The 288,358-nt window shown below is 42.4% G+C and overlaps 15 protein-coding genes across 23 annotated transcripts in view; 7 read left to right on the forward strand and 8 right to left on the reverse strand.

Annotated features, from left to right (window-relative positions):
- The first annotated feature begins 29,710 nt into the window (after positions 1 to 29,710).
- On the forward strand, positions 29,711 to 47,941 carry slc45a2 (solute carrier family 45 member 2). The gene is made up of 7 exons (XM_083793172.1): positions 29,711 to 30,331; positions 33,403 to 33,579; positions 41,790 to 42,154; positions 43,415 to 43,558; positions 44,640 to 44,763; positions 46,571 to 46,776; positions 47,721 to 47,941. Exons 1-7 carry the CDS (start codon positions 29,857 to 29,859, stop codon positions 47,931 to 47,933), a joined length of 1,704 nt encoding a protein of 567 aa, XP_083649298.1. The 5' UTR covers positions 29,711 to 29,856; the 3' UTR covers positions 47,934 to 47,941.
- Positions 47,942 to 57,382: 9,441 nt separating this feature from the next.
- On the reverse strand, positions 57,383 to 71,143 carry btc (betacellulin, epidermal growth factor family member). 4 transcript variants are annotated; one of them, XM_083794234.1, is made up of 8 exons: positions 71,082 to 71,143; positions 68,737 to 68,809; positions 67,973 to 68,267; positions 67,088 to 67,195; positions 63,635 to 63,755; positions 61,972 to 62,118; positions 59,566 to 59,711; positions 57,383 to 58,286 (listed from the first exon to the last, which is right to left on the reverse strand). In XM_083794234.1, the coding sequence occupies exons 3-7, from the start codon at positions 68,010 to 68,012 to the stop codon at positions 59,567 to 59,569; spliced, it is 561 nt and encodes a 186-aa protein (XP_083650360.1). In that variant the 5' UTR covers positions 68,013 to 68,267; positions 68,737 to 68,809; positions 71,082 to 71,143; the 3' UTR covers positions 57,383 to 58,286; position 59,566. The 4 variants fall into 4 exon arrangements, with proteins under 4 accessions (XP_083650360.1, XP_083650359.1, XP_083650362.1 ...); XM_083794233.1 differs by having other exon boundaries at positions 63,635 to 63,758; XM_083794236.1 differs by lacking the exons at positions 67,973 to 68,267; positions 68,737 to 68,809; positions 71,082 to 71,143 and adding an exon at positions 64,288 to 64,419 and having other exon boundaries at positions 67,088 to 67,190.
- A 1,455-nt stretch (positions 71,144 to 72,598) lies between these two features.
- gng10 (guanine nucleotide binding protein (G protein), gamma 10) lies at positions 72,599 to 74,650 on the reverse strand. The gene is made up of 3 exons (XM_083793599.1): positions 74,453 to 74,650; positions 73,276 to 73,424; positions 72,599 to 73,164 (listed from the first exon to the last, which is right to left on the reverse strand). Exons 1-2 carry the CDS (start codon positions 74,531 to 74,533, stop codon positions 73,293 to 73,295), a joined length of 213 nt encoding a protein of 70 aa, XP_083649725.1. The 5' UTR covers positions 74,534 to 74,650; the 3' UTR covers positions 72,599 to 73,164; positions 73,276 to 73,292.
- Positions 74,651 to 75,258: 608 nt separating this feature from the next.
- Positions 75,259 to 76,023, reverse strand: LOC310878911 (mannose-P-dolichol utilization defect 1 protein-like; the record flags this gene model as incomplete). Its single annotated transcript, XM_083793328.1, has 1 exon — positions 75,259 to 76,023. One exon carries the CDS (start codon positions 76,021 to 76,023, stop codon positions 75,259 to 75,261), a length of 765 nt encoding a protein of 254 aa, XP_083649454.1.
- A 1,059-nt stretch (positions 76,024 to 77,082) lies between these two features.
- LOC310878912 (armadillo repeat-containing protein 1-like) lies at positions 77,083 to 78,449 on the forward strand (the record flags this gene model as incomplete). Its single annotated transcript, XM_083793329.1, has 2 exons — positions 77,083 to 77,827; positions 78,427 to 78,449. 2 exons carry the CDS (start codon positions 77,083 to 77,085, stop codon positions 78,447 to 78,449), a joined length of 768 nt encoding a protein of 255 aa, XP_083649455.1.
- Positions 78,450 to 81,195: 2,746 nt separating this feature from the next.
- nxnl2 (nucleoredoxin like 2) lies at positions 81,196 to 83,704 on the forward strand. 2 transcript variants are annotated; one of them, XR_014570929.1, is made up of 3 exons: positions 81,196 to 81,599; positions 82,624 to 83,194; positions 83,242 to 83,704. XR_014570929.1 is itself a non-coding variant. In XM_083793501.1 (2 exons), exons 1-2 carry the CDS (start codon positions 81,298 to 81,300, stop codon positions 82,790 to 82,792), a joined length of 471 nt encoding a protein of 156 aa, XP_083649627.1. In that variant the 5' UTR covers positions 81,196 to 81,297; the 3' UTR covers positions 82,793 to 83,704. The 2 variants fall into 2 exon arrangements, 1 of the variants encoding a protein (XP_083649627.1); XM_083793501.1 differs by having other exon boundaries at positions 82,624 to 83,704.
- Positions 83,705 to 85,240: 1,536 nt separating this feature from the next.
- csgalnact1a (chondroitin sulfate N-acetylgalactosaminyltransferase 1a) lies at positions 85,241 to 127,167 on the forward strand. Its single transcript, XM_083794232.1, has 8 exons — positions 85,241 to 85,398; positions 98,816 to 100,347; positions 105,467 to 105,683; positions 107,672 to 107,773; positions 120,673 to 120,851; positions 121,738 to 121,832; positions 121,927 to 122,008; positions 124,402 to 127,167. Exons 2-8 carry the CDS (start codon positions 99,522 to 99,524, stop codon positions 124,692 to 124,694), a joined length of 1,794 nt encoding a protein of 597 aa, XP_083650358.1. The 5' UTR covers positions 85,241 to 85,398; positions 98,816 to 99,521; the 3' UTR covers positions 124,695 to 127,167.
- A 1,444-nt stretch (positions 127,168 to 128,611) lies between these two features.
- plpp1a (phospholipid phosphatase 1a) lies at positions 128,612 to 148,035 on the forward strand. Of its 3 annotated transcripts, XR_014570997.1 has the most exons (7): positions 128,614 to 129,172; positions 131,866 to 132,020; positions 139,429 to 139,709; positions 144,710 to 144,767; positions 146,752 to 146,928; positions 147,040 to 147,229; positions 147,308 to 148,035. XR_014570997.1 is itself a non-coding variant. In XM_083793927.1 (6 exons), the coding sequence occupies exons 1-6, from the start codon at positions 129,115 to 129,117 to the stop codon at positions 147,154 to 147,156; spliced, it is 843 nt and encodes a 280-aa protein (XP_083650053.1). In that variant the 5' UTR covers positions 128,612 to 129,114; the 3' UTR covers positions 147,157 to 148,035. The 3 variants fall into 3 exon arrangements, 2 of the variants coding, with proteins under 2 accessions (XP_083650053.1, XP_083650052.1); XM_083793927.1 differs by lacking the exon at positions 131,866 to 132,020 and adding an exon at positions 136,503 to 136,654 and having other exon boundaries at positions 128,612 to 129,172; positions 147,040 to 148,035; XM_083793926.1 differs by having other exon boundaries at positions 147,040 to 148,035.
- Positions 148,036 to 149,380: 1,345 nt separating this feature from the next.
- Positions 149,381 to 180,259, reverse strand: mtrex (Mtr4 exosome RNA helicase). The gene is made up of 27 exons (XM_083793923.1): positions 180,157 to 180,259; positions 178,986 to 179,135; positions 178,192 to 178,261; positions 178,044 to 178,106; positions 177,442 to 177,554; positions 175,505 to 175,679; positions 173,522 to 173,612; positions 173,083 to 173,207; positions 172,837 to 172,935; positions 172,344 to 172,458; positions 171,067 to 171,198; positions 168,415 to 168,494; positions 168,034 to 168,144; positions 167,172 to 167,273; positions 165,893 to 166,018; positions 162,502 to 162,652; positions 161,747 to 161,919; positions 161,590 to 161,658; positions 160,850 to 160,975; positions 159,926 to 160,036; positions 159,432 to 159,620; positions 154,700 to 154,863; positions 154,500 to 154,605; positions 153,172 to 153,228; positions 152,467 to 152,629; positions 151,403 to 151,507; positions 149,381 to 149,877 (listed from the first exon to the last, which is right to left on the reverse strand). The coding sequence occupies exons 1-27, from the start codon at positions 180,255 to 180,257 to the stop codon at positions 149,825 to 149,827; spliced, it is 3,120 nt and encodes a 1,039-aa protein (XP_083650049.1). The 5' UTR covers positions 180,258 to 180,259; the 3' UTR covers positions 149,381 to 149,824.
- On the reverse strand, positions 175,876 to 176,514 carry LOC310879610 (CDK-activating kinase assembly factor MAT1-like; the record flags this gene model as incomplete). The annotated part of the gene is made up of 1 exon (XM_083794381.1): positions 175,876 to 176,514. The coding sequence occupies one exon, from the start codon at positions 176,512 to 176,514 to the stop codon at positions 175,876 to 175,878; it is 639 nt and encodes a 212-aa protein (XP_083650507.1).
- A 711-nt stretch (positions 180,260 to 180,970) lies between the features above and the next one.
- dhx29 (DEAH (Asp-Glu-Ala-His) box polypeptide 29) lies at positions 180,971 to 198,185 on the forward strand. Its single transcript, XM_083793537.1, has 28 exons — positions 180,971 to 181,280; positions 181,729 to 181,802; positions 182,294 to 182,407; positions 182,510 to 182,639; positions 182,973 to 183,115; positions 183,219 to 183,365; positions 183,541 to 183,667; positions 183,764 to 183,922; positions 184,129 to 184,297; positions 185,107 to 185,227; positions 185,351 to 185,767; positions 186,125 to 186,391; positions 187,099 to 187,242; positions 187,618 to 187,794; positions 188,406 to 188,546; positions 189,173 to 189,317; positions 189,822 to 189,942; positions 190,447 to 190,531; positions 191,328 to 191,416; positions 191,569 to 191,697; positions 192,092 to 192,167; positions 192,786 to 193,010; positions 193,411 to 193,547; positions 194,174 to 194,264; positions 194,366 to 194,650; positions 195,415 to 195,546; positions 195,826 to 195,922; positions 196,766 to 198,185. Exons 1-28 carry the CDS (start codon positions 181,142 to 181,144, stop codon positions 196,819 to 196,821), a joined length of 4,137 nt encoding a protein of 1,378 aa, XP_083649663.1. The 5' UTR covers positions 180,971 to 181,141; the 3' UTR covers positions 196,822 to 198,185.
- Positions 198,186 to 199,136: 951 nt separating this feature from the next.
- Positions 199,137 to 216,041, reverse strand: pstpip2 (proline-serine-threonine phosphatase interacting protein 2). Of its 3 annotated transcripts, XM_083793131.1 has the most exons (14): positions 215,934 to 216,041; positions 215,047 to 215,147; positions 211,366 to 211,440; positions 210,948 to 210,982; positions 210,740 to 210,846; positions 210,573 to 210,635; positions 203,909 to 204,007; positions 203,548 to 203,593; positions 202,714 to 202,793; positions 202,081 to 202,179; positions 201,508 to 201,604; positions 201,327 to 201,411; positions 200,717 to 200,757; positions 199,137 to 200,492 (listed from the first exon to the last, which is right to left on the reverse strand). In XM_083793131.1, the coding sequence occupies exons 1-14, from the start codon at positions 215,964 to 215,966 to the stop codon at positions 200,437 to 200,439; spliced, it is 1,017 nt and encodes a 338-aa protein (XP_083649257.1). In that variant the 5' UTR covers positions 215,967 to 216,041; the 3' UTR covers positions 199,137 to 200,436. The 3 variants fall into 3 exon arrangements, with proteins under 3 accessions (XP_083649257.1, XP_083649256.1, XP_083649258.1); XM_083793130.1 differs by lacking the exon at positions 199,137 to 200,492 and having other exon boundaries at positions 200,629 to 200,757; XM_083793132.1 differs by lacking the exons at positions 199,137 to 200,492; positions 202,081 to 202,179 and having other exon boundaries at positions 200,629 to 200,757.
- Positions 216,042 to 252,361: 36,320 nt separating this feature from the next.
- LOC310878913 (uncharacterized protein) lies at positions 252,362 to 257,331 on the reverse strand (the record flags this gene model as incomplete). The annotated part of the gene is made up of 6 exons (XM_083793330.1): positions 252,362 to 252,484; positions 254,562 to 254,691; positions 255,239 to 255,256; positions 255,882 to 256,427; positions 256,848 to 256,959; positions 257,193 to 257,331. The coding sequence occupies 6 exons, from the start codon at positions 257,329 to 257,331 to the stop codon at positions 252,362 to 252,364; spliced, it is 1,068 nt and encodes a 355-aa protein (XP_083649456.1).
- A 4,833-nt stretch (positions 257,332 to 262,164) lies between these two features.
- On the reverse strand, positions 262,165 to 267,646 carry LOC310879440 (Golgi phosphoprotein 3-like). The gene is made up of 5 exons (XM_083794131.1): positions 267,196 to 267,646; positions 266,429 to 266,560; positions 265,294 to 265,408; positions 264,375 to 264,535; positions 262,165 to 264,275 (listed from the first exon to the last, which is right to left on the reverse strand). Exons 1-5 carry the CDS (start codon positions 267,400 to 267,402, stop codon positions 264,012 to 264,014), a joined length of 879 nt encoding a protein of 292 aa, XP_083650257.1. The 5' UTR covers positions 267,403 to 267,646; the 3' UTR covers positions 262,165 to 264,011.
- A 16,473-nt stretch (positions 267,647 to 284,119) lies between these two features.
- Positions 284,120 to 288,358, forward strand: part of itga1 (integrin, alpha 1) — a 73,147-nt gene continuing 68,908 nt past the window's right edge. The window contains exon 1 of the mRNA XM_083793073.1: positions 284,120 to 284,491. Coding sequence (XP_083649199.1) covers positions 284,428 to 284,491 — 64 coding nt within the window. The 5' untranslated portion in view covers positions 284,120 to 284,427. The remainder of the gene's footprint in view (positions 284,492 to 288,358) is intronic.

The following is a 288,358-nucleotide window of genomic DNA, read 5'->3' on the forward strand; positions in this document are numbered from 1 at the left end:
GCACGCCGTTTTTCATCATTTTTGAGGATTCGAAAAAAATGAAAAAATGAAAAAAAACGATGGGTTATAGCCCATCATTTTTTGTATTTTTGTATTTTTTTTTTATCCTCGTTTATCATCATTTTTGAACATGGGCTATAGCCCATACCGTACGGCATACTATAGCACGCCGTTTTTCATCATTTTTGAGGATTTGATTTTTTTTTTTAAACAAAAAACATGGGTTATAGCCCATCGTTTTTTGAAATTTTGAAAAAAAAAGATGAACCTCGTTTTTCATCATTTTTGAACATGGGCTATAGCCCATACCGTACGGCATACTATAGCACGCCGTTTTTCATCATTTTTGAGGATTTGAAAAAAAAAAAAAAAAAAAAAAACATGGGTTATAGCCCATCGTTTTTTGAAATTTTGGGGAAAAAAATTACCTCGTTTTTCATCATTTTTGAACATGGGCTATAGCCCATACCGTACGGCATACTATAGCACGCCGTTTTTCATCCTTTTTGAGGATTAAAAAAAAATGAAAAAAAAAAAACATGGGTTATAGCCCATCGTTTTTTGAAAAAAAAAAAAACCTCGTTTTTCATCATTTTTGAAGCCTGATGACCTCAAAAGTCTCATATCTCCCCTGAGCCATAGGCATAGGCATTGTGCTATACATAGGAGCAATGGGACTTGAACATAGAATGTCCGTACAGAGAGACTGATCATTAGACCATTGCACCATCAGTCAGACACACAGTGAACATCTCCTGGTAATTGTGTGTGTTAGCCCTCAGTTGGTAAAGTTGAAACACTCCAGCATTAAGCTATAGGAGAACAGGGATTTGAACATTTAGAGGTGTATTAACTGAAGGCTCACAGCCTCAGCCTGATAACCTCAAAAGTCTCATATCTCCCCTGAGCCATAGGCAGTTGCTTTGGCTTAGTGGTTAAGATGTTGGCCTTCAGTGCAGGGGACCTGTGTTCGATTCCTGGGTGTTACACTCTGATGAACGTGAGTCTATGTTCAACTCTTGATTCTTTCAACTTTACTATCTGAAGGCTAACATACAAATGATCGCTTCAACAGTACAAAGAGGCAGATGTTACTGAGTGATGGTGTAGTAGGGGCTATTCAGCACAGAGAGTTCATATTCAAATCCCACTCTTCCTAAAGTTTAATGCTAGTTATTGAGCTTCATTTACTGCTATTCTAGCAGTGGCTCACAGCCTCAGCCTGACTACCTCAAAACTCTAATTGTCGTAGTGGTTAAGATGTTGGCTTTCCACGTGGGAGACCAGGGTTCGATTCCCGGCTGTTACACTATCATACAAAAGAAGACCTCAACAACAGCGCTAAGAAACACCTGATTAATATGAGTCTGTGTTATTTAAACTTTACTGAAGGCTAACGCACAAAAGATCACTTCAAAATTACCAGGAGACTTTGCCTGAGTGTCTGACTGATGGTGCAGTGGTCTAATCATCAGGCTTTCAGTACAGACATTCCATGTTCAAGTCCTGTTCCTCCTACAGCTCAATGCTGCAGTAATTTGAACTTTTCAAGGCTTGAATAAAAAATAAAAACTCAAAAGCACCAGGAGACATATACTGATTGCCCAAAGGTGCCTTGGCTCAATGGTGTGGAGCGCTTGGCCCGTTGCCTCTGCTACAGACAGTTGGCAGGTTCAAATCCCATGTCATGACATCAAGGTGCTGGAGGACCATCGGGAGACGGTGCTCTCTCCCCCTGTTTCCTGAGATGTAACGGTTGGGGCTTATGTCTGAAAGAACCCTGTCCAGCTAACCTTTTACCATGACAATGTCCAATTTAACATAAATGGTGAATGGTGCATGCACAATCTCTGTAAAGCACCTTGGATAAAGGCGCTACGCGCCTTTATCCAAGGTGCTTTACAGAGATTGTGCATTACATTCACCCATTCATACACCGATAGCAGCGGAAACCATGCAAGGCACCAACTAGCACATCGGGAGCAATTAGGGGTTCAGTGTCTTGCTCAAGGACACTTCGACAGTAACTCTGGGGGAGCCCGGGTTTGAACTGGCAACCTTACGGTTACCATCCAGGCACTCTACCCCTGAGCCACTGCCGCCCCACAAGGCACCTTGGGGCATTCAGCAGATGTACCCTGGTGCTTTTGAGTTTTTATTTTCTATTCTAGCCTTGAAAAATTCAAATTACTGCAGCTTTGGTTGAGTATTAGTTTTGTTTGAGTTTTGAACCAGTAACCTTTGGATTATGAACCTCAGATTTATCTTTTGAGCCACATCGGCATGTAAGGTACAATCGGGAACTTATATTTAACCAGCCGTTTAGAATTTAGATGGACAGTGAAAATGTTCTTCAGGAGAATTGAACCCGGAATGTTCTGCTTATAAACCCCAGGTTTATCTACGGTGCCACAGTGGCATGTGAGGTACAATCGGGAACTTATATTTAACCATCCGTTTAGAATTTAGATGGACAGTGAAAATGTTCTAGAACCCTGAATGTTCTGTTTATAAACGTCTAAAACAAGTCTAAAAATAGACGTGTTTTAGACGTCTATTTTTTGACGTTTTTTATCCCATTTTTAGACGCACGTCTAATAGCCGGCTATTGCTCAGTGGGATGGTAAAAAAAATGATGAAAAACGAGGATTAAAAAAAAAATCTAAAAATCAAAAAAACGATGGGTTAGCTCATCGTTTTTTGAATTTTTGAATTTTTTTTTATCCTCGTTTTTCATCATTTTGGATCATGGGCTATAGCCCATATCATACGGCATACTATAGCACGCCGTTTTTCATCATTTTTGAGGATTCGAAAAAAATGAAAAAATGAAAAAAAAACGATGGGTTATAGCCCATAATTTTTTGTATTTTTGTATTTTTTTTTTATCCTCGTTTATCATCATTTTTGAACATGGGCTATAGCCCATACCGTACGGCATACTATAGCACGCCGTTTTTCATCATTTTTGAGGATTTGATTTTTTTTTTTTAAACAAAAAACATGGGTTATAGCCCATCGTTTTTTGAAATTTTGAAAAAAAAAGATGAACCTCGTTTTTCATCATTTTTGAACATGGGCTATAGCCCATACCGTACGGCATACTATAGCACGCCGTTTTTCATCATTTTTGAGGATTAAAAAAAAAAAAAAAAAAAAAAAACATGGGTTATAGCCCATCGTTTTTTGAAATTTTGGGGAAAAAAATTACCTCGTTTTTCATCATTTTTGAACATGGGCTATAGCCCATACCGTACGGCATACTATAGCACGCCGTTTTTCATCCTTTTTGAGGATTAAAAAAAAATGAAAAAAAAAAAACATGGGTTATAGCCCATCGTTTTTTGAAAAAAAATAAAACCTCGTTTTTCATCATTTTTGAAGCCTGATGACCTCAAAAGTCTCATATCTCCCCTGAGCCATAGGCATAGGCATTGTGCTATACATAGGAGCAATGGGACTTGAACATAGAATGTCCGTACAGAGAGACTGATCATTAGACCATTGCACCATCAGTCAGACACACAGTGAACATCTCCTGGTAATTGTGTGTGTTAGCCCTCAGTTGGTAAAGTTGAAACACTCCAGCATTAAGCTATAGGAGAACAGGGATTTGAACATTTAGAGGTGTATTAACTGAAGGCTCACAGCCTCAGCCTGATAACCTCAAAAGTCTCATATCTCCCCTGAGCCATAGGCAGTTGCTTTGGCTTAGTGGTTAAGATGTTGGCCTTCAGTGCAGGGGACCTGTGTTCGATTCCTGGGTGTTACACTCTGATGAACGTGAGTCTATGTTCAACTCTTGATTCTTTCAACTTTACTATCTGAAGGCTAACATACAAATGATCGCTTCAACAGTACAAAGAGGCAGATGTTACTGAGTGATGGTGTAGTAGGGGCTATTCAGCACAGAGAGTTCATATTCAAATCCCACTCTTCCTAAAGTTTAATGCTAGTTATTGAGCTTCATTTACTGCTATTCTAGCAGTGGCTCACAGCCTCAGCCTGACTACCTCAAAACTCTAATTGTCGTAGTGGTTAAGATGTTGGCTTTCCACGTGGGAGACCAGGGTTCGATTCCCGGCTGTTACACTATCATACAAAAGAAGACCTCAACAACAGCGCTAAGAAACACCTGATTAATATGAGTCTGTGTTATTTAAACTTTACTGAAGGCTAACGCACAAAAGATCACTTCAAAATTACCAGGAGACTTTGCCTGAGTGTCTGACTGATGGTGCAGTGGTCTAATCATCAGGCTTTCAGTACAGACATTCCATGTTCAAGTCCTGTTCCTCCTACAGCTCAATGCTGCAGTAATTTGAACTTTTCAAGGCTTGAATAAAAAATAAAAACTCAAAAGCACCAGGAGACATATACTGATTGCCCAAAGGTGCCTTGGCTCAATGGTGTGGAGCGCTTGGCCCGTTGCCTCTGCTACAGACAGTTGGCAGGTTCAAATCCCATGTCATGACATCAAGGTGCTGGAGGACCATCGGGAGACGGTGCTCTCTCCCCCTGTTTCCTGAGATGTAACGGTTGGGGCTTATGTCTGAAAGAACCCTGTCCAGCTAACCTTTTACCATGAAAATGTCCAATTTAACATAAATGGTGAATGGTGCATGCACAATCTCTGTAAAGCACCTTGGATAAAGGCGCTACGCGCCTTTATCCAAGGTGCTTTACAGAGATTGTGCATTACATTCACCCATTCATACACCGATAGCAGCGGAAACCATGCAAGGCACCAACTAGCACATCGGGAGCAATTAGGGGTTCAGTGTCTTGCTCAAGGACACTTCGACAGTAACTCTGGGGGAGCCCGGGTTTGAACTGGCAACCTTACGGTTACCATCCAGGCACTCTACCCCTGAGCCACTGCCGCCCCACAAGGCACCTTGGGGCATTCAGCAGATGTACCCTGGTGCTTTTGAGTTTTTATTTTCTATTCTAGCCTTGAAAAATTCAAATTACTGCAGCTTTGGTTGAGTATTAGTTTTGTTTGAGTTTTGAACCAGTAACCTTTGGATTATGAACCTCAGATTTATCTTTTGAGCCACATCGGCATGTAAGGTACAATCGGGAACTTATATTTAACCAGCCGTTTAGAATTTAGATGGACAGTGAAAATGTTCTTCAGGAGAATTGAACCCGGAATGTTCTGCTTATAAACCCCAGGTTTATCTACGGTGCCACAGTGGCATGTGAGGTACAATCGGGAACTTATATTTAACCATCCGTTTAGAATTTAGATGGACAGTGAAAATGTTCTAGAACCCTGAATGTTCTGTTTATAAACGTCTAAAACAAGTCTAAAAATAGACGTGTTTTAGACGTCTATTTTTTGACGTTTTTTATCCCATTTTTAGACGCACGTCTAATAGCCGGCTATTGCTCAGTGGGATGGTAAAAAAAATGATGAAAAACGAGGATTAAAAAAAAAATCTAAAAATCAAAAAAACGATGGGTTATAGCTCATCGTTTTTTGAATTTTTGAAAAAAAAATTATCCTCGTTTTTCATCATTTTGGATCATGGGCTATAGCCCATATCGTACGGCATACTATAGCACGCCGTTTTTCATCATTTTTGAGGATTCGAAAAAAATGAAAAAATGAAAAAAAACGATGGGTTATAGCCCATCATTTTTTGTATTTTTGTATTTTTTTTTTATCCTCGTTTATCATCATTTTTGAACATGGGCTATAGCCCATACCGTACGGCATACTATAGCACGCCGTTTTTCATCATTTTTGAGGATTTGATTTTTTTTTTTAAACAAAAAACATGGGTTATAGCCCATCGTTTTTTGAAATTTTGAAAAAAAAAGATGAACCTCGTTTTTCATCATTTTTGAACATGGGCTATAGCCCATACCGTACGGCATACTATAGCACGCCGTTTTTCATCATTTTTGAGGATTTGAAAAAAAAAAAAAAAAAAAAAAACATGGGTTATAGCCCATCGTTTTTTGAAATTTTGGGGAAAAAAATTACCTCGTTTTTCATCATTTTTGAACATGGGCTATAGCCCATACCGTACGGCATACTATAGCACGCCGTTTTTCATCCTTTTTGAGGATTAAAAAAAAATGAAAAAAAAAAAACATGGGTTATAGCCCATCGTTTTTTGAAAAAAAAAAAAACCTCGTTTTTCATCATTTTTGAAGCCTGATGACCTCAAAAGTCTCATATCTCCCCTGAGCCATAGGCATAGGCATTGTGCTATACATAGGAGCAATGGGACTTGAACATAGAATGTCCGTACAGAGAGACTGATCATTAGACCATTGCACCATCAGTCAGACACACAGTGAACATCTCCTGGTAATTGTGTGTGTTAGCCCTCAGTTGGTAAAGTTGAAACACTCCAGCATTAAGCTATAGGAGAACAGGGATTTGAACATTTAGAGGTGTATTAACTGAAGGCTCACAGCCTCAGCCTGATAACCTCAAAAGTCTCATATCTCCCCTGAGCCATAGGCAGTTGCTTTGGCTTAGTGGTTAAGATGTTGGCCTTCAGTGCAGGGGACCTGTGTTCGATTCCTGGGTGTTACACTCTGATGAACGTGAGTCTATGTTCAACTCTTGATTCTTTCAACTTTACTATCTGAAGGCTAACATACAAATGATCGCTTCAACAGTACAAAGAGGCAGATGTTACTGAGTGATGGTGTAGTAGGGGCTATTCAGCACAGAGAGTTCATATTCAAATCCCACTCTTCCTAAAGTTTAATGCTAGTTATTGAGCTTCATTTACTGCTATTCTAGCAGTGGCTCACAGCCTCAGCCTGACTACCTCAAAACTCTAATTGTCGTAGTGGTTAAGATGTTGGCTTTCCACGTGGGAGACCAGGGTTCGATTCCCGGCTGTTACACTATCATACAAAAGAAGACCTCAACAACAGCGCTAAGAAACACCTGATTAATATGAGTCTGTGTTATTTAAACTTTACTGAAGGCTAACGCACAAAAGATCACTTCAAAATTACCAGGAGACTTTGCCTGAGTGTCTGACTGATGGTGCAGTGGTCTAATCATCAGGCTTTCAGTACAGACATTCCATGTTCAAGTCCTGTTCCTCCTACAGCTCAATGCTGCAGTAATTTGAACTTTTCAAGGCTTGAATAAAAAATAAAAACTCAAAAGCACCAGGAGACATATACTGATTGCCCAAAGGTGCCTTGGCTCAATGGTGTGGAGCGCTTGGCCCGTTGCCTCTGCTACAGACAGTTGGCAGGTTCAAATCCCATGTCATGACATCAAGGTGCTGGAGGACCATCGGGAGACGGTGCTCTCTCCCCCTGTTTCCTGAGATGTAACGGTTGGGGCTTATGTCTGAAAGAACCCTGTCCAGCTAACCTTTTACCATGACAATGTCCAATTTAACATAAATGGTGAATGGTGCATGCACAATCTCTGTAAAGCACCTTGGATAAAGGCGCTACGCGCCTTTATCCAAGGTGCTTTACAGAGATTGTGCATTACATTCACCCATTCATACACCGATAGCAGCGGAAACCATGCAAGGCACCAACTAGCACATCGGGAGCAATTAGGGGTTCAGTGTCTTGCTCAAGGACACTTCGACAGTAACTCTGGGGGAGCCCGGGTTTGAACTGGCAACCTTACGGTTACCATCCAGGCACTCTACCCCTGAGCCACTGCCGCCCCACAAGGCACCTTGGGGCATTCAGCAGATGTACCCTGGTGCTTTTGAGTTTTTATTTTCTATTCTAGCCTTGAAAAATTCAAATTACTGCAGCTTTGGTTGAGTATTAGTTTTGTTTGAGTTTTGAACCAGTAACCTTTGGATTATGAACCTCAGATTTATCTTTTGAGCCACATCGGCATGTAAGGTACAATCGGGAACTTATATTTAACCAGCCGTTTAGAATTTAGATGGACAGTGAAAATGTTCTTCAGGAGAATTGAACCCGGAATGTTCTGCTTATAAACCCCAGGTTTATCTACGGTGCCACAGTGGCATGTGAGGTACAATCGGGAACTTATATTTAACCATCCGTTTAGAATTTAGATGGACAGTGAAAATGTTCTAGAACCCTGAATGTTCTGTTTATAAACGTCTAAAACAAGTCTAAAAATAGACGTGTTTTAGACGTCTATTTTTTGACGTTTTTTATCCCATTTTTAGACGCACGTCTAATAGCCGGCTATTGCTCAGTGGGATGGTAAAAAAAATGATGAAAAACGAGGATTAAAAAAAAAATCTAAAAATCAAAAAAACGATGGGTTAGCTCATCGTTTTTTGAATTTTTGAATTTTTTTTTATCCTCGTTTTTCATCATTTTGGATCATGGGCTATAGCCCATATCATACGGCATACTATAGCACGCCGTTTTTCATCATTTTTGAGGATTCGAAAAAAATGAAAAAATGAAAAAAAAACGATGGGTTATAGCCCATAATTTTTTGTATTTTTGTATTTTTTTTTTATCCTCGTTTATCATCATTTTTGAACATGGGCTATAGCCCATACCGTACGGCATACTATAGCACGCCGTTTTTCATCATTTTTGAGGATTTGATTTTTTTTTTTTAAACAAAAAACATGGGTTATAGCCCATCGTTTTTTGAAATTTTGAAAAAAAAAGATGAACCTCGTTTTTCATCATTTTTGAACATGGGCTATAGCCCATACCGTACGGCATACTATAGCACGCCGTTTTTCATCATTTTTGAGGATTAAAAAAAAAAAAAAAAAAAAAAAACATGGGTTATAGCCCATCGTTTTTTGAAATTTTGGGGAAAAAAATTACCTCGTTTTTCATCATTTTTGAACATGGGCTATAGCCCATACCGTACGGCATACTATAGCACGCCGTTTTTCATCCTTTTTGAGGATTAAAAAAAAATGAAAAAAAAAAAACATGGGTTATAGCCCATCGTTTTTTGAAAAAAAATAAAACCTCGTTTTTCATCATTTTTGAAGCCTGATGACCTCAAAAGTCTCATATCTCCCCTGAGCCATAGGCATAGGCATTGTGCTATACATAGGAGCAATGGGACTTGAACATAGAATGTCCGTACAGAGAGACTGATCATTAGACCATTGCACCATCAGTCAGACACACAGTGAACATCTCCTGGTAATTGTGTGTGTTAGCCCTCAGTTGGTAAAGTTGAAACACTCCAGCATTAAGCTATAGGAGAACAGGGATTTGAACATTTAGAGGTGTATTAACTGAAGGCTCACAGCCTCAGCCTGATAACCTCAAAAGTCTCATATCTCCCCTGAGCCATAGGCAGTTGCTTTGGCTTAGTGGTTAAGATGTTGGCCTTCAGTGCAGGGGACCTGTGTTCGATTCCTGGGTGTTACACTCTGATGAACGTGAGTCTATGTTCAACTCTTGATTCTTTCAACTTTACTATCTGAAGGCTAACATACAAATGATCGCTTCAACAGTACAAAGAGGCAGATGTTACTGAGTGATGGTGTAGTAGGGGCTATTCAGCACAGAGAGTTCATATTCAAATCCCACTCTTCCTAAAGTTTAATGCTAGTTATTGAGCTTCATTTACTGCTATTCTAGCAGTGGCTCACAGCCTCAGCCTGACTACCTCAAAACTCTAATTGTCGTAGTGGTTAAGATGTTGGCTTTCCACGTGGGAGACCAGGGTTCGATTCCCGGCTGTTACACTATCATACAAAAGAAGACCTCAACAACAGCGCTAAGAAACACCTGATTAATATGAGTCTGTGTTATTTAAACTTTACTGAAGGCTAACGCACAAAAGATCACTTCAAAATTACCAGGAGACTTTGCCTGAGTGTCTGACTGATGGTGCAGTGGTCTAATCATCAGGCTTTCAGTACAGACATTCCATGTTCAAGTCCTGTTCCTCCTACAGCTCAATGCTGCAGTAATTTGAACTTTTCAAGGCTTGAATAAAAAATAAAAACTCAAAAGCACCAGGAGACATATACTGATTGCCCAAAGGTGCCTTGGCTCAATGGTGTGGAGCGCTTGGCCCGTTGCCTCTGCTACAGACAGTTGGCAGGTTCAAATCCCATGTCATGACATCAAGGTGCTGGAGGACCATCGGGAGACGGTGCTCTCTCCCCCTGTTTCCTGAGATGTAACGGTTGGGGCTTATGTCTGAAAGAACCCTGTCCAGCTAACCTTTTACCATGAAAATGTCCAATTTAACATAAATGGTGAATGGTGCATGCACAATCTCTGTAAAGCACCTTGGATAAAGGCGCTACGCGCCTTTATCCAAGGTGCTTTACAGAGATTGTGCATTACATTCACCCATTCATACACCGATAGCAGCGGAAACCATGCAAGGCACCAACTAGCACATCGGGAGCAATTAGGGGTTCAGTGTCTTGCTCAAGGACACTTCGACAGTAACTCTGGGGGAGCCCGGGTTTGAACTGGCAACCTTACGGTTACCATCCAGGCACTCTACCCCTGAGCCACTGCCGCCCCACAAGGCACCTTGGGGCATTCAGCAGATGTACCCTGGTGCTTTTGAGTTTTTATTTTCTATTCTAGCCTTGAAAAATTCAAATTACTGCAGCTTTGGTTGAGTATTAGTTTTGTTTGAGTTTTGAACCAGTAACCTTTGGATTATGAACCTCAGATTTATCTTTTGAGCCACATCGGCATGTAAGGTACAATCGGGAACTTATATTTAACCAGCCGTTTAGAATTTAGATGGACAGTGAAAATGTTCTTCAGGAGAATTGAACCCGGAATGTTCTGCTTATAAACCCCAGGTTTATCTACGGTGCCACAGTGGCATGTGAGGTACAATCGGGAACTTATATTTAACCATCCGTTTAGAATTTAGATGGACAGTGAAAATGTTCTAGAACCCTGAATGTTCTGTTTATAAACGTCTAAAACAAGTCTAAAAATAGACGTGTTTTAGACGTCTATTTTTTGACGTTTTTTATCCCATTTTTAGACGCACGTCTAATAGCCGGCTATTGCTCAGTGGGATGGTAAAAAAAATGATGAAAAACGAGGATTAAAAAAAAAATCTAAAAATCAAAAAAACGATGGGTTAGCTCATCGTTTTTTGAATTTTTGAATTTTTTTTTATCCTCGTTTTTCATCATTTTGGATCATGGGCTATAGCCCATATCATACGGCATACTATAGCACGCCGTTTTTCATCATTTTTGAGGATTCGAAAAAAATGAAAAAATGAAAAAAAAACGATGGGTTATAGCCCATAATTTTTTGTATTTTTGTATTTTTTTTTTATCCTCGTTTATCATCATTTTTGAACATGGGCTATAGCCCATACCGTACGGCATACTATAGCACGCCGTTTTTCATCATTTTTGAGGATTTGATTTTTTTTTTTTAAACAAAAAACATGGGTTATAGCCCATCGTTTTTTGAAATTTTGAAAAAAAAAGATGAACCTCGTTTTTCATCATTTTTGAACATGGGCTATAGCCCATACCGTACGGCATACTATAGCACGCCGTTTTTCATCATTTTTGAGGATTAAAAAAAAAAAAAAAAAAAAAAAACATGGGTTATAGCCCATCGTTTTTTGAAATTTTGGGGAAAAAAATTACCTCGTTTTTCATCATTTTTGAACATGGGCTATAGCCCATACCGTACGGCATACTATAGCACGCCGTTTTTCATCCTTTTTGAGGATTAAAAAAAAATGAAAAAAAAAAAACATGGGTTATAGCCCATCGTTTTTTGAAAAAAAATAAAACCTCGTTTTTCATCATTTTTGAAGCCTGATGACCTCAAAAGTCTCATATCTCCCCTGAGCCATAGGCATAGGCATTGTGCTATACATAGGAGCAATGGGACTTGAACATAGAATGTCCGTACAGAGAGACTGATCATTAGACCATTGCACCATCAGTCAGACACACAGTGAACATCTCCTGGTAATTGTGTGTGTTAGCCCTCAGTTGGTAAAGTTGAAACACTCCAGCATTAAGCTATAGGAGAACAGGGATTTGAACATTTAGAGGTGTATTAACTGAAGGCTCACAGCCTCAGCCTGATAACCTCAAAAGTCTCATATCTCCCCTGAGCCATAGGCAGTTGCTTTGGCTTAGTGGTTAAGATGTTGGCCTTCAGTGCAGGGGACCTGTGTTCGATTCCTGGGTGTTACACTCTGATGAACGTGAGTCTATGTTCAACTCTTGATTCTTTCAACTTTACTATCTGAAGGCTAACATACAAATGATCGCTTCAACAGTACAAAGAGGCAGATGTTACTGAGTGATGGTGTAGTAGGGGCTATTCAGCACAGAGAGTTCATATTCAAATCCCACTCTTCCTAAAGTTTAATGCTAGTTATTGAGCTTCATTTACTGCTATTCTAGCAGTGGCTCACAGCCTCAGCCTGACTACCTCAAAACTCTAATTGTCGTAGTGGTTAAGATGTTGGCTTTCCACGTGGGAGACCAGGGTTCGATTCCCGGCTGTTACACTATCATACAAAAGAAGACCTCAACAACAGCGCTAAGAAACACCTGATTAATATGAGTCTGTGTTATTTAAACTTTACTGAAGGCTAACGCACAAAAGATCACTTCAAAATTACCAGGAGACTTTGCCTGAGTGTCTGACTGATGGTGCAGTGGTCTAATCATCAGGCTTTCAGTACAGACATTCCATGTTCAAGTCCTGTTCCTCCTACAGCTCAATGCTGCAGTAATTTGAACTTTTCAAGGCTTGAATAAAAAATAAAAACTCAAAAGCACCAGGAGACATATACTGATTGCCCAAAGGTGCCTTGGCTCAATGGTGTGGAGCGCTTGGCCCGTTGCCTCTGCTACAGACAGTTGGCAGGTTCAAATCCCATGTCATGACATCAAGGTGCTGGAGGACCATCGGGAGACGGTGCTCTCTCCCCCTGTTTCCTGAGATGTAACGGTTGGGGCTTATGTCTGAAAGAACCCTGTCCAGCTAACCTTTTACCATGAAAATGTCCAATTTAACATAAATGGTGAATGGTGCATGCACAATCTCTGTAAAGCACCTTGGATAAAGGCGCTACGCGCCTTTATCCAAGGTGCTTTACAGAGATTGTGCATTACATTCACCCATTCATACACCGATAGCAGCGGAAACCATGCAAGGCACCAACTAGCACATCGGGAGCAATTAGGGGTTCAGTGTCTTGCTCAAGGACACTTCGACAGTAACTCTGGGGGAGCCCGGGTTTGAACTGGCAACCTTACGGTTACCATCCAGGCACTCTACCCCTGAGCCACTGCCGCCCCACAAGGCACCTTGGGGCATTCAGCAGATGTACCCTGGTGCTTTTGAGTTTTTATTTTCTATTCTAGCCTTGAAAAATTCAAATTACTGCAGCTTTGGTTGAGTATTAGTTTTGTTTGAGTTTTGAACCAGTAACCTTTGGATTATGAACCTCAGATTTATCTTTTGAGCCACATCGGCATGTAAGGTACAATCGGGAACTTATATTTAACCAGCCGTTTAGAATTTAGATGGACAGTGAAAATGTTCTTCAGGAGAATTGAACCCGGAATGTTCTGCTTATAAACCCCAGGTTTATCTACGGTGCCACAGTGGCATGTGAGGTACAATCGGGAACTTATATTTAACCATCCGTTTAGAATTTAGATGGACAGTGAAAATGTTCTAGAACCCTGAATGTTCTGTTTATAAACGTCTAAAACAAGTCTAAAAATAGACGTGTTTTAGACGTCTATTTTTTGACGTTTTTTATCCCATTTTTAGACGCACGTCTAATAGCCGGCTATTGCTCAGTGGGATGGTAAAAAAAATGATGAAAAACGAGGATTAAAAAAAAAATCTAAAAATCAAAAAAACGATGGGTTAGCTCATCGTTTTTTGAATTTTTGAATTTTTTTTTATCCTCGTTTTTCATCATTTTGGATCATGGGCTATAGCCCATATCATACGGCATACTATAGCACGCCGTTTTTCATCATTTTTGAGGATTCGAAAAAAATGAAAAAATGAAAAAAAAACGATGGGTTATAGCCCATAATTTTTTGTATTTTTGTATTTTTTTTTTATCCTCGTTTATCATCATTTTTGAACATGGGCTATAGCCCATACCGTACGGCATACTATAGCACGCCGTTTTTCATCATTTTTGAGGATTTGATTTTTTTTTTTTAAACAAAAAACATGGGTTATAGCCCATCGTTTTTTGAAATTTTGAAAAAAAAAGATGAACCTCGTTTTTCATCATTTTTGAACATGGGCTATAGCCCATACCGTACGGCATACTATAGCACGCCGTTTTTCATCATTTTTGAGGATTAAAAAAAAAAAAAAACAAAAAAAACATGGGTTATAGCCCATCGTTTTTTGAAATTTTGGGGAAAAAAATTACCTCGTTTTTCATCATTTTTGAACATGGGCTATAGCCCATACCGTACGGCATACTATAGCACGCCGTTTTTCATCCTTTTTGAGGATTAAAAAAAAATGAAAAAAAAAAAACATGGGTTATAGCCCATCGTTTTTTGAAAAAAAATAAAACCTCGTTTTTCATCATTTTTGAAGCCTGATGACCTCAAAAGTCTCATATCTCCCCTGAGCCATAGGCATAGGCATTGTGCTATACATAGGAGCAATGGGACTTGAACATAGAATGTCCGTACAGAGAGACTGATCATTAGACCATTGCACCATCAGTCAGACACACAGTGAACATCTCCTGGTAATTGTGTGTGTTAGCCCTCAGTTGGTAAAGTTGAAACACTCCAGCATTAAGCTATAGGAGAACAGGGATTTGAACATTTAGAGGTGTATTAACTGAAGGCTCACAGCCTCAGCCTGATAACCTCAAAAGTCTCATATCTCCCCTGAGCCATAGGCAGTTGCTTTGGCTTAGTGGTTAAGATGTTGGCCTTCAGTGCAGGGGACCTGTGTTCGATTCCTGGGTGTTACACTCTGATGAACGTGAGTCTATGTTCAACTCTTGATTCTTTCAACTTTACTATCTGAAGGCTAACATACAAATGATCGCTTCAACAGTACAAAGAGGCAGATGTTACTGAGTGATGGTGTAGTAGGGGCTATTCAGCACAGAGAGTTCATATTCAAATCCCACTCTTCCTAAAGTTTAATGCTAGTTATTGAGCTTCATTTACTGCTATTCTAGCAGTGGCTCACAGCCTCAGCCTGACTACCTCAAAACTCTAATTGTCGTAGTGGTTAAGATGTTGGCTTTCCACGTGGGAGACCAGGGTTCGATTCCCGGCTGTTACACTATCATACAAAAGAAGACCTCAACAACAGCGCTAAGAAACACCTGATTAATATGAGTCTGTGTTATTTAAACTTTACTGAAGGCTAACGCACAAAAGATCACTTCAAAATTACCAGGAGACTTTGCCTGAGTGTCTGACTGATGGTGCAGTGGTCTAATCATCAGGCTTTCAGTACAGACATTCCATGTTCAAGTCCTGTTCCTCCTACAGCTCAATGCTGCAGTAATTTGAACTTTTCAAGGCTTGAATAAAAAATAAAAACTCAAAAGCACCAGGAGACATATACTGATTGCCCAAAGGTGCCTTGGCTCAATGGTGTGGAGCGCTTGGCCCGTTGCCTCTGCTACAGACAGTTGGCAGGTTCAAATCCCATGTCATGACATCAAGGTGCTGGAGGACCATCGGGAGACGGTGCTCTCTCCCCCTGTTTCCTGAGATGTAACGGTTGGGGCTTATGTCTGAAAGAACCCTGTCCAGCTAACCTTTTACCATGAAAATGTCCAATTTAACATAAATGGTGAATGGTGCATGCACAATCTCTGTAAAGCACCTTGGATAAAGGCGCTACGCGCCTTTATCCAAGGTGCTTTACAGAGATTGTGCATTACATTCACCCATTCATACACCGATAGCAGCGGAAACCATGCAAGGCACCAACTAGCACATCGGGAGCAATTAGGGGTTCAGTGTCTTGCTCAAGGACACTTCGACAGTAACTCTGGGGGAGCCCGGGTTTGAACTGGCAACCTTACGGTTACCATCCAGGCACTCTACCCCTGAGCCACTGCCGCCCCACAAGGCACCTTGGGGCATTCAGCAGATGTACCCTGGTGCTTTTGAGTTTTTATTTTCTATTCTAGCCTTGAAAAATTCAAATTACTGCAGCTTTGGTTGAGTATTAGTTTTGTTTGAGTTTTGAACCAGTAACCTTTGGATTATGAACCTCAGATTTATCTTTTGAGCCACATCGGCATGTAAGGTACAATCGGGAACTTATATTTAACCAGCCGTTTAGAATTTAGATGGACAGTGAAAATGTTCTTCAGGAGAATTGAACCCGGAATGTTCTGCTTATAAACCCCAGGTTTATCTACGGTGCCACAGTGGCATGTGAGGTACAATCGGGAACTTATATTTAACCATCCGTTTAGAATTTAGATGGACAGTGAAAATGTTCTAGAACCCTGAATGTTCTGTTTATAAACGTCTAAAACAAGTCTAAAAATAGACGTGTTTTAGACGTCTATTTTTTGACGTTTTTTATCCCATTTTTAGACGCACGTCTAATAGCCGGCTATTGCTCAGTGGGATGGTAAAAAAAATGATGAAAAACGAGGATTAAAAAAAAAATCTAAAAATCAAAAAAACGATGGGTTATAGCTCATCGTTTTTTGAATTTTTGAAAAAAAAATTATCCTCGTTTTTCATCATTTTGGATCATGGGCTATAGCCCATATCGTACGGCATACTATAGCACGCCGTTTTTCATCATTTTTGAGGATTCGAAAAAAATGAAAAAATGAAAAAAAACGATGGGTTATAGCCCATCATTTTTTGTATTTTTGTATTTTTTTTTTATCCTCGTTTATCATCATTTTTGAACATGGGCTATAGCCCATACCGTACGGCATACTATAGCACGCCGTTTTTCATCATTTTTGAGGATTTGATTTTTTTTTTTAAACAAAAAACATGGGTTATAGCCCATCGTTTTTTGAAATTTTGAAAAAAAAAGATGAACCTCGTTTTTCATCATTTTTGAACATGGGCTATAGCCCATACCGTACGGCATACTATAGCACGCCGTTTTTCATCATTTTTGAGGATTTAAAAAAAAAAAAAAAAAAAAAAACATGGGTTATAGCCCATCGTTTTTTGAAATTTTGGGGAAAAAAATTACCTCGTTTTTCATCATTTTTGAACATGGGCTATAGCCCATACCGTACGGCATACTATAGCACGCCGTTTTTCATCCTTTTTGAGGATTAAAAAAAAATGAAAAAAAAAAAACATGGGTTATAGCCCATCGTTTTTTGAAAAAAAATAAAACCTCGTTTTTCATCATTTTTGAAGCCTGATGACCTCAAAAGTCTCATATCTCCCCTGAGCCATAGGCATAGGCATTGTGCTATACATAGGAGCAATGGGACTTGAACATAGAATGTCCGTACAGAGAGACTGATCATTAGACCATTGCACCATCAGTCAGACACACAGTGAACATCTCCTGGTAATTGTGTGTGTTAGCCCTCAGTTGGTAAAGTTGAAACACTCCAGCATTAAGCTATAGGAGAACAGGGATTTGAACATTTAGAGGTGTATTAACTGAAGGCTCACAGCCTCAGCCTGATAACCTCAAAAGTCTCATATCTCCCCTGAGCCATAGGCAGTTGCTTTGGCTTAGTGGTTAAGATGTTGGCCTTCAGTGCAGGGGACCTGTGTTCGATTCCTGGGTGTTACACTCTGATGAACGTGAGTCTATGTTCAACTCTTGATTCTTTCAACTTTACTATCTGAAGGCTAACATACAAATGATCGCTTCAACAGTACAAAGAGGCAGATGTTACTGAGTGATGGTGTAGTAGGGGCTATTCAGCACAGAGAGTTCATATTCAAATCCCACTCTTCCTAAAGTTTAATGCTAGTTATTGAGCTTCATTTACTGCTATTCTAGCAGTGGCTCACAGCCTCAGCCTGACTACCTCAAAACTCTAATTGTCGTAGTGGTTAAGATGTTGGCTTTCCACGTGGGAGACCAGGGTTCGATTCCCGGCTGTTACACTATCATACAAAAGAAGACCTCAACAACAGCGCTAAGAAACACCTGATTAATATGAGTCTGTGTTATTTAAACTTTACTGAAGGCTAACGCACAAAAGATCACTTCAAAATTACCAGGAGACTTTGCCTGAGTGTCTGACTGATGGTGCAGTGGTCTAATCATCAGGCTTTCAGTACAGACATTCCATGTTCAAGTCCTGTTCCTCCTACAGCTCAATGCTGCAGTAATTTGAACTTTTCAAGGCTTGAATAAAAAATAAAAACTCAAAAGCACCAGGAGACATATACTGATTGCCCAAAGGTGCCTTGGCTCAATGGTGTGGAGCGCTTGGCCCGTTGCCTCTGCTACAGACAGTTGGCAGGTTCAAATCCCATGTCATGACATCAAGGTGCTGGAGGACCATCGGGAGACGGTGCTCTCTCCCCCTGTTTCCTGAGATGTAACGGTTGGGGCTTATGTCTGAAAGAACCCTGTCCAGCTAACGTTTTACCATGAAAATGTCCAATTTAACATAAATGGTGAATGGTGCATGCACAATCTCTGTAAAGCACCTTGGATAAAGGCGCTACGCGCCTTTATCCAAGGTGCTTTACAGAGATTGTGCATTACATTCACCCATTCATACACCGATAGCAGCGGAAACCATGCAAGGCACCAACTAGCACATCGGGAGCAATTAGGGGTTCAGTGTCTTGCTCAAGGACACTTCGACAGTAACTCTGGGGGAGCCCGGGTTTGAACTGGCAACCTTACGGTTACCATCCAGGCACTCTACCCCTGAGCCACTGCCGCCCCACAAGGCACCTTGGGGCATTCAGCAGATGTACCCTGGTGCTTTTGAGTTTTTATTTTCTATTCTAGCCTTGAAAAATTCAAATTACTGCAGCTTTGGTTGAGTATTAGTTTTGTTTGAGTTTTGAACCAGTAACCTTTGGATTATGAACCTCAGATTTATCTTTTGAGCCACATCGGCATGTAAGGTACAATCGGGAACTTATATTTAACCAGCCGTTTAGAATTTAGATGGACAGTGAAAATGTTCTTCAGGAGAATTGAACCCGGAATGTTCTGCTTATAAACCCCAGGTTTATCTACGGTGCCACACTGGCATGTGAGGTACAATCGGGAACTTATATTTAACCATCCGTTTAGAATTTAGATGGACAGTGAAAATGTTCTAGAACCCTGAATGTTCTGTTTATAAACGTCTAAAACAAGTCTAAAAATAGACGTGTTTTAGACGTCTATTTTTAGACGTTTTTTATCCCATTTTTAGACGCACGTCTAATAGCCGGCTATTGCTCAGTGGGATGGTAAAAAAAATGATGAAAAACGAGGATTAAAAAAAAAATCTAAAAATCTAAAAAACGATGGGTTATAGCTCATCGTTTTTTGAATTTTTGAATTTTTTTTTATCCTCGTTTTTCATCATTTTGGATCATGGGCTATAGCCCATATCGTACGGCATACTATAGCACGCCATTTTTCATCATTTTTGAGGATTCGAAAAAAATGAAAAAATGAAAAAAACGATGGGTTATAGCCCATCATTTTTTGTATTTTTGTATTTTTTTTTTATCCTCGTTTATCATCATTTTGGACCATGGGCTATAGCCCATATCGTACGGCATACTATAGCACGCCGTTTTTCATCATTTTTGAGGATTTAAATAAAATAAAAAAATAAAAAAAACGATGGGTTATAGCCCATCGTTTTTTGAATTTTTGAATTAATTTTTTTATCCTCGTTTTTCATCATTTTGGACCATGGGCTATAGCCCATATCGTACGGCATACTATAGCACGTTGTTTTTCATCATTTTTGAGGATTTGAAAAAAATGAAAAAATGAAAAAAAAAAAACGATAGGTTATAGCCCATCGTTTTTTGAATTTTTGATTTTTTTTTTTATCCTCGTTTTTCATCATTTTGGACCAAGGGCTATAGTCCATATCGTACGGCATACTATAGCACGCCGTTTTTCATCATTTTTGAGGATTTGATTTTTTTTTTTAAACAAAAAACATGGGTTATAGCCCATCGTTTTTTGAAATTTTGAAAAAAAAAGATGAACCTCGTTTTTCATCATTTTTGAACATGGGCTATAGCCCATACCGTACGGCATACTATAGCACGCCGTTTTTCATCATTTTTGAGGATTTGAAAAAAAAAAAAAAAAAAAAAAACATGGGTTATAGCCCATCGTTTTTTGAAAATTTGGGGAAAGAAATTACCTCGTTTTTCATCATTTTTGAACATGGGCTATAGCCCATACCGTACGGCATACTATAGCACGCCGTTTTTCATCCTTTTTGAGTATTAAAAAAAAATGAAAAAAAAAAAACATGGGTTATAGCCCATCGTTTTTTGAAAAAAAAAAAAAACTCGTTTTTCATCATTTTTGAAGCCTGATGACCTCAAAAGTCTCATATCTCCCCTGAGCCATAGGCATAGGCATTGTGCTATACATAGGAGCAATGGGACTTGAACATAGAATGTCCGTACAGAGAGACTGATCATTAGACCATTGCACCATCAGTCAGACACACAGTGAACATCTCCTGGTAATTGTGTGTGTTAGCCCTCAGTTGGTAAAGTTGAAACACTCCAGCATTAAGCTATAGGAGAACAGGGATTTGAACATTTAGAGGTGTATTAACTGAAGGCTCACAGCCTCAGCCTGATAACCTCAAAAGTCTCATATCTCCCCTGAGCCATAGGCAGTTGCTTTGGCTTAGTGGTTAAGATGTTGGCCTTCAGTGCAGGGGACCTGTGTTCGATTCCTGGGTGTTACACTCTGATGAACGTGAGTCTATGTTCAACTCTTGATTCTTTCAACTTTACTATCTGAAGGCTAACATACAAATGATCGCTTCAACAGTACAAAGAGGCAGATGTTACTGAGTGATGGTGTAGTAGGGGCTATTCAGCACAGAGAGTTCATATTCAAATCCCACTCTTCCTAAAGTTTAATGCTAGTTATTGAGCTTCATTTACTGCTATTCTAGCAGTGGCTCACAGCCTCAGCCTGACTACCTCAAAACTCTAATTGTCGTAGTGGTTAAGATGTTGGCTTTCCACGTGGGAGACCAGGGTTCGATTCCCGGCTGTTACACTATCATACAAAAGAAGACCTCAACAACAGCGCTAAGAAACATCTGATTAATATGAGTCTGTGTTATTTAAACTTTACTGAAGGCTAACGCACAAAAGATCACTTCAAAATTACCAGGAGACTTTGCCTGAGTGTCTGACTGATGGTGCAGTGGTCTAATCATCAGGCTTTCAGTACAGACATTCCATGTTCAAGTCCTGTTCCTCCTACAGCTCAATGCTGCAGTAATTTGAACTTTTCAAGGCTTGAATAAAAAATAAAAACTCAAAAGCACCAGGAGACATATACTGATTGCCCAAAGGTGCCTTGGCTCAATGGTGTGGAGCGCTTGGCCCGTTGCCTCTGCTACAGACAGTTGGCAGGTTCAAATCCCATGTCATGACATCAAGGTGCTGGAGGACCATCGGGAGACGGTGCTCTCTCCCCCTGTTTCCTGAGATGTAACGGTTGGGGCTTATGTCTGAAAGAACCCTGTCCAGCTAACCTTTTACCATGAAAATGTCCAATTTAACATAAATGGTGAATGGTGCATGCACAATCTCTGTAAAGCACCTTGGATAAAGGCGCTACGCGCCTTTATCCAAGGTGCTTTACAGAGATTGTGCATTACATTCACCCATTCATACACCGATAGCAGCGGAAACCATGCAAGGCACCAACTAGCACATCGGGAGCAATTAGGGGTTCAGTGTCTTGCTCAAGGACACTTCGACAGTAACTCTGGGGGAGCCCGGGTTTGAACTGGCAACCTTACGGTTACCATCCAGGCACTCTACCCCTGAGCCACTGCCGCCCCACAAGGCACCTTGGGGCATTCAGCAGATGTACCCTGGTGCTTTTGAGTTTTTATTTTCTATTCTAGCCTTGAAAAATTCAAATTACTGCAGCTTTGGTTGAGTATTAGTTTTGTTTGAGTTTTGAACCAGTAACCTTTGGATTATGAACCTCAGATTTATCTTTTGAGCCACATCGGCATGTAAGGTACAATCGGGAACTTATATTTAACCAGCCGTTTAGAATTTAGATGGACAGTGAAAATGTTCTTCAGGAGAATTGAACCCGGAATGTTCTGCTTATAAACCCCAGGTTTATCTACGGTGCCACACTGGCATGTGAGGTACAATCGGGAACTTATATTTAACCATCCGTTTAGAATTTAGATGGACAGTGAAAATGTTCTAGAACCCTGAATGTTCTGTTTATAAACGTCTAAAACAAGTCTAAAAATAGACGTGTTTTAGACGTCTATTTTTAGACGTTTTTTATCCCATTTTTAGACGCACGTCTAATAGCCGGCTATTGCTCAGTGGGATGGTAAAAAAAATGATGAAAAACGAGGATTAAAAAAAAAATCTAAAAATCAAAAAAACGATGGGTTATAGCTCATCGTTTTTTGAATTTTTGAATTTTTTTTTATCCTCGTTTTTCATCATTTTGGATCATGGGCTATAGCCCATATCGTACGGCATACTATAGCACGCCGTTTTTCATCATTTTTGAGGATTCGAAAAAAATGAAAAAATGAAAAAAACGATGGGTTATAGCCCATCATTTTTTGTATTTTTGTATTTTTTTTTTATCCTCGTTTATCATCATTTTGGACCATGGGCTATAGCCCATATCGTACGGCATACTATAGCACGCCGTTTTTCATCATTTTTGAGGATTTAAATAAAATAAAAAAATAAAAAAAACGATGGGTTATAGCCCATCGTTTTTTGAATTTTTGAATTAATTTTTTTATCCTCGTTTTTCATCATTTTGGACCATGGGCTATAGCCCATATCGTACGGCATACTATAGCACGTTGTTTTTCATCATTTTTGAGGATTTGAAAAAAATGAAAAAATGAAAAAAAAAAACGATAGGTTATAGCCCATCGTTTTTTGAATTTTTGATTTTTTTTTTTATCCTCGTTTTTCATCATTTTGGACCAAGGGCTATAGTCCATATCGTACGGCATACTATAGCACGTAGTTTTTCATCATTTTTGAGGATTTGAAAAAAAAATTAAAATTAAAAAAACGATGGGTTATAGCCCATCGTTTTTTGAATTTTTGAATTAATTTTTGTATCCTCGTTTTTCATCATTTTGGACCATGGGCTATAGTCCATATCGTACGGCATACTATAGCACGTAGTTTTTCATCATTTTTGAGGATTTGAAAAAAAATAAAAAAAATAAAAAAAACGATAGGTTATAGCCCATCGTTTTTTGAAATTAAAAAAAAAAAAAAAATCCACGTTTTTCATAATTTTGGACCATGGGCTATAGCCCATATCGTACGGCATACTATAGCACTTTTTCATCATTTTTGAAAAAAAAGAAAAATAGAAAAAAAACGATACGGCATGGGTTATAGCCCATCATTTTTTGAATTTTTGAAAAAACATTATCCTCGTTTTTCATCATTTTGGACCATGGGCTATAGCCCATATCGTACGGCATACTATAGCACGCCGTTTTTCATCATTTTTGAGGATTTAAATAAAATAAAAAAATAAAAAAAACGATGGGTTATAGCCCATCGTTTTTTGAATTTTTGAATTAATTTTTTTATCCTCGTTTTTCATCATTTTGGACCATGGGCTATAGCCCATATCGTACGGCATACTATAGCACGTTGTTTTTCATCATTTTTGAGGATTTGAAAAAAATGAAAAAATGAAAAAAAAAAACGATAGGTTATAGCCCATCGTTTTTTGAATTTTTGATTTTTTTTTTTATCCTCGTTTTTCATCATTTTGGACCAAGGGCTATAGTCCATATCGTACGGCATACTATAGCACGTAGTTTTTCATCATTTTTGAGGATTTGAAAAAAAAATTAAAATTAAAAAAACGATGGGTTATAGCCCATCGTTTTTTGAATTTTTGAATTAATTTTTGTATCCTCGTTTTTCATCATTTTGGACCATGGGCTATAGTCCATATCGTACGGCATACTATAGCACGTAGTTTTTCATCATTTTTGAGGATTTGAAAAATAAAAAAATAAATAAAAAAAACGATAGGTTATAGCCCATCGTTTTTTGAAATTAAAAAAAAAAAAAAATCCACGTTTTTCATAATTTTGGACCATGGGCTATAGCCCATATCGTACGGCATACTATAGCACTTTTTCATCATTTTTGAAAAAAAAGAAAAATAGAAAAAAAACGATACGGCATGGGTTATAGCCCATCATTTTTTGAATTTTTGAAAAAACATTATCCTCGTTTTTCATCATTTTGGACCATGGGCTATAGCCCATATCGTACGGCATACTATAGCATACTATTTTTCTAATGAAAAAATGAAAAAGCTGATGGGTTATAGCCCATCGTTTTTTGAATTAAAAAAAAAAATATCCTCGTTTTTCATCATTTTGGACCGGCATACTATAGCATGCCGTTTTTCATCATTTTTGAGGATTTGAAAAAAATGAACAAATGAAAAAAACGATGGGTTATAGCACATCGTTTTTTGAATTTTTGATTTTTTTTTTATCCTCGTTTTTCATCATTTTGGATCGTACGGCATACTATAGCACGCCGTTTTTTCATCATTTTTGAGGATTTTAATTTTTTCTTTTTTAATTAAAAAACGATGGGTTATAGCCCATCGTTTTTTGAATTTTTGAAAAAATAATTATCCTCGTTTTTCATCATTTTTGACCATGGGCTATAGCCCATATCGTACGGCATACTGTAGCACGCCGTTTTTCATCATTTTTGAGGATTTGGAAAAAATGGAAAAATGAAAAAAATGATGGGTTATAGCCTATCGTTTTATCCTCGTTTTTCATCATTTTGTATGTAGGACTAGTAGCATGCCAAAGTTTGTGCTATTGCCATAGAGAATGCATTGGGCGTTTAAGTTAAATAACTCAGAAACTATAAAACATTTCAAAGTAAAAAGTTCTAGCATGTGTCTCCACAGTAAGCTGAATAATAAAAAGTGGGAATGGAGTTTCTAGGTGAAAGTAATTTTTGACGTGCCAATGTCTGCCATTGAGCCCCATTGTAAATTTGAAAGCACTATATTTCTAAAACTATGAAACATCTCAAATGTTCCTTTGCAGGCAAACATGTCCACCGTGAGATGAACCTAAGTACAGTAGGCTAGAATGGGGTTGCTAGGTGTAAGTATGTAGGACTAGTAGCATGCCAAAGTTTGTGCTATTGCCATAGAGAATGCATTGGTCGTTTAAGTTAAATAACTCAGAAACTATAAAACATTTCAAAGTAAAAAGTTCCAGCATGTGTCTCCACAGTAAGCTGAATAATAAACAGTGTGAATGGAGTTTCTAGGTGAAAGTAATTTTTTGACGTGCCAAAATCTGCCATTGAGCCCCATGTTAATTTGAAAGCACTATATTTCTAAAACTATGACACTTTTCAAAGATTCCTTTTCAGGCAAACATGTCCACCATAAGATGAACCTAAGTAGGCTATAATGGGGTTGGTAGGTTTAAGTATGTAGGACTAGCAGCATGCCAAAGTTTGTGCTATTGCCATAGAGAATGCATTGGGCGTTTAAGTTATATAACTCAGAAACTACAAAACATTTCAAAGTAAAACGTTCCAGCATGTGTCTCCACAGTAAGCTGAATAATAAACAGTGTGAATGGAGTTTCTAGGTGAAAGTGATTTTTTGACGTGCCAAAATCTGCCATTGAGCCCCATGTTAAAAGTCTCAAATTTGAAAGCACTATATTTCTAAAACTATGACACCTTTCAAAGATTCCTTTTCAGGCAAACATGTCCACCGTAAGATGAACCTAAGTAGGCTAGAATGGGGTTGGTAGGTTTAAGTATGTAGGACTAGTAGCATGCCAAAGTTTGTGCTATTGCCATAGAGAATGCATTGGGCGTTTAAGTTAAATAACTCAGAAACTACAAAACATTTCAAAGTAAAACGTTCCAGCATTTGTCTCCACAGTAAGCTGAATAATAAACAGTGTGAATGGACTTTCTAGGTGAAAGTGATTTTTTGACGTGCCAAAATCTGCCATTGAGCCCCATGTTAATTTGAAAGCACTATATTTCTAAAACTATGACACTTTTCAAAGATTCCTTTTCAGGCAAACATGTCCACCGTAAGATGAACCTAAGTAGGCTAGAATGGGGTTGGTAGATTTAAGTATGTAGGACTAGTAGCATGCCAAAGTTTGTGCTATTGCCATAGAGAATGCATTGGGCGTTTAAGTTAAATAACTCAGAAACTACAAAACATTTCAAAGTAAAATGTTCCAGCATGTGTCTCCACAGTAAGCTGAATAATAAAAAAGTGTGAATGGAGTTTCTAGGTGAAAGTGATTTTTTGACGTGCCAAAATCTGCCATTATAAAAGTCTGGGGGGGTCAGGCAGAAGGAGAGTAGGTGAGGGGGGGGTCAGGCAGGAGGAGAGTAGGTGAGGGGGGGTCAGGCAGGAGGAGAGTATAGGCGAGGGGGCCCCAGACAGGAGGAGAGTAGGCGAGGGGGCCCCAGGCAGGAGGAGAGTAGGCGAGGGGGCCCCAGGCAGGAGGAGAGTAGGCGAGGGGGCCTCAGGCAGGAAGAGAGTATAGGTGAGGGGGCCCCCGGCAGGAGGAGAGTAGGCGTGAGGGCCCCAGGCAGGAGGAGAGTAGGCAAGGGGGGTGTCAGGCAGGAGGAGAGTAGGCGTGAGGGCCCCAGGCAGGAGGAGAGTAGGCAAGGGGGGTGTCAGGCAGGAGGAGAGTAGGCGAGGGGGGGTCAGGCAGGAGGAGAGTAGGCGAGGGGGGGTCAGGCAGGAGGAGAGTAGGCGAGGGGGGTGTCAGGCAGGAGGAGAGTAGGCGAGGGGGGGTCAGGCAGGAGGAGAGTAGGCGAGGGGGGGTCAGGCAGGAGGAGAGTAGGCGAGGGGGGGTCAGGCAGGAGGAGAGTAGGCGAGGGGGGGTCAGGCAGGAGGAGAGTAGGCGAGGGGGGGTCAGGCAGGAGGAGAGTAGGCGAGGGGGGTGTCAGGTAGGAGGAGAGTATAGGCGAGGGGGGGGTCAGGCAGGAGGAGAGTAGGTGAGGGGGGCGTCAGGCAGGAGGAGAGTAGGCGAGGGGGGGGGGGGGTCATTTGAACCCTGGACCTGTGGATCACAAGCACAGCCACTCCTCACACTGAGCTAACTGATCAATCAGGGATTTGTAAATACTGTACTGGGCTGACTGTTTTTTATGATTTTCTGTAGGCCTACCCGCAAAAACCAAAACCAAAGTCAGGCTGTCTCAAAACAGTCATGTCTAGGGACCTCAAAACCTACTCTAGCGAGGCCTTTAACATTGAACTGGAGAGTCTGGATTGGTCCGACGAGCTCAGGAGCACACTAATCAAAAAGCATGGCTTGGCTTCAAAACCAAATTTTCAACGGTACTTAACACCATGGCTCCTCTGAGAACCATCAGGGTCAAAACCCGCTCGGAGCCATGGATGAATTCGGACATAGCCTACTGAATGAAAAAAATGCTCTGAACTTCCAAATGCAAGTCCAAGCAAGCCAAGCGCTTCGACAGTGATCTCCAAACCCAACTGGGCATCCTTAAAACCCAACGAAACAAGCTAAGAAACATTGTAACTACCATGACTAAATCAGCTAAAAGTAACTTTATCAATGATAAAGCAGAGGAAAACAAAAACAATCCTCGTGAGCTCTGGAAGCTACTAAACAACAACTGGCTGCGGTCAGAAACTAAAAACCATAAACATAAACATCAAATCGAATGACACTCTCATCACTGACAAGCTTGATGTGGCCAACTACTTGAACATCTTCTTTACAAACACAGCAACAACTCTGGTTAACAAACTGCCCTCCCACTCTGGGCTCTGGTGTAGAGCACATTAAAACCTTCTACAGAAACCTAGGTGTTTGTAAAGACGATTTTAAACTAGTTATGGTGACAACTGATGAGGTACTTGAGAACTTGAGTGCCCTCCAACCCCACAAGGCCACTGGCCATGACAATATTCCCTCCAAATTTCTCAGAGACTAAGCCATCTTTATAGCTCCAATCATCACGCACATAGTAAACCTCTCCATCAAACAGGGACAGGTCCCCCAAGATTTCAAACTGGCCAAAGCAACCCCCTTGCACAAGAAAGGGAGTAAATTAGACCCCGGCAACTACCGCCCTATTTCTATTCTAAGCTCCTGCATCTCGAAAGTGATGGAAAAAATAGTCTATGAACAGGTTGAAAAGTATCTTGCCACAAAAAAAGTTCCAATCTGGCTTCAGAACATCCCACTCCACTGACACATGCCTTCTCTAGAGTTTAGAAGCAGTGCCTAAAGTGACAATGTCAGTCTCAAGAGCAAATAATCAAATATACTGCACTTTCATCTATATACAATATTCACCTACCAAGGGCATTGCACAGCCAGCAACCTGTGACATTGTCAACCAGGACCGAAGGAGTCCTAAAAACCCATGCTAATGGGCTTTTATAGTGGGCCAGGAAGTGGGAAGAGCTAAGGCCTGTATCTCAACAGTAGCGCAGGAGGGACAATTCCGACTGGCTACACATGCATCCGTCCTTGTCCACAATTGGCCTTACTCGAGTCTGGTGTTATATCCATTTGTCCATATTTGGGCTGATAATGAGGTGTGAATGCCTGGAAGGCAACAATTGTAACTGACTGTACAACTGTGCACTCTTCCAATCTAATGGCTTGCTCTCCTCCTCACAGACAGACCCAGACCCAGAGGCAGAAACATGCAAGCTGTTTTAACTACCACATGATGGTCTGCTGATTTGTGCCCTTCATTAAGGAAAGTATGAAAACATTCACGTTGTACATGGTATCTTCGTCCGTAGTTTGGGCAGTGGTTTCCAAACGGTTTGCCATGTCATATCTGTACCGTGGGATTTTGTAACAACCACACAGTCCAACTATACGGACAGTTATGAATTATCTTTTAATTTACTGTATTTGTGTGTACTCGTACATGATCATAACCTGTGCATCCATGTGTTTGGCATGTCATTATAGGCAAAATATTTTATAATCTTGCTTCAATGGGGGAAAGCACAAGCTCACAACATGTTGCATCACGAAGTATGAAATAAGTGTTCTTATTACATTTTATTGCATTAGTAAATAAAAAGAAACACAGACTGATACGAGTGATATATTATAGAGGCTGTTTTTCACAGAAATTATAGAGCTGTGCCTTGGTGAGATGTTGACCTATGATGACCGTGGGCACAAAGAGTTTGTTGTGACATTTCATGCTGCACCAGTTAGGTGTACAGCATGAAAATGGTGTGCGTTTCATTTGAAGAAGCACACGAGAAAAGGAAAACATACATGCAGACACACACACACACATATAGGCTACCTACTCATGTGTCACTTCCACTGTGCGGTACTTCCAGGAACCACTGCAGGGCCATTTCTTTGGACCTCACAGACTGGAGGAGGAGCGAAAAACACAAGGAATGTTCATTCATGTCTCGGTCACACACACCCCCTTCTCTCTTATCCTCCCCTCAGACTCTTTTCTTCATCTTGCCCTTCTCTGCCGTGGTCAGACGGCGAGGTAGACCCATGGATGTGTGATTGTGTGTGTCAGTGTGTTCTGGTCTCATTGCTCAGCTATGCAGTAGAACAGAGGATTATCCCAAGCTGAGCATGAGTGGACTTACTTGGCATTGAGCCTACGATCCGGCCCCAGGTCAACTGAGAGAGACACTACTACCACTCAATTCTCTCTCTCTTTCTCCCTCTAACCCTCTCTCTGTCATTCTGCCATGACTGTTTTATCAGAGGACCAGTCTTCGAGGCCCCAACCCTGCCGGCTCCCGGAGCCCGCCGGGACACGCGTCGCCGGTTCCACGGGCCACCGCTCTAGTGACTACGGGGGATCCAAGGAGGGCTACCTGGACAGCGGCGAGAACCTCGTGTTCGGGGAGGTGGAGCCCCCCAGGCGCTCGCGGGGACGCCTCATCCTACACGGCCTGGTCATGTTCGGAAGGGAGTTCTGCTACGCCGTGGAGGCGGCGTTCGTCACGCCGGTGCTGCTGAGCGTGGGCCTGCCTCGCAGCCTCTACAGCCTGGTGTGGCTCATCAGCCCCATCCTGGGCTTCCTGCTGCAGCCCATCATCGGTTCGGCCAGCGACTACTGCCGCTCGCCGTGGGGAAGACGGAGGCCCTACATCCTGGCGCTGGGTATCCTCATGCTGATTGGAATTACTCTGTTCCTCAACGGAGACGCAGTTATCTCAGGTGAGACTTGTCACTTGACTACTGGGACTAGTTGTGGAAAGCAATTAACAAAGTAGGCTACATTTACTCAAGTACTGAGAGCTGATGGTAGGTGACAGTGTTGTGCTCCACCTCAGCATTCCATCGCCCAGAGCTCTATAGCGCATTGAAACAGGGATAGACTCCCACACCCTGGCTGATACCGACAATACGCCTCTCAAATTACTTACTTATTATTTACTTCAAGTTCTGATCTTCAAGTTCACAACGTGACACTTGAATGTAGATCTGCCATAAAAGGAATTATGTTTTGAAAAGGTTGGAGTACTTTGATACTTTTGGGAAGATGAACAGAAGAGAGGGAGCTGGTAGGCTACTATTATGTCATGGAGCGAGGTGGTTATTGTTTTGAAGACCTATATTATCAACTAGCCTAATGAAAGCGTATTAACCACTTAAGTCCCTATTTACTTTGTTGTACAACGAATAGAGAAAATAGCTATAGTTCAATAGTTCATACAAGCTCACAATGTTGTGAGCTTGTAACTGTGTGTGAATTGTTTTCAAAATATAAAGGGATGCGAAAGTGGCTAAATAACACCAATATTTATTTTAATAGTTGTATCTATTTTTTTATTTTTTGAGAATGCAAGTAAACTACTACTACTTTGACTACTACTATGAATAACCATTAGAACTGTTTTGGCCATGCTCAAGCAAGGTTTTAACATTGAAGAGCTTTTTTGTCAACAGAAGCAGACAGAGAGCATATCTGCACTTAATTTTAAATGGGCAAATTACATATTTACACTTACAGCAACAATGTTGAGGCGTAGTTGCAGTGGAAATTATTTGTTTTTGTTGGTATTGAGTAATAATAATAGTAATAATCAATGAATACATCACCCCTATTGCCATTGATTTATTTAAATGCTATACAGACAGCTTGTTATACTCCATATACGAGTCATTCTCAAGTTGACCCCCAGTTTGATACGCATTAGATAACGGACCCTCATTTGATATGATTCTTTGAGTGGTGCAACCACTCCCTTACGGAGCTATGTGTGTGGCTGGCTGGCTGGCTGGCTGGGTCTGAGGCTGAGCACGAAAACAGCATGACTGTTTTTCACCACCTGTGTGCAACTATAACACACACACACACACACACAGTATATATATGACGATGTTCCGGGGATGGAGTTGCACCACTCACTTCATTATTTTATGTCTGGGACTTGGACTGGGACTATCTATCATTGAACTGGGAAACCCCTGTCCCTGGAACCCCCTCAAGGACCCCGTGGAATGCCTGGACCATCACGTTGAGAAAGAATGCCATGATGCAGAATACTGCTTCCCTGCACACTAGTAGTAATGACCCTTTATACTAGTCTCTATAGTATCTCTAAGCATGACCATGTAATGGTTGTTTGTTGAAATAAAATGTTGAGAGATACAGTATGCTGTGATGAAATGCATGATGGTTATTGATACCAACTGAAACCTTTAAGGTCTTTACACACCAGGGGTGAATACATTTCCCAAAATGAGTTAGAAAATATTGTGCGTGTTATAAGCACCTTAAGGCTTCTGTAAAGCTGAAAATACAATGTTCTGCTGTGAGAACTTTCAAATCTCATACTTAAGCCAGAAGATATTCAGAAAAAAATGCTGACCACTGGATAATTGGATATGTACGTAACTGTCACGGTGCGACTCAGGATATGTAGAACCCAATTGCAGAAACAGAGCAGGAGCAGAGCAGGTCAAATGTAGGTGATTTATTCTCCAAAACACAGGAACACAAGAGAACGCAGGAGAATACAAAGAACACTACAAGAACATAACTAGGACTGAACACTGTAACAACATCTATAATCAAGCAGGGAACATAAGGGACTGAGGGTATAAGTAGACACAGGGATCACAAAACACAGGTGAACAGAACAAACAATAAACACTGGGATTGGCTGGGAGACTAACAGGACACAGGTGGAGAAAACTAGTAATCACAGGGAGGTGAGACAATACAGGCAAACACAACTAGGCAGAACAGGAAACACTAGGGCAACACTGCATAATAAAAGTGTACAACAGACTGATATCGTGACAGTAACGTTTTCTGAGATGAATGTTGCTCACCGTTTTAGCAGGACTCTGGAATTTACTATAATACTCATGTAGTACTATAATACTGTACATGCACTAATCCCGCCTTCTTAGAGTAGGCTACTATGGATAAGCTGATCCTCCTTTATTATAATTGTGCCACTGGAAACCGCACCCAAACTGATGAGGGGGAAATAATCATTTTTAAAATATAAAAAATCCAGAAGCTATGCTATTTAATCTAAAAAACACTTGTTATCTTGTTTATGTTAAATATTATTTCTCAGTATTTCCTTTTAGTAATACTTCCATCTTCATGTCGTAACAATGTTGTGAAAGACAATTCCATTTCATGCTGTTCTGATCACCGCACGATTCTGTGGACATTATTTGTTTAGTATACAAGTGTACCAAAGAGCACAGAGTGTGGTCTTACACTGGTTTCATTTCCATGGGAACAAAATCATATCAGAATATTTCTTTACCTATTGAACTATTGCCATGAAATTCAACCAGCTTGCTCACAGTCATATTTGGGGAAGACCTTTGCATAACACTGGATCTTAACAAAGGGGGGTGTTTTACTCATTTTGGTGTCATTCGAACATCTGGGCTACTCAGGCACTTGTGTGTGCATCACAGACAGTTTTTGAGTTGCTTGATTCAATATTTATATATTTGATATTAATGTGATCAGACAGTGGTTAATAATTATATTAAATAATGGTGGATTGTGATTTTCAAAGAAATACACAATATTGTGTATTAACTCTTGTTCTCTTCCTGAATGACAAACTGAACAGGTCTTCAAGGCGAATTATGACCTTGTAGTCACAAGTTATTGAATCAAAAGCCATTGTATAACAACGTTATCATGAAATGTTCATGTCAATGTGTTATGTCAAACAGGTGACATCTGCAAACAGTGTTTAAGTAGCTTTTTGTCAGGACAAACCTTGTGTATCTATGTTGTCTTACAGCAATAGTCAGCGACAAGGCATTGAAGAGTGTCTGGGCCATCGTGGTGGTGATGCTTGGAGTCGTGCTGTTTGACTTTGCAGCAGATTTCATTGATGGGCCCGTCAAAGCCTACCTGTTTGATGTGTGTTCACATAACGACAAGGAGAGAGGCTTGCACTACCATGCTCTACTCACAGGTATAGCACACACACCCACACCCACACCCACACCCACACACACACACACACACACACACACACACACACACACACACACACACACACCTTTTCTTAGCCATAATAAACCATCATTATTCAACTTCTGCTGGGGCTTCACTTGCTCTCTCATTTTATAAATGGTGTCAAAAACTGCACAAACAGTCTGGCAAGTCCTCTGTCTGTTCATAGTTTGCATTGGTAAAGGGTAAACACAGGTGAAATGTGGTTCAATTTGTGGAAAAATGACTCAAATTCCAGTTTACGAATCATACCAGATTAACCACTTAAATCTGAATTATACTGTACTTGATTATAATTATAATTATGCAGGCAGAAAATAGCCGATCAGCTATTTTTGCTGCATGACACGATGACTGTACAATAACCAACTATAGGCCTAGGTTATATTTGAGAATTCTTGCATAACAAAATTCCCATACTCAGATTTGAAGATCACTTGAACAAGCGGTGTGTTGTGAGGCCATACATGAGATGATCGATCACAGGTCTGCAGGTGCCTATGGTCTTTTAATGGCTTATTAAATAAGCCAACTCCTTCTTAAGAGGAGGATAGCTATGTTTGTATCATAGTATTGTGGATAATCTGAAAGAAAAAAATGGCACGTTCAGGAACACTTAGCCTCATTCACACGTATCAAACACCAATCAAGCAAAATGTTTGGTGACTGTTTGTGACTCGCATTGGAAAAGCATTGTGGTGGCCCAAAAAACAAAACAAATCGACCAAACATTTGCTTGATTGGTGTTTGATACGTGTGAATGAGGCCTTAAAGGGACACTTTCATAGCACAATTAGCCCAGAGACCACTAATTAGACATGTCAATGTCATGCATATTTAGGTGAGAAACAAGAGCCCATTGGAACACTAATGCATTGTTTGCTAATTTCATCATTAAATATGAAACCATTATTATGAATAATCCAATCTGTAAATTATACAATAAAATCAATAGGAGGGAACGCGTCTACTGTATATCAGACAGGAAATATTTCAATATTAGTTTCTAACTAAATTCTGCCTCAGACTACAGTCCTAAACCCAATTTGACTAATAAAAGGCGTAACGCTCTCTATGAACTTTCCAAAACTGATTATGTTATTATTCGACCTGCTGACAAGACAGTGATTTTCTCCAATGACCGATATATTTTATACTGTAGGTAGACGACAATTTTTAATGTAATACACTTCCAAACAAGCCACTATATCTGATAATAAAACAGTGACCTTTTAAATAAGACTAAGGAAGATCAGTGAATTTGAAATACACAAAGAACCTTTTGATAAGCCTTCTGCTGGTTTTACTTATTTAGAATATCAATATTTGCTCACCATAACGTTTTTTTGTTAAAAGGTTAAAGCTATATTACAATATATTCCGCTAAAGTGTTTGTTCAGTAATAGTGGTCTTTCCAGCTATTTAACACTTAGATTAACAAAATAACACCACCTTACACAACCTTTAGGTTACAACATGAATGGACAAAGAGTCGCTAATTGAGTCGTTGAAGCTCTGTACATCTATTGTATGACAAAGTATAAAATAGGACTTGCTTAAGCGGTTAATCATACAGTACTAAGTCTAAACTCAGTACTAAGTCTAAAAAATTAAATAAATAAAGTGCTTCTCAATTATTTGATTAATCAAAAAAGTATTTGATAGAATAATCGATTAATCGAAAGAGTATTAGATAGAATAATCTCTAAGAAAATAATTGATAGTTGCAGCCATACTCTACTCTCTACAAGAGGTGAAGAAACGAGTGCAAGCAGGTTGGAATGGGTGGAGAAAAGTGTGAGGTGTGAATGTGTGATAGGAAAGTATATCAGCACGAATGAAAGAGAAGGTGTACAAGACGGTGGTGAGACCAGCTATGTTGTATGGTTTAGAGACACTAAACTGAGGAAAAGACAGGAAGCAGAGCTGGAGGTAGCAGAGAGAGTAAGAAGGATGGATAGGATCAGGAACGAGTACATCAGAGGGACAGCTCATGTCAGATGTTTTGGAGATAGAGCCAGAGAGGCCATACTGAGATGGTTTGGGCACGTACAGAGGAGGGATAGTGAGTACAGTATATCGGTAGAAGGTTAGAAGGTTAATCATACAGTACTAAGTCTAAACTCTGTTAAACTTTTTTGGTGTCGTTTCATTGATATATCAAAAAATTTAAATAAATAAAGTGCTTCTCAATTATTTGATTAATCAAAAAAGTATTTGATAGAATAATCGATTAATCGAAAGAGTATTAGATAGAATAATCTTTAAGAACATAATTGATAGTTGCAGCCATACTCTACTCTCCTATAATATCGGACAAAATGTCCACAACATTTTATAATATATATATATATATATACATACATGCTTCAAATTATATACATATATATATATAATTTGAAGCACTGCGAGTCAAGTTCTGTGTGTGTGTGTGTGTGTGTGTGTGTGTGTGTGTGTGTGTGTGTGTGTGTGTGTGTGTGTGTGTGTGTGTGTGTGTGTGTGTGTGTGTGTGTGTGTGGCATTATGTGAAAGCAGCTGTATGCTCAGCTGACTGCAGGCCCAGGGTGTGGTGAACGTGTTACCCAGCCAGGCAGGCAGTAATCCAGCCCAGAGCAAATCATGTGCTGCAGTCATGGGTCTGGGCTGAGAGTAGAGAGGCCATTCACATGATGCCAGTGCGTACCGTTGGTATGTGAGGCCTGTGAGTGGAGAGAGAGAGAGATCCAGCCTGATTTACAGTATGCTTTGTTGCACGCTGCTGATCCAAAAGGTCAGACTGTCTGTTTTCTTACGCACGTATAACCGCGGCATCCCTATTTTTGGCGTGCCATTATTATGCAAACATTTTCAAAACATGAAAATGTTTTGGTAAGCTTAAGAAATGGCAGAACTACCAGCTCACAGAGCTGATGCCGCATTGTGAGCTTGAAATTCAACTATTCTGGGTGGGGGGGGGGGTCAGGGTGTCATGATTTAGGTCTTTATACACACCAGAGTGGTTGTGGTGGGGGGGGGGGGGTGAATAAACGATACAAACTATTTACCGCATATAGTTGATGCCTCCTTATTCATACAGATATGTTGTCATTATTCGTGGTGACATTTTTTTATCTTGTTCTGAAATAAAATGATGTTGGTTTATGGCTGCATGGTGGTTTCATTCTGTGTGGATATACTCATGAGTATACTCACGGAAAAAATGAGGTGAGGTGATGAGGTTAGACAGGAATCCCCATGGACCATGATGTTTGCAGATCCGTAATGAGAGCAGTGAGCAGGTAGAGGAAAATCTAGAGAGGTGGAGATATGCCCTGGAAAGGAGAGGAATGAAGGTTAGCCGCAGCAAGACACACAGAATGTGTGTGAATGAGAGGAACCCAAGTGGAACAGTATGAGGTTACAGCCAGGGAGTAGACGTGAAGAAGATGGAGGACTTTAAGTACTTAGGGTCAACGTTTCAGAAAAATGGAGAGTGTGGACAAGAGGTGAAGAAACGAGTGCAAGCAGGTTGGAATGGGTGGAGAAAAGTGTGAGGTGTGAATGTGTGATAGGAAAGTATATCAGCACGAATGAAAGAGAAGGTGTACAAGACGGTGGTGAGACCAGCTATGTTGTATGGTTTAGAGACACTAAACTGAGGAAAAGACAGGAAGCAGAGCTGGAGGTAGCAGAGAGAGTAAGAAGGATGGATATGATCAGGAACGAGTACATCAGAGGGACAGCTCATGTCAGATGTTTTGGAGAGGCCATACTGAGATGGTTTGGGCACGTACAGAGGAGGGATAGTGAGTACAGTATATCGGTAGAAGGATGTTGAGGTTGGAACTGCCAGGCAGGAGGCCTAGAGGAAGACCAAAGAGAAGATGTATAGTGAAAGAGGACATGAAGTTAGTTGGTGTGAGAGAAGAGGAGGCAGAGGACAGGGTAAGATGGAGGCAGAAGATTCACTACACGGCTCTCACATCTAGCTTTCATGGACTTTGGCTTTTGGACTCACACATCCGTTGCCAATCGGACTGATATGCCCATATATGGAGATCTCTTGTCCCATGGCATGCCCCTTTGTGCCCATACATGGAGCTGATTTGTTTGTGCCCGATGCCATGATGATACATTGAGGTTAGACAACACACTCCATAGCTGGGTGTAGCTCCAATTTGAATAGGCTAATGTGGATCTTGGGATCAACATGGAGATGACGAAGCAAGCTCCGCAATGTGGTTCTTGAACGGCATGTGTGACTTCAGCCGTCTGTGACTGTGTGACATATACAGTATGACATGAATCCAAATTTGCAAAGGTAATAGAGCATGCACATCCACTCTAGCTCAGGTGCTGGACAAATGGCAGTACAAGATAAAGAAATAGTCTGCAACAAATTTGGCCACTGTTACATTAATTAAAGTTACACATATTTAAAGTATGTATGTGTGGGGATTCTGGGGACATAAATGGAGGTCCTGTGACCTACTGGCAGTGTGTGCATACAAAGTTAGCGTTTTGCAAGATTAGACAGATCAGACACAGACCCTGTTATAGACAACCATTTAAGACAACTTAAATGGTGTAAAAATGGCCCCAGGGTGTAAGACCTTAAGAGTGGAGTGGAACTATAGTGTAGGTTTCACAATGATGGCAAGAGGGGGGATTTGACTCGGCAGTCGGTACCATGTGACACGTGCTGGATAAAGGACATTACATTTACGTTTCAGTCTTTGCTGTGAGAGAGTGCCATATTTTGACTTTGAAACGTGAGACCCTCTTACCCCCCATTGAAGTTGTTATTAACCATAACCATGTGATCCCTTTCTTTGTCTCTTAGTATCTTATCTATTACCCATTGGTTTTATACCTGTATATACTGTATGTTGTGTGTATTGCTTTGTACTCAAATTTTTTATTTTATTTTTTTATACCTGTGTTTGTATGTTGTTTGTATGTCTGGCCTCGTGGGGAAAGATGGTGGGTGGGGAGGACTGGGAAGGGAGTTGTGGGAGAAAATGTAAAAAAAAACGAAGAGTCGTATTCTCTTTCTGTGAAAACTGTGAAAACTGATCCAACTCTTTGAATAAAATTTACTTAAAAAAAAAAAAAAAAAAAAGTGAGACCCATGCTGCTGGTGCTCTACCAAACATCGGGCTAAAACAACTTATTGTAGCTTGACTGAACCGTTTCCTGCTTCAGAAGAGAGAAACGTACTCTAATCAGAGAAGTGTGCACTCAGAGTCTATGGTCTGGACCCAGGCAAACGTATACTGTAGGCTATTATAAACAAATTCTTATTATAAACAAATTATAAACAAATGATTTGGTTGAACAAAATGTGGGAAATGGAATTGAACTTATTTTTTTACTTTTATTCATAAAGTACATAAAAAGGCCCAGGCGGCTGGCATAGCGGTCCGGGCACCTAGGCTTCAGCCTGACAGCGTGTCGTGGGTTCGAATCCCTCTCCATTTCTCTCTCCCCATTCCCCTCAGTCTACTGTATACTATCAATCAAGGCAGAAAAGGCAGCAATTGAGCAAAGTCTGTTACAAAATAACAGAAATAAACATGGCATATGGTTTGATACACAGGACAGGACAAAACAGCACATCAAGACATATTATGCAGCCAGCACTCATTGTTTCAAATGGTGCATACAGTTTTCATCTTGATTTACAGTAGAAACAAAGATAGACAGTGGCAGGTGAGTCAGTCACAAACACAGAAATGTGTGGGGAGAAATCAATTGGCCTAACGACTAAATTGGGTAAAAAGAAAGAAATAATTGGCCACGTACGTTAAAAGTTTGGTTGAAGATTGTCTGCTGCTCTGAGCAGTGGCTGCAAATATTAATCAAGAACATGACAACTGCATATCATTCATAACACAAAAACAATAATATTCATTGTTTGCTAATGAAACCATGTCTTGTGTGTACTGTAGCTTGATTTTACCCACTTTCAACTTGGTGTACCTATTTTGGGTCATTATAGGCGAATATTTAAAACAAAACAACAGCAATAATTGCAGATTTACAAGCTATTTTTAAAAAGGGGCTTAACGGTTAAGTCAAGAATGTGTAAGCACATCAAATCCATTGGCACAAATAGATAAGCACTGTAAGTAAATCCATTTCCCTCAGCTACTCTGATTTCAAATGTACAGGTTTTTTATGCACATCAATTGACATGTCTGTGGCAATGAAACAGCTCATATCTACATACAAAAGAGTGTGTTTATTCTTCATTTATAGCCAATTAATTCACCTGTGTCACACAAATACAGTAAAAGGTGAGGACAGCAGCGTATAGCTGGCAAAACAAATAGTTTATTTCACAGAATATATTTAAAGCAAAGTTATAGTTTTTAAAATTATTTCTACATTTAAATACGGAGAATATAACTTAAGAGTAGTGATGAATTATTTCTGTCACATGGCACTGGCCTCAGCTTAGTGTAAGCTGTCTCAGAAGTCACCGCTCAACGTCACCGTACTTTAGCACATGATTAGGAAAACCTACAAAAACACATTTCTATCCAATATTATTTAGAGGTTATTTCCTTAAGCAATGCATTATTTCCCCATACAATTGTCATATTGTTAACCTTTTAAAAGCCAATGGTAAAATCCAAACTGGTGAATCAAAAGCAAAACATTTTAAACTAGAAAAAGTGCCCCTCGGGGCACAGGTCCCCACCAGGCCAGGTCAGGTTGTGGCCTCCTGGTGGTGCTATAATAGGCCAATGTGAAAAGGGTGCCATTTGTTCTTACACCATTGATGGCAATTGGATGATTTGAGGCATTTTGTTCCAAAAATGTGTTTTGCAAAAATCCACCTGTTGGTGGCGCTATAACAGGCCAATGTGAAAAGGGTGGGATATATTCCTCAGCCTAGTAAGAAAGTCTGTGAAAGATTTCACGTAAATTGCACGCTGCATTCACGATTTGAGGCTTTTTGTTTCAAAAAGGCCAATCCTGCAAACTTTGAAAGTCAATGTTAGCCAATTAGGATGGAATATGAAATATCGGATATCCATCTTGAACACATGACTATAGAGATAGTATATAACTTTTTTTGCGGGATTTTTGGACAGAATCTGGAGTAGTAAAATCCAAAGATGTGTTTTTCAAAAGTCGGTCTCCTGGTGGTGCCGTTCTGGAAATTGTAGGGCAGCGGTTCATCGTTATATGGCATCCAGGGAGCGTGTGTGCAAAATTAGCTGTTCACAGACGGACGGACGGACACACGGACGGAGTGCAAAACATACTCTATCCCCATGCCTTCGGCCTGGTGGAGGCAATGAAGAGACAGCCTATTAAGAGTATGTTCATGTTGTTTAGACAGATATTAGGGTTGATTTTTATCTGGAGCATTAATTTCTTTGAAGCACTAAATATTTCTCTTTAGACTCTGTTTACCCTATCATATTATTTGTTGACTATAGGGTTTGTGAAGTTGCCCGAGGGCTCGGATCTTACGCTTGTAAGGCTGCTAAATGCCCAAATTGAAATTGATAAAACACAGGGTGGCAATTACCTTCAGAGATTAAATCTTTAATGCAGTGGCTCTCAACATTTGGACCTTGAGGGGGTTCCAGGGGGAGTAGCTTAGTAGTGCCCATACCCGAGGTGGGGTTGGCATGGCGAAAGGGCCTTTCTGTGTGGAGTTTATGTTCTCCCCGTGTCCCCTAGGGTAGGTAGCTAGGTACCCTCACAAAGAAACATGCAGTAATCCTGGTCTCTAAACTACCTCCTCCTGGCCAGCGCCTGATGGAGGGGAAAGGAACTGGTTGGAATAACATGTTCCTTCCACAGGCTACGTCCAGCCGGGGAAACTCTCCCATATCAGGTGAAAAGAAGCAGCTTGGACCTTAAGGCTTGGACTCCTCATGCATAGGAGGAAGCATGAGGTCAGTCCGCTCTGCCAACCCCCCAGGTTGGCAGAGGAAGTGTAGCTCCCAGGATTACATTCGATAATTGACACTCAGTGAAAAATGGGTTGGAAAATCGTGGGATAAAAAATAAATAAATAAAAAAGTAGCTTAGTATCAAAATCAGTTTAACCACTTCAACCGTAGATGCATTCACTATTTGAAAATAGCTGTATATATGTAGGCCTATATGTATTTTCAGTAAAATTTGACTACTGGAATAATGCCTCGATCTGTAAACTTGTTTCAGGTCTGGGTGGAGCATGTGGTTATCTAGTAGGAGCCATGGACTGGGGCCATTCATCGCTTGGCCAGTTGCTGGGCTCAGAGTACCAGGTCATCTACTTCTTCTCAGCCTTGACCTGGGGCATCTTCCTCACAGTACATCTCATCAGCATCCCAGAGGTACCTCTTGGCAAGATCACAGAGCACTCAGAACTCTCAGCCCCGCTGCGCTTACTGGGGTCTCATAGCAATGGCTATGGGTCACTGACTAAAGAACCCATCCCTCCAGCAGTTCCAGCGTTAGTGGCAGACCTGAGGCCCAGGTCCTTCTCAGCCCTGGGTGAAGCCAACGCTGTGACTTCCAGCAAAACAAAGCAGCCGGTCAATGAGGTATGGGATTCTCACGATGCTCACATGCATGTCTAGTCTGATGAACAATGTGAAGTAACATTGTGTTGAAGTAACAACATATAATTAAATTGACCAGGGTTCATTTACAGTAACTGAGAGAACTTATTTTATTATTAGGTCTAGACTAAAAAGAAGAAAAAAAACAGTTTGTTTATAGTCCCTAAAATATATAGAGGAAATCCCTGTCACGCCATCCAAATAATAATATAATCATTTTTTGGGGAAAGTTTATTGAGAGCAATACGCTCCTTATAAAGCAAATTAGGTTTAGGCCTATATAGCCTGAGACAGAATAGCTCTGAAACTGTTTTTTCAATCTCAGAATGAATTAAAAGTAGGAAACATTCAGGAGGTGATTCAGAGTCTCAGGATCAACAGATTGCAGGATCAGAGTTCATTAGCCGTGGAACAGGGCCGGATGCCAAGTTAGGATAATTGTGTCCCATCCCAATTGATGCTACTGCATCAATCCCAGATTGATGCAGTAGCCTAGCATGTTTTTTTGTTTTTTTTACAATAACAGAATAAATCAACTCTGGTGTTCAATAGACTGGTATTGTGCGTGGGGGCTAAGGACATTGGACAAAACATTCATCCGTCACCAATTGATGGGGCCTCAATGATGAAGCCTCAATTATACTTTGTGGTATGCTAGTGTTGCGTAAAATACATGTACAATGTACAAGCTCACACAGATCTGCAATTTTAGGCATCTGACACCGTCTCGTACCACAGCATATAAATGAAACAAAACATGTCAAATAGAGGTAGCATTCAGAGCTTGTGGACATATTGGGTAAAGGGAACAGTTCAGGAGCCTAAACCTAAAATAATATGTTCCATATCTGTGGCTCGGTGGAACACATTTATGTGGCATATATTGAGTTTTAATGCTAGGAATAATTGAGCACATTAGGCAAAATTGGCAGAAAACACACTTTCATCAGATTCATCATATGGATACATTTAGTTATAAAGACAATTGGCACCACACCTTATCCCTAAACTTATTTGCCATTTTTTACTATTTAAAAAAACCTTTTAAAATTGTTCAAATAGCTGATCTACTACAAGCTCACACCGTGTTGATGTAGATCGGCTAGTTGAATTATTTTAAAACGTTTTTCAAAAAAAAAAAAAAAAAAGGCAAATAAGTTTAGGGATAAGGGCTAAGGTAAGGTGTGACGCAAGATGGGGCCCTAAGTGTGTGTTCATTCATGTCCGTGTGTATGTGTACAGGTTCAGAAGAGAATGACGTTGAGATCACTGCTGAGAGCTATGATGAACATGCCAGGTCATTACCGCTGCCTGTGTATCAGCCACCTACTGGGGTGGACGGCTTTCCTCTGCAACATGCTCTTCTTCACCGATTTCATGGGCCAGGTATGTATGTGTAGGCTGTCCACAGGTGTGCGTGTGTGTGTGTGTGTGTGTTAGACAGAGAGAGAGACAGCGTATAGCGTGTGCCGTGTGTGTTTAGAGTAGCTGAATGACCCCCACCTTTATCTCCAATTGTTTTGTTTTGCCAATTTCCAAATTTGTGTTGTGTGTATATACTGTCATCACCGCCATGCGCTGACCTTTTCGGCTACAGTTTCACCTGTCTGCAATCCTTCTTCTAGGCAATGACAATTTGCTAACTAATGTACTGTACTAATGTACTGTACCATTTATGTTCTTAACTCCTGATATACATTCTTCTTTTTGATTTTCACTACCTCTTCTCACAATTGCAACAAGTGACACGTCTGTGATGTCAGGTGCTGTGTGTGTGTGTGTGTGTGTGTGTGTGTGTGTGTGTGTGTGTGTGTGTGTGTGTGTGTGTGTGTGTGTGTGAGAGAGAGAGAGATAGTGCACATGAGTACTACTGTAAACCGTAAAGCCTGATATAGTTATGGAGTTAATAAATGCTGATCAAAGGACATACTTTATGCTTGCTGCTATACCGTATACAATAAAATGGTTTATTATTATTATAGACAGCACCTGTCTGTACCTGTCCTCCTGTAGCAGAATAGGCACCAGTATACAAATTGATGGTGGATGACATGACAACACTTATTTAGTTGAAATATCTAGAATATTTAGAGATTTCTTTAATGGAAATAAGATCACATTAAATCAAACAATGTTACATTGGTAGTTACCGGTATATCATTTTGATGCAGTAGCCTACTTATTAATTCAATGTTTATAATTTTCCACCAACAACTTGGCTATTTAACATAGAAATCCAAAGCACACTCTTTTAAAGACTAAAATTAAAGACTAAAGTATTTCAGCATGACTTGGCAAAGTAAATAAAAACACATGGTGACCAATGCATTTCAGCTCAATGAAGCACACGGGATCCGTCTTGAAGTAGGTTTTCGACATCGGAAAAACTTGCTCTCTTCTTTTGAGCACTTATTGACAATTTTATATTTCCCAATTGCATCTCATCTCCTGTCCTCTTTTTCTGCAGATTGTATACAAGGGGAACCCATATGCAGATCATAACTCCACTGCCTACGTCACCTACGAGCGGGGTGTGGAGGTGGGGTGCTGGGGCCTGTGTATTAATGCCGTGTCTTCAGCCCTCTTCTCCTGTAAGTCTGCTTGTCTGTGTTTCCCTTCTCTCATGTGCTATGGTTGTGTATGGGGGGGGGGGGGGGTCATGTGGATCTCGGGATTCACAGACAGAACGGTGTGGAACGGTGTGGCTCCCATGTGGATCTCTGACCTCACGTGGCCAGACTGTCATTTCAGTCATCTATGACAGTCAGGGACGTGCACACAGAGACATCAAAGGGCCCCTGCCCTTTTACCCGTCTGTAAAACAACTGACTCCAGACCACGAATGCAGCATTTACTATGGTGAAAGAAATGCAAATGCCACTCCTTTCCATGCCATGCCTGAAGCAGCATTCATGAGAATTCTCCTGAATTTGAACGCAGCATTTTGCGTTGAACAAATTTGTTTAGACATCCAGGTCGTACACCGCATCTCCACTAGCTAAAAAGTGCTGAGTTGCGCCCCGAAAATAGCTGATCTACAAGCTCTCAACTCATCGCAGTGCGACGCGTTGTGAGCTTGTAGATCTGCCATTTTTGCCTAAAAGTGACCTCTTACATGTCAGCCCCTGCCTCTAACACTCTGCACGTCCCTGATGACAGTGGTATCAGAGCTCTATTCTGCCCTACAAAGCCAGAGTGCAAAAACGTAGTTAGTTACACACTTAGGCTTTGTACGGCAGTATTGTCTTCCATCATAACGTTTTAAAATATTAAAAAAATAGATAAGATATTGGCGCTGATCAGCAGACCCTGTTCTAGATGGCTCTGCATCCCATAGAGCCGCTTTTGGGACCCTTATGGGTCCATTAGGTTTTCATTTTATGCTCTCAAGAGTTACCGGTACATTACTGTTAAACATCTGCAATACTTCATTTACGAGAAGTCTACACAATTCGTTTGCCTGTTCTCTCCTATGGTACCACATCAATATAGCACATCTTTTTTTTTTTTTAAGATATTTTTTTTGCGGCTTACGCCTTTTATTGATTTTTGAAGGGATAGATAGTAGGCTGACAGGAAACGGGAGAGAGATGGGGGGATGACATGCGGTAAAGGCCGTGTCGGGTCCGGGAGTCGAACCCGCGGCACACCGCGACTGGATCACCAGTCCGGTGCCCAGACCGTTACGCCACGGCCTGGGCCAATATAGCACATCTTATCCAACAATAACAAAATAGTCTTTAGTTTTGCTGAGACGCTAAATCTCATCAAATTGTGGTCCATGGCTCAAATGCTGAATACATAATGGCCCTTGATATGAAAAGGGTTGAAAACCACTGAATTACAGGGACACTCAAAGTACCAACAAAGTCTATATTCGGTGCAGTAAAACTGACAGCGTACAAGTAACAGATGATCCGACAAACTATACACAGGTGAAACTCACAGACAATTAACATAGGGATTGGCTGGGGAAAACAGGACACAAGTGATTCAAATGAACAAAGAATCACTGGGTAGGTGAGACAGGAAAGACAACAGCTACAAGGACAACAGGAAACACTATAGGACTTTTACTTCAAAATAAGAGGTAGATAGCAGTAAATTAAAACCCAAGTACACCACAGAAAACAGGAAACAATCAAATATCACATCAGTACGAGACAGATGGTGACAGTACAATACAAGAGCTATTTCTGTTCTCTCTCTGTCGTCCATGTATGAGTGTTCACTGGTCATGTACTGTACTTCATACACTGACTGAGCACTACGAACTATACAAAGTGGATGGCAGAGTTCACACCAACACCTTATAAAATAAATACAATGGTGAGCGATATCGATATAGTGTAGTTATAAGTGTGTTGATTATTATGATTATTATCTGTGTCTCTCCAGATGTACAGCGCCTGCTGTTGCCCTACATCGGCCTGAAGGGGCTTTACTTCGTGGGCTACTTTGTGTTTGGGATGGGTACCAGTCTCATTGGTCTGTTCCCAAACGTCATCGCCGTGCTCAGCCTCTGCACTGTGTTTGGAGTCATGTCCAGCACCCTCTACACCATCCCATTCAACCTTATAGCAGAGTACCAGCTAGAGGAAGAGGTGTGTGAACGCACGCACGCACACGTGTCTTTCATCTATTTTAGACAGACTAATAGAGCATTTATTTAACCAATTTAACCACATAAGCCCTATTATAATCCTTGTTCATAAAATGAGAATAGCCAGTCAACAAGCTCAAAACATGTCACATATTGATGTGTTTTTAGCTTGTAGATCTGCTATTTTTATTCTTTAAATGATTAAACATTTATGAAAAACAATGTTTTCCATTTTGAAAAATGGGGGTCAACCTCACACTATGTTTTACTTAAAAGTAAAAGTCAAAAGTCAATATTACAATGTAGAAATACCTTGTTACAAGTAAAAGTCCGGAATTCAAAATGAGTAAAAGTAAAAAAGTATTGGTATTAAAATATACCAATAGTAGAAAGTAGTCATTATGCAGAATGTCCTATTTCACAAGTTTCCAAATGGATACCGCACATACCTCAGATCAGCAGACAAAGTTTTACTCAACCCCCTACCCCCCCCCCCCCCCCCCCCCCCCCCCCAACACAAAGCTGGTGACGCAAGGTGGCAGAGCCTTTGCTGCTAGGGCTCCACTGCTGTGGAACCAACTACCTCTGGAACTCACTTGTCCACTTTTAAAAAACTCTTAAAAATAATGGGTGCTGTGGGTGCTCTATTTTTAGGTAATATATAGTAGGCCTACATACTGTAGTTTTCAAATAATTGTAGTGGAGTATAATATTTGTCTCTGAGTTGTAGTGGAGTAGAAGGAAAAGTACTGGAAATTGGAAATACTCCAGTGAAGTAAAATAAAAATACCTCAAAATTGTACTTAAGTACAGTAAGAGTAAATGTACTTCAATATCACTTTGTTTACACCACTGCTATTTGATCCTCTCTATTTTCTTTCTATTCTCCCACCCCACCTCTGCACCTGCATGTTCCTTCCTTCCCCCATCCGACCACAACTTCAGGAGCAGATCAAGTTAAACGGAAGCACTGGCAGGCGCCGCGGCACCGGGGTGGACTGCGCTGCTCTCACCTGCATGGTCCAGCTGGCCCAGATCATCGTAGGAGCAGGACTTGGCGCTCTGGTCAACATCGCAGGAAGTGTCATCGTCATTGTCCTTTCAGCTTCGGCCACATCCTTGGTCGGCTGTCTCTTCATTGCACTCTTCATCAGATAGGCCTATGTGGAATGATTATGCCTTTGAGATTGTTATTATTATTATTGAAGAATGATGTTTTAAATAAATATTGTATATAACTTTTCATTGTTTGTTTCTCATGCTTATTTCATTAGCCTACAGCTTTTATGAATACTGGACTTACAGGAGGAATAATGTGTGAGTCTTTATTGTTGTGGAATATGGTTGAGTTTTAAGGATTCTCCTGAAGATTTCATTGAGCGGTGCACATCGCTCCAATAACTGGCTGCGTGTGACATATGTCTCCATGTATGTCTGTTTGTGGTACGAAGAGCTGCAATACCGCTCAGTGACCTAAACTGGCACTGTTGAGCAGGCTAAAGGGCCTTTCAAACTGAGCACTATAACAATAAAACTGTACCGTACAGTGAGTACAGAGTACAGTATAACTATCACAATACAAGTGTATTTGCACTGCTCAGTTTGCACAGGTGTGATAATTTTTTCCTGTTTCAAATAATATGTAGAATTGTAAAACGCGGCTGTTTGACTGATAGAATTGTAAAACTAGCTAGCTACTGAGCTAGAGCTATCCGGACACAATCAGTTGTATTGTTAACAGCAAAATCATTCAAGAAGGTAATAAGCAAATATACTTTGAGTACCAACGCATAAGTACTCAAACAGATCTACTACTGTACATGTGTAACACCCGGGATTTTAACTCAGGCCGAGATCCCTCTGGACTGAGGGGAGATATTAGACTTTTGAGGCCATCAGGCAGAGGCTCTGAGCCACTCTGCTATACTCACCTCCCTTTTGACCTCGTATGTCCCACGGGGAAACCAACTCCGGTCTCCCGCGTGAAAGTCCAACATCTTAATCACTAATCCAAAGGGATATCCCTCTGGACCTGGGGAGATATTAGACTTTTGAGGCCATCAGGCAGAGGCTCTGAGCCACTGCTACACATGCTCATCATAATCACGTCGAACTTTTCGTGCATTTTGATCAAAGATACTGGGAGGAGATGCATTTTAATTGATTTTCATATAATTCAAAATGGTGGGTGATCTAGAGGTCAGAGGTCAAAAGTAAGAGCATGTTACTTGTTCGGCATGAGGAGACGCATGTGTGTATCGAAGATTCATTGCCGACGGTCAAACGGTTCATGAGCTATGCGTGGTCAAAGTTAGCATTTTCAATTGAGTGCTATAGCACCACCTACATGTATAGCACCACCATTTGACCAATGGTCCTCACCATTTGGCATGGCCAATCTCCAACTTTCGCGAAAACCGACTGCACGGTTCAGCCAGAACTGCTATTTTTGGCGGAAGGAGAAGAAAAAAAAGAGACAAAAACAATAAAGGATCTTTCAGGACTGATTGGTCCTTTAATAAGAATAGCTCAAATGTAACGCTTTTCTAAGTATCCAAAGTATCCAAAGGGAAAGGAAGGAACCAGCTTTAGAAAACTAACATAATTGAATAATCGTAATAAAAGCACAATGGCCCAACTGTTATTAAAATGTACTAATCATAAATACACACAACGGCCTGAGTTTTCAGTGTTGAAAACGAAAAGTGCGCTACAGTAATAGCAATATGCTTTTTTATTGTTATCACAGACCAATACGCTATTATGCACGATTGTACGGACACATGCTCCGTATCGTCCAGCTGCACCGTGTTGAAGTTAATATTTCAGTGTAATATGGATTTTGTGGTTTTCCAGTAGTGTATGTACGTCGCAGTTTGACAATCTGTGTTACAACTACAACACAGGTGGCTACACACAACTCAAAATGGTTCACACAGTCACACTTTGTTTTAACCCATTCTGACCTGAGATCAGATTCATACGAGGTTTCCGCCGGACACAGACTGGTCTGATTAACCCATTCTGACCTGAGATCAGATTCTAAAAATGTCAGTCGCTCTTCGATTTCTTTCAAAAATAGCAGACCTACAAGCTCGTATCGCGCCACTCGGTGGCGCGATATGAGCTTGTAGATCTGCTATTTTTCAATAGATAAAGCATAACATGATGCCAACACCAAAATGGGTGCCCGGTCAGAATGGGTTGATGTGATCAAGCGGAAGCCAATAGGACAGATAACGGTTTCCGAGGCTAAGGTGGTGGAGACAGAGCTTCCTTTTGATTTGGAGCAGCTATTACCACATGATGTCAGCATTGAGCACTGTGACCATTAAAGAGTAACATTTTAACTGGAGGACATCAAACTTGTATTGTCAGAATGCCAGCCATCAGTGTTGGAGGGATTCACACTTTTACCGACATGTTTGAAAGATTTTTTTAATTATCCCTCCTGATGTTAATTCTCAAAATACACATGAGATTGAACCTATACCTACGACATCAATATTTTTACATTAACCTTAACCATCAAGCCACCGTATTCCTGCATGCAGTCCTGACTCCCAAGCACTTGTGCTCAATCTTAACTTTCAAAACATTCATGTAGTAGATATATTTAAAAAAACACACACACCTACAACTGTGTTGTTTTCATACTTGTACATGCTTTGACCACCAAGCCAGCATATTTCATAATACTCCCGAATACCAGCACGTCACGTTTTGAATCTTTGAATCAAGCTGAAGTTACAAGCAGAGACTAGATTTGATTTCACATCCACATTATCTTCAAGCATGGACTTTAATGGTTTTCTGGATGTTGACTTTCAAACAAACACTGATAAACCGAAATACAACCTCTTTGCCTACAACTCTTGAGATTTTAACTTAGCCTACATACTCAATTACAGTAGGCTATACCACATTGTATTTAAGACCAAACATTTGGCTGTGTGGTTTTCAGCATGGGTATGAACACAGGATCCTTCACACCACACAGCTTCACTGTGTGAGTTATCCCAGTCCAGCTTTCAAAGCACTCTCACAGAGAAGATTGTGTGCACAAGGCGAGAATCAAAACATCTGCACTGTTTTATAGCTCCAAGGAACTTTGAAAACACTGCCATGCACAGCCTGTTAACATTGTGTTCCCTTTGATATTTTGGCAAACTTCATGCAGTTGAAAACTGAAAGTGGAACTTAATTGAAACAGGTATAGGGGCCAGTAAGTAAGGTAGCCTTGCAGAGCAATGAGGCCCATAGGGACTCAGGAGCCTATATCTCCCGTTTCTATAGCGTGACTCTCGTGAGGCAGCTTGTACAGCATAACACAGCATATGGAATTCATGGGAATCAAACACAGAACCTCTTTATTCAGGGGCAGAGCACTACAACACAACAGTTTATATTAGTAGCCTATGCTACATTGTGTTCTTCTGTGATGCCAGCTTTTAAATCATGCTTGCGAGAAAACTCAGCAAAGGCTACAACTTTGTACACTTACCGCTACACACACCTGCGGTTGGTCAACAAGAGCTTACTGGAATTTGAAATCACAAACAAACTATTGTTTCTGTAGGAATCAAAGGAAGAAAAACTCAACTTTCCATTCCATGGGGTCTGCTTCGTAGATGGGGGAAGTATGCAACATGAACATCACACGTCTCTGTTGAGAGATGGAGGATGTAAGGGTGGTTACAGACAGTATTAGAAAGGATCATACATAGGCCTACTAACAATTGTTTTTCCAAGGAACAGCAATGTCCGTGTTCACCTATGTGACGTTAACCTATCTATGTGACTATGAGTACCAGTAGGGGAGCTGTTGTGCCAGAAACAGAGAGAGATAGTGCTGCACTGTTGCCTGCTAATGAGAGAGAGAGAGAGAGAGAGAGGAGGGGGGAGAGAGAGAGGAGAGTTGCACCACTCAGTTCACACGGTTGTGATTTTTTAGTAGCACTGGATTTTGAAGCACTGAAATTAGCACTGAAAGTTCTCACTTCGTGCCGCACTGCAAGCTTATACATCTGTTACTTTTGAATAGCCAACGCATGAGTGGATGAAGTGGTTTAAACGATTGTGATGCTCCATTAACACATTTCGCTGGGGACCCCCTGGCACCCCCTCAAGGACCCCTGGGGGTCCCCAGGCCCCACTTGGTATAGTGCCAGTATTTATGCACTTTGCAGTTACAATATGAGTCTTTGACAACTAAATTTCCCCCACTGCGTAAAGAAAGGTCTATCTATCAATCTAATAATACTCAAATACATTCCTGAGCTCATTTTAGATAAACAGATTTTGTTTGACTTTGAGTACAAGATACTGTATACACCAAGCAGTGCCGCATCTTTACGTACATCCTCATCAACCAAGCCAATACTTATACTCTGCGGTAAGAAGTAGTTCTGGAACTATCCTTAACTCACAGCATCATATGTGAGAACAGCTAGGGATTTAGGCCTTTGTCTCACACTTGAACTCAACCAAGTGTAACAGTTATGCTGGTATCTGTCCTTATCTGTTCCATTTCTAGCTCCAGACACGCCCCTCATATAGAAACTGCATTCCACAGAGTGATGTCACACACGGTGGCTCTTTTGAAGACCGCTGGACACACAGGCCACCTGGAATGAGGTCAAAGATCACACGATATTCATAAAAATAAAAAAACGATACCTGACTTGATCCCATTGGTATGTGTTGTGAGCTTGTAGATCTGCTACCTGACTTGATCCCATTGGTATGTGTTGTGAGGTTGTAGATCTGCTATTTTCACCACACAAACACCAATCAAATGCAATTTTCTGTGTGCTATTAGTTAAAGACAGAATATTGATGTTAGCAGTATCCACTGGATAGTTATGACACAAATGTAGATTTATATACATTTTGACTATTCTTTTATGATGGAATATAATATTTTAGATGATCAATCAACTATCATATAGGACATAGTTTGTAATATATGTGGGGTGCCAGGTTGGCATGTACCTACCAGAGAGGAACTTAGCCTCTCCTTTTTTTGTGTAGCCAGGTGGTGTCAAGGAAAACAATAAAAGATAAAGAACCCTTAAATGTGTTGGAACGCGTATATCTATTCTACGTCCGAGCATAGACATGGTAACGCCCCGCCTGCCTCTGATTGGCCTACCGACACTGCCCGCTGTCCTCCGTGACACAAGGTTACTCCATGGTGGGAAATAATACAAGTACAAGAGAATGACAGCTTGGCACGACAGTAACTTGTAACTTAAATCTTTGTAGAAGAGGCAAACTATCGTTTGTGCCGTTTGCTTTGATCGAATAATTGATTGAACACGTACGTATGTACTATGATTTGATTTGGCTGTGTTCTAAAGTGTTAAGTGTTGATTATCGTGTATTAATCTAATTAAAATAATACTATTATACAAAAAAAAGATAAAGATCAAGGGAAAAGAGACCTTTTTACAGTAGGCCTACAATAATGTTTCAAGTTTACACATGTATACCAATAAACAGGCCAACGGTATAAACAGTATTAGTTTGCCTCTTCTACAAAAATAAAATGTACTGCCGCGTGTGCCAATTGCTGTCATTCTCTTATATTATATCGTACTTGTATTATTTATTTATTTCCCACCACAGAGTAACCTCGCGGCAGACCATCCAGCATGTACTGTATCTTCCACCTCGGAGGAAACTCTGGTAAGCCCCCCCCCCCCTCCTTCATTATACTCTATGGGAAAGGCCGGCAGTGTCGGTAGGCCAATCAGAGGCAGGTAGGGCGTTGCCATGGCCCATGTCTATGCTCAGACGTAGAAAAGATATAGACCGATTCACAGAGGGTTTCCTGGGTGCGGCCATTACTGAGGGTGTACCATTGAGTACTGCAGCACTGATTAGCTACACCTGGCCTACAGAGCACCTGCTCCATGGATTACCCCTCAGTAATGGCCGCGCCCAGGGCACCCCTCTGTGAATCGGTCTATACTTGGAACAGTCTTTGTATTGATTGAAACCAGGGGTGGGTTAGGTTACAACAAAAGCATCAAATGGCATTCAATATTCCAAACGAAAATCAACCAATAACGAAACCCCAACTAAATATATTCAATAAATGTTCAACTCAAAACCTTGGGCACAAATGGGGTTATTAATTAAATTCACCACTCCTTTTGAAATAAAGCTAAATTGGTCTTTCAGAATTCAGTTCAAACAAAACAAAGGTACACAGATCCTCCTGCAGTCCTGCTGTAGAGAGTGGTTAAGAAAGATCCTCTTGCTGTTAATTAAGTGGTTGAAATCCAAATGTAAAGTGTTTGTATTTCTCCTGTTGTCAGTGACAGTGTCTGGATTACCTGTGAGTCGTTTAGGGTCCCACTAGGTCAACTCCAAAATAGGGAAACAATCCTCCTGCAAACAAATCACCTCCTCAGTTTACTTCTCCCCTGGATTTCAGCACAGTGGAGTTGGAAGAATCTCGGCAGGCCTACTTATGCAGTGAGTGAATTTGTTTTTAAAACATGCTCCAACTCGAGCCACTTAAATGATCAAAACAAAAAAACAGGTAGAGAAGAAATGCTGAGAGAGTGCTGGACACTGTCTTTGAGAGCTGCTTCCAGCATGCAAACTGTTTCTCCCACACCGAGTGACACACCTGTGGCAACTTTAGTCCTGAGCAGGGAGATTGCCAGGTATCAAGCAACACAGGAATATGCAACGAGCGCAACACAATCAAACAGCTGTCAGTGAGACATAACAGCTACATGTAAAAATCTCTCTCTCTCTGTTTAAAAGCACAGGTAAAAATCTCTCTCTCTCTGCTGTTACCTCGAAAATACAACGGTTTTACGGGGCGACTTGTCCAGACTTTTGGGGGCGACTTCGCCGGGCTTTGGGGCGACCGATCTTCCCGTTGGGGCGACCGATCTTCGCCGCTTGGGGCGAGTTGGAAAAGGGGCGAGCGGTCTCGTATTCTCGTTAAGTGGTGAATTGTGACTCTGGCCGTCACAAGTTTGACAAGTAATATACTGCCTGAAACTCATAAGCACATTATGCTCCCACTCAGTGGTGTAAAGTAACCAAGTACTTTACTGAAGTATTTTTATTTTCAATACTTTTACTTCTACTCCACTACACCTCCACTACAACAATTATTTGAAACCCTTAGTTGCTTGAACAGTATATGGTAGAATTTGATTAATATTACAAAAGATACTTCAGCTCTGGCTATTTGAAAATATCCTAGATCTACAAGCTCAAAATGCGTCACGATGCAACGCATTGTGAGCTTGCAGATCTGGAATTTTAAAATGATTTCTATACATTTCAAAACTTGTGACATGGGACATTCTGCATAATGAGTATTTTTACTTACTTTATTTTTTAAGATTTGTTTTTGGCTTTTCTGCCTTTATTGATAGTTTCAAGTGGAGATTGAGTGGAGACATTCAGCAAAGCAAAGGTCGTCATGAACGGGAGGGACTCAAACACGCGACACGCTGTCAGGACAGAGCCTATATGTGGCATGGGCCTGGACCACGAGGCCAGCGGGCACCCCATAAGTATATTTTTATGCCAATACTTTTATACTTTACTCAAATTTTTTATTTTTAATAGGAGAATTTTACTTGTAACATAATATCTCTACATTGCAGAATTGATATACTTTTACTTAACAAATCTATCTCTTTCACCACTGAATCTCATCATGCAACCTGGGTTCCAATCGTGGGTAAAATACTGATTGCATCTTTAACAGAGAAACATATTTAAGCAACCACAACAACCGATCTTCTAAGGGACAATCTGGACATTTCCGATGAATTAAAGCTGCAATCTGTAAGTGTCATGTCCTACCTGGGATGTGAAGCTGGGTCCCGCACCCAAGCACCAACATTTTTACTAGAGAGCATGTTTTGGAAGGAGTTATTTCCATCTTTTCAAACAGTATATACTGTAATAGAAGATAGGGCCTCCTCCAAAAACTGCAGTTGTGTGGATTATATTAGGTCAAAAATAATGTTTTATTCACTGAAATATGTAACGTTTGCAGCTTTATCAATGGTAACCTTGTGGACTTGACAATAAAATGAGCATTTCAGTTAACATTTCAATAGGTTTCATTACGCAATTTCAGGATTGCAGACAGAATACACAGAATCTTTTATTGAAAAAAATTGGTGACATTTAAAATAGCTCAAACTGAAAAACCACCGACTTTACAGACTTTTTTTCCCCCCCTCGTGCTACTCACTCTCCCCATTTAGAGTGGAGAGTTAATATATAGATACACATTACACCTTGTAAAAGGCTGGTAGTCTGGAGAGTGTCTGGGACAGTGGAGCACTTTCACCTCAGTTCTGCCCTGCACACACAGGCAGGGCTGTTCGGCCCTCCGGAGCCCAGAGTCAGCGTGGCTCCAAATATACAGATCAAAAAGTCTCTTTTAGTATAAAGTTCACCTTGTGCCTCTTCCAGCCGCCGTCGTCCTGCAGAGCAGCAGCAGCAGCAGCACACAGTAGTGGAAAGGTTTGCTTGCATTGCTGACATTGATGAGTAACAATATTCTATTAAGGCAGTGGTTCTCAAACCTGCTTTTACTTCAAGGACTCCCCTTAACTCTGACAGAATACAGTTACAGACTTGTATGGGTCAATTTAGGCCCCCCTAAATGATCTCAACAACAGACAGACTCCCTGAAATTCACTTTAAGAACCACTGCATTCGTTCACAAACCGTTAAAGGACCACTTCACCACTTTTCAACCTATCTTCATATAATAGGTCCTCACTAATCATGATAAAATGGCATGATTTTTTTCTACACAGTCTGTGTCTCATAGGAGGGCTGTGGGCAGTTTAAAAACCGTCTTCCAGTGACATCATCATTAGGCAGATTATTTTTTAAACAAGATTTTTTTACACAAATGTTTAGATTTTCATTATTGTGAGAACGATGGCTTCCATTTTCTCATTGCAACTTCTCAGGAATAGAAAGCCTGCAGTTTTTATTAGCTTGTATTCCCCATCGATGATGTCACTGGAAGACGGTTTCTGAACTGCCCACAGCCCTCCTATGAGACACAGACTGAATAGAAAAAAATTGCGCCGTTTTTTCATGATTATTAGTGAGGACCTATTATATGAAGATAGGTTGAAAAGTGGTGAAGTGGTCCTTTAAGTCCTGATTATTGTCAATTAGAAATGTTTCGCGTTGATTAATTGATTTTTCTAAAATGTTCAAAATAACAGATGTACAAGCTCACAGCGCGGCACGAAGTGATGCACTGTGAGCTTGTACATCTGCAATTTTTAAAATCTAAAATGGCACGGATGCAGGGTTAATGCAGTGTTACCTCTCAGAGTTACAGTCCATTTGGTTCTACCAAAACTATACCAATAATTTCCAGGGATCCCCTGGAACTCCGTAAAGGACCCCTGGGGGGCTGGGAGTCGCCCCTGGACCCCACTTTGAGAACCACTGCTTGTATAAGGATCAAAACAAATGTGAGGAATGGGAAACTTCTTGCAAACTGTGGCATATATTAGTTATAACAACAGAACACAAGTATAAATAGGAAGGATATATTGAAATATCATAAGCTTCTATTTTTTTTTACATGTATGTTTAGCAGGACGTTCAATACATATGAAATGTGATTATGTGAATCATAAAACCAGCATATAACTGAATCTCTTCTCTCCTCTCATCATTGAGGATGTTGAGATTCAAACCTACACGGTATTTAACCACTGTAAAGGGATATTACATAAAAATGTAAATAAATTGGTCATTCCATCGTCTACTCAGGCTGATGTGAACACCCCAGACAGTTTTTAATTTGCTTGATTCAGTATTTAGATATTGTTTTTAAAGTGAAATATCCCTAACTCTGGGCTCCCTATTTTGTTCATGTCAAAAGTATTACTAAAACAGACGCTCTACAGGCTCACAATGTGCCACAATGCGACGCATTGGGAGCTTGTACAACGTATATTGTTTTCTGAAATAATTTGAGCTTGGTAGACTGGTTATTTTCCAAATAATATAATAATAATAATAAATAAATAAAGCTTAAGTGGTTAACCTAGTAATTGAATGGGGAGATTGATAATCAGCCATGACAGTGGGCTATCTGGTTGTATTGGGAATCAGTCCACTGGTAGTACGAAATTACTTTTTTCCCCACCATCATTATTTGGTTCTGAGCAGTCACTCTTTGGGTGAGTGAATGAAGGGTATGTTATTCCTCTATTAGTGAAGATAATGCTCTTTCTCCAGCAAGTAACGAGGTGGAAGATTAAACTCCCACTCATCACATTAGTAGTTGTTATTTTTTCATTCAATACACCTAAAAGAACTGCTTTCATTTTGGTTTCAAACCACTTTGGATACATCATACATCCAACCAGAGTCCAATACCGATGTCCTTCCCAGAGAGGCTTTAATTGCTCTCTGCTGCAGCAGGCCTCGGTTCTGTCCAGCAGAACGCTGCCCTGTGTTCTGTATCACATCTCAGCATCGCTGTAAGACAAAGAGCAACAGCTGCCATGAAGAAGAATAGTTATCTCTCATACCCAAACAATTCCCGTCAGCGAGAGATCTCACACACACACACACACACACACGCCCAAAGAACTCTATATAGGGTGTGGAAACGGTTTGGAATGTCTCCGTCTGATCTGGATTCATGTGAGTTGAGTTATGAGACAATCTCAGAGCTTTACCCAACTCTTACATTGGATGCCACCCAATGTTTGTGAACAGAACTTAATATTAAACACACACACACACACGTTTATATTACTATACTTGTAAGGGCATCAACACTTTACTGCCAATGTGGCACTGAAAATAGCCTATCAACTAGGTATAAATGAGACTATCAAGCAATGCCTAATCCTAACAACTACCCAAATCTTTTCCTTATTGCAAGCCTAAAGAGCCGTCCACAGCAAGTACTATAACTAAGTATAATAGTTTTTAGTTATAGTTACAGTGCTTACCATGAACGGCCCTCAACTCAAAAAGCTTTTGTAACTAAAGAAACTTGGACATTTGTCCTCACAAAGTCCATTTCTTAAATTCCACTATACTTGTGCACAAGGTGGATACAGAACGTTTATAATGACTCGGCCCGGAAGAATCTGGGTGGTCCTGAGTTTGTAAGCTTCAATATTATATAATGAATAGCGGATGATGTCAATATGGCAATTTTTCTCACTGTCTATTTGGCTGCATTCTGCGAGCGACACACTCACACAAAAAAGTGACCAGGCACATACAGTATGTTTTGCACGCTTGCCACTTACAAGACGTAATTTGTGATTACTGTTGCTTTTGGTGACTGCAAGGTGCTTCCACATTTCAGTCTACTTTTACATTTTCCATTCCTGACTCTATGCCCATAGGTCACTGTAATTAACTGCTTATTTTCAGATCATCAGTCAAAATATTTAACATTCCAGAATGGACAGCATGTGTTCATCGCTGTACAAGGATAATGTGCTTCTGATGTTAGAAGTTTCCTTCTTTCTTTCACGTCTGAAACGTATCTGATGCATTGAAACATTGTGACCGTGACCGTGCCCAGTGGAATCTGTCGTTTTTCATGGATCTTCCACGGTGGGGAAAGCTGGTCATTCTGGGCGGGCCCGGCTATTCAATCCGGCTGAGCAGCCGCCCTGGGCTCACCCAGGCCACCCGTAGATTCGCCCCTGTTTGTGGGGAGACTTGGCCCTCACAAGTATTAGTGATACATGTACACACCCACACAGTCACCCACACCCAAACATGCGGTCACCTCATAAATCATTGGTGTGTTCTGTTGAATCTGGCATCAGTGTTCCGTGTGCTCCACCAGTGTCTATCATGTTCAACTTTTCTGTTCCGTTCCGGGGTTCTTCCTCTGTGCTCCTCCGTCTCCGCTTACACAGTGTGTACCTTCGACTGGAATACATTTAGACAGTTATATGTCAATCAATACATCAGTCAGACATGATCACATGCATTCAGATCTGTAGAAGTCGAGAAAAAGTTCAGAACTTATTAGAGTAGAATAAATAAAATATATACTTGACAATTTTCAGCAAAGTTTAGAGAAGTTTTGTTCGGGACACATTTTGGAGCAATCCAAAAATTGGTCCATATGTGTAGTTACAAAAGTGAATCATATATTATAAATATGACTATCCATGCCTGGCTTCTTCTTACTTCACTTTTGGCTGATTCCTGAGCCAAATATACAGCATTCAAAACATTAGAAATGACAAATAGGCTATCTAAAACTTCCAAACATCTTTGAAAACTTCCAGAACATTTTCTATATAATCTGCATTTTTGTAGGTTTTTTGTGGTCTCTCACTATGTGCTAGAGATGCTGTGTGGATTGCATTAATCTGCAAATCACTTTTGCTCCACAGTATCCAAGTGCAAAGTTTGCACCAACGTTGTACTAGTAACAATCAGGGCCAAGGGACAGTCACATGATTGACACCATATGGAAACTGAGCAGCTAGCCCAGTCATGAAACTGCACTGCACTAAAATAAACGTGCTAATATGAGATAATATCTTGTTATCTTGTTACAACAGAACATTCTTTGTATTTGTCCACTGTGGCATTAATGTGTCGTGCTATGCCATAAGGAAACAGTAGTATCTTCTCAATAAACCTTCAACAATTCAAGTCCACAAAACCTGAATAGACTGTAGACTCTACAGTACAGTAGTAGAGCAGTGGGTTCCCAAACGTTTTAGTTGGAGACCCAATATAGGAATTTGATGTCTCCCCAAACTAGTGAAAAACTAGTGAAAATAGATTGGTTATTTTCACAGCTTAAAAGTTACATTTGTGGAATTTATTTTAATCAGTTTTGTTTTATTTCATGAAATTCTTTTGAAAAATGTTAGCATTTTTTTATGTATGAAAAACGGATTCTTCTTGAGCTAACCGCCCGGACGGTTAGCTCAACCGTCTGGGCACCTAGGCTGCTGAGCCAGCCTGACGGTTAGCTCAACCATCTGGGCACCTAGGCTGCTGAGCCAGCCTGACGGTTAGCTCAACCATCTGGGCACCTAGGCTGCTGAGCCAGCCTGACGGTTAGCTCAACCGTCTGGGCACCTAGGCTGCTGAGCCAGCCTGGCGGTTAGCTCAACCATCTGGGCACCTAGGCTGCTGAGCCAGCCTGACGGTTAGCTCAACCATCTGGGCACCTAGGCTGCTGAGCCAGCCTGGCGGCGTGCCTCGGGTTCAACTCCCGATCCCGACGGCCTTTGCCGCGTGTCTTCCCCATCTCTCTCCCCATTTCATGTCAGACTACTTTCATCCTATCAATAAAGGTAGAAAAAGCCCCCCAAAAAATAACAATGATTGATGATGATAACGAGATTCGTGACCCACAAAAATTGGTCTGCAATCCACAAATGGGTCCAGAGTCCCGACACTGTATAACAGTGCTGTAGAAACAGGAATTTGTGTGAAGTGTGTTATAAGCCTTTACAGTCTCACAAGACATTCAATAAAATGCAGATACATTCTATCCATGTCCCTGAGTACAGACCACAGGAAACCATGCTGCATTCGTTAAACCTGTACTCCATTCATTGCACAACATTGTGCAAGCAACATCATTGTACAAATAAATTCGGGTTCACAGTCTACACAGCATGTTTTGATTACGATTGTTTTTCTTTGGGATACAGTATATATGTATATGGAAGGACAATATCAGTCACCAGAAGCAGGGATGCTGAATTCACACATGTGGAGTTTGAAGTCCAGTGGGTTTATATAGGAAGGGCGTATCTGATAAAAATGAATATTAAATATCTAAATGTTTAATCAAGCAACTTGGGGTGCACACAAAAGACAGATATATGTGATGTGACCCCCTGAAGGTGAAATACCACATTAATCCCTATACTTCTTTGTGTGACAAATAGCAAAGGTAGCTGATCTACAAGCTCACAACACGTCATGTTGTGATGACGTGTTGTGATCTCGTAGAGCTGCAATTTTTACTCTTTGGGGAAAACAAGACAAAATATGCCCAAAATATGGACACAGGGTTAATGTAATTTTATTTGTTGTGATTGTGATAATTGTGATAGTATCAAACATAATAGACCGAGCTACTCAATATGGGGAGTCGGCGACAGTCATGCAATAAAACAAGGCATTGATTGTATGATGGTTTCTTTCCACTCACTGTGAACACATGCAGATGAAAACGATGAGGAGAATGAGGAAGACGAGTCCTGTGATGACGCAAGCAATGATGATCTGACGCTGTTCTCCAATCTGCAATTCCAGGTCATAATACTCACACCTGGAACCTATGAAACCATGTTCACACCTAGGACGAAGAATCACAAACAAAAAGACTCACTCCAGAAAACATCACTTCCACAATGGACCACTATGACTATCAGTAGAGTACACTAATGAAGAATGGTGGATCCCAGACGGTCGGATCCCAGACGGTCTACAGCAGTGGTTCCCAAACTTTTCAGGTCCCAAAAGAGAGATTAGTTTGCCCGCGACCCAAGGTTTGTTTGTTTTGTTAAATAAAAATGTATACAATTATTTTTCTTTTTTTTTACTTTTATTTTTGTAGTTTCCACAGAATGAGGCCCCAAACATTTTTTGTTTGAGACGCAAAAGATAAATTTGGTGTCTTCCTGGGACCCAAACGTACAAGAATACATCATGAATTAACTAACCACTTACATGATGATGCCAGATTTAAAACATAGTGAAAATAGCTAATGTATGCTTGCTCACAACACATCGCACGTGTTTTGTTGCTGCACAGACTTGATAAAAACCAATCTGATTCCAAACTAGAAACACCAAAAATCTGCAAAGCAGTGGATAGATTAGTTCTTCAGTCAGTCAGTCAGTCAGTCAGTCAGTCTGCTTGTGTGCCGACAGGCAAAGATGGCCATATACAGTATCAGAGGAGATTGTGTGCACCGGTCCGAAATTTGCCTCGCATATCATCCTCAGCACCACATGCAACACCAAATACAAGAAACAGATTTACACACTTTTGAACATACTGTAACATTACAATATATTTAGAATATAATAATAATAATAATAATAATAATAATAATAATAGACAAAGAAATGCTTCAGTTCAGCGAATCATCATGGAGCTTTGTAGTATCTCCTGTACTGAACATGATTACAGTGAGAGACAATATTTTGTTGGAAAACAGACAGTATGTTGTAATGGTATGCTGATACATAGTACAAAGTAAAGATGATTCCAGAGAAAATTCTACCACTCCTTCCTTCTTGACTGTCATTCCATGATTCAACTCTTACTCATTTTTAAAGTTAGGCCTTTATTTGTCTTGTGTGGGAAATTAAGTTTCAGTTCCACGCAGCTGCACCGATAGTCATGATCTGCAATTTCCATTGGGGGGGGGGGGGGGGGGAGAGCAGTTGAGTGTCTTGCTCAGCAATACAACTTTAACAACTTAAGCACTATTTAAAAATACTGTAGCGATAATCAACAGCTCTAAGTCAGTCATATAGATAGAGCTATGTAGAATGATTGTTTTATTTTTAAATATTATTTAGCACATCGCATTGGTTAGATCCTGGATTTGGTCTGATTGGTTTGAAAGGCGCCGAGGACGAAATACCAGCCTTTTCACATTGGCCTAATATAGTGCCACCAGGAGGCCGAACATTGCTGGCCTACCTGACCTGACGGAGACTTGTGCTCCAAGGAGCACTTTTTCTAGTTTGTAAAAACATCAGTGGTTGTCATACATTAATTTGGGTGTCCGACTCCTTGACATGAAGTGTTTTGAGAACCATTGTCCTACTACAACATGGCAGTACGTAGTGAGTGGTACCTGCATGAGGGAACCTTCTGTTCTTCAATGTAACGACAGTCCCCGTTGATGCAGTAGTGCTTCAGTGCTTTGGGACACTTGGTGAAATGGCCACTCCACTGGCCTGAATCTTTATTAGAGTCTGCTGTGGAAACAAAACTGCATTTAATTTATTTCAGGAGTATAGTAACACTCAAGGCAAATATTCTATAACAGCAATTCATAGGCATTTTTTTAACCACATGAACCTCAGGGTCCCTATTCTGGGGGCGAACATTCAGTGAAAATAGCAGATCTACAATCTCAAAACGAATATAACATGGCACCACTTCTCCATTGAAATCAATGGATGCAGCTGCCCTGTTCTAATCTGTTACTATTTTGAATGGTGTCTTTAAGAGGGAAGACAGGAGGGGGCCAAGTATTGACCTCTAGGGTCAATAACATATACCATATAGGGGTTATAAGTGGTTAAAGTCCATTGAAAATCTATGGATAAAGGTGTTTTAGTAAGAGAAAAAGTGAGAGCTTTCTTTTTCATAAGATGTAGCCTATTCACTGTCATATTCTACTCATACTTACTAATTATTCTGTTTTTATTGATCTTTTTGCCTTTTCACCCAATTTAGTTGTTATGCCAAAATATCAATTTATATAACATTGACACGTCTTACATTTGAGAAACTTGAGCCATGCCAGACCCATCTTTCAGGGGAGCAGAGCAGCCAGACTCTCGCGCTCCCTCTGTGCGTCAGCCAACCACTGCGACTGGGCCCATTGGGGGGGTGGTGGGGGTTTGAGAACAACTGGTTTTGGAATCGCTTACACACAAAAGAAAGCAAGGAGTATGAAGAAGGATTCACACAGTAAGCCTTCTAATCGGCAGCAAACTGCTGCCAATGGTTTGATGGAAACCATGGAATGCATTTTTGCATTCTTCTTTTCCATTGCGTCTTATGAGTGTTTGGGTTCTTTTGCAACCTGGCTGCATGGGCTGTCAGTGTGACATGGTCTGATAAGGGGTCTCTATTCCCCATGTCGTCCCCCTGTGTAGTCTGTCACTGCTGGTTGGTCTTGGGGACGGGTACAGTAGACAGCCTGGGGTCCCAGACCACAGGTTGAGAAGAGAACCACTGGTGTAGAGACAACGTGTCTCCTCCAATACACGCAACGCCACCAGTGGCTTCTTTTCACTTGACAGTGTAGAGTTTCACCTGGAGGGAGTTACACATCCGGAGGAACTCACACTGTCTCTCTCATGATTTATGGGGGTATCCGAGTGACAGTGAAGTGACAATTTAATGACCTTTAAGACCTTTTTAATACCTCAAAAACAAGAAAAAGAGGAAGGAAGGAAGGGTAATCATCAAACTCAAAACTGATCCAACATTGGCCAAATTGTTAATAATATAAGGAGGCAAACATTGTGAAAATAGCCGATCTACAAGCTCACAACTATTTTCAGTTTTCACAATATTTACGTACCGTGGAACCGAGTTTAACTAAATGTTATGCATCACCTCCTATAATTCCAAGTGCTTATTGGGTGAGATTCAACGTGATTATTTTGGCGGGTCATGGCCTGAAAAGGTTGAGAGAAGCACTGCTGTAGGAGACAATGCAGTGACAGACATCGCCCTCCCTGCCCGGTTCTCCAACCCCTGATGCACCGTGAAGGATTTTGAATCCATGGTCTCCATGCCCAGTGGTCGGCAGGAACTTTACCCCCGTGCCCCCCGGACGCCCCGATACTTCTCATGCTTCTCTCTCTGTTGCCCTGACCTCATACACTGGAATAGCCCGATATATAAATAGATCTGGAGGAATTACACAGCGCCTGGAAAAGGCCTGGTGGCATCATCATGCTGCGAGGGTGTAAAACATGTGTATCAATTAACGCAGCATACTTCTCTAGAAACACACGCATTTGTAATGTATTACAGTGATTGTAAGGACATAAAACTTTTTATAAATAACACGTTTACTATTTATTTTGCCATTTTTTACTTAGTAGTTATACTTAGTTGTGTCACATAGACAAAATACAAGCTCACACCGCGTCGCAGCTACTGTCAGCATCAGTGATGCACAGATATGGACATTCTTAGCCGATACTGATATCGATATTTAGTTTGTGTTGTTTTTATTTCCCCCTTTTGTGCCAGGGAAACAAATACATCTTCAATACAAGAAGTCTTCAGGAATCTACAGCTTGGTATGGCTGCAGATAACCAACACACCAACATAGCAAATGCAAAATGTCTGCTTATCAACAACTGCCATCGGTTTATGTCAGTTTTATTTGCCGATAACGATAATAAGTAGTAAATTAGGCCTAACTCTAAGCTTAACCCACACACACACACGCACACGTTATATATTACAGTTTCAGATGTGATTTTTTTCCCTCCTCTGGCTTCTGTCAGGCACTTTTGTTGTCTCCCTGGAAATAAAAATGTCTGGGTTTCCGAGGCTACTTTTGTTCTCTTTCACACAAAAAGAGAATGAACCATATCTCCATCCCACTGGATTACAGACACATCCAGGGGCCTTACGTTTATCCCTACCATTTCCCCTCCCTGTTTCACTCAAGGCTACCGCGATGCTTTACTACCTTTTCCCAGGAGTTTTATATTTGTATATGAGCCTGTAAAAGAATGTGCTCTTTAACTCGCATCAAAGCGACGGACTCTATTGTACGCTGAAACATGAGCACAATGAGAACAGGGCCTTTATAATGACCTTTGGTCCTGAAAAGAAAGTATCTCATTACAAAAAGAATGTCCGTGGAATGGCAGTCGACAGAATCATTGGCGCATGTGTTAAACAGTTAAAAGACAAAGTAACAACCCGGCCTTTCTCGTCCACTGCAGCAGATCAGTAAAGAAAGAACAAACAACAAAAGGGAATTAAAATGCCGAGCCAATGATGGAAACAGCCCTCGGTATGAAACAACAAAGTAATTTGTCCCAGGCTGTCTTCATAAAGAGTCGGTGTTGTATTTCTCCATTGCACACACAGAGCAGGGGTGACCAGCTAGGCCAGGCCCCTCGTTGGCAAGGCCACTTTAATTAGCACTGGGCTCTCTGAACGTAGTGGAATACGACACCTATGCAACTTCATTAACCACTTTTCTATTATTCGCTTTTTTCCTGTCTGTGTGTGTGTGTGTGTATTATCACTCTTTCATTAGCCACTTAAAACCCTCTATACTTAGCAAACGACTACTTAGTTGACTGAGGTCAGCTCTATACTTTTCACTCTACACCAAAATCTCTTTGCCTAAAATAGCCGATCTACAAGCGCACAGTGCGCCGCGTTGCAACACGTTGTGAGCTTGCATATCGGCTATATTTTCACTGAATGTTTGCCCCAGACACTGGCGTTCAAGTGGTATTCTAGATTCCAACTTTAAAGCAAACTTTTATGACGCGGCAAAAGTTAACTCGCCCCTCCTCCGGCACACATATCTACCTGTGCAATTGTTTCTGTTGCTATGGTGATGACAGGGAGACACAGTTCGATTGGCAGGCTCCTCAGTGGCATTCCATTCTTCCAGAGAGTATTTGCATAGGGCCAAAGCTGTAGCCAGAAACAACACACAAAGCTCTGGTCACACACACACACAATAAACAAACACACACACAAACGGAAAATACCTGTGCAAGACACGATAACCTATATGCTCTCTTGCACAAAAATAATACATCCCATTCTGTCTTGCTCGGGCGGGCACACACACACACACACACACACACACACACACACAGAGAGAGAGAGAGAGTACCCACCACGCCCATCAATTGCTGTGGTCACTCATAGGTTTGATTGGGCAGGAGTGGGTTGCAGTGTGTGTACGCTTAAGCTAGTTAGTAGATAGAACTTTCACAACTAAACGCTACAGATTCTGCCATTATTTATTACCAATTCCAGGCTACAGTATTCCTGTCATGCTGCAGTATTTAGTCAATTGTTAACTATAGCATTTTAGTCCAGAAATCTATCAACATCACGCTAGATATAGCATTACATCAAAATGGTTAAGCCCACTATCATCTTTGAAAGCATTTATTTAGTAGAAAGTAGGTCAAGACTCAAACTAAACAATGTTAAACTTAATGGATAGAGTGACATTGTTACATGAAACTTGTAACTTTTGTAAGTGATCTCTGCTGAAGAGAATGTACTTCATCACTTAATAGAACAGCATTCCTCCTGTAAACCTGATGTAAAGAATATGTGTTGGACATTAAAGCTTCTATAATCGTTACAAACAGGTATTCTGTTAACACTCAATGGGATAGACAAGATGAACTTGGAATACATTTCCCAAACGCTAGGTAGAACCGTTTAGCTTACCTGATAGTATGCCCAAATACAGCCTGGATGCCTTTGCCATCTCCACACTAAATACAACCACTTGTCCAAGACATACAAGATAGAGTCTGAAACTAATATAGGTCAACCTGATCCGGACCTTATTTTCTCAAATGTCAAGATCCAAATCCATGTGTCTGTGTTGTAGGAGTTGTCCAATGATAGGCTGTGTTCTGTCATGGACAGCATTTGAGCTCATAGTCAGCCGGCCAAGTTTGATGTCCTCCAAAGCAGACATGAAGCCCAAGGTGCCTGCCTGCCCTGCCTGGACTGTGCACTGCAGTGGAGAGAGTGAAAAATAAAAGGGGTGGGACTGAAACCTAAAGCTGATCACCCATAAACCCTGCTACCACTTCCCCGCCCACAAGTTTAAAGGAGAATACCACTTAATTTAAGCATGTTATAAGCCGGTGGCATAGATACGTTATTATCGTAATTGTTAGATGAACACAGTGCAAACACAAAAGACTAAAGGCCAGATGCCGTATTGATAATGTCAGCCTCTGTCAAAAAAATAGAATGTGTTGGTTAGAGAAGTGGTTTAAAATATTCAATTTCATCCCTACACTGAGTAAACATACTGAAATGCACCATAAACTGCAGCTGCATCATGAGAAAGTGAGACTCACAAAACCGTCTGATGTATGAAATCATGACCAGACACGTTTCGTTGCTTGTGAAGAGATTGTGCGTGTGAAGGATGTTCACACGCCATATACAATTTAGACATAACCTGTGTGTCTTACCTTGTGATCAGGTCTTTTGAGTCTCTGAAATGACTGAAAGACTGGGGCCAAGATGTTCATGAGAGAGATGAGCCTGCAGTGTAGGTAGAATAAGGGCAGACATAAGGATAAAGGTGAAAGAGACAATGGCATTGACATGAGGTGAGAGACAGCCAGACAGGGGCGGGGAATGATACTATCAATGAAGGAAAATAGAGTATCAGGGGAGCGGCACAGCGCTAATTAACACAGGAATGACCCAGACAGCATATGAATGGTCCAGGTGTGTGACATTTTAGCACAGGTCTCCATCAGGGCAGGTCAGGTTGTGGCATCCAGGTGGCGCTATAATAAATCCACCTGTCGGTGGCACTATAACAGGCCAATGTGAAAAGGGTGGGATATATTCCTCAGCCTAGTAGGAACGTCTGTGAAAGATTCCACATAAATTGCACGGCACGCTGCGTTCATGATTCGAGGCTTTTTGTTCAAAACGGGCCAATCCTGTAAACTTTGAAAGTAAAGCCAATGTTAACCAATCAGGATGGAATATGAAATATCTGACAGATCTGTGTTGAGCACATGACTAGAGATAATGTGTAACGATTTGCAGGATTCTTGGACAACATATGGAGGAGTAATGTGTTTTTACAAGTCAGCCTCCTGGTGGTGCTATAACAGGCCATTATGGAAGATTTGGGGCAGAGGTTTATCGTTGGCATCTAGGGAGTGTGTGTGCAAAGTTTGGCATCGACCGGGTTACGGTGCTGGAGATTAGCTGTACACAGACGGACGAACGGACACACACACAGTCACACGGACGGACGGAGTGCAAAACATACTCTATCACAATTAATGATTAATTAGACCAGTGTTTCACAACCTTTTTCATTTCAAGGACCCCCCAGTTTGATATGCATTAGGCAGGCCCCATTTGATGTATAATCTCTGGGGCCTCAATCTACACTGTATAATCTAGTTAAGGGTCCGTTTGGTGCCTTTGTTACAGACCTGTAACAATACATTTGGTTCCTAATCCTAACTATCAATTAGCTGGGGACCCCTTAGAACTCCCCCAAGGACCCCTGGGGGAACCCCAGACACCACTCTGCGAATCAGTGATTTAGACTGCATGCCGGCTTGTAATACACTTGGTTCTCTTGGGCCTTTGGAACTTCTTGAAACATAATGTAAGTCAGATGAATAATGCCCTGGGCTCACTGTGTCCCCACACAGCACTGAAAAGCACCAGCCATTCTCTAGTCTAGAGGACAAAAGGTTCAGACAGAGACAGTCAATGAAAAGCTCAGCATTTCTAGGAAGTGCTGACAAATTGACACTGAAATGGACCAGGATATTAAAAGAAAATGTTAAAGGGCTTGTATTACCAAAGATTTGGATTCATTGTTAGAAAAGGATATGCTTAAAGTAAACTAGATGTAATGGAGGAAAATGTACTTTCTTCGAAAATAGCTGATCTACAAACTCAGAGAATATCTGCAGAGTTTTTGGAAAATTTAAATTGAATAATCACATGCCCAATAGAGTTAAAGTGGTAAAAAAAATAATCCATAGCAGTTAGCTGTTTAGAAGTTACCTGCAGAAACTTCAAGTTCAACTGAGGCTTACCTGCAGAAACTTCAAGTTCAACTGAGGCGCTTAAAAATGTACTTCGATCCGTCTGTGCGGATTTTATCATTTTCTCACATTAAAATGTACTTCTCTCACATCTGATCCATGCATCAAAACAAAACAAAACAACAATACCAGACATGTGTGTTAATTGTTGACTACATAGCCTATTTAGCAGCACCTAGGAAATATCCATGTAGGCTATGTATTCCAATATTATAAAATACTTTTTGTGGTGCTACACCGCCACAGAATGCTACTATCACCTAAACTGGTGTGGGCCTAAGTGTTCCAAATTGAATCAAAAGCCTTGTTTCAAGACACAACACCATCTTTAACCTCCCCAAATTCTTCCATGTTGCTACATCCTCCTCCTACTCTCCAAACATTTGCTATCCAGCAGTCCCACTGATACACAAGCTGCTTACAGGTGCAGATAATGCTTGAGGTCATTTAGTTCATTAAAGTGGAAAATTATGTTTTATCTGGACACAGGCAGTCACACTCCGTCGAACAGAGATTGAGATAAACGAGCTCAACTCAGAACAACAACTTTCATTGTTCAAGGCAAGCCAAGGTCTTCGTGTTAAGCCACATTTTAAGGCATAGCCTAATAGATTAGTTTGTTTGTTTTCAAGGTTTGTAGGCTATCCACAAGTCTAAATAGGAAACTTGACAGCGAAAACAGAACATCCAAATAAGAAGAATGGGAAAAGCTAGAAGAACTGTCCTACCTGGTAGCCTGGGTTCCCTATGGTTTCATCAATAGAAATCCACAATCCACATCCTATCGATTGCACTAAGCCGTACTGTGCGACACTGCCCCCTGCTGCCTGATTCACTGTCATTCACTCTGAGCATGGACAAAAGCATAATTCTTTAGGTCAGTCAATTTGGTTACATCATCATGTGTACACTCCGAGTTACAGACATTGAGGGGCGGGCATGTGTTGTTGCTAATGCTAACTAACTAGTAACTACCGTATCAATAATTTAGCTGGGGACCCCCCACTGCTTTAAGTGGGGGCACTGGGGGAGCATTATCCATTTGACATTGACAGTCCCATACAATTGGATAAGGCTGTAGTCAGGCTACAGTCTACACCTTCTCTGAAGGCCCTGCAGCTTTCATCCCTGGCTGTTAGCCCTGCCAATACAAACTAAACCACAGCTCATTCAACCTCCCATTCATACAAGATGCAGTCAAGACATAACGAGTAATTAGGAATCAATTAACTCACCTGCAGCTATCCATGGCCATGGGTCATCTACCAGATTACATTATGTTTTACACAACCAGACAGTTCAAATACATTTTAAATTAAAGATGGTTATACATTTGAAAAGTTGTCAAATGGGACATTTGGCATGAGTAGGCTATATTCTACTTTTGGTACTTTGAGTACATTTTGATACCAATACTTTGGTACTTTTACATTTTGAATACGCCTATGCAATGTATTTCTACATTGCAGTATTGATAAAATACTAAGTAAAACATGCAAGTACTTTATCCACCACTGGGAACAGCTGACATACATTAGACAGTAGAATGTTGTAATAAATCTAATCTAACAACTTTTTTTGTGCCATAATGGTTGCAAGTAGTTGCATGTTGCAAGGAGTTGCATTGGTGTGGTGTGGACTGGCCTTAGAATAAGTACTAGATTTGTTTTAGTATTAAGTAAAAGGGTATTGGAAGTAAAAATATTAATACCTTATTGTAGAAATAGGGTCCCATACTCCCATTTCACAAGTTTTCAAATGTATAAAATATATAAATCCTTTGAAAATATTAATAACAGGAGGTTTGGAAAGGATGTGACCAGCTGGATTGAGACGCAGCCCACAGCCACAGTGGCCAGAGGAAAGGGAAGTGACCACACATAGACAACCATCTCATGACCAGAGGGGACTGGGGGCTTAACAACTCAAACCCAGTTTGGGCTTATTTGTTTCTGTTGAAGTTCTTTAATCTTAACCACATTCAACACGGCATCCATATTTTTGGCAATGTTCAAACTTTCAAATGTTCAAACAGATCTGCTATTTTGGCCCAATGTTCTTCCCAAAATAGGGATGCTATAGGTTCATGTGTTAATTCATAAACTTTCTAAAACGACAATGTCAATGCAGAGATAAAGAAATAAAAAGCAAACAGACACTATACTATAGTCATTGTTAATATAGGCTAGCTGTCAGTAATTTGTACTTATTCCTTTCTCTGTTTTTTTTACATTGTGAACTAACTGTTCCTTGTGAATAAATGAACATGGCTTGAGTGTAATTTCAACATGTGAGTTTGTGCTGCAGTTTCCAACAGGAAGACGCAGCTTCCTCTTGTTGGCTGTGCTCCTAACTTTAGTCTCAACATCAGGAAACTCAAATGTGGCAATTTAGAGCAGTGCTAGCCTATAAACATCCTCTGTCTGATCCATAGATATCCACTCTATGAAATTGTGTCATCAAAGTGATATATGAATAATGATAATATATGCATTTTTGATCAAGTGAAGAGGTTACAAGATATTTATTGTGGATTATAAAAAGCTGAAATAGAAATCACAAGTCCACTTATTGTAGTGATAAAGTGTAAAAATAAAAGTTAAGTTGGAAACAAATACTTGGCACCAGTTAACCATACAATATATTAATATTATTATCATCAACATCATCATCAATAACACATTTTTAGTACAAAATTAGTCATGTTATTAAAAAAAATCCATCCAGTCCACAAAAATGAAAATCCCTTGACATGGGCGAAAAACTCTTCATCTTCAGTAAGTTGCTTCTGCTGATCAAACTCAAATTCTCCTGCAAACAAATGCATTATTTTGTCATTTCAGTATTCAAGGCTTAAAGAAAAGCTAAACAACAGGTTCTATTCATTATGCATAAAGGTCGTTATTAAGCCTTGTTGTGAACCTTGGCTGACGTGAGCTCTACAGAACATGGCAGGATCGAGGTTCTCTGAAAGGGTTGCTGCCCAGCCCTGTGGGCATGCCAACCAGCAGCGCATCCTTGCCTGCATTCTGCAGACAGTACTGTTGCAGCTCTGCAGCAGCCTGGGATACCTGGTGGGGAGGGGAGGGAGAGACACTGGAAAAGCTACTAACCACTTAAATGGGTAACTAGAGTCCCTCAGGGCTCAATACTAATGTATTTTCAGTTTTCTATGTTATTGTGGGGAAAGCTTTCGCTGAAAATAGCAGAATGACAAGCTCACAACGCAACGCAACAAGTCGTGTCACGTTATGAGCTTGACAATCTGGTATTTTCCTCAGGAAAATGCTGGGGTTTAAGTGGCTAATACTACATACAGTATTGCAGTGGTTGTTAAATTCGGATTCATGGGACTCCCAGGGGACCTTGATGGGTTCCAGGGGGTCCCAGTTTTAACCACTTTAATCCTAAATATGAATACAGAACATCGGCTTTTAGAAAATGGAACTGATTATAACAACTTCTCCAAATTGTTGTATAGGAGTCCCTGGTAAATTATTTTCATATGGGTGTCTGCGGCCAAAATTCATATTAATTTGGGGGGCCACTAACAAATTAGATACACACTGTATCAGTTGCAGCATAATGTAACCAATTAACCACTTTCAACATGGCATTTCTATTTTGGGCATGTCATTATAGGTGACAATGTGAGATTTATTTTAAATAGGCTATACTGTACCTCACAAAGATCGTCTATTTTCACAATGCGACATATGGGGCTTAAGTTGTAACTGAAACGCCCCATTATTGTCTTTGCAGGGATATGCTATAAAAAGGTTTTGGATCTGAAACAAATCATATTTTGCTGTGTATTTTGCTGTGTCACAAATCCACCTGTATATAGCTGAACAATATATTTATTTCCAGAATATCATGAATGTAGGTATACAGTATCACTTAATTGTCATTATTACTGTGCAGTAGAGCCTAACCAATATACAGTACATTAGACAATACTGTATATACTGCAAACATTCAGCACAGCTATAATATTAAAGATAAAATATAGCATACCCTCACACAAGTAAACGCTATAAGAACATCAAGCCTTTCAGTAAAGATAAGTAGATAACGTTTTCAGTTTGGTTTCTTTTACCTTGATTCTGTCCACACTGGCCTCAAGCTTCAGTTGTTCTACAAGTCTCCGCATGTTGGACAGATTGGAATTAGAGGTCATGGTAGTAGTAATTTGTTTTATTTGAAGGAGAAATGGAGGAAACACGCGGTGATGCTGTGGCGTTGCTCTGCTAGAACACTGGCTGACTTCACAAATAAAGTCAGCCCAGGCTGGCTGTGTTTCTTTCCAAATGACCCCTGCTTTGGTCCACTTCCCTTTAGCACAGTTGTGTACAATGACAGAGGCAATGGTGGAAATGAAACACGACCCAACAGTATTGACACAGCAACATTCTTACAGTATTATACTTTAATGTTCTAGTTCCATCTTAAAGGGATAGTTCACCCAAAAAAGTTACTCATCCCACGGACACTTGCATTTCTTTACTTAGATTTTTAGTCTTGAGCACGAATGCAGTATGAATTAAGCCCTATTTAAAAATTTAAATAGCAGATCTACAAGATTGTGAATCTGCTATTTTCAAGTATTATGTTATTTTATGGATTTCGTTTTTAATTTATGAAATTCTTTTGAAGAATGTTTAATGAAAAATGTCTTTATAATCTGATGTCACCCTCTAGTCTAAGACAAGAAATCTCTTGTGAATTCAAAATGTGAAAGGCCTCGGTCCTCCTAATCACATTTGACCCAGCTGGAGGGTAGGATGATGGATTAACAGTTGAAACCAACTGTGACTGCCAATCACTGATGCTTTGTTACTAGCATTAGACTGGAATGTAAGATGTGCCTGACAGTATCTTCATTATCATCCTGTCTGTATCCATCTACCTGTTCTTCTTCTGTTCTGGAATGCTGTTCGAGTAGTAGAGTACTTGGAGGGCGATGATGCCGTTACAGGCAGAGGATATGACGTAGGAAAGGGCCATCAACAAGTCTCCCGTTTCCTGCACTGAGGTGAAGATGCGAGCGAGGGATCCTGCAAAAAGCAGGAACACGGAAATGGCCGACAGCTGGCCTGTGTGGCAATTTCGGAAATTAGCGGCTACCTGGATCAGCCTGCCGATGATTATTGCTGGCATGTTAGAGGCCTGCATGCTGGTGATCACTGACACGGGCGTGACGGGGGACAAGAGCATGACAAGCAGCCCAAAATACACAACCAGGAACAGAAGACCCCGGGCGGATTTCCCTGCATAGTGCTGGATGAGGAACCCAATGGTCGCTGTCTGCAGCATGAGGAAGAGCGCCTCGCCCCATGCACTGAAAGGGAAGTTGTTAGCCATGCTGTAGGCCATGGTCCCTGTGGTCGCATACAGCTCCAGAAGCACAGAGTTAAAGCTCAGTCCCTCGGCACTCTTAGCCCTTATCAGTTTCAAGATCTGAGGTAGTTTCACGAGCACAGAGCCTAGGATGATGCCAATCCCCAGGCCTTTGCTTAACACAATCTTCAAGCATGGTATGTTGAGAAAGTTGAAGTCGAGGAAGAACTTGCTGTAGCACGACTTCGGCATGAAATAAGGCACCAAGAAATCCTTCAACGGCTTCAGGAAAGAGGAGCTCCATTTCACCTGGAGCATTTCTGCTACCATTGTGCAGAAAATCAGTGATCAGGAAGGAGTGGACATTATATACAGTATATGGTTATGGTGGAGTGGTTGACCCTATATGGATGTTATTGATGATGTCCACAATGACATCACAACATCTAACATTAACTTTTAACTACCAGGTCTGGTAACTGGCTGATATAGTATAGTATAGGTCGGTTAGGTGGGTGAGCTGAGTTTGGTTCAGTATGCTGCAGAAGGGTTTCTGTATTTTATGAGGAAACAGGGTTATATTTGGGTCAGTAGGCTGGGGAGGAGTTGCTGTATTTTATGAGATGATCCCCATAATAGTGTCTGGTATTCGAGGGGTGATTGTTCAGCTGTTTTACATAACCTGACCCAGCAGTGCGTCTTCCACCAAGGAGAGTGAGCACATTCTGAAGAGAGACTTTCAGCTTTTATAGCCTAAGGCAGCACTTCCCTAATCAGACCATAGACGTCATCACTTGATGAATGAGAATGTGAACAGGCAGTGTGCCTGACAGGCAGCTGACAGGGCTTGTCCATGGTGATGCAATTCTTCCCTCAGACCCAATGGCTCTGCACAGACCTATGCTCCCCTCCTGGCTGTGTGTGTCAGACCCAGAGGCCATGTCTGACACTATGGAACTACATATATCGCCAAGACTGAGCCAAAATGCTATATTTGGGATTAATTGTGTCCTCATCATGTTGAGAGCATCATAACCGGCTTATAACCGACTGCAGTCTACACTTTGCATGAGTTGCTGACCTTTGAGAATCACATTTTACATTCCTCCAACATCTTACAGAACATCTAACCCCAACCAAGTATTTCCAACGTCCACAGGTCTTCAAGAAATAACTTTTCGACACGATTACGTCAGGCCCATAAACAATATTCTTCAGGTAAGCGAGACCGCAGAAATAAACACCTCTGCTGCAGGCCAGTTCCTGTAAACCCTTTGTTTTTACATTAATCATTTCATCCATGGTAGCCTACTTTGTCTCTTGACTTATAATGAGAAGTGATTAGCACAAAGGCATGTGTTTCAGAATTGGTTCCAATGTGAGTTAAAGATGGTGAATACTACTCTGAATGTGATCTCTCGAGTGCGGGACCTGGTTTCTGACCCACGAAACAGACAGGTGATAGTCCAGGAAGAGGGCTGTCTGCCCGGTCTGGTTTTGTTCTTGGACAAGAAGGACCCCGAAGTATTGTTTGCCACCCTGCAGACCCTACGATACTTGGCCGAATGGACCCATAACATTGCCAACATGAAGAATGAGTTGGGTATGATGGTGAGCCTGGAGAACTTGATGGAGAGCACTAGTATGTCTGTTGGCATTGTGACCCTGGCCAAAGAGGTGTACAGTATCCTGAATGCACCTGACAACCCTGTAGCGCACACACCAGATATGCAGAGGAGGAAGAAGCCACAGTACTTCAACTCCACCAACGAGAATGCCAAGTCTGTCACTTTACACATCCAGGGGCTGGATAGCACTGACCAGCGAGCCTTATGTGAGCAAGCTCTTCTGAGAGTCAAAGGAGTGATCAGCCTCACGTTCCAGATGGCCTCTAAGAGATGCACGGTCTGCATTCGCCCAGACCTACCCACTGAGAGCCTGGCATCAGTCATTGCTGCCACCAAGGTGATGTCAGCACAGCAGGTGGTAGAGAATGAGGCAGGAGAAGATGTTCTTGTCCCCCTGAACTCCACTGGAGTGGAGGTTCAGAACACCACAGATCTACCAGACTACCTCCCAGAGCTTCCGCTTCGGACACGACCTCCGCTTTGGACGTGGTCTCTGCTACCAAGTGGTAATCCAAAAAACTGTGTTCCTCTTTTATTTAAGTGTTTTTTGGGTTTGTGTTTAAGCCTTGAAATTATTACACATGTCCGTGGTACACTCTGGATGTAAACACAGGCTTCTGATCTCATATTAATTTTGTTTTCAGTGGGGTAACTCTGCAGTCCATATGAGAAATAGCTTCTCTGTTCATAAAGAAAGTCGAGGAGAAACATGCCTAAAATGTTTAAGCCAAGCCAGGTAGGTTATCGTGAGCTCCTGGTGGCGCTATAATAGGCCAATGTGAAAAGGGTGCCATTTCTTCATACACTTTTGATGGCAATTCAACATTAAGTCATGTTTTGAGACATTTTGTTCTGCAAAGGTTTTGCAAAAGTCCACCTGCTGGTGGTGCTATAACAGGCCAATGTGAAAAGGGAGGGATTTATTCCTCTGCCTAGTAGGAATGTGCATGCCAAATTTCCTGTTCCCATTTTGTTCAAAATGGGCCAACCCTGCAAACCTTGTAAGCCAATGTTAGCCTAGGATGGAATATGAAATACCAGACAGATCCATCTAGGGAAATTTAGCTTTCTCTGTTGTGTTCTGTGGGTTTTCTTTTCTGTTCAGTGGCTTTACAGCAAATGGGATAAAGAACATTTCCGCAAGCAAGGGTCACTGTCCAGCTCTAACCTGCAATGCACTCTCAGATTACACTTTGATTCTTTAGCCTTGAACTGACATTTATGGTGACTGTTATAGGGGAGACTCCCCCCTAATGAGACCCAGAAAATACAGCTTCTTGGAATAGGGATGATTCTCCCACCGTTCCAGACCGGCGCTATTATGAAATGTAAAAGAAGAGACTCCTTCTCACCCGCTTCGATTGTTATCAACCCATAATCTCTAGGTTATTTATCAAGACTTGACTCCCACTTACTTCTTGTAACTGCACTTTACAACATTTTATATTTATTACGTGGCCGATTCAGGATGGGAACCACTGTTGGGGGTTTTACCCTTTGCTATGTACAGTATATAGCATAACATTTTTGTAATTTTTGAATAAATACTTAGTTTTTTTCAGAAAACAGGTCAGTATTTATAAGGCGTTTTTAGAATTGGCCTCAGTCCTAAGGGTTAAGACTGAGGTTAGGGTTAGAGTTGGATTTAGGGTTAGTAGTCGGTCAACACGCCAAACATCGTCCGACAATGGACGATCAGTAGTGATTGGATTATTATTCTTTTACATTTTTTCATGTCATAATGAAAGCAATTTACATATTGTTTGTTCAGTTTGACCCACCAGTTGTAGAGATGGCTTATGTCTTGCAGAAAACAGCGAGTTGAGAAAACAGGCTTGAAAGGTTCACTTCTTACACCTACATGTTTAAGCATTTATTTCATATTTACATTTATTTCAGAAATGCTCTAGTATGTGCTATTAACTCATTTTGGATAAAATTAGTGGTGAAAAGCTGGAGGTTGCACGATGACAGGCTCTCAGTCAATTCTGGTCACACTGGTAGAAAATGTCCAGTAGGCTCCATTGCATGCATCTCTTGAGACTCTTGATACAAGTAGGCTAACCTACAGGTCTTTATGGGTTGATAACACCGAATCCGCTACCTTTCCAAAATCCAAATGGCTGTGAACAATGGATTTTCCTCCTTTCAGCTTTCCAAACGTATTACGGAACACAGGTGACTCCACTTGTGTTATTCTGAACGACACTGGAAAGAGGCCTTCTCTTTGTTTCCGGAAAGAGAGTATCCGGATCACTATCATGATATTCTCTAGCAGGGACGAATAGTTTTCATAATCCTCATGGGGGATGTTTTTAGGCGACCTCTTTCTCACAGTGAGGGGGTTCCCAGACCACTCTGTGATTTAGCAATGATAGCCATAGCCTAGTTTTCCTGCACTGTGCCAACTTTCTTCATTTGGCTTCTCACACATGCTAACATGGGCTAAATTAATCACCATTGTCTCCACCAGCCCAAGGCATGGCATTGGGGAGAGTATGTTTTGCACTCTGTCCGTGTGTCTGTCCGTCCGTCGGTTACCAGCTAATCCCCGGTACCGTTAACCCGGTCGATCCCAAACTTTACACATACTGGATGCCAACGATGAACCTCTGCCCCAAATTTTCCAGAACGGCCTGTTATAGCGCCACCATGAGGCACCTTTTTTACCTATAACTGCACCGATCTGAAAAGTTGCATGAACACTCCCTAAAGGCCAAGGGCAAGGCCAAGGCCTTTGACCTGCATTTTTCACATCTGCCTTTTATATTCAAAGATTTGCGCCACATTTTCACGTTTTTCAAAAACAGCAGATCTACAAACTTGTAGCGCCGCAGTCTGCCGCACTATGAGCTTGTAGATCTGCTATTGTTCAATAGCTAAAGTATAATATAATGTAATGCTTAAAATACCAAAAGGGGTTCCCGTCCTGGATGGGTTAATACATTATTTTATATTCTCCACTCTTCCTCCTTATCTACACACAGGACAGGTGCTTGCCTCTCCTCTGTAATAATTACAAATGTTTATAAACTAGTAAGAAGCCCTGAGGGCGAGAAGCCTGCATGCATCCACCTGGGTGACGGCAGAGTGGGCAGACGGAAGACTGCTGGGCGAGCGCTGGCGCTTTGGCATCAACATATGGAATGAATTCTGTACTGGACATATATTGAGCGTGTCTTGAGTGTACAGGGTTTAATGAGGTCAGATCAACATATGGAATGTCAGAACAGGAAGGTCGGGTGGGGAGGATCAACATATGGAATGTCAGAACAGGTCAGGGTCTGAGGTCAGTTGCTGGCCGGCTCCATATATGCAGATCTAGGTGATGATCCAGTCTTCTCATGTATGGTTATCCAGGTTAGATGAGGTCAGTGTCGTGATCTTCATATATGGCCATATATGGCGTGCCGCGCGACGTGTCACGAGGTGTGATGTCACAAGGCGTGACCAAATATTGTAGTGTGATGTCACAAGGCGTGACCATATATGGAGGTGTGATGTCACTAGGCGTGACCATATATGGAGATGTGATGTCATGAGGCGTGGGGCGACTAACGGATGGACGGAAGATGTCCCGACTCCCCATAGATATGTCTATGCTTGTCCCAGCCAGAGCCATCTACTTACTCTATGGCTCTGGTCCCATGGCTGCTTTCCCAGGAGGGAGGGCTAGAGGCCGCCATGATTAGACCGGCCCCATGAAGTGAACGGAGTTTGCGCAACTCTGCTCTGGGCTAGGGGAGGGCGAACCAACCCACGTGGCTAATGAATTACGACAACAATCCTGTATGCTTATTGGTCGATTGGTGGTGATGATGACGCAGCTTTAGCAAACGTAAACAAAACGACAGTGACTTCCTGAAGAGAATTCAAGAGATCCAGCTGCTGAAATGTGAACTTCAACTGAATCACAACACAGGCAGACAAACGTACAGGATTTGTCATCTTCTGGCGTGCGTGTTTTTCTGGAGCCATGGTCGAAGTATTTTCTGGGAGAACTCTTCTGAATAAAGACGGTGATCTTGTCGATCCCGAAGAGGCTTTGAGGAATAAAGTGGTTGGGATCTATTTTTCTGCCGGTTGGTGCCCACCTTGTCGAGACTTCACGCCAATCCTGTGTGATTTCTACACGGAACTCGTGGATGAGAGCGACCCTCCCGCACAATTTGAAATTGTGTTTGTATCCTCTGATAAGTCGGCCGATGATATGGTTGAATATTATCATGATATGCATGGAGACTGGTTAGCTCTGCCCTGGACAGATGATTATAAATTGTGAGTGAACGAAGATACTGTACATTACTATTGAGATATTATGATTTGATGCCATACATAGGCTGCAGGCTGCTGTATGTATTGTAAGTGAGTAGTTATACTCTTAGGCTATACAATATATTCATCTGCACTGTTGTTGGTAGTCTACATCAACAGCTTATTACGCTCCATGTTAGGCCTATAAGATGCTTAGGAGCGTCGATCTGCTCATACGGATTATGTCCAGTAGGCTACAGGCCAAAGTGTCCTCCCCACTTTCTAAGTTTGACAGTTGACACAGCTAGAGTACGGATGGCAGGGGGAAAATACATCAAAATGTTAAATGTATGTTATTACTAAGTAACAAATACCCCCAAAAACAAGTGAATATACCAGTGTCAAATATTGTATAAAATAGCCTACTTTATAGGCGGCGGCGGTGATTCAGGGCCGCCATGTGCCTGGATGGTAACCGTAAGGTTGCCAGTTCGAACCCGGGCTCCCCCAGAGTTACTGTCGAAGTGTCCTTGAGCAAGACACTGAACCCCTAATTGCTCCCGATGTGCTAGTTAGTGCCTTGCATGGTTTCCGCTGCCATCGGTGTATGAATGTGTGTGTGAATGGGTGAATGTAATGCACAATCTCTGTAAAGCGCCTTGGATAAAGGCGCTATATAAATGCACCATTTATTTTGTATTTTCAAATATAGCCACACTGCCACAGAGATGACCTAGCACAAACGTCTGTAATACACAAGCAAGCAATGGAAATATATATTTCAAATACACGTACCCTACTGTTCTCTGTTTGGTATGAATGTCACATGACATGATACATATCTTATGTGGTTATAGTAAATATTCCAGTCTCAAGATATGAGAGATATGAACTATGAACTCTAGTTTAACTGTGGCTCCGTTTTAAATTGTGTGTGTGTGTGTGTGTGTGTGTGTGTGTGTGTGTGTGTGTGTGTGTGTGTGTGTGTGTGTGTGTGTGTGTGTGTGTGTGTGTGTGTGTGTGTTCTATTTGTCTTTCCACCTGACAGCGAGTTGAAGCAGCGTTATAAGATCACGGCAGTGCCCAGGCTGGTAATAGTGAAGGAGAACGGTGAGGTGATTACAGACAAGGGCAGGAAACAGATCCGAGACAAGGGTCTGTCCTGCTTCAGGACCTGGCTGGAGGCTGCGGAGGTCTTTCAGAATTTCAAGGGCTAGTAAACTACATAGGCTAGATGTCAAGTCAAGCATCTCTGCCTGGGTCATAAGACTATTACAACAAAATGTGCGGAGTTGCGTGAAACATTTTCACATTACAGAACAAAAAACAAACAAAAATGGATGAAGGAATACTACATGTTTTTATAACAATTATTCTAACATGCATGCATAATAGACAGGACTGTAGGCCTATACTGTTATGTGTGAATCTGCTTCATGGTAACTTTAGAGTATGCTCAACTCTGCAACATCGTGTTATAATGGCAAGATTCAAGATTTGACCCTCACTCATACAAGCAGCTAAATGTTGGTGTAGTGTTACGAAAGACTGCAAACATTGCAATATAACAACAAGATAATGCTGATAATACTGGATGTAATAAAAGACACTAAAATTAGGTTTAGCAGCAAAGGATATTTTCCTTAGCTGCTAAACGTTATTTTAGTTTATTATGTTATTTATTAATAATTTTGTATCTGCATGTATAGAATATGCATGCAGTAGGTATATGCAGGTATACACAAATAAACTCATATATACAGAATAGTGCAACAGTGTGAGCAAACCTGCAAAGGGGGGTAGAAATTGAATGCCGTTTTGTTTTTCTTGTCCTTTTTCTTTTTCAGGGCTCTGATAGACTCGGGAACGTTCTGAGCCTTGAGCCCAGGGCTTTGAGAGCTCAAGTACAGTACCGTTTTTATTTGAATACTTCATTTAAAAGGACAGTTTGGGCAATACTTTGTATGCATTACTAAATAAAAAGCAAACTTCAGTCTTCCAATGTATATCTAGCTACCATATCTCTACTTTAAAAAGGGCTAAAACGTTTAAGCATTTAAATATTTTTTTAACTTCTTGTATATTTTTAATATTTTTTTACAATTGATTATTAAAAGACGATGCTCACATTTTGGACATTGATTGTTGTCAGTGATTGTGTGTGTTTATGAGGTGAAATGAACCGGGTATTCTTGTGTATCCTAGTCTCCCATTATTGTCTGGTTCATGGAGTGGAGCCTCTGTACTTAAGCAGGGGTCTATTCTCCTGTGGTGTCATTAACGCACCCAACAGTCTGTCTCGAGAGACTAGTGGGGAGATAACAGTGGAGAGAGTGAAATCATGTGATCTCATTTGCCTGGTGAAATAATAGTGAAATAAAACTTTCTCATTTGGCTGGAGACCCTCCCCCCCCCTTTTTGTGTGGAGTTATGCATTAATATTAGGTAACCACTTTTCAACCTGGTCACTGGGTTAGGGTCTTTGTAGTATGGGCAGAATCTGTATCCTTCCAAAAAGGCGAATGTTGAATGTATGTCTTTCTCACCATTGCGATTAGCCCTTCACTAAGTCCATCCCCAACCCATCCTTGTCCAATAGGCACGTTAGCAGCGAAGAAAGCTTGACCTGCATAGCAACCGTTGCTAAACTATTTGGATTGGCATTGGACAATCACTTTTTGGGGTGGGATTTAGTGAAGGGCTAATTTGCATCTCTGTACAGTAAAATCCTGAGTTTTAATTTACATTATTGTCTTGTGTTTCTTTTTTCTACCACATCATACCAGTAGAGGTCACTATTCACCTTGTAACGGATGGACTAGCTATATAGCCACTGCGAGTGTAGTAGAGCAATATGAGGAGAATATGTTGCCTTCTCACTATCTAGCTCACACACACAACACATGACACACGTATTGAGTTTGTGCTTGAAATGTACTGTAATTCTGCAAACTGTTAATACATATTTCAATCAATCAACTAATTAGTTAGGGTCATATATTCAACTAAAACATTATGAGTCTACAGTACATCTGTCCTCTATCTGGTCCACTAACAACAAAAAGTACCCGTGTGTTATGATCATGATGGCATTTATTTTTTGCTATGGTGCATGCCTTCTGGCTTGTTGAACAGCTGTTCTGAAGGTGTCAACCACAACAGGACCCAGACCAGATCCTCTTTTTACAGTGCAAAGAAATGGTGGTGTTTGAGAATTAGTCTGACAAAAAAACTTGTTTCAGGGTTTTGGCAGGTCTGTGTGTCAAATCAAATGAAATAAAAATAACTAGTGACCCCTCCCGTTTGGGGAGAGCTCAGCTGGCGAGAATTTCTGGGAACTCACATTAGTATAACTGACATGAAAATAAGTGCAATAGGCCTATAGTCTATTGTTGAGCAACAAAAACAATCTCGTTTCACAGGCAGATTTTCTGTCAACCATCCATGAGCTCAGTTCGAAAGAAAGACGGGTCAGCATGTCGATGTCGAATTTAAATTTGGAGTCAGTGGGATTTTGTAGAATGAAAGGCAGTAGTGTTGGTGGGTGCTATAACGGCGTGCTGAATCAGGTAACAAACGCTGCCTTTATGCGCGTGGAGCTGAGTGAGAACTAGGCGGGGGCACATGGGGTGGGGTGGACCAGAGAGAAGCAGAGAGAGTGCAGACTCAGAGCAGACCTAATAACGCTCTCCTGTTCACCGCAAGTTGCGCTCAGTGAGTGAATCCCGGACCGGTCCGGACAGCTCCATCCTCCAGGACCGCACGCTAGTCAGTCGAGAGACCAGACCATCCTGAATGAACAGCCGAATAGCAACGGGATTTGGTAAGTAGCCTATTCTAAAAGTAAGGAGATAAATAGCTGCAGGAAACAGCTTCTAAAATCAGCAATAAATCGCATGGCTGCATGGTGTTCTACAAGTTGCAATACGTAAATATCTATATCTTATAGCCTAAGTTAACATTAACAAGACAAAACGCACGTGTGTGCGCGCATGCTTTCACTGGACATTTTAATAGGGCAATGGGCGGATGCTTATAAAGACAAATCTGTTCTGACCCAGAATGACACTTAATGAATGCAGTATGGACGTGTATAGGCTACCGCTACTGTTCTCTTTAACAAACTCCTGAACCTTACCGCGCGCGCGCGCACGCACATATACACACACACACACACACACACACACACACACACACACACACACACACACACACACACGCTTACTGAAATAGCTGGGGTTTTATCAGGGAAATAGTTCTAATCCATCTTAGCAGACATTAACAACTAAAGTGCCTCATTCCCTGAAATATTTGGTTATAAACGTTCCAGTTGGTTTTCTCATATTGGATCAATGGGACCAGATCAGGCCTATGTGGGATTCCATTGTAGTATGATTTTTATTTTATTTTATGTTTATTATGAGCTCTTAGTGGAGATTGATTGATTTATTCATTAATTAACAGATTGGAGAATTACAGTACATTTCAAGCACAACTCAATACAAAACTGTTAACTGTGGACGACACCATAAAGTATTATGCACTTGTTTACAATAGGGCCCACCATGTTCAATTCATCATAACAAAACAAGAGATGTACAAATATACTCTTCTATATAGCCAAAAACAGGAAATCATCATAGGAGGTAAAAAGGGGAAAAAACAAACAATACAGTGAGGGGGGAAAAGGGGTGGGTGGGGGATTCAGGTTTTACGGGGGCCAATTTCGAATTGCAGTATAGGTGCCCTTTGAGAGCGGGTTTGAAGGAGTCAAGGGATTCACATGTCTTAATGACTGTTGGTAGGGCGTTCCACATTTTGGTGGCATAGGAGCGAAAATAATTTAGTGCCTTGTTTGTGCCGAATCTGGGTTGCACATGGTTTGTTGAACTCCCTCTGGTGTTGTGGGTGTGGACTTCGTTGACATTTTGACAGGTACATGGGTATCTTGGTGCTGTGTCGAATCTTGTGGACCAGACCCATTGCAAGATGCTGTACTCTGTCGTCGACCCTAAGCCATTCCAGTCTGTCAAAATGGGCAGCAGTAGGCCTATGCTTTTTTGTTATAATCATTATCAGCCTAGTGCCTACAGTATGGTATCAACATGATTAATGGGACACTGTAATGCGATATGATATGTCATGACGTATTATTGTGCCTTCTCTGCCCCAAAGATAAGGTTTCCTCCTCTGAGATGCTCAGTACAGCAGCCGCTTTGTGCTTTTGTGCTGTGTGTGCGTGGGCGTGTGGGAGTGCATGCGCCAGTGTGTGAGTGTGTGCGTGTGAGTGTGTGTGTGCGTGTGTGGGCTAGTGGGCATGTGTGCGTGTGTGCGTGTATATGTCCGTGTGTATGCTGCGGGCTGGTGTGAAACTATGATGTAACATCCCTCTTTCATTAATACTTCATCTCAGAAATATTATACGGAGGCTTTAATAACCACATTAACCATCCTTGTTGCCCCTATATTGGTCATGGCATTATATGCTAAATCAAATAAATCGAAATAATAGCAAATCTATAGCAAATCTACAAGCTCACAGTGTGTCTAAAACGTGTGTAAGTGGTTAATGCCACTGAAGGATGATGGCCCCATGCAGAGCCACCTGTCTTTCACCTGTACATAAAGTTAACCAATAGAAATTGCCCACATAAATTATCCAGTGTAGCAGAGAGGGTTCAGTTGCCGGAGACAATCCAAGGAGTTGTATTGACTCTACAAAACGAATCCTCTGGCTTTAATAGTCACTGCTATCCATCCACGTTAGGGACAGCGGTTGGCTCTGCCTTCCCTGGTAAAGTTGTCGCTATAGCTGGATGTCCAGGAGGCAGAGGCAGAGGGATGTAATGAACTAAGTCTGGATCTGTCATCACGGTCTGTACTAATCATTAGTATCTGGGGATTCACCTTGTGTTTTGCCAGGATAAAATGTGTGCACAAATATATCTGTGTTTCTGTTTTGTTGTCCGTGAGTGCGTGCGTGCGTGCGTGCGTGCGTGTGTGCGTGCGCTAGCTTTGACTTGAGGACCCATGAGACCAGCTCATGTTGTCTGCACATTCTGAAGAGCTCACTCTCTTGGCTTGGGTTACACAGTGACATTAACAAGCACTCTTGTCTATTATTGGCTTCGCTTTTACCCGTCGATTATTTCTATTGTCTCATTCTTACATTATATCTTTGATTCAAAGTTTTGAAGATTGTTATAATTAGATTTGATGTAAGAGTCCACAAGAGTAAAATTCCTCAACATTGTAGCAGCAATGATAAACAATAATACACTTTAATAGCACACTTTGAAGTGCTTGAATGTGCTGTGTTCAGGGTTCCTTCCTATTAACTATGTTATCCATCTGTGTACTGTATGTCCACACTATATGTCCACACTGTATGTTACACACATGTCCACTATGTGTGTAATAGTTCCATTTCTATTTTTATCTTTATGAGGAACTAAACCTTAAGGTTTATTCTTGTCTGTTATATATGACCCTTTTCACCATCGTTTCTATCATCTAATTCTAACATAATCTCCCCCCCATGTAAAGACATTCAATTGTTCTGAAACCGCTGAGAAAATGAGTAACACAACTGTACACTACGTATCTCATCCATTATACACAAACTAAGTTATTTGACCAATAATTACATATAGATGCTCTATGCTTAGCATTCTGCTTTGCCTTTTCGTGGTTCACTGAATAAGAGAGAGCACTATGGGAATAAATCACTGACAAAATGAGTAGTACTTAGCAGTCGTTAATTTTCCTTCACTGCACAATGTGAATGAGGACATTGTGGAATTGGGTGGTGACTGCATTGATGGTTTATATATTTTATGGAGGAGATCAATCTGTTTTCTTGTTCCATTTGGATCACTTATCGGATTCATTGCATGTCACAGATAAATCATGAATGAATTAGTACCGCAGGCAGTAACCCTAAACGTTTGTGTCCCCTGCTGGCTGCTGCCCATTTTAAATTAATTTAGTGTGACCCACTCATGTTCACTGTTCAAAAGTCAAGCGAGCTAAGCTCCTTTATACTTACAGCAAAAATTGCAGATCTACAAGCTCACATGACTGTAAGCTTGTATACTGTCTATTGTTTTGCACTACTAGGCATAGAGAGGAAGAGAGGAAAAGGGGGCAAATGTGATGTTAATATGAGGTGCGTGCCTTGAAGTAGAACTAAGTGAAACAGAAGAGAGAGAAACATGTAGTGTGTGTTTAAGGGTCTTCCAGATGGCAGGTCTGGCAGGGGAAACCAGTCTCTAATGAATGGTAAAGGAAATCACCTGAGGGAACTAGAGACATCAAAGGACCCTTTCTCTACTTATTTTTCTCCTACCCCCCCCCCCCTTTCTGTCAGTATTTAGAGTCAAATGCAACTCTTATTACTGTCTCTCCTTAATTCTCTTTCTAGCTTTGCTTTTCTTCATTTACAACTCTCATACTAGGTGTTTTCTTTCATACAGCAGCAGTGACTCACTCACTGTAAGTAATAGCTGAGGTTAGCTTTTGTGCTGGTCTCTTTGCCACCTTCTCTTCTCCATTGAATCCAGTCAAGTTCATTCTGCCTTCAGGACATTCTTCTTGTTAAAGTGAGGTGTCCAAGGGTCAAGTTCAGACAAAACAAAACAAAAACAACAGACCTGTCACCTGACATTCCTCCAGTCCAGGCCAACACGTGCCCATACTGTATACGTACATCACACACACAGCACTGACTCATACCAAATAATGAAGGGTGGGTCCTTAATCAGTATTTCTCAATATTGACACATTTATGTCTAAACTCCCTTGATCACATTATTCAACAATGTACCTCCATATTTATTACTGAAATCAGACTTGTCAACACTGATGAAAGCAGAGGCAACAGAGATAGACGGGTTATGGTTTAGTTTAATTGTTTTCTCCTTTCTCCACAATGGAGGATATTTGCAATATCTCATTATTTAATCTGTTATGTGGCCCATTAAAATGTACCTGTCACAATGTAAAATTCAACATATTAGACAACTAGTAAGCACATGCACACACACAATGTGTGTGCATGCAAGTATGTATGTGCGTGCACTTGGAGCAACCATCATTTTTTGTATTGTACCAACACTTCAGACTACGTCTACTGTACAGCATATATTTGTTTATTATGAATTCCAGCAGGCTGCTACTTGGAAGGGCATCAGACCACGAAATACCAAAGACGACAAACCATATCAGATACCACCAGGTCTAAAACACCTCACCTCTCAGACAAAAGAAAACATGCAGGGATTTACCTGGGATTAAACCTTTTCACAGCAGCCACTGCAATGACAATTTAGACAACTAAATGACAATTTAGTCACTCTTCTCCAGTGCTTACAATAAGCATTGCATATTACTTGCATAATAGAATACAAAGAGACAGAGTGTAGTGCCTCAGGAAAACCAAGAACCTAGCATCAGTCGAAACAATACTATCAGTATCAAAAATAATTATATGTACTGTACGCTGAAACTATAGGACAATGAATGAAACAAAACTAATCTAAATTACATTCTTAACATTGTGGTAAGAAAACGCATGCCTGAAGTAATTAACCATATGAACCCTAGCATCCCATTCCTATTCTGGGCATAATACTGAACATTTAGTGAAAATAATTTCACATATAGTGCCATCACAATGTGAGCAAGTAGGTTTAAGTGGTTAATGGCTCGATTCCATTTAGTGCAGCACTATAGCAGTCAGAGTCTTTCCAGTGAGCCAAGTTGCCAACATATACAATAGCAGCACCTGTCTCTGTTTGACCTGAATGGAGCACAAACTTAATGATTTAAAATACTGTAATGCAATATAATATAATATGCCACGCACATTGACACATGACCCTTTGAACCTATATATCTTTAAATCCGGGACAGCATCTGTGTCATTGCTATACATTATTATTATTATTACGCACATTCATAATAGTTGCACATTGCACCTTTTTCTTTATTATTGGTTTGTTATTGCTTATGGGCAGCCATATACTGTAGCTTAGTAGTGGGTAGAGAGGCGGTCTGGTAATCAGAAGGTCACTGACTCACTGCTTCATCGTCAGCCCAGACTGCCGGTAATACGTGTAGAAGTGTCCCTGAGCACACTTAAACTTTAGCTGCTCATAGTTCTCGAACGAAATCTGAAATGATTGTCTGAAACTTAAATTCTCCTGCGGGATTAATTAGGGTCCACAAAAAAAAGAAAAACTTGTTTTTGACAGCTCGAAATGTCTAGAATAATTCCAGGTCAATTCATAAGTGGATCCATGTCTAAAAAAAACATGGTAGGCTAGAAACTAGAACGTTTCATTCTTTAGTCATAAAACGCACAATACCTTCCTTAAAGGGACACTTCACCCTTTTTGCAAAAGAATATATGTTAATGACTTTTAGAAGCTTTAGAACACTTTCCTGGAGATCTTTATGTGTGTAATATGTGGTTTTAGATATTTTAGATTATAGCAGTGAGCCTGTTGTCTCTGATGTCATGGACACTGGGCTCACTTCCTTCCTGGACTACATGTTGTCTCAGTAAGACAGCTCTCCCCCTATCCACAAGGAGGAGCAGTGCACCAAATAATTATGGGAATTGTAGTCCAGGAAGGTAGTGAGACCAGTGTCCATGACATCAGAGACAACAGGCTCACTGCTACAATCTAAAATAACTAAAACCACATATTACACACATAAATACCCCCAGGAAAGTGATCTAAAGCTTCTAAACGTCATTAACATATATTCTTTTGCAAAAAGGGTGAAGTGTCCCTTTAATATGAGCGGCGGCGGTGGTGGCTCAGGGGTAGAGTGGCCGGATGGCAACAAGGTTGCCGGGCTCCCCCAGAGTTAGTGTCAAAGTGTCCTTGAGCAAGACTCTGAACCCCTAAATGCTCCCGTTGTGCTGCATGGTTGGTGCCTTGCATGGTTTCTTCCGCCATCGGTGTATACTATGTGTCGTCTACCCAACTATAAGTTGTGACAATATATTACAAATCTGGAATGTTGAATCTAGTATCATTAGACCCGCGAGTTATCCTACCAGTCTATTTCATGTCCAAAGTGCTGCTGCGGTGTATGTAAAAGGTCTATACCTCAGGCTATGGTCTGCACACTGCAACACAGACAAACGCATGCAAACACAATATGCCATCGGTGTGTGACTTCTGCTGCAGTGGTGTGACGCTTGTCTATGAATGGAACAGGGGAATGAAGAATTAGAACTATGCTTCTGTCCTTTCATTCTTTCTGTCTGTCTTTCTCTTGCACCCACAGTGAAATCATCTGTCAATTTTGTCTGTACCTCCTTCTCCTCATCTCTTCACCTATAATATGTAGGCACAGGCACAGGCACAGACACAGGCACAGGCACAGGCACAGGCACAGGCACAGGCACAGGCACAGGCACAGGCACAGGCACAGGCACAGACACAGACACAGACACAGACACACACACCCCTCTAGGCAGGAAGCTGCAGGAGGGACAGGAAGTGCATTTTGTGTGAACCAGATGCCCCAGAGATCAACACAGGAGGTGCCTCTGATCTCTAGACCCATCTCTCTCTCTCTCTCTCTCTCTCTCTCTCTCTCTCTCTGTGGCTCTTTGGCCGAAGGCATGGGGAGAGACAGAGTATGTTTTGCACTCCGTCCGTCCGTCCGTCTGTGAACAGCTAATCTCTGGCACCGTTGGCTTGATCGCAGCCATAGTCTGCACACACACTCCCTGAGTGCTGAACCTCTGCCCCAAAGTTTTCACATTGGCCTGCTATAGCACCACCAGGAAGCCACTTTGTGCAAAACAAATGTTTTGACAGTACACCTACAGATTTTGTCCAAACATCACGCAAATTGGTACACATTCTCTCTAGAGCCATTCAACGAAACATGTCTTTCAGATTTTTCAGACTCCATCCTGATTAGCTAAAATTGGCTTCCAAAGTGCTCCGTTTCAAACAAAATGCTGCAAATCATGAACACATCGCTTGATTTCCGTGAAATCTTGCACGCACATTCCCACTAGGCCGAGGAAGAAATGCCACTTGAATATTTTCAACTCAGCCTCATGGTGGTGCTATAACTGGCCGATTTGTGTTTTTACCTATAACTGCACCGATCTGTGTAAAACCTTGTATGCACACTCCCTAGAGGCCAAGGAAAAACCTTTGCCTGGAATTTTTCACATCTGCTCTTTATAGCGCCACCAGGAGGCCGACATATGTAAAACACATTTTCTAATATTACTCCTTCAGATTTTATCCAAATTTCACGCAAATCGGTACACATGCTCTTCATAGTCATGTGATCATGTGATTTGTTTGATTTCTCATAATTATCCATCCTGATTCGCTACGATTGGCTTCTAAAGTTTTCAGGAGTAGCCCGTTTTGTACCCGTTTTGTACAAATCGCCACAACTCCTGTCCGATTGCGGTGAAACTGTGTATGCCTATTCCCACTAGGCTGAGGAAGATATGCCACTTAACAGTTTTCAAATCAGCCTCATGGTGGCGCTACAACAGGCCAAGTCACGTCACACACACACACACAAACAAATGTTTATATTACTCCTAAACATTTTGCGAAACATCACGCATCACACACTCTCCTATCCTCCTGGTGGAGACCTGTGCCCAGAAGGTTCTGTTCTGTAAAGCATTTTGTAACCTTGTTTGGAAAAGAGCCATGCAAATTCATTAGCATTCTCCCTCTCTTTCCTCTCTGATAGTTAATTTGGTATTCATTTCATATCTTCAACTGCCCCACTTACTTCCTCCTCACTCTCCCTTTCTCATCCCTGCAACTATTATTTCTATTTCTATTTCGGGCAAAATGGGAATTCAATGTGTCAGAAATGGGAAAAACACCATTTATCAGCTCTGTCATTTCAGGAAGCAAGGGAAATGCATCCCCAGCCTGGCCGTGGGCACTGAAGCTCGTTTCTCTGTTTGTGTATGAGCTTGAAACTGTTTACACTGCTCTAAAATAACGCTCTGTAGATTCTCGGCCCTCAATCCAAACAACATTATGCAAACACAGATGTGGGAGATTTGTGATGGAATCTGTGACTGAGTCTAATCAATAAGACCAGAGTGTGTAAACCAATAGAAACAGAAATGGGGAAGTTATAACTGTGCCACAAAACCACACAGAAACAGGAACTCTTGCAATATCATAATACATGTTGCAGTAATGTTTGTTTCAGTTTGTTTATGTAGTTTTTCTGGTGTAGTAATGTACTCTTATCGCATTGATGTGGACATGGTGTGATACACGTCATTCCCTGTGTACCACATGTACTCTAATGTCTGACAGCAAGTCCCTGGTTTGATTCCCGGCCGCCCAGACCGTTTGCTGCAAGTGACTCCCAATGCACCTTTTCAGAGTTTCTTGTCTTTCTACTATACCAGGCTGTACCAAGCTAAAAGAAAATCCCCGAAGTTAATGCGATATAACGCAACTAATGCACTATTCTATACTTCTAGTACACTTAAGCCCCATTTCATATTTCGGCTCACAATGTGTCGCATCGCGATGCCTTGTGTGAGCTTGTAAATTGTCTATTTTCAAAAGATTGTAAAACATTTGTTAAAATCTGTTCTTCATCCTGCTATATTTTAGTGAATGGCCCACCAGCAGAGAAACAGTGAAATAGAAGATACATTAAAATGCTAAGACAGTGTTATTTCACTAGGCTAATTTGGAATTGTGTATATTCTTTTGACTTGTGGGTGAATTAAGGACACAGTCAGGGACTACTTCTGAGACAAGAGTTGCCAAGACAACGTACCCCAATTACATCATTTCCTGTGTGAAACTCAATGCCAGTTTGATTCACTGGAAGTGATGGTCCTCTGGGTTTATGGGCAAGAGGACATTCGTTTTCATAAAAAGTTGACAGCTATGCAGCAATATTTTCTTCATTAGATAGGAGTTGTGCTTTAAGTTGAAAGTTGTGCCTTAATTTGGTGTTCGTATATGTGAATCAACTTATTCAAAGGTACTGGCTTAGCAGTTTGATGGAGTCACCATTCATGAATCATACTTCAATATGCCTCCATAATTCTGTTTGTAACAAGGCAACCTAGAGGTGCACTTAGTTGAGCCATGTGGCTCTCGATCCAGACCTGTCATTATTATAATCAGCTAATATATTTGAGATAATCGTAATAATGTTTTGCATAATCGTCATGATCATTACCATGTTAAAAGGTTTAATATATTCAAACATTTTCAAAAATAGTGGAAATGGCAGATCTAAAAACATGTCGCGATGCGACACGTTTTGAGCTTGTATATAGTCTATTTCCACTCGGTTAATTCCTATATCTGCCTTGTGTAACTTTTGTTTATGAAGCCTAAAATGTTCCAATGTTCAACTTCAAACACAATGAAATCGTTAATCGCAATTATTTGTATGACAATTCATCATCATCTTAAATGTTTTAATTGTGACAGCCCTGTTAAACTGTCAGCTGGTCAGCTCAACCTTATTTTAGGACCCACAGTTTGAGGCCACGGACGCCAAAATTATAATATGTTTTATCTCTGGGACCTCAATCTACACTGTAAAGTGTCATTTTACTCTGAGAGTTACGTCAAGGGTCCAGGGCGACTCCTGGTTGTTCCTCGGACATGACGTTAAGACACAGTGGGCTAGTGTGTTTCAGGGCTAAAGTTTGTTTAGGTATTTGCAGTACCAAATGGTGGACAAAGTTGCGGACTGGGGGACACACATCAATTATATACACAGAGACAGACTGTGTCATTAATAACTACAGTTTCACACTTGATTCATGCCGCTTAACGAATTAACCCAGGCTCTGAAAATCAGAAACGGTTCAGAAACTAAATGGGACGTTTCATACGCATGGCTAACAATGTATTGCCGGCCCAGGCCGTAGCGTAACGGTCTGGGCACCGGACTGGTGATCCAGTCGCGGTGTGCCGCGGGTTCGACTCCCGGACCCGACACGGCCTTTACCGCATGTCATCCCCCATCTCTCTCCCGTTTCCTGTCAGCCTACTTTCTATCCCTTAAAAAATCAATAAAGGCGTAAGCCGCAAAAAAATATCTGAAAAAAAAAAAAAAAAAAAACAATGTATTGCCACATAAAACATATTTTCAGGCCCGGACGGTTAGCTCAACCGTCTGAGCACCAGCTAGGCTGCTAAGCCAGCCTGACGGCGTGCCGCGGGCTCGACTCCCAATCATCACCCCATCTCTCTCCCCATTTCCTGTCAGTCTACTTTCAACATATCAATAAAGGCAGAAAAAGCCCCAAAAATATCTTCATATTTTCAACATATTTTCAATATCAACCAATGTTCTATTATTGAAACTCAAGGTGGAATGAACACACTGGAGTCTTATGCTGCCCCATGATGGAGGGGAAAGTAACTGGTTGGAATAACATGTTCCTTCCACATGGTACGTCCTACCAGGGAAACTCCCCCCTGTCAGGTGATAAGAAGCGACCTGCTCACTCCTCATACATTGAAGGAAGCATGCTCAACAGGCTCAGTTCAGGGCTCTCCCCAGGTTGGCAGAGGGAGAGTAGCGTCCAGGATTACAGTTTAGGCAATTGGCAGTGGGGCCGGGTGAAAAATGGGTTTCAAACATTGTGAGATAAAAAAATATATATAATGAAGTGGTTAAACCGGGAAAGTCAGAGTCACTATCTGCAAGATGATAATAATTTGAAAGAAGACGGTTATTTTCCAGAACACTCCATAGCTCTAGCAATATGAAATAAATGGAAACCAGTGGTGAATAAACAAGAACGATGTTACATTTCCACCACAATGTGTTTAAGCCCTGAGGTTTAGCCTAGAAGCATAATTACAATGACGATAATGGTTGCTAAGTCTAGGTGCAGGGGACCATAATTGCATACCACCATAATGAGTCGATGAGTCTGACATCAGAATGTAAAATCTCATCATCACAATCATCATAATGGATAGCAGCTTTTAGACATACAAAACTAGTTTGGTGCAATTCATTATCATAGAAGCTTTCGATTGCAGTGATTATGAATACATCTAGACTAGAGGCATTAGATGTGATTTGTGTCCTGTAATGTACACTGTACAGTACCTTGTGTAATGTATTGTGTATGTCCTGTCTGTATCTTGAACGGTGACGTCATGGACGCAAAGCTAATTTCGGTGAAAGCTGACAATAAAGTTGTATCGTATCGTATTATTACCATGGCATAGATATCATATTATTTGGCTATATCTAATTGATAAGCTTTATCCATCCATGGTTTGTATGGGCTGTGCATAACGACCTGGGGAAATACACATTTCCTGTTCCTGTTTGTTCATTCACTTCATTGTTCCATTGCTTTGTTTGATTGGCTCTGCACCAGATTTGAACACGAAACACAAATTACATTTCATATATGTTTCAAATATGCTGCCGAGCCAATCAAATGTATGGGAAAATAAATGAATAAATTATTCCCACTTCCATTGGGACTTACAGCGTGAAGTGAACAAGTGTGGCAACTGGCAACAGAGTATTTGGTTTGGAGCAGACCCATCTTATCTCTTAGTGATATTTTCCTGCATCAGTTCATGTGTCACTAACCAAATCAGGTTCTCCAAAGTGCAGCAACTGTGATTGTCTCCACCAGGCCGAAGGCATGGGGAGAGAGTATGTTTTGCACTCCGTCCGTCCGTCCGTCCGTCCGTCCGTCCGTCCGTCCGTCCGTGTGTGTGTGTGTGTGTGTGTGTGTGTGTGTGTGTGTGTGTGTGTGTGTGTGTCCATCCGTGAGCAGCTAATCTCGGCCACCGTTAACACGGTCGATGCCAAATTTTGCACACACACTCCCTGGATGCCAACGATGAACCTCTGCCCCAAACTTTCCACAACGGCCTGTTATAGCGCCACCAGGAGGCCACTTTGTGCAAAACAGGTTTTTGCACAGCACACCTACAGATTTTGTCCAAACATCACGCAAATTGGTACACAGTCTCTCTAGAGCCATTCAACCAAACTGGTCTTTCAGATTTCTCACACTCCATCCTGATTGGTTAAGATTGGCTTCCAAAGTTCACAGGAGTGCTCAGTTTCAAACAAAATGCTGCAAATCATGAACACATCGCGTGATTTCCGTGAAATTGTGCACCCACATTCCCACTAGGCCGAGGACAAAATGCCACATGAACAATTTCAACTCAGCCTCAAGGTGGCGCTATAACTGGCCGAAAAGTGTTTTTACCTCTAACTGCACGGATCTGTGGATAACCTGGTGGAGACCTGTGCCCAGAAGGGCACTTTCTCTAGTTTATTCTATTATGCAAGTTAACCTGATGTTAATGTCCCATAGTAACTGATCACAATCATCACATTATTTTGTTTAGATTCTGTGTTATGCCAACTTGACATCTTCTAATTAAAGGACAAACTAGGGTTAAGTGGTTAATTCGAAGGTTTAGTCACCCTTATGTTATGACCTCATGAAGATATTGACTAAGAGACTGACTGTTACATGAGAGTGACACTACATCAAATCATTTAAACTTTTTACCATAACTGCATAAGATCTCATTTAGCCCAATCGTCCTTGCTTCAAACATTTTCAGCAGTGGAGGTCTGGCAGAACAGATGTCCTGTCTTCCCTCATTCAGCTGTTAGTTAGAGCACAGTCCAGTATTCACTACTGCCATAAACTAATCCTTTCATTAGGATCGGCTTCAGTTAGCCCTGCCAAAGAGCTAACTGTGCGCTAAGTCAATAGACTCTCCCACACACGCGCGCGCACGCACGCTGTGTACATGTGTGTATGTGTGTATGTGTGTAGTGTGTAGTGTGTAGTGTGTAGTGTGTAGTGTGTGTGTGTGTGTGTAGTGTGCGTGTGTGCGTGTGTGCGTGCGTGCGTGCGTGCGTGCGTGCGTGCGTGCCCGTATAGCATATAGACTTCACGGCCACAAACACATGCCCTTGCACATTGCTTCATTCTTTCACACTTCGGTGACACTTCAGTGTTTTGTCAGGAGCTGTAGTCTTGGAGGAATGCTTAGTTTGGCTTTGGCTCGGCACGCAGTTCTAAACTAGCATGTCAGAGTGCACTGGCATGTTTTCCTCCTCTCTTAGACTTAATTTAAACAATACAACATAAGTATGTGATGATGGTGCAAGATGTTAAGAATCATCAAGTTATAAAAATGTCCCTCCCTCTCTGTCTGTCTGTCTGTCTGTCTCAGCCCTCAGAGCTCTCAGGGGGATTGTGCAGCCCATGACGAAACCGCCAGTGACCACAGAGGATCCGTTTCCTCATGCCCTGCACATCCAGCCTGCTGGATGTGACATCAAGCCTTCACACAAGACCAGCGGAGCATTCTGCATTCCATGAGACAGGGGGACAACACACCATTCAATATCCTGGCCACATTCTTAGACAGTATCTCAGAGCTGTTGACTGTTACGCAGACAGGAAAAGGATATTATTCTGGACCAACTGAGAGACTATGACATCATTTGTACATATGAGTCGCAGATGACTGATAGATCCACGGTCTGGCCTGTGGAGCTGAATGGAACGGGAGGGAACGCAAAGTGTTTTACACTTTTTGCCGTTCGACGTGGATAAATATATTATAGCAGTGATACAACGAAATGTCTAGCTGTCAATGTCAATGGAAAAGCAATGACCTAATTCTGATACAATGACCGAACACTGATATCTTAACTACTCTGCCCACCCTCGGTGCCTCGCTGGCAGCTTAAAGATAATAAGTGACACATGCAAGTGTTATCGTAGTGTGTAAGGTTATAATATACTCTATACCATTTCTGCATGCGTGCGTACCCGCGCACGTAGGCTCATGTGTTTGTGTGTGCGTCGTCGTGTCCTGTTCCATCTGGGTGCATGGCTGTTTAAATCGGAAGGGTTGCATTAAGTGCGTTGTGATGTTGCGCCGTGGGCTCCTCTCCTGGGCGTCCCGTGTGGGAGGGGTACTCGTCCTGGTCTGCTGCTCGCTGTCTCTCCTCTACGTGATGACCTGCAGTCCCCCACACTCTGACCAGCCGCCACTGAGCCATGCTCTGCCCCACGCCGGACCCAACCATCTCACTCTGGGGGGTACAGGGCCCGGGGCTGGGGTGGGGCCCGCGGCAGGAGGAGGAGGAGCAGGAGGAACCGGAGCAGTCCAGAGTGGAGGCCCCCCAGGAGGAGCCCAGTCCTACCAAGCCCTTCTCCAGGAGCGCGAGGAGCAGCACCGCCTCCACATCGCCTCCTTGAAGAAACAGATTGCGCAGCTGAAGGAGGCTCTGCAGGAGAGGAGCCAGCAACTCAAAGGAGTACAGGAGACCCTGGAGAGGGCGGCAGTCGGACCTGGGGGTCCCGTGGAGGGACAAGGAGGGGTGCTGGCCGTGGCTCGGGGTGGTGGGGGGGGTTTGGGGGAGGCACAAGGGGCCAAGAGCCAGCAGGCCGACCTCCAGGAGTTCTTGAGGAGCCAGCTGTTGAAGGCCGAGGTGAACGCTGGCACCCGCCTTCCCAGTGAGTATGCAGTGGTCCCCTTCGAGAGCTTCACGCTGCAGAGGGTGTACCAGCTGGAAATGGGGCTAACCCGTCACCCGGAGGAGAAGCCCGTCAGGAAGGACAGAAGAGACGAGCTGGGGGATGTCCTGGAGACAGCCCTCCATAGCCTCAATATACTACCGCCGGCTCAGGTGGAGAGTCTGGGGAAAGAGGGCAAGACGGGCAAGGTCTACACCCCATCTGACTTCATAGAAGGTGAGGATACGTCAACACACAGTAACCACATGTTTAAACCACTGGTTGTCAACGTGGGGTATGGGGACCTCCAGGGGTGGGGGTTCCCCAGCTTAATGTTTGATAAGTAAGGGTTTACAAGGCTGAATCTCTTGAGTGTACAAATGGAAACCAAATATTAGTGTCCATGTATACTCTCTCAGATAGATACACACAAGAAACCAAGAATTTCAGTTGAACCAACCAAACCTACAGAGGTGCACCTCACAGGGCAATTAATCAGCAACTAAGGTTCTCACTGAAACTAAGGAACAAACTCTCAGGAACATAGACCAACAAAAAGGCAACTAGAACATACAGTACCCAAAGTCACTGCTGGGAACCCCAGTTGGAACCAGTCTCTCAATCATAACAGAGGAGAGAGTGAAGAGCTCAAGGGACAGAATGGGCAAGGTCAGTCAAAACAGGAATGGGCATAAATGACAGGGAAGGTGGACACACAGGGTAGGGGCAGAGACCACGAATCATGACAGATTGGGGGTCCTGGAGACTCAAGAGTGAAATGAACACTGAGGGTTTTAGTGTGTAAATGTTTTATGAGAGTGAGAGAGACTCCTGAAGTCAGGATATCCTGCAGACAGTAATGTACTCACATGATCACAGCCGTAGGACATGAACACAGCTGCTCCTTGTTTACAGGAGAAGTAACTAAGTGTGTGTGTGTGAGAGAGAGAGAGAGAGAGAGAGAGAGAGAGAGAGAGAGAGAGAGAGAGAGAGAGAGAGAGAGAGAGAGACTCTTTCCATAATAGTATATTCTGCTTAAAAGGAAATGGCATCTCCCATCATCAGCTTGTATTTTTACATTACTTAAAAGGTATATTTCACTTTCAAACTAACTTTTGGTCATTTTATCATCTACTCAGGCTTATGTGAACACCACAGACAGTTTTCAAGTTGCTTGATTCAGTATTTACATATTTGATATTAATTCTAGCTGCCCTAGCTGCCCCCTCCCTAGAGAGACTATACAAACCCATTGTAGCTTCAAACTCATTTTAATGTTATAATGGAGTTTGAAGTTACAATGGGTTTGTATAGGAAGGGGGCGGGGCAGTTAAAATGAATATCAAATATCTAAATACTGAATCAACTGAAGCAACTTAAACTCTGCCTGTGGTGTTCACATATAAGCCTGAGTAGATGATAAAATGGCCAAAAGTTGTTTTGAAAGTGAAACAAAGGATTGAGGTTTAAGTGACATTTCTTTCAACCTTCTACCTAAACTATTATAGCACAATGTAGAGGTTTATAATGTATAGCCTTGCTACTTTCTGTATACTTATAGGGCTCCATGTTCGTTCGATCTTTCTAAATACACTGTTTGGGGATTTAGCAGTGGGGAAGGGGTGTTCCCCCTCTAAAGTTGGTATTTTGGTTACCTGTCTAAATCCCTAAAATACCTCCGTTACCCGTTATATTATGCATAGGTGTGGTTTGGGCGTTCAATCACCGGTCCACGTGCCATTGCCTTTAAGAGATCACATATCCGTTGCCCGTTATGCCCAGTTCTATATTGCTTCATAGCCTGAAGGCTCATTCATAGTCTGGTGGCGGCTCGTGACGTCATGTTGTAGTTCGGTGGTCACCTCACCACCGAAAATCCAGACTATGAATGAGCCTTTACGGTCTATAGTCCATGGAAGAGTGATGTTGCTGCCTTGAAGACTCAATTGTGCTGCAAGTGAGTCTCGGAGTGAGTGAGTCTCCCGCACAGAGCCAAGAACACTCTTTTCATTGCTCATTTAAAAAATGTCAAAGTTCTATGTAAACTACGAAATTGGGGCTTTCAATTGGTATATAGAACGTGCGTGTAGGCCGTCTCTACGGAACTGTATGAAGCGAAAAGGAAAGTTCTGTAAATCGGATTAAAACCCATTTGCTGCGCTGGTGATGAACTGAACGAGCAAATGGAATCGCGCAAGCCGCACAATGCCTGGCACAAATAACTTCTTTGACTATACAATTATATAAACACAATGGACACAAGGAAGTGGCGGGCACTCACTTATGCTGATTATAGGAAAATTACAAAGAGATGCAATAGGAGAATAAGGAGAGATGAGGCAGCCTGACTCCGTGCCTGGACATCTCCATTGAGGCGCGCCGCGCGCCCTACCAAACTCATTTGGCATGGATTACTGGTGCTTTTAAACTCCACAATCGCCAGCCCATAGTCTTCTACAGTACAAAATAGCATTGCAAGATGAGACTAGAACAATGGAAGCACACAAAGTAGCCTAGCTAGTAGCCTACCACCAGCTACACAAAAGGTTAAGCCTATAATCTGTTGCGTCTCAGTGTCGCGTGCCGAATATAGCAGATCTACAAGCACTTGATTCTTGATGCTCACAATGGGTTTCGGCTCTGCACGCGACACTGACACATACCAGATAGGCTAGGAGCAAACACTCAAAATTGGGCTGAATGCAATGCACCAGTAAAACAAAGTGATGATGTTTAGCCTAGTCTGATCAAATATACAGTATATTACTACATGTAAGCCAAGCCCCGCCCCTCTCAATGATGAAGCATAACAACACAGGAAGCTAATCTTCTGACCAAAATTATTTTAATTTCTCTCTTCCTGTCCCCGATCCTGCACTGTCTTCTTTGTTATTCTGTTTGCTCCATCTATCCTATTCCTCTTTCTTTCCGTCTTGCTCCTTATCGCATTCTTCCTTTTCATGCTAGTCCCGTCGAGGTCCCAAGATCTTGAACTCTGACAAAATGTATAATTGCATTTCTTTATAGTCTCTTTCATTCTCTCTCTCTCCCTCCCTGTGATCTTTTGTGTCTTTCTGACATGTGCATGTGCATGTGCATACACGTATGTATGTACAATACACACACACACACACACACGCACACGCACACGCACACGCACACGCACACGCACACGCACACGCACACGCACACACACACACACACACACACACACACACACACACACACACACACACACAGTGTGTGTTAGAGTTAGAGATAGGGCTTAAGGGCTTATATTTGTAAAACTAAAAGCGATACATAAGTGTAACTGGAACATTGAGCTATACAAAAAAATAATAAAGAGATACAAGGTTTCCACCTGAAAGTGTCGATACATCGACACACCATTTCTCTCATGTCACACCTGTCTCTGAGAACAGCATGGTTATGGTTGCAGTGCTAGTAGGTGGGGGTGGGGTGATATAGATTTTAAATAGTGCTTAAGTGGTTAAACTGTTCCTCATTTTGCTGGGGCCCCCCTGGAACCCCCTCAAGGGCCCCTGTGCGTCCCCGCACCCCACTTTGAGAACCAGTGTCATAAGGAATTCATTACGCAGGGAGGGAACTGAACACAACCATGAATGGCACGAATCTGTTCAGAATTACGTGCAGGACCTTACTGACATTGGAGCTGGGAGGGTCGCGCACACTTGCGATATATTCGGCTACAATATTGTAACTTCATATTTGTCCTTATGATGACAATACATCACCTATTATTTTCAATGACTTCAGTTCAGTGTCCAAAATATTTGTTTTTATTTTACCTACTCTGGTTGCACTGTGATGTTGCAACCCCCCCCCCCCCCCCCATCGGCCTGTACCATTTCATAATTGCGCCCAACCCCAAAACATTGTTATCACATGCCATCAGAGAGAGACGAAGGAGACGAAGGAAGACAGTAGAGATGGTGTACACCTGGTAATCACATGCTGCTCTTACTCTGTCATGACTGTAGGTAGACATTTCACTGCATACATCACTGTTATTAGGGTATGTCTCCTGGTGGAGATTTGTGCTCTACTGAATGCATCTTTCTAAATGTGCCTTGTAACAAAGGACAATGTAGGTTACGTTGGCGTTAATACATTATCCGGTGCATCCATCTATCTATCTATATATTGTATACCTAATACATTTAAAGTGTTCTGGTCCACTTGTTTAAAACTGTTCCTGTACTGACTAGAAAGAAAGAGCTTTGAATTAATTTGCACTTGTTGCATTGATAATGCAACAAATTAATTCAAGGTTCAGTTTTTTTTTTCTTTTTTCTGTTGGTTGTTTATTCTCACTGAATTCCTTTATTGTCTGATTCTGTGTATATTGTGTGGGTGTCAAGCCTTCTATAGTGTGTACAGTGCATATACCTTTCTCAGGAGACCTACATACACTGACCTAGCACCCTTCCATAAAACAGCTGCCACGTGGTTGTAAAGCTGTACCTCTAACCACTGTTGTTAACTAGAGCATAATACACGAAAGCCATTCATAATGACGTCCCAGCCTAGACTACACACATTTTTTGTTTTAGGTATACAGAAAAAATGGCCGTTAGAGAAATTGAATTAAAATGATCAGAAATGCACACCGTTTGAAGCACACTTCTGTCAATATAATGAATCTCGTTTAAATCAGTGCTTAAAGTTAACTTCCCTGTTTTAACTTCACTAATATTGTGTTATGAATAGTCTACAACTTGGTCATCCTCGCTCCTTCATCTGTCAGGCTGGTCATCTTTTCCTCTTGAAACAATCAGAGGATGTCAACAATGAATGTCCCCTGGCAGGCTAGTAAGACAGCCAGTAACAGGTGCAAGCTTAGCTGCACATAGAAACAGGATGCATCGAACAGACTGTTTATTTAATGGTACAAGCGGCCTAACATGCAGTATATTCAGATCTATGTTCTGTGTTGTCAGGCACAGATTTGTTCAGGGATGTAATTATTCTTCACCGTCACTTTGATTACGAGTCAATCGTTTCATCATGGGGGAGCAATTAGCCCTTCACTAAGTCCCTCCCCATCCCATCCTTGTCCAATAGGCACGTTAGCAGCAAAGAAAGCTTCACCTGCATAGCAACCGTTGCTAAACTATTTGGATTGGCATTGGACAATCGCTTTTTGGGGTGGGATTTAGTGAAGGGCTAATTGTCCATGTCCGTTTTTCATGGTGGAGCAGTTACTTTCAGTAATCCTATGTTCAGGCACCAGAGGTGTTTACAGTATACAGAATGTACAAGACACTACATATGGTATCCACTGTCGAAACTGTTCCAACCGCTGGATTTAACATCTGTCTGTCTTATTGGACAGGAATTGCCCGTACGGAGAAGGACAAAGGGACACTGTATGAGCTAACCTTCAAAGGAGAGTCCAGCAGAGAGTTCCGTCACCTAGTCTATTTCCGTCCCTTTGGTCCACTGATGAAGGTGAAGAATGAGAGAGTGGACACATCCAATGTCCTCATCAATATCATCGTCCCGCTGTCCAAGCGCACAGAAAAGTTCAAGCAGTTCATGCACAACTTCAGGTCAGTCTCAACTAGTTACAGTTTTTACTTAAATATCTAGTTCATAAACGGCTTTAATTTGCTATAAAGCCATCTAATAATCAGAAAGGTCCAGTCTATGTGTCAAAGGGGTCCTGAGCAAGCAAGCCATATTGACCGGGGCAACTTACCATAACTCTCTTGGTTGGTTGAATAAAATAATGAATTCCGCACAACAGCTGCGGCTCCGAATACGTTTAATGACCAACAAGTGGTCTTCTGAGGTCACTGGCAACACCACATGTAGATTTTCTGTCCTGCACCAGCAGCTATATGGATGTGCATAATCTTTAATCCTTTTTGGAAACAGTAGGATGGTTTGGGGAGATGTCTGAAGCCAGAGGCACGGACAGGAAGGCAGACATTTACACTAAGAGAAGGAATTGGGTAAACAAGGGAAAGGACAGAATAAACATCATAGATGCTTTTGGGGGGAAAGTAATCATGTTTAATCAGTGTCCTTTCTTGGATGAGCTGGACAGTGGTTAGCTTGTATCCCTAATATTACAATCACACAAACTGACAGCACGCATGCGTGCATGCACATACTGTATCCTATATAGACAGAGAGAAGGGAGAGGGAGAGAGAGAGAGGGAGAATTAGAGCAAGGGAGAGAGTGAGAGATGGGTGGGCGGGGAGAGAGACAAATGAGAGAGTCAAACTAATCAGCTAATACCACTATTTCCTCATTGCTCAGCAGTCTGTCACCATCAGTAGAGAAACATCCTCCTTGAAGTCTGATTTGTTATATGCCTGCTGCACATTAAAATGCCCCCTGGGAAGAACAGCAGTGTGTGATATACTGTACGGTACAGCATAGCTAGCATTCCCACTTCATAAGGATAAGTCGCTGAGCTAACACATTACCCTCATTCATAGTTAACCACTTTTCACCTTGTGTCCCTATTTTGGGCATGTTTCCTCATACTGTAGTTGAAGATTTTCTATAGTTGTGAAAATAGCAGGCCACAACGTGTCATATCGTGACACGTTGTGAGATTGCTAGATCTGCTATTTTTGCCATTCGTCATAGTACTACAAAGTAGGCCTACATAGGGCTTAAAGAAGCACCCATTTCTACTAATAGTCTACGTCAGATGAATATCACATTAATATTCCTGCTCTGTAGACTGAAAAGATGAAAGATGATATAATGTCACACCCTAGTGAAAAGCAATTTACTTCTAATAATGCAGACTCTTTTCCTTTCAAAGTGATATCTAACCTTTCAAAGCAGAAACCAAAATGAACTGGCGAGTCTTTTAGCTGTTATTAGCCATGCTATGCTGCACAATCATTTAAATGTGTTTTTCCACATTTGTATTCATTACAAAATCAACCCACTTGCACACAGAACCGCCATGAGTTTGGCTGTATATTTCTGTCACCCACGCACATGTTTGAACATACAATAGTGGGCCCACACAAGTCCTTGTGTGATGCAACAGGACAATGTACACATGTACATTGCGCATACTGTACGACGTGCATGCATGTGTGCATGCGCATGTGTGCGTTGTGTTTGTGTGTGCGTGCATGTTGTGTTTGTGTGTTGTGCATGCATAGGGAGGGCAGATGTAGCATGATCAGCATGTGTGTGGTGTATTTGACATGTCTCCATTAAAATGCACGTAGGAATGTCCCACTAGGTCTTACTTGTCTCTTTGTCTGGATGTGTCCTTTGAGGGCATTTTCTATTTGAGTCCAACCGATATGTCGGTCTGGCCAATATCGGCAACTTCATGTTCTCTCCCCTTGCCCCCACACATGTAAAGCGTCTTTGAGTTATTTGAGAAAAGCGCTATATAAATCTCAGATATTATTATTATTATTTGATGACATTGGGATTCGGTATCGACAATTATACAACCAAATGTCCCGATTTTCAAACCACTTCCAACCTGGTGTTCCTATTGTGGGCAAAAACATTTAAAAAGCTATTCTCAAAGCAATTTTGCTGTGTTTCCAGGGAAGTGTGTGTACGTCAGGACGGACGTGTTCATCTGACAGTGGTGTATTTTGGAAAGGAGCAGATGAGTGAAGTCCGCAGCACCCTTGAGAACACCTCCAGGTTGGTGCACACCCGCCCCCCCTCACACACACACACACACACACACACACACACACACACACACACACACAGGTTAACACGGACATTGCTGTTCCTTGGAGTGGTTGCACCACTCAAAAAGAAATGTGAGTATCGTTTCCACCACTGTAGTGCACATAGGCAAGCATTATGTGCCCATGCATGACTTATGAAATCGGGAGATTAACAGGATGTATAAATTATAAATCGAGAGCACAGCTTGAGATAGGGTTAGAACTTAGAAGTATGCAGAGTGCATTGCAGACTCCTGCTAGAATCCTTGGAGTGTTGGCAGGTGTGAGCGCACACAAACACACACACAAACACACACACGCTCCTACCTCATTGAGGTGCCCTAGGTGTGATGAATAATAGAAAGGTGTATTCTGTGCTACCTATGCAGAGACCTCAGCGCAGCAGTACAGTAAGTACAGTAGGTTGCCTTGGTAACCAACGCTTCCAGAGCTAGCGAGGCACCTTGAAGTACAAGTACACTTCCAGGACACTAGACCGAGCGCTTCTTCACAAATTACTACAAATTGACGGCATATAAATTTAAATGTGAATGCAGGACAGAATATTTTGTATTGCTAATTTTACTTTAGAGGTCAGCCCCGATGCAGCTTACGTTCACAATCATTGACCTATAGTGCAGTGGTTCCCAAAGTGGGGTCCAGGGACCCCCAGGGGTCCTTGAGGGAGTTGCAGGGGGTCCCCAGCTAAATGATAATTAGGAACCAAATGGACCCTTATGGGTCTGTAACTCTGAGAGTGTACAAATTTGTACACTTTTACAATATAAATTGGGGGTCCCGGATATAGAAATGCCATTAAACAGGGGACCGTAGCATAATTCAGGTCAAACTGGGGGGCCCTTGAAATAGAAAATGGTTGAAAATCACTGCTAGAGCCGCAAAAATCTTCTCTTATGGGGCGCTTGGGATATATTTTCAAATAGGGGGTCCGCAGGCTGATGAGTATCATTTTGGGGGTCCTTGACATGAAAATGTTTGGGAACCACTGCTATATTGTCTGTGCATGCATGCTGATCACACGTCAGCCTTGACACAGGCCGCGTTCACATTGATCCCTAGTATCTGTGCATGCATGCTGATCACAGGTCAGCCTTGACACAGGCCGCGTTCACATTGACCCCTAGTGTCTGTGCATGCATGCATGCTGATCAGTGATCACAGGTCAGCCTTGACACAGACTGTGTTCACATTGACCCCTGGCTTATATGCAGCAGCATGCTGATCAGGTCAGCTGTTTATTGAGCTACAGACCCAGCAAGAGGGTTTGCCATGACGATGTTGGTCTGTTCTGTTCCACATGTCTCCAAGCTTCCAATGGCCTTGAAACACACTCTCTATCCACACTCTATAATCCTGAGCGCTGACAGGGGAGCACGTGGAAGGAACACGTAATTCCGACCAGTTCCTTTCCCCTCCATTAGGTGCCCCGTCTGGCCAGCCCAGGGGGAGGTAGTTTAGAGACCAGGATTACTGCATTTCTTTGTGAAGGTATACCTACCCTAGGGGACACGGGGAGAACATGCAAACTCCACACAGAAAGGCCCTTTTGCCAAACCTGCCTCAGGTATGGGCACTGATGACGCGGAGGATAGAACACGCCCCCCAGCGTTGAACTACTTAAAGCTTTTAAAGTTTCTGCTCAAAGCCAATAACTGTAGCTGCAGCTGCACTAGACACTTATATAACTGTTTATGTTAGTGTGAATTGGCCACTGTCAACAAGCTCTGATTGCCTGGAGAGACATCGCCTGTTCCCTAGCCTCTCGTTCTCCCTTCATCTGAGCATCTTTCTCTGGCTTGAGTGAATGCTGTCATTATGTGTTTGTTTAGTTGTGGACGATTGCTATCTTTAGGTGATTACATAGGAATGCTGGTACACGTAAAGGGATGCGTGCATGATCCATAAATACACACACACACACACACACACACACACACACACACACAGATACACGTGATGTACCCCGACACACGAGCGTGCGCGTGCATAGCCAATTACCCATACAAATGTCAGTAGAGGTACATTATGTAACATGCATACACAATATGCATACGCTTGTTTACAAATTGGCCTACATGTATGCGCACGCACTCACATACACACTTCAGTATATATTTGTGTGTGTGTGTGTGTGTGTGTGTGTGTGTGTGTCTGTGTGTCTGTGTGCGCACATGCGTGCATGCTGGTATGATTGAGAGAGTACAGTGCATGGTAAGGTCTAGTTATTCAGTCTTAAGCCATAACCACACCAAAGGGTCAAGACGGTTTTAGCGTTACAATTTACAATTTAGGCATTTAGCAGACGCTCTTAATCCTGTGGTATGTCTTGTTGCATGTTGACCCATGTTGACCCTAGTGATTCAACACATGGAATTCAATGGCCCAATTAAACCACACCAAAGGGTCGAGATGGTTTTAACTCCTTGCAACCGTTTGGTGTAGTTTAGGCATTTGAAGACGGATATAAATCAATACACATGAATGATTACTGTATTTCAGAGAGGGCAGAGCAGGTTGCTGAGGAGTGGAAGTGAACTAGGAAGGAATCCATCAAAGCTGAAGCAGATTGTCAAGCAGGATACAGACAACAATCTTAAAAGAGAGAGAGTGAGAAGAGAGGACTGTCAAGCTGTTTATCAAATGACATGCAGTGGCTCGGGAGGTAGAGCGGCACTCTAGGAATCAGAAAGTGTTGAAGACTCTTTTCTCTCCTAATCACGTACAGAATATAGGCATGGTGCTGTGAAATGTTTGACGTCACATTTCGCTGAGAAATACACAGAAGACAGAAAACATATTCTTGCCACACTATTATTGATCTTTTCACACCAGAATAATCAGATTTGGGTTTGACAACTGGGCTGCAAATGTCTTGCGTCGGAGCGGCATAAAAAGTCTAAATGTTTAATGCTTTAGTGCCTGTCTCTCTCTGTATTGTACACACAACTGAATCCCCTTGGAACCATCACAGTACATATAGTTGGCTCTATATATACGATGGAGGCAGAGCGGTCTGTTGGTCTTGTAACGGTTTCCACTGAATCAGGTACAATCAACAGGGCATTTAAAGACAGACGTGTATAACAGATGGCGAGTATATAGAAAAGACATATACAGCACCTCTGTGTTTTACTGTATACGGTTTGGTATAGCTTAAAACTCCATTGAGAAATTTAGAACCCATTGTCAGGTAGGTCGGACACCCACTGGTAGAGAAGTAGTATTGCCTGAAGGTCAAAAGTGCCAAGCAGGGATTTCCTCTTAGCCTGGTTAACCACTCCCCCTTGAAAAGGTGGTTAGATGTTTGGCCTCCCGGGTTCGGATCCCGGGTAATGGTATGATGACATAAACGTTATGGATTGCAGTTGGAATGGCAGCTGGTTGATTTAATGGCAGCTCAGAACAGGAAATGAAGCAACCAGACGATTTAGGATAGATTCATTGTTGTTCCAGACTTTGGTCAAGGAACAAACCGTGTCTCGTACAGACCTTAAAAAAAAAAGATTCGATACAGTACGTCTCTGGAGACCAGCTGGATGCAGCCGTATAATCCATGTTGTATGTAATTATATAATAACATTGTACTTTTTCTAACTACAATGCCTGTCAAATTGTTGTTGTTGTCATATTGTATACCTACCTATAAATACAAACACTATAAAAACTCATTCAGAGAGAGAGAGAGAGAGAGAGATGATTCATTTGTACACTCTGGTTACGACCAGTATGTTGCTTGCTGAAATTAGCGGATCTACAAGCTCAAGAATCGTGAACCGTGATATGTTTTCAGCTTGTAGATTTTCAGTGAGCGACACAGCTGTACGACGGTGTAAAACTTAAGCTGTTATAGAGATAAAATGGCAGAACTAACAGGATCTGGTCTGCTGCTCTGTGGGAACATGACACTTCTTTAGTACGCTTGTTGTTTTGACACTTTTTCAAAATGTGAGCCTCTGCAGCGCTTTAGCTCCTACTCATATTTAATAAGTATGTGATATTGCACCAGCTGGAAGAGAGGCAGATTATGTTTGTGTATTCTAGACATGGAAAGCAATAAAGATACTAAGGACACTGCAGGGTGGAGAATTAAGTTCTTAGCCTGATACGCTGTACAGCGCCACACACTCACACACGCACGTCGCACGCGCACGCACACATACATACATACACGCCCGCGCACGCACACACGGGATGAATGCTTTAAATAGATAATGTTCTTAGACTAGAATAAGGCTCACATGGTGTAGCTATTAGGATGAATAATACTCATCACCAGTTTTGCCTCGTCTCTGGAGTCACAATTAAACATTTTGACACCTTGAATACAAACGTTTTATTTTTTGGTGACCAAATGTAATTAAATACATCAAGAGCAACCCATTTTGCTCAACAATTTGATTTACTCTACAAGGACAATATAGGACATATTACTGTACTTTATTGCCTGCATGTGTGCACTGCTGTGCAGAATACATCCACAATCACCCACCAACGCAACCCTGAATACAAAAGTGAATCATTAAAATACGGACACCATAACATTTACCCTGAATAATTCATACCCGAGCTGAGCTTCATTAATCCATGAAATATTTTTCGTTTATATTGTTCGTTTTGTGATACATAGCATCATTAATAATGTGGTACAGTACTTTATCTAGGATAACCCCAATTGTTGATTGAATATGAAGCGTGGAATATGTCAGTAGGCTACTATTTTTCATCACAGATGATGTCACCGGAAAATACGATGCTGAGCGGCCTAGCATTTTGAAAGATTACACACAGATGTGAATGCATCTCCTGTTGTTGATTTTTTTTAAAGCATTTCAATCAGATAACTCACAAATCCAATAAACCAATATTTTATTATAGAATGTGAATACGTGAGTGTGGATATATTTTTCTCCCTGCTCAGCACAATTATATAGCCATCATTAACCATTAAGAGCAGGGACATAGATATACAATAAGAACTAAGCAGAGCCCACTGGTGATGCTGGGGTGGCGGTGGGAGCAAACAGCGCATAACAACAACCAGGAACCAGGAATGCAGAAGGAACGCAGAAAGAACACAGACTTAGGTGAGCTTAAATACCCCGCCCAATTGGTCAGCTGATTGCCACATCAGCGTATGACGTATGGGATTTGCAGAACACTGTATACACTCACATACTGTAGTAATGCACACGCGTGTTAACGTCTCGAGTGTATGCTGACTGAACTAACTTGCAGGCTCCGTATCATTTGAAAGAAAAGCATATCTTATACAGAACATCATCATGTTCATGTACTACTAATTTATGCGTTTCTTCAACGATGAAGACACCCGTCTGAACTTTCCAACAGTTCCTAACTCCCCCTGACAACTTAAGAGACATTTATTTTGGTTGCATTCCAATTTAGAGTAACCTTTCAGCCTTTGAATGAAGCGTTTAGGTCACACCCTTTATGATGTGCATTGTAAATCAAATCACGTCTCCGTAATTACATACCCAGACCATGCAACTTATTCATCAAGTATTGTTTGACAAAAGTAGTCTATGTTCCCACTTCAATGTCTATCCATTCCTCATTGGGACCTTTTCCCCTTTGACTGTGTGAGCGCGTTCGTGCGTGCATGCGCTGTATTTATATTCAGCTGGTATATTCAGGGAGCGTTCTTTCAGGCTAGTAAATGCACCATAAATGCTAAATGGTGTATTTATGGTGCAACTTGCTTTTACTGGACATATCTTGTAGATTTTACTGGACATATTTTGTAGATTTTACTGGACATATCTTGTAGATCCAGTAAACTTTACTGGACATATCTTGTAGATTTTACTGGACATATCTTGTAGATCCAGTAAACTTTACTGGACATATCTTGTAGATTTTACTGGACATATCTTGTAGATCCAGTAAACTTTACTGGACATATCTTGTAGATTTTACTGGATATATCTTGTAGATTTTACTGGAAAAATGTATGTACTATTGAATTGAATGGATTACGTATTTTATACAAGAACTAGTCTTGTTTAATAAAAGTACCTTTTTGACTCAATTCAATTCATTGATTTTTTTTAAATAAACTGAGGTGGAATCTCTGTGTAGAAGAAATGCCACCCCATTTATTAAAAAAAGATCAATGCGTATTTTCAGTTTGTAATCAGAAGTTATACAACTTCTGATTACAAACTGAAAATACTCAAACAAATGTTTATGTCCTATGACCATGTTATTTTCTATACAACTTCTGCTGAAAATACTCAACATAAATGTTTGTCTTGTCCTATGAACACCACTCTATAGAAGAAATACACAGATATAAAAATTGTGTATTTCTTGCATGCGACAGCTAATGGGGATCCGTATAATAAACAATCAGACATAGTAGCAGTAACAGTAGCCTGTAAACGAAAATGAATGAACCACTGAAAAAACGAATATTGATATTTCTTTTAAAGTAAACGTATTCATTTAATGGCGTCTTGCGATTTAAGTTAACAAACGTTCCTGAGGTTTTACGCCCCGTCAATTACATCTTTGATTGTGATATCCTAATGTGAGAATGTTATTCATAGATTTTGATTGAAATCTTTAGGTAATAATAATGATTTTGGGTTTAAAATAATAGAAGCAAGTTTCTCTCCCAGTGTGGTGGACCTCCCCCCTCAGGACAGTTATCATGACTTAATAAGTGAACCAGCGATCTTGCCAATGTTGACGTAGGTTAAATTCAGTTGTCAGTTTCAGTTTATTTTCGGCTAGGTTGTGTGACAAAGAGTGCTGTTGTTAAAGGAGTGCTTCCTACTAGCTCTTCAAGATGTAATAAACAAGCTCTATTTTGTCGACAAATCCCCTGTCCGAGACACTTTTAACCACATAAACAACTTTATTGTTCTTTATTTTCTGTGCTATAGCGTGTTTTAGTCTCTAATATAGAAGCAGCCACTCTGTGTGTGTGTGTGTGTGTGTGTGTGTGTGTGTGTGTGTGTGTGTGTGTGTGTTATTAATCATAGTACCTTAATAAGAGCTAGTCATAGAATTATAATTAAGGATACTTACATTAAATCATTTAAAACAAGTTCTATTACATTCCTGTTAGTGTCCCTCCACCTCCTGGTCCAATGTGTTGCATATCGTTGCTGTTTTCTCTCTCTCTCTCTCTCTCTCTCTCTCTCTCTCTCTCTCTCTCTCTCTCTCTCTCTCTCTCTCTCTCTCTCTCTCTCTCTCTCTCTCTCTCTCTCTCTCTCTCTCTCTCTCTCTCTCTCTCTCTCTCTCTCTCTCTCTCTCTCTCTCTCTCTCTCTCTCTCTCTCTCTCTCTCTCTCTCTCTCTCTCTCTCTCTCTCTCTCTCTCTCTCTCTCTCTCTCTCTCTCTCTCTCTCTTCTCCTCTCTCTCATCTCTCTCTCTCTCTCTCTCTCTCTCTCTCTCTCTCTCTCTCTGGCAAACAGTGCCCCTACTGGAACTAATAGTCATATACTCGTGCTCATGGCCACACAGACATTGCTGGTTGTAGGAGTGTTGCACACTCAAAAAAAAATCACACCTGTCTGATGCTCTTAACATCATATATAAATATCATCATACATCATCTCATTCCGGCCAATCACAATTGGCGTACTCACGCGCACACTGTTTTGATTGTTTGCGTTTACACAAACACTCTAAACTGGCCATTCATTGTCAATGGCATTTAACGTTAATTTTGGACAGCAGAGATGAAACAAAATGAATCAAATGGGGGGGTCTGTGGCCTTGCGCATATAAATGTGAGGGTCCTTGAAATAAAAAAATCACACCCGTGTGAACTGAGTGGTGCAACTCCCTCTCTCTCCCCCCTCCTCTCTCTCTCTCATTAGCAGGCAACAGTACAGCACTATCTCTCTCTCTGGCACAACAGCGCCCCTACTGGTACTAATAGTCATACTCTTGCTCATTAACACATACATAGGCGGACACATAGGTGAACACATAGGCGGACACTGACATTGCTGTTCCTTGGAGTGGTTGCACCACTCAAAAATAATTAAGTGGCTCAGGGGGTATAGTGACCGGATGGGAGCCGCAAGGTTCCCAGTTCGATCCCGGGCTCCCCAGAGTTGGTGTCGAAGTGTCCTTGAGCAAGACCCCTAATTGCGTGTGTGAATGGGTGAATGTATAATGCACAATCTCTATAAAGCGCCTTGGATAAAGGCGCTATATAAATGCACCATTTACCAATTAAAAAAAATATTTTTGAGGGGCGCTATAGCTACGCTAGATGTGTAAACACAAACATTGAAGACAAAAGTGAGGACACAAATTGTGATTGACCAGAATGAGATGATGTATGATGATGTATGATGACTGTGCCCTCACTTCACACATGCAAGTGTGATTTTTAAGGAAGCTGATGGGGTCTGTGGGCTGTGGCTATGCATATCAAAATGGGGGTCCTTGAAATTAAAAATCACACCCGTGTGAAGTGAGGGGCGCTCTCATCATCATGCATCATCTCATACTGGCCAATCAGAATGCCTGTTGCCTGTGACCTAATTTCTCCATTCATTGTCAAATCTTGAGACGTGTGGGACAAGATTTAGTGGACATTTGACCTGATTTCTCCTTTCATTGTCAATGGCATTTAATGTTTTGAATTGATGTTTAATTTACGACATATTTAGTAGAATTATCATCTCTTATCATCAGAAATGAATCATCTCATACTGGCCAATCAGAATGCCTGTTGCCTGTGATTGGCTAGCTGATTTACATATGACGTAAATTTTCCCTTCAATGTCAATGGCGTTTAATGTTTTGATGTTTAATTTATTTGTCAAATTTTGCAGAATTTTGACCTGAATTCCCATTTCATTGTCAACATTACACATTAAATCTTGATACGTGTGGGGACAAGATTAGCGGACATTTGACCTGAATTCCCCTTTCATTGTCAATGGCAAATCTTAAGATGTGTGGGGACAAAAGCTGTTTATGGAAGGAGCTGGTGCCCCTTAAAAATTGAAAAAGAGAAGAGAATCACTGCCAGAGAATAACAATAATGTGGGTTAATTGGCACTGGAAACCGTAGTCTTCTTACAATTTAGGCAGATTAGCAGACGCTCTTAATCTAGAGCGATTTACAGAAGGCACAAACAAACAAAACATGGTAATACATCAAATACATAAAGAAATTGTCATCATGATTTTGGACTGTCGCATAGTATACCCTTTCTGGTGTAGGGTAATGGAATTCCTTGAGAAATGGGTGGGATGACGTTGCCCAGGGATCCGCGGCTCTGTCTATCAGGGACAGAACTGCTGTCCCTGGCATATCTAAAAATGATTTCACTATTATAAAGGTTGGACTTGTTACTGCTGTCAGAATACTGTTGCGTCTTTGGAAAGTCCCCAGAACACATGGGCCTTAAAGAATGGAATGAAGAAATGATCAAAATAACATCATATGAATATATGTTGGGCAGGGTAGATGCAGAAAGCAAAATGAAAGAGACATGGGATGAATTCTGGATGTATATGAACCTTAAATGAACATTAATTTCCTTGCTGTTATATTTTTTTAAATTATTATTTAAAAAAAAAATCATTTTAACTCTTGTTATGTTTCTTGGTCTGTAAGGTTGTAATGTTGATGCTGCTTTGTACTGAACCTAGATTGATTTTGAAAACAAATACAATTTTGAAAAAAATGTCATCAAGAATCATGCGTACGCTAAGAACCAAAGAGTGGGATATCTATATATAATGAACCTATGTCTATACACTATAGAGTGCTATGTCTACATAAGTTGAGCCTTTGCATACTGTACGCCTGTAAGGTCATCAAGGCTAGGGCAAGTGCTACGGGCATAAGATGACTCAAGAGGTGGGTGTTCAGACTACAGTGAGTCCTGATTGCAATGGGAAGTCCATTCCATAGTTTTAGAGCCAGAAGGGAGAAGAGTTTGGGACATGTGGAGTGTTGTCCAGGTGTTTTTTAGCAACGCATTATTTTATTTTTTTAATATATATATATTTTATCCCACGATTTTGTAACCCATTTTTCACCCCTGTGTCAATAATCTAATGTGATCCTGGGCTACACACCCTCCACCAACCTAGTCCCCATATATGGGGGACAAGGGGAGAGCAACGGACTTGAACTCATGCTTCCTTCATGCCTGAGTGTCCAAGTTGCTCCTTTACACCTGACAAGGGGGAGTTTCCCTGGTTGGACGTAGTGCGTGGAAGGAACACGTTATTCCAACCAGTTCCTTTCCCCTCCATCAGCAACGCAACGCAACATTAAACAATGTACATGTTGAATGTTATCAGCACTATAGTATGAAAATACAGGGAAATGGATACGGTATCTTGCACATTTGTCACTACTATTTGTGCTTACTAGCTGTTTTAGTATAAATGCTGCTATAGTACGTGTCTCTGCTAAAGCATGCAAGTATTTTTCTACAGCTACATGGCACACACACACACACACACACACACACACACACACACACACACACACACACACACACACACACACACACACAGTTATAAGTGCTTCAACTGTTCCCATTTAGTCTCCAAAATCACCAGCGTCACCAGCTATTCTTGGAAGCTGAAAAACTGTATTTTGCCAGGCTGGCCCATGGGGGTCGTTATACAGAAGGATAAATACTTTTCAGCCCACTAATTCTTGGGGAACAAGCACACAGATGCCTGTGTCTATTGTCCTGTGGCTATTTAAGGTGGTTAAGAGTAGAAAAACAAGGCTTTATATCATTCTCATCTACAGATGTTTTAGACTAGAGGATGGCAGTCTTGGCAGACAATGAGACATGGCAATACAAACATTCTACTCATGTCTTTGTCATAAGTGACAAACACTCTCAATAATCAGAACCATAAAATTGTACATCTGAGTTTATATTAAAGTAAAATAAATAAAGGTCCTGCACCTGCATCAATAATTCTTGCAGACCCAAAGGAAAACACAAAACTGTTGCTTTTGAAGTTAAATTGCCATATTTTTTTTATCCGATTTAAACTTGATCAACCAAAAATAATAATTCAATTCAATTGAACAACAAGATTTAAAAGTACAAGTGAAAATGTTCAATCTCCGCAACGTAAAGTTCCTTTCGATGTCTCCAATGAGGCAACTATCAAAAAGGTAATCCCAAAAGTAACATTGTAGATCCTTTATTTTCCTAAAATCAAGTAATCCATAAAATCATCGAATAAAAAGGCTATGCATTGCTCTAAAAGGGAAAAAAGTATATTCCTCACCCAACCTTCAAGTCACGAGGCCACAGCAGGTTCTCCTTTGTCCAAAAGCTCTGAAGGGATTCAGAGTTAAACCCTCAGAAAGCCCCACTACTCTATGGTTTATCCATTTTTAATTTTGGTTTAGTATTGGCCTCAAAACTTAAAAGATTCTATTTGACTAACCAGCCCCAAACACGCTTTCTGATACCTGATACCTGATATCTGATACCTCTTCTGGTACCTAGATGTTCCTGGTACCTCACTTCCTGTAACTATTTCCAACATGCTTTCCCCCACAGCTCCCCCTATAATCAAATCTTGTCAACAGATGAATGACCATGGTTTAACTACACAAAACAAGACATATTTTCTGCACACGCACGCACGCACCACATGCACCACACACACACACACACACACACACACACACACACACACACACACACACACACACACACACACACACACACACACACACACACACACACACACACATCCTGAAATGTGTCACGATTATCTGTAGTCTGGTATAGTCTGGTCTACACACCAGTCTGATATAGTGTAATTGCGAACGCAGTGAGCCACTTACTATGACAGCAAGGGCTGAATGTCTGTGTGTGTGTGTGTGTGTGTCTGTGTGTCTGTCTGTCCCGCTGTTACACCACCCGCCCGCCACCAGAGGGCGCAGCTGTAGCACACACACACACACACAGGGCGCAGCTGTAGCACACACACACACACACACACACACACACACACGAGCTGCGTTCGCTTCCCGCGTTTGCGCGTCTTACTTGTATAAATTACAAATTATAAACATGTCTTTACTCTTTTTGTTATCTGTTAATATCCACCCCACCCCACCCCACCCCACCTCTCTCTCTCTCTCTCTCTCTCTCTCTCTCTCTCTCTCTCTCTCTCTCTCTCTCTCTCTTCATCCCAGAAGACTTACTGTAGAGTGTCATGCTGTAATGTACCGGATCCTTACTGTAGAGTGTCTTGCTGTAATGTACCTGATCCTTAGTTCAGGGTCAGTGAGGGGAAACCAGTAGTTCTACCTCTGTGTGAATGTGTAACTGCTGTGTGATGTAACTGCTGGCTTTGATGCAAGTGGGAGCGTCTCTCTTTCTGTGTGTGTGTGTGCGTGCGTGAGGTTTCCACCCAACAGGCTATAAATGATTGCAGCAGGAAGTTCTTGATTGTGAATCAAGATTAAGTTAGAGTGAAGAATGTGGAGCTTCTGCTTTTATGTAACGTCAGTGCCAAATTGGGTAGATGTTGACATACTCTAATATGGGTCATGTTTGGAGAGTTGAAAAAGACTAGGATGAAATATGAGGAATATATCATACAAACACAATTAGCCGTATTTGTGGGAGGGAAGCCAGGTTGGGAGGGAGATCTTTGTAACTGAACTAGCAACTCCTGACACATGCGCTATGCGCTCAGCCAATTACAGCGCAGAATGATGGCAGATCTTACAGCCAATCACATAGCCAATTTCCGTCCTCAATTTTGGCACCCTATGGTCATTTTGCGTTCACTACTAAAATGATTAGTTAGATATGCTTAAAAATAATAATAATTCTTTCCATCTGTCTCTTCAGGGAGGTGAACTTTAAGAACTACACTTTACTTCAGTTGGACGAAGAGTTCTCCCGCGGACGTGGTCTCGATTTGGGAGCCAGAGCATGGAAGGGAGGCAACGTGCTGCTGTTCTTCTGTGATGTGGACATCTACTTCACTGCAGACTTCCTCAACACGTGTCGCCTCAACGCACAACCTGGTGTGCACGCACGCACGCACGCCACGCACACACACACACACACACACACACACACACACACACACACACACACACACACACACACACACAAATTACAATTAATTTTACAAGGAAACTAATATAACAGGGTTGACAGTTCATGTTCACTTAAGGATACACATGGCACCTCCTTCTCCACACAGACAAACTGCCTATAACAGCCGAAACAGAACAGTATTTGGCAAGTTGTTTGGCTTTGCTTTTTGTTATGCCAGCTATTCTTAGACCACTCATGGTCAGTTTATGCACATGACCCAGGCTTCCAAATATCAGTATGGCAAATCTACAGCGATACCCGAAGTTTGTTATACTTCCACGTAATGGTTGATGCTTAGAATATTTATCTTGGAATGCCTGGTCCATGTACAAATCAAAGACACAGCCCACCTCCAGAATCAGGACCCCTTGTGACTGGTGTCAACAAAGACAACATCAGGTGTATTGGGAATGTTAGTTAAGACATCGCATGCACAGCTAAACCAATCTGGCAACACTCTTGAATGTTTATACATTGCTGCACTAGATGGCACATGCTTTCGAACTGCATCAGACACTAGGTCAACAATCCAGTCGTGGCGAGCAATATACAAGTTTTTGTATGCACTACATCCACACACACACACACACACACACACACACACACACACACACACACACACACACACACACACACACACAGTCAGTCAGTCACACACACACACACACACACACACACACACACACACACACACACACACACACACACACACACACACACACACACACACACACACACACACACACACACACACACACACACACACACACACACACAGTGGTCTGACCGCCATGTCTCTCTGTCTCTCAGGTAAAAAGGTTTTCTACCCGGTGTTGTTCAGCCAGTACAACCCATCACTAATCTACGGAAACCACGACCGCATCCCACCTGTGGAACAGCAACTGGTGAGATTTCATGCAGCTTTTCTTTTTTACATTTTACTGTAAGGAGAGAAGTCCAGTATTTGTTAATACATTCACATGTTTCTTTTTGCCTCAGGTGATTAAGAAAGACACAGGGTTCTGGAGGGACTTTGGTTTTGGCATGACCTGCCAATACAAAACGGACTTCATCAACATAGGTGAACTATAACTATACTAGTCCTATGCTTCTCAACCCTTTTCATTTAAGTTTTAGAACACTTTTATCTCTGGCAAGTTGGCAACCCCAATCCTCAGAGCTAATTTAACTCTGAGAGTGTACACTTTTTTCAACATTATGTGCAGACTTGAGACTTGGGACCACAACTGCCACTACAGATCTCCCCATAGCCTGTGTTGAAAATGCTAATATACAGCTTACATAACACCCACGTAACTGTATAAAAGTCCCCGTCAGCCCATTGGTCGTTATGTCACTATAGCATGCCGAGTGTTATATTGCTGGTGGCACAATTGATGAAACTGTTTTGTAATGAAAGCTGCTGTGCTTTATTGATCACACACAAGCACACGTTGGTGCATCAAGTATATTTAACTATAAGCTATGTGTAGCCCAGCCTTGCTGGCTGGGTCTGCTGCATTTTAATCCAAATCCTTTAGTTTATACTGTAACTTTGTGCCATGAAGCCAGCGAGGGCGTTCTCCGCTGCCACTTGTGAATAATTATATGGCCTGACTGACAATGCAATCTGCTTCTACAGTACTTCCACTCTCAGATAGCAAATACTGTAAGAGGAAATATAGAGATGGAAACAGGGCTGAAAAATAGCAGCAGTGGTGGTGAGTGAGTGTTTGTGTGTGTGTGTGTGTGTGTGTGTGTGTGTGTGTGTGTGTGTGTGTGTGTGTGTGTGTGTGTGTGTGTGTGTGTGTGTGTGTGTGTGTGTGTGTGTGTGTGTGTGTGTGTGTGTGTGTGTGTGTGTGTGCGTGCGTGCGTGCGTGCGTGCGTGCGTGCGTGCGTGCGTGCGTGCGTGCGTGCGTGCGTGCGTGCGTGCGTGCGTGCGTGCGTGCGACCGTGCGTGCGTGCGTGCGTGCGTGCGTGTGTGTGTCTCCCATAAGTCACTCCCCTATCTCCACCCACTGCAGTCTTAATCGAGTGAGAGTTCACAGAAATGCTAATAAACAGCATAAACTTGGGAAAAGTTCCCTACATAATGCAAATGGACAATGTTGCCTGTGTCAAATTTGATTTTTCTTGGTCAAAAAGAAGAAAAGAAAAATGGATGAGGGCATTTCCACCCACAGTTAGAGTTCTCAAAAATGCACCCACTGAGGAGAAAATGGATGAAGGACAGGGTTAGTCATTTTATAGTCAGATATACTTGGAGAGTAGGATAGGGATAGTAGGATAGCACAACAACAAATGATGCTATACTGTATGTATAGAAAACCCCAACATGTTCTCAGTCTGTGCTTGCCCTGTCCTGTGGGTTTAGGAGCACCAAGTTCACCAACTGTAGATAAAGCATGAAATAGAAACGAAGTAAAGCATGACTTCCAGGCTAAAGGGGTAAATACACTAACTAGATGGAGTGGAACTGATATGTGATGTTGACTGCTCTAAGAATGCAGGTTAAAACATGTCTATAGCTACACCATGTTTCTCTTATCATTCCTGTTTTCTGACATAGCCAAGCAAGCTGTGCAGTTAGAAAACATGTTGTGATTGGACAGCAGAATGTTATAGAAGTAGCTGACAGTAAATTAAATTATATGATTTAAATCATTATAAAGAAATGTGTTGAGAGCTTGTAGATTATGTATTTTTGCTGTTTGCGTGACACAACGATGTGTAAGTCATTATGTCCACACCCACAACACCAGAGGGAGTTCAACAAACCATGTGCAACCCAGATTCGGCACAAACAAGGGACTAAATTAATTTTGCTCCTATGCCACCACAGTCATTAAGACATGCGAATCCCTTGACTCCTTCAAAACTGCTCTCAAAGGCCACCTACAGACGGCTGCAATTCGAAACTGGCCCCTGTAAAATCTGAATCGCCCACCCACCCCTTTCCCCCTCACTGTATATGTTTTTTTTACCTTTTTACCTTCTCTATGATGATTTCCTACACTTCTATAGTGTATATTCGTACGTCTCTAAATGTAAATGTTTGATGAATTGAAAATGGTGGGCCCTATTGTAAACAAGTGTAATGCTTTTGTGAGTGTCGTCCACTCACAGTTAACAGTTTTTGTATTGAGTTGTACTTGAAATGTACTGTAATTCTGCAAACTGTTAATAAATCAATCAATCAATCAATCAATCAATCAATCAATCAATCAATGTCATTAGTCTAAGCCTAAGCGCTCATTCAATGAATCGAATAGCCTAAGTAATCAATAGAATAATCAAAAGCAAAATTATTGATAGTTGCAGCCCTAGAAGTGAAGCGCAAACAAACATCATATGGTTTTGTATATTCTTGCAGTATGTTATTCACCTTTTTCTTTCACCAGGATTTAACCTGTTATACTGACTGTGTAATTCTAATTTCACCATTCCAACTTAAATGTGCCCCACTGTCTGCAGGAGGATTTGACGTGGACATTAAAGGCTGGGGTGGTGAAGACGTCCATCTTTACAGAAAGTATCTCCATAGCAACCTGCTGGTAGTCCGCGCGCCGTCGAGGGGCCTGTTCCACCTGTGGCACGAGAAGCGCTGTGCCGACGAGCTCCCTCCAGAGCAGTATCGCATGTGCATGCAGTCCAAAGCCATGAACGAGGCCTCCCACGGCCAGCTGGGAATGCTCTTCTTTAGACATGAGATTGAGGCTCACCTTCATAAACAAAAACAACAAAACCCAAGCCCCAAGAAGACATGATGCATAGTGAAACCATTAGCATCATGATGGCCGATGATTAAGCATTGATAATCAAATGATGCTGAGGACTTTTCATGATGTCAATTAAGAGCTCACGATACCTAATTGATTTGGCATTACTCTTGAGGAGACAGATATGGTTCTGTTCACGTTGAGAGTGCCTGGATCAGCACAGTGCTTTATTGGAACACTGAACTAAACATATCCAGCCACCATGATATCTCTACTGCCATCTCTACTGTGCTTTTACTGTCTGTACCTGCTCACAGCAGAACCAGAGTAGGCTACAGTCATACTCAAACAAAACAATCAGAAAAGAGAGAATTTCTTCTTGGTACCTACAGTATGCAGAGTAAATTGTCATAAGAAAGACTCAGTGTTCCTCACATTTTATTTTCTTAAATGATGTGCCTTGTGTGTCTTGACAAACTTTGGGCTGGCCTACAGTACATTTATATTCTCAGAATGTCAGCTCCACCTAGTGGACTGAAAAAGTACAGGCTGGTGATTAAAATGAAGGACTTCCATACAAGCCTGTAATGGATCTGTTAAATGTTTGCTTGTGAATGGGTTATATGCTTAGAGTATAAGATTCATATATACTCTAAGGTTATATGCACACAACCTACTTCCGGGCCACTTCCCTACTTCCTTCACAGGTGTTACAGATGTTACTAATTAAGGCTCTGTTCCATTTAGTGTGCAGTGGTTCTCAAACATTTTAATTTCAAGGACCCCCATAACTCTGGGACTGTACAAATGGAACCAAATGGACCCTTATGGGTCCAACCAGGATGGAACAGAGCCTTCATTAGTAGCAGCGGTAACACCTGTGAAGGAAGTAGGGAAGGGGCCCAAGTTCTTTCCAAAATGGTGTGTGCATAGATAGAGCCCATTAATGTATAGATTTTGTATTCATTGCTTTCATGTTGTTTTCAGAGATCATATGCAATATTATGATTATAAAGAACATAAAGCTACGGTATGTGATACTTCACCTGTGCAGTATTATATGTGCTCCCTATTCTATTCAACTAGATTTTTATTTAGACGTCTCTCCACACAATCTGGCTACAAATAATTAAGAGGAAAGTTATGAGCTTATTATGATTAGTTGAATTATATATTATTTTACTTATTACTTATTACTTATTAAACTAAGTTATTGACACGTGAATGAATCCTTAGAAGATTTGATATTTATATGATAAGACTGCAGGAAGATAATTATTTTACTGAGGTTATATTGACGATGACTGAGTTAACAAGTCAGAATGAGCCATATTAAGTCTAACATTTATTATTATTTTTCAATATCTCATGTTTCCTCTGCATAGCGTGTGCATGTACGCACGCACGTCGCACGCACACAACACACACACACACACACACACACACACACACACACACACACACTACAGAGACAAAGTACGGTAAATGTGATATAAAGGGTATTTAACCCTAGAACACTAAACCCAACTTTTGTCAAACCATCACTAAACCCGGGTATATTTTACCTGATGCAATATATTCCATAAAAAACATACAAAAGTACAGCAATACATGGCAATTTCAGGTACTCAAACTACTTTAATATTTCTACATGAAATTTCACAAAGAAAATTAAAAATAGATCATGGGGACATGAGAATGGTCCAGTTGGGGGTAAAAAAGAAAAAGAAAAACAGGCATGTATACCTTCTATATGTCACTGAGCATCATGAAGCTACCCACACCCACTGCAGACATCAGCAACAATTATGAAAATCACATGAACAGAATTGCCCGGGTGAAAATCACCTGGGTTTAGTATTCTAGAATATTCCCCTTGTTGTTAAGAATAAATGCCTATAAATATAACCTTCCTTTTCACCTTCTAACAAAGATTAGTATGTTATAATATTGTCACTGTCGGCGGTGGAAACCTTGTATGTCCAAAACCTTTAGTTTTCAGGAAATGGAGAACAAAAATATCCTTTGTATCAATAGATCCAATGTAGTTATTTAGTCACAAGCTCTTGTTAATACTTTTCATTGGTTTATTAAAACCCACAGACAGACGTTGTGAGCTTGCCAATTGGCTATTTCCGCAACTGTTGCACAACACTGTCACAGGACAAACTATAAAATAGGGCATTCATTTACTTATTTTTAAAACAAAAAGATGAAATATGGAGATAGAAGGTTTTTGCCTGACAGCAAAGATATATTTCATATAATCTTCTATAGACAAACATCTTGGACTGACTTGATGTCTCATTCCAGCACTTCATTCATTCCATTAGAAGCAAATAAACTGAACAGTACATTTGTTTGATGACCAAAGCTATGAAAAAAGGAGGCACTTTTAAATAATATTTGTTATTGTTAGCCATTGACATTTTTTTATTTTCTTTGAAAAGTATTTTTGTGTTTGATGTCTCTGGATTTATTCTTCACTTGAATAAATTGAATAAAAGTTATTTTTAGCACATTGTTTACATTATTACATATTATATCTTCATTTTGGGGTTTGTGGGGTCTTCATTTAACATGTGGCATGGACATGAGTAATTATGACTTTTTTACTGGGGACAGTTCTAGTTTTGAAAGATGGTAGGGATTCACACTTTGTGTGCGTGTGTGCGTGCGTGCGTTACCTACAGGTGGCAGCATACAGTAAGTAACATTTTGATATTCTCATGTGTTGAATATTAACCATCACCATTTGGCCAAATATAATGAATAGAGTGGGGGAAAGGCCGCCTTATGGATAAAGTCAATTTTATGGCCAATTAAAATACATTTTAATATTAATTCTTCTAGCAATGCTTTACCCAATACATATGGGCACCATGTTGAAACATCAGATACATTTGATGTTATAGTACAGAAAGAAACAAATGTAAAAGTGGAAAAATGGAAATTGGGGAATATGTTGTGAAATAAAAAGTCAGAAAACTGGAATGTGGGAAAATGCCTTATTTTTACATTTACAAGGGTTGTGACTGTCACACTCAAAGGGTGAGACATGGCAGCCCTCAGTTACATTTAATTATTTCCCTTGACTGATGATTAATTTTGCACTTGTTTTGTCCATGTGATATGAACTGGACAACAAAAACAATGTTGAAGTTGATAATAATTTAATAACATATATTTTATTATCAACGTCAACATTATTATTATAAGAGAAAACTAAGTATTCAGTTACAGAAGTTGACTACCGGTATACATCATTTCCTTCTTTAGTTTTGTGTAGATCATGAAGTGAAAGTAGAGTAGTAGGCCTAGACACTATGACCGCTATGATCATCATAGGACACTGCTTCACTTCACTTGAGTGTGCAGCAGACAGCTGTCACCTGTCATATTAATTCCTGTGAGAAATTTCTTTTTTTCTTATAACGCAATTTGATATGAAAATTATGAATGTTATTTGAATTAGTCAACAGACAACTGTAAGCTAGTAATGTAAGCTGTATCGACCTCCACCATGAAATGCGTCCTTTTTGCCCGTTCCGAGCACATGGTAGCTTGACCAGGGTTTGACCTACTAAACTGGTAAACTCTGCACATTACTGATCCAGTCTGGGTCAGACCCAGACTCGACCGGATACGGAAACGGACTGTGCATATAGTGTAGTGCAGAGCCAATAAGCCATAGGGGCCATATTAGATGGCTCTTGTGTAGTGTATTGTGGTTGAACAAGACCGGATCTGAGTAGGTATACTGAACAGAAGGGGAGTTAGCCATAGGAGTTTGCTCACGGTTACGCGGCGCCGGCAAAAAAAAAAGAACCGATCTACAACAAGCTCACAAAGCGTCAAGCGATGGGGCGTGAGCTTGTAGATCGTCTATCTTTGCGGTGCGCGGCGCTGGACGCGCAACCAACCAATCACCCTTTTATCTCGTCATCGTCGGTGAAAGTAAAGTAGGCTACTTGGGAGGAGCTAAATAAGGGCATGATCGACCATGAAAGCTGGTGGTCGAAGCCTGGAGAGGGACACTTCTTCTTGTTCTGCTGAGACCACCAGACCAGCAGCACTCCGGGGGTCCGCGGATCCCAAATGCTCGGTCCTCCTCCTCCGCCAGAAGGGGCCTGTTTTTCTGCGGCGATCATGATTAGATCTCCGGTCGAGTCATCATCGCCCTCCGCTCCGTGTTTTCAGCGTGTCATTGTTGTCAATAAGGTGTTTTATTCTATACGCGCTTAACCGTTAGTGTTTAAGGATAGACCTCCTCTTTATGAAGAGGACAACGCTGTTGTCTTTTTCAAACAATAGCCTGTTATTCTGTATTTTTCGGTCTTTGGCGCATGCGACGTCGTAAAAGGAGGAGCACCTTATTATTGGATTATTATTATTATTTATTATTATTATAGAGGGGAGCGGAATCGAATATATAGAGAGGACAAGAGACTGAGGAAACACAGCAAACATGTTCGATGCGAAAGGGATCCCGTTTATTCTTCTGGACCTGGCATGTCTAATTCTAGGTATGTATATTGAAATGCTTCTTGAGAGAGCCTTCTCCAGCCAGCTGTCATTGCATTGACATTATTATGTGCGGTCACGTGAAGGGAGTGGTGGACTCTACAGCCAGGCCATGGATTATCAATATGTAAATATTGAATGCAAAACGTTCTGGGCTGCTTTGTGTACGCTTTGCACATATTTGTATTTGTGACTGATGATGTTATGTCATAAAAAAACAGCCCATGATGATGTATGCCTTATTTATAATTGGTTTCTATTGACATAGAGTCTAATAGAAACCAATAGTCCAAGTCTGACTGTCCTGTGCATATCTAATTTGAGGCGTGCTGCTGCTGCTTTGGTCCTAATTGACCTGATGTTTTACATGAAATACAATTTGTTCAAAATGTCCCCTTTTTTACATACAAAAGAAATAAATAGCTTTTCACCCCCTCTTTTTCCTTTAGCCCTAGATAATATAATAGCCTAGAGATAAGTAGTCTAAATGTAACTTGTGTTAAAGTAAATAAATATGAAATATAGCCTACATTAATGATAAATGGTATGCTATATAAATACTGGGATAAAATAGTAGTAAGTAAACAACAACTCAAATAAAGTATTGTGTTACAACACTATTGTGTTGGGATACTAAATTAGTATAACTGCTGGCAGTAGTCTATAACTAGTTATACTAGTTATACTGCTAGGATACTAAAACACTGATATCATAGCTGATATAAACCAGAAGACTGCCTTCTGATATTCATATCACAGTAATTGTTTAGCTATAAAATAATTATTTTGTCTACTATAAGCTACATCACATTGGACATAGTAACGGAAGTAACTAGAACCTCTAGAAACAACTATATTTACAATGTTTTAATTGTTTTGTAGTGTTTATTTTGAGCACTGCAATGATAAACGATAAATGATCAATAGTGATGTATTTCAAGGAGCGATCCTAAATTAGTTTCTTATGTCATCTGAAAATTGTTGTGCATTTTCTCATGTTCATTTTGGGCTAAATGTGACAAATATTAGGCAAGCTCAGAGCACACTAGTGGGCCTGAACTGTTACCAACTGTCACCATATATTCACAGAACTGTAGGCAATGTTTTGAAAACCATAAACCTGCACTGTCACTCAACCCAGCCCACATGACTCATGTAACTACGATTCATGTAACTACATGCCTATTAATTAGTCTGAAAACATCTCTGTTTGGCGTCAGCAGTCATAAACACTTATCGTTAAGTTATTATCAAGATATGTACTTTATGTATAGCTAAGGTTAGGTACAAAATAAATACTTAACCATAAAGCAAGAAGTTCAGTGTAATTACACAGCTGGTAGGTCTACATGTCATAGCTTTGACAGCTCGAGACCGTTTCAGACGCTTTGCATATATGATTTCAACATATGAATTATTGTATTTTAAATGCATCCCTTGCTTTTATAATCATCCCGTCTATTTCCAGTTGTATTCGACACACAGGCATTCATTGTCTCCAGGGTTTTAGTCTGATATTTTAATCGTATTATGTATGATGGAGACTATGACTCATGAAGCTACAGCTGTCTTCACCACACTAGACTACTATACTCTTACAATCCAGAGGGTTAATTTAACTCTGAGACTGTACAAATGGAACCAAATGGACATGTAAGGGTCCATGTGGTTCCATTTGTACAGCCTGTTAATAATAATAAGTTAATAATAACTATTGGCCATCTCACAATGCAGCTGTTCAGATGACTGATGATGAAGTAGACCTACGTTCAGAACACCATTCATTATAGTCAGTTTCCTCTCAAGAGCCATGCTTCTGTTCTGCCAACCTTAGCTATACTGTACCCCATATTGATGCTGTATGGTGCGTGTACTGTGTGCACATGTGCATGCGTGTGTTCAGTCATGCTTTTATTTGATGTCTTTCATTGTCTTTGGTTTTGTTCCTATTTTCTATGAACATGCACTGTTTCCTGATGGAAGTGCATGTCTTCATGTTCATTGTTGATGTCCTGCTAGGAGCTTCACACCATCACATGAACGAACTGCTGCGATCCTTTCCCGTCATGCTTTGCATGTAGTGATAACAAAGGGGTAAATGAGGCAAGCCAACCAGGCATAAGACAGAAGCATTACGCTCAGACTTTGGACTGTCAAAACCACTTAGCGTGATTTGCTATCTTTATGATGTTTTTCTATAGGCGGTACCTAAAGACCACAGCACTCTGCACCCTTCCACCCATGCAGTGAAGGACCTTTCAATGTATATTCTCTCAGGACCCGACACAGGACCTTTGCACACTCTCTGGATTAAATGAACAGAACACTAAGGATTTCACCGTGTGAAATCCCTTACTCTGATGTTACTGTGTCACAAATAGATAATGATGTCACACATAGATGATAGTGCAAAGCAACAACAGCTTCCCTCAGCGATGTTCTGCGTTAAGGCTCACCATTGACCTGGCTGCATGGGGGGAAAGCATTGATGTTTCTCTCATTTTGGTCTACTGTAGTATTTACATTTGTTTGTTACTTGAAATATTCTACAACATGAGACAGAACTGAAGCATGTTACTCCAGTCCTTTGGGAAGCTGTTTATTCTGTGCTTTGTTGTTCTGACCTGTAACCCCTCCGCCTCCCCCCCACCTATTGACTCCCGCCTTTAACCCGTCGTGACCTCTCCCTCCACAGGGGGTCTGCCTCTGGCGGCGTTTAACCTGGGTAAGATCCGCCCCTTCCAGAGCGGGTTTTACTGTAACGATGACAGCATCAAGTACCCTTTCCACCACAGCACAGTCACCTCCACAGTGCTTTACACTGTGGGCTTCACCCTGCCCATTAGCTGCGTAAGTAGACAAGAGTGTAGGAGTTCGACGACAGTTCACATTTGTTTGCCGCACACAGAGCTCACAGAGCTGGCAGAAACGGCAACATTCCTCAAATCATGTTCTGACCAGAAAGGAGACAGCTGGCTGCTATCTTCACCAACCAACAGCTGCATAATGGTCGTTACAACGGGTCAGCTGTCCCCGTTCTAGCCAGAGATGTCTAATAATGTCCTGCTCTGTCATGGTGTGATAAATGACACAGTCTACAGATGACATGATTGCTGAGGAGTTCCACCAAGATGTTTTTTGGGTTATGTACAAAAATGCATAGATGTGCAAAGGAAGATGTCCACTTAAAAACAAATAATGCATCCATCTGTCCATTTTCTTTTTTGCCAATACTCGTCGTCATCCAATTTAGCTGGCTCCACAAACGTTGGATCATAGCCATAGATCAATAACAGAGAGTGAGACCACTCTCTGGTTTAACTCCATTTCGCCCAGTTAATGGGGCCTTGCAGGGACGAACAGTACAGCGATGTTCTGCATTTTGGATTGGATGGAATGAATGATAAATAGCAGTAATTGTACCCTCTTTAGTTGTTGTTGCGGTATTGGCTGCAGTGGATTTGCACATTCACTTGTAGATTAGAATTTGTCCTTTTTTTTTTTTTTTACAAATCCCGTTCAGTCCAGGAAGCAGTTAGTGGTTAACCCATGGGAAAGCATCTGTGTTACTTTAGAACCACCTTAAGCATTATTTTATTCTTTGGCTATTCGAAAATACCAGATATACAAGCTCACAGTGTGGCAGGAAAGTCACGAGATGTGAGCTTTTCTTTTTTAAACGTGACATCCTGTGCAAATCTTTGAATATAATATATTCTTAAAGCTATTTTTCTTACTCAAATCTTTTCTTCTAGGGGTCCCTGGAACAAAATATGTTGAGATGGGGCCCGCGGCCAGTTAAATATAATTTTGGGGGTCCTTCTTGAGCATATATATATATAGATATAGCACCATGTTTTTCAGAAAATTGTTAGGATTTGTTGTGATTTTAAAATTGGGGTGGTGGGTGAGGATCCGTCAAGTTGCAGGTGCAGAGAACATATGCCAACACAGCAAGTATTACACATATCGTCTAAAGTTTATTACACACACAGAGAAATATCCTACTATAAATGCGCCACGTCTCTGTCTGTCTGCGTGCGTGTGTGTGTGTGTGTACGGTTGTAATGCATGTAACTCGAGAACCGTTTGACCCACCGACTTCACATTCGACACACGCGTTCCACACCCCCGCAGGGAGTGCAGTGCCAGGTATCAAGTTGGTCGGACCCACAGTTATGGTTTTGTAGAATGGCCATGGGTCTTTACGGGTTAAATGCCTAGCTCAGGGACACTTGGGAGTCTTGGACACATGCTGGGAGGACTTGGGGAGACCAACCGATGACCTTCCAATCCTATTCTCTAACCACTGGTTGATTTATTCATGAAGACCAACCAAATGAGGAAGTACCAAAGTTTACTGGCCATAATCCTAACTCTATGGCCATAATAAATGGGTGTAATATCACAAATACTTCAAAGGCTATGGCGCGCTAAGAGATTGTTATGAACATTAAAGGAACATCCGCACACAAAAAAATAATAATAATAAACCTTTTCGAGAGTGTGGATGTTTTTCTCATTATATCAGCCACTGTGGTCAAGTAGCTTGATTGGCGCATTGATCTCTTATACAGACTCAAAGCAAATATTGCCTTATTAGTGGATATAAAGGTGATATGATCATTATTTAAAAAAATATATATATATATATCGTTCCACTGATTGAAAATACATTGGGAATGAAATTAACAAAATGTTAATTTGTCAATTACTTGCTGAACTGATCTGAATTGAGCAGCAAGTTCTACCGCCTCCATCCTGCTTTGTGCAAAAACAGCTGGAATTCAGGATCTGTTTGGTTAATAACTGGGACAGAAAGTGCTGCTGGCACTCATCGTATTATCGTGTGTGCGTGCGTGCGTGTCTGTTTCTGGCTATTGTCTACTGCCTAATAAGTATACAAGAGTTCAGCCAGTGTGTGTGCGGTTTAATCCCTTGTGTCAGGGTTGCTGTGCGGGGTTAAAGCTCTATCCAGGTTATCCACAGACCCTAGTATAGGATATCTTTGGCAAATAATGTGCATTTTGGGGCTCCTATTTGACTAAAAGTTAGATATGATTCTCACATCATCTGGTAGCTCCACTGTTATGGATTTGAGAGTATAAAGTTAAGAGGGAGGACGTCACTTTGCATCACTTGCTAGAGAATTGCCCTAGCCTGCCTGCCTGCCTGGTTGCCATAGTTACACAATGTATGATAGCAAACCACAGCTGTAGATACATGGTTTGATGAGAAAACAGGAAGTGCAATTGTTTGTATTTATGTGTTACATTGGTTCAAACATACACAAAACATAAATATTTTGAATATTTAAAGTTACTTTAACCACTCTTACGTTGCGGCCTATAACATTTATAAAGACATGCTCAAAATAGGGATGCCAGGGTGAAAGTGTTTTAATCGATTAAAACCGGAAAAGCAGCTGTTTCTTTTTTGATTTTTTGCGTGGGATATTCAAAAATAGCAGACGTACAAGCTCACACCGCATCACTTCATGTTGCGCTGCGAGCTTGTACATTCATTGGAAAAGAATCTTGAAAGAATGATTACTACTGATTTTTAGAAGGCATTTTGTAGAATCGTCCCTCGGGGCTCAATGAGTTAAAGATTAAAGTCTGTCAGTTTGCCAAAGGGAAGAGCAATGGTCACACACAGTAAACTCCGTGGGAGAGAGATGAAGATAGAGAAAGTAGTGGTCAGTCTGTTAAAGAGCAGATAAAGTGAGTGTGTAACACGAGAGCGTATCAGACACACAAGTACAGGTAAAGCCCCCTGAGCAGCTGAAACACAGCCTGGGTCTGTTAGTGAAACACCACCTAGAACCACACTGTCCTCCATAAACTCCTCCATACAGGACAACATGCTGGAACACAGCCCTGGGTCTGTTAGTGAAACATCACCTAGAACCACACCGTCCTCCATAAACTCCTCCATACAGGACAACATGCTGGAACACAGCCCTGGGTCTGTTAGTGAAACATCACCTAGAACCACACCGTCCTCCATAAACTCCTCCATACAGGACAACATGCTGGAACACAGCCCTGGGTCTGTTAGTGAAACATCACCTAGAACCACACCGTCCTCCATAAACTCCTCCATACAGGACAACATGCTGGAACACAGCCCTGGGTCTGTTAGTGAAACATCACCTAGAACCACACCGTCCTCCATAAACTCCTCCATACAGGACAACATGCTGTATGTATGTGCTTTTCAACCCTTTTCATATCATGGCCCATTCCTTTTTCGGCATTTGAGCCACCTACAACCATTTATAAGATTTAGCCACAATTCCATGCTGAATTGATGTGGTACGATAGGAGAGATAACAGACGTTGATCAAAATAACTACATTAAATCACTTTAACATTATCTAATTGTGCAGACTTCTTGTCAATTAAGTAATGCAGATGTTTAACAATGATTTCACCTCACCAGCGAAAATCCAGACTATGTATGTACTGTGCACAAGTGTGTACCGGTATACTAGTGTTTGAGCTAGTTATATTCCCTTTATTTGGTTGTTGTTCACCACGCTACTGTACAACCTCATCCAAGTGGAAACTCTGAAGAGCCCAAAGGTGTATTTTGGGATATGTATAAAACACTATATATTTTGTGTCTGCCTGTATGTGAGTTTGGGATTTTGGGCTTTCTATAAGCTATAACACCCACTTCTGGCCAATGTCTAAATGTGTGTTGTCCTGCTATCACTAACCATACTGATATTAACCTCTCATTCCTCCTGTTCCTGGAAGTCAGGAAGGACCCGCCTGCCTGCAACCTTCCTGTTTCCTGGGTATTTCTCTAAGTCTAGCTGACCCATGCATGTTTTAAAGCTGCAATCCGCAACTTTCATGTCCAATCCAGGATCTGAACCTGGATCCCTCGAACGAGCGGCAACTTGCCCCGTTTGGGCAGAGGATGAATTAAATTGTGAGCTTCACACAATACCACTTGTCAACCAGTAGTGGTCCTATCCAACACTATACATTTCTCAATAGAAGAGCAGGTAGACCTACAACCACTGTATTGTCTTAATTACATTGTATTGGAAGAAAAAGCTCCAGCACACTAATTATTCCTTGATGGAAACATTGTATTAACACACTCTACCATAAAGTACACATTGGTCAAAATAAAAACGTGGACAATGAAAAAAGTGGTTGGATGGCAGCTTTACTAAATCTCTGACGTTGGTCTTTGTCTTTTTGCGTCTCAGGTTCTTCCTCCATCATGTCTTCACAAACAGCGGTGTTGCGTCATGTTCGTGATCTTATCATAACCTGTATTTTCTTTGTGTTTCTCTCGTTGCTTCCCTGCTAGCCGGACTCCCGTTTGCAATACTCACAGTGCGACACAAACCTTTCGTCCGGGGCTTTTTCTGTAGCGATGATTCGATCAAGTACCCCCTTAAAGATGACACCATTTCCTATCAGTTGTTAGGGGGCATTATGATTCCAGTCACAGTGCTCACTGTAAGTGCATCTGTTTTGTTTTGTGATAATATAATAATAACACCTCTGTCCTCCCCCCCCCCTTTTATTGGCTCCTATTTCATTTATCTTTGGCTTTCATTCCAGTGACCCTCAACCTTTATAATCAGAAGGACCACCAGTTTGATATCCATTTAGGACACGGATCCCCATTTCATAGTTTCTTATCTCTGGGACCCCAATCCTCCTTATTTTGACTCAGGGGCTGTACAAATTGAACCAAATGGACCCCATTTGTTCAGTATCGGGGTTACAGACCCCTAACTCGCCAAGGACCCCACGTTGAGAACCACTGTTCTCCATTTATGTCATTCCCTTCCTTTATCAATCTGTTGACCTGGTGACAATCTGTGTTGCTAAGAAGCCATTTGTGGATTTCGTTTGCAAAAACGAAAGTAAATAACCTCTTGCTTAGAAAGTGGTCAGAGTCCTCTGGGTCTGAACCAACATTTGTGTCTAAGCAAACACAGTAGTACACAATAGAACTTCCCTATGTCTGTACTTATTCAGAAAGAGTTCTCTTGATGTTAATCCTGGATTCCAAATGATGTCTAGTACCATAGGCCTAGATAATAACCAAAGAGAAGAATGAACACAAAAGACTGTCCGTCTGAACATGCACGTAGACACTCAAGCCACACGTTACTCATAAAATTACAGGATGACGTGCCAAAGCACAGTGTTCATTATCAACAATCCAAGCGGCTTCTTTAATGTCACGTTTTAACTTTATGAATAGAAAACAGAGCATGTGTAATTATTATAATTATAATAATTTAGTCCCCTTTTGATGTCGGGGTTAGTAGTCATCCTAACTATTAGGAGCAATGTAGTCTCAAGACTAAAGACTGTTGGAGACAAATGCTTCTGTAACACCTACATCATGCAGTCTGTTACAATACATTGGAAGTGCTGAAACAGTTAGATGTCCGCCTCACCCCCCACTTCCATTTAGTCGCATAAACTTGTACTATGGTTAATCAAAAGTAGTCGAAGCATAATGACCTAGGTTGCTGCTTATCTATTTTAAAATATATCTTCGTGAATGGAATCGACAAACGATGACAACTTCCTTTGTACGGCATTCAGGGGGCGTAATTATAAAGCATTCGACAGTTGTGGAATAGTTTTCTGGCTTGTGAGACTAGGAAGTGGCAGGGAAGTGCCATTAATAAAATGATAACCGGAAAAGCATCTGTGTCATTTTAGATTTTAGCAATATATATTGGATATTAAAAATAGCATTTCGTGCTACGCTATGAGCTTGTAGATTTTCTATTTTTGAAAAATCGTAAACATTTGTGATAGGGGTCCGCGACCAAATACATATCACTTTGGGCACCACTGATATAGCAACATGTTTTTCAGAGAACTGTTAGGATTTAGAAGCCTTTTAAAAAATCTGCCCCAGGTCCTAATGGGTAAATACAGCGCCAGAGGAGCAATTATGGATTATGTCTCTTGCTCAGGTACACTTGGACACATAGACTGGACGTACAGGGGTTGACGAACTGGTGACCTTCTGATTACCAGACGGCCTTGGCTTCCACTCACCTACAGCCATCGATAATTAATGTATAATTCATCTCCTTCAACAACTTCTCTGTTGCAAATTGTATGACGCAAATGTACCTCTGACGGAAACTTCTGAATACATTAATTGTGTCATACAACTATCAATTATCCACCCTGTGGTTGATGCCAGGAGTGTGTCATCAACTCCTAGTGGATAGAGTGAGCCCTTCAGACTGATTGCATTAGAAATGTTGCAAAACAAACTTTTAGTAATCAATGTCCTCAAGGACTTGGAAACAGTAACGTTTTCTAATGAGTTTCATATACATGCGCGTGCATGAGCGCACACACAAATACTGTATGTAAAGTAGGTAATGTTTCAGCTTGAACTGGATCTGCTTTGAAAAATACCTATTCTTTCCCCCTTTCCGTTTTGTTTTTAATTTTGTAATTTAAGTGGACATCATCCTATGACCATCTATTCATGTTTTCAGTTCAGGAGTATTTACACTAGCAGGGTAATAAAAGTGTAATAAAAGTTTACAGGTGAAGATTAATATTCAGGTGGGCACTCCTCTAAAATGTAATATGTCACATAGTTTGTTCCTTCTAGTTGTTCCTTTTCCACATAAGTTAATTCATAGTCATACCCCATTACCCATTGACAATAATTACCATTATCAGTTACAGTATATGATTTCAGAAACAATGTAAGAAAGTACCAACTTTGTGGATATTTAGAACATAAAACAAGAACACAAAATATATATATATGTATTTGCAGAGACTATGTTGTCAGAGACTGTCATCAATTATGTTTAATTTCTATTAGATTTATATTTTGATATTTCATACTTTTCTTTGTTGTACTGAGAGCAATCAAAAAGTTAAACTGTGGTTGCAAGCCGTCGCTGTTGGCCAGGAACCCTTGTATCTACATAGTTCATTATGTTTTTTACATAAATGAACACAAACATAGCGGATATACAAGCTCACAAGCTTGTAAGAAAGTGGTTAAGACTGTCTTTAAGAGATTGATTTGTGACTAAATAATAACTACATTGGAACTCAGGTTCTTTTTTCCATTCCTGAAAAGATCTTTTGTTAATTATTTTACATACAAGGTTTCCCCACACAGCAACGAAGAGTACTTGCCCAATAATTTGATTCTTTGCTCTTCATACTGTCCAATATTTGTTAACTAACCTATACCTCTGTATCCGTATCTCCCTTACCTACAGATGATCTTTGGGGAGTGTCTTTCAGTTTACCTAAAGCGCATCAAATCCAAGTCGTCTATCACCAACAGCTATGTGGCATGTGTTTACAAAGCTGTTGGTACTTTCCTGTTTGGCGCTGCAATGAGCCAGTCGCTCACTGACATAGCCAAGTATTCTATTGGGCGGCTCAGGCCGCATTTCCTGGATGTTTGCAAACCGGACTGGAGCCTAATCAACTGTACGGCAGGGTACATCGAAAACTTTACTTGCACCGGAAACACCAGGATGGTCAATGAGGGCAGGTATGTTTCTGGTTCTCTGTGATGTACATTTGTATGCAGGTAGCCTATGCACTTTCTTTAGAGTAGAGTTATAGAGTTATAACCACATGAACCCTCCCCTATTCTGGAGGGCGAACATTCGGCAAATAGACAATCTACAAGGTTTGGAAAACCTACACATACAGTAGTTGGGGCTAGAATGTACTGTATATAGACTGTTGTTCCAGTGTGATCTGGTGCAGATGTACTTCTACACCCTGGCCTGCATGGACACATCACTGATCAGACCAACCTGTTTATGTTTGAGCTGTTGCACAGTCCACAACCAAGCTTGTGAGACTGGCACCCAAACACCTTCTGGTGGAACCGGGATACCTCATCAAAGTATACTATTACTAACATACTGAGAAGAAAATCTAGGGGTCTAATACTAATTCATTTTATATTCGGTGAGGACTCTTGGTTCATGTTATGTTGAAGTATGGCTACCGTATAGTATAGTACTATATACTCTGGTCTAACCGTGTCTGCTAATCATAAAATAAATAAAGGCTGCGAGAGAGTGTAAGGTAACATGCTCCAGTCTGGATCGTCTGACTGTAATGTGAGCTCTTCATGGAAGAAAAGGTACAGAGGTCAGAAGAGAATGTTATGCACATCAGTGGTTCTCAACATGCGGCTCGGGCCCCCCAGGGGGGTTCCCAGATGAGATGACAGTGAAGTGACAGTTTAAGGACTTTTAAGATCGCTTTAATACCTAAAACGAAAGAAAGCAAGAAAGAAAGTAAGAAAAGGGGGGTTCTCAGTTCAGATTATCTTGGGGGTTCACGGCCTGAAAAAGTTTAGCATTACATCAAACCTTGTCTCTTTCGACCTAAGTAAAGTATGCGTGTAGTGTGTGTGGGGATGACTAATTTATCGGTCACACCCAGCTCCGAGTCTTAATTAGACCATCACCCACCCTACTCCATAAAACAATACAAGAAAGAGAATGTGACGTCAAAGTTGAAAGTAATAATGGGCGAACCTCACAAGATGGTGCTTCCTGTCCTAACAAGTATTGGAATTGTAGGAGATGAGTTGGCTCGGTAAATAGTTGATCAGCTACTTATACATTTTTCACCTACCAGTATTTCTTATATTATTATTATTATTATGTAATTGAATCTCTTTATCTTTTCATTTTTTAGGTAGTATTAAAAGTCCTTAAATTGTCACTTTACTGTCATCTGGGGAGCACCAAACATCATGCGGGGAGCCGGGGACGGCGATATGTTGAGATCAACTGTGGTAGAACACTGAGTGCTAATGTGGTTTCACTTGCTGATACAACCTGAGACAGTTTAATTGACCACACACACGCACATATTGGTGCACCAAGTCTGTAGGGTGCCATGTCATAGCCCAGACTTATTGGGTCTGCTGCTTATGTGTAGCCCAGACTTATTGGGTCTGCTGCTTACGTGTAGCCGAGACTTACTGGATCTGCTGCTTGTATGTACCTACTACCTACATACTTTTGTATACTTTGTTAGGCCTGCAGATCAAATCCGCTACCACAGAGATGGTTTAGAGGTCTGGCTGGTGTTGTGTCATTGTGTTGTGTCATCATTGGGTTGTGCTACTGTGGTCTCTTGGGTCTGACTGGTGTCTCTCCACCAACACTAAACATGAATATTGCATCTACTGTATACCCAGTGCATTGTCTTTAACAGTGTTGGAAAAGTTGCTAAAAAACTGTAAAATATTAAAGGTATATTCAGTGATTTCACTTAATTCAAATATCACTTATTTTTTTGTTTTGTTGTGATAATCCTCCCTACTATAGAGTGTGCTGGCCATATAAGGAGTTCCTCCCTGTCCCCAGTTAACCCCTGGGGGTCAAAAAACCTTAGGTTTCGTTTTTGACTCTCTATCCTGATTGGACGAAAGGCTGGGTCCCACAGCCAAAAACGAAACCTAAGGTTTTTTGAGTGAAATCACTGAATATACCTTTAATTATTGTTAAAGTAATATTATTACTTTACATATTACTCCCTGACAAAAGTAACTACCGGTAGTTACGTTTTGTCTCTCGCCCCCAGTAATTGCATCTTTTGTCCCCAAAAGTCTCACACTACGCAGTTTGTTCCGGACTGCATTGGTGCAGTTTTGTCATGACATAATCACAAAAAAGGAAAGGAAGAGGAAAGTCTAAAGCACAAGTTGTCAAGTCCAGTTGACATGATAGGGTCCAGGATGCTGGAAGAGGGGACAGGGAGAAGCATGATGATTATAGAGCCTATTTCACTGGCTCATTTCACAAAAAATAAACGAATAAAGATTACACTAATTTGACAGTGATTACATCACACTTCAAAATGTAATATACATAATGAATATGGTATATTATTATTTACACACATTCAAACGGCATACCCTCCCACACATGTGACCCTCGCTCTCACACACACTCGCAACTCTCTCTCATGTGAGAGTCAAGACAGCAAAGAGCAGATGATCTATTCTGTTTTGTCTATATAATCTATTATACATTACAGTGTGTACTGTAACTTTTAGCATGAAGCTAGGCAGTAATGGAAAGATGACTTAGTTTGGCCCTAAAGCCCTAGAGGCTATATTGTATCTGTCTGACACAAATACTTTTGTTACCACTGCAGTATTTGTATAGAGCAGTGTTTCTCAACCTGGGCCTAGGCTTCTCTTGCCAACAACTAATGGCCAAGAAGGTAGAAGTGAGTATTTAGTCACAACTTGTTGATAGCTGTACTAACGATACAAGAGAAACAAGACCAGCGGAAGCAGCTTGTGTCGCAGATCTCGAGGGTACTCGAATGACCCTCGCTCTCACGCACACTCGCAACTCTCTCTCATGTGAGAGTCAAGACAGCAAAGAGCAGATGATCTATTCTGTTTTGTCTATATAATCTATCTATTATACATTACAGTGTGTACTGTAACTTTTAGCATAAAGCTAGGCAGTAATGGAAAGATGACTTAGTTTGGCCCTAAAGCCCTAGAGGCTATATTGTATCTGTCTGACACAAATACTTTTGTTACCACTGCAGTATTTGTATAGAGCAGTGTTTCTCAACCTGGGCCTAGGCTTCTCTTGCCAACAACTAATGGCCAAGAAGGTAGAAGTGAGTATTTAGTCACAACTTGTTGATAGCTGTACTAACGATACAAGAGGAACAAGACCAGCGGAAGCAGCTTGTGTCGCAGATATCGAGGGTACTCGAATGATGACGACGACTAACGATATGAGGTTATGGTGGTGCAGGTTCCTAGCCCATAGTGCTGTCCGGATTCTGTACATCTCTTGATGAATGAAGAAGATAGCAATGTGAAACCCAAACCCAACATGAATGCCTAACCAATCTGTGCCAGGCAGTGGCACCCCCCACAGTGGAATGGTGCCTTACTAGTTACTGCATCAATGTGTACTGTAATATTATACCCCAACGGCCCAACCCCTGTGTGTGTGTGCACTTGCGTGTGTGTGTGCACGCGTGCGTGTTTATGGGAGTAACCAGTCTGGTCCTGTCACTAGTCTATACATAGACAGCGCTGCACACTGCTTCTTAAATAAACAGGAAGTAACTACAGTCTACACCCCACTGCATTATTCAGAGACATAAACACACTAACTCTTCCATGGACCCCATAGCCTGGATATGGGTGTGTCAGAGTGCATAAGGTGTCAGGGTGCATAAGGGTGTGTCAGAGTGCATAAGGGTGTGTGTGTGTGTGTTTGTGGGGGGTGCGTGAGTGTTCATGAATAGGTTATGGTCCTTTCACACAGTACACACATCTTCATTGGCACTTGCCATTGCCTGTATATTTTTTATCCCACGATTTTGTAACCCATTTTTCACCCCTGTGTCAATCATCTAATGTGATCCTGGGCTCTACACACCCTCCGCCAACCTGGGGAGAGCAACGGACTTAACTCATGCTTCCTTCATGCTTGAGTGTCCAAGTTGCCCCATTTACACCTGACAGGGGGGAGTTTCCCTGGTTGGACGTAGCGCGTGGAAGGAACACGTTATTCCAACCAGTTCCTTTCCCCTCCATCAGGCGCCCCGGCTGGCCAGGGGGAGGCAGTTTAGAGACCAGGATTACTGCATGTTTTTGTGAGGGTACCTACCCTAGGGGACACGGGGAGAACATGCAAACTCCACACAGAAAGGCCCTTTCGCCAACCCCGCCTTCGGGTATGGGCACTGATGACGCGGAGGAGGAAACACGCCACCAGCACCCACAGCGCCCCGAGTACTGCCATTGCAGTCTATGCGTTTCCTTTTTTAAAGGCCTGTCAGGAAGTCTTTGTGGTGTTTTTGTAGAACAATGGAACAATAGCTGTAATGAATTATTATCTTTCAGTTCCATTAATTGGTCTAGGCTCCTGATGGATTAGATTTTTCTTCAAGATAAGACCCAAAGTCCAAAAAGATGTCCTCCTTTCTAACATATCAGGAAATTGCAATGTTTTTTATAATGATTGACAGATGCAATTATGACAGGTAAATCGTGGAGCAAATCCATAGGTTAACAGAGGGCGAGTGTGACACGCATTGGCGTCCATTCGTTCAGTTGTCAAAGATGGTCAAGTTGTCACCCTTGACTTCTGGGTGAAAGGCGACAGCTTGACACAAGACTTTAGTTACACAATACCTCATAGTAAGAATTATATGACAGGACATGATTCAAAATGTTACACAATAAGCTGTTACACGATAATTGATAAAGCAGGCCTATAAGCTCCCTTTACTGCATGTGTTGTAATTGATTTTATATATATATATATATACACATACATATGATCAGCTAAGATGGGTCTGTAATATCATCTCTGCCGGGTGGAAACCTCCAAAACTGTTACTTTTCAGGATTCAAATTCAAAACTAGCAGATCTACAAACTCAAATTGTGAGCTTGTGGATCTGCTACTCAACAATGGGTTTAAGTGGTTATGTCACTACAGAGCCTTAAAACATATACCTTTTGATCTTGTTCTAGGCTATCCTTCTACTCTGGACACTCCTCGTTCTCCATGTACTGCATGCTGTTCTTGGCTGTAAGTATAAGAAACCTATGATTCATAGTTAGTGTGGTTGCCCTAACAGGGCCAGACTATTGTTATTGTAAATGAGCGATACTTTGCCGCACTACTCCTCCCACAGCCGCACACACTCGAGCCATATGTAAAATTGACCGGCTTCATCGGGAATCGTGTGCTTGTGTTTTGCTAAGAGATCCGTTGTATAGTTTAATTGATATTAATTAATTAGTCCTCCATAGACTTATAATGGGGAAATCGAAGACTAAATGTAAGTATTTTTTTTCCATTGGAGACCGTAAGCGGCATATTTACAAGACTTGGGAGGGAGGTTCATAATAATTATGAAAATTAATTGAAAAGGAATTACATCAGTCGGCCTCATGGTGGCGCTATAACAGCCCACTTATGTTTTTCCCTATAACTCTTGAACCGTAAGTCGTAAAATCTTGTTCCATGGATTCCTTGGGTCATGATGCATTTCCACAGGCCACGCCCATTCGTCAGGAAAGAAATTCCTGCTAATTTGAATTTTCTCCAAAACACACTTTTGGCTCCTCCTCCTACAGATTTTGTCCAAATCTCACAAAATCGGCACACATGATCTCCGGACCTATCCGATTAAAACACCAACTGCGGGAGGGGCCTATTGACTACTAGTTTATATTCATATTTGAATAGAAAAGAGAGGTCGCACACAATGCATCGCGACGCATCGTGAGCTTGTAGATCAGCTATTTTCAAATGGTCGAAATGTATATAGGGTTGAAGTGGTTACAGTAATGTATGTTTTTCTAATCAAAATGTAAATCTCCAAAGTAACTAGTAACTAAAGTTTTCAAATAATTGTAGTGGAGTAAAAGTACAAATGTTGGCTCTGAGATGTAGTGGAGTAGATGTAAATGTATTGGAAATTGGAATACAGTCAAGTAAAGTACAAATAACTCTAATTTTTTTTACTTAAGTACAGTATTTGAGTAAATGTACTTTCCACCACTGGGCTAACGGCAGGAGGATGAGTTAACAAAACGTCAACAAAGAGAGAAGTATATGACCAAGCTGTCCGTCTGATGACAAAAAAGATTACAGAAGAAAGGAGAGAGAAGTATGACTAAGACACAGAAGTGGTCAATGAATGTTATCCTCAACTTCATATTGACATCTGTTGTCTAGATCATATCTCACAGCAGGGCTGAATCATTCAGGCCGCGGTAGTCAAGTCATACACCCAGCCAGGCCACCCTATACCCACACATGTGTACGTTTGGATTACAAGCCATAGAGTATAGACAGAGTTGCGACATTGAGGGGGCAGAAAACAGCCTGGTCACGTGGTTATGTACTCACGCGAGCCCTATCGACTACAATACATTCCGTAAACTTCTGTATTTCATATCTCTGTATTTATGCCAAATATTGCGATATCGATACGTTATACGATATTACCGTTAAAATTTCATATTCTACATTTTAGTAGTAGTGTCAAAATCTCTTTTGTATTAGGTTTCAAAACAGGCCGTTTTCGGCCGTTTTTGTGCTGGGCCCTTACAATATTACTAGTTATTAAATCAATTTGTATTTTCTGGCAGATACGGTTTAAAGCCAAGAGGTAAAAAGACAAATGACTACTATCCAGCTCATAGATTAATAACTGCTAGGTGAGGTCAAATGTAAAATATATGAGAGCTATTGTATGCCAGTGCTCACCCCAGTTTGATGTCCCCATATATGGGGACTAAGTTGGCGGAGGGTGTGTAGAGCCCAGGATCACATTAGATAATTGACACAGGGGTGAAAATGGGTTACAAAATCGTGGGATAAAAAAAATTATATTAAAAAAAAAGTTTGAGCATGCAGGCCTTCCTCAGCTTTTCAAACACGTTTGTTTGAAACGTTGAGGAAGGCGTTTCAAACAAACTATATTAGGACATGGCATCTCTGTGCTGGGAGTCTTGTCAGACCAATTTTTTTTATTTATTAACCGTTACCATGTTTCTCTCAGCTGTACCTTCAGGCCAGACTCCAGGTTGAATGGGCCAGGCTCTTGCGACCTACTCTTCAGTTTTTCCTGATCGCTGCGTCGGTGTACACAGGACTGTCCAGGGTGTCCGATTATAAGCACCACTGGAGCGATGTGCTGACCGGACTGCTACAGGGCGCTCTTATGGCCATTCTGGTGGTAAGTAGGCCTGCTGAACTACTAACCAATTGAACCCTTGCATCCCTATTCTGAGGGTGAACATTCAGAGAAAAATCATTAACAATGACACACTATTCTGTCTCTCTACAGGTGTTTTGCGTATCCGACTTCTTCAAAACCAGAGTGGAGCCACAGAAGGAATCTGACATCCCCCATACAACCCTTCAGGAGTCCGCTACAAACGCAAACTTTGACAGCCCCAACTAAAAAGCCACACGGAAACAGAGATCAAACACTCTCTAGCCCTCATTTATTCTCATGTACTCTGCATGGACATACAGTATAGAGCATTGCTGATGGAGTATGTGTGTTGTAGTGCTTCATTGTCCTTGCTTTAAATCCACATACGGTGAGCTAGAGTATGAATGTGCATCTTTATTTACAAAAAACTAAACAAAAGGGGGAGGGAGGAGCCAGATTGCATTAACATTCTGGCTGCTGCTCACCAGATTCAATTAGATTTAAGTGGCTGCAAAGGAACAGACAAGACAACATCTTACCAGGAGTAAAGTGACGATGACATAAGCGCCTAAATGCCTAATTTATGCTCCGTCACACAATAGAATCATATTCCGGAAATAGCAGAGCTACAAGCTCACAACATGTCACATCCGCAACGAGATGTGTGCTTGTAGGTTGGCTATTTGCGCGTGCGACACAGTCATGTGATAAGTATGAATGGGGCTTAATCAAGCCTTCAAGCTCAACAGAAGTGGCTGACAGTTATATCGGGGATGAAGGTTTTGGACGGACAGGAACCATATTAGCATGTACCTGCTGAGCCAGTGGGAAGACTTTAATGCATGCACACACTAAAGGTTTAAACCACTGCTGGCGAGGGAAACCTGTGAATGTAACCCTGCTTTGTGCTTTTCTTTTATTGGAGTCAGCAACTCCACATCAATTGCTGATCTAGACTCAATCTTAATTGCACCACTATGATTTTAATGTATTTGAGTTTTTTATTTTGTCTGACTGCAAATAATGTCCGTTGGTTGGGTCCAGTGTTAAAGCTGCATTGTGCAACATTTTTCATCACAGGGTATGAAAATAATCTGCACAGTATGAAGATTTCATAACACAACAGATCTGTGTGTGTGTGTTTCTCCTCTTTTCTGAAGAGTGTTGTCAGCATCTGACTGAACTCTAAACTCTGCCTAAGACTTGGGTCTCTGCCCCTTAAAAGCTCCTGCCAGACCTGTTGAAACGACTGGTGCCTCGTCGTCAGTCATCTGCTCACCCCCTCCGACACCCATGTTTCCCACTACTGCATTATGGGGGAAATTCTAGCACAAGATGCACTTCGGTTAAATCATAAATGTAAGCCGTTTCAATTAGCCGTATCCATGCAATAAGTGATAACCCATTGAATTGATACATTTATTTACACCAAATACCTCTTCATAAAACCAAAATGAAACAGCTTTCCAGACAGTAGTAGCAAAGATGGTCTCGCTTCAGCTGCCATAGGCAAGGTATGGAGTCAACTTGTTTTCAAACAATGGCAAATCATATGAATAATTCCCCCTTCCCCCTTCATGAGTAGGGAAGCATATTAAACAATAAGGAAATCATTCATATGGCTAGACAAACACTAGAGAGGGCAGTCTTACTAGTGTCCATCAGGAGATGCTGACCTTGAAATAAAACGTCACTGCAATCAGAATCCAACCTTGTACACAAATCAATGTGACTTGCCTCGTGTTTTGGTCAAATCTGGAAACTAGATCGACAGTTTTGAGTCCCATGTTGCCTTCGCTGTACTGCTAACTGCTGCTAGCACAGCTACCCGTGTGTCTCAGAATTAATATAAATATAAATGTAAGATAAGCAAACTGATAAAATACCATACTTTTGTATAATCTGTAAGTAAAAAGAAATTATACTTTCTTTTTTTTATTGAAAGCGTGTTACAGATATGTACATATGTCTTGTTGATTGATGTCCAGGTTTTTGAATAAAACCAAAAATAAAAAAAATAAAGCCATGAGTACAAAGTCTTAAATTGTATTTGTTTGCAAAGTCAAAATAAAATCACAATGAACCACTTTACTTATTACAATGGAAATAAACAAAACAAGTAAACAGAAATATTCACTAATTATAATGAAGTCTTCTACTGTAGGGATTTGTGAGCTCTGGCCCAGAAATCCAAGCTAACATGAAACATGCATTTAATGCATAAATGCATCAACAGCTTAGCATTCAGTACAAAGGAATTCTTCTGAATAGAAGTATTCGTTATCCTTGATAAGACCATACCTTAAAATAACACCAACTTAAACCACTTTCTGCGTAGCGTACCTGCGGAAAAAGCAGATCTACAAGCTCAAATCATTGCACGCACTGTGACGAGTTGTGAGCTTGTAGATCATCTATTTCCGGTGCCGTAACACTATAATTATAAAATAGGGTGGTGGTTATCCTCCAATAGATTAGCTTGCACAATACATGCACTTCAATTGAATTAAATGCTAATCCTCTCCAAAATAATTTTAGAAATGTAAAACAAATACAGTCAACAGGAGCAGAATGAACAGGACAACTGGTGGACAGATGGTTAAGGATTATTGTAACATGGCCAGAGAACATTATCGTTGTCGTTAAGTAGTGCCTCCAACTTAACTTACTAGAATTACATTAATATTTATTCCAAGGCTGATGAAGATTGTGCCACATATATTTAAAGGTCATATTGCTCTGACGTATTGTGTGGGAAGTGGCCATGTAGGTGGAATAATCAACTGCCCATGTACCGGTAGGTGGAATAATCAACAAAAGTTGATTACACTGTACATTTTCTCCATTAACAGTTTATTACACGAGTAAAAAAAGAGAAAGGTCACAGGTGAGCTGTGGTGCATGAGGAAGGTGTCTATAGGTAGAGACTGGCAGCAAACACAATATCTCTCTTGATCTTTGTTATTCCTGCAGAGAGAAAGAAATAAATGAATTATAGGCTCAATATTGAAAAGTGCAATGAATCTCACCTTACAATAAATTAAATACTGGACAACTCACCCCGGTTTTTCCTCCCGGAATTTTCCCAAGTGAGGGGGACAACTTGTAATATGCTTTTGGCTGTTTGTATTCTTTTTGGAAAAATATAAAAAGATACTTCTATGGAAAGGCTATATTATTTAACTTATATTTACCCTATAAACAATTTAGTATATGAGCTCAAACTACAACAACTTTGATGAACCGACTTCACTGTAGTAGCCTTTTCATAAATTATGTTTGTACTGCTGTCGTGACATTTTATAGTTGGAGAAATATCAACAGCAAAGTAGCCTAGTAGTAGTTGTTGTGAATTAGTGGACATTTTGGACCGAATGTTTCCTTTATTCTCGTGTTGGCTTCTGTTTTTGCCATTTTTTTTATTTTTGTTGTTTCTCATAAGCACACATCCTTCAAGTTCCACAGCCATCTGCCATCCAGCCTCTCCCACCCCTTACTGGGGAAATTCCGGGAGGAAAACGGAAAAACGAGTTGTCCCGTTACCCAATAAATGCAACGAATCGCTGTACGGACATCTGTGTATATGTCTGTAATCCATGTTCCTCTAGAACTGTTCGCCCCACCGCCTTGAAATTCGACACACGTGTTCCACAGGGAGTGCAGTGGCCGACCTTGATTCGGTCGGATACATGGTTTCCCGGAACCGCCAGAAAAGGCTATGGTCAGGCTCTGCCAGTGAACTTAATAAGCCTAAGGTCACATTCATACCAGAGAGCTTTGCTGCGATTAAAACGAATCCTGCTGCGCATTTTCAGAAAGTGCACTTCGTTTGGCAGGTGTGAAGGCTCATTCGAATCGTAATGCGTATCAAAGAACCGCATTATACTCAGAGCAAAAACGGGGGCTTCGCTTCGCTTCCAATCGCACTTGATTACGATTCGGTGCAGGTGTGAATGCAATCCGCAGTAAATAAAGGAAAGGAAGCAAACAATGTGGCGGGTGAGGAGCTGAACACAGTTGGAGAAGGCATATTTTACGCAGCGCAAAGATGTCCCGTTACCGTGGATAGACGTGGTTGAATGAGGAGACTGAAGCCCTGATCGAAATGAGGACGAGTACATTAATCAATTGCTTAAGAAAACACATTAACAGTGCAGTGTAATAGTATTATAGCCTACAGAATATTCTGTCTGTCTGTGCGTGCCGTAAACATGGAGTGCTGTCACTGTGTGGGGACTAGTGGGGAGTAGGAACTTTCATCTCAATAAACGTGTAAACATTTTGCGCTGCTGTCTGTTATATCAGTGCGCTCAGCGCTGTGCCTCCATGCCCAAAAGAACAGTGTGTGGCTGCGTGCGTATAGTGAGAGAGCGAGAGAGAGGGGGGGGGGTGGCACGGACCAATGGCTGACCACTGGGTTTAAGTATTAACTTAATTTATAGTATGAAGGTGTCGTATAATGGGAGTGTGAATCATGCTCAAGGCGTCTTACCCTCAGCAAACTTCTTCTCCAGTTCAGTGTTGCCGATGGCCTTGGCAGCTGAACACATCTGTCTCAGAACCTCTTCCAGACGTCGCATGCAGCGGATGATGCTACCTACAGACAGACACACACACACATTATAATACATGTATAGAAACACAGTAGCATAGGAATCGGTCTTCCGTAGTGGACCTTATTTACTGTATGTTGGACTTTGTATATTTGATTTGCCTTTCTGACTGTTACTGGACCTGTTCTGTTTCTTTCCTCTCGATTCTCTTTTCCATATTCTAACTCTGCACTGTTGAGAACGTCCACAGAAAATAATATCACCCACTCTTATACACCTGTAATCACGTGATCCGAGTTGATTCTGCCTCGGACTAAAAATACAATTGTCGTAGATTTGCAGAGATACTAACAAGTAACAATGTTACAAAAATGCTATTAACATTAACCAAACTCCAATTATTTCATTCATATTATTGGGCTGACTAAAAAGATATTGCTTAACTGATACATTGACAGAAATTGCGTTTGTATTCTGGTTTCATAGAAATACACAACATTTTACAATGTAACAAAATCTCTACTAAAATAATGTGGCAATCATTAGGCTGACAAAAGCAGTGTTGCTTAACTAATACATTGGCAGAAATTGTGTTTCATAGAATGTGTTATTAATTAGTTGCTTACTTGTGGGTTACTAACGTCTCCCTTTGCTTACTTTAGGTCTAAAACTGACTAACTATTATCAGATTATGCCAGATCAGTGATTTTCCTATTTCTAACTTATGTATGTATGTTTAAAAAAAATAAGTCTGAAAGCTTTCAACATGTGAGCTTGTAGAGCTGCTATTTGGACAGCACACCTGTTGCGCATCGACAGAATTAGTTTGGATTCAGTCCAGGTGTGACCGCTCAAATCAACCTTCACCCACACACCACAAGCATATGGAATAGTATACATACTGTACTACATACAATTTCATATTCTGTACATGGTCACAACAGAGCAATTGAAACAGGGTGGAAAAAGCATGGAAGTGATGCTGCAGAAGTCTATATCTGACCTTCAAAGACATCGGTCATCTTGCAGATCTGAGCAAAGGATGCTCCGTTGGCCCAGGTGTAAACCACATCCATGAGGTGCGGTTTGAACTGGTTCAGATAGGACTCCTCGTCCACCTCCAGCTTGGCATCTGCTGACACCTTGGCTATGCGCTTTGCACACTCCTGAGGGTCAGAAAAGTAGCACAAAATAATGTCTAATAATGGATTGCATTACATGCCTACTCAAAGCGCTTACAATGGTCCATTAATTCATACATCCATTTATATTTAATACTACTACTATTAGAATATACTATCTTCTGAAAGTAAAAAAGATAAAGAAAAGGACATTAAATAAAATGTCGAAGAGATTTCGTGTGGAGGAAAATAATAGAAGACTAGAGCACTGGGGGACCCCAGTCAACAAAGTATATTGGGTTTTTAAAACCTGCATGGCGAATGGCAGAAATTAAATTATTTGCAACAGGGGTAAATGTGGTGTTTTCCTGTGAAATGGCAAAGTGGCACGGTTGTACAACAAATCATACATTAAGCACAAGTAAGACGCGCAAACACGGGAAGCGAACGCAGCTCGTAAATTGCAATAACAATTAGAATAAATTACATTGACAGACAGACAGACATGATCTGCAGGGTCTCATAGTTAGTGCTCACTGCGCACTCACTGCGTTCGCAATAAATGCTTTGTATTTCGTCTGTGTTACCTGCATCTGTCTCAGTGGCCCAGCAAGCTGTTCAGTCAGTTTTGGCATCTCGCTGGCCTGATTTAGAGAATAAAACACAGCATTAATTTCACCTGAGAAGGTGTTGCAAAGCGGCGCATTGTGAACTTGTGGATCGGCTATCTTTACCTAATGTTTGCCCCAAAGTAGGTACACTAGGGTTTATGTGGTTAACCAAACTGATTTAAATCAGTATAGGCAAACATTTACAAAGATGTTTTTGAAGTAGCATAATTAGCTGATCTAAAAGCACACAAGGCATCGAAACAACACCCTCACACGATGAAGTGTTTGTAAAAAAGGACATAAGTGGTGAAACTAATGACTAAATGAGCTCAGCTGTGTATATAATATACAGAAAAGCCTTTGTGTGGAACTAGATAGTGGAACAGCTGCACGTCTGCCGAGTAAGTCAGTGACAAAGATGAGAAACGAAGAGGAGAACTATAAGCACAACAGCAAGGAGCCAAAGCGCCCCTATGAGACAAAAGCCACAGTTTCACATCGACACGCACAATTAATGTCTCATTTGTTGTGTGAAGAGGACGTTCCGATATGGAGACTGATCAAAGGTTTTATGAAGACATCTGTTGCTAGGGTTGCCTCATGGACAAAACATGCACTATTACATCACTAGTTTGTACAGTGCTTTAGTTTCAGTGGTTGAGAGCTAGCCAAGAAGGCATTGTTCACCTGCGAATTTGGAAAACAGGTCAGGTTAGTATAGACAGGTAGTTTTGTTCTTTTCAGCTGTTTTGTTGGTGTAGTGAGTTATTGTGGATGTGCCGGGTCAGGAAGAAACTTGTGTGATTGTTTTTAGTTTTGGGGCCACCCTGCAGCGTTTCATCCCTTCTCTATTCATCCCAGTTTTTATTCACGCTTCACTTACGGTTTGTGTCTAGTTTTTTTTTGTTGGTATTCAGTTGTTTAAAACCCATTTTGGGCGGGAACCCCTTTTGGTAGCATTATGCTATGGTTTAGCTATTGAAAAATAGCAGATCTACAAGCTCATAGCATGAGCTTGTAGGTCTGCTATTTTTGAAAAATCAAAGAACCACTGACATAGAAACATAGCTTTTTCAGAAAACTGTCAGGATGTAGAAGACATTTTTAGAATCTGATCTCAGGTCAGAATGGGTTAACAGAATGCTTTAGAGTTGCGTTTAGTCGTTGTGCTGACTGTTAACTCATATCCAAACACACTGTACACTCTGAATGTATGGTGTGTGTGTGTGTGTGTGTGTGTGTGTGTGTCTGTGCATGCATGCATGCATGTATAGTATGTGTATACGTTCTGTATGTGTTCTTACATTCTCCTGAAAGACAAAGCAGGACAGTAAAGAAGTGGCCTGTTCAGCCGTCAGATCGTTGAAGAGACCATTGAATATCATCTCGGTCAGGAGCAATTCATCAGCACTGCACAAATACGACAAGACAACCGTTAGTCCTGAAAATGCAATCAACATGTGCACAAGTATTTGTCGTGTGTGTGTTAGAGGTGTGCGTCTACCTGCTGATCTCACAGGCAACGCGTCCCTTCATCTCGATGACGTCGGAGGGAGACGCGAAGCCAAGGCGTCGCAGGACTCTCTTCCTGCACTTGAGTTTGTCCATCTGCAGAACCGTCCTCGCCTTCTTCAGCTCCCGCTTGGCTGTTCTGACATCTGCTGCGATCTAACACACACACACACACACACACACACAAAGTTTTGTCTCCAACAGTTCTGCTGCATCCAACAGTTACATTCAAGTGATCAAGTGAAGTTAGCAGTAATAATGTAGTCGAGTCCAATTAGCCCAGACCTTGAGCACACGATAATATATATATGTACTGTATATATTAAGAGCACAACTTTGAGTGCTGTTCGGGTGGCCAAGTCATAGACCAGGACGTATGCGCAGTAGACGCCTGTGCTTTGACTTTACCTCTGCGTTTTCGACCCATAAAGTGGCAAGTAACAAACAATAAATACACATGGACAACAGACACACAATATTCACAGAGAAACGACAACACGCAACAACCTGCCCAGCATGGAAAAAAACATGGTCAATGCTGGCCAAAGATAAATCACTGTCTGCCTTCGTTCAAAATGTACGGTTTGTGTGTGTGTCTCACTCAGATCGCACTGGCACATAGTGGTGTTAGACGTGAGCACGCCGTAGGCGAGCGAGCATCTAGTTGTTTTTTGTGTACAACTGTAACCAATTGAACCAAATGGAACCATAAGGGTCCATTTGGTTACATTTGTTGTAGACTCTCAAGAGTGTGGTAACACGCATCCATCCACCCACCTATTTATCTGTGCCCTGGCTGAGTCCATTATCCAATTTAACCATTACCTCTAATCAACACAACATGCTGGGGTACCAAAGAACGAACAAACACACACACACACACACACACACGCACTTCATACACACAAGCAGTATCTATTATTAGAGAGCAAATAACAACGAAGGCTCTGCATTGGAATAGAACACTTTGTTGTTGAAAACACATTTTAAGTGGACACGGATGTGTCTGGTCAAAATGGTATGAAAACTCAAAAGTAGAAAACAGCGCAATTTGACTGTCCCTTAAAAAGGTAGGGTAACAGATAAGAGACAAGTTACAACAACTTCTGATATTTACAGTCCAGGGCCAATTAACTGTCGGCCTGCATATGGGGTGGGAAGAATTTAGCTGTTCAAAGAGTGAATCAATGTACAAATGTGTTTATGATTATATCCAAATACAACATAGACACTGTTTTTGAGCGGTGCCTAACCACTTCAATGACTGGCCGCGTGTGTGTGTATGTCTGTCTGTCTAGAGTACGGCCTCAACAACTGCAATACCGACCGAGTGTGGATGTCGGTTTGTAGTATACGACCCATTGACTGATTGGGGTCACATTCGGGCCACACTGTTGAGCAGCCTAAAGGGCCATTCACACTGAGAATTATAACTATAACTGCAGCCAGCCAGTGGTGTTATTGGCGGCAGCGGTGGCTCAGGGGGAGTGGCCGGATGGTAACCGCAAGGTTGCTAGTTCGAACCCGGGCTCCCCCAGAGTTAGTGTCGAAGTGTCCTTGAGCAAGACACTGAACCCCAAATTGCTCCTGATGTGCTGGTTGGTGCCTTGCATGGGTTTCCGCCGCCATCGGTGTATGAATGTGTGCGTGAATGGGTGAATATGCACAATCTATGTAAAGCGCCTTGGATAAAAGGTGCTACATAAATGCACTGTGTTGCCTTTAAGGCAAATGTTCTATTTTTCTGTATATTAATTAATGGTACGTGGTTGAATTTCTGTTTACCTTAGAAGGGCTTTGAGTACTTTATTATGAAGGCGGTTACCAGTGATTTTATTTAGAAAACTCTTTGTATTTAATGAGTCACTTCCTGTCAGCACCATTTTCATGCAGCAGTGCACAGAAATCACAGGTTGTTCAGAGCTGTGAGCCTAGAATCCCATCTAACCCACTTGGAAGCATTTTAGAGGCAATGCCGTAAGTTGTTGCGTTGATTTCAGTTAACTTTCTGTACAACTTTGTGAATTTGTGTACATATTTGTAAGAGGAAAGTTATTTACTTAACAATGTTTGCTGCTGTTTGCAGAGCATAGTAGCCTAGAGTGCACAGGTGTAGGGCATCCTGCTAATTGCCTTGGTGTGTGTAGGTCATTTAGCTACTCACCTGCTTTCTTTTTACTGTGAAATGATGTCAATTAAGAACAAAATGTTTGTATTGTTATGTTTGCAGTTTTCACCGTCATGTCATGAGGAAGAGCAACAGTAAATGGTCAAATCTTACTTCGTCTCTGTCTTCATTGGCTGCGGTTTAACTCAGTGTTTAGTGACAGTTCTCTACACTGCATGAGAACACTACATGCACCATTTACCATTTTATTGGGCAGCCTGCACCGCTCAGTTCACATGGTTGTGATTTTTCCAGACCATTTGAATTTCCGGCATTATTTCCACAATTAAGCCTGAGGAAGGTCGCAAGACCGAAACGTTGCTCAATTAATAAAATTGCTCTTAACTAGCAAGTGGCAGTGTGCGGATGTCCCTTCTTCCACAATTTCCGGCATTTAAAATTATATGTTGCCCTGTCTTTAATTGTTAAACAAGACATAAGTGGCTAGGTGAGAATGCAAACTGGATAGGGTGAAAAAGGTGAGAAGGATGCGAGAACAGGGGAAAGACAGGATAGAAAGTGTATGGTGTGTATTGTGTCATAAATGGCAGTGTAGCCAACACTGCAGCCTTCAATCCAAATATGACATACTTCAGGCCCCTCAAGGCATGCATCACACTCATTCAATTTCATCAGATCTGCACAAATCAAGTGGATCCATTTCAGATTAAAAAAAAACAAGAGGAATTTACAGAAAGGCGACAGGTTTGTATGCCTGAAAGGGGGAATGTACACTGCTGTTGCAGGAAACAAAGTAACCAAGGAGAACTTAAAGAGGCTTAGTCACAGATGGATAACCAAGGTCAGGAGCGGAACAGAGTAAAGCCTGATTTACTTAGTTGCATGCCAGTGTCGACCACAAAAATAGCTTATCTACAATCACACAATGCATCCTCACGCATTGTGTCACTGTGTGCTTTAGATTAGCCATCGTCGCATGCGACACTGGTGCAGAACTAAGCATAAATCAGGCACAACTCCACACTGCCCATCAGTTACCACTTTGACCAATGACACCCACACACTTATCATGTACTGTACATAGGCAAACATACAGATAGCATTTCTGTTTTAATTTCCTGAACATGGTTATGTACAGGTATGTAGACTATGGTGCGTCTTGCAGTTTTAATTACCCTCATAAGTTCCAGCATACCACAGTTGGTTACAACCTCGCTTGGCTGAGAGGCAAATAAGTACCGAAACCTCATGATGAAAACACCAAATGCATCTACCTTATTTATTTCATCTGTAAGCACAGAACAACCCATGTCAAGGGTCAACTATACTCAGAGATATTGGCTCTGCTGTGTTGTGCTCATACTCATAGGCACAAGGCCTAAGGCTGTAGCTCAGGGATCGCATTCCCCCTCATTAATTATTGCTTCATTAAAATGAATCAAACGCACACCATTGTTTTTGGCATTGGGTCAACAAGTTGTGTCAGTAAAGCCTGTAGGATTATCAAAGACTTCAGCCATGGACCGTTTCAGATGCTATGAGTGTACAAATTGAACCAAAGGGACCCGTCAGGGTCCCATTTGCAAGCAGTTCCGCATCCATAAAACAATTATGTATGTAATATTTACTGTATAAGTAGGACCCTTGCACACAGCACCTTCAAATAACATCAACGTGTGCCATGCTTAATTCTCTCATTAGTCATTGTTGCTATTGCTGCTACAATGTTGAGGAACTGAATTATACTCCTATTTTTACTTTATTTCACAAATCTCAATTTATTTTCTGTCATGGAGCAATTCAAGACTTTTGTTTTAATTCTTAAACATTTCCATGCACTCCTCCGTCTCTGATAGCCTTTTTTATAAAAGAGGTGGATCTCTGGGTGTTCTGCCAGTTGGCCTATGAACACAGCAAAGTCTATATATTGTCCATCAGCGCTTCCTGCGTTTGTCTGTACAAGTACACCGCCCATCCTGCTTCTAAAGGAAGCAATAGCGTAAGGTCATTTGTGGCTAACAAACTGTGCCGATTTGATTTATTTCAGCATTAACAGTAAAGATAAAAGAAAGCAACATTTCACTGGTAAGAGCCAACGCTAGACTATTGTTTCCAACCCTTACTTTCTATTGGTTATTTTCAATACACAACACAACCAAATAGGAATCAGGCCTTAGTATTTTATTCCATACACACTATATTATCAGACGTGTTAATTTCATGGTAAAAAACTGACAAAGTGTTTGTAGACTACCCTATTTTCACTGACGAACACTAAATAAAAACTAAGCTACAGTATGATGACAGTCTAGACTAAATATATTGCAATTTCGTCAAATAAATCTGAGATGCAAATCTTAGGGTTGAGACTAGCGGAGAAGAGATCCAGCCGAACTAAAAGACAAGTCATTTTAGGTTTACTTGCGCGTCCCATAGCAGATCTACAAGCTCACAGCGTGACACATTGTGAGTTTGTAAATCGGCTCTTTTCAGCATGTAACGAAGGGTAAAATAAGCCATTATTAAATTAACATTTTGAATGACATAAAACTCAATCAAAATTTGGTGTCCAAATCAACACTGCTGTCCATCTTACCAGGGATTTCTTCTCACAGAGGGAGTAGACAGACTCCAGGCTGGGGTCACTGTGCATTGGGTGGGAGTACATGCGGTGCTCAAAGGCCTCCACCTTCTGGATGACCTTCTTCAGGGCAGGGTCCTTGATGCCCATGTCATCCACGGGATCCAGCAGAGGAATGCCGTCAGGGAAACGCTTCTGCACCTCCTGAGAGAGGGGGAGACGACAAGAAACCATTACAGGTGTTAAAAACAAAAAGAGTGGGTGAAATATGTTTTACTCAACATTACATTTACAGGAAGAGTTGGGATAGGGAATAGAGCAGAAAGGAACACATGGCAGCGAACTGGTAAAATAACATGCAGGCTGTGGTAGATTCGCCTGGTTTCCAGGATAGAAAAACATATCCAACATATAAACTAGCATCAGATAAATAGAATCATAGTTCCATGTGCATATGGTTAAAGTGACATGAAAAGATATATGCAAAAACATACGTTTGCCATAAATACCTGTATAGCCTTGAGCATGAGCTGTCTGTTGTCAAAGGGCCTCAGATCCTTGGGGATGTACAGCCGGACTGAGCTAATGGAGTTCAGGAGATGCAGCATTACTGGAACCACCTGGACAACAATACAAAAAAAAACATATTATATATATATATATATATATATACACCCTAAGAAAACATAGCATATAACAATATAAATGCATGTCTACCCACAAGGTTTTATCAGAAAGATGGCATTGTGGAGGCAGTGAGCTGCACTGAGTCCACCAGGGCTCTACACAATGTTCTCTAGTATTTGCCTCTACACCAACAGCGATATCTTGTGCCATTTTTTTTTTATAGTTCGAATAGCTGATCTATAAGCTCACAACGTGTTGATGTAGATCGGATAGTTGAACTATTTAATAATGTTTTAAATTAGCAAAAAAGGGATCTCTTTGCCATCGACCAGCTCAAATGCTCACACCTGAGCTTGTAGATCTGACTTTTTCGCAGAATGGTTGCCCCAGAATAGGGATGCTACTTGAGACACTGCTGAAGAAAAACATTTTGGTTATACCACACCAGGGGTGGCCAAAGGGTAGATCACAAAGGCTGAGGTAGATTACATGACATGCCCCTAAATAATATTTAATTTAAATATATAAAAATTGGTATATGCCACTTGAATTAAAAGGTGAGTTGTTTGTTTGACATCAAAAAGGGCCCGTCAGCTCAAATCCACAATGCAATATTTTGTTTTCAAGATACTATTTTCAGCAATGGTGGGTAGATCTTATTGAGCTGGAAATTTTGAAAGCAGCCCTCTTAAATTCAGCTTTGTGTGTGTGTACTGTACAGTATGTGTTGTAACTACCCGCATCTCTCCAGTCTCTGTCCGTGTATGCTGTGTGTATCTCTTTATTTGTGTGTGTGTTACACCCACCTGCATCTCTCCAGTCTCTCCCGGAGAAGCAGGTTTTGCAGCCTCGGTGGCAGAGTCCTTTACACTCTCTTTACTGCAGTGGACCAGCACCTCAACCACATACAGAGGCTCTGCGTCTGAACCGGCCTACACAACCAAATGAACATTAGTCTCAACCACATACAGAGGCTCTGCGTCTGAACCGGCCTACACAACCAAATGAACATTAGACTCACACCACATACAGAGGCTCTGCGTCTGAACCGGCCTACACAACCAAATGAACATTAGTCTCAACCACATACAGAGGCTCTGCGTCTGAACCGGCCTACACAACCAAATGAACATTAGTCTCAACCACATACAGAGGCTCTGCGTCTGAACCGGCCTACACAACCAAATGAACATTAGACTCACACCACAGTTAACTTCTTAAATATTCATGCTTTTTTACTTTTAATTATTATTTTATTTTTGGAATTGTTCATTTTACATTTTAGTTTCCGTTAACACTGTTTTCTTTCTTATTGTTAACGATAATAACCCAGTCATCCACACTCTATAGATGTAAACAGATCTACAAGCTCAAAATGCATGGCTTTGCGCCACGTTTTGATCCGCTACTTTTGTGTTACACTGTAGTATGATCACGTTTATTAGGGCATTAATATAAAAAATAAAAAAAAGGCCACAAAGTATGGGGATAAGAGGTTTCTGCCTGACAGCGATGAAACGCAATGTGTTGCGACATAATACTGTACCTTCACGTTAGTCTTCTTAGAGAAGTTAACCACCACGCCCCAGCCAAAGTCTGAATCTTCATTTTTCACCTGGAGGATTGCAATTTTGTATTATTCTGCGTGAATAATGTGAGAATAAACATGATGGTTATTTCATGCATGTAAGAGTGTGTTATACCTTGACCAGTCGTCCAGGCTGTAAAAAGGGTAAGCAGTATTTGGGTTTGTGGACAAACTCTTGGATCTCCTTGCTCAGCTTGGCGAGCTGCTGTCTGATCTTAAAGTAGGTGACGACCACTTCCTCATTGGGGATCTCGATGGCATGATACTGTTCCTCCAACTTCTTCATCTCTGCACACAGACAGTTTAACCAGAACACAAATTTAAAAAACATTCATGAATGTTATGGCATTGCTTATTTCTCACCTCAAATGTTGTCAGATACATATTTAATACGGTTTAAGTTTTAAATGAGAATATTTTGACTAAGCAGACAGACAAGCAGAACTAAGAGTGTCTCTATAATGACAAATACCTGTACAGGTCAATTAAATCATGATTCATAATAGTTCACAAGGGCTTGCTGATCCAATTACACAGTATGCTTGTGTTTGACAGGAAAATATTCAGATTTACTTTTTTTAAGATATTTTTTTGCGGCTTACGCCTTTTATTGATTTTTTAAGGGACAGATAGTAGGCTGACAGGAAACGGGAGAGAGATGGGGGGATGACATGCGGTAAAGGCCGTGTCGGGTTCGGGAGTCGAACCCGCGGCACACCGCGACTGGATCACCAGTCCGGTGCCCAGACCGTTACGCTACGGCCTGGGCCTACTTAGGGATCTTTGACATAAAAATGCCCACACACACAAACACACACACACACGTCGGACCCTGACTGTGCTGTATGTATGCTGCATGAATTAACTTACTCTCCACTACGCCGGGCAAAGCCCTGTAGTGCTGGAACTGGTAGAAGGATTTCTCCAGCATGTACTCTGGGTTGATCTCCTCCACACGCAGCAGGTTCAACACCATGTTGTATGTGAGGTGGAAGGCGCTGTTCAGAGGGTCTGCAGAGCCCTGCACACAGCACAAGTTTAACCAATTAAAACCTGAAGCCGATTCTATAAATGCCTTCTAAATCAGTCATTCAAAATTATTCAAGAAGATAAAGGACATTTTTCACAACATTTCTAAAATGTTCAAGAATAGCAGATTTACATGCTCGCAGGGCGTCACTTTGTGTGGCGCTGTAAGCTTGTACATCTGCTATTTTTGAATAGCCAACACGAAAACCGGTTTTAATGGGTCCATGGGGTGAGTAATCGATAGACGTTTTTTGAGGGTGAACTATCCCTTTAAGGCGCCTGGATATAAAAAGAGAGACCCAAGAGGCCCTGGGAGAGATCTCAGACACTAGTAAGCCAACAATCGGTTTCACATGAACACAACCTCTTTCACAAGCCAATGGTTGTACATCAAGAACAGAGAAATATGATTCACTAAGAAAGAACGGGCCAAATAATTCACTCAAACGGCGTACAAAAGATGCCTTGGGCAACGTGCCATACATAGGACAGGAGCCGAACTGGCCACGGTCCTGGGCTTCCTCTGAAGTGTACGCAGTCTGTTGTGAATATTTTAATGGAGCAACATATGTCCCAGTGACCCAGAAAGAGAACAATTATAGGGTCTGTTATCTGGCTAGCTCAATTCAGTAATTCAGAGGAACTGTCAAGTGTTTTTGCAGGATGCTCTTGGGACCATTCTGGCAGTAGGAACACGGTTACGGCATCTCTGAAGAGTGGGGATTTGGTAAAATATTGAGAAGAACTGGCTCTTGGAAATATTCTACGGTTCATCGAGGTAAAAGCAGAAATAGGAAAGCAAAGTTTGGAAAACGGTATCACACATTATCGCCGACAGGCAAGAAACCTTGTCGTTATGTCCAAAACACCTTTCAAGAAATGGAAAAAAGAACACGTTGTTCCAATGGATCCAATCATTAATACTTTTCTTTGGTCAAAAATGTACAAATCTTCACTTTACACTTCGACTGCTCAACCCGAGTTTCCAGAGATAATTGAGTCTTTCCCTGCTAAACTCGAGAAGTCAGAGTTTGTTTTATTGAGCCTGGAGGGCGCTTTTGATAACTCATGAGACATCATACGTTTTCCGGGGGTTCTTTGTGACACGTCACACGTTTGGATCATGTGACTGGAAAAAAACAAGTCTCTTCCCGTGGGCCGATGGAACATCCCCATACAATGGATTCCTATGGGACGATGCGGCGTGATATGAATGCCTGTTATTCTAACTTTTTTCACGGATCGATCATGGATTATTTTCCGACACGCTATTTTAAGGCACCCGTGGGTTTTGATTGATTGATTGAAATATTTATTAACAGTTTGTAGAATTACAGTACATTTCAAGCACAAACTCAATACAAAGACTGTTAACTGTGAGTGGACGACCCAATTAAGCATTACACTTGTTTACAACAGGGTCCACATTGTTCAATTCATCAAAACATTTAGAGACATACAAATAGACACTTCTATGTAGTTAAAGAACAGAACAGGAATTCATCATATAGGAAGCAAAAAGGGAAAAGATACATATACAGTGAGGGGAAAGGGGGGGCGGTGGGGGGGATTCCGATTTTACAGAGGCCAATTTCGAATTGCAGCCATCCGTAGGTGCCCTTTGAGAGCGGTTTTGAAGGAGTCAAGGGATTCACATGTCTTAATGATTGTTGGTAGGGCGTTCCACATTTTGGTGGCATAGGAGCGAAAATAATTTAGTCCCTTGTTTGTGCCGAATCTGGGTTGTACATGGTTTGTTGCACTCCCTCTGGTGTTGTGGGTGTGGACTTCATTTACATTAAGGAAGTATTTGGACAGGTACATGGGTATCTTAGTGGTGTATCGAATCTTGTCGACCAGACCCACTGCAAGATGCTGTACTCTGTCGTCGACCCTAAGCCATCCCAGCCTGTCAAAGTGGGCAGGGGTGAGGTGGGTTCGGGGGGTGAGGCCAAGTAGGAGCCTGACCAGTTTGTTTTGGGAGGTCTGGAGCCTTGTTTTAAGGGCCTTTGAGGTGCTGTGGTACCAAGAGGTGGATGCATAGTCAAAGAAACCTTGTACGAGGGCTGCTGTTAAGGTCTTCAAGGTGTTTTTGTTGACCAGTGAGGAGATCCTGTAAAGGAATCTTGTTCTTTGATTGACTTTTTTGATTACGTTGGTGGCCATTTTTATCACCGGAAAGATTGGCCTCCAGGATGGAACCTAGGTAGGTAATTTCATCTTTCCGTGTGATAATGTTGTCACCCACTCTAATCAAGAAGCCATCTTGCTGAAATTACTATTTGATCCGAAGAGAATGGATTCAGTTTTTCCCAGGTGTAAGGATAGTTTATCAGCGAGCCAGGTGCAGATTCTACCGAGTTCAGAGCTGAGGGTCTTTTCAACCTGCAGTTTGTTCCTGTCCGAGACCAGCAGTGCTGAGTCGTCTGCGAACAGGAACAAGTTGCAGTCACAAGCTGATGTCATGTCGTTAACATATATTAGGAACAGTAAAGGCCCTAGTATGCTTCCTTGTGGGACGCCACAGCTCACTGGGAGGGGGGGGGGGGGGGGGACAGTGTTACGTTCACCTCCACCATCTGTTCTCTCCCCTCCAGGTAGGATTGCATCCAGCTCACTGATGTGCCATCAAACCCAATAGCTTTAAGCTTGTTAACCAGTATGGAGTGGTTCACAGTGTCAAAAGCCTTTTGGAGGTCCAGCTTGACCATGCCGCAGTATTTTCCAGCATCCACCTCGTGTTTGATGTGGTCGCTCAAATAGAGGAGGCATGTGTCAGTGGAGTGGGATGTTCTGAAACCAGATTGGAACTCGTACAGCAATTTATTAGTGGCAAGATACTTTTCAACCTGGACCTCGACTATTTTTTCCATCAATTTCGAGATGGAGCTTAGAATAGAAATAGGGCGGTAGTTGCCGGGTTCTAATTTACTCCCTTTTTTGTACAGGGGGGTTACTTTGGAGCTGGAGCTATGGAAATGGCTGAGTCTCTGAGAAATTTGGAGGGTATATTGTCATGGCCAGTGGCCTTGTGGGGTTGGAGGGCACTCAGTTTTTTAAGTACCTCCTCAGTTGTTACCATTGCCATTTTAAAATCATTTTTACAAACACCTAGGTTTTTTTAGAAGGCTTTGATGTGCTCTACACCAAAACACCCAGAGTGGGAGGGCAGTTTGTATATCGTACTCTTGTACGATATACAAACAAAATGCTAACAGCTACAGACGGGTACCTTGAGCAGCTGTTTGCCAATGGCTGGGCTCATTTTCTCGTCCACCATGAAGATGACGATGCCTCTCTCGTCCATTCCTCTCCTCCCAGCTCGTCCGGACATCTGGATGTACTCACCTGACGTGATCTAGAACAGGTGCACCCACAGTCATGATGCTAAATAAATGCAGTGTATACTGGATAAATTTCTTTAAAATAAATGTGCCGTGTATCTGTGGTGCAGACAAGGACAACAATCCAATATGGTCTAGTTCACTGATTCCCAATGTAGTGTCTGAGTCTTTTCTAAGGAGTGTTTTAAACTGATGAAACACACGTTACTGTTGCATTTCTTTGCAGAAAGAATCTCATGTGTAATTCAGGTATGTTTACAGGGCTCTGTGCTCTAAGTGTGGTGGAATGAGTGTGTGTGAGTGTGCCTGCGTGGAGCTTTGGCAGAGACAGTCAACAGATGTTCCTCATGAACCTCTTGGAGGGCAGCTTCCTCTGCTCTCGCATTCTCTTGGTGTGCGTTTCTGTGAGTGTTTTATGGGACCTGGTGTGCGCATGTGTGTGTGCGGAAGACCCTGAGTGTGCACGTGTACAAAGTGATGAAGAGTTGGGCTTCTAAGTGAAGGCAGCTTGATATATGGCCCTTGGCCCTTATAAACAATATGTGGCTGTTTATATAATGACATAAACCATCCGGTTCCAAGACCTTCTAAAGGGCTCACAAGCAGCAGGCGGCAGTGTGCCTGCTCCACACTGCACTCAGGTCAGTGTTGTGGTTTTATAAATAAAGGACAAGGCACCAACGTAGCCAGAGGAAACCGATTCCAGATAAGGGATAGCTTCAGAGAGCAACCAGGACTGTTTTGTGTACGTGTTTATGTTCTCGTTTCTTCGTACGGTAGCTTCACAAATCAATAAAATAGCAGCAACCGTCTTCCAGTGACATCATCGATGGGGAATACAAGCTAATAAAAACTGCAGGCTTTATAGTCCTGAAAAGTTGCAATGCGAAAATGGAAGCCATCATTCTCACAATAATGAAAATCTAAACATTTTTGTAAAAATATCTTGTTTAAAAGATAATCTGCCTAATGATGTCACTGGAAGACGGTTTCTAAACTGCCCACAGCCCTCCTATGAGACACAGACTGAGTAGAAAGAAATCGTGCCATTTTATCATGATTATTAGTGAGGACCTATTATATGAACATAGGTTGAAAAGTGGTGAAGTGGTCCTTTAAGTGGTCAAAGTAACCAGGACTGGCTGTGTGTTGTCGTTGTGTCCTTACAAAGCGATGGGTTTTGCCGTCGAACTTGCGTGCGCTCGTGAAGAGGACAGTACGCGCTGGCATGTTGATGCCCATCGCAAATGTCTCCGTAGCAAACAGGGCCTGCAAGAAACGGAGGCAGACATACAATCAGAACATTGAGTCCATCAATTACATTTAGATTATATTCTGCCCTAAAAGCAGCGACCAACTCCCTTCTTAGTAATGATCAATCTGGAATCATTAGGACCTGGACAACAGCACATCAAGCACAATACATCATGAATAATAAGCAACAATAATAGAATAAAAAAAGAACTATTTCAGGTGTGCATTAAGTTGCGGGCCAATGACTGTGATAAACAATTATGAAAATAGCAACACACTACTCCTTATGATAACTGTAGTCTGACATTTGACATTGAAATGTCACTTAATATTAGGAGTGGACTGTTCTCCAGCTTAAAACGGCAATGCATAACTTATTTGTTTAGTATGTTAACACTTTGACTGTAGAACACTTTCTCTCCCGTTCGGGGGTTGCCCGAGTTATGTTTTCATTGTTTAATCTGGATCACGATTGTTTAATCACGGCATTAAAGCTGTTCTAATACAATAGAAATAGCACATTTTCATTTGTTGGAGGTGGTCTCCCTACTCCCTGGTGTTGGGTCGGACAACTACTGGTTGAGTAGTACTGCCTGAAGTGTAATATTTTAGCCAAGCCAAGTGGACCTTGCCTCTTGCATGAGTGGTAAACATGTGCAGGAAAGCTGGGTTCCAATCACCGGCAGGACATGGAGGGTATGGATTGGATGATAGATCTATAATCTTTACTTTTATCTGTAGACTAGACAGAGTCCAGGTTCTTTTCTTGTCCTACCTTGAGCAGACCTTCACCGAACAGGATCTCGATAGTCTCCTTCAGGATGGGTAGGAGCCCCCCATGGTGGATACCAATCCCTCTCTTCAGAAGGGGCAGTACATGCTCCACCTGTAAAATGCACACAAGTTGCTTTACTTACTTAACATAAACATGACTCATGAGGATGCCAAAAGCATTACATATAACATGGTGGAGGTAGAGATGGGTTCTGAAACTATTTTATGGGGAAATAAATAGTTGTAGGACTAATGACTGGTCTAACCAATGACTAGTCTAAACCAAAAACTGTCTAAACTAAGTACTGCACCCAATAAATAAAGGAAAGCATTAAGGAATGACAATTTAAGATCGTTATGGATAGAGAATCATCCTCCTGACCTGAGGTAGTTTCTTATCTTCATCAGAAAGACAATCAATAGCATTGTTGAACACTTCCTCTACGAGCCGTTTCTCTTCCTCTGGGACAAGAAAACAAATAAACACGGTACAAACATAATTAACCATTTGAAATGTCATTTGCATTTATTTTGTATCTGTCCTTGTAACCCACACAGCCCAAAGAACCAGGTACCTAGGTGCACAACAGCTTCAGTAAATCATTTGGACAGAGAAAATTGCACAGCAGATATTGCTGCACATCTCACACAGAAAATGGATAAACTATTTACATCACTGCGACTGCCACAATAACATAATGTGACTCGGTGTACATATCTCACTTTATTTGTAGAATGACATTCTATCTCTATCCTGTCTAGTATGCAATCCCTTCTGCTTAGCCTTAAGCCTGCGGCATACTTCAAATGACGTTGAACTTTTTCGGGTTGTCAAAATGAACATAGTTCAGGTCTGCTAGTATTTCCCTCTACAAAAAAATAGCACAAGAACTACCACTGTGTGAGCTTGTAGATCCGTTATTTTCGCAGAATGTGTTCGTCTCAGAATAGGGTTAGGTAGCTAGGTTGAAGTGGTCAAACGTGTACTCTGTATGAACTGAAAATAAAATGATTGGAAGAAAGAAAGACTGTCAGTTTGGTTTGTCTCAGCCAGTCTAATGGTCCATTCCACTCGCACCTCCAACACTGCCCAGAGAGCGAGAGAGCGAGAGAGCGAGAGCGAGAGAGCGAGAGCGAGAGCGAGAGCGAGAGCGAGAGCGAGAGCGAGAGCGAGAGAGAGAGAGAGAGAGAGAGAGAGATAGAGTGCCTGGATGGATGGTAACCGTAAGGTTGCCAGTTCGAACCCGGGCTCCCCCAGAGTTACTGTCGAAGTGTCCTTGAGCAAGACACTGAACCCCTAATTGCTCCCGATGTGCTAGTTGGTGCCTTGCATGGTTTCCGCTGCCATCGGTGTATGAATGGGTGAATGTAATGCACAATCTCTGTAAAGCGCCTTGGATAAAGGCGCTATATAAATGCACCATTTACCATTTAGGAAAGGGGGGCATGCAGAGAAGTGGGAATCACAAAAGGATATGGAGGAGGATGAGGAAAGAAAGGAGAGGGAGAGGAGTTTGGAGAGGACTGAGAGAGAGGAACAGAGAAGGAGCCACGTGTCACGTCTCCTCGCTGACCCTGCAGACAGGAGGGTCCGACTCTGAACAACTCCAGACCTGCAACAGCATGTCTATAAATACCAACGAGGAAAGGCAGCCTCGATTATCAAAGCAACTACCAAGTACTAATATACGGAGAAATAAACTGCCTAGTTTGCGTGGAAAATATGTAAAACAGTGACTTACAGGGGTCAATAAACAGAGTGGTGGTTCAGGTTAAAATCAAGCCTACAGGAGATATGTTTAGCAGTTTGGAGGAATTTTCAGGTATCAACTTCATGACTAAATTCTTGAATTATTGTGAGATTGTAAATATACAGGTCCTGGGACACTTATGTCTGTTGGTTTAAGGGCTGTGGATTCACTGATGTCTGGAAATTAATCCTACACGATAAATGATTGCTTCCAAATCCATTTGGAAATCAAAATTGCAGTATTGATAAAATGGGCATGCGTAGCACTTGGCTCGCCTGCCCCTTTCATCAATACTGGCTGTGTGGTCACTGTTTCACCTCCTCTGTGCCCAAGTGTCCCTGAGCAAAACACTTAACCCCCAACTGCTCCCCGGGCACTGTATTGACACAGCCACTGTTCCCAATAGGTAGGATGGGGAAATGCAGATGACAGCAAATACCCTCACAATAAATAGACACCATTATGTATTATTATTCAAGGACACATTGGTTATTTAGAAATAGAATTGTGGGTGGACCCGTCTCATCTGTGTGCATACGACATCATAATATAAAGAGGCCTTGTGAAATCGATACATAAAATCATCTTAAATTGGCACAGCTAGGTAAACGCACAATGCCTCATATTTATGAGTCTGCCACAGCAGTTACCACCAATTAAGTTAGAAAGAACATAACTGTCTAAATGTGTCTTCGTTCGAACGTGGGTGTATTATTTCACTGAAGACAACCAGAGGCAGATAGATGAAATCTTCCGCATTTAGATCTAGACGTTGGCTTGCCAAGTCTAATTTGAAGCGACATTATCTGCCAGCATACGCCTCCATAAAGAATCCTGCCACTTGTCTAATGGACTAAATTGTTGAGAACAGCTGGGCTGGCACAATGAGCCATATTCATCGCAATCAGAGTGGAGACCAGTCAGAATGCGACCCCGCCAATCTGTCTTGGCAATTTTTGTGAATGTCACCACTTTAATTCGATTCTTCTCTCGCACTCAATACCCGGCTGAACCATGTTTAACCCCCAGTTATATTCTCTGTAACTAACTATATTCTACTTTCAATTAATTATCTACAACTGCAATTTAGGACTAGATCACATGCAGATATTTTGCATACTACCGAGTCCATACAAAGCGAAACTGCACACTTTTACCACTGCAGGACCAGGCATTATAGCCAAGTCACAGAAACATGATCCCAAAATATTTTTCTATGCAAGATGGAGACCTGTTAAAGACATCTGGGAAAGTGGTACATTCACTGGAAAAGCTCAAACTACCTGTATTGAAGTCCAGCTTGGACACCTGTAGAGCATAAGATTCACACTCCTTTTTACTGAAGCTGAAGATGATGACTGGCTGAAAGTTCCTCTCCATGATCATCTTAACAATCTTGAACACATTGGATGGACCTGGGGAGGGGAGGTGAGACATACTTTAAACACACCTTCCAACACACCTTCCTTCATACGATGTTTAACATGAATCGTGTACCCTCAATATGTCTAGACAGACAGACAGACAGATATAAACTTCTTCTGGTTCCAGATCTGGTGGGTGGACTTCTGACTTGACACATTCATAGGTAGGTTACTGGCACAGCTGTTTTGAGCCACTTGCTGCACATGGGACAAAAGTCTGCGGTGCTTTATTAATGTATATTGCGAGTGGTTTAATGTATATTGCGAGTGGTTTAAATAGTCTACTACTGGGAAAGAATGTTTTAATGAGCTTTTTGTGCCACGGACTGCATGTTGAGTGAGGTGTGTGTGTGTGTGTGTGTCTGTCTGTGTGTGTGTGTGTGTGTGTGGGGGGGGGGGGGGGGGGGGGGAGAGACAGAGCACTCTGGAGTATAGGCAGATATCTCGTGTTGTGTTTATAACAAACTTGAGGCAGTTGCATCCTCAGACACATCACTCAAACATGCACTTGCCCAGTCGGGCAACTAAAAAGCAAACTCAGTCCACCTTCCCCCAAAAGTTGTATTTACCTGCCACGGGCAGTGGGGCAACCGTTAGTGTAAAGCCGTTAATTGGATCCGACAGACTGGCACATTACCGACCGAACCAGGTATCGGGACATCTCTTAATCACCATATGTGACCATTTTCTTTTACAGAATCACAACCAACACAGATCATGTGTCAAATCAGATTTAAGGGTATCAGGGTTGGAAATAGATTTGTTTTGTAGTATGAACAGCAGAAAAAACACGTGGCAACAGATTTTTGTGGATCAGATTTCCAGGGTGACTTGAAATGCGATTCAAATCTGATTTCTAAAGATGACTCTCACTCTGGAGTCTGGACACTGAGTTATACTTTATAGAACTTTTATAGGTTCTAGTGGTGTCGTTCGACAACAAGTCTTACAACAGTGTATAAGATAACTTAGATAAGCATTACTCACACTTTTTTTACGACATCAAACAATGCAAGACAGGTGGACGATATCCGATTCCGTACACAGATCGATCTGATCACTTGCAAATAACATTGTGGACGGTCAGTCCTAAAGATCAGATGCAGGACAGAAACAAATTGGATCTGCCTGCCTACCTTTAGTTCCTTTCCTCCCTCTTGGATCCCACTTTCCCGGTTTGCTGGCACCATCGCCAGTGGTGTCTCTCAGGACGTTCATCGCCGTGTTGAAATTATCCTCTCTGAAGTCACCCTGGAGGAAAGCACATAGGCTCTATAACTGTCAAAAAACAGGTTGCAATATGGTATAGCTCTCATCAGATGTGTGGCATTTTTCATGTTTTGGTTGCGTTTATTACAGCCGAGTGAGCTGACAGACACAAATGGATTGTCAGTTTTCTGTTTGTTTGTGAGAGGACCACAATGGAAAGACGTCCTGGATGTTATTGTGTTTTTATCCTCAAATGCTTTTTAACAAACATGTATGATTTGTGGGTTATTTGCAATTCAAATGAACTAAAGATACAAGACACGTGTGATGATCTATATATCACATGTTGATCACTATATGACTAAAATCATATTAGCATACTAAAAGCAGAGTAAACATGGACACTAGACTAGGCCTTACATTCTCATCCACCACCAGGTGTAGTCCATCGCCCCCTGATGGGAAGATGTAGTGCTGCAGAGGAGTAGGCCGATAATCTGTGTACACCACGTGACAGGGCTATGGAGAGAAATGAGACAGGAATAGTTTACTAGAGCTCACAGTCAAAAACGGATGGAAAACAACTGAAGACTATTCTTTTAACAATAGTACAATACACAAACTTTTGCACAAACATTCTGGTTGTGGTGCCATATACCAGCTCACCTGTTTGTGGAGATGACAGATCCACTCAGCAAACTGTCTGGCGTTGGGAATGGTGGCGGATAGGAAGACGTAATGCACATTGTCAGGCAGGAGAATAATGGTCTCCTCCCACACCACACCACGCTCTGAAATGTACAAATGTTATTAGTTTTCTCACTTCCAATCACGACACGTATGGGGCTATTATCATACAGTCATGTGTTTTTCCTTTAGTATCAAACTATCCATGCATGCATTTCATGGTGTGGAGAGAGACTTTGCTCTCTTTTAATAGCTTTAAAAAAAAATTGAATTATTTTATTAGTACTTTGCTGGGTGTTTTATTGTATTTGTATAATTATTTATTGTCCTGTATGTATTGTCCTGAATGTATGCATTGACCTGAGCAAAACAATTTTCCCTTGTGGATAATAAAGACATCTAATCTAATCTAATGCACCTGCGTCTCTCATGTAGTGGATCTCGTCAAAGATGACCCAAGCAACCTCTCGCATGATCTCAGAGCCTCTGTACAGCATGCTCCTCAGAATCTGGGAATGATGACATAATATAAAACATAGTTATGACACCACTGACTGAGGAAATGTACACTCTCAGAGTGTACAAATGGACCAAACTATCATTTAGCTGAGGACCCCCTGGAACTCCCTCAAGGACCCCTGCGAGCCCCAGACCCAACTTTGGGAACTACTGCTGTAGATGGCATCAACCAATACTATCGTCTTACCCACTTGAGCCCTATTGAAACATTTCCAAAGCTTACCCTGCATTGATAGCTTGTTGCTGATCGGCAAATTTAAAGTTTTTGCCTATAATGAGTAATGACATGGCCAAAAGGTGATTAAGACCCATTTATGCTCTGTGGAGACAATACTTATGCATGTTCTCTGCATTCATTTTGTCCATCTTTGAGCACATTTTGAAACCTTACAGATACAGAAATGCATATCCATAATGTGCAAGAGTTGCATGGTACATGAGGAGCACTGTAGCTGCCTTGCATATATACATGCATACATATAGGATCCAACAACACAAACCTATGCACATAACACAAGAATAAACATAAAAATCACACCCGTGTGAAGTGTGGGGCACTCTTATCATCGTACATCATCATGACATAAAATAGACACTATGCCTATTTGCTCAGACACTGACGTAAAACAATATAAATAAATTGTTGTAGGCTTAATCATCAATAAACAACGCATTGCATCTGCGCGTCTAGTAAAGAGGTCCGCCGGTTCTAGTCCAAAACATAAATAAATCCAGTCCAAATCTGAGCAACCTATACCTATAAAGCCACTGGACGCATGGGCTAAGCCTTTTTTTATTATTAAGGAAGATCAGCATGCATGTCACCGTGTTCTGTTTGTTGACTTTTCGCTGACGAGGAAGCCGTGCCAGTGTGGGGACTCGGGAGACGGATAGGAGGAGGAGGTTGAGGAGGAAGCGGCTGTAAACGTTCTCCCTCCAGGCCAAATGGCCAATAATGGATATAATAATGTAGGTCTCTGCATTGATACGGTCGACATGTGTTAATCTCGTCTCGCTGTCAGCCTGTCACTCGCTTACATTTTGACTACCGCAAAGCTACCGTTGTAGGCTTGTAGCCAACTAGCCATTGAAGTACAACAGAGAACTTTGGGACATTGAGGGGGAAGAAAACAGAGCCCGAGCGCTGTTCATGCAGCGTGTGACAAGCTGGGCGGCGCAAATAAGGCATGTGTGCAACATGACAACTGTTTTAAAGTATTGTACAGTGACAACTACAGTCTCTAATGTTTATGTTGTACTATTACTAAAAACGATCTAAAATAAAGGGATTTAAGATCAGAACACGCATTTATTATTATGCAAATTAACCGTTAAAGCTGATAAGAATATTCGGATGTTTCTTAACGGTCGGCTAACCGGTTAGCCGGTTAACCCCTGACATCCCTAAATCTAACTCATGTTGCTATGGTTAGGTGATGTAATGGTGATGAAAAAATGGTGAAAAATCAAACATTAAATTCCCTTTATTGTTAATGGCATTTAATGTTTGCAAGATGACATAAATGTTCCCTTCATTGTCAATTGTCAAAAACAAACATTAAACTTGTATATAGGAGGGGATAGCGCACCTCAAAAATAGACACTAAGCCAATTTGCTCAGACACTATGACGTGAAATTATCCATTCATTCTCAATAGGAGGGGCTGGCGCCCCTCTAAAAAGATACATTAAAGTTTAAAACTGTGAGTTGGGGATGAAAATAACAGTTGCAAAGGTGAGTTCACATAATTTCATACTCAATAGTATGAGTGTACAAATGGAACCAAATGGATACAGGTCTCTCAAGCGTTACAGACCAGAAAGTTAATTTGGACCCCTGGTGGTCCCTGGACCGGACGTTGAGAAAATAGTGATGGCCTACCTCAGTTGTCATGATGAGGCAGGAGGCAGTAGGATTGATGGTGACATCGCCAGTCATTAATCCTACATCCTGGAACTCCTCGTACATCTCTCTGTACTTCTGATTGGACAAGGCCTTGATGGGGCTGGTGAAAATCACCCTCTGCTTCTCCCTCAAGGCAAGCGCTATGGCATACCTGCAATACACATTAATAATCAAGTTTAGTTGTATTCAAGCCTGCCAACAATGAGTTGCAAGTGCATACTCCACACATTTGCGCTACCCACTACATAATTGATGGATTAAATATAGAGATATTGGGATCAGCAAAAACAGCTGACGTCGTGATGACGACGTCGTACGTGGGCATAGATGTCAGACAGACTGTTTCTCTACATGTTTGAATCAAGCTGGGCAGCATGGTCCTTGTGCTGTGCCAGTAAAAGGGAGGCAGGAAGATGAGAGGACTCCAGGTCGTCCAGTAGAGCCTGCTTGCTCTTCCTCTTGGCCTGCAGGTGGCGCTGTTTCTCCTGCACCGCCTCCAGTTGTCTCTGCTCCTGGCCCTGCTGTTCCAGCAGCTGCTTCTCCAACTCCTCCTGCTCTCGTGTCAGCTTGGCCTTGTTCTCCTGGATGAGCGTTCTGTTCTCCCGCTGGTACTGTTCCATGGCCTGCTTAGTGCTCTCCACGTCCATGTTGTTGGTCAACCTGTAGACAATGTCCTCCACCTGTTCCAAGTAGTCGTTGTATTCTCTCAGGCTGTGGAAGTCCACGTCTGCCTTGTTGTATGTTCTGAGCACCTTCTTGCGGATGTCCACCTCCTTGTCCACGGCAGGATCCTCGAAGAGCTGAACGCGGAAGTTGTTCTTCCTCAGGGGCGTGTCGCACTGTGTACATTTACCTGTGCCGTGCTCAAACATGTTGGAATTCACACAGTTCTCGCATAGTGTGTGACCGCAGACGTTCACCATTAGTTTCAGGGATGGATTACTGAACTTGGTTGTTTTGCACGTTGGACACCCTTGGTAATCCATAATGTGTATCAGTACAGGCTTAAAAATTACCTCTTCTGTGTGGCTTCTCCATAAGAGCTTTGCAGCTGCTCAGCAGTGTAATGGAGTTTGTACATGGCCTGCTACCACTTATATTAATGTGGCGGCACAAACATGTAGCAAAGTTTGACCAATCCGTGAAGCCGATGGGTATTGTTAGCCAATCCGGCAAACCTTAAACTAGTGCTGGTTGTCTGGGCTAGGACCCACCGCAGTGGTGTCTGATTAGAACTTAACCGGGATGCCGAAACTTCTAACACAATGATATCTGGGTTGTAAGGCCAAATATCGCAGAGGAATATCCTGTCTCTCACGAGGACCGCAGCAAATAAATACTTCTAGCTACCCAACCCTCTTCGGATGGTGCCCGTGAGGCAGGCATTCGCACATTCTAATACAGCCAGAAAAGCACAACTCGCAGCCAGCTCAGTAGCATGCATCGTTAGGCATTAGACTCCCAACCCACTCCTCCCAGGTTCAAATCCCACTGCCGTCGCTAATTCCAACAACCACAGACTAGATTTCTTTGCGGATGAAGCATAGTTTTAGACCACGACGGTGGGGCGTCGCAACGTTTGACACATCAACTTGTGTGCTTCAGCCCGCTCTGTGGCGTCTCTCGTGGCTCAAGTTTGCTAGAGCCGACTCAGCCCGGTTTGAGTTGCAACCCGGCACAGAATAGTAAATTATTACCCCCCCCAATATTTCAGAGGCAGCCCATCTCCACACAGAGATTCATGTGTCCTCCAAAGACAGATCGTTGGTTCTCGGCACAAACCATCCCTGCCCCTGCCCCTCCCCCACACACACACACGTATGAAGTCGATCGGTCAGGTGGTGTCCGAATTACGCCCGGGATATTTACACAGGTTTATGGAATTTATAGTTTGATTCAGTAGTGAGACTCACTCTGCACAGACAGTCTTGCCAGCGGAGGTGTGTGCAGATACCAGGACAGACTGGTTGTTCTCGATGCATGAGAGGGCCTCACGTTGGAACGGGTCGAGAATGAAAGGATACTCCTACAACAGAAGCAAAGACAGAGGATTCCATTATAACAATTCTCAGCTTGAGTATTTTTTAACACGATACACTGGATGTGCAGAGTCGCTGAGTTTCCATGTACACTTGAATTGGATGTTTCTATAAAATTCCATAACAATTTACAGTTAATAGCTAGTATATGCAAGCGCATTTCTAAGTGAAAACTGATACATTTCAAGTTCAACATTCGCTTTCATTTAATCAAAGCAAAATAAATTTACTTTGAAAAACACCAAATTCAAGATCAGAAGCTCACAACACATTGCAATGTATTGTGAGCTCGTAGATCTGCTACTTTCGAAGTCCGACACCAGGGTGTACAATGGAGTGTAAATTAATTAAACATTTGTCACCTATGATGGCATACCCAAAATATGGACTCCAGTAAGTTATGTAATTATTTGAATGCTAAGAAAACAAATCATAGATACAAATTAACTAGAATGGCGGATAAACATCAAACCTACCTTAGCAGCTTTCCCCACACGAGGTTTCAGTGGTATGTAGGTCTCATTGGAAGGCAGAGCAACCTGGGGAACAGCAGCAGTATAACTTAAATGTACATTTAGAACTAATGTAATAAAACCATTTGATTTGTCTTTCATCTGTCTTTACCTCATGCGTGCATCCTTCCACTGTCTCTACCGACTCCACCTTCACCTGGGGCATAAAATCAGTAATGCTGCTGGAAAATGGATAAAATAAATTTACATTAACTTCAGAAGCAACATTATCAACTAAGGATCACCTGATATCTATTCTATAAAGTTCAAGTTAAAGGGATATGCATGACCCACTGCATGACCAGCAGTGGTTACCTGTTTGTGATGCAAAATTGCAAATAGCCTGCATCTGATTCCTGCATCCTTAGACTCACAAAAATGAGAAAGGACGCAATCATGTCACCCTCCGGGGTCTAACGGCATTGAAGTAGGACTCATAAAATGTCTCTTGGACCCATCAAAAAGACCACCCCTGGGGTCCCAGGACCCATTACATTGAAAACCTATTTACATCACTGACAGTCTCTGTAACGCCCAAGTCTTAGGAAATCAATTGGACAAAAATAATATCCATGAATTAAGTCTCCATGCAGGGGGTGAGTAATCAATGGAAAAAAGTTATTTTGGGGGTTTCGAAGTAGTTCACACATGTATATTAGAGGTTATTTCATCCGGTGACCACCCTCTCAAAAAGACCTAGAACACACCACTAGATATTTTGAACGTTTGATAGGGATCAACCAATTATCGGCAACGGCCGATTATCTGCGCCAATATCACAGATATCGGGGCACTTTTTATTTTGACCGATATTTTGGTCTCTCTATGCAACAGAAGAGAGAGAAGGCTCCCCAAGCCGCTTAGAGATCCACAAAGATGTCTTAATTAAATTAAACAGCATCTTACTTTATGTCATAAGAAGCCGTGTCAGGTCGAGGTCTCTTCCCAAACATCACTTCCTCAGTAGGATCAGGGTCAGCTGATCTCTTGGGCTTGGCAGGTAAGGATGGGCTGCCATCCCTCTCACTGCCATGTTTACCCCCAAGTAAGACTTTCCTGGTAGGGAAAGAATATAATGCTCAGTGTTGACAGTTTAGCAAGTCATTAATAAGTTATACTTAAAGTGTACAATTTATTTACACAACCTAAAACTTTGCCTCTGGTAAACAAAGGAGTCCAGGCAATAAATCATAAGAAAACATCATCAGCTAGCCTAGATATATAGCTAAACAATTGCTGCTCTTTTATTTGCAACCATTATGTCTTGTGTCAAGCAAGCAAAAACACATATTCTTGACAATACAAATCAATTCGGCTGTGTGGAAAGCCTATGATGCGAGGTTACAAAACACATAGGCCTAATCTGAGTTCTCAGAGGTACAAAACACATAACAAGTCAGTAACAGACTATAGCCTATAAACAACGAACACAAATACATGTTTATTTTATAGCTGTCCATTTTGTGTTAAATAGTTTTCATGTACGGTTCGGTTTCATTTTTAGAAGCAAGGGCTATTTGGATGTAATACAGCTAAAATAATGGCCAAAATAATGTTGTGCCAAATTAATGTTGTAATGTAACTCATTAAGTTAACTATTATCATTGTAAAAACAAATCGGTACATTTTGCCAGTAAAGAGAAAAGTTAGAGTCAAATCAAAGTTGTAAACAATGAACTAGTTAGGTATGCTATATTTAAATCTAATGGTGAAAAGCCAGTGTCGTATTTAAGACAGCATATAATGTCCGAATAATAGAGAATATGTATCAAAATGTAATCAAACTATAATAATATAATGGATTAGAATATCGATGCTAAACAAACTAACTAGCCTGGTTTATTACTTCGTCATACGACGGTATCGCTCGCCGAAAACAGTAGATCTGCAAGCTCAGAACGCATCGCGTCGCACCGCCTTGTGAGCTTGTAGGTCGGCAGTTTTCGGAACGCATGATGACACTCCCGGCGCTCGGTCGTTTTTTACTTGAGACAGCATGTTCATTTATTCTCTTTTATTATTAATTTAAGCTATTGTGACACTAGACGTGAAGCAGGAACACATGGTCATTACTTACCCTGATATGTGGGCTGTGGAAGACGCAGGAGACTTCTTGCCAGAAGCGGTTTGTTCATCATCAAACACGCTGAACAGTCCTTCTCCAAACGGGTCGGCCATGATGCTAGTGTCTATGATGTGTGCTTCCCACAATGCAACAACACACTAACTTCTTCCGCTGACGGCCATGGGTCACCACTCAGCACAAGAAAGGATAAGTGGGGTTTCTATTTTAGAACCCGCCTCCTCCAAGACTGTATCCGGTACTTTCCACAGTTAAAAGAAGCACAGCATAGAGGCCGTTTCAGTATCCGCCTGATTCTCTCTAAACCGGATCATTATAATAGCCTGGCAAAGGATTGGAGCCATGATTGGAGCTCCCAGTCAACAGTGTTGCCAGATTGTGCAAGAGAAACAAGCAATGAGGTCTAAAAATGGACAGAAGCAGCCCACATTCTGCTATTGAGAGTCTGGTGAAGAAAACACCCAATACAACTACAATGAGAACTCACTATTAACACATTAAACTGACATATATAGTTGAATTTATTGCATTGAGAAGTTTGTCATTTTACCAACCTGCTGGTTTTAAACGCAACCCGGGCTCACCCAAAGACGGCGAAATACCACGGATTGGCGCAATGAAAATGCGTGCATATGCACGCATTTACAGTGCGCCAATCCGTGGTATTTGCGTGCATGTGCGTGCATATGCAATATTTTGAAAAACAAGGCAAAACAAACCCGCAACCCAGACATGGCAACACTGCCAGACTCTCTTCCGCTACGGCAGCCGAATTCTCCAAAATTCTTCCTCACCTCCTCCTGGAGTCCTGATGCGGTGTGTGTGTGTAGCTGTAGTGTGTAGCCAGTGAGTGTGTTTACTCCCAGACTGTACATATTATCCACACAGGTTAATGTCAGACAGTTAATGGCAGGGTGATTGCTGTTTGTCGTCACATTGACAGTCATACGACACATTACGGGATAATATTGTCTTCATCATGGGTGGAAAGAAGAAAAAGAACGCAGCGGCTGCGCCTGTGGTGGTGGTCCCCCCGGCAGCAGCAGCAGCACCACCAGCAGGGACCGGCGTGGTGGGAGATCCTCCTCCCGGGAAGAAACAACCACCCAAACCTAAAGGTCTCATCACGGACACTGCTGCTTCTTTTCGTCCCATGCTTCTCACGGTTATTTACTGCATGATCTCATGTCGGCTGTGACTGTCGCATATAGGGCTAATGTCTACCTCCACCCTTTTGGGCATGATGACGTGATCTACTGTAGAGATACTGTACCAAGGAAATGATAACTGTAATAATACTAGTAGATAAAAAAGTCATAGTTCTGAAAGATCTCACAGTTATTGTATTGAATAAAACGATATTTGAATCAATCTGTATAGTAAAGTATGTTAATACAATATTTATAACCAAGCAGTACATACAGTGGTTGGTGGTGGTCTTCCTAATCATCTTCCATGAAGACATTTAGACCCAGGTGTCAGACAGCAGGACACCAAATGTACGTTTGTACATGCTCAGAGTTACTACAGGATCATAAATGTCATGTTCTCTGGTCTTCCTCTCAGGTCCAAAGACCTACAGTCTCAACAACACAGCCCATGTTGACACCGGTGGAGCGCCTGACAAATCAATTCTTAAAGTATGTTAATACAATGTAAAATGTAGGCATTTAGCAAATGTTCTTAATCCAGAGCGATTTACAGACAGTAAGCAAGTTAAATGCATCAAAATAGTAATAAGTAAGTAGGATCATAGGTAAACAAAGAACCTATCATCAGTCTAATTTATATATATATATATATATATATATATATATATATACACACACGCACACTACTATAGGATACAAATGACATCAGATCAGGCCATGAAACAAACATTTACATGCTCATGTAAATGAGCACCCCTAGCATCCCTAGCATAGGGATGCTAGGGGTCAATACAATATAACTAGCACATCTGCTCTGGTTGGAGGGGCTACTCTTCATTCTATTCAGACTATTCATAAATTTGCTGCAGTGACTCTTTCTCTGTCCAGTTTATGTTTGGTACAGTGTAGTGTACCCCTTTTTAAGAGGATTAAAGTTGTTTTGTAGTGAACGTTGACACTCTCTGTTGTTTAACACACAGGTTATCATTCAAAGTGACTTAGAGAAGAAGATCATCAAGCTCATAAATGACTTCAGACAGGAGAACGGTGAAAAGTTACCCATCTCTGGCCGGCTCACCAGCAGGAAGCTGGTGGTAAGGACAAGAAATTCAAGCAGTAAACAAACAAAATGGCTTTTTGTTGTGATTCATTCTTGTATTGAATTAATTATGACAGTAGCTTTCTTGTGGCCACAGGACTTGTACACAAATCTGCAGAAGTTCAACTTCAAGACAGAACACATTGAGGAGGCCATGAAGAGCAGTATCCTCTATGGAGGAGACCTCGTCTCTGCCCTCGACTGGCTATGCCTCAACCTCAAAGATGGTACCGTACCATACCATGTAGAGCCACTATTTAGCTGATTGTTAAACGTATACATTTTAAAACAAACAAACCAAGGAAATTAGGTTGTGCGCTTGTAGATATGCTATTTTCACTAGTGTGGGTCTCGGGAAAACGTCTAACTTGGTTGTCGATCAGAAAAGTCTGCGAACCACTGCTTTGCTATAATTTGTGTCCACATTCACCAAAGTCACACAACATTTAGCACAGTAACTGCAGTATACTATTGTAATTGTACTGATATACTACTGTAACGGCACTATACTACTGTAACTACTATACTACATGAATATTACTTTCATTTGTCCACAACAGATGAGCTTCCGGATGGTTTTAGCCAGAAGATGCAGGAGGAGAGCCAAAGTTGCAACAGGCCAAAGTTCCAGCCCCCTACCCAACAAAAGCCAGACCCACCCAGCCCCAAAGCAGTCCACAAACCCCCCAATGAGACATCCAAGGTTTGTATATGTTTGGCCAATCAACACTCTCAACACGTATCTGTATCATAACAAATTAAACCATAGGATAAAGCCGTTAATTCCACGTATTGCTGTTGTTCAGGTCCCTGTGAAGGACGAGGCTGCGAACATGAAGGACTGGATACTGAGATATGCGGAACAGTCCAGTGACGAGGACAGTGACCTGGAGGAGAATGCAGGGACCAAGGCTGCATCACACAATCCAGAACTGGATGAGAAATTCGATCCAGTATGAGGACTTTGATTTATAATGACATATTTCATATATGTAAAGGAGATTTAATTTAATACACAGATTGTATCAACACTTTGTCATAATGAACTGCAATAGCCAATCTATATGAAAGTGTGGGGTATTGCAGTTGCAAAATAGTATGCCCTTTTATTCTGTTATGTTTGTGTAGAATGACAGTTACCTGCAACTGACGGCTAAGCTGTATGATGCAAAGGAGACTGCAGCTGCTGCTAAGAACAAGCGAGACAAGGCAAGCCAGAGAACGGCACAGGACAGGATCCGCATCATACAGCAAGGTCTTAAATGCATGAACAGATTTCTGCCTGACGGCGATGAGTATTATTTTTTGACCAGCAAATGACAAAAGACTAATTTGACGTATCTATTTGTAGAGATGAAGCCGCTGGAGTCTCACCCCATGTTCAACCCGGCTCTGAAGGTAGTGGACGCACCCCCAAAAGAAAACAAGGCACTTCCTGTCACCGAGGAGAAAGAGGAACTCAACTTCAGTCTGTTTGAACAGGCTGCAAAACCCCCTCCCCAGGAAAAAGGTACAACTCTCTTTAAATGCCGTTTGCTGTGCCACAGAAGATGTGACACAGAAAAAGGAGCATCAAGGTCAATCAATCAGTACAAGGCAAGGAAATGGATAGAAATTAGATTAGAATAAACATTGCTTTTGTGTCATTATGAGCTTGTAGATGTGCTATTTACACTTTGTTACTGACAGTTTCTTTTAATGTACGTTTCTTTTCAGTAGTGAAAAAGAATGAACCAAAAGACATTAGGAATTTTGACTACACGGCTCGCAGCTGGACAGGAAAGTCGCCTAAACAGTTTCTCATAGACTGGGTGCGTAAGAACCTGCCCAAGAGCCCCCCGCCAGCCTTTCACAAGGTCGCAGCTGGAAAATACTGGAGATGCAAGTAAGTATATACAGTAAAAATCACACCCGTGTGAACTGAGTGGTGCAACTCCCCTCCAATCCCCCCCCCCTCTCTCTCTCTCATTAGCAGGCATCAGTGCAGCACTATCTCTCTCTCTCTCTGTTTCTGGCACAACAGCGCCACTTTTGCCCCTACTGCTACTCATAGTCACATAGGTTAACACGGACATTGCTGATCCTTGGAGTGGTTGCACCACTCAAAAACATAGGTGAGCTAGAGGGATGTTTTAATTGCAGAAAGCTACATGCTTTCTTGTTAGTTAAAACCTCTTAAGCCCCAATCCCCCGCCGGCGGGGGCAACGGCTGTCCACCTCATGTTTGTTGTTTGAAATTTCTTTATTTAGGAATACCCCATTGAGATACAGTATCTCGTTTTCGAGAGGGTCCTAACTACCATCAATACAATACAATACACAAAAGGGAGAAAAGAGAAAAAAAAAAGAAAAACTAAAACACAAAACAAAACAAACAAACACACACAATGAACACAACACACAACTCATGAACAGCTCTCAGCGGGTAAATGGGGCTGGTCAAGGTCTCAGGTTCCACTTCCAACTCAGATATTTTTTATTTTCCCTCCTGGACCCCCCTGGGGTTTAAGAAAGTGTTTGTGGGGTGGGTGATGGCTGATTTAAGCAGTCACACCTCACCTTAGTGAATGTCTTGGGACTTTTATGATTTAGCACTATAATAAATGTAATGGAGGAGTTCCATTCCATCATAAGTGTTATTGATGAATTATAACTTTATATTAGTGTGTACTGATATAGCTTTGCATCTTTTAGGGTGCGTGTTCAGAGAACGGATGATATTTTGGAGGTATGTCCCACCATTCTGACTGAGGACAGTATGCAGGCTCAACACCTTGGAGCCACACTGGCACTCTACAACCTTTGCAAAGGACAGGTATGCTATCGCTAACTTCCTAGTTACAATATATGCTGCGAATTGGCTTGCTTACAGCAGACAGTTTATAGTTACAGCATGCATTTTTCCTATATTCAATTGTGGTCTTCTTGTTGCTCACAGTCAGTGCACCAGCTCTTGCCTTCTACATACAGAGATGTGTGGTTAGATTGGCGAGACAACGAGCAGCGACGACACGATGAGAACCGCACCGCCGCCAACAAACCCCGAGATCAGTTCATCTCCCGGTTGCTGACGCGGCTCAAACAGCAGAAGAACCAGAACTACAACCAGAGCCTGGAGGAGGAGGAGGAGGCCAGGTCCCAGACTCACCCCGGCCTCCAAAACGCTGGTGACGATGAGCCTGAAGAGTCCTGGGAGAGCCTGGCTGGTCTGGACATTGAAGAAGGAGGAGATGGAGGAGACGATAAGAGCTTGATTAAGGAGGCAGGAGAGAGGCGAGAAGCGGCAGGGGCAGATGAAGCAGCGAGGGCGCTCCTATTGAAGCTGAGGAGCTCCTCACTGGCCCACAAGCTACTGGTAAATGCCAGAGTCTGGCCCATACCGGGACCAATGCCAGCAAAATCAATCAATTTGAGAAAACTTAGATTTGATTATATTGAGAACATTAACTTATAAGGAAACTTAAAAATTCAGATAGAATAATAAAATTAAGTATATACTATGTTAAACTCATTTTAATATATGAAAAGAAAATCTATAATCAAAAAGTCAAATATCTACCAGACGGATATCCCATATGTGATATGTCCGGTATGGTCCTGACTATTAAATACACTTCAGTTCATGTTTCCCCATGATGCGTAGACATATTCATGTTTCACTCTTTCCAAGTCAGTATTCAGAATGTGTCGCACCCCCCCCCCCCCCCCCCAGGCAGAACGAGAGCAGCTCCCAGTCTTCCAACACCGGCAGCGCGTCCTGGAGGCTCTGCAGCGCCACCGCGTGGTGGTGATAGCCGGCGAGACGGGCAGCGGCAAAAGCACCCAGATCCCACAGTTCATGTTGGACCAGCTGCTGATGGGGAGCGGCGCGGCACAGCCGTGCAACATCGTTGTGACGCAACCCCGCAGGATCTCAGCCATGAGTCTGGCCACCCGAGTCAACCAAGAGCTGGGCTGTGAGGATGCACCCGGCTCCAAGGTGTGGTGGAAACAACCCTTAAGAATGATATCGTCGCTGTCAGTTGGAAACCTTGTAATGTCCGACTCCAAGCTAACTCGGACATGCAACGCACACTGTTGAAGTGAACTAGGGCATTCATATATACATACACATATAACGATATACTGTACAGCTTTGGTGCAACTGTGTAATTATATGGTCCAAAAATGGGCTGAGAAGCAAAGGGGCAGGGTGACATGTAGTACCTGTAATTATGTAATCATCTGTTATTTACAACTGCTGTTGAGTTCATGTTGTGTTGGCTGAGACATGGGCTCTGTTCACACTGGCATCCCAATACAGAGTTTTGGCCTATCAAGAAAAACACATTGAAACAAATGTTTTAATGGAATCTGCCTTGAATTTATCTTTATATCGATATGATCACTTGAAAATAAATAACAGTGTGGACAGTCAGTCCTAAAGATCTGATTTGAGAAATAATTTTGATTTGCCTGTAGTCTGAACAAAGCCATAGGAATGTGGTTCAAATCCGTATCGCCAACACTCAATATTGTTTCTTGCTGTTCAGACTTGACAATGCAAAATGCAAATCTGATTCTAATCTGGATAGAAAATATAAAAAAGGCCTCTGGGTTTAAGTTCCCAACATAAACATAAAGCAACTAGGCTGGGTTCAGAAGCTACCCATGTTAATGACCTGGGTCTTGTAATGTATCTTCCAGTCGTCGCTGTGCGGCTACCAGATTCGGATGGAGAAATGTTCAGGAGACTCAACCCGTCTGCTGTACTGTACCACCGGGGTTCTGATCAGGAAGCTCCAACAGGATAAACATCTCAGCTACCTGACGCACATCTTCGTGGACGAGGTACTTTTCCGATTCTACAAATGTCTTCAAAAGAAGTTTTCTGAAAAACGTATGTAGTTATATATATCGGTGGTTCTCAAACGTTTTCATGTCAAGGACCCCCAAACTTATCAAAATCTCTTGTTCAGGGGACCACCAGATGGCAAAGATTTGAATCGCTTTAAAAAATACATATATTCAAAGATTAGCACACATTTTCACGATTTTTCAAAAATAGCAGATCTACAAGCTCATATCGCGGCACTAAATGATGCGCTATGAGCTTGTACATCTGCTATTATTGAATAGCCAAAGAAATCTAAAATGACACGGATGCTTTCCCGGTTTTATCCATATTTAAAAGACATGACAGAGTTCTTGTCTTGTTCTGCGCAGGTCCATGAGCGCAGCGTGCAGTCAGACTTCCTGCTCACCATCCTGAAGGACGTGGTCATGAGGAGGTCGGACCTGCGTCTGGTGCTGATGAGCGCCACGGTGGACTGTCACAAGTTCTCCAGCTACTTTAACCACTGTCCCGTCGTCTCCATCCCTGGCAGGACGTTCCCTGTGGAGGTACAGTTAGTAGGAAAGGCTCAAATGTCAATGGGTACTAGGGCTGGGACTGGGATCCGGCACCAGAGGAACCGGAATCGGTTCCGTAACTGCTTTTATCACACCGGTATGACTATGAGGACAGAACTGCTATAGTTCAGAGTTTTATTTATTATTTATTTTAGATATTTTTCTTTAACCCGCAACACACTGTCAGGCTGTATTATCATGTAAAGGTGATGATGATGATTAGCAGCCTAGGTGCCTGAGACATCTACGCCAGCCGCCGGGCCGTTCTCAAACATTTTAATATAAGGACCAGTCCATAACTTTGAGAGTGGGTCCATTTGTACACTCTGAGTTACAGACCTGTAAGGATCCATTTGGAAACCCCTAGGAATTGTTAAATGGAACCGCTAAGGAATCGGACCGTTACGAGGGAATCGTTAAGGAACCGGAATCTCTAAAATACCAAAGGTTCTAACCCTAGTACATATATATCACTTCCGACTATTTTAAAATGCATGCAGGTGTGTTTGCCATCTCACTTCTCAGCTGAGTGGACAATGCGTACAGGACAGGCTGTGTTCAGGAACTTCAGGTACATCATGATGCTGTGTTTCTACTCCCAGGTGTTCCATCTGGAGGACATCGTGGAGCAGACTGGCTACGTTCTAGAAACGGACTCCGAGTACAGTCAGAAGATTCTTGAAGAGGAAGAGGAAGTCAATATCTCGGTCAGCCAGAAAGGGGGCAAGACTGTACAGTACCAGGTAATCCTGGGTCTCCATAATATGATCCTCCTTGCAGATACATCTGTGTAAAAGTAAATCAGTGACAGTGTCCTACTCTACTGTGTACAGTGGTTCTCAAAATGTTTTTGCTTCATTACCCACTTTCCATGATTTTGTTTTTATCCCTTTAACTGTCTTCATATCTAGCATATTTTGATGAATGATAACCCAACTTGAAGAATATAACATGACAAATATTAGAAATAGAAACGGAGTGAAAGAGTTGCAATTAGTCCATCCTGAGCAGATGTATTTTTTATCTGTGGCCTCCATTTTCTACTTTCTCTCACATACTCAGTAGTACTGTAGTAGCTACACCTCCCCCTAGGGATACACATGAGAAACAATGGACAAGGCCATTATTTCAGACAGTTTTGAGGATAGATGGTGATGATATCTATTGTTCCGTATTGGACCAACAAACAACCAATGTATGTACATATGGGGATCTTCCATACTTTGTACTGCTATTTGTTTTCCATTTGTGTCACGTTGTGTTTGTAACTAACATTGACGTGTGTGTGTGTGTGTTTGTGTGTGTGTGTGTGTGTGTGTGTGTGTGTGTGTGTGTGTGTGTGTGTGTGCGTGCATGCGTGCTAATCTAGGAGATGATATTGAAGGACTCTGGTGCTGGTTGGGACCTGGGTCCAGACTTGGACCACTTCAGCAGCAGAACCCTTCACGTTCTGCAGTACATGAACCCCAACAAGATCAACATGGAGCTGATGATGGACCTCATCCACTACCTGGGTAGTACCAGCTTCACTTGGATCTGTCTGTCTCACACAACCAGTGGTGTAAAATAAATAATTCCAAATAGTCCAAATAGTCAGACAGATCACAGCTCTCTCTCGCTCTCTCTGGGTAGAATGACATTGGTAGAGGTTACAGAAAGCCTGTTTTTGGTGTCATGCAATACCACTTGTCTACCAGTAGGTGTCCTACCGTACCGCACAGGATCTATTCTACAAACATAGCATGTATTAACCATACTGTATGCTAGACCCTAGCATTACCACACACAAAAAATATTCACACTGAAAAAGGTTCTAGATTGCATATTTAACCCATTTAAGCTATATATCACTTTGTGCCAGGCTGTGAGCTTGTACATTTTTTCTTCTTCTTTTGTAATAATTTATTTTGGAGAACTACTGATTTAGAAGGCATTTTTAGAATGGGCCTCAGGTCTCAATGGGGTCAGTATGAACGGTCATTTACTGTAACTTGTTGTTTGTGGTGTTCTCCTGCCAGACAAGGCTCCTCAGTTCACCTCAGCAGACGGTGCAGTTCTGGTGTTCCTACCGGGCCTGGCTCACATCCAGCAGCTCTACGATCTGCTGTCCACCGACAAGAGGTTCAAGGAGAAAGACAAGTGAGACACACAGTCACATTAATGATAATCATTATTTAGTTTTATTTGTAACGCACTTTATATTTGACATAAAATCTCAAAGTGCTACATTGCAAGAAAATATATATATATATTAATAATAATTAATATCATTCAGATCAATGGTCAACTATACTACCGGTACTCTAAAATGTACAAGTTTAAAATCACACAAGGCATCAATAAGTCCATCTAGGCAAATGTCTAATAATGTACCGACGTGCAACAGGACATATCACACCGTTGGGACGAACGCTAAAACCGTCTCGTCCCTATAGAAGTAAAGGTAAAAGGGGGGAATTAAGTAGGAAATGCGAGTCTGAAAATGTTGGTTTTGAGTGGTTTTAAACGTGGCGAGGGTGGGGTCGGCCACTCCCCGACTGCTCTGTACCATGTGGTTGGTAATGATAGATAATTGTACTTGAATCCCTGTATGTTGTACAGTTGAAGTGAACCATTCAGCACAGATTGATTCCCCTTTCATAGATACCGGATAGTGCCTCTCCACTCCACTCTCTCATCTAAGGACCAAGCTGCTGCCTTTACAGTGCCCCCTGCAGGTGTCAGGAAGGTAATGCTACAGAATAGTTTACACAGTTCTAGAAGTGACTCTGTTGTGTTTATTTGAGACATATTAGTACTGGGGTGGGTGATCATGAACTTTGACTAGCCTGATATGATCTACCAGAATAGCCAAGAAAAATGGGTTCAGAGACCTGCAGGTGGTTTTATCCTAGTTGCTATCTGGTTTTGGAAATATCTCAAATCAATCATTTGTGTTCTGTGGCCATTCTGGGCTGTATTTTGCGTGTCTTAAGTACCAGGTCTTATTACCTAACTTGAGTAAACTAAAGACCCGGAGGCGTGATCAATGCCATTTGGCTATTCTGAGTGGCCAAAGAGCATTGATCACGCCTCCAGGTCTTTAGTTTACTCAAGTTAGGTAATAAGACCTGGTACTTAAGACACGCAAAATACAGCCCCCAGAATCAATGCTTAGAATTCAGTCTTATTGATTATTTCATTAATTTGGTTAAAATTATATGAAAATTATAAGGATTGCCCAGTATGTTCTATTCATTATAATATATAGTTATATAGTCAGAAGTTAGATTATCACTGATCACTCAAAGTTGTGCAGTAGTTTACATACTGAAACATTGGCAACCCTTCGATTCACAATTCAGGAGGTTTCTAGATGTGCTGATAGATGGACAGACTAGTAGAACACTACATTAGCTAACATGGAGCATACTGTATGTCTTCTTGCAAACCTCAATATTATCGTGTGTAGAATAGTAGCCTATTCTATACCATCAATTGTACTGTATAGTGAACTGTTCTGCTCTGTTGGGTCTCTGTTTTAGATCGTGTTGTCAACCAACATTGCTGAGACGGGTGTGACAATCCCTGATGTAGTGTTTGTCATCGATACTGGAAAGACCAAAGAAAACAAGTAGGTTATCTTGAACAATGACTATCATAGCCTCTCATAGTACTGTATGTTAATTCAATATAACTAGTACATATGTAGTTGTTGGAGGTCTTCCATTGAGACATTTAGACCCTGGTGTCAGGCACTGAGCTTCAGTCGTTGTTGTCGTTTAGGTATCATGAGAGCAGCCAGATGAGTTCTCTGGTGGAGACCTTTGTCTCTAAGGCCAGTGCTCTCCAGAGACAGGGGAGAGCCGGACGTGTCCGAAACGGCTTCTGCTTCAGACTGTACCCCAAATACAGGTAGGACAATAACTCCTTTATTCAGAAATGACCTGAAATCTACAGGCCACCAAAAAAAAGTCTCGGTCCAGGTCATTTATGTGTCTGATTGTCAGATTTCTTTTTTATGATTCAAAATTTGTATTGCTTTTTCAGTCTAGTCACAAGGGAATAACTTCTGATACTTCTTCTTCTGATACTTCTGTACTACAACAAGTGGCCTGCACAGCCACTTTCCATGTGGCAGCATCCGAAAGCAATGAAATGAAAGATGAACCTGACATTTCAATCCTGCAGTATGCCATGCAGGTTCCTGCACCTACAGATTAGTTAGTTAACCTTCAGTTATTGAAAGGTTCTTCTGCTAACTAAAGTGGATGTCTCTCTCCCTCACGCTCCATATGGATGATCTCAGGTTCAATGCCTTCATGGAGTACTCCATCCCAGAGATACTCAGAGTCCCACTAGAGGAACTATGTCTTCATATAATGGTAAATAAATTCATATTATTACCAAACATTTTTACTTTTACTTGATCACTGTAGGGGTGACTGAATAACGCCAGATTGTCGAAAAATGATTCAGTCAACCCCTGCAAACACATGCAGACTTAACCCATTTAGGTCGAAATTTATAAAATGTCTTCTAAATCTGCGCCACACGATTCTTTTGTCAAAAATAGCAGACCTACAAGCTCGTAGCGCACGACTCGGTGGCGCGCTATGAGCTTGTAGATCTGCTATTTTTCAATAGCTAAATTATAATATGTTTAAAACACCAAAAGGACAGCTCCCTACTGTGTTTTGAATTAAAGAAATAAATGCAGGCCCAGGCCGTGGCGTAACGGTCTGGGCACCGGACTGGTAATCCAGTCGCAGTGTGCCGCGGGTTCGACTCCCGGACCCGACACGGCCTTTGCTGCATGTCATCCCCCATCTCTCTCCCGTTACCTGTCAGCCTACTGTCTGTCCCTTCAAAAATCAATAAAAGGCGTAAGCCGCAAAAAATATCTTAAAAAAAAAAAAGAAAAAAATGCAGATATACCATTACAAATAAATATAATTTACTAATAACATTTCCTCCCTCACCTGTCTTCTGGCCCTCTGTAGAAGTGCGAGTACGGTTCCCCAGAGGACTTCCTGTGTCGTGCCCTGGACCCGCCCATGCCACAGTCGGTCAGTAACGCCGTCAGTCTGCTGCGGAGGATCGGCGCCTGTCACCCTGACAATCACGCCCTGACCCCACTGGGCCACCACCTGGCCAGCCTGCCTGTCAACGTGAAGATCGGCAAGATGCTCATCTATGGAGCCATCCTGGGCTGCCTGGACCCCATAGTATGTACCACCACCACCGGCACACTCAATCCCAGTACAATGCATTATTAGAAAACATGCCACCATAGTATGTGTCATCGCCAGTAGCTCCGACCCACAGACATCATGCCATAATACATTATTAGATTCATGTCATTCCTTCCGGTGTGTCTTGCATGCATGCAGGTAACAGCTCTGCTATTTTTCTAAATCAGGCATTTAGGTTATTTAAAGAAGGGCCTGAACGATTACTGATTTCTTACCGATATTTGTTGAAAATTGATGATTGATTTATACTACGTCATACAACTGTCCGACAACGTTGTACAACTGAATATAAACTAGGCATAACACTTGACAACGTTGTACAACTGAATATAAATAAACTAGGCATAACACTTTCATGTGTTGATTGTTTCAGGCAACCATTGCGGCGGCCATCGCTGAAAAGTCTCCGTTCTCCACACCGATGCACAGGAAAGAGGAGGCCAACCTGGCCAAAGCATCCTTGGCATTGGCCAACTCTGACCACCTCACTATATATAATGCATATATGGGGTACATATTAAACTTCTAATTCTTTGAATTGGTTGAGCAAGATCAACGATGTGTTTACTTTTAACTCAGTTAATGATTAATGCATCATTCTACAACAGGTCGTTTCGAGGAAGCAATCTGATTGGTTGAAACGGTTTCTAGCCGTGGATCAAACCAGCACTGTTCACCACCTAATCAAAACAAATAATTCAGCCGCTCTGTTTTCCCAGAGTGCTAGCAAACTCGGTGGCTAGGCTAGCTAGTTTCTTGGGACATTTGTGGTCGTAGTGACTACATCTGTCATAAAAAATATATATTCTTTCAGCGATTTTCTTAGTTTTAAGGGTAACTGTTGTAGAATTGCAATATTACACTCAAGGGTGTTGTTTAACGTGATTATTGCCACTTCAGTGACACTTGCGGGACTCGACTTTGTCTCGTTCCTGACCGCATCACTGTCGTGGCAATAATCACGTTAAACAACACCCTCTCGTGTAATATTGCTTAATTGATTCATCTATCCATATGAGTCCATAATTTGACTCAGGCCAGGTGTGACTGCTTCACTCAAGCAGTCTTGAATTTTCTTTTGATTAAATTGATCTTGACATTAAATCACTGATTTATGTTGTGTTATCATGTGTCAGATGGAGGAACTCGCGCATTGAGGGATACAGATCAGAGATGTCCTATTGTAGAAAGCACTTCCTCAACCGCACTGCTCTCATTACCATAGAGGTAAAAGAGATCAAACACACACACAGAACTCATTCTCTTCCCATTAGAGAAAACTCTTCCTTCCATTTTAAAACCCTCTTTGAATTGTCTGCCTTCACCAGTCGGTGAAACAGGAGCTGATGAAGATGATGCAGCAGGCTGGTTTCTGGTCCTCTCGCTCCAAGCCCCAGACGGGCGCGCTCCGGAAGGAGCAGATGCCCGTCCTGAACGCAGCGCTGACGGCCGGGCTGTACGACAGCGTGGCCCGTGTCCTCTGCACCCCCTCCGTCGACGTCCTGGACAAGGTGGCCTGTACCGTGGAGACCCCCCAAGGCAAGGCCCAGGTCCACCCGTCCTCCGTCAACCGCAACCTACAGACGCACGGCTGGCTGCTCTACCAGGAGAAGGTATGATGGGAGAGTACGGTAGTGTTGTGAAAAGTGTTCCCTGGGACAAAAAAGTTGGGAAACACTGGTGTACACGACTTGATCTCTAGACTCACACCTCAGTCTCTGAAGGCTTCGCTCTACTTTGGTTGCTAAAGGTTTTCATCGCTGTTCTAGCCACCAACTTGGATTTATAATTCTCCAAACGTATTGGTAGTAGGCCACAATGGACATAAGCGCTCAGGCTTTTTGTGTTTTATCCTTTTGACAGATATGTACTAGAAATATATGGTGAGGTACTATATGTAGGCTATTTTTTGTCAATAAATACATCGATCAATCAAAATTGGCAGAGATCTCTGACCGTCTGGCAATTTGAGACTAATATTCTATTAATATAATTCTCTAGGATGCTCTCCTTATATATATACTGTATATATATTTTTGTTAGGTTGTTTTCGAGAGATGCTAGTTTGTTTTTAGTTTTTTTCTATGCAGATCTCTATTGGTTACTTTTCTGCCTTTATTTCGATGTTAGTACCTGTCACTGGAGAGTGACAGGAAACAGGGAGAGAGAGACGGAGTAACATGCCTATATGTGGTATATTGGTTACTTGTTCACGTTTTTGTTATTTAGATTTAGAATTGACCACACATGGGTAAGACTACTATAGCAAGTTTAGACATAATGCTAGATTTATATCAGGCTAATCCGATGCACAACATGTTGTCTTTGCACTCTACTTATGTGTCACACCTGTATGTTCCTGAACGTCTATTTTTAGGTTAAGTATGGTAAGATCTACCTACGAGACACTACTCTGATATCACCCTTCCCCATGCTGCTGTTTGGAGGAGAGATCGACGTTCACCACCGAGAGCGTCTTATTACCCTGGATGGATGGATCTACTTCCAGGTCAGTGGGTGGGGCCGAGGGCTGGATGGATCTACTTCCAGGTCAGTGGGTGGGGCCGAGGGCTGGATGGATCTACTTCCAGGTCAGTGGGTGGGGCCGAGGGCTGGATGGATCTACTTCCAGGTCAGTGGGTGGGGCCGAGGGCTGGATGGATCTACTTCCAGGTCAGTGGGCGGGGCCGAGGGCTGCTCCATGACTCGACAAAAGCGCTGGTGCAAAAGCTACTCTCAACGTTTGATTTAGGTTATTATTTCATTGAATGTTTGTTCACTCTGTAAGGCTCCAGTGAGGATCGGTGTGATCTTTAAACATCTGAGGAAGCTAATGGATGCACTCCTTGAAAAGAAACTTGAGAATCCCCAGATGCAACTGGAAGGTAAACACAAGTTTTGTTGGGATACTACCTTTCCCTTAGCTACCCAAATCAAATGATGTAACATTGTTTTTCTTTGCCCTAGGGACTATGAGAACTAGTGAAGTACACATTTGTAATATGTAACACATCCTAAATTCTTATAAAACATTCAACCAAACACTTTAAATCATAAGCACTCAAAATCCAAAGTCCAAAAGAAATATGTCCAAATGTGAAGTCCAAAAAAATGGCAAAATGTGAAGTATAAAGAAATGTCAAAAGCTGAAGTAACTGCATCGAAAAATCGATTTTAATTTCATGAATTGAAGTATATCGAAATGAAAACAGCAACATTGATTATATATCAATGCAAATAATCGGTATCGAATCGTTTTACTATGCAAATAATCGATTGTATCAATACTACATTTTTGTGCATGGTATTTAGCAATTTTTAGAAGATAAAAGAAAAAGAGGGGATTAATTACTTAGTTTAAAATAATGTCAATGTATTTTAAATAGTTACTGTATCGATTTCAAATCATCGTATCGGATCGCCATAATGAACCAATTTCGTCCATGTATCGCATCGTCAATCATGTATCGTGATACATATCGTATCGCTGTTAAAATGTATCGTTACACCCCTAATAAGCAGCCAAAGCCCGCTTTGTTTAACGACTGTGTTGCTCAGAGAGAATGATTTATTGAAAATCAGTTTCATGAGGCAGTGAGCAACGTAGTAACACATTATGCTTTTCAAAATAATATGCTCTTAAAGATTTGACTTAGATGTGACATCGGTATGTAGTTTTCTGTCTATCTCCTAACCATCAGTATCTGATTTTCTGTTTGTCCTAACAGATGAGAAGACCATTCAGTTGATACTGGACTTGATCAAAAAGGAGAGCACTTTGTGATGTCTGACCAAGAACATCATCAACGTCGTCACATAATATAGAACTGAACAGTGACTGTGAATCCTGTTCACCTTTTGACTACCAGTGTTCAGTCAATGTGTGGACGCATGGCAGGATTGTCAGTACTACCAGTTGGGGAAATGAAGGTTTAACTAACCACTTGAACCTTAGCGTCCCTCCTCTGGGGTGAACATTTGGCGAAAATAGCCAATCTACAAGCTCACAATGCGTTGCGTTTCCATAAACAAAGTGATTGTGAATTTCAACACATTTTGAATTGGGCCAAGCTGATCTTGGAATGCAAGAGGTTGGAGACAGATCGAACAGACACCGTTTCAGAAATCATTCTATAGAACTAGAGGACATTATTCCCATTGTAAAGGTCCTTGCAGACTGGACGCTGAAAAACACAGCAGTATGCAGACACCTTTAGTGTCTTCAAATCAGTTCTCTGGATAGCTTCCCGACGCGTTGTGACCTTGTAGATGGGCTATTTAAGATAGAAAAGAGCCCTGTACTGGGGGACACGGATGGACTGCTGGTCGTGCTGGACACCTGGAGCGATTGCTGCTGAACTGTACAACATGATTTTTTAAGAGAAATGCTAATAATTAAAGGACTTCATGTGCTGAAATAAATCTATTAATCTAATTCTAACTGAAGAATGAAAAACTACTTCATCTGTTTCTAGTGATGGGTTGTGTATCATAAAGAACACAGTGTCTAAGGGCAGCATGACACAAACAGCAAGCAAACAAACAATGGTCCATCATCCATGCCATAATCCTTGAGCAATGTTTTATTAGGAGTAAATTGCTGAATTAAATTCAGCAGTGCTCCTATTTTGTTGTTTGTCCGTTGAAGTCATTGTTTACAAGTTAGCGAAAGTTGACAGACTGACAGAGCTGTTTTTCTCCAGCCACAATAACAGAACAGACTATAATGGCCTCCAGGGTTCTTTGTCGACATACCAGCTACACCCCTGGTGCCACCCAAACTGTAATCTGATAACAATAGTTGTCCTGACTCCCAACTTATTCCTAATTATAGTAATATTCATTCATGACTATTCTCAGCGTCTGCCGCCCTCTGGGCGCTAGTGACAGGAGTGTCACACATGCAGTGTCACACATGCTGTACAGCCACCAATATGGCTTCCACAGTTTCCATTTGTACAAAAAGAACAATTGATATATTTGTGGAAATACTGTGCATAAACTGCTTGTTTCGTGTCAAGCCAAAAGGTTACGGTTGTTTGTGCGTGTGTACAGATGATCCCTTGAGATGTAGAAATACTGCAATTATTCTGTTGACACTGTTGTAGGCTGATCTGCATTTCTGCATACTGTACAGACAGTATGTCATCTTAGTACTGTCAAGTAATGAGTTATTTGGAAACCACAACATACCCTATTGTGAGACAGTCGCTGGTTTAGAATGAATAGTATTAGAATGAGATACGTGTCTGTACATGTCTGATTTGATCATCAGTGAGTCACTGACGACAAAACAAATATTTCTGAAACAAGGCACTGATTTGGGGTCTGTTAAAATGTTCACCCTTACAGTATAATGACATGCATAATGACACAGGGACACCAGGGTGAAAGTGTAAATCACATACTGATGTTAGGAATGTTTTCTGCTTTAACCTCTTAAGCATAAAATCCCTATTCTGAGCATTTCAAAGTAGGTTAAGTGAACATTAAGTGAAAACAGCGGATCTACAACCTCGCAACGGCTTGTAATATCAGCTGTTTTCAGCTCAGAGATTTGGTGTCCAGTAGAAAAGGATGGGAGAAGCAGACTTCCGGTGGACCCCAGTCAGTGAAGTAGATCTCGGGGTACATACACTACGTTTGTTAGACATACCAACAGTCTGATTATTACTTCCCCTTCCATGTATGACACAGGGGCATAGTGTTGCTATAAATGTATTCCTAATCATAGTACTCTGTCGCAGTCATGTTGGTGGCAAACGGGTGACTGGGATGAAATTAGAGCTGTATGTGTACATCTGTTGTGCTACGAGCTAAAGGATGCAGAATAACAGCAGGATAAATCATTAATGCCTCGCTCAGAGAGACAGAGCCTCCGCCAGGCCATTATCTGGCCTTGTTCTTATTTCCTAACTATTACACCCGAGTCATGGCAGGCAGAATGCACTGGTGGAAAGTAACAAAGTATTTTTACTTAAGTACTGTATTCAAACTTTTGAGGTTATTTCTTTACTTGAGTATTTCCAATGTCCAATACTTTTACTTCTATTCCACTACATCTCGGATCCAAATATTGTAATTTGACATCTATTTGAAAACTTTAGTTACCTTTGTATTGTATTATTACAAAACATAACCACCATATTAACAACTTCATTTGAAAATAGCCAATCTACAAGCTCACAAACTGTCGCAGATCTACGCAGACATCTACTATGTCTAAGTACATTTTGAAAGGCATGTCAAATGTGACAGTGTGTGTGTACAGTAGCTCAAAAACACGTTAGAATACCAAAAAACAGCAACACACAAATAAAATGTGGGCATTAAGTGCAAAGTTGTTGTAGGCATGATTGTAAATATATTATATATTCTTCCACAAGGTTAAAGTGTTATTTAACTCAAGGGTGTACAAATCTAATCAACATTTACTCTCAGTCACAAATGGGTAAATTAACACAGAGGATTTCAAGTGAACTGACAATCCCCAAGTTAAGTTTCACATGTCTTAGGGTATGTTTCAATTTTGCAATAATTGTTGCAAACTATATATGTATATGTGAGTGAGTAAATATGATCACAAGATCATCTCTCACATAACCAGAGAGGAACTGAAAAGGCAGAAGTCACAGCATCCATGGGCTACCAATAAAAAAAGGAAATATCCAGAGAAAATAAATAGATTGCTATGCATGTAACAAATACTTGCAATACAATATCATGAATAGAAATCAAGATATGGACAGCTTAATTAATCTGCAGATAGTGACCATACCCTCTGATGTGTCTGGAAGCATGTACCTGTAGCATTATTAGTTTGTCTCTATTCCTTTTATAAAGGCCATCAATATTATATAAATACATTTTATGGATTGTCCGTTTCATACAAAATATTGAAGCCCTTTTTGCATCTTGATACCCCAACTCCGACAAACACCGTTTAGAACACAGTTACATTAATACCACACATCAATCAAACATGTGTTTGTGCTTACAGGTATACAGTAAGGATACAGGGTACAGCTATAGCATTTCTCATCAGGCCAGCCAGGCCTAGACCTACAAGTCAGTCTCCTAATGTTTCACTCAACTAGAGACTGAGAACAATCTGCTAGATTTCATTGCTAAAGCTGGGTGGAGACAACTGCAGAGTTTTTGAAAAAAATAACTGGATTGCAGAACCAATCCAAAGTCTTTAGGGCGGACCTTCATATTGGGTGGGTGATACGATTGGTTTGCAAAGCAGTCTGCGTAGGTTTGTTAGCGGCAGTTCTCACTACTGTTCTAGCAAGCAGTCCCAATTCTCCCACCAGGTCTGACAAATAATGTCACCAGACTGGAAATCACAATATGTCATACTGTAGTGTGTAGTATGTCCTACAGTGGTGTGTGTGTGTTAGTAGCGGATCAAACTGTACCCTGGATCTTGCACTGTTGAGTAGATCACATCATCTGCAATCAGAGCAAAGATCAAAATGCAGTGTTGGATCATCACTTTAACCAGCTTATTGAGAACCATGCTCTGGGCTTCATTTTCATGGTGTGAGGGAAATAGCCTTTATTGTGGAAATATGATCCATGAGAAGAATCCAGTCAATCCACTCATGCACTCATACAAGGTCGTAGAATTTGATCATTTGAGGTTGTTTGATCAGATGTACAAGGGCTAAACGTACCACTGTTGTTTGTGTTCATGTTGACTGGAGTAGGTCCCCTCCTGCAAATTCACAAAACAATAAATAAAATAAAGATCATGACTTAGCAGCAGTACATATACTTTCTATGCCAGTGTTGTGGCAAAACAGAAGATCTGTAGAGTAAGTTTGTAGATCCACTTAGCCTGGGCAGCATTCCTTTTCGGGTTTATGATCTGGTCGGGAGCGGATGATATCGTTATGTCATGTTGTAGTCATCAGGCCGTAGCCCTCTAAACCAGAACTTCCTTTCCCTCAAACCGGGAAGAGTAATACCTTCCCAATAAAAGTGTGACTCGCACTACGCCACATCAAGGCTTTTATTGGGAAGATATTATTCTTTCGGTTTGAGGGAAAGGATGTTCTGATTAATAGAGGCTTCCAGCCTGATGACTACAAAACAATGACTACAACATGACGTAACGATGTCATCCGCTCCCGACCGGCTCACACAGCAACCAGGCTTTCCTCTGAGGTGGAAAGCCTGGTGACGCGAGGTTAAGAGCCACTGTCCTCATTGCGTGGCACCAGCACACAACTAAGTCTGGCTTAAATAGCAGTGTGAATCTACTGTCTCTTCATCGTCTCTGACCTGCTGATTGGAGGAGGCTGCCTAGAGGGCGGGGCAACAGTAACCACTTTCTGCCCGCGGTAGAAGTTCTCGTACACAACTGCAGCTGTGAAATGACGACAATCATTGTAAACCTACACATATAACATATGTGTGTAACATTTGCCATATAATAATCCTAACAAGCAGTCAATGCTTTTACCTGGTATTTTGTCACCCGTCTGTCTAAGTTTGACAAAATGTGCAATGTCCTCCTGAATGTCACACTGCTCCAGTGACTTCCTCACCTCCTCATAGAGCTGTGCGCTCACACACACACACACACACACACACACACACACACACACACACACACACACACACACACACACAGAGAGATAAATCTTACGCTAATATGTTCCTTTGAACTATTTAAGCCCTATCTTCTCCATTCAGGGCGGGAACCCCTTTTGGGGTTCTTGTTGCTATGCAGTATATAGCAATATAACATTTTTGAATGTGAACATTTTCAGAAAACTTAGGTCAGTGTTTAGAAGGTGTTTTTAGAATCGCCCTTGCCCCTTAGTCCTAAATGTGCTAGATAGCTAAAATAACACGTTCATCTTGTAGGTCCGATATTTTCTGGAAATCTCAGGAAATCTTTTCACCTATAATGACGTGCCCAAAATGGGGGGCGCCAGTACAGGCTGAAAATGGTTAAGTGCAAGCAGACAGTATACTGTGAAGGTGAATAAACTTAGCGGACAGCTCAGTGTGGGTCTGTGGGTGGGTCTACCTCATCACTGTTCACACACTGCTGGGAGAGCTGGTTCAGGTGAGTCCACACCGTGTTCCTCAGACAACTGATCCTCTCCATCGCCTGCTTTTCAAACATCTGTTGTATTGGGAGACCACGCGTGCACACAGTCATCATGTCACGTTCACAGGGAGACCACGCGTGCACACAGTCATCATGTGACATTCACAGGGAGACCACGTGTGCACACAGTCATTGTCACGTTCACAGGGAGACCACGCGTGCACACAGTCATTGTCACGTTCACAGGGAGACCACGCGTGCACACAGTCATTGTCACGTTCACAGGTAGACCACGCGTGCACACAGTCATTGTCACGTTCACAGGGAGACCACGCGTGCACACAGTCATCATGTCACGTTCACAGGGAGACCACGCGTGCACACAGTCATCATGTCACGTTCACAGGGAGACCACGCGTGCACACAGTCATCATGTCACGTTCACAGGGAGACCACGCGTGCACACAGTCATCATGTCACGTTCACAGGGAGACCACGCGTGCACACAGTCATCATGTCACGTTCACAGGGAGACCACGCGTGCACACAGTCATCATGTCACGTTCACAGGTAGAGGTGCATTTTCATGCATTATGACTCCAGTCTTACCTCACACGCCTTGACATGCTCCGTCTGCCACTCGTCTGCGGTTTTTCCCAGAGTGTTGACATTCTGCAGGTATATCCCATCTACCAATCAGACGGATGCGTACACACACACACCCAACAACACTTTAAATTAAATACAATAACACAGCAACTTGCACAGTTAGCACAGGTGCTAACTGGCCCAGAATTATTTTATGTGCTATGATTGAGACATGATTGCCGTTTATGGCTGGACTAGTCCAATAGACCGACATGGACTCTGCAGTAGTTATGTGGTTTGGTCCATTATTAGCTATTGGTCCAAAAAGAGCTGGCTGAATAGCACCTAGACCTAACTATAACCATTAATCAGTTGTAGCAGGTTCCCTATACCCTCATCTATGGCTGTCCCAATCAAGTTTTCTTTCCTCCCGATCCAAGTAAGTTAAGAGTATCTGATCGGAGATCTGATGAGCACAATGGGAGGAGTCAAGAGGAGTCTGTCTTCATTCTTTGAGAACAAAACATTCAACATTAGACTGATAGACAGACTGTATTAATCCTCTAATGTAAATTATGTGTTAGTAATTCAATTAAAAAGTATATTTGGAATCATATCTTACGTAATAAGGGCCTTTAATTTGGAGAAAGCTGCTCAAGAATCAATATGATACAAATAATTGCTATGACTTTGGCTATAAATGTTTCCAGCATATGTCAACTTCCTAAAACCGTAATGAGTGTTGGGTTCAGCTGACCTACAACCTAAATCTGAGAGAGTTCCTGTCGCATTCTACACCCACCACATGTACTTTTAATAGCCAACATATGACCAGCCATTGATTTGACAGCTTACCAGCCTCCTCTGCATTCTGTTTTGCCAGCTGTGCCTTTGAGTGGAGCTAAAACAACATGGAAAATAGTGGTTTTGAATAATAAGAATAAAGACGCATTCACACCATAGGTGATCAAAATAATTGCATTGCATCTAGCTTCCCGTCTCTTGGTATGTCATAATAATAACAATGAACATAATGGCGACAACTGGCAAACAGACGATCTGCAAGCTCACGAGTAGTGATGCCTGGTGAGATTGTCGATCGGCTATGTTTAGTAGGCCTATTTGGCGTACAATGAATTATATTTTAGTAGTTAGTGGTTATGGCTAACATACTGCTATATCCAAGTTCCTATTTGTTACTGCAGATCAACTGTACCTTCTCTAACTGCCTGGTGTTGGTGGTGCTGGCATTACGGTTCATATTCTGGTCCGCTTCTTCTTTATCTCGACACTTCACTTCATATGTCTTCTTTGACTGTGGAAAAGTTCTTTCAATTTAGCATACAGTAAACAAAATGCTGCAGAAGTACCGGTATACAAACTAAAATGTAACTACTACAGGGAAAACATGTACATATTTTATTTTATTTCGACTCTTTGAATGCTCTTTATTGCGCTCTTTATTCTATCCCTTTGTTTGTTGTGTTTTGTTGTTTGAATGTTTTGCTATCTATATGCTGCTGCATTGTCTAGGAAGCCAAACAAAAATAAGTTTTACTCCTATGTACCTGTACACAAGATGTAACAATAAAGTACAACCTTGAACCTGAAAAGTTCAGTTTAAGTACATACATTGAAAATAATGTCTTCTTAGTTGGGGAAGGTGATGCACAGATCATATTTGTTTGGTTGATCAACCAATTAAATCCAGGTCCAGTTCATAGTGTCTCACCAACAGTTGTCACAGCAACATAACACACAGCCAAAACAAAGTGCGCATTTGTTCCTTGAAGACCTGCCTGATAGTTACCCAGTAATATGCTGAAAATTGCTACAACATCCATAACCAACAGAGAGAAAATACTCATAATGCCCATATGCAAATATCACTATATCACCAGATATCTTTTTAAATAGTATTATTATTCATTGCCTGAACTTTTTATTATGTTTATTTTATTAGGTGTTTTTGCCGTTGAGCCTGTGTGACCAGGTGATTCCCTGCAGGCATACAGAGTGTTAAATGTACTGTAACGGCGACAGTAAATATTTGCATTGCTTCAGACCTTTCCTCATCTATTAACTACATCAAATAAGCTCTCAATGTGCACTGATATCATTAGCAATTTCCCCTTTTTTAAATAATCCATAATAAATAGTTCCTTTTTTGTGGCAGTTATGCCTCTAACATCCGAGGCTTCTCAATGGAACTTCCTTCTTTCTCTCCAAGCTGGGGAAGGAACATAATGGTCCAACAATGGTGTCTTCACTGCTTTTAAAACAGAATCACGTGAACTCTTTATTCAATTTTGCAGCGCTTTAAAACATTTTTGGTTTCCACCGTGTCATTCAGGAATAGTGCCTCCCGAGTCCCAACTGAATTGCACCACATTAAATGCATGCCTGGCTTAAACTCTTTGAAGTTTGACCCTGGCATCCTTATTTTTGGCAAGTGATTCAAAATGTCTCTAAAAAAATTAAATTCTTTCACAATTTGACACAATCTACAAGTCTGCAACATGCTGTGAGCTTGTAGATCCGCTGTTTTTGCTATTTGTCAAATGACAAAGTTTTAGTTGTTAACGATAGTTCAACTTAGAGCTGTAATGCTCCATCATCCGTCTGCTCCAATCAGATCTGCGTTACCTTGTCCGCACCCCTTTATAAACGGTCCTCACTTCCCTTCGCTCATCTGTGCTTCCGTTCAGGTAGTCAGGTAAACGCCCATCGATCATGTCAGATCCAGATGACAGCACCTCTCACCGCCGCAGCTCCAGGCTTGCTGCCGCCGAGTACGTCTCCTGGCCAGACGAACTTATTTACGCCGCGCTCTCCGGCCACGGCATCGTTCCCGAACGGGGCCTAACCCACTCTCAGCTAGTGGATCTCCTTCTCGCCACCATCGAGTCCTCGCAGACTCAGCAGCACGAGTCCCCCAGCCAAGGCAAGAGTAAGGGTAAAAAGAAAAATGCAACCCCGCGTTCAGCCGAGCTCACCCAGGACGAACCCGGCGGCTCCCAGGCCTACGCTGGCCCCGTTCAAGATCCGCATTCGCCGCCATCTCACGACTCCACCGCCCTGCTGCTGTCAGCCATGGCCACCCTGGCCAGCGCAGTCGGGGCACTCGAATCACGGCTCTCTCAGCAAGCGCCCGTGTTCCCTCCTCCAGCGGCCGGCAGCGCCACGCTCTCGTCCTCTTTTCCTCCTCCAAACAACCCAGTGCCACCCCACCCGCGGTCCGGGTTCACACTCTCCTCCGCCCAGCCAGTTGCCCCTGCCGGTAATTATTTCATTTCTCCCTTTTCCGCCATTTCCTCTCACCTCAGAGCCCAAATAACCGAAGGGAAGGACGTTAACCTAGCCTCTCTCATCCTCCCCACTCCCGAATGCGACAGAAAGCTGGTAGGCTCCGACCAGCTCTCTGCCGTGTTCCGCGCCTCCGATCCCCGCCTTAACCGTTCCCTCGACTTCTGCGACTTCGTCATAGCCTTCGGCCTGTTTAGGGACACCCTGTGTGATGCCTTCCCAGAGCGTAGATCCGAGTTAGACTCCTACCTCGCTCTCATTAGCGAAATCAAACGTAGATACGGCGGCCCCATGTTTTACGATTATCATAAAGCCTTCTCAGCTAAAGCGGCTAACTTCCTCGCTCGCTTCAATTCTAGACTCAACTGGGCGTGCCTAGACACAGAGCTGCTCATTCTGCACGTAGGCGGCCACAGGGCCCTTACCTGCCATCTGTGCAACCAAGTAGATCACTCCGCCGAATCATGTCCCAAGTCCGTGTTTCTCGCTCCCTCTGTGAAAAAAGAAAACCGCCCAAAAACTTCGAATCCTTCCGCCTTCGATTCTCAAGATCCCTACCCCCAGGACCAGCCCCCCCCGGGCCAGAGGGACTCCCGCGGAAGAGAGGTGACTTTCTTTAACAACATGCCCATATGTAATAACTTTAACGAAAATGTCTGTACTTTCGGTAAATGCCAATTCTCTCACGTCTGTAGCTACTGCAAAGACCCCCACCCAAAGTCCGTGTGCCCGAGGCGAACCCGCCCTCCGAGGGATGCCAGCAGGGAGGGTCCATCTCACAAAACTCCTCGATACTCCAAACCATTCTAAGTAGCCACCCCTCCACCCCCATCCACATTCACGCTTTATCCGCCGCTCTATCATCTCACCCCGACCCAGTATTCACGGACTATCTTCTCACAGGCTTATCGCAAGGTTTCCGCGTCGGCGTTCTCTCACCCCTCACTCACTCTCACGTGTTTCCTAATCTCCAATCTGCCCTGTCAGAACCAGAAATAGTCGCTTCTCTCCTGGAGAAAGAGGTTCTCAAAGGCTTCATGGTAGGGCCCTACCCCACCCCGCCTTTCAATCCGTTTCGCAGCAATCCCATCGGGATCGCTACGCGAAAGTATTCAGGGAAAAAACGTTTAATCATAGATCTGTCAGCCCCCCGTCACGACCTGTGCCCCAGCGTAAACTTCATGATTCCGCTCGAAAACTTTTCTCTGCATTACGCTTCTATCGACGACGCAATAAAACTCATTAAAATAGCAGGCCAAGGCGCTTGGTTGGCAAAAGCAGATATCACAGACGCCTTTAAAGTAATGCCAATCCATCCGTCCCAGTGGTCCCTTTTCGGCGTTAAATGGGAGAACTTGTTTTATTTCGCCACTCGCTTAACGTTTGGCTGTAGAAGCAGCCCCCACATTTTTAACCAGCTTTCGGAGGCGCTCTGCTGGGTTCTGCTGAACGTTAACCGTCTACCCTTCGTCCTCCACCTTCTCGACGACTTTCTGTTAATAGATTTTCCCTCCCAGTCCCCCCCCACCAGCCTCCGTTCACTCAAAGAAACGTTTAACGCCCTAGGGGTTCCCCTCTCGTCCGAAAAAACAGTCGGCCCGGCCAAGTCCGTCGAGTTTCTCGGCATCCTCCTAGACTCCGTAGAAATGAAAGCTTCCCTCCCGTTGGAAAAGCTAACTCGTGTCAAAGAATTAATCCAGAGCGCCGCTTCACCGCGCACCAAGCGCCAGCTGCTTTCACTTCTGGGTCATTTTAATTATGCAATCAAAATAATTCCCCAGGGCCGCTCGTTCATATCCCGGCTGCTGGAGCTGGCTAGCAGCGTCGATTCCCTCAGCGACGTAGTTGTTCTAGACGCAGGCTGTCAGTCCGATCTCTCATTTTGGTCAAAGTTATTGCAAGATTGGAACGGTATTTCCCTCTTCTATCACGACCCCGTAACTCCGGCTCACGAAATGCACTTATTCACCGACGCGGCGCCTTCTGCAGGTTTTGGGGGGATCTTCCAAAGGGAATGGTTCTCCGACAGATGGCCCGTCGAACTAACTCAGCCACCGGTTTCTATAGCCCACTTCGAACTGTACCCCATCGCCGTAGCCTGCAAGCTCTGGGGGTCCCGCTGGGCTCGCAAGCGTATAGTGTTCAACTGCGACAATGAGGCCACAGTCTTCGTCATAAATAAAGGCCGCTCCTCCTCCAATCAGATCATGCCCCTTATGAGATTCATCACCTGGTCCTCCGTCATGCTCAACTTCACGGTCCGCGCAGCTCACGTCCCCGGCCACCTTAACAATATCGCCGACTGCCTCTCTCGTTTCAAACTCCAGGAGTTCCACCGGCGATGCCCTTCCGCCAAGCCACTCCCCCTGATCTGCCCGGCGCACCGAGAACTGGTTCTGTCCTGATGCCCCACATCCATCACCTCCGTGCTCTCACCAACATCTATATTAAATCCGCTTTCTCCCCCGCCACTGTTTCCTGCTATGCCTCGGCCTGGCGCAAGTTCGGTCAGTTCTGCGCTGTCACTCCATTCCCCTCTTCCCAGTACTAGTCTCGACCGTCGCCCCTTTTCTCACTTTTAATTTCAAGTTTAACCACCTCAGCCACAGCTATATGAACAGCCTATTAGCAGGGGTCCAGTTCCACGCCCGCCTTCATGACCCCTTTTTCCCTAGCCTGTTCACCAACCAATATATCAAACTCCTCCTAAAGGGCTTTCAGCGATCGTCACGCCACGCCCCAGACCAGCGTCTCCCCATTACTCTAAACATTCTCCACTCCCTCGTCTCGGAACTCAGGAAAGGAGTCTTCACTCCGTATTTAGACCTCCTCCTCGAAGCCGCCCTTCTCCTCGCCTTCTATGGATTCCTTAGAGTAGGCGAGTTCACAACCAGGTCCACGGCGTTCGACCCCTCCAGAGACGTCTGCGTCTCCGACCTGCGCTTCACCCCCACCTGCTTCAACCTATCTCTGAAACACTCAAAAGCCGACCGTGACCACAGAGGCTGCCTCGTCTCGGTGGCCAAGGTCCCCGGCAGCTTCTGCCCCTTCTCCTCCATGCTGCGCTTCCTCTCCGCCAGAAAACGCTCCTCCGGCCACCTTCCTCTCTTCAGCCTCCCGAATGGTCTCCCTCTCCACCAGCACGCCTTCACCTCTCACCTCCGCTCCCTGCTCCAAAGATGTGGCCTCCCGCCTGACCGTTACTCCAGCCACTCTCTGAGGATCGGCGCCGCCACCACCGCTGCTGCCAGCGGCGTCTCTGTCCCGACCCTGCGGGCCCTGGGCAGATGGTCGTCCAACGCCTTCTCCTCCTACGTTAGACCTTCCTCCGCCTCCGTGCTCGATGCCCAGAAGTCCATGGCGTCCTCCAGCGCGGTACCTACATTGACTGGTGGATGTGTCGGGTGGCGGGTACCTCCTCTTCTGCCCACTTCTAAACATGTTCTCCCTCTCCAGGACGCCCATGACTCACTTCCTCCTAAACGACGGTCGACCCGTCCTCCGGCCACACGGGCCTCCTCCGCCGGGAGTCTCCCTGTCTCACCACCATCGCCAGGTGAACCAAAGTTCTCGCCACTGCTCCTTCTCGCAACCCTCTGCCGAGAGGTCGTCCACTCCTACGCTACTAACCCCACTCTCTCTTTTCCATCCGCCTCTGCAAGGTCCCATCTCCGCAGGCTCCTCTCTCTCTCCTCCAGGCCCCAGGCGGTCCAATGGCGCCCTAGGGCAACCCAAGCGGTAAACGACCTCCAGGTATGTTCTTTAAATTCCTTTTGGGGGGCAGGCTCAAGAGCCCCCCCTGCCTCCGCCAGGCAGGATCCGAACCGAGGCTCTGGTCCGTCCCCAGGGGGCCCACGCCAAAGCTCCTCCACTGTCTCCTCCTCGTACCGTCATCATTCTGTTATCATTCTGTTATCATACTGTCAGTCACTTCTCTGTCCATTCACTCAATCCCAGCTCCATACTGTAATCAATTCATCTGCAATAAATCTCACCTCCAACCTCCACCCTCCGTCTTAAGTGTAAGCTCGTTAAGAGTTGAAGTTTTAGTTGTTAACGATAGTTCAACTTAGAGCTGTAATGCTCCATCATCCGTCTGCTCCAATCAGATCTGCGTTACCTTGTCCGCACCCCTTTATAAACGGTCCTCACTTCCCTTCGCTCATCTGTGCTTCCGTTCAGGTACCCGCCACCTCCCCGACGACCGCCCAGCAGCAGGCTCCACCAGGTCGGCCCCAGGGGGGCAGGCTCAAGAGCCCCCCCTGCCTCCGCCAGGCAGGATCCGAACCGAGGCTCTGGTCCGTCCCCAGGGGGCCCACGCCAAAGCTCCTCCACTGTCTCCTCCTCGTACCGTCATCATTCTGTTATCATTCTGTTATCATACTGTCAGTCACTTCTCTGTCCATTCACTCAATCCCAGCTCCATACTGTAATCAATTCATCTGCAATAAATCTCACCTCCAACCTCCACCCTCCGTCTTAAGTGTAAGCTCGTTAAGAGTTGAAGTATATATCGATGCATTTGTTGATTGGAAAATGATTTCCCATCTACCACATAAACAGCAAACACTCACCTCCATGGTCTTCTTGTACTGTGAGGACTTTTGTTTGTGAATAGCTTCCATCTGTTGTTCTATCTGTAATGCCAGGATTATACAAGACTGTGACTAACAGCATTTATGACATATTACATTGTTACTAGCAATAATCAACATCACGTGACAATAATACCATAAAGCACCATTTTTCTTGCATCTTTTTGTTTTTCTCTGAAATCTTCTAATTTCTTGGCCTCTTCTCTCATGGTCTGAGCCAACTGGAGATGTGATAGACTCACATGTTCTGTTTCTAAGATTTACAAACAGCATTTATAAATATACAGTAGAAACTGACTGCATTACACTGCAACATTGTATTTTTATTTACATTGAAGAATGTCATGCTCTTACGTAGTTTGAACATGTCCAGAGATCTCTTTAGTGAGCTAGAAAAACAATATGAAAATAGATTACTTGGTACACAAAACCAATGAACTGATTTCTCAAAGTGGCCCCCAGGGGTCCTTGAGGGGTTACCCCCTGGGAGAATGTATAAGAATGACTATAGGTTTAACTGTCTCCACCTACTGTACAGTACAGTATTGATACAGTAGCTGTAGAATTCTTACTCAACTTAATCTACAACAAGGAATCTTTTCTTATGGGGGTCACTAGATATATGTATCGATTTGTGGGATTTTGACATGAAACAGTTTGAGAACCGTTTGATTTAGACTAGAGAAAGCTCTAGTCTAAATCAGCTAATTTCAGTACCTTTTGTTCATTGTACAAAGAATAATATTGAGAATGTGTGTATGAATGTACTTACTTCATTTCATTATGTCCACACACCTTCTTAGACAAACCCAGGAGGTCTTTAGCATACTTCTCTTCAATAGAAGCCCTGAAAGAATCGGAAATACATTTTAAAGCTGAGGCCTAATGCATATACAACTGAGAGTCCTCAACATTAAAAAGGATGCAAATTCCTGGTATAGGGTCTCACAGGTAGCATGGCATACAGTTTGATTCTCATTGCAGATGACAAGCAAAGATCATATTAAGATATGAAGACAAAAGATGGTTTTGTCTAACAGCCAATACTGGAACTCAGCTTGACCTCAGTGGCATACAGTATGTGATCAGAGATGATCTAATAGAAAGGCTTGATGAATGTCACTATTAGAAGATACACTCTAGTCTGGACCAAGCTGCAGAATGTAGTGCACTACAGTATATAGCCGATGAACTGGTTATCCAAAGAGCAGGACAGAAAACAGGACAATGCTACTGACAAGACCTTAGCCAGAGTTAACTTGACATTTATCCAAAATGAGAAGTCCACAATAGGCCATTTTAGAGTTGATCTCTTAACTAATGTTCACACCACAGCACTTCTCTTAACAGTGCCACAAGTTACAATATGAGACACACAAGTGTTTTCTCTTCTTTTACAACTAATTGCCTATAACTATTGATTATTTTGTGTGTATGTGGCAATGAATCAATGATATTGTCACACAACTAGTGATGGGAGATTAATTGGCGCTGCACTGCGGCGATATGGACATAAGGGCTACGCTTGCATGCAGGCCATTTGTCTAAGACAAATTTCTTCCTCGGAAGACAAATAATAAAGAACCATGAACCTTGATCAGCCATGAACCTTGATCAGCAAATACATCGTAGCGGACGATTCTAGTTGTTTTTTTATTAATCGGCATCGGTCCGATTAATCAATCGGACAGATTTATTAATCGGTCTGATTGTCTTTACAGATAAACAAGCCCAAAGTAACAGCTTGAACAGAGCCGTTACTACAAGCTCACAATATTAAATATAAGGTATAAAAGTTAAATCTGACTTGCCTAAGCCTGCAGTGCAGATACCCTGTATTTTTCAGAATAGACAAAATTATTATAATGTTTTAATACAGAATGAGATCATCGACATCAGTAATATCGGTTATTGGCCATAACAGCAATTAATTATATCGATATCGCCCAAAATGGCTCATCAGCATATCCCTACAAGGTGACATGCAAAAATAGTGAAAATAACCAATCTACAAGCCCACAACGCATCGTGACCCTATCTATTATCCATCCTTGCTCTTCAGAATGCCTTTCCTTTACTGCAACTAAGCCTATTCTGTCACGCCTCGCTCCTCTGCCTTTGTATTTGAGCATTGACTTAGGTCCAAACCACTGGACTAATATGTGGCTTGACCTTAATGGTTATGTGGTTGTTTTATGTTCAGTATTTTGCCATGTCTTGTTCTGTTTGGTTTTCTGTTACCCGGTTGGTTTTGTGTATCTTATTTTGTAGTATGGTCCCTAGTGTTTCCTGTCTGCCTAGTTGCTGTTCCCTACCTTGTCTCACCTACCTTGTGATGTGTCAGTGTTTTCACCTGTGTCCTCTTTTCCTGTTAGCCTATCCTGTGTTTGATTGTATTTTGAGTTCACCTGTGTCTAGTTAGTCTTTGTCTATTTATATACCCCAGTTTGTTCAGTCCCTTGTCAGTTCGTCATTCCATGTCAGTGTGTTTACTGTGTCCTTGTTTTGCCTGCCCCATTTTATGGGAAGTTTAAGTTTATGATTTAATAAACATCCTGAACTTTGAATCTTGCCTTTTGGTCGTACTGCTTTTGGGTCCTCTGATCGCACCCTGACACTATTCCATATTTGTGTGTGCGTGTGTGTGCGTGTGTGTGTGTGTGTGTGTGTGTGTGTGTGTGAGAATATTAAACAAGGAAGGAACTAAACATATCAAAGACAGTAAACTTTGCATCTTGTGCTTTTTATTTATCCATGAGTGTGCAGAGAGCACATGTCTTGCATGTCCGAGGGTGGACATGACGCAAGTTGGTTTTCAACTCGTGACTCACAAGGTTCATTAACTGGCCGAGCCACCAGCACCCTTACATTCTATGTATTGATGAGAAGTGATGTGATTTGAAATATTTACTATCATAAAATATGAATTAATCTACCTGATGTGATTTGAAATATTTACTACCATATCCAACACAGTCCCTGTGATTGTTCACTTGGTATATTTATAAGTTACATTTATTTAATATTTGAGATCAATGAATAGTTTTTTTCTTTCTTCTCCTAAGCAAATGTTTTTAAATAGTCATCATGTTATTCCGTTTTATTACATGGCTTGGTTGGATGCTTGATTCTGATTGGTCAATCGCCGAATTCAGCAGTCTGTTATTTCTGGATAATGACCGCTCCGCTCTATAACAGGCCGATGCCTAATCAAACCCTCGGAGCACCTGCTGTGCGGCTGCGCCCTGCTTGATTTACTGCCGTTTCCAACATGACAGCCATGTAAACACACACACACAATGTCATTTACAGTTGAACATTGCTCTCAAAAATGTTTTTGAAAACATTTGAGCGAGAAATATCTTGTTTTGTTGTGTTTTGGGTCAATTTATTCATTTATGTATTAAGTAGCCATGTAATAAGCGGGATAATCACCGTCGTGGTGATTAACCAGGGTTAAAACCCCTGTCAGTGAATTATCTCCCAACAATGACCAGACCACCTAGGCAGATATTATCCCTTACTCAATCAATTAATCAATCAACTAGTAGGTTGAAAGGTGTGTTTTGCAGTGACATGCGACCTGATTAACTGTAAAACAGCTTGAAGCTTGTTGGATGTAGCTTACACTGTAAAATCCTCTATGTTTCATTGTTAATTTAACTCCGACAAGTGAACCCGTAAAACATACTGTACTGTAGGTCCAAATCTTACACTATACAGTAGTAACCTCTTCATAATAGGCTAAAGAATAATGTAAGGTAAAATAGTTTTCACAATGTCATTTTATTCCCACTGGCAATGTGTGTGAGATACAAATTAATTAACAAAAAGTGTTTGTTTGTTTGTTTGTTTGTTTTTGTAAGCTCTAATCTTTAACTGGATACTGCTCTGAGTCTGAATGCAGAGGGAGGTTGTGAATGTAACTCAGAAGTTCTTCCAAGGGGACTTTAAGAAAGAGATAGTTCCCATTGAAGATGCTTCAAAACATTTATCCCCAAACGCTGGACATTTAGGAAACAAATGGACCCTCAAGAGCCCTTAAGGTTCTGTTAGCTCTTTGATCATGTAGCCTACTACAAATGGAACCAAATGGAACCTTACGAGTCTGAAGGTTTTTCAGTGTAGGGGTGACTCAGCAAGTGGGAAATGTTGGGTTAACATCCAAACGGGAAGCACGCACATCACAAAAATGTTGACAGGTGCAGGACAAAAATATACATACAGGAAGGTACGAAGTGACTTCATCAGGATGAAGACCTGGAGGGGTCGAAACGTTGATTCCTGATATCCTAATAAACTACTGGGAGCTTAAAGAACGGTGTGTGGACTTCCTACCTTCTTCCTAAATGTTGGGTTAAGGCAAATCTGTCACTCCATCTTCTGTTCTTTCTTAAATGTCCTAATCATCATCAGTAGTACTAGTATACTAGTATTAACTAAACTCGTTTACCTAGCTTTCATGAAGTCCTCCACCTCCTTGCATGTCCTCTTGCCTTCATTGAGATGTTGGATGATGGTTTCATAACCTCCTGTGTTGGTCAGTTCAGAGTTCTGTCAATAACATGGAGATGCAATAGTAGATTAAGTTCATTTTTCATTCCTTTCGTTTCTAACTGACATACTGTATATGAATACTGATTCTCAAGGTAGGGTCCAGGGGGACCCCCAGGCATGACATGAAAACATTTTAGAATAATTTCACTATGGATGTACAGTAGGTTAAGGATTTTAAGAGACAAAATAGCATGACAAACATTTCATAGGTTCTATAAACATGGCTGTGTGAAATGTGTATGATGTAGCTCTCCCAGACCTTCAGACAGACATAAATGACTGCTTCCAATTTGAACTGAGTCAACACAGCAGGTAACTTCTTTGGAAGAAGATATAAATTGATGTTTGGAGTGCCATTTCCCTGTAATTTGTTTGCTGAGGGGGGTGACAGTCCATAATTAGGCTAACCAACCTAATCTGTATTTTATGTGATTTAAATTAAGATCTATAGCTACTAGGCCTACTCGCCTGTGTATATAAAAAGCTGCCTATAAAACTTTCATCCAGAATAACCCTACTTTTTCATGGGAAGTGAGGAAGATTAATTTATAGTCTGAGACCACAATGTAAATATAATTCCATTTGCAATTTTTACAACACCATGTCGTGAATAAAAGTCGGAAAGAAAACAGCTGCACCTTTCATAGTAGAGTGGTCTACCGGTCTTCATTGGCTACGTTATTTCTGTCTGCATGCAATGTAAATGTTTCATTCCGTTCTCAGCCGTTTATATTAATAGGCGCAAGTGAACCCACACAAAAAATGATTGTCAGCGCAGCTTACCCAAAAGTAATCCTTGAAATGAATGTCTCTCATCCTTAAATGTGCAAACTGCAGAGCAGATAACTCCGAATGTTCTCAGACTTGTGCGGAGATATAGGGCGCGTTCGGAAATGCGCCTTGAACGCACTGGTGTGCTCTCTTGTCGTTCGAAAATCCAGTGCGCTGCGCACCGGGTGTGCCGAGTGCACGCACTGAGTGAGCAACCCTACCCTCGGGTGGGCGTTACCAAAAGGTGGGCGTGGCCATGGCCGCCAGAAGTCTGTCAGATTTTGACAGCTTCAAATTAGTGTTAAACATAATATAACCCAATTGACTCCAGTCCTCTCTGTTTAATATATCTATATAATGAAACTATATAAACTATGCATATACCATGAAGTGCTATGACTACTAGCTCTGGTCCATAGCTCTAATGCGTTTCATTTAGAGCTATGTTACTCTAAACTTCCCCGCTCGCATGAATGCAGACCAGCCTCTACTCTTTGGCGTAAATAAAAAGAACGTTTTTTGCTACACATAAAAACAAAGGCGAGTTGTGTCATTAGAAAGCCTACTTTGGTAATTGGTTCTAGTTCTAGTGAACAGAAATAATAAATAAATAGACTTTGTAACCTAACTGTAGGGAGTGCAAACACATTAAAGAGTTATTAAAGGGGGTTATCATCTATGAAAAGGCAACACAATGAGCAGAAAATAAAAAGAACCATGTAAATACAACAAATTGAGCAGAGCACTGCAGGGAGTCGAACCCCATTCCGGTAAACCAGAAGTACCACAACCAGTGCCTTGGTTTTTGTTTTGTTTTACGAGGTCCATTCGCTGAAATGTAAATTTTGCATTGCAACGGTAAAGTAATTTCACAATTGACATTGTAGGCAATAATTAATAACGGTATGGCACCAGGCCAAAGCCATGGGGATGGGCAGTCTGTCTGTCTGGAGAAGGCGTTGCTTAATTTATCCCTAGGTGGCTTAAAAAAAAACCCCAAAAACATCCTGTCTAGTAGTGTCAAGTAATAGTATGTAAACAATGTGCTATATATATATATATATATTTTTTTTTTCCTTCTTTTCCCTCTGTGTGTTAAGCATGTGCAGCAGCTATATCTGGTTGGACCATATAATGTATAACCTAATTCTGATCAGTGTTTGGGTCTATTGTATTACGCCTCTTGTGCAGATCCAAATAAAAGAATTCAAATGTGTCCGTCAGTTTGTTAACAGCTAATCTCCAGCACCATTAACCCGGTCGATGCCAAATTTTGCACACACACTCTCTGGATGCCAACGATGAACCTCTGTCCCAAATTTTCCAGAACGGCCTGTATAGCACCACACATTTTTGTATGCCCTCCGAGACTATGGACTATAGCCTTTCGCTTTTCCGCGATTTTACCTTTTTTCAAATCGTAAACAATGATGAAGAATGGCGCACTATAGCATGCCACTTAATGACCTTGGGGTCATCAAGGTCATTGATATTGATCAATGACCTTGAGCAGTATAAATGACCTTCAATAAGACTAGTAAATGACCTTGACCAGTATAAATGACCTTCATAAGACTAGTAAATGATCTTCACCAGTATAAATGACCTTGACCAGTATGCAGTCCGTGACCATGGATTATAGCCTTTTGCTTTTCCTTGATTTTCACCTTTTTTTTAAATCCTCAACAATGATGAAGAATCGCACACAATAGCGCGCCGCTCAATGACCTGAGACCATGGACAGATGAACCATGTAAATACAACACATTGATCAGGGCACTGCAGGGAGTTGAACCCCGTTCCGGTAAACCAGAAGTCCGACACCAGTGCCTTAGTTTTTGTGTTGTTCATTTACAGGTCCAGGTGTGCATACACATGTGCGCCTGTGTGTGTGTAGGTGCATTTGTGCATGTGTGTGCACGCTTCAATGACCACTGTTGGACCCCATGGGGATCAAGGACCTCAGGGAGCCACCCATAATTCACAACGGTCACAGCGAACTCTGTTGCATCACAACTGGTGGCCAACAGTCGTAACCAACACCGCCACGACCCACAGGAGAATACCATCGCACAGTGGTATCAGACCAACCACAATCAGCCAGCCCTCAAACCAAACCCTTCGACCTAGAAGAACTCAAAACTGCAATGGGAAAGTTGAAACCCGGAAAAGCAGCAGGGATTGATGACCTACTAGCAGAAATGATACAGCACCTGGGACCTAACGGAAAGACCTGGCTTGTGGGGATGCTGAACACATGCATAGCACAGAAAACCATCCCTTCTGTCTGGAAAAAGGCCAAAGTGGTTGCAATCCCTAAACCTGGCAAAGACCCATTATCCCCAAAGAGCTACCGACCCATTTCCCTCCTCTGCATCACCTACAAGCCTATCCCGTCACACCAAATTGGTCGACACAGCCCTAAATGACACCTGTGGCATCATCATAGGATGCATCAAGACAACACCTGAACCTGTCCCAACACCTGTTTACATTCGAGGGTCGCCGGTCCTCTCGAACGGAACAGTTTAACGTCATGCCTAGGACGAAAAGATATAGAGAACACCAACATGACAAATAACAGCAGGAAGGCATGGGCCACAATCCACCGTCTTGGCAAAGACCACACCACCCATAATTCACAACGGTCACAGCAAACTCTATTGCATCACAACTGGTGTAGTTATTGGATGGAGCCCGCACACCACCAAAAAAAAGAAAAACAACATACTATAGTATGCCCTCCGTGACCATGGACTTTAGCCTTTCGCTTTTCTGCAATTTAACCTTTTTTCAAATCCTCAACAATGATGAAGAATCGCGCACTATAGCGTGCCACTTAATGACCTTGACCAATATCAATGACCTTGAGCAGTATAAATTTCCTTCAATAAGACTAGTAAATGACCTTGACCAGTATAAATGACCTTGACAAGTACAAATGACCTTGACCAGTATAAATGACCTTCATCAGTAGAAATGACCGTGACCAGTATATGACTGTGACCAGTATAAATTACCTTCATGAGACTAGTAATTGACCTTGACCAGTATAAATGACCTTTAGAAGACTAGTAAATGATCTTCACCAGTATAAATGACCTTTAGAAGACTAGTAAATGATCTTCACCAGTATAAATGACCTTGACCAGTATGCGGTCCGTGACCATGGACTATAGCCTTTTGCTTTTCCTTGATTTTCACCTTTAAAAAATCCTCAACAATGATGAAGAATCGCACACTATAGCGCGCCGCTCAATGACCTGAGACCATGGACCAATGAATGAAATACAACACATTGAGCAGGGCACTGCAGGGAGTTGAACCCCGTTCCGGTAAACCAGAAGTCCGACACCAGTGCCTTAGTTTTTGTGTTGTTCATTTAAAGGTCCAGGTGTGCATACGCATGTGCCCCTGTGTGTGTAGGTGCATGTGTGCATGTGTGTGCACGCTTCAATGACCACTGTTGGACCCAATGGCGATCAAGGACCTCAGGGAGCCACCCATAATTCACAACGGTCACAGCGAACTCTGTTGCATCACAACTGGTGGCCAACAGTCGTAACCAACACCGCCACGACCCACAGGAGAATACCATCGCACAGTGGTATCAGACCAACCACAATCAGCCAGCCCTCAAACCAAACCCTTCGACCTAGAAGAACTCAAAACTGCAATGGGAAAGTTGAAACCCGGAAAAGCAGCAGGGATGTGCTGGACAGAGCTCAACCTCACCCAACACATTGAGGATGGGTTTGAGGGAAAACAAATAACTGGAGCAGCAACTGGAGGGCGAAGCAAGCACGCAGGCAGCTTGTGCCTGCCTGCGTGCCTGCCTGCCTTCCTCATGTGGAAGCTGCATAGTTGAGTTTGTGTGTGTGTTTCTTTTTCTGTCTTTCTTTCTTAGGACGAAGATCAAGGTAGACGCCGTTGGAAGGCTCAACACAAGCCGATGCCCCTAGAGATCCATCCCAAAGCTTCCCTCAGGGAGTCCAGCAAGCCAGCTAGCCAGCAAGCCCGCCCAGTCAGCCAACGCAGCCAGCCAGCTCCGCCAGTCAGCCAGTGTAGAAAGTCAGGCTGCCAAGCCAGCGCACATCAGCCCTTGCAGTCAACCATTGTAGCCATACCAGCCTTGCTCAGTCAGCTCAGCCAGGCCTCTCTCGAGGCCTGGCTCTCTGTCTGCCTGGCCCGGTCTGCCCCGCCCTGCCTTGCAGCAACAGAACCAGCCTTACTGGCAAGCCAGCCAGCTCAGAATACGAGCTCAGCAAGCCAGCGCAGCTGGCAAGCACGCAGTTAGTCTAAACCAGTTTCAGACTGGCAGGCCAAGGCAGACAGACAGGAAGACCGAGGCGCCTAGGCAGGCAGACAGGCCAGGAAGGCAACAAAGTGCAGGCAGGGGGACTGTCCGGCCTAAGGCTGCGCTGCAAGGGTTGGAGCCTGGCCAGCTCCTGCTGGTCTAGACTGAGTGGCTGTGGCTGCACAGTAAGGCTGCGGTAACCTAGTCTGGGCTTGCTGCTGCACTGGCTTGCTCAGCTCGCATTCTGAGCTGGCTGGCTTTCCAGAAAGGCTGGTTCTGTTGCTGCAAGGCAGGGCAGGGCAGACCGGGCCAGGCAGACAGAGAGCCAGGCCTCAAGAGAGGCCTGGCTGAGCTGACTGAGCAAGGCTGGTATGGCTGCAATGGCTGACTGCAAGGGCTGATATGCTCTGGCTTGGCAGCCTGACTTTCTACACTGGCTGACTGGCGGAGCTGACTGGCTGCGTTGGCTGACTGGGCAGGCTTGCTGGCTAGCTGGCTTGCTGTGCTCCCTGAGGGAAGCTTTGGGATGGATCTCTAGGGGCATCGGCTAGTGTTGAGCCTTCCTATGGCGTCTACCTTGATCTCCGTCCTAAGAAAGAAAGACAGAAAAAGAAAGACACACACAAACCCAACTATGCAGCTTCCACCTGAGGAACCGAGACGCGAGAAAAGAACTGAGCGTCACTTGGGATGGTCACAAACTATGGTTCTATGTGGGTCGGTGGCGGTGTTGGTTACAACTGTTGGCCACCAGTTGTGACCAAGACCGCCACCAACCCACAGGAGAATACCATCGCACAGTGGTATCAGACCAACCACAATCAGCCAGCCTTCAAACCAAACCCTTCGACCTAGAAGAACGTGAAACTGCAATGGGAAAGTTGAAACCCGGAAAAGCAGCAGGGATTGATGACCTACTAGCAGAAATGATACAGCACCTGGGACCTAACGGAAAGACCTGGCTTGTGGGGATGCTGAACACATGCATAGCACAGAAAACCATCCCTTCTGTCTGGAAAAAGGCCAAAGTGGTTGCAATCCCTAAACCTGGCAAAGACCCATTATCCCCAAAGAGCTACCGACCCATTTCCCTCCTCTGCATCACCTACAAGCCTATCCCGTCACACCAAATTGGTCGACACAGCCCTAAATGACACCTGTGGCATCATCATAGGATGCATCAAGACAACACCTGACCCTGTCCCAACACCTGTTTACATTCGAGGGTCGCCGGTCCTCTCGAACGGAACAGTTTAACGTCATGCCCAGGACGAAAAGATATAGAGAACACCAACATGACAAATAACAGCAGGAAGGCATGGGCCACAATCCACCGTCTTGGCAAAGACCACACCACCCATAATTCACAACGGTCACAGCAAACTCTATTGCATCACAACTGGTGTAGTTATTGGATGGAGCCCGCACACCACCAAAAAAAAGAAAAACAACATACTATAGTATGCCCTCCGTGACCATGGACTTTAGCCTTTCGCTTTTCTGCAATTTAACCTTTTTTCAAATCCTCAACAATGATGAAGAATCGCGCACTATAGCGTGCCACTTAATGACCTTGACCAATATCAATGACCTTGAGCAGTATAAATTTCCTTCAATAAGACTAGTAAATGACCTTGACCAGTATAAATGACCTTGACAAGTACAAATGACCTTGACCAGTATAAATGACCTTCATCAGTAGAAATGACCGTGACCAGTATATGACTGTGACCAGTATAAATTACCTTCATGAGACTAGTAATTGACCTTGACCAGTATAAATGACCTTTAGAAGACTAGTAAATGATCTTCACCAGTATAAATGACCTTTAGAAGACTAGTAAATGATCTTCACCAGTATAAATGACCTTGACCAGTATGCGGTCCGTGACCATGGACTATAGCCTTTTGCTTTTCCTTGATTTTCACCTTTAAAAAATCCTCAACAATGATGAAGAATCGCACACTATAGCGCGCCGCTCAATGACCTGAGACCATGGACCAATGAATGAAATACAACACATTGAGCAGGGCACTGCAGGGAGTTGAACCCCGTTCCGGTAAACCAGAAGTCCGACACCAGTGCCTTAGTTTTTGTGTTGTTGTTCATTTAAAGGTCCAGGTGTGCATACGCATGTGCCCCTGTGTGTGTAGGTGCATGTGTGCATGTGTGTGCACGCTTCAATGACCACTGTTGGACCCAATGGCGATCAAGGACCTCAGGGAGCCACCCATAATTCACAACGGTCACAGCGAACTCTGTTGCATCACAACTGGTGGCCAACAGTCGTAACCAACACCGCCACGACCCACAGGAGAATACCATCGCACAGTGGTATCAGACCAACCACAATCAGCCAGCCCTCAAACCAAACCCTTCGACCTAGAAGAACTCAAAACTGCAATGGGAAAGTTGAAACCCGGAAAAGCAGCAGGGATTGATGACATACTGGCAGAAATTATACAGCACCTGGAACCTAACGCAAAGACCTGGCTCGTGGGGATGCTGAACACATGCATGGCACAGAAAACCATCCCTTCTGTCTGGAGAAAAGCCAAAGTGGTTGCAATCCCCAAACCTGGCAAAGACCCATCATCCTCAAAGAGCTACCGACCCATTTCCCTCCTCTGCATCACCTACAAGAGAGGCTGCTACTCCAACGCCTCATACCACTCATAGACACCAAGCTGACTAAAGACCAAGCTGGTTTCCGTCCCGTCCTGTGCTGGACAGAGCTCAACCTCACCCAACACATTGAGGATGGGTTTGAGGGAAAACAAATAACTGGAGCAGCAACTGGAGGGCGAAGCAAGCACGCAGGCAGCTTGTGCCTGCCTGCGTGCCTGCCTGCCTTCCTCATGTGGAAGCTGCATAGTTGAGTTTGTGTGTGTGTTTCTTTTTCTGTCTTTCTTTCTTAGGACGAAGATCAAGGTAGACGCCGTTGGAAGGCTCAACACAAGCCGATGCCCCTAGAGATCCATCCCAAAGCTTCCCTCAGGGAGTCCAGCAAGCCAGCTAGCCAGCAAGCCCGCCCAGTCAGCCAACGCAGCCAGCCAGCTCCGCCAGTCAGCCAGTGTAGAAAGTCAGGCTGCCAAGCCAGCGCACATCAGCCCTTGCAGTCAACCATTGTAGCCATACCAGCCTTGCTCAGTCAGCTCAGCCAGGCCTCTCTCGAGGCCTGGCTCTCTGTCTGCCTGGCCCGGTCTGCCCCGCCCTGCCTTGCAGCAACAGAACCAGCCTTACTGGCAAGCCAGCCAGCTCAGAATACGAGCTCAGCAAGCCAGCGCAGCTGGCAAGCACGCAGTTAGTCTAAACCAGTTTCAGACTGGCAGGCCAAGGCAGACAGACAGGAAGACCGAGGCGCCTAGGCAGGCAGACAGGCCAGGAAGGCAACAAAGTGCAGGCAGGGGGACTGTCCGGCCTAAGGCTGCGCTGCAAGGGTTGGAGCCTGGCCAGCTCCTGCTGGTCTAGACTGAGTGGCTGTGGCTGCACAGTAAGGCTGCGGTAACCTAGTCTGGGCTTGCTGCTGCACTGGCTTGCTCAGCTCGCATTCTGAGCTGGCTGGCTTTCCAGAAAGGCTGGTTCTGTTGCTGCAAGGCAGGGCAGGGCAGACCGGGCCAGGCAGACAGAGAGCCAGGCCTCAAGAGAGGCCTGGCTGAGCTGACTGAGCAAGGCTGGTATGGCTGCAATGGCTGACTGCAAGGGCTGATATGCTCTGGCTTGGCAGCCTGACTTTCTACACTGGCTGACTGGCGGAGCTGACTGGCTGCGTTGGCTGACTGGGCAGGCTTGCTGGCTAGCTGGCTTGCTGTGCTCCCTGAGGGAAGCTTTGGGATGGATCTCTAGGGGCATCGGCTAGTGTTGAGCCTTCCTATGGCGTCTACCTTGATCTCCGTCCTAAGAAAGAAAGACAGAAAAAGAAAGACACACACAAAACCAACTATGCAGCTTCCACCTGAGGAACCGAGACGCGAGAAAAGAACTGAGCGTCACTTGGGATGGTCACAAACTCTCCAACCATACCCACCCCATGTATCTTGGAGTCACACTGGACAGGACACTCTTCTTCAAAAAAACACCTGGAGAACACAAAAGCCACGGTCAACACCCACAATAACATCCTGTGAAAACTAGTGAACTCCCAAGTGGGGCGCAGACCCACAAACAATCCGTGCAACTGCCATGGCCCTGTCTTTCTCTACAGCAGAGTATTCCTGCTCAAGCTGGAGCCGATCACGTCACACCAAATTGGTCGACACAGCCCTAAATGACACCTGTCGCATCATCACGGGATGGGTCAAGAAAACACCTGTCCCGTCCGTGCCTTTATGCGCTAGCCGGCACCTCCCCCCGCACATCAGACGACTGTGTAACGCTCAAGATGAATGGAAAACACAGGAGATAGACAGTGAAGTCTGGAATGAAATGATAGAGAACACCTCACACACACAGTTTCCTTTCGTGGCTGTTTACATTCGAGGGTCGCCGGTCCTCTCAAACGGAACAGTTTAACGTCATGCCCAGGACGAAAAGATATAGAGAACACCATAATGACAAATGACAAATAACAGCAGGAAGGCATGGGCCACAATCCACCGTCTTGGCAAAGACCACACCACCCATAATTCACAACGGTCACAGCAAATTCTGTTGCATCACAACTAGTGTAGGTATTGGATGGAGCCCGCACACCACAGGTATAAGAAAGACGTGATGCAGAGGAGGGAAATGGGTCGGTAGCTCTTCGGGGATAATGGGTCTTTGCCAGGTTTAGGGAATGCAACCACTTTGGCCTTTTTCCAGACAGAAGGGGTGGTTTTCTGTGCTGTGCATGTGTTCAGCATCCCCACAAGCCAGGGCCTTGAGTTAGGTCCCAGGTGCTGTATCATTTCTGCCAGTAGGTCATCAATCCCTGCTGCTTTTCCGGGTTTCAACTTTCCCATTGCAGTTTCAAGTTCTTCTAGGTCGAAGGGTTTGGTTTGAGTGATGGCTGATTATGGTTGGTCTGATACCACTGTGCGATGGTATTCTATGTGGGTCGGTGGCGGTGTTGGTTACAACTGTTGGCCACCAGTTGTGACCAAGACCGCCACCAACCCACAGGAAAATACCATCGCACAGTGGTATCAGACCAACCACAATCAGCCAGCCTTCAAACCAAACCCTTCGACCTAGAAGAACGTGAAACTGCAATGGGAAAGTTGAAACCCGGAAAAGCAGCAGGGATTGATGACCTACTAGCAGAAATGATACAGCACCTGGGACCTAACGGAAAGACCTGGCTTGTGGGGATGCTGAACACATGCATAGCACAGAAAACCATCCCTTCTGTCTGGAAAAAGGCCAAAGTGGTTGCAATCCCTAAACCTGGCAAAGACCCATTATCCCCAAAGAGCTACCGACCCATTTCCCTCCTCTGCATCACCTACAAGCCTATCCCGTCACACCAAATTGGTCGACACAGCCCTAAATGACACCTGTGGCATCATCATAGGATGCATCAAGACAACACCTGACCCTGTCCCAACACCTGTTTACATTCGAGGGTCGCCGGTCCTCTCGAACGGAACAGTTTAACGTCATGCCCAGGACGAAAAGATATAGAGAACACCAACATGACAAATAACAGCAGGAAGGCATGGGCCACAATCCACCGTCTTGGCAAAGACCACACCACCCATAATTCACAACGGTCACAGCAAACTCTATTGCATCACAACTGGTGTAGTTATTGGATGGAGCCCGCACACCACCAAAAAAAAGAAAAACAACATACTATAGTATGCCCTCCGTGACCATGGACTTTAGCCTTTCGCTTTTCTGCAATTTAACCTTTTTTCAAATCCTCAACAATGATGAAGAATCGCGCACTATAGCGTGCCACTTAATGACCTTGACCAATATCAATGACCTTGAGCAGTATACATTTCCTTCAATAAGACTAGTAAATGACCTTGACCAGTATAAATGACCTTGACAAGTACAAATGACCTTGACCAGTATAAATGACCTTCATCAGTAGAAATGACCGTGACCAGTATATGACTGTGACCAGTATAAATTACCTTCATGAGACTAGTAATTGACCTTGACCAGTATAAATGACCTTTAGAAGACTAGTAAATGATCTTCACCAGTATAAATGACCTTTAGAAGACTAGTAAATGATCTTCACCAGTATAAATGACCTTGACCAGTATGCGGTCCGTGACCATGGACTATAGCCTTTTGCTTTTCCTTGATTTTCACCTTTAAAAAATCCTCAACAATGATGAAGAATCGCACACTATAGCGCGCCGCTCAATGACCTGAGACCATGGACCAATGAATGAAATACAACACATTGAGCAGGGCACTGCAGGGAGTTGAACCCCGTTCCGGTAAACCAGAAGTCCGACACCAGTGCCTTAGTTTTTGTGTTGTTGTTCATTTAAAGGTCCAGGTGTGCATACGCATGTGCCCCTGTGTGTGTAGGTGCATGTGTGCATGTGTGTGCACGCTTCAATGACCACTGTTGGACCCAATGGCGATCAAGGACCTCAGGGAGCCACCCATAATTCACAACGGTCACAGCGAACTCTGTTGCATCACAACTGGTGGCCAACAGTCGTAACCAACACCGCCACGACCCACAGGAGAATACCATCGCACAGTGGTATCAGACCAACCACAATCAGCCAGCCCTCAAACCAAACCCTTCGACCTAGAAGAACTCAAAACTGCAATGGGAAAGTTGAAACCCGGAAAAGCAGCAGGGATTGATGACATACTGGCAGAAATTATACAGCACCTGGAACCTAACGCAAAGACCTGGCTCGTGGGGATGCTGAACACATGCATGGCACAGAAAACCATCCCTTCTGTCTGGAGAAAAGCCAAAGTGGTTGCAATCCCCAAACCTGGCAAAGACCCATCATCCTCAAAGAGCTACCGACCCATTTCCCTCCTCTGCATCACCTACAAGAGAGGCTGCTACTCCAACGCCTCATACCACTCATAGACACCAAGCTGACTAAAGACCAAGCTGGTTTCCGTCCCGTCCTGTGCTGGACAGAGCTCAACCTCACCCAACACATTGAGGATGGGTTTGAGGGAAAACAAATAACTGGAGCAGCAACTGGAGGGCGAAGCAAGCACGCAGGCAGCTTGTGCCTGCCTGCGTGCCTGCCTGCCTTCCTCATGTGGAAGCTGCATAGTTGAGTTTGTGTGTGTGTTTCTTTTTCTGTCTTTCTTTCTTAGGACGAAGATCAAGGTAGACGCCGTTGGAAGGCTCAACACAAGCCGATGCCCCTAGAGATCCATCCCAAAGCTTCCCTCAGGGAGTCCAGCAAGCCAGCTAGCCAGCAAGCCCGCCCAGTCAGCCAACGCAGCCAGCCAGCTCCGCCAGTCAGCCAGTGTAGAAAGTCAGGCTGCCAAGCCAGCGCACATCAGCCCTTGCAGTCAACCATTGTAGCCATACCAGCCTTGCTCAGTCAGCTCAGCCAGGCCTCTCTCGAGGCCTGGCTCTCTGTCTGCCTGGCCCGGTCTGCCCCGCCCTGCCTTGCAGCAACAGAACCAGCCTTACTGGCAAGCCAGCCAGCTCAGAATACGAGCTCAGCAAGCCAGCGCAGCTGGCAAGCACGCAGTTAGTCTAAACCAGTTTCAGACTGGCAGGCCAAGGCAGACAGACAGGAAGACCGAGGCGCCTAGGCAGGCAGACAGGCCAGGAAGGCAACAAAGTGCAGGCAGGGGGACTGTCCGGCCTAAGGCTGCGCTGCAAGGGTTGGAGCCTGGCCAGCTCCTGCTGGTCTAGACTGAGTGGCTGTGGCTGCACAGTAAGGCTGCGGTAACCTAGTCTGGGCTTGCTGCTGCACTGGCTTGCTCAGCTCGCATTCTGAGCTGGCTGGCTTTCCAGAAAGGCTGGTTCTGTTGCTGCAAGGCAGGGCAGGGCAGACCGGGCCAGGCAGACAGAGAGCCAGGCCTCAAGAGAGGCCTGGCTGAGCTGACTGAGCAAGGCTGGTATGGCTGCAATGGCTGACTGCAAGGGCTGATATGCTCTGGCTTGGCAGCCTGACTTTCTACACTGGCTGACTGGCGGAGCTGACTGGCTGCGTTGGCTGACTGGGCAGGCTTGCTGGCTAGCTGGCTTGCTGTGCTCCCTGAGGGAAGCTTTGGGATGGATCTCTAGGGGCATCGGCTAGTGTTGAGCCTTCCTATGGCGTCTACCTTGATCTCCGTCCTAAGAAAGAAAGACAGAAAAAGAAAGACACACACAAAACCAACTATGCAGCTTCCACCTGAGGAACCGAGACGCGAGAAAAGAACTGAGCGTCACTTGGGATGGTCACAAACTCTCCAACCATACCCACCCCATGTATCTTGGAGTCACACTGGACAGGACACTCTTCTTCAAAAAAACACCTGGAGAACACAAAAGCCACGGTCAACACCCACAATAACATCCTGTGAAAACTAGTGAACTCCCAAGTGGGGCGCAGACCCACAAACAATCCGTGCAACTGCCATGGCCCTGTCTTTCTCTACAGCAGAGTATTCCTGCTCAAGCTGGAGCCGATCACGTCACACCAAATTGGTCGACACAGCCCTAAATGACACCTGTCGCATCATCACGGGATGGGTCAAGAAAACACCTGTCCCGTCCGTGCCTTTATGCGCTAGCCGGCACCTCCCCCCGCACATCAGACGACTGTGTAACGCTCAAGATGAATGGAAAACACAGGAGATAGACAGTGAAGTCTGGAATGAAATGATAGAGAACACCTCACACACACAGTTTCCTTTCGTGGCTGTTTACATTCGAGGGTCGCCGGTCCTCTCAAACGGAACAGTTTAACGTCATGCCCAGGACGAAAAGATATAGAGAACACCATAATGACAAATGACAAATAACAGCAGGAAGGCATGGGCCACAATCCACCGTCTTGGCAAAGACCACACCACCCATAATTCACAACGGTCACAGCAAATTCTGTTGCATCACAACTAGTGTAGGTATTGGATGGAGCCCGCACACCACAGGTATAAGAAAGACGTGATGCAGAGGAGGGAAATGGGTCGGTAGCTCTTCGGGGATAATGGGTCTTTGCCAGGTTTAGGGAATGCAACCACTTTGGCCTTTTTCCAGACAGAAGGGGTGGTTTTCTGTGCTGTGCATGTGTTCAGCATCCCCACAAGCCAGGGCCTTGAGTTAGGTCCCAGGTGCTGTATCATTTCTGCCAGTAGGTCATCAATCCCTGCTGCTTTTCCGGGTTTCAACTTTCCCATTGCAGTTTCAAGTTCTTCTAGGTCGAAGGGTTTGGTTTGAGTGATGGCTGATTATGGTTGGTCTGATACCACTGTGCGATGGTATTCTATGTGGGTCGGTGGCGGTGTTGGTTACAACTGTTGGCCACCAGTTGTGACCAAGACCGCCACCAACCCACAGGAAAATACCATCGCACAGTGGTATCAGACCAACCACAATCAGCCAGCCTTCAAACCAAACCCTTCGACCTAGAAGAACGTGAAACTGCAATGGGAAAGTTGAAACCCGGAAAAGCAGCAGGGATTGATGACCTACTAGCAGAAATGATACAGCACCTGGGACCTAACGGAAAGACCTGGCTTGTGGGGATGCTGAACACATGCATAGCACAGAAAACCATCCCTTCTGTCTGGAAAAAGGCCAAAGTGGTTGCAATCCCTAAACCTGGCAAAGACCCATTATCCCCAAAGAGCTACCGACCCATTTCCCTCCTCTGCATCACCTACAAGCCTATCCCGTCACACCAAATTGGTCGACACAGCCCTAAATGACACCTGTGGCATCATCATAGGATGCATCAAGACAACACCTGACCCTGTCCCAACACCTGTTTACATTCGAGGGTCGCCGGTCCTCTCGAACGGAACAGTTTAACGTCATGCCCAGGACGAAAAGATATAGAGAACACCAACATGACAAATAACAGCAGGAAGGCATGGGCCACAATCCACCGTCTTGGCAAATACCACACCACCCATAATTCACAACGGTCACAGCAAACTCTATTGCATCACAACTGGTGTAGTTATTGGATGGAGCCCGCACACCACCAAAAAAAAGAAAAACAACATACTATAGTATGCCCTCCGTGACCATGGACTTTAGCCTTTCGCTTTTCTGCAATTTAACCTTTTTTCAAATCCTCAACAATGATGAAGAATCGCGCACTATAGCGTGCCACTTAATGACCTTGACCAATATCAATGACCTTGAGCAGTATAAATTTCCTTCAATAAGACTAGTAAATGACCTTGACCAGTATAAATGACCTTGACAAGTACAAATGACCTTGACCAGTATAAATGACCTTCATCAGTAGAAATGACCGTGACCAGTATATGACTGTGACCAGTATAAATTACCTTCATGAGACTAGTAATTGACCTTGACCAGTATAAATGACCTTTAGAAGACTAGTAAATGATCTTCACCAGTATAAATGACCTTTAGAAGACTAGTAAATGATCTTCACCAGTATAAATGACCTTGACCAGTATGCGGTCCGTGACCATGGACTATAGCCTTTTGCTTTTCCTTGATTTTCACCTTTAAAAAATCCTCAACAATGATGAAGAATCGCACACTATAGCGCGCCGCTCAATGACCTGAGACCATGGACCAATGAATGAAATACAACACATTGAGCAGGGCACTGCAGGGAGTTGAACCCCGTTCCGGTAAACCAGAAGTCCGACACCAGTGCCTTAGTTTTTGTGTTGTTGTTCATTTAAAGGTCCAGGTGTGCATACGCATGTGCCCCTGTGTGTGTAGGTGCATGTGTGCATGTGTGTGCACGCTTCAATGACCACTGTTGGACCCAATGGCGATCAAGGACCTCAGGGAGCCACCCATAATTCACAACGGTCACAGCGAACTCTGTTGCATCACAACTGGTGGCCAACAGTCGTAACCAACACCGCCACGACCCACAGGAGAATACCATCGCACAGTGGTATCAGACCAACCACAATCAGCCAGCCCTCAAACCAAACCCTTCGACCTAGAAGAACTCAAAACTGCAATGGGAAAGTTGAAACCCGGAAAAGCAGCAGGGATTGATGACATACTGGCAGAAATTATACAGCACCTGGAACCTAACGCAAAGACCTGGCTCGTGGGGATGCTGAACACATGCATGGCACAGAAAACCATCCCTTCTGTCTGGAGAAAAGCCAAAGTGGTTGCAATCCCCAAACCTGGCAAAGACCCATCATCCTCAAAGAGCTACCGACCCATTTCCCTCCTCTGCATCACCTACAAGAGAGGCTGCTACTCCAACGCCTCATACCACTCATAGACACCAAGCTGACTAAAGACCAAGCTGGTTTCCGTCCCGTCCTGTGCTGGACAGAGCTCAACCTCACCCAACACATTGAGGATGGGTTTGAGGGAAAACAAATAACTGGAGCAGCAACTGGAGGGCGAAGCAAGCACGCAGGCAGCTTGTGCCTGCCTGCGTGCCTGCCTGCCTTCCTCATGTGGAAGCTGCATAGTTGAGTTTGTGTGTGTGTTTCTTTTTCTGTCTTTCTTTCTTAGGACGAAGATCAAGGTAGACGCCGTTGGAAGGCTCAACACAAGCCGATGCCCCTAGAGATCCATCCCAAAGCTTCCCTCAGGGAGTCCAGCAAGCCAGCTAGCCAGCAAGCCCGCCCAGTCAGCCAACGCAGCCAGCCAGCTCCGCCAGTCAGCCAGTGTAGAAAGTCAGGCTGCCAAGCCAGCGCACATCAGCCCTTGCAGTCAACCATTGTAGCCATACCAGCCTTGCTCAGTCAGCTCAGCCAGGCCTCTCTCGAGGCCTGGCTCTCTGTCTGCCTGGCCCGGTCTGCCCCGCCCTGCCTTGCAGCAACAGAACCAGCCTTACTGGCAAGCCAGCCAGCTCAGAATACGAGCTCAGCAAGCCAGCGCAGCTGGCAAGCACGCAGTTAGTCTAAACCAGTTTCAGACTGGCAGGCCAAGGCAGACAGACAGGAAGACCGAGGCGCCTAGGCAGGCAGACAGGCCAGGAAGGCAACAAAGTGCAGGCAGGGGGACTGTCCGGCCTAAGGCTGCGCTGCAAGGGTTGGAGCCTGGCCAGCTCCTGCTGGTCTAGACTGAGTGGCTGTGGCTGCACAGTAAGGCTGCGGTAACCTAGTCTGGGCTTGCTGCTGCACTGGCTTGCTCAGCTCGCATTCTGAGCTGGCTGGCTTTCCAGAAAGGCTGGTTCTGTTGCTGCAAGGCAGGGCAGGGCAGACCGGGCCAGGCAGACAGAGAGCCAGGCCTCAAGAGAGGCCTGGCTGAGCTGACTGAGCAAGGCTGGTATGGCTGCAATGGCTGACTGCAAGGGCTGATATGCTCTGGCTTGGCAGCCTGACTTTCTACACTGGCTGACTGGCGGAGCTGACTGGCTGCGTTGGCTGACTGGGCAGGCTTGCTGGCTAGCTGGCTTGCTGTGCTCCCTGAGGGAAGCTTTGGGATGGATCTCTAGGGGCATCGGCTAGTGTTGAGCCTTCCTATGGCGTCTACCTTGATCTCCGTCCTAAGAAAGAAAGACAGAAAAAGAAAGACACACACAAAACCAACTATGCAGCTTCCACCTGAGGAACCGAGACGCGAGAAAAGAACTGAGCGTCACTTGGGATGGTCACAAACTCTCCAACCATACCCACCCCATGTATCTTGGAGTCACACTGGACAGGACACTCTTCTTCAAAAAAACACCTGGAGAACACAAAAGCCACGGTCAACACCCACAATAACATCCTGTGAAAACTAGTGAACTCCCAAGTGGGGCGCAGACCCACAAACAATCCGTGCAACTGCCATGGCCCTGTCTTTCTCTACAGCAGAGTATTCCTGCTCAAGCTGGAGCCGATCACGTCACACCAAATTGGTCGACACAGCCCTAAATGACACCTGTCGCATCATCACGGGATGGGTCAAGAAAACACCTGTCCCGTCCGTGCCTTTATGCGCTAGCCGGCACCTCCCCCCGCACATCAGACGACTGTGTAACGCTCAAGATGAATGGAAAACACAGGAGATAGACAGTGAAGTCTGGAATGAAATGATAGAGAACACCTCACACACACAGTTTCCTTTCGTGGCTGTTTACATTCGAGGGTCGCCGGTCCTCTCAAACGGAACAGTTTAACGTCATGCCCAGGACGAAAAGATATAGAGAACACCATAATGACAAATGACAAATAACAGCAGGAAGGCATGGGCCACAATCCACCGTCTTGGCAAAGACCACACCACCCATAATTCACAACGGTCACAGCAAATTCTGTTGCATCACAACTAGTGTAGGTATTGGATGGAGCCCGCACACCACAGGTATAAGAAAGACGTGATGCAGAGGAGGGAAATGGGTCGGTAGCTCTTCGGGGATAATGGGTCTTTGCCAGGTTTAGGGAATGCAACCACTTTGGCCTTTTTCCAGACAGAAGGGGTGGTTTTCTGTGCTGTGCATGTGTTCAGCATCCCCACAAGCCAGGGCCTTGAGTTAGGTCCCAGGTGCTGTATCATTTCTGCCAGTAGGTCATCAATCCCTGCTGCTTTTCCGGGTTTCAACTTTCCCATTGCAGTTTCAAGTTCTTCTAGGTCGAAGGGTTTGGTTTGAGTGATGGCTGATTATGGTTGGTCTGATACCACTGTGCGATGGTATTCTATGTGGGTCGGTGGCGGTGTTGGTTACAACTGTTGGCCACCAGTTGTGACCAAGACCGCCACCAACCCACAGGAAAATACCATCGCACAGTGGTATCAGACCAACCACAATCAGCCAGCCTTCAAACCAAACCCTTCGACCTAGAAGAACGTGAAACTGCAATGGGAAAGTTGAAACCCGGAAAAGCAGCAGGGATTGATGACCTACTAGCAGAAATGATACAGCACCTGGGACCTAACGGAAAGACCTGGCTTGTGGGGATGCTGAACACATGCATAGCACAGAAAACCATCCCTTCTGTCTGGAAAAAGGCCAAAGTGGTTGCAATCCCTAAACCTGGCAAAGACCCATTATCCCCAAAGAGCTACCGACCCATTTCCCTCCTCTGCATCACCTACAAGCCTATCCCGTCACACCAAATTGGTCGACACAGCCCTAAATGACACCTGTGGCATCATCATAGGATGCATCAAGACAACACCTGACCCTGTCCCAACACCTGTTTACATTCGAGGGTCGCCGGTCCTCTCGAACGGAACAGTTTAACGTCATGCCCAGGACGAAAAGATATAGAGAACACCAACATGACAAATAACAGCAGGAAGGCATGGGCCACAATCCACCGTCTTGGCAAAGACCACACCACCCATAATTCACAACGGTCACAGCAAACTCTATTGCATCACAACTGGTGTAGTTATTGGATGGAGCCCGCACACCACCAAAAAAAAGAAAAACAACATACTATAGTATGCCCTCCGTGACCATGGACTTTAGCCTTTCGCTTTTCTGCAATTTAACCTTTTTTCAAATCCTCAACAATGATGAAGAATCGCGCACTATAGCGTGCCACTTAATGACCTTGACCAATATCAATGACCTTGAGCAGTATAAATTTCCTTCAATAAGACTAGTAAATGACCTTGACCAGTATAAATTACCTTGACAAGTACAAATGACCTTGACCAGTATAAATGACCTTCATCAGTAGAAATGACCGTGACCAGTATATGACTGTGACCAGTATAAATTACCTTCATGAGACTAGTAATTGACCTTGACCAGTATAAATGACCTTTAGAAGACTAGTAAATGATCTTCACCAGTATAAATGACCTTTAGAAGACTAGTAAATGATCTTCACCAGTATAAATGACCTTGACCAGTATGCGGTCCGTGACCATGGACTATAGCCTTTTGCTTTTCCTTGATTTTCACCTTTAAAAAATCCTCAACAATGATGAAGAATCGCACACTATAGCGCGCCGCTCAATGACCTGAGACCATGGACCAATGAATGAAATACAACACATTGAGCAGGGCTCTGCAGGGAGTTGAACCCCGTTCCGGTAAACCAGAAGCCCGACACCAGTGCCTTAGTTTTTGTGTTGTTGTTCATTTAAAGGTCCAGGTGTGCATACGCATGTGCCCCTGTGTGTGTAGGTGCATGTGTGCATGTGTGTGCACGCTTCAATGACCACTGTTGGACCCAATGGCGATCAAGGACCTCAGGGAGCCACCCATAATTCACAACGGTCACAGCGAACTCTGTTGCATCACAACTGGTGGCCAACAGTCGTAACCAACACCGCCACGACCCACAGGAGAATACCATCGCACAGTGGTATCAGACCAACCACAATCAGCCAGCCCTCAAACCAAACCCTTCGACCTAGAAGAACTCAAAACTGCAATGGGAAAGTTGAAACCCGGAAAAGCAGCAGGGATTGATGACATACTGGCAGAAATTATACAGCACCTGGAACCTAACGCAAAGACCTGGCTCGTGGGGATGCTGAACACATGCATGGCACAGAAAACCATCCCTTCTGTCTGGAGAAAAGCCAAAGTGGTTGCAATCCCCAAACCTGGCAAAGACCCATCATCCTCAAAGAGCTACCGACCCATTTCCCTCCTCTGCATCACCTACAAGAGAGGCTGCTACTCCAACGCCTCATACCACTCATAGACACCAAGCTGACTAAAGACCAAGCTGGTTTCCGTCCCGTCCTGTGCTGGACAGAGCTCAACCTCACCCAACACATTGAGGATGGGTTTGAGGGAAAACAAATAACTGGAGCAGCAACTGGAGGGCGAAGCAAGCACGCAGGCAGCTTGTGCCTGCCTGCGTGCCTGCCTGCCTTCCTCATGTGGAAGCTGCATAGTTGAGTTTGTGTGTGTGTTTCTTTTTCTGTCTTTCTTTCTTAGGACGAAGATCAAGGTAGACGCCGTTGGAAGGCTCAACACAAGCCGATGCCCCTAGAGATCCATCCCAAAGCTTCCCTCAGGGAGTCCAGCAAGCCAGCTAGCCAGCAAGCCCGCCCAGTCAGCCAACGCAGCCAGCCAGCTCCGCCAGTCAGCCAGTGTAGAAAGTCAGGCTGCCAAGCCAGCGCACATCAGCCCTTGCAGTCAACCATTGTAGCCATACCAGCCTTGCTCAGTCAGCTCAGCCAGGCCTCTCTCGAGGCCTGGCTCTCTGTCTGCCTGGCCCGGTCTGCCCCGCCCTGCCTTGCAGCAACAGAACCAGCCTTGCTGGCAAGCCAGCCAGCTCAGAATACGAGCTCAGCAAGCCAGCGCAGCTGGCAAGCACGCAGTTAGTCTAAACCAGTTTCAGACTGGCAGGCCAAGGCAGACAGACAGGAAGACCGAGGCGCCTAGGCAGGCAGACAGGCCAGGAAGGCAACAAAGTGCAGGCAGGGGGACTGTCCGGCCTAAGGCTGCGCTGCAAGGGTTGGAGCCTGGCCAGCTCCTGCTGGTCTAGACTGAGTGGCTGTGGCTGCACAGTAAGGCTGCGGTAACCTAGTCTGGGCTTGCTGCTGCACTGGCTTGCTCAGCTCGCATTCTGAGCTGGCTGGCTTTCCAGAAAGGCTGGTTCTGTTGCTGCAAGGCAGGGCAGGGCAGACCGGGCCAGGCAGACAGAGAGCCAGGCCTCAAGAGAGGCCTGGCTGAGCTGACTGAGCAAGGCTGGTATGGCTGCAATGGCTGACTGCAAGGGCTGATATGCTCTGGCTTGGCAGCCTGACTTTCTACACTGGCTGACTGGCGGAGCTGACTGGCTGCGTTGGCTGACTGGGCAGGCTTGCTGGCTAGCTGGCTTGCTGTGCTCCCTGAGGGAAGCTTTGGGATGGATCTCTAGGGGCATCGGCTAGTGTTGAGCCTTCCTATGGCGTCTACCTTGATCTCCGTCCTAAGAAAGAAAGACAGAAAAAGAAAGACACACAAACCCAACTATGCAGCTTCCACCTGAGGAACCGAGACGCGAGAAAAGAACTGAGCGTCACTTGGGATGGTCACAAACTCTCCAACCATACCCACCCCATGTATCTTGGAGTTACACTGGACAGGACACTCTTCTTCAAAAAAACACCTGGAGAACACAAAAGCCACGGTCAACACCCACAATAACATCCTGTGAAAACTAGTGAACTCCCAAGTGGGGCGCAGACCCACAAACAATCCGTGCAACTGCCATGGCCCTGTCTTTCTCTACAGCAGAGTATGCCTGCTCAAGCTGGAGCCGATCACGTCACACCAAATTGGTCGACACAGCCCTAAATGACACCTGTCGCATCATCACGGGATGGGTCAAGACAACACCTGTCCCGTCCGTGCCTTTATGCGCTAGCCGGCACCTCCCCCCGCACATCAGACGACTGTGTAACGCTCAAGATGAATGGAAAACACAGGAGATAGACAGTGAAGTCTGGAATGAAATGATAGAGAACACCTCACACACACAGTTTCCTTTCGTGGCCGTTTACATTCGAGGGTCGCCGGTCCTCTCGAACGGAACAGTTTAACGTCATGCCCAGGACGAAAAGATATAGAGAACACCATAATGACAAATAACAGCAGGAAGGCATGGGCCACAATCCACCGTCTTGGCAAAGACCACACCACCCATAATTCACAACGGTCACAGCAAACTCTGTTGCATCACAACTGGTGTAGGTATTGGATGGAGCCCGCACACCACAGGTATAAGAAAGACGTTCTTTGTTGAAATACTGACAGCGTTTCGATCCATTTGATCTTCATCAGGTCATGTGTACACAAAACATACACTTTTATACTAAGGGAGTGCCCCCATTAAACAATCAAAATACCACATTTTGGTGCCCCTCCCATCACTGCAGGTGTGACACGTCAACCCTGAGTGAGTAGGTGGGGACCCAGACATATTGATGTAAATATAGTCTGTTCAGAAATTGTAGTGCCTCTCATAGAGCTTGTAGGTGATGCAGAGGAGGGAAATGGGTCGGTAGCTCTTCGGGGATAATGGGTCTTTGCCAGGTTTAGGGATTGCAACTACTCCAGCCTTTTTCCAAACAGAAGGGATGGTTTTCTGTGCTATGCATGTGTTCAGCATCCCCACAAGCCAGGTCCTTGCGATAGGTCCCAGGTGCTGTATCATTTCTGCCAGTATGCCATCAATCCCTGCTGCTTTTCCGGGTTTCAACTTTCCCATTGCAGTTTCACGTTCTTCTAAGTCGAAGGGTTTGGTTTGAGGGCTGGCTGATTGTGGTTGGTCTGATACCACTGTGCGATGGTATTCTATGTGGGTCGGTGGCGGTGTTGGTTACAACTGTTGGCCACCAGTTGTGACCAATAGGCTTGGGCAATATATCGATATTATCGTTTATCGCGATATTTAAAATCAATATCGGTAATATCGTGGACTATATAAATAATATCGAAATCGAATATCGAATAATATCGAAAATAATACCCAATATCATAATTTTACCGTCATGTAAATATGGATTTTCTTTTAAATAAACATCTACATAACTGTATGTGTGTGTCTGTGTGATGAATTTACAAGTATTTCATTTTAAACGACTATAATTTGCCTAATAACTTAGTGTCCATGCATTGACTGGCACTGACGCTGAATTACGGCAACGAGGCGACAGCAGCGTTGTCGGACCGCCTCCGCCCAGGAAAGTAAACAAAACATGGCGCCGGTGAGAGTAACGAGTCCTAGCAAGTTGGTTCATAAAAAAACATCTGGAAATACTGCTGTTTGGCAGCATTTCGGGTTCCAGCCAAATTAAAAAGGCTGATAATCGATAATACCGATAATCGCGATATTATTCACGGTATCAATACCGATATCCAAAAATCAATATCGCCCAAGCCTAGTGACCAAGACCGCCACCGACCCACAGGAGAATACCATCGCACAGTGGTATCAGACCAACCACAATCAGCCAGCCCTCAAACCAAACCCTTCGACCTAGAAGAACTTGAAACTGCAATGGGAAAGTTGAAACCCAGAAAAGCAGCAGGGATTGATGACCTACTGGCAGAAATGTTACAGCACCTGGGACCCAACGCAAAGACCTGGCTTGTGGGGATGCTGAACACATGCATAGCACAGAAAACCATCCCTTCTGTCTGGGAAAAGGCCAACGTGGTTGCAATCCCTAAACCTGGCATAGACCCATTATCCACAAAGAGCTACCGACCCATTTCCCTCTACATCACCTACAAGGCTATATGAGAAGCTGCTACTCCAACGCCTTGTTGCCACTCATAGATACCAAGCTGACTAAAGACCAAGCTGGTTTCCGTCCCAGCCGCTCCTGTGCTGGACAGAGCTCAACCTCACCCAACACATTGAGGATGGGTTTGAGGGGAAACAAATAACTGGAGCAGCATTCAGAGATCTCTCTGCTGCCTACGACACTGTCCAACACCGCACAATGGTCAGGAAAAGCCTCCTCAACAACAGGCGCTTCTATGTTCAGTTAAATGACCAGAGGAGTAAATGGAAAGCCAAAAAGAACGGCCTCCCACAAGGTAGCGCGCTCGCCCCCCTCCTTTTCAATATCTAAACAAACGACCAGCCACTTGAAACCCAACCCATCAAAACCCCAACTATGCAGCTTCCACCTGAGGAACCGAGACGCAAAAAAAGAACTGAGCATCACAAACTCTCAAACCATACCCACCCCATGTAACTTGGAGTTACACTGGACAGTTTAACGTCATGCCCAGGACGAAAAGTTATAGAGAACACCAACATGACAAACCCTACACTTAAACCCTCTATATTTAATAAAAAACAATTCTGGACAGGAATCCTGTATTGCAGGGGTGCCCAAAAGGTACATCGTGATCTACCAGTAATCACAAAGGCTGTGCAGGTAGACCATATGGCATGCCCCTGTATATAATCTATCACTTGAATTAAGGTGACTTGACACCAGCTCAAATGTTGCACACAAACATCAGTAGCAAAAGTACAAAGTTATTGTGACAGTAATAATTGCTATAGTGTGTGTTCAGTAACAGGAATATTCCTGTCTCTCCAGCTCTTTAATAAATAGAAAAGGGTTTAATCAGGAGTTGTAGTAGCCACAGGATAATCAAAGCGGTGGATATTGCTCTTGTCTTCATGTCTTTATGTATGTAAATTGTCTTGTTGTTTGTGTTATGTCAAATGCGTGTATACGTGTTCTGCATATACTTGGCTGCTGTGTTGCAAGATAATGGGAGTTACTGATACTATGGGACTGAATGGGAGTGAAAGGGAGGTACTGTTACTATGGGACTGATACTATGGGAGTGCATGGGAGTGGATGGGAGTGAATGGGAGGTATTGTTACTATGGGACTGATACTATGGGAGTGAATGGGACTGAATGGGATGTACTGTTACTATGTGACTGAATGGGAGTGAATAAAAGTGAATGGGAGTGAATGGGACTGAGTGGGAGTGAATGGGAGGTACTGTGACTATGGGACTGTGTTTAACAAAAAGCTGGAGAGACCGGGAGACCTCTGTTACTGAACAAACACTATAGCAATGATTACTGTCACAATATAGAGCTATTTAACACTGTTACTGAACACACACTATAGCAATGATTACTGTCACAATATCTATTTAACACTGTTACTGAACACACACTATAGCAATGATTTCTGTCACACTATAGAGCTATTTAACACTGTTACTGAACACACACTCTATAGCAATGATTACTGTCACAATACAGAGCAATTTAATTTAGGTAACCAAATTGACCCCAATAGTAGATCTTTACACTCTCAATAGTTCAATTGTTGTTAAGCATCTGCTTAATTTCCAAAAAACTACACAATTAGAGAATGTAGAAGATTGCTACTTTTGATCCTTTAATTATATAATGCTGATTGTAGCATTGTGGTTAGTGACTGAGCTTTGTTAACATGAGTGCCCGGGATCGTTTCCCACCAATTTCAAAGAATGTTTGTTGCTTCGCGCCAATTTTCACAGAATGTGTGTCCTTTACCTACCAAACAATACTCTTCTCACCTCTAGTCGATTATTTATTCAGCGTTTGAACCACGGACCAACATTTGACGCCATCTAGTCTCTCAGACCCATTTGAGCCACTGACCACCATTGTGAGAGTCTATTAATGTGAAATGGTGGTCCGTGGCTCAAACATGTTATCACTTTTTAAGTTACTTGTTGTGTTTAGAATCTGTGACCAGTGCCAGCAGAATATGCCTCAACTCGATTTTTACAGATTACAGTAAATTATTAAAGTACAGAATGTAAGCTTTCATATGATGTATCATTCAATGAAATTGGACAATAATTGAAGGAGATATGACCGTCTAAAACTTGTTGAAACAGAAACCCCAAAGCAGAGAATAAGCCATGCAAAGAATCCTGAAATTTTAGCACCACTTGAATGGGTGTGACAATAGATACTTGTCCACAACCCTAATTTCTTGCATAATCACTCCCCCACCCACTAACCACTCCCCCACTAGGTTAAAGTAAAAGTAAGTTAAAGTAAAGAAATATAGGACTGAAGTTGTTTAGTGTATATTTTGTAATAATACAATCTAAAAAGTAACTAGTAGGCTAACAGAGTTTTCAATGGATATAGGCTATGTAGTTTTAGACCAATGCTTTAACATGTGTGCAATGAAACAAAGGGCAGAAGAATGAGATCTAACACCTTAGGTGCCCCAATAAACCCTTTTGAAAGTACAACAATTCAATTTAACTTATACACTACCTGGTTGTAAATAGCTGCAGTACAGAATTTTATGCAGGTCTACTTTAAGCAATCAAAGTCAGACAATTGACCCAGTATTTTGCCATTTAAAAAAAACAGATACAGCAAACAGCAAGTCATAATGATCATTAGTCAATTGATACCGTTTCGTAGAGACGGCCTACACGACGCGTGATCTTGGCGCTGGGTGCGCGAGGGAAAAAATAAAGCGATTTCTCGACATTTCCTTTTCAATTGATACCGTTTCATAGAGACGGCCTACACAAACGTTCTATATACCAAATGAAAGCCTGCATTTCATAGTTTACATAGTATATAACCTTTTTTTAAATGAGCAAGAAATGAGCGACACAGACGGCTAGCTAACTAGGCTAGCTAGCTTCTAGCCTGTTGTTTGTTGGTGAAAGACTCCAAGTTGGGAAGTGTATTTCAGCGAGTAGCTATACGTGGTTTTGTTTATTTACTCCAAGCTGGGAAGTGTATTTCAGCGAGTAGCAGCGAGGGTTATACTTTACAGAAAATAAACAAAACCACGTATAGCTACTCGCTGAAATACACTTCCCAGCTTGGAGTCTTTCACCAACAAACAACAGGCTAGAAGCTAGCTAGCCTAGTTAGCTAGCCGTCTGTGTCGTGTGCATGTTAAAGAGCAAAGAGCCAAGATCATACGTCTTATACGTTCTTTTAATCATAACTCGCTCATTTCTAATGTGAGTCTATAAATGTAACATGGTGGTCCGTGGCTCAAATACTTAATGAATAATGGACCTCGACTAGATGGAAAAACAATTGTGTTTGTTTTGGTAAGAAGGAAAAACACTCGGTCATCGACGGGCCCGTTGTTTATAAACCTTCAACAGTAACCATTCGTTTACTGAAACACTGTTTTACGGTTTCGTACAAACATCATATATAAACATCATAACAAGTAACTTCAAGTGATAGACGTTTGAACACAAAAACAACAACAGCGTTAAGTATTAAATAACATTTAATCACTTACTTGCTCCGAAGACGGACCCGGAAGATGGTGACGTGGCACTTCCAAACAAACACTGACCAAGCCGACCTCCACGCGTCTCTTCCGTATTTGAGGACGGCGGCACTTCCTTCCGGTGTGAGGCCACGCCCGCGAGATTTAACAGTGAATTTATTGGAGTCATATTGTAGTCCTACGTTACATCCGGGTCCCTTGGTCCCATCCGCTTCTCATTGAGCACCGAAGTCCTGACGTAACTGGCTCATCCCGACCATTCCCCTGGTCTACTATAAGCGTTGTGGTCCAAAAATAAACAAGCTGTCTCGGCGTTATTGTCAGGGAGGTGTCTCTGTATCGTTTGCAACAGTCAGTCACTCATATATGTTACGGTCTGCTTCTAGCGAAAATCGAACTAATTCAGCAGCAGTAACATTAGCGTTTTCTCTCAGTCAGTTGATTCTTCATATCCATATGAGTGAAGCGGCCGGGGTGACATGTTTATTGTTCAAACACAGTTGTTATAGGCAGCGTCTAGTGAACAGATCTAATGAACAGATTTAAGGCTTCCGGTGGACGATCTCTTCAAAATAAGAGTATCCTCTAGAGTATTGAAAAAAAGTTTAATTTGCACATTAAAACTACAAATTAAGCATTTAAATTATGCTATATGATGCTATAAGACACACATTATGTTTCTGTGTAAAAATAAGTAATTAAATCATTATAATAATAATAATAAAGTTATCTAAATGGATAAATGCTATTCACTGGAGTGCATGGACTTTATAAAGTGGACACTGGACAAAAGACGGCTCCGCGAGGCAACTATCTGGACATACCCACGCGTTCGGGGAGATGTCCTGTACCACACCCCACTCTCCGCTAAGCGGGAGAGGTGTAAAATTCACAGCAGCAGACCTTCTACTGGGGTCAAGGCTGACAAAAAGTACCGTTTCCGGACCCAGAATGGACACTGGACAAAAGACGGCTCCGCGAGGCAACTATCTGGACATACCCACGCGTTCGGGGAGATGTCCTCTACCACACCCCACTCTCCGCTAAGCGGGAGAGGTGTAAAATTCACAGCAGCAGCCCTTCTACTGTGGTCAATGCTGAAAAAAGTACCGTTTCCGGACCCAGAATGGACACTGGACAAAGAGGCCTCCGCGAGGCAACTATCTGGACATACCCACACGTTCGGGGAGATGTCCTCTACCACACCCCACTCTCCGCTAAGCGGGAGAGGTGTAAAATTCACAGCAGCAGCCCTTCTACTGTGGTCAAGGCTGACAAAAAGTACCGTTTCCGGACCCAGAATGGACACTGGACAAAGAGGCCTCCGCGAGGCAACTATCTGGACATACCCACACGTTCGGGGAGATGTCCTCTACCACACCCCACTCTCCGCTAAGCGGGAGAGGTGTAAAATTCACAGCAGCAGCCCTTCTACTGTGGTCAAGGCTGACAAAAAGTACCGTTTCCGGACCCAGAATGGACACTGGACAAAAGACGGCTCCGCGAGGCAACTATCTGGACATACCCACGTGTTCGGGGAGATGTCCTCTACCACACCCCACTCTCCGCTAAGCGGGAGAGGTGTAAAATTCACAGCAGCAGCCCTTCTACTGTGGTCAATGCTGAAAAAAGTACTGTTTCCGGACCCAGAATGGACACTGGACAAAGAGACCTCCGCGAGGCAACTATCTGGACATACCCACACGTTCGGGGAGATGTCCTCTACCACACCCCACTCTCCGCTAAGCGGGAGAGGTGTAAAATTCACAGCAGCAGCCCTTCTACTGTGGTCAATGCTGAAAAAAGTACCGTTTCCGGACCCAGAATGGACACTGGACAAAAGACGGCTCCGCGAGGCAACTATCTGGACATACCCACGTGTTCGGGGAGATGTCCTCTACCACACCCCACTCTCCGCTAAGCGGGAGAGGTGTAAAATTCACAGCAGCAGACCTTCTACTGGGGTCAAGGCTGACAAAAAGTACCGTTTCCGGACCCAGAATGGACACTGGACAAAAGACGGCTCCGCGAGGCAACTATCTGGACATACCCACGTGTTCGGGGAGATGTCCTCTACCACACCCCACTCTCCGCTAAGCGGGAGAGGTGTAAAATTCACAGCAGCAGCCCTTCTACTGTGGTCAATGCTGAAAAAAGTACCGTTTCCGGACCCAGAATGGACACTGGACAAAGAGGCCTCCGCGAGGCAACTATCTGGACATACCCACACGTTCGGGGAGATGTCCTCTACCACACCCCACTCTCCGCTAAGCGGGAGAGGTGTAAAATTCACAGCAGCAGCCCTTCTACTGTGGTCAAGGCTGACAAAAAGTACCGTTTCCGGACCCAGAATGGACACTGGACAAAGAGGCCTCCGCGAGGCAACTATCTGGACATACCCACACGTTCGGGGAGATGTCCTCTACCACACCCCACTCTCCGCTAAGCGGGAGAGGTGTAAAATTCACAGCAGCAGCCCTTCTACTGTGGTCAAGGCTGACAAAAAGTACCGTTTCCGGACCCAGAATGGACACTGGACAAAGAGGCCTCCGCGAGGCAACTATCTGGACATACCCACACGTTCGGGGAGATGTCCTCTACCACACCCCACTCTCCGCTAAGCGGGAGAGGTGTAAAATTCACAGCAGCAGCCCTTCTACTGTGGTCAATGCTGAAAAAAGTACCGTTTCCGGACCCAGAATGGACACTGGACAAAAGACGGCTCCGCGAGGCAACTATCTGGACATACCCACGTGTTCGGGGAGATGTCCTCTACCACACCCCACTCTCCGCTAAGCTGGAGAGGTGTAAAATTCACAGCAGCAGACCTTCTACTGGGGTCAAGGCTGACAAAAAGTACCGTTTCCGGACCCAGAATGGACACTGGACAAAAGACGGCTCCGCGAGGCAACTATCTGGACATACCCACGTGTTCGGGGAGATGTCCTCTACCACACCCCACTCTCCGCTAAGCGGGAGAGGTGTAAAATTCACAGCAGCAGCCCTTCTACTGAGGTCAATGCTCAAAAAAGTGCTGTGCCTTGGGGCATTGACATGAAATCACTGGCCTATAACATGCATTGCAAAGTAATACTAATTATTTTGGTAATTACTGGTGTTTGAACACTAATGTCTGCATCAATGACAATGGTAATGTCATTCACTATGTAGATGGGCCATTAACAGTAATAGTTTATTTTTACAGTGCTGTGTTTATACATTCCTCCAAACCCTCTTTCTGGCTGGGCGGTGCCCAGGTATAGATGAGGTGACAACGATCGTTATATATATAGTGGCCCTCTCCATAGCATTACATTTATGAAAGAATAAAAGAATACAGACAAGGCTTTGAAAGTTAGAAAAAAAATACCTTTTAATTCATCATTAATCATTTCTCATTCACTGTTACACAGAAGAAGAAGAAATCATATCAATAATGATCATCACAATCAGAAATAAAATGCTCATTTAAAAGTTTCCAAATCCCTACAATATTTGTTTTTAAACATCACAATTTGTCTTAATGTGGACTGAGAAGCTACTTTAATAGTTAGTAGTTACAGATTTGATCAATTTACTGCATGTGTGTGCGCATCTGTGTTAATACAGCAAACATTATTCAAACACATGCAAAACATGCAAAAACTACAAAGTCAATCAGTGCAAACATCACTCAAAAGTACAAAATGGTACTATAAGTGCAACGTACCTATAAGTGCATACATTACTCAAATGTATAAAAAGGTAAGACGTGCAATGTACCAATTAAGTGCAAACGTTACTCAAAAGCTTAGGTACAACATGCAATGTACCTCAATGCAAACATCACTCAAATGTATATATGGTACAACATGCAATGTACCTAAGTGCACACATCACTCAAATGTATAAAAAGGTAGCCTATAGTGCAAAGCATCACTGCAAACATAAAGTGCAAACATTGTACACACACACACACACACACACACACACACACACACACACACACACATACATTGATCAAAAATTAGATGTACTTTTAAAGCAAAACCAGCTCAGTCCAAACATTTCAAACGTTTGTTTTTAGATGATCACAGTAAGCACTATTGGATTAAATCACGTGGGGACGTGTCATTTGGCGTCCCTCGCATCCTCCATTGGCGGCGAAGTTCTCCTACAACATATAAGACAGATAAAACAGAGCCTTTTAGTGCAGTGCAGTACTTAAACTATGTACTCAGAGCAATACATTTTTTCCTGTCAGCTCATACAATACACAATCTCGCTTTTCAGTCTCTGTTTGGTAAGTGTTGAGACTCACGTCAAACAGAACAGCTTTGGAAAACAAACAAGTGTAGAGACCACAGCTACTGGTATCAGTTTGTGTTATGAAATGAGGGCAACTGTCATAACACTCATATCTAAATGTGATAGCCATACCTCTACCATGAATTGCAAAGTACTGTAAGGCTAAGTATTTTTGCAGTGGACCAAATACATTAACCAGGTCTTGTTCATAGCTATGGACTGAATCCATTAGAACAACATCTAAGATTATGCTATCACCCTCCACTGTCTTTTTAGAGAAATCTATGACAATTGCTCCCCAATGAGTCTTTTGGAGGTTGACTGGCAATATTACCAACTCATAGCTCCACCAATTCTGTGATGTTCTTGGTACATCTATATACTTGTGCAATTGTGTCTAAGATGCCTTTTTGTGACACGTCCAGTGGCTGCACTATAAATTGTGACATGTTCTTTGTAGATGGTAAGGCCTTGTCACCACATTGAGTACAACTATACAGACTAAGACTTTTCAGGCAAAGCAGGTCATCTCCAAGGAAAGGAGACCGAAGTGTGTATTCTACAAAGCTGTTTAATATGGTGTATACGTCTGTCCTAGAAAATTTCTGAGACACTAATGACACTGATGTGTTGGCTAGATTCATTGCATAAAACCACATCATCATCATCTTTTTCCAAATTGTCCTCCGTTATTGTTCTATTATTATCCTTGTCTATTGTGATGCCAGCATCACCACATTTCACATAGAAATATAAGCACCCATTTACTTTTGACTCTCGCACAGCATTTGCTGCTGGTAATATTTCTATCATTGTGTCATTTGCTTTAATTACAACATTGTCATAAAGCAAGTCTGCCCAAAAGTGTCCAGTTTTGGCCATAGCGCCTATATGACAAATGATTGAGGCCAATTTATACTTAATTTTACCGCCGTCACAAATAGGAATTTCGATTACACCAGATGGTTCTACATGCCTGCGGCTCACCGACCCACGATCAGTAACACGCGACAGAGAAAGAGTAATGAAATCAGGAGAGTTATTCCAACATATTTGTCGCTTCATATCACAACCACATGCTGTACACTTGTCTGGACTTACACCTTCCATGATTGAGTGTTCGAAAAGAGAATTGAGGGACTCTCTTTTCTGTGGCAGCGGTAATGCAAAGATATTAGTAATAGAAGAATTGCTTTCAACTGTCCAGGCACAGAATGTACAGATGTCTGTATGTTTTGCTTGAACAACTGTGTGGACACCACACATACTCAACCAAACTACTAGTTTGTGTATCAAATCTAATGGGTCATTGTGCATTCCTAAGGCCAAGTCTGGGATGCTATTCACTAGTTGTTGAGTGACACCACGGATTGTTTTGCAATCAAATGTGTGACCTGGATTTTGAAAAAACGCTTGAATGAGAGCTGCTAAATTCCCCGGCATATACTGAACCATCAAAGTAGGTGTCAATGGTTTCAATTTATCTTGTACTACTTGTAGATGCAGTATAGATTGTAGAGTTGCATTTAGCCAACAATTATTTTCATTATTTGCAAACCTGCATATACTATTGCAAAATCCTGTCTCTGTGCCTCTGATTTGTGGCTTTGTTTTGTCTGGCACACTTGCTGAGCTTTGATTTTGTAAGAACATCTTTGAATGTGGGGATGGCCGGTGTTGATAAGAGCCCCTAAGATGTTTTGGCAATTTTCGTTTTTTGTTCCAATTTTCTACAGGTGCTGGGTTTACGCACTCTACCTGTGTTGTTCTGTATGCTGCTTTGTCACAGAAATCTATGGCTGACTGGTTGTAAAATAAGCGCATGTGCTGTACACATTCGTCAAGTCTGTGTTTCTCATTTCGTAAAAGCAACACTTTTGTGTTTTTGAATGTGGCCTCAGAAATAGCTGTGCTTTTCTTACACAGGTTTATTTGTGCAGCATAGGCTCCAGAGAATCTCTGCAAATCACCTGAGAGGAGATCTGACCATATTGGAATAGTTGGGAGCATCTTGAACAGCTTGTTTAAAATCAGTTCCCCATGGTAGGTATTTTCACCTGTGTCATTGGTGGTTTTCATTGCTTTATTGGCTTCAGTCCTTACTGTGTCAAAATGTTCTTTGAAAGGAGATGTACTTTCACTGACATCCTCAAAATCACCAAAGAAGTCATGATCAATCACAGTGTCTTGTTGATCATGCTTTTTATCAACATTTTCTTTCTGTGGCGCTAGATTCTGTGTCTCAGACATGATGGTGTCAAGACTGGCTTGCACCACGCTGGAGTTCCTTTTACTACCAAGTACAATACAAGCAGCTTGTACTATTGTACTTGTTTGTTGTAGTGTTTTGGCATTAACTAAAGTGCTGAAGATGTACATAGCCAAAGTATACCTCTTATCTCTGTGTATGTACTGTTGTTTGCAAATGTGACTTGCCTGTTTCATCAAATGACTCTTACATGCCCTTATGGTACAGAAATCTAAATCTTTGTTATCTGCCTTTCCTACCACTATTCTCCAGCAGCGTAACAAGTACATACTCATGCTATCTTGATTGAAGATATGCATACTGGCTTTTAAAAGCACTATGGACCTGTCACTATTAATCTGAATCGTTGTTGTGTTTGTACCAAATATCTCCTTCTCTTTGCATCTCAATTGTGTGAGTAGTTCCTCTATAGCTGATTGAGTATGTTCTTCAGAGATCATGAATGCAACAGGAGTTGATGAATTAAATGAACTTACTATAATTTCATAATACAAAATCCTTTTCTCTGTTAGTTTAGTCTTAATGATCCCCCCTGTGGCATCCCATGATGCCGCACATTGTGCTGTCGCATTGTGCCACAGTTTCACTCCTGCTTCACTAAAACATATAACCTTAAGGGGACTAACTTTAATAACTTGAATGAATCCTTTTACAACAACACTGTCTGTGTCTTTATCCTCCCATTCTTTTTTAAGGTCCATCAAAGCTTTGATCTCACTGTTATCCTTCCATCCTTGTTTCCGCTGTTCATATTTGACCTGCCTGTACAAAGAAGTGTCTTTGCCAACTCCGCTACGATTTCCAGCTATTAAAGACCTTGGGTCTGCAATGTTCACTGCCTCAATGTAGGCATTATGTGCAAATCGGTTCATCATTGATCTACCCAAGTTTGCACGCTCTGTGCTTCTAATGTATCTACCTCTCAATTTGTCCTTTGTGTGATATATGTTGCCAGTGTAAGCTATATGAAATATGCCGTCTTCGAATGAATGGAGATGAATTTTAAAGGTCATCTCACATGAAGTATGCCGGCAGGCGCCATTGATTTTCTAACGACAGCGGTAGAAAAGTGGTGATTAACAAAACTGATTATACAGTATGGATTACTCTAGTCAATTTGATACCGGATATGATTTAATACCGGACTTTTACTTGTATTAAACAAAATATTTCCAAATGTTTTGATTGATTTGATTGAAATATGTATTAACAGTTTGCATAATTACAGTACATTTCAAGCACAACTCAATACAAAGACTGTTTACTGTGAGTGGACGACTCAATAAAGCATTACACTTGTTTACAAGAGGGTCCACCAAAGAACAGAACAGGAATTCACCATAAAATTGACATTGCACTGCAGTATTCATACTTGTACTTACATTTGAGTAATTATTCCACCACTGACAACCATGACATACAGTAGCTTCTACAGCAGGTGTGTCCAACTATCTGTTGTTGTTGACAAAAGGGCATATATTTGTCCCAGCATTTTTGTAAGCCAACAGTTAATGAGTCTTTATTGTGGTGACATCAGCATACTACCAGATGTACAAATATTGTAGGGATTTGGAAACTTTTAAATGAGCGTTTTATTTCTGATTGTGATGATCATTATTGATATGATTTCTTCTTCTTCTGTGTAACAGTGAATGAGAAATGATTAATGATTAATTAAAAGGTATTTTCTTTCTAACTTTCAAAGCCTTGTCTGTATTCTTTTATTCTTTTATAAATGTAACGCTATGGAGAGGGCCACTATATATATAACGATCGTTGTCACCTCATCTATACCTGCAGTCACAGCTGTGTCTCTAGCGCTCCCAGGTGGCGAAAAATGGCGGAGGAAATTGTAGCAAATTGCAGCATTTGCGGTCTTGGTCGCTTGAGCGTCATTAAACACGCATCAACGTGCAGACCAACAGCAGGTAAAAACTAATGTTATGAATTACCTTTCAATGATAAGCAACGTTTAGTTAACAACGAGTATTTATTGTCTGTAGTAACTAGTAAGAGGAAGCTAAGCTATGGCTAAGTAGCCTACTGTACATCTGTACATCACCATACAAGTGTTCACCAACTTCACCATGTACATGACTTTGGCTGGCCCATGTTTATTCAGACCCCGGGGATTAAACTGTAAATTAAACTGTTGCTCATTTTACTCGGAACCCCCCCCCCCCCAGCACAGGGTCCCTGAACCCCACTTTGAGAACCACTGCTATAAATGATAGTAGTCTTATAACTCAGTAGCCTTAGCTAGTTGTCCTTGTGAGAGCCATATTTAGAACAGAAAATGTTTATGAGTGCATTTTAGTTATTTAATTGTGTGTACTATATTGAAGGACATTTCTTGATTACACATTTTGTGCAGCCTGAGTCTTAACTGAGTTAATAGAGCCAATTAAGAATCCAGCCTATTTGAGTAGAAGCCAGCAAGCCAGTTAATTCAGTGTGCATTATCAGCAGCTGTGTCCAGCAGGTTTTTAGTTAGTTCAGAGCTGGAAGCCTGAGAGCAGCTACAGTTTTTTGACCCACTTTGGAAATACTAAACCACGTTGAAAAATATTAAGACACTTCAGAAATCGTTTTTGAACACTTTTTTGTATCGCATGTTTTGTTGTTCTGTAGGCCTACACCTTTTTGTCAAGTAAAAACTAAAAAGTTAATCTACAGTGGACGTGGATTATTTTTTGGAGTCAAGCTTACTGCTTCACGGGCTTTGGAACCTACAGTCCTGCTGGAACACTTTGGTTCTGTTTGTCTCTAAACTTGCACACTTAAACCAAATTACCCTTAACATTCTTACAATTATATTCATTCACTTGTTTTAGGGTCCAGTCAGCAGGACACTGTGTCCAGTGACTCCAGTCTGGGCCAGTCCAGTCAGCAGCAGTCAGCTGAGCCTGAGGCAGGATTCATTTGGACGCATCCTGCTATCCTGCTCCTCATCGCTCTCTTTGAAGAGCACAGAGAGAACTTCTCCTCTGTCAAGATGACCAAGAAAAAGGCTTGGGAGCTGTTAGCCAGGGAAATGGGAAAAGGAGGATATGAACTTACTGGTACACAATGCAGCAACAAGTGGAAAGGGATGCTGAAGGTGTACAAGGACACACTGGCTCATAATAAGAGGTCTGGTGCTGGCAGAGCTACATGCCCCTATTATGCTGCCCTGGATGCTCTGCTGCACAAGTTCCCCAACATAAACCCCCTGTCAACAGCCAGTAGCAGCAGTGGTTTTAAGCCACCAGCCACCATCCCTACACCTCTGCCCAACTCTCAGCCTCCTTCCAACATCATCCTACCACCATTCACCCCTGTCCTACCTTCACCCATCTACACCCCACCACCACCCACCGGACCAGATGACCAAGACAAAGCTAGAAAAAGAAAAAGAAAAAGTGCAGAGGAGCCGACTTGGCTTAAAGAATATAGAATAGAAGCCAAGGAACGGGAAGAAGCGGCAGAGAGGAGGGCAGAACAGATATCACAACGCCATACAGAAAAATTGGGGATGTTGGGCCAAATACTGCAACAGCAGAACAAGATGTTGGAGCTAATGGTGGCAAAGACAAATGAAAAATTAATTTAATTTACTACATTTGAGTTTATTTTCTGATCAAATCGCCTTTTTTGTGCCAACAAACATTAAATGCCATTGACAATTAAATGAGAAAATCAACATGATGTATCATATGTTACCCAGTGCTAATGCCTAAGCTGTACATTGGTCTAAATTGTTTTTGCATTTATGAAAATAAACATTTGAAAGATGCAAGCTTCAGAACCAGTTTATTTGACAAAATTATTTGACTTTCACTTGTTCTGACAGTTCAGTTCTGACTTTGAGTGAACCATTCCCCGAAACATCAGGATTTTACAGTGAAAAGTGGAGATATTTTACTAAATAAATTTTCTGCCATAACTTTCAAATTAATATGCAACTACTCCCCAAAACAACTACAAGTCTTAGGAATTAATTGTTGGGTGAGTGAACATTCAGTGCTACAAGTTTAAATGCAGACAAGGTCTGTCTGTTAACCATGCACGGATAGGACAATCTATCTATGCTGTGTATTTGGAACACATGCAAGATCATTCAATATTCAAACCAATGCATTCACCAAAACCAACTTAGTTCACTATATTTGTGTGTGCTTGTGCTCCGGACAAGTGACTTGTGTGCCCAGACAAGTGAATGGGAAATGTTAGTTAGTAGCAAAAGTAGAAAGTACTCATTATGCAGAATGTCACATTACATGTTTTCAAATGTTGGAAAATAGGCGATATACAATCTCACAATGCATTGCGACACAGTGTGAGCTGGTAGATGGGCTATTTTCAAATGGCTGCAATCTGTAACTAGGGCTGAAGTACAAATAGCTCAAAATGTTACTTAAATTAATAGTACTTAGTTACGATCCACCACTACCTGGCGACCGCGTCCCTATTCTGGGCATGTCATATACCAAGTAAAAAAAACAAACATGTTTCAATGATGTCAAACTGTGGCAACAAGATGTGAGTTTGTGTGTAGTGATGAAATGGGGACATTCAACTATAAATGTGGAGTGAATATGGAGGCGATGTAGTTCCTCTTCCGAGTGCCAACTGCCTGCCAGCGATCATGCTCCTGATGCAGTTCTGCAACGAACAGCACCCTGTCCTGGTCATGACGCTCCTCCTGTGGTGGATCCTCATGTACTGTAGCTCTTCCTGTCCATCCTGTGAAGTTTGTTTGTGTTAGGATTGCACTTGTCTAAGGTTTACTTTTAAAGACCACTGTCCTGTTTTCCATAGAACGGCTGCCACATGGCGGAGAGACAATCTCCATCCTAACTTTTAAAATCATTTTAACTTTTGTGAACACCACAGATGTTTAAGTTGCTTGATTCAGTATTTAGATATTTGATATTAATTTTATCAGACATATGCCCCCTTCCTATACAAACCCATTGAAAATAAAAACCTTGGTTCTGGTGACTCATACTGCCCTCCTAAATTATGTGAGGGGCCGTGTCTTTTCAATTACTTTTTTTATTTGTGACTCCTGTGATGTGAATTATCAACCGAGTTAGTAGTTATTTATGGCATACCTGGATCATGTCCTCCACCTCCTCTTCATTGGCTAGACATACATTATGGAGTACGCAGCAGGCCATGACACACAGCGGGATCAAGTCAATCCTGTTCATGTCTGGATACTTCAGGCGGCGAAAGCGTCCTTTAAAGGTTTTATGACATTCATTTTCATTTCTTTTTCTTTTAGGTTTTATGACCTCAATTACACCCAAAAAACCTGAACTTTGAACATTCAGTGGATTTTCTGTGGTCTGAAGTTTTCTTTTTGGTTTGGAAGCCTTTTGAGCTACAATGAAAACAGGCAACACAGTGAAAACAGTGACATCTGCTGGCAAATCCCATTGACATATATGGGATTTGCAGGGTCTTACATCACTTACTGCCGGCAAATCAGAGCACCCGTTTGAGCCAGAAAACCCCAGATCACAGAAAATATACTGAATGTTAAAAGTTCATGTTTTTTGGGTGCAATTGAGATTAGAAAACCTAAAAAAAATAAGAACAATTCCAAAACTTTTTTTTTATGTCACAATCCCTTTAACCCATTCTGACCGGGCACCCATTTTGGTGTCGGCATCATGTTATGCTTTAGCTATTTAAAAATAGCAGATCTACAAGCTCATATACAAACTTGTAGGTCTGCTATTCTAACGACTGACATTTTTAGAATCTGATCTCAGGTCAGAATGGGTTAAGGAGTGCAAAAGCCCTGTATACAGAATGTAACAGCACAGTGATAGTCATGTTAGAAGTGTCAAAAGGTATGAGACCTGCAGGATTGCAGTGATAGCTATTACACTATTTGCCTGTTAAAGGACCACTTCTCAACCTATCTTCATATAATACGTCCATACTAATAATCATGATAAAATGGCACCATTTATTTCTGTCTGTCGCTGTCTGTGTCTCATAGGAGGGCTGTGGGCAGATCAGAAACCCGTCCACCAGAGACATCATCGTTAGGCAGATAATTTCTTTAAACAAGAAACAAAAATGTTTAGATTTGTATTATCGTGAGAACGATAGCCTGCAGTTTCTATTAGCTTGTATTCCCCATCGATGATGTCACTGGTGGACGGGTTTCTGAACTGCCCATAGCCCTCCTATGAGACACAGACCGAGTAGAAAACAAATGTGCCATTTTATTGTGATTATTAGTGAGGACCTATTATATGAAGATAAGTTGAAAAGTGGTGAAGTGGTCCTTAATATGTACCACAAACACCATCCTTTATAATAGGAACAATCACATTATACAAATGGACAAATTATTGCTAAACCAACCAGCGTGAAAGGTGTGAAGTATGGTTGCACTAAATATAACTATTACAAACCTTTCAATGGTCGTCCTGGTGCCCGACAGAGCCAAGTTGTAATGTTGCTGCTCTAGGGTCAGGTGGCCATTATCTTTGAACCTGACCAACAACCACGGCTGTAGGGGGTAGGCAGGGTCTCCAATGATGTGTGTGTCGTCTGGCATCATCTGCTCAGGGTTGGCTTCAATTCTTGCAGCCAAATCGGACTCTCTGTAAACCCTGGCATCATGCACCGAAGCAGGATATCCACTGAAGCAGTCTGTGAAGGCCATGCTGTGGTCACAGACTGCTTGCAGGTGGATGCCGTGGAAACCCTTTCGGTTTAAATAAGACTCTGGGTACTTCAGGGGAGCCTTGATTGGGATATGGGTCCCATTCCCATCAATGGCTCCAATCACTTTGGGGAAGCTATAGTTTTTACTGAAACCCTTTATGATCTCTGCTACCCTGGGCCCAGTAGGCCATACTATAACAGTTTTTGCGATCCGAGACAATGCTTTCAGGACTCTCTTGAAGCAGGCCTCTACTGTTGACTTTGTCACATTGAAACGGTCACTGATCCCCCTGCCGAGGAGAAAGAAATATTTGTATTCGTCAATACAAAATGCAGTACTTTGTGTGATTGATTGATTAACAGTTTGCAGAATGGGTACATTTCAAACGAAAGCACAACTCAATACAAAAACTGTTACTGTGGACGACACCATGATAAAGCATTACACTTGTTTACAACAGGGTCCACCATTAATTCATCAGAACATTTAGAGACATACAAATATACACAATTATCAATTCTAAAGGGGAAACGGGGGTGGGGGGCAGTTTTGAAGGAGTCAAGGGATTCACATGTCTTAATGGCTGTTGGTAGGGCGTTCTACATTTTGGTGGTATCGGTGTGTAGTTTGTGATTGAATGGACTCGTTGATATAGTTAGTAGTAGCTAATGAACTAATGAAGGTATAATATGTCACTAGGCTAAGTTACTTGAATGACTCCTGGTTGCCCAATAGCCACAGAACAATCAACAGCTGCTTGGAGGCTGGAATGGATGATCGGCCCACTCCATGTTGGTTGATCAGGTCCTCTGCAATTTGCTCTGTTAAGCAAAGCAAGACAAATGTAACTTATTTGTGGAGCACATTTCAATATGGTAATTCAAAGTGCTTTATACAACATTAACCCTCCTGCAGGTCAGTTCTGCATGGTCAATATATTGGTTAAAATCATGTCAGGGTTAGTGTAGTAGACTCCAGGAAGACTAAAATATTTTTGGTCAGTATCATGCAAGAGCACCAAGAGAGTAAAACACATAGATGGCATGTTAAGGACCTGCTAGGACTGCAAAGGTTGTGCGTGTCATCCTGAAATGCTCCTTGAAAGCATGTCCCTGTACTGAGGAACGACCCTCTCTGCATACTGCATAGTCTGTGATCTTCACCCTGGCTTCTGGTTGGGCAGGGGCTGCCATTTGCAGCATATGTCTGTCCACCCTCAAGTCCTGGTCCTAATAGAGAAAATTGTAGATAGATAGTATACTATCTATAATATGATATTGATTCATATATAGCCTGACAAGCCTGTTAATTGTGCTTTGCCCTTTAATCCATAGAAAAGATGATTCAACAAATTCTATATTTGTTTATTTGTGTCTTTCTTGAAATGTCTCTTGACCCAAATATTCCATCACTGCTGTTGCTACTATCATGAAATGGGCTCAATAAAAATGAATCTTATCTTGCCTTATCTTACTGTATGTGTGTTTCAGTCTATTGCACGTCAGGGTGACGTGCATATGGATACAACCATACCTGGAGGGACAGTTATGATGTTGTGATTGGCTGTCAGCCTCAGAATAATTATGTTTTCATTCATACAATAGAATAGACCTTTTTTCCCAACAGACATATTGACATGAAATTGTATAGGCCTAGGCCAAAGGGTAAACAAACACATTACACAGTATTAACCAATGCTATTAATTATGGTTGTGTGTTCCATTCAGGGTTTAAATAGCTTTGTACTGCAATTGTAACTATTTTTTATCATTTTAATGTCTGCTTCGCTGCAGTCTGAACTTCATGATATGAATGTTGAGGTTCTTTAACCAACATTCAGAGAAAATAGCAGATCTACAAGCTCACTGCCTGCTTTCTGGTTTTAGTTTCTTATGTTTATAGATTTTTCTTTACAACATAGTATTTTCAAAGCAATTATCACATATCCCCAGTGAAAGAAATCAGGAAATACAAAGCAAAAGAAAAAAAAAGAAAACACATTACATAGTGTAAAGGGAACAAAGACGGCGACCACGTACAGTAGGCCACTGTGGGACCCCAGCCAACAAAGTACATACTGTGTGTGGTTTAAAGGGTTATGGCCCTAATTGGAGCTTGATTGGATATCCAGTCCAGTTAAAATTATGGAAGCATTATTAGAGTTGATTTGGCCTAGTTTCTAATAGCACCCTTATAAAACAGTTCCTATCTTATCTACATCCATAATTAGTCATGTGACATTTATTGCCACAGCTGTGTGGAGACCAGTTTTCAAACTAAGTCAACCTAAATATGAAAGTCTTATCACCATTAGCAGTGTCACGTTATGTAAAGTGTAACTTTCCCAAAACAAATCTGTGCTTTATACTATTATTTACAGTACTTGGCTGACAAAACAACTTCCCAAAACAAATTGAGAAACATAATTCAAGTTGCATACCGTACAAGTTCTGATCAAATTATCACCAACATCTGTCCTGAAAGTGTAAATGGTGCATTTATATAGCACTTTTATCCAAAGCGCTTTACATTTTGCATTACATTCACCCATTCACACACATATTCATACACCGATGGACGAGGAAACCATGCAAGGCACCAACCTGCACATTGGTGTTCAGAGTCTTGCTCAAGGACACTTCGACCTTAACTCTTGGGGAGCGCGGGATTGAACTGGAAACGTTGGATTCACCTCTGGTTGTTCTACTGATCTACTCTACCCCTGAGCCACTCCCGCCCCAGCCACTGTCCCTTATACATTGGCTTGTAGGTCTACTTGGTAAAGTCTACCATAGATCAATGCCTGAGGGACAGTCACAGTGTGATTTACTAGATGACACTGGAGACAAGATCTTCTAGACCTTTTTCACATATTGACATTAAATAGTAGACTAATGTTACATCCTTTACAGGTGTGATAGCTACTAACTAAGGTTCTGTTCCATTCATAAGTGTAGCAACAGGCTACAGCTGTTGTAACTGCAGTCTGACTCTATTTACCAGTTACAAATAATGAAGATAAAATAATTTAACTACCAGTTCTTGTCACCTGACTCCAGATATGTAATGTTTTTGTACTACTACTATTTTGATAGTCTGGACATGCCTCAACAAGTTAACAATGTCATAAAACATTTCCAGATGGCACATGTATGCAGATTACAGGCCTTCTTATCAATGAAACCATTGACCTATATTGTACATTGTACTGTGCCTGTAATTGATGTCAAATCCAAAGAGAGACTTAACTATATTTGGATTTAATTGTGTGAACTGTGAAGTTACACAGTCCTGAAATTAAGCCACCCAGCTCAAAGTAACATGGATGATGTCGGCCATGCACCTGGGATAATGACAAATATTGAGTAGACTAAAGGGCCTTCCACACCAAGCACTTTAACTACAACTATATTGTTCACCACTGTCTTATAGTTATAATACTTGATGATTGATCTGACAGTGTTGAGTCAGACACAGAATAGGGACAGAATTTCCTGTCCACTGTTGTTGTTAAATGGTAAATTTATATAGCGCCTTTATCCAAGGCGCTTTACAGAGATTGTGCATTACATTCACGCATTCACACACACATTCATACACCGATGGCAGCGGAAACCATGCAAGGCACCAACTAGCACATCGGGAGCAATTAGGGGTTCAGTGTCTTGCTCAAGGACACTTCGACAGTAACTCTGGGGGAGCCCGGGTTCGAACTGGCAACCTTACGGTTACCATCCAGGCACTCTACCCCTGAGCCACCGCCGCCGCTGTTGTTGTTGTTGTGCCATTCTATCAGTGCAGAACTAGCTTATAAGATATAAACCAAACCAAATTATCTTGTACTGTAAGTGTGCAAGTCCTCCCAAATGTACAGTAATGCAGGACAGCTATCAAACAACATGCTTTGTCATATTATTGCATGAGAAAATATGGAATATGAAGGTACACATAAAAAAAAAACAGGACATGAATGAGTGATAAGGGATTTTTGTTGTTATTCCAACTGACTGAGTGAGTGTAATAACATTGTAAACAGTGTAACAAGACAGGGAGGGACTTGGCACTGACAGAGGGGGTTCCACGACTGTGTAAATGACGTCACCAGTACAGTATATAACACTGCCCTGCTATCAATAGTACAAACCTGTTCTACTTGTCAAGACAGAACTACAGAGATATACAAGTCTGAGCTGTGCTTTTGTGTCTGTGAAAGCGAAGCAGATCTTCAGAATGACTGGCCATGGTGAGTATCCTACACCAGCAGATTTAATTAATATAACCTGCCCATATACAGTGTAACAGTTTAGTCTATGTGTAGCTAGACCTACAGCCTACTGAGTACTGCTGATATTTTTGATTAAATCATTTATTTTTTATTTTGTGTGAAAAATGGCAAATACGTTTAAGGAAAAGGGTTAACCCATTTTGGGCGGGAACCCCTTTTGGTGTTTTAAACATTATGTTATAATTTAGCTATTGAAAAATAGCAGATCTACAAGCTCATAGCGTGCCACCGAGTGGCGCGCTATGAACTTGTAGGTCTGCTATTTTAGAAAATTCTTAAAAATGCGGCACAAATCTTTGAATATGTATATATTCTTTCAGAGCGAACTTTTATTTTTATTTCTACGTCAGGCCTAAATGGGTGACGCAAGATATAGCCCTATGTGTAATAATAAGCCCTGACCTTCAGCCTGTTCCTTTTTTGGTGGGAGATGGATTAAGTGATGCATCATGTGTAGGCTGTTGATATCCATACAATGTGTAATGTCATAATGTATGTCAAAATCATTCATTCATTCATTAATGCTCTTTCTTTCCTCAGATCATACAGCGACAGTTGTGCTCTGTGCACATGAGCTCCGTAAAGTTGGGGACAATCTCCACTGGAGATACAAATTACTGGAAATCCTGACCAAGAACTATAAGAATGTCATCAAATTCAAGTGAGACGAGCTAACTGCAATCCAAGAGAAAATGATAACGCAGTCATCCAGACACCAAGAAGAGTTGTGGTTATGGAATTGGACCCTCTTCACTACTGCAGAGAAATGCAGGTGTCAGGTGGAATGGCAAATCCTGGACAAAAGTGATCAAAGTACAACTTGCAGGAGTACGGCGGATCAGGAGTACCATGCTGAAATGTGGCTCTATCAGCGCAGATCCATGGATGAACTGCAGCGAGAACTCGAATGGAAATGAGAACTTCTGCTGAGGAGCATAGTGTTGCATGCGTTTCATGTATACCAGACATGTGTATATGCTACCATGAAGACAGAAGTACTGGAAGCTTCTCTGGAAGCTTGACTTATTTGGTTAAAGCACATAAGACTTTCTTCTTCTTTTTTTTACCAATTATATATTTTTCCATTTCAATATAATTGTAAACTCATTTACTGTGGGGCTATGTCCAATAAAAGTGATTTGAAACACTTTGTCTCAATGAAATGTTTTAGAACTGATCACTGGTCAACTCTTTGCTAGAAATACTTTCTCTCATTTAATGGGAAATGTTTTTTTATTTTCTCCGTCCTCTGGTAAGATATAGTCTAAGCATTAGTATTTTTAATGTATTGCCTCAGAAGTACATGGTGTTCAAGTACAGGTTTATTCCACTGTAGAGGACCTTTGTTCTTCTCAGTGTTAGATGTTTTTTTCTTTTGTACAATATTGTTATATATTGTACTGTAACATGTCATATAATTTGTCTTTCTGTGACAGAAAATAGTCAATCAATCCACTGTGGCTTATTAAAAAAGTAGCTTTCGATGGTCAAGTGGTTAACCCATTTTGACCTGAGATCAGATTCTAAAAATGTCTTCTACATCCTGAGTTTTCTGAAAATAGCAGACCTACAAGTTCGTAGCACACCACTTGGTAGTGCGCTATGAGCTTGTAGATCTGCTATTTTTCAATAGCTAAAACATAACATTTGCTTACACCAAAATGGGTTCTAATATCCCCAATGAACCCACACATATACCCTTACCTAGCTTAGGACTAATAAATAAAAACACTGAACGGAGTTAAGCATCTACTATCCTTTTTAATTTTTAAACAAAACAATCTGTAACAGAATAACAGGACAACAGAGAGAATTTGTACTGAATTGAGGCACTTAAAGGATCTATCCTTTATTTTATGTGGCAATACAAAAGCATACATAAGTAGAGGATAGGACACAAGATCCCTTTCACTGACTTTATTTCCATCTTACACGTAAAATGTCTATTCATTATATTATTCTTTCCTGTGTAGCTACATCCGCAAGTTCCCCAGCCCTCCACCAATGACATGCATGGTCACTTTAGTGTAAACTGTGTTAAGCAGTTCTTCACACCTATAGGCATTGAACAAAAAGGTGACATGATTTAATATTATATAGATCTTATTAGTCAGACCAAATACAATCCCTTACAATGGGAATTTTACATAAGCAAGGTTTTCCGAGGTTGATTCAGAGTTGATTTAGCTAAAGATAAAACTTCATAAACCGGTTTAACATTGGTAAATGTTTAGTTGTATACAGTCTTTGAGTTTAATCTGTGCCTAAAATAACATTGTAAATAGCACACTGTAGTAGAATAGACTACAATGAATACAAATACATCAAGCTAATTTATTAAGGCTTGATGAGAAGTACCTAAATATGTGGAATAAAAACTGGAAGGGTTACACTTAAACCTTATAAAATCTAAACAAGCCCATTTCACCTTTCCATTTTAACAATGACCAACTCCAGGCCTTTGTCAGTTCTGATGCAGGCTATAGGTACAGAGATATCCCTGCACATTAATCTGATACAGAGTAGGCCATTGTCTGTTATACTGTGTACATGCATCTTTGTCTCACACTGAGGACATGTTGGCTTTCTCAATGAAACAGAACTTTATTATAAGGCAAACAGGGAGAACGTTAAATTGTGTGGTGTTTTATATTTGGAAAGTATGATTGCTAAACATAATGGTTCCCATTCTCCTTTTCAGAAGTGGGTTATTCAACCCAAAGAAATCCCCCTAAATTGTACCCCAATGATAGGGCCACACACTGTGCAAAAATATTTGGCAGGCTACTAAAGCAGCTATTATCAACATAAATATAAATGGAAGACTAGTCACATTCTATAAAATATAGAATGCATCCCCATCAAAGTGGCAAAGAAGATAACAGAGTTTTGTTGAATTAAGGACTTAGTTCCTTTTTTTTCCTTTCTCCAGGCCAATTAAAGCAAATTAATTACCCTCCCCACCATCAGTAATGGAAGAAATGTACTGAGTTCCTCATATCATCTCTGTCCTCCTAACAGGCAAAGTCAGAGGATAGGATTCATAGAGATAATGAATCAAGCATCATTCAAGTGGGAATCAAGTACTAGAAGCAAGTCTGAGTAATACAGCCTTATTTAAACTTTGTTATGCATTGTCTCCCACCAAAAATAGCTAATCTAATAGCTCACAACACGTTGCACTGCAATGCATTGTGACCATGTAGATTGGTTATTTTCGGTGTGAGACACTGGCGCCAAACTAATCAACAGTAAGAGTATAAACTGCATGTTACTTGCTTTATTTAACCTTGAATAAGAAAATGGAGCAGACGGCAGGAGTTACCCTTTGTTGTCATCTAACATCGTAAACAGAAGCCCATCTGTTTGTAGTGTCACATCAGAATACACTTTTCTACTCATGGCAGAACATCTTCTCTCTGTGTGTGAGGGCAGCTTGTAAAACGGTCTTGTCATTTGGTGTAACCGGCCACCAACAACATCTCATCATCTCGACCAAACAGATTGTCCCATTAAGCGAAGTCTGCCAACCAGTCAAAATACCATTGTCCAAAGCCAGATCTTCCAATCCCAAACAGTCAGCTGTTCTCATTTGGTGAATGCTGCCACCACCGCCCACATGAGTTCATTGGCATTGGGTTTGGTGCTCTCCACCTCTGGCTCCAGTTCCACCAGCGTACGGACTCTCTTCATGCCCAGGTCATACTGTTCATCCTGGAGTGGTGCAAAGGCGTTCTCCAGAACATCAGACGAGTGGGCCAGGAGGATTAGGGCTAGAATTCGTTTGTCTATCCGGTGTGGGTCATTTACCCATTTATCCAAGACGGAATCTTGGACCTTCTTGACAAGTCGCTGCATGTAACAAATGTGATTTATACATTACTTATCTGTTATGCGTGTGCACTCGCATGCATATACACATTCATAAATGACTGCAGCAGCATATCTCACCTTTTTAATGTTGTTGTTGGTGAGCGGATGCGTGGTCATGTCGAAAAGTAGGAAGTTCTGTTTCTCTGTAGTGAGTACACCTTTCTCCACCAGGTTCTTGGCGAGACGCTCTCGGACGTTCCTAAGCTGGTAGTGCAGCTTCAGCGGATTCCATGTCTCTCCTAAAACACAAGAAATAGGATGCATTAGTACGACATTCTAAAGAACATCAATGTATAAGAATGATTACCCAATCAGCTTTTTTGCATTATATTCCGTTTCTGTACAGAAATATTTTCATAATTTGGGCATGTGACTTAAAATAATGTTTTGACAAAAATGTCCACCACAAACAAGCCCATATGGCGATGACCCTTGGTCCATACACAGGGTACACACCAGTGACATCACCCCAACTGCCCATTGCTTTAACTTTTTCCAATAAACTGGTTTGAATAGTTATCAGGAATTAAGACAGGTTGTTGTGTGTGTGATATTAATTTGCTTGACAATAGTGTGAGACCGCAATAATGATGGTAATCATATGCAAATACAAACAGCAGGAATTTGTTACGCAACACTACAGTTGCTTGGAGGCTTGAACTGCTACTGGCTAGCTCATATGGTGGCTGAACAGATCACACCTTTAAAAGTCAACACTGGGAGTTGTGTCAAAGGTGAGTCTGTGTAATCAATACATGGTTTTCCTGGCCGTGGCCTGTAAACTGACATCAACATAACTTCCTTTAGGGTTTTAGGGACGTACTAGGTGGAAACACCTCCATATTTATGATGATCGATATCGGCTGAAAAGTCTGATGACTTGATACATCAGTGAGGGCACTATAAAGCATATTAGTTAAGTACTGGTAATACAAATAAGATGTTATATTAACTTCATGTGCTATATTGTGTAGTGAGCAGATCAGGTTTATCGTACCGCTCAGCAGCTCTATCCAGCTCTGAACTGTTTCTGGAGGCTGGGTTTCTTTTACGTGTCTCAGAGCCTCGTCCAGCAACATGTCTCCTGTTGGTGCATCTGATTTAAAGATCACCTGCGCACGCACACACACACACACACACACACACACACACACACACACACACACACACACACACACACACACACACACACACACACACACACACACACGTAAATAAATACAGACAAGTAGTAGCATTTGGGGTTCACTCCAAATTCAGTCGAAGCATCAAACTGACACAGAAAGATAAGTAGATAATATAAAAAACTATTCAGTCTGTATAACATTCTAGTTTAAAATCTGGATTTTAACTACTGGTCACTTGTGCATTTGCATGTTAATCGAGTTAGTGTTTATGAGTTAATGTCTACTGTGCATTCTGTTATTGTTTTACTGTGGTGTTTTGTTTTATGTCTGGAGCAATAAAAGAACCTGTAAGGGATAATAAAGCTGATCTGTCTTAAGACTCTGAAGTAGCCATACAGAACACAGGGTCAAGGCTCAACTTCAAGCACAAAATGTTCACGATAGAGGGGAAGAAAAAAAATCACACCCGTGTGAAGTGAGGGGTGCTCTTATCATCGTACATCATCATAGCGTAAAATAGATACCATTGGCAGTATCTTGGTTGCGCCTTACCCTTTATCCCTTAACTTCTTTGCCATATTATTTTCCTATCTTGAAAAAAACATTTTAAAATAGTTCAACTAGCAGATCAACACATTGTGAGCTTGTAGAACTATTTTAAAATAGTAAGAAATATAACAAATAAGTTTAGGGGTAGGGCAAGATATAGCACTATGTCTATTTGCTCAGAAACTATGACGCAAAATTCTCCATTCATTGACAATGGGATTTTAATGTTTGTGTAGGACTGGGATTTGTTTGCTAAATGCGGTTTAATCCAGTGGTTCTAAAACATTTGAAAGACTCAAAGACCCAAATTAATATGTAATTGTCTGCATATCCCCATCTAAAAACATGTTCTGCCAGGTACCCCAGTACCAGATTAGTGTTGTTACATTTTTTCTAATAGCTGAATATTAAAGTGCTCATGTATTTGCTTCTTTTGGGCAACACTGTTCCCCTTACCTTCCTTGACAGTAGACTTCTCCTCCTCATCCCTGTGGCCTCCAGCTGCAGTCGGCCCCTGAGGGCCAGCTCTATCAACATGCACCCTCTGAGACCCGAGGAGATGCAGTCATTCCAGAAGGAGGTGTAGCCCTGGGGAGGAGGAGGAGCAATCCAAACACATGTAGAGAGGCGGATTAGAGTTGACGTGTTATTACACAGTTCCGGGTTGAGGTGTACCAGAATATGAATAATAAATGAATAACACACAGAGCCTCTAACAATTCAGTATGACTTACTTACGTTGACGTTGTAGTAGCCGCAGTCAAGCCCCGTACTACGAATACATTCTAAAATGAACGCTGCTCTGCTAGTGCTTAGATTACGTAACGATCACAATCAGCTATATAACCTATAACCCCGCATTATTGACACATACACTTGAAGAATAACGTTGCCAGCTTCCGTCAAATGGATAATTAATCTACGGTACATTATTATAATTAACATCAGCGTTGAGCTGGGCTAAGCTGGCTGCCAGACAGCAGTAAACGTACAGGTCCCACTTCCCTGGCATCAGCCAGTTTACAAGCCTAATATCATTGCTCGGTTGTTTACAGAGCAGATCTACAAGTAGCCTACTCTACAAGCAGCTTGTAGATCAGATATATCAGATCAGATCTACAAGCAGCTTCTAGATGTGCTCTTGTTTCAGCGTCGAGCGACAGCGCAACAAAACAACAACCACACAACAACAACAACAACAACAACAACAAAACCTTCCAAACCTCTCTGTCCTTCAAGCCCAGGAGCAGAACTTCTTCCATGAGTGTGAGTCTGGTCTCTTTGGCGTCGCCTCCCCCCGTCTCCCCGTATCCGTCCTCCTCCCCCGGTGTCACCGTGTCCTCCTCGCCGTCGGATCGCCTCTCCTTGTCGGCCTCGGTGGTCCTCCTCTGGACGAGGCCCGACGTTCTCTGCGTGAGAGTGCTCGTCATTATAACGAACGACTCACAGTCCGATGAGACAAAACAAAACTGCCTGTCTGTCTGTCTGTCGCCAAGGAATGGTTGGTTGTCGTCACGGCATCAAAGTGATTAAAAACACTAAAGGTGTGAATTTAACCGAGTAAAGGCAGCAGCATGTAGGCAGATGTCACTACTGTACTGTCTGTAACCCTTAACGCTGCAACAACTTGGATTATCTGTTCTGTTCACTTCACTTCCTGATTCTGAACCAACATGGTGGCGGTGGGTGACGTTTAAAGCTACAATGTAGAAGTTTTGCAGCATAGATATACGGTAAAGTAAAATGTGTCTATGTTTTGCAGGATTCCCATTCGAACCCAGGCAGTCCCATGGGGTGTCCCCTTCCTTCCACGTGGGAAAACCCAAACATATTCCACCTTGCCCTTGGTATGTTTTGTTTACTTTTCAAGAGAGAATCAGGGGAGAGAGAGAGATTGATTGATTGAACAGTTTGTAGAATTTACAGTACATTTTAAGCACAAACTCAATACAAAGACTGTCAACTGTGAGTGGACGACCCAATTAAGCATTACACTTGTTTACAACAGGGTCCACATTGTTCAATTCATCAAAAAATATATTTTATGGTGCAGGACTATATATCAATCAGTAGCCAAACCAGGTGTCCAAAATTCTAATATCAATGGAAGAGTGATACAACATTCAACCACTGCAGAATGCAGATACACTGTTTTTTTTAGAGAAGATTAGTATTAATATAGGCCTACTACTCTATGGTTTTAGTAGTTGGAATAAATCACGGATTGTAGCTTTAATGTAGATTTAACACACTGATAAACGCCCCAGGCGCCCCTAGTATGCGCCCCCCAGAGTACGCCCCGACTCGCGCGCACTGCACACACACACACACACACACACACACACACACACACACACACACACACACACACACACACACACACACACACACACACACACAGGCACGTGCAGGGGCGGGGGGGGGGGGGGGGGGCTAGGGGGGCTTGAGCACCTGCCCTTTTGCAGAAAGTGGCAGTGCCCTTTCTCTCTCTCTAGTTTACAAGTTTTATTGTATAGCCAATAAGGGCTTGTGGTGGGCCAATAAGGGCTTATGTGGGGGACCAATAAGGGCTTGTGTGGGGGGGCAAAAGGGGCTTGTGTGGGGGGCAAATAAGGTCTTGTGTGGGGGGGGGGCAATAAGGGCTTGTGTGGGGATCAATAAGGGCTTGTGTGGGGGGCCAATAAGGGCTTGTGTGGGGGGGCAATAAGGGCTTATGTGGGGGATCAATAAGGGCTTGTGTGGGGGGCCAATAAGGGCTTATGTGGGGGATCAATAAGGGCTTGTGTGGGGGGCCAATAAGGGCTTATGTGGGGGATCAATAAGGGCTTGTGTGGGGGGCCAATAAGTGCCATTGGCCCTTCAAGACGAACACACACACACACACACACACACACACACACACACACACACACACACACACACACACACACACACACACACACACACACACACACACACACACACACACACACACACACACACACACACACACAGAGAGAGAGAGAGAATAGTTTTAACTGGGTGAAATCCCCCAAAAGCAGGAGAAATGGTCAAATAGAATGAGTCTTCTGCAAAATGCAGTAGGGTTGGCAGGTACCGGTATGTAATGTATAATATGGTATATATCTCAGTTGAAATAACAAACAGTACAATTTAAACCAGTTAATCAGGTTGTAGTATTCAGTTGTTCCACAAGATGGAAGCATCTCGATGGGAAATAGGCTGCCAGCCCATTTTGCAAGCACGAGATTGAATGATGAAGGTTTGATTGAAAGGAAATCACTTTTAAGTTCAGGTCAGGGATTCTTCAAGTTGCATAAATATGATAATACCTCGTTTGAACACAAGCTAATTTGAGAAGAGCACAATTTGAATTAATAGGCTTACTGTATCATTAATTGATTATTGATTGATTGATTCAATTAGTAATTGATTTAATTAAATTAATAATTATTTTGCTAATTACATTTGATTACATTCACCAAAATTTGAAAGCTATATGAATTCCACCATCTTCTATCATGGAGTACAGAATTTGATGGTGATTGATGAATATTATTCTTATTGCCCAAGTAGGTTGTTGAATCACAAGGCCAAATCACAATTAATAGGCTATAGCCTATGCGAATCGATATAGACTCACTATACTATGCAAAAACGTCACATTAACGAATACTACTCATACTTGCTTCAGGAAGTCTATAGCCTAGATATTAGGCTATATATTTGCATTCATGGTAAAGAACTAACAGAAATAACGTTACCAAAATTAGCAAGCTTATGCTTGCTTATTAGCTCCGTTTGGAACCTCAATATCTACGCTGCTACGCTTTAGGTCCGAGATGAGGATGAGGTTCAGTGTCAGGATATCCATGCACAGGTCGAAATGGGCTCTAGCTGGGTCGAGCCCGTCCACAAACAGTGGCGAAACAGTATCAATCAGTACACTTTTTAAAAAGTAAAGGTATCAGAACCGAGATACAGTTGATAAACTTAAGGCCGGCACTTAACATTTTTAGTCCAGCGTCAAACAACTGCTTAAATCAGGCTTTAAATAAAAATGTAGTCCAGTCAACCCCTGTTTGCATGCGCAGTACTGCTTCCGTAACATTGCATTGTGAAAATATGGTACTGAGTACTGACTGACAAACAACCGCCTTGTAAGCGGTTGTTTTACCCCAGACTTAAAATTGTATGTGCCAACCTTATGTTTATCAACTATATCTCGGTTCTTTGAAATGAGTACTGCTTGATACTGTTTCTCCACTGTTTGTGGACGGGCTCGACCCAGCTAGAGCCCATTTCGACCTGTGCAGGGATATCCTGACACGAAATCCAAACAGAGCCCTCAACACATATTGAGGGGAAATAATCCCTAAAAAATATTATTATTATTTTCAGCAATTAATGTTTTTCTTTTGATGATAGACAAACATGAAAATGTAGCCTATATGCATAGAAATTATGGTAATTAAGGTATTATCAATGTTGTTACAGCATGATTAACAAGAGCTGACTGCACTATAGTCTACACTAGCTGCTCTGGCAAATGGGGATAATCTAGTTTACATTCTTGGAACAGCAGTGATCAATGCTATATTGACTTGTCTGTACGGTCTGTCTCCAACTACAAGAGGAGTCAATACAGCAGGTGCTTCTTTTCTGCCTTGAACAGGATATGATAGATATAAACAACATATAATAACACGACCAACTATTCCCGGTAGAAAGTCTGCCCTTTCACCTGATTATCTGGAGGGATTAGCTATTGCCAGTGGCCTTGTGGCTGTGGGATCACTTTCTATGTGGCAACAGTCTGTGGTTGGGGTGGCTAGGATCCTCGATAAAGGCCACGCCCGCTGTGACTCCTGGCCCAGCGCCATGGAGGGTCAAAATGGGTCATTGACCCCTTAACGGACCACCATGACCCCCTAGTAAAAATAAAAGTCAAACGCTCACCCGAACACAACTCTCTGTATTTCACCGTATCACCTAAAACTGGAGGATGAACAGGCCTTAAACCTACAGGCTTTTTGCTGACAAAACGACCGTCTTATACAGTATGTCCTGAATGGAAGGAAGTCCACATCCACACAACCCTCTCTGATTATGAGTTTGTGAGTTTGCGCAAACAATACTGGCCATTATCAAACAGGATGGACAAACCTGTCCAATTGTAATGTGTTGAATATTAACGAGAGATGGTGTGGACTGATTGCGGCTGGGTGCATGTGTGGTGATTGCCCTTGGGAGGAAACTCTAGAGGTTGTAGGTCATCTTGGTCCATATCAACTCTCAGAGGGAAGTTTTAGTCTAGAAACAAACAGGTGATTGGCAGCATGTGCAGGGTCAGTGGAAACCATCCCTGGAGATGAAGACAAAATATTGTGATGTGTTAAGACTTTGTGCATTTCTTTGATGTAACCTATTTTCCATTATGCAACCATGTTCCTCTCAACTGTAATCATGGACTCTCTTCGTTTATTTAATGCTGACCAGTTTGTTAGCATATCCAGAGAATTCACATGGCTCTGTGTGGAGTGTGTTATGTTGGCATTGGCGTAATTGGAAAGGCAGGTACATCTGACTTTTTGAATCAACAAGTGAAGTAGTGAACTCAATCCATATAACTTATGTTGATGCTATCCGTCTGAGCACAGATCCAGAAGTAGCATAAATAATTACAATAGATCAGTCTTGTTCAACAATGTGTAAAACATCCATAAGGCTGTGATACTCAATCCTTGGAGAGATGATTCCCCAAAGGTTGGAAATATGCTCAGAGTAAACAACCTCCATGACAACCAACCAACCAACCTCCAGAGAGAACCAGCAGTCTGACCATTTACGTAGCATATTTGCACGCTGTCCAAGATGACCAGATACACATCCATTATCCCTACTCTGGAAACAGTCTATTAGTATGTTTCCTCCCACTCTTTTCTGTGTTGCAATGTTAACCATTTTCAACCTGGCTTCCTTATTTTGGGCATGTCAATATAGATAGAAACCTTTGCGCCGTGAGCATTGTGAGCTTGTAGATTGTCTATTTATATATTTATTTGTATTTTTAATAGGGCCTAAGTGGTTATCAACAAGTGTCATCAGTCAGACAGGGATCGTTTTTAATTGTAACTTGATCTGTTCTCTTGTACTGAATAGGGCTTAAATGTTAAACCCTGTAACACCATTGTGTCAATAGTTAAATATGAATGATTGATTGATTGATTGATTGATTGAATAGGCCTACTTTATTAAAAGTTTGTGTGGACGAGCACAGGGAAGTACATGACTAACTAAATTATCTTATTGCTTGCATGTTATATATTGTAGTGAATAAAAAACTGTAGCTTACGATTATACAGTTAAAAGAATCACTGTAACAATAATATCCAAATAAAGTTGGATTGGAGTTGGATAATTCAAGGATTTATTTTTGCCACCAAAGATAAGAGGCAAGATATAAGAATATTTCCCATTTAAAATATATGGAACAATGAACTGTCTCCATAATGAAATAAAACAATGTATTCAAATGTTATTTGACTAGATATGTGCTTTTCAAAAACATTAACTCTTTGTCTACTGTATCCCTTGACTGACAAGATGCTTAAAGATGCATGACAAAGATTTACAAACCAATTTCAAAAGGCTCGAAGTAGACCTGTAGTATTTCACTTTGCACATTTTTGCTCACTGAACCTGGAGTTCTAGTCTAACGTAAAGTCTTCACAGAAAGCCTAAATCACTCCCCAGGGTTTTAAAGAGAGCCACACTCAGACCCATATTGGAGCCATTTCCTGTCTCGAGAGTGGGCGAGGGGGTGACCCTTAGTGCCCCTTTGGTACATACACACACACACACACACACGCATGCATGCACGCACGCACGCACGCACGCACGCACGCACGCACGCACGCACACACGCACGCATGCACGCACGCAGGCACACACACACACACACACACACACACACACACACACACACACACACACACACACACACACACACACACACACACACACACACACACACACACACACATTTAAGACTACACACCCTCAGAGAGCAGTATGGGAGTCATGTACCACATCCCTGCACTAAGTGAAAAACAGAATACACTACATGTCAGGTGAGTAATGGCTGAGAAAATATAATTTTAATAAATAATAGGAGAGGGCTGAGAACATGCAGGAGTGAAATTTTGGTATCATATATTGTAGTTCATTCCCCCCCACCCCCACCCCCACCCCCTGAGAACATGCAGGAGTGCAATTTTGGTATCATATATTGTATTACCCCCCCCCCCCCCCCCCCCCCTCCCCCCCAACGCACACCCACACCCTATATGAGAGAGACACTTCCAACGTTGTAGCAGCTTGCAACAATAATAAATAATGAAGTTTAATGGTGAGGTCTGAGAGGTTACTCTACGTCTACTAGCTGAAGATGATGGGAAAACAAACAGTCACACATCCTTGAATTTCCATAGGGTGTTCAGCTGGGCCTGCAGTTCCTTTGCGCTCAGCTTGTGTGAACTTGACATAAACAGTGAAACAGAAGCTTGTGCGGCTCTTCCTGTACAGAGTCAAGAGCTATCCTATTATGGTAGAACACAAGGACACCAGCAATCCTGGTCCACGTGCCAGATGGTACATAAACACCCTAACAATAGAGAAAGAGAGCGGAGGGGGTGGAAGAAAATAATGAAATAAGGAAAGTGAATCCAGGTTGCATCTAAAAAAGAGAGGAAATGCTGTTTCCTTTACGCATATTCAGCATGACTTAACAATGACAACATAATGTCCATAAAATTAAATTGCTTTCCTTGCAGGCGAAGATCAGTGTATTTTTGCTTTAGCTTAAAACCTGAATAAGTAAATGGACAGCATTACTACAGTATATCTGTACACAGATCAGGTAGGGTCAGTCTTGTGATGCACACACTTTGTCACATGTGATTGAATGGAGTCCTTGTTTTTCTTTTCTCAGCTCAAACAGAAAGCACTAGGTTTCTCAAGTTCAATCGGTTATTTACGGTATCTGAGGGCATGTTCATTTATTATAGATATTAACATTGAATATTAAACAGCAATACATTGATAGTCTCTCAGTCTTATACTGTATATCATTATACGTCAATGTCATTACAATACAGCAACAATTCAAGCTTCTGTTTCTGGTTAAGCTTGATTTAAAATGAGAATATTTGAGACAAAATAACCACTGGTAGTTTTGGTTTCACTATTTTAGAAACTGGGTTGATGCGGAACGGGCGTGTAGGATCTCACATTGTGTGGGGCAAATTAATGGTTGACATCATACAATGTAAAATATTTGTATGTTGCTGCAAAACTTTAAAACGTGATCCTCCCTTTCCTTTCCTCTCCCTCAGTGGATCTATACAGGAAGCATTTAACAATAGAACTGCAGGCCTCCAGAGCCCCTATGAAGCTCAGCTGTGAGTAACTCATGTGCATGCACGCACTGACGCACGCATGTACGTATACACACACACACACACACACACACACACACACACACACACACACACACACACACACACACACACACACACACACACACACACACACAATTTATGTGACCATACTGTAGAATGTAGATGAAAACTAGCCTGGAAACCAGAGAAATCTCAAAATCTGCCATTGCAAAAAATAAAAATTGCGCATTGCCAAGGTTTTTCCCCTTTCAACCCATATTTTGAAGAGCCAAATATCCGTAACCGGATGTTACGATGACGTAATGGTGTGTGTGGTGTCTTGACCGGTTGTTGTTCTCTCACTGGATGCAGAAAAAACCTGACCGCGAGTATCACAGTGCCGGCTAAAAAACCTTGTTTTGACCAGAAACGACATTCATTGTGCCGATTTGGAGATAAAGGCCATTGAAAGCAGCACATAGAGTGCATGTAGATGCGTGCGCATGAACAGGAGACCGCTACCGACTCGATCTAATCAAAACATTGATTAAAGAATATATAGACATTTTTCGGTTTTGGCGGGCGGCCAGACTAAAGCTTATCTACAGTACGTGATCTACGGTTCTTCGGGTCAATATTCAATATTGACTCCCATCCTAATTGTCTCACATGCCTCTCTTCTCTTTACTAATGTACTGTACACTCACGCACGCACACGCACAGCCACACACACACACACACACACACAGTCACACACACACACACACACACACACACACACACACACACACACACACACACACACACACACACACACACACACACACACACACCGTATTTGAGGTAAATTCATTCAAAATCATCAGTGTTTAAATATCAACACCAGGTGACCTTTTGTGTTCACTAGCTGTGGTTAGGGGGTGACCAATCAGGGACCGGCTGATGTTAAGTGAAAACATGGGGTTTGAGGGTGCAGAAGCCGTGTCAAAGTGATGAACATGATGAGGAGCATGAAGACCTTCTGATCTCCACCATCATCTGGTTACTCAAGGGGAGGTCATCTACAGGGGGGTCAAATACACGCACACACATACACACACATACACACACGTCGCGCAGGCACCACATACACATTTGCATGCACACATGCATGCACGTGTACACGCATGCACATCCTGTTGTCCTCACATAGCTCTGGTCCATAGCCCTAATGCCCTTTGCTGCCGTTGCATTAAGGCTCTGCCACTCTTTGCTTCTAGCCCTCGCATGAAATGCAGACCAGCCTCTCCTCTGTCAAATTTAAAAAACATTTTACCTACTCACCAATACAAAGGCGGCTTGTGTAATTAGAAAGCCTACTTTCCTTAGTGGACGCACTCTGAGCCCCCACACCACATTACTCCACTGCGCCCTCTACTGTTACTGCCAAGAGAAAAATCTCATAGACAAGATTTTCATTCCGGAGGAAAAAAATCCCTTCCTGCCTTTCTGGCCAATAAGTGCATTTTATGTGGTGTGGGTCCACTAAGGAAAGTAGCCTTCTAATTTAAGTAGGTAAAACGTTTTTTTTATATTTACGCTACAGACGAGAGGCTGGTCTGCATTTATGCGAGCATAGCCTAGGGAGAGAACAGTTCCATAGCTCTAATGAAGGCACTAGAGCTATGGACCAGAGCTAGTCCGCACACACTCTCTCAGACACACACTTGTACAATGTACACGTGCACACAGTCACACACACGCACGCACGCACATGCACACGGACCAACGCACAGTGTCTTAAGTGAACAACACACCAGACACCTGAGGAGACATGACCCTCTGAACTGGACCTGTAGAACCGTGCTTCCTCTGAAATCACCACAGCAGATCTGTCACATTGACACTAACTCAAACACTCGAGGCTGAAAAACCAAGGACATACTTGTACGGTTTAGGGTGCATATTATAAAGGTGTATATGCACATTAGCACCTTTCGTGTTAATTTAACTCTGACAGTGTACAAATGTAGTCCATTTGGTTACACTCTTGGAGGCTCGTCTCCTCCAAATACTAATAGGAGTATTAATCACATGGTCAGACCAGGAGGCAGATCGATCCGCTTGGCTCCAGGACTTTGCATCTGCTAAATAAATAATATGAGAACACATTTTTCTTTTTCAATCATATGCCAGTGGATTAATACTCCCTCGGACCCCCAAGCTATTAAGGATTTAAAGGATTGACCCTGGTGGTCACTGGTGTGCTACTCTCTTCTATAGATGTCATGTAAGATGTCACGCTAGCAAATGATGGCTAGCCCTAAACAGCACCCCCAGCAGAATACAATCGGCTCCTCCAATCACAATGATCAACAGAAATGCTTGGAATTTGATGTCATGTTGGAAACAACTGTTTGTTTGTGTGTGTGTGTGTGTGTGTGTGTGTGTGTGTGTGTGTGTGTGTGTGTGTGTGTGTGTGTGTGTGTGTGTGTGTGTGTGTGTGTGTGTGTGTGTGTGTGTGTGTGTGTGTGTGTGTGTGTGTGTGTGTGTGTGTGTGTGTGTGTGTGTGTGTGTGTGTGTACAAGACTGTGTTTGTACTGTTCATCTCCCAGGTTTTAATGTGTGTCTGTCTGTGTGTTTCTATGGGCAGGGCGTTGCTGAAAATGAGGACTTGTGCTCAGTTAAAAAAGGACCACTTCACCCATTTTCAACTTATTGTCGTATAAGAATCTGGTCCTTAGTCACTAATGCTCATTATAAGATGGCACTGATTCTGTCTACTCACTCTGTGTCTCAGAGGTCTCAGAAATAACCTGCTTAGTGCTTACCAATGACATCATCGGTGGGGGAGGTTTGGTATATCAAACAAGCTATAGATTTCATACAATTATTATTAATGCAAAAGCAATGGGTTCTATTTTGCATGCTAACTTTCCAGCAAAAAAGGCTGTTTCTATTAGCTTGGAATCCCCATTGATGAAATGTATAGTCTTCCTTTGGCGCGTGATAGGTTTGACCCTGGTCAGTTCAAGGTTAGCTGCGCAGTGCGCACACACAGATAGATAGACAGACACACACACAGAATACAGACAAACAAAAAAACACAACAGTATCTCCACATATCGGCCTTCCGGCTTGGTGGAGATAATAAGCAGTTATATCTCTTTATTGTCTCCACCAGGCCGAAGGCATGGGGGGAGAGTATGTTTTTGCACTCCGTCCGTCCGTGTGTCCGTCCGTGTGTCCGTCCGTGTGTGTGTCCGTGAGCAGCTAATCTCGGCCACCGTTAACCCGATCGATGCCAAATTTTGCACACACACTCCCTGGATGCCAACGATGAACCTCTGCCCCAAACCTTCCAGAACGGCCTGTTATAGCGCCACCAGGAGGCCGCTTTGTGCAAAACAAGTTTTTGCACAGTACACCTACAGATTTTGTCCAAACATCGCGCAAATTGGTACACAGTCTCTCTAGAGCCATTCAACGAAACTGGTCTTTCAGATTTCTCAGACTCCATCCTGATTGGTTAAGATTGGCTTCCAAAGTTCACAGGAGTGCTCAGTTTCAAACAAAATGCTGCAAATCATGAACACATCGCGTGATTTCCGTGAAATTGTGCACGCACATTCCCACTAGGCCGAGGACGAAATGCCACATGAACAATTTCAACTCAGCCTCAAGGTGGCGCTATAACTGGCCGAAAAGTGTTTTTACCTCTAACTGCACGGATCTGTGGATAATTTACTTTTGTTGCCCTTTTATCCAACCACCAGATGAAGGCAAGCTGCAATGTCCTACATTCCTATCCTGGTGGAGACCTGTGCCCAGAAGGGCACTTTTTCTAGTTGCCTTTTTATTTTAGAGTTCATTAGTATTAATCTACACCAGTGGAAGAATTGATTAAACATTAGCCTATATCTGTCTGATCTGCTGTACAAGGCATGTAGCTTGAGCTTGTAAATATTGTTCAAAATGTCAGGGTTTATGTGGGAAATGTAAGTAATGATATGGAAACAAACATAAATCACATAATGCAGAACCATACACCTCTGAAATTTGAACTTTCCATCCCTCTTCTATAAAAGAGGGCAGAGGTACCCATTCTGTTTGTGGGAGAAAGACAGCCAGTGTCCAGGATGTAACCCAAGCTCTGAGTCACTGTTGTCAAAGCCAAAGGGTCAAGACCCTACCATGGCCTTCTGGAGACCCCATAGCATGGCCATCTAAAGAGTGAGAAGAAGCTACAAATTCTGTCAGAAGACAGATGGTGGAGATAAAACCCCAGGAAGAACAAGACTGAAAACACCACTAAATGCTTGTCTATACTGAGTCATATTGTTGTTTTCCTGCCTGGGGAGGATTGGGGAAGGCTTTGATCGCAGTGTGCTAATTTCAACTGACATTGTACATCGTTTGTTAATTACACAACCCCTGTGTGGAATCAAATAGCAGGGATTGATTAGCTCCCCTGGTAAAAAATAAATACGTTCTATGGTGTCCCAGGTTAAGGTTCATGTCATGTGTTTGAATGTGATTGGTTTGCATCACAAGGCATTTCCTCTGTCTAACGCCACATGCCTCTATGATGTTACAGCTGATATTTATATAGAATCACACAAATCACACTTGTGTGAAATGAGCAGTGCCTTTTATCATGATGACCATGTATGATGATGATTGGTAACGATGCAACTTGCATTGGGAACATAATAATACCCGTTGTCATAGCACTGGTTTTAACTATCTGTGTACCTTTTGTGCCCATACTGTGGAGATCTCTGTATCTGCCTGTCTGCCTGTGTCTGAAGAGAACTGACTGTGAAAAGTGGACTGTAAGTAATCAAATGGCAGGTGTGGGGTTGCCATAGCAATCAATTGGCTGAGGCAGAGGCTGGGAACTCTACAGGTGAGGGGACTTAGGCTCATTAGGTCCTCTGGCAGAGCCTGACCAGAGCCTTTTGTGGTGTTTCTGGACAACGGTGTATCCCACAGACTGCACTCCCTGTGGTGGTGTGGAACGGGTGTGTCACTTTTGAAGTCGTTGGGTTAAACGGTTCTCAAGTTACGTGGATTACAGACAGACAGACACAGACGGACGGACGGACGGACAGACAGACAGACAGACAGACAGACAGACAGAGACGTGGTGCACAGAGTTGTCGTAACTCTGTCTTACTCTATGGCTCTGGTGCATTTATAGTTAGATTAGATTAGTTAGATGACATGGCACATACACATACACATACACATACACATACACATACACATACACATACACATACACATACACGTACACGTACACATACACATACACGTACACGTACACATACACATGCACGCACGCACAATTTTAATGGTTTGTATTTACTTATAATACATTTATTAATTTGTACAAATGGAAACAAATGGGTCAATTTCTGACACATGGCACATACACATACACATACACATACACATACACATACACATACACATACACATACACATACACATACACATACACGTACACGTACACATACACATACACATGCACGCACGCACAATTTTAATGGTTTGTATTTACTTATAATACATTTATTAATTTGTACAAATGGAAACAAATGGGTCCATTTCTGACATGTTTAATGAGGCCAGATGACTGACCTTTCTTTAAATTGACGTGTACATATCTGTCAAAAGGATAAAACACAAAAACCCAGAGAGCTTTCTAAGTACACACTGACTGTCATAGTTCTAACTCTATCATTGTTCATTTGTTTGACTCAGACCAAAGTCACTACCGTCAGCCATCACCCATGCCCTATAGTACTGTACAGTATATGAAGAGAATGCCAGGAAGTAAAGAACCACAGATTCACTGATCACATTGGTTGCCATCTGTTCTTTCTTATATGAAGCATTTCCTGTTGTCTGTCTCCATTTTTCAAACACATTACAGATATAGTTTCAGAATAAAAGAGAGAGGGCAGGGGTGGGGCAAGGGTTAACTATTTACTTTGGATGGAAAATTGACGTTAGCCTGGTCAATGTTAAAGTTGAAGACTTCTACGTTCATCAAAGAGAAGTCAGCAGGGACTCTGCTTTCTTTCACTCCAAACTAACTGAAGAGTTCAATTTTCTCTGTGGTACTAGCACCGCAGTGTCAGTTTGTGATTATAATATTCCTTCATATTAAGCCAGAGCTGCAAAACCAGAGAATGACAATGTAAGTCAAATGCTACAACAACATAGTCATGATGAGCTTTGTATAAACCTTTAGTAGACAGCAAAGATATTTTTCAGAAGATATTTTTCTACTGTGCCTCTACTCTACTGCCCTTGTATTGTCATTACAGGCTTTCTATGAGCACCACTCATATGCCTATAAAATCAGCTTAAATGCTTTATGTACAGAGAAGATTGATCATTTAAGGGATCAAATGTAAAGGTATTCATATATAGACAATATAGTAAGTTCGTAGTAAGTAAATAACACTTTTCAACAACAATGCATTCACACATAACTTAAGACCTCTTCTCTTGTGTGTAGGCCTATAGAGATTCCTCTTAGATGCTCAATGTAAATAGCTTTGACTGAAAGGGGAAGGGTCCTTATTCTACTGTTTGCCTCTGGCATGACTGATGATACAGGAGGAAAATGAATGTCTGTTAGGCAGCAGAAACCAAGCTCATTTCCCTTCAATTAAATGGATTTGTTGAGGATAAACAGTATGTCTTAATTATCTATCTGGAAAGTACAGTTACTGGCATTCCACACCACCACACTATCACTATGACTGCAGCATGAATTTATGTTCTTCTTAAAGAATCAATATAGTTTAGGTTTATTTGCACAATATAATGATAATTTGTAGTTACTGTGCAGGAAAGGAAGCAAGACTGAAATGACTGAAAATGTCTTTGTTAAACAAGAACAATAACAATTGTTCAATTGGAGGATTAACATTTGGGGCATTAATTGCTCCTCTAGTCTAGAACAAAGCAAACCAGCTGGAATTTAAAAAAAATCAAAAATCAAAACTATCATTACTCTAGAAGACATGTTTTACATTGTTGTTGATGAAGATGGAAGATGATGGCTTTAATGACATGTTCAGTGAATTCCACAACTGAGGACCTCTAAATTGGATGAAACATGTCTTGATGTACCACAGAGGGGTAAATGGAAATGATCTTTCAGATGTCATAACAATACTATAAATTGTAGTGAAAACTGTGTTTTTCTGATTGTTGGATATTTGTGGTGTTTACTACTGAAACTGAGAAAGAACAGGATGGAGAATGTGGATATAAACACTAAATCCTAAGTGTTATATTACATCAATTCAGACCTAATCTGAATGAATAAAATGTTATTTTAAACAGTGACTATGGTGAGAAAATTAGGTTATCTCGTCCAGTTGAGTTATTAAGTCGTCACTCCGTACAGCATGTTAATACAATATAACGAGTGCATCTGCAGCATAGGTGCCGGAGGGGGGGTCAGAAGGGTCTGAATGTCCCTGCACAATTGGGGGAAAATTTTACCGACCAACACTGCATGCTTGTCTCTCGCTGCAATGACCATTCTGGCTGTAGTCTTTAGTAGTTGTGAGCTGCGCCTGCTATGTCATGACCCCCCCCCCCCCCCCCCCAAAAACAAAAAACATTTGTCCCCACACTTTTTACATCCCAACGGCGCCACTGATCTGCAGTTGTTGGATGTGGACCTGCTATACTTTTAGACCCTCAGGTAGGGCACAGATGGTTCACAAGTAGTACTGCCCAAATCTCATGGCTGCAATATGATATCTCGCCTTACAGATCTGTAAACGTTACAGATCTGTAACTCTAACAGTGTACAGTATGGGTCCATTCTGGTGCTGTGTGGGTGTGCTTAAAATGAAAACCACTGGTATAGTGGATGTTAATTTAAAACCAGGTCACAGGGGGTGTCATCGGGTCAGGAGGAGGAGGGGTGGGGGGGGGATGGCGGTGTACAGGGTGGTGGAGAAACATAAAACAAGGAAACTAATCAGTCTTCCTGAGTCTCAGGCAGAGATATCTGCTGCGGGGCTGAAGACACAGGAAGGACTGTTGTAAACTGTCTCATTCTCAGGGAGTTCCTGAGATTCTGTACTGATACACATGTGTATTTTGTTCCAGCAGTGTGCCCGTAGTCCACAGGTCTGTGTTGTGTGTCAATTTAGACATACACGCAAATGCATGTGCATGTACTGCGTGCGCACGTGCGTGCTGTACACAATCACATGCATTTGCGTGTTTGTGTGTGTGTGTAATATTAGATGATGGAAAAGGCTGACATGGGATCTACATGGAGTAAATAACTAGTTTTCCAGTGAAGCGATCCTGAGGTTCATCGTACTTTGTATATGAAAGGATTCATAATATTTACACACAAAGTAATGAAATGTCCTGAAGTGGTCCCCTCAGTGATTTCAGAAGTGGATACAGATATCTCTCTCTCTCTCTCTCTGTCTCTCTCGCTCACTCACACACACTCACTCACCCTAGCTCTCTTTGTCACTCACTGTGTGTGTGTGTGTGTGTGTGTGTGTGTGTGTGTGTGTGTGTGCGTGTGTGTGTGTGTGTGTGTGTGTGTGTGCGTGTGTGAGCACGTGCGACACCGTGTGTGCATAATGTACATGTGTGCTGTGCATGCCATGCTGAAGGGGTTGTACTGTAAGCCATACTAGGCATGCTTGCCATATCTTCATAAGCCAGGAGCTGAGTGCTGTTTACAACTCAACACCAGAGAGCAGGACTTCTAAAACCCACCGTGTTGTTTCACTGTACAACTGTTATCGAGGCTTGGACTGGAGCATATGTTTTTGTCTTTGTTAATAATAAGTGATGGCAAAGGTCAGTTGTAAATGTAAAGGCCTTGAGGTTTATTTAGCCAAACATAGGCTACTCTTGCAAAGGGAAACTGATGGAAGATTGTCATTAGCCTACTTAAACTCTGCCGATATGCTTTTATTTATTATTTATTATAATTTGAAGCCTAGGCTATAGGCTAGTAAGGCTACTGTTTAAATTATTCTTATATAGGTCTGAGGTCCTACAGTCGAGAGGAGACTCATCTTTTGTTATCCAGGTGACATGTAAGTTGGAGAAATATTTTCAGAATGGTAAAAACATCATTACCTCACACAATACAGTCACTGCAGTCATTGTGGGGGTTGAAGGTGTTCCCAACTAAATCATTGATATAGGAATCAAATGGTCAGCTTAGCAGCATGGTTTTCAGAGTTAAATTAAGTCCCAGATATATAAAAATATCAAACAGGGCCCTAGCCTGGCTAATAAGCCAGACCGAATCAGCCGTTGGCAAAAAAAAAGATTGCCCACCACACGACAGTATGATTTGAGTCTGGCTTATAGCCAGGCTACCTACGTGGTGCATATCAAACTGGGGGTCCTTGAATTTAAAAAGTAAAGGTTGAGAGAAGAATCACTGGTTTAAGTGAAGTAGGCTAGTAGGTTAGAGATGGGGATTCTGGTCCTCCAAAGTTCAATGTTTGATAGTTGTTTTTGAGTTTCCAGGCATCCCTTCTCTGCACTGGTAAGATTTTCCCATGCGGGTTGGCAAGACCTTAAGCACCCGCAAACGCTCGCTGAGCTCTGCCCACCACCACCGTACTTTGTATGAGACTGAGAGAGAACTCCTTCTATAATAACTCCCCTCCTCCTCGTCCTGTCTGCAGCTCAGCTCAGTACGTTGAACAGAGAGAGAGAGAGAGAGAGAGAGAGAGAGAGAGAGGCAATGGTCAATGGAATAAGACGCCCCGGGACACTGCTGGTATTTCTTATTAACAACATAGTTCTCTTAACGATTCAGATACTTCTTCACGTTGATGCTGCATCACAGGGAATGCATTACGAACCGCCATCACCGCTCATTTAGACATTATTTTTTATTATTATATTATTATTATTTCACCGCCGGAGATTTCTGACTGTCATCTCGCATCATACTGAAGACGTAGCAGAAGACTGAAGCTTTCATCGCGGCTGCAGGACGGACGCCAGATGATTATATTCAACATGCAGCTCGTGCGAAGTCATTCCACCGTGACAACGTTGACAGCAGTGGGTAAGTGACCTGACGTCTAAATGGACATGTGCTTTTATTTTACATCATACAATATTATTAAAGCGCGCGCTTGAGTGGCACGCTGGCACGCACACTTTCTTTTTTACTGTCATCATGTCTGAATTATACTTGGTTGGGCATCGATTCTCGCATCGAAAATAGCCAATATCCAAGCTCACGACGCGTTCTGAGCCGTTGGAGATTGTTTCGACGCGCAACACCGGCGCGTAACTGCATGGACGTGGTGCCAGGTGGTAATGGTATAAATAAGTGGATCTCAAAGTGGGGTCCACGGACCCCCGGGGGTCCTGGGTTGTCCCCAGATAAATGATGGATACCGTAGTTAGTTAGGAAATGGACAATGATGTGGCTGTATGTATAACTCTGAAAGTGTTCAAATGGAAGTTATGGAACCAAATGAATGGACCCTGCGGGTTCATGCTAACGTTGTTCCATTCCATCTGTAGCCTACACTTTCAGAGTTGTGGTATGTCGTATGTGGTCTAAATCCCCAGTATCTTTTTTTTTAATGACATTTTTTGAAAATATTTTCTTTTTTTCTTCCTCTTCTTTTCTTTTCTTTCATTTGTTTACATTTTTAACACCTTAAATCTTGTATGGGGTCCTTGGCACTAAAGCACTGACTGGTGGTATTCAATCGTATCTTCATGGACAGCATGGCACCAGCGCGTCACGGCACGGCACGCCAGAGCCTACGTAATCAGAGTGTACATAATTCATGACTATGCAACTAAAAGCACCCATTAGATGTGTCGACTTAAACATTACTGAAGCCTAAACGAACCCTACTACCCCACAACCTTTTTAGTGTTGGCACATGATTCTGTCCACAAAAACCGACTCTAAAGTTCCCTAGAGTGTTCCAAATGGCATTTTATTGTGACTATAGAGTATAGACTAATGAGACCTCTTAATTGGTTTTATGTAGCCAGCCTGCTGTATTTGGGACATTGGTTCTTTGGAGCTGTCAAACCCACAAAGCTTGTAGATCTGCTGTTTGTGGCCCACAAACAGATCTACAAGTCCTGCAAAGCGGCGTGAGCTTGTAGATCGGATATTTGTGCTATAAGATATGTCAGTATTGTCAGTCACTCTGAGGTAGCCTACTTGGAGTGGCACTGAGATGGTGAGTCTTAGTTGAACATAAAACAGTGTCAGCCTTCATTTCTTGTAATCCCTATGAAACAAATATTGATGTAGCCTATCTCAGCACACATTTTTGCCTATAATTGCAGAAGCATTTCTTTGGTGAACTTGGTTTGATGCTGTTTGGGAAATAATAATGTTCTCTATGTAGTTAATTCATATGGAAATGTTAATGAACCAGCAGACCATATTCACTTGATTAACAGGATTTCGACCTTAATCTTACAAATCTGGATGTTCACCAACTTAATGGGCCAGTGAGTCACAGAAAAAGCATCAGTGTTAATTGAAGTCTGAGAGGCTCCATCTCATAGTTGAATTAGCAGAGTATTTGACGTATTAGTAATGGATATGAATGTTGGTATTGGGGAGTCCCTTGGTGGCCGTGCGCTCTCAGGTTCAGCTCCAGAGCAGCAGTAGTGAATTAACTTTAGGTCATGTTCATGTAGCTAGTACAATCATGAGGGAAATTACCGGCAGACGTCTCTGTTGGAGGAGACAGACAGACAGACAGACAGACAGACAGACAGACAGACAGACAGACAGACAGACAGACAGACAGACAGACAGACAGACAGACAGACAGACAGAGACAACAAAACACACGCGCGCGTGTGCGCACACACACACACACACACACACACACACACACACACACACAGTGAGAGACAGTGAATCAGAGAGACTTAAGTAAACAGTTCACATCTCTTTCTATTCTCAGATTCCTTTGCTTACATGTGACGTGGGCTCGTGACCATCATTAGAGAATTGAGTTAGAGATGCAGCTGGAGATTATGTGTGCGTGCGTGCGTGCGTGCGTGCGTGCGTGCGTGCGTGCGTGCGTGCGTGCGTGTGTGTGCGTGCGTGCGTGCGTGCGTGCGTGCGTGCGTGCGTGCGTGTGTAGGATTGACGATAAGCTCCCATTACTAGCAGATCATCATCATTATCACATTGGGAAGTGAAGTCTCCTTACTTAGCCTCTGCTGCCCTCATCCACCCCTCATCCACCCCTCATCCACCCCATCAATACAACCGCTGCCCTTGAGGTCGCTGGAGTTTCCTTAATAGTTGTTTTGTTCTATTCACAACGAGATGATACGTCCAACACATGTAGCCATTCACACATCCAACCATTCTGCTCTTCATGATACAGTACGTCACGGTTCAACACATGCAGCCATTCACACATCTAGAGATGATACGTCCAACACATGCAGCCATTCACACATCTAGATGATACGTCCAACACATGCAGCCATTCACACATCTAGATGATACGTCCAACACATGCAGCCATTCACACATCTAGATGATACGTCCAACACATGCAGCCATTCACACATCTAGATGATACGTCCAACACATGCAGCCATTCACACATCTAGATGATACGTCCAACACATGCAGCCATTCACACATCTAGATGATACGTCCAACACATGCAGCCATTCACACATCCAGAGATGATACGTCCAACACATGCAGCCATTCACACATCTAGATGATACGTCCATCACATGCAGCCATTCACACATCTAGATGATACGTCCAACACATGCAGCCATTCACACATCTAGATGATACGTCCATCACATGCAGCCATTCACACATCTAGATGATACGTCCAACACATGCAGCCATTCACACATCTAGAGATGATACGTCCATCACATGCAGCCATTCACACATCTAGAGATGATACGTCCTACACATGCAGCCATTCACACATCTAGATGATACGTCTAACACATGCAGCCATTCACACATCCAGAGATGATACGTCCAACACATGCAGCCATTCACACATCTAGATGATACGTCCATCACATGCAGCCATTCACACATCTAGATGATACGTCCAACACATGCAGCCATTCACACATCTAGATGATACGTCCATCACATGCAGCCATTCACACATCTAGATGATACGTCCAACACATGCAGCCATTCACACATCTAGAGATGATACGTCCATCACATGCAGCCATTCACACATCTAGAGATGATACGTCCAACACATGCAGCCATTCACACATCTAGAGATGATACGTCCAACACATGCAGCCATTCACACATCTAGATGATACGTCCAACACATGCAGCCATTCACACATCTAGAGATGATACGTCCAACACATGCAGCCATTCACACATCTAGATGATACGTCCAACACATGCAGCCATTCACACATCTAGATGATACGTCCAACACATGCAGCCATTCACACATCTAGATGATACGTCCAACACATGCAGCCATTCACACATCTAGAGATGATACGTCCTACACATGCAGCCATTCACACATCTAGATGATACGTCCAACACATGCAGCCATTCACACATCTAGAGATGATACGTCCTACACATGCAGCCATTCACACATCTAGAGATGATACGTCCAACACATGCAGCCATTCACACATCTAGAGATGATACGTCCAACACATGCAGCCATTCACACATCTAGATGATACGTCCAACACATGCAGCCATTCACACATCTAGAGATGATACGTCCAACACATGCAGCCATTCACACATCTAGAGATGATACGTCCAACACATGCAGCCATTCACACATCTAGATGATACATCCAACACATGCAGCCATTCACACATCTAGATGATACGTCCAACACATGCAGCCATTCACACATCTAGAGATGATACGTCCATCACATGCAGCCATTCACA

Source organism: Protomyctophum parallelum, assembly GCF_964188405.1.
Source record: "Protomyctophum parallelum genome assembly, chromosome: 21".
NCBI lineage: Eukaryota > Metazoa > Chordata > Actinopteri > Myctophiformes > Myctophidae > Protomyctophum > Protomyctophum parallelum.

What these genes read in the sequence shown, in the direction of transcription:
- gng10 (XM_083793599.1), bottom strand. Translation starts at nt 74,533, where the DNA reads ATGACCTCTAATTCCAATCTGTCCAACATGCGGAGACTTGTAGAACAA. An exon ending in CCAGTGTGGACAGAATCAAG is followed by an intron (nt 73,425 to 74,452) that starts GTAAAAGAAACC and finishes CCTCCCCACCAG; the next exon opens with GTATCCCAGGCTGCTGCAGA.
- LOC310879440 (XM_083794131.1), bottom strand. Translation starts at nt 267,402, where the DNA reads ATGACGAGCACTCTCACGCAGAGAACGTCGGGCCTCGTCCAGAGGAGG. An exon ending in TGGGCTTGAAGGACAGAGAG is followed by an intron (nt 266,561 to 267,195) that starts GTTTGGAAGGTT and finishes CCTCCTCCCCAG; the next exon opens with GGCTACACCTCCTTCTGGAA. An exon ending in GAAGTCTACTGTCAAGGAAG is followed by an intron (nt 265,409 to 266,428) that starts GTAAGGGGAACA and finishes GTGCGTGCGCAG; the next exon opens with GTGATCTTTAAATCAGATGC.
- slc45a2 (XM_083793172.1), top strand. Translation starts at nt 29,857, where the DNA reads ATGACTGTTTTATCAGAGGACCAGTCTTCGAGGCCCCAACCCTGCCGG. An exon ending in CTACCATGCTCTACTCACAG is followed by an intron (nt 33,580 to 41,789) that starts GTATAGCACACA and finishes AACTTGTTTCAG; the next exon opens with GTCTGGGTGGAGCATGTGGT. An exon ending in TCACCGATTTCATGGGCCAG is followed by an intron (nt 43,559 to 44,639) that starts GTATGTATGTGT and finishes CTTTTTCTGCAG; the next exon opens with ATTGTATACAAGGGGAACCC.
- csgalnact1a (XM_083794232.1), top strand. Translation starts at nt 99,522, where the DNA reads ATGTTGCGCCGTGGGCTCCTCTCCTGGGCGTCCCGTGTGGGAGGGGTA. An exon ending in ACCCTTGAGAACACCTCCAG is followed by an intron (nt 107,774 to 120,672) that starts GTTGGTGCACAC and finishes CTGTCTCTTCAG; the next exon opens with GGAGGTGAACTTTAAGAACT. An exon ending in TCGCCTCAACGCACAACCTG is followed by an intron (nt 120,852 to 121,737) that starts GTGTGCACGCAC and finishes TCTGTCTCTCAG; the next exon opens with GTAAAAAGGTTTTCTACCCG.
- nxnl2 (XM_083793501.1), top strand. Translation starts at nt 81,298, where the DNA reads ATGGTCGAAGTATTTTCTGGGAGAACTCTTCTGAATAAAGACGGTGAT. An exon ending in TGGACAGATGATTATAAATT is followed by an intron (nt 81,600 to 82,623) that starts GTGAGTGAACGA and finishes TCCACCTGACAG; the next exon opens with CGAGTTGAAGCAGCGTTATA.
- pstpip2 (XM_083793130.1), bottom strand. Translation starts at nt 215,966, where the DNA reads ATGAGAGACATTCATTTCAAGGATTACTTTTGG. An exon ending in ACACCAGGCAGTTAGAGAAG is followed by an intron (nt 203,594 to 203,908) that starts GTACAGTTGATC and finishes ATGTTGTTTTAG; the next exon opens with CTCCACTCAAAGGCACAGCT. An exon ending in AGCATGTCAAGGCGTGTGAG is followed by an intron (nt 202,180 to 202,713) that starts GTAAGACTGGAG and finishes CCAATACAACAG; the next exon opens with ATGTTTGAAAAGCAGGCGAT.
- plpp1a (XM_083793926.1), top strand. Translation starts at nt 129,115, where the DNA reads ATGTTCGATGCGAAAGGGATCCCGTTTATTCTTCTGGACCTGGCATGT. An exon ending in CCTGGCATGTCTAATTCTAG is followed by an intron (nt 129,173 to 131,865) that starts GTATGTATATTG and finishes CTCCCTCCACAG; the next exon opens with GGGGTCTGCCTCTGGCGGCG. An exon ending in ACTGCATGCTGTTCTTGGCT is followed by an intron (nt 144,768 to 146,751) that starts GTAAGTATAAGA and finishes TGTTTCTCTCAG; the next exon opens with CTGTACCTTCAGGCCAGACT.
- mtrex (XM_083793923.1), bottom strand. Translation starts at nt 180,257, where the DNA reads ATGGCCGACCCGTTTGGAGAAGGACTGTTCAGCGTGTTTGATGATGAA. An exon ending in GCCTCATCATGACAACTGAG is followed by an intron (nt 173,613 to 175,504) that starts GTAGGCCATCAC and finishes CATCATTCCCAG; the next exon opens with ATTCTGAGGAGCATGCTGTA. An exon ending in GCTTTGTCTTTCAGGAGAAT is followed by an intron (nt 153,229 to 154,499) that starts GTAAGAACACAT and finishes TCTCTAAATCAG; the next exon opens with GCCAGCGAGATGCCAAAACT.
- dhx29 (XM_083793537.1), top strand. Translation starts at nt 181,142, where the DNA reads ATGGGTGGAAAGAAGAAAAAGAACGCAGCGGCTGCGCCTGTGGTGGTG. An exon ending in CACTGGCCCACAAGCTACTG is followed by an intron (nt 185,768 to 186,124) that starts GTAAATGCCAGA and finishes CCCCCCCCCCAG; the next exon opens with GCAGAACGAGAGCAGCTCCC. An exon ending in GGAAAGACCAAAGAAAACAA is followed by an intron (nt 191,417 to 191,568) that starts GTAGGTTATCTT and finishes GTTGTCGTTTAG; the next exon opens with GTATCATGAGAGCAGCCAGA.
- btc (XM_083794233.1), bottom strand. Translation starts at nt 68,012, where the DNA reads ATGGCAAAGGCATCCAGGCTGTATTTGGGCATACTATCAG. An exon ending in GTATTTGGGCATACTATCAG is followed by an intron (nt 67,196 to 67,972) that starts GTAAGCTAAACG and finishes TTCTGGCTACAG; the next exon opens with CTTTGGCCCTATGCAAATAC. An exon ending in TTCATCTGCATGTGTTCACA is followed by an intron (nt 59,712 to 61,971) that starts GTGAGTGGAAAG and finishes AATGTATTCCAG; the next exon opens with TCGAAGGTACACACTGTGTA.